This window comes from Periplaneta americana, chromosome 10 (assembly GCF_040183065.1).
Source record: "Periplaneta americana isolate PAMFEO1 chromosome 10, P.americana_PAMFEO1_priV1, whole genome shotgun sequence".
Lineage (NCBI taxonomy): Eukaryota > Metazoa > Arthropoda > Insecta > Blattodea > Blattidae > Periplaneta > Periplaneta americana.
The window spans coordinates 3,035,008-3,283,798 of NC_091126.1; the positions used below are offsets into that span (position 1 = coordinate 3,035,008).

At 36.0% G+C, this 248,791-nt stretch overlaps 3 protein-coding genes and 1 long non-coding RNA gene across 21 annotated transcripts in view; 2 read left to right on the forward strand and 2 right to left on the reverse strand.

The window, feature by feature from the left end:
* The window catches only part of LOC138707385 (sushi, von Willebrand factor type A, EGF and pentraxin domain-containing protein 1-like), a 376,277-nt gene extending 312,576 nt beyond the window's left edge, over positions 1–63,701 (forward strand). For 12 of the 15 annotated variants that reach the window (XM_069836726.1, XM_069836732.1, XM_069836731.1 and 9 more), the window contains 14 exons: positions 5,983–6,187; positions 9,250–9,407; positions 9,925–10,013; positions 13,354–13,463; positions 19,158–19,330; positions 23,076–23,293; positions 31,287–31,506; positions 32,071–32,244; positions 32,908–33,145; positions 38,121–38,910; positions 39,995–40,157; positions 40,241–40,420; positions 53,067–53,162; positions 63,375–63,701. In XM_069836726.1, coding sequence (XP_069692827.1) covers positions 5,983–6,187; positions 9,250–9,407; positions 9,925–10,013; positions 13,354–13,463; positions 19,158–19,330; positions 23,076–23,293; positions 31,287–31,506; positions 32,071–32,244; positions 32,908–33,145; positions 38,121–38,910; positions 39,995–40,157; positions 40,241–40,420; positions 53,067–53,162; positions 63,375–63,457 — 2,897 coding nt within the window. In that variant the 3' untranslated portion in view covers positions 63,458–63,701. Of the gene's footprint in view, positions 1–5,982; positions 6,188–9,249; positions 9,408–9,924; positions 10,014–13,353; positions 13,464–19,157; positions 19,331–23,075; positions 23,294–24,651; positions 24,850–31,286; positions 31,507–32,070; positions 32,245–32,907; positions 33,146–38,120; positions 38,911–39,994; positions 40,158–40,240; positions 40,421–53,066; positions 53,163–63,374 lie in introns of those variants that run through there. The other 3 variants (XM_069836728.1, XM_069836741.1, XR_011334222.1) reach the window with 3 other exon arrangements.
* Positions 63,702–71,513: 7,812 nt separating this feature from the next.
* LOC138707388 (RNA-binding protein 5-like) lies at positions 71,514–203,927 on the forward strand. 4 transcript variants are annotated; one of them, XM_069836747.1, is made up of 19 exons: positions 71,514–71,918; positions 76,223–76,309; positions 83,582–83,660; positions 88,271–88,756; positions 102,675–102,795; positions 103,701–103,770; positions 122,835–122,908; positions 124,020–124,133; positions 126,131–126,242; positions 127,734–127,955; positions 131,969–132,201; positions 134,131–134,244; positions 138,067–138,199; positions 139,946–140,208; positions 140,547–140,762; positions 149,143–149,312; positions 151,531–151,699; positions 158,478–158,645; positions 203,610–203,927. In XM_069836747.1, the coding sequence occupies exons 2-19, from the start codon at positions 76,258–76,260 to the stop codon at positions 203,682–203,684; spliced, it is 2,871 nt and encodes a 956-aa protein (XP_069692848.1). In that variant the 5' UTR covers positions 71,514–71,918; positions 76,223–76,257; the 3' UTR covers positions 203,685–203,927. The 4 variants fall into 4 exon arrangements, with proteins under 4 accessions (XP_069692848.1, XP_069692846.1, XP_069692849.1 ...); XM_069836745.1 differs by lacking the exon at positions 203,610–203,927 and adding an exon at positions 179,379–181,689; XM_069836748.1 differs by lacking the exon at positions 203,610–203,927 and adding an exon at positions 175,343–175,461.
* A 28,126-nt stretch (positions 203,928–232,053) lies between these two features.
* LOC138707390 (uncharacterized) lies at positions 232,054–240,617 on the reverse strand. The gene is made up of 2 exons (XM_069836749.1): positions 239,786–240,617; positions 232,054–239,654 (listed from the first exon to the last, which is right to left on the reverse strand). Exon 2 carries the CDS (start codon positions 239,519–239,521, stop codon positions 238,658–238,660), a length of 864 nt encoding a protein of 287 aa, XP_069692850.1. The 5' UTR covers positions 239,522–239,654; positions 239,786–240,617; the 3' UTR covers positions 232,054–238,657.
* Positions 240,618–242,099: 1,482 nt separating this feature from the next.
* On the reverse strand, positions 242,100–243,206 carry LOC138707391 (uncharacterized). The gene is made up of 3 exons (XR_011334223.1): positions 243,028–243,206; positions 242,765–242,933; positions 242,100–242,663 (listed from the first exon to the last, which is right to left on the reverse strand). It is a non-coding gene; the product is annotated as an uncharacterized lncRNA (long non-coding RNA).
* Between the last annotated feature and the right edge of the window lie 5,585 nt (positions 243,207–248,791).

Below are 248,791 nucleotides of genomic sequence, written 5' to 3' on the forward strand. Positions count from 1 at the left end.
AACTAGGATGTCGAGCACGGCTCAAGATGCGAAGTAATTCAGAAAAATAATAGATTGTTAAAAAACAAGAAAGGCTCCATTTTTTACTATATAAGCTTTACATACTTCTAGTTGGAAACCATTAGAAGGCAAAATGTTCAACAATAAAATCATTTGTTCTTTCTTGATTACACTCTTTTAACTCTTAATCACTGTGTTATTTTCATCTTCAGTAATAGAATGAACCTTTATTGTTAAATTCTGCATGACAACAGAAATAACAATCACAAAATACATATTATATCTACAGTTTAATACAAATTTTGCTCATGAGTAATAAATATCAGGATGATAATGAGTCAGTAGTGTGTTTTGAATGTCCAGTTTGTAAAAAAACATGTAAATCGAATTTGGGAATTAAGAGTCATGTTGGAAAAGCGCACCCACAATCCAGGAGAGACACATTAGCTGCTAAATATCAAACACCAAATGTAACATCAAATTCGCAGTTAGCTAATGAAAATAATAATCAATAACATCTCTGAAACCTCCATTAATAATTGCCAATAACAAGATAGCCCTATGGAAAGTTATATTATGCAATAATGGGAAACAAAACTTTATAACATACTAAAGATGATCTCGAAAAATGAACTGCTGATGTGCTGCCAGGACCTGTTCACTCAGCAATTCGATACTTTAACTATCATAAATCTAATAAACACAAAAGCTCGCGTCCTTATAAATCTTCTTGTAATTCACAAAGAACAACAAAGAGAAAACGGGAAAAAAAGAAAAAAAATATATGAGTTTGAGGTTGCTCAATACAATTTCTACAATCTTAGACACCGAGTTGCCCGAAAAATCTTGACAGAATCAAATAAGCAGTCATGCAAAATCCCACTTTCTTCCATAACAGAACATTTCACTAAAACATTTAGCAAAGAAAATAATCTAACTTCTTCTTTTTCTGAGGAACCTTCTCATCATGACTTTTCTGAAGATATTATAATTAGTGAACGTGAAGTTCATAAGGCACTCTTTGGTATTAAAGTCGACACAGCTCCTGGTCCTGACAAAGTTACGGTTCGAGTCTTGAGACATCTCAAAACTACAAAATTTCTTACTTTGCTATGCAATGCCATGCTTAAATTTAATTACATACCTAAGCAATTGAAAATGGCATGGACAATACTTACTTATAAATGAGGTGATGGAAATAACATGAAGGAGTGGCGACCATCACTATTTTTTCAGTGATTAGTGATTGATTCTGAATTACGAGCCATCATCAGTTTAAACCCTTTCTAATCGGGTTTCATGCCTATTCCTGGAACCCATATAAATTCTTCTATAATAAATGGATGCCTTAAGTCAGGCAAACGAAACAGAAAAAATTGCACTATTGTTTTCTTAGATGTGTCAAAAGCCTTTGATTCCATAGGACATGATCACATATTACAAGTCCTTCATTCATTCGGTCTTCCACATAATCTCTATGCAGTGATCGAAACTTCATTAATTGAAAACGTCATCCAGATAGAGGCAGATTTTAAGAAAACAAAACCGATCATTGTATGTTGTGGATTTCCTCAAGGTTCTTCTTTGTCTACCATGTTGTTGTGTACTTCAAAATCTGACAGATCCCGATATCTCAAAAGCATATGGATACAGCTGATCTGAAGAACTTCCTAATTTATCTGCCCTTGCATTTGCGGATGACTTGGCATTAATAAGTTCTTCTGAAAAACATGCTACCTCATTAGTCAACCAAGTTGAAAGCAGTCTTGCCACTATTGATCTTCAAATTAATCCTGATAAAGCAAATGCATTATTCTACGAAAAGGCCTCTTATCCAGTGGACAAATAGTTTCTCTGCAAGGTTCAGCTATTTCATCACTTCAAAATAAAAAGGGCAAATCCGATATTTAGGTGTAGACTTTAATGATGAAATCTGTTTTGATGAAAGGAACGTATTTTCATCTCTGGCTTCAGATCTGCATTCTTCGACACAATCACAATTACTTAAGGCAGAACAAAAGATGAAGATTATCAACGAATTTATATGGCCAAGATTCATCTATCCCCTACAATGCGCTCCTCTAACCCAGATCTCTGAAACATTTTTGAGAGATACTGATAAACTTATAAGAAGTGCTGTGAAGGAAATAATGATGTTTCCTAATGACACCCCTACCCCTAATGCCATAATCTACACTTCTGGTAAACTTCGAGGGCGGAGTGGGAAGCTAGCATTCAACATTTTAATATATGCACTCAACTTCTACATGTACGTGACATCTATTTAAATTTTGTCAGGGATCTTAACAAAGAAAGACAACATGCTTTAACAAATCTTAATATCTCTGAAAATGAATTTCTGTACTTAAAAAAAGGACAGCAACTGAGAGAAATCTTACGGAAAAGATCTTTTTCTGCATGGTGTCAACTGTCGCATATGGGTAAAGGAGTCAGTTTTTATGCGCAATGTCCTAAGACAAATTCCTGAATATTCAATAAAAAAAGGCCTGTTATCATCTGAATATATTAATGCGGTGAAGATGTCATGCAACCTTTCTGCAGTATGGTCAGTCCCAGGTAGAGCATTCAACACAACCCGTTGCTGCCACCCAGGCTGTGACAGGACTGAAACACTTGGACATGTGTTGGGTTTCTGCCAAAAGACTGAGTTACTGCGGAACAACCACCATCACAGGGTAAGAACAACGCTTGCTGACATCCTAAGACAACAGGATTAGAAGTCCATGAAGAAGTGCATTGTATCTCAGAAGATGATTGAACAAGACAAGCAGATATTGTTGCCATTGATAGAAAAAAGAACACAGGAACAATACTAGATCCGACTATCTTACGGTTTGAAAGAGATGCACAACAGCCAAAACTTACTGATGATGAAAAGGGAATCGTCTATGAACCTTGCATTCCTTATTTTAGCAAGCAGTATAACATCATGGCTAATTGTTGGTCAGTACACGGACTTCTTTTTGGAGTTCGTGGTACCATCTCCAAATACACCTATAACCTTCTAAAATCAAAGAGATTCACATTTTACAATGTTGAGAAAGTTCTTAGAGAAATTCTAAAGGACTCAATTGAAATGTTGCAGTTTCATTTCTATTTCAAGTAATATGATTCACTTTAATTTTCTTTTGAAATTTATTGTATATATTTTCATTGTTTCATTGTAAACTTTTATATATGTATTTGTTTTCTGGAGCCTTGTGGTTACCCTTATTGAAGGGCAGATGGTTTTATTTTATAAATACGATATATTTAAGTTACCAGTAATTAAAATAAACAGCTTCACTGTGTTAATATTAAATTTGTAGGTATTTTACCTTAATTGACTAGTTTCGATGTGGTTTGCATTCAGAATTTAGAAGATGATGAAAATCACCTTTCTTCTATTCTCATTTATATCTCCTGTCTCCTTTTTACACTCATTACCAAACCAGCTTTGTTTTTTTATCATTTCATTATTCAGCATTTCTAATTATCGGTACCTCCTTCATCACACACTGTCCTCCCCTGTCCAGCTATGGAAATCCCTTTTCAATTTCTGTCTCATACTCCTTTTTTCTTCATTTTCTGTAAGTTTTCATACTTCATATCTCGTCACTCTTTCCCCCTAATCGTTGTCTGCACTTTACCCTCTGCTCTCTGACAGCTGTCCACTCACAGTATATCAGTTGCATGTTTTTGATCTTTGACTATATGGTCTGTCTTTGGTTTTAGTACTTCCATCTGGTGAACACCAAGTAACTTTCCTGACAATATTTCTGCAAGCACTCGTTATGACCATATTATTTCTTCCTGCAAAATCTGTTAATCTCGATCTGTTATCATATGAATTCTCATTTAGACTCTCCTACCTCATATTTTGGCGAAAGCTGCTTCTCTTCCCATTTTAGCATTAAAGTCATCCATGATTATTTTAACATCTTGTTGTGCCATCTCCTCCATTTCTTGTTCCAATTTCTCATAGAAACCATCCTTCTCTATTTCTCCTGCCTCTTCTGTGGGTGCATACAGCTTCTAAATTATATGTTAAAAGACCTGCTTTCCTTCTCTGAAACTGACTGGTTTATGCTTGTTCTATGATTTAATCTCCTGGGTGGCTGCTGCACCTGCTTCATACTTCATCAGCTTTACCCCCAAGTTCTCACATTCCATCTAGCCAATTTGTTTTTTGCTTTAATCCTTCATCAAAATTCAAACATTCATAACAAGAGTGATATCATTCAACCCCGGCCCCAGCCTGGAGAACCAATTCCTTCCCTAGACTAGTTGCTTTAACCCAGCTCACAGAACCTGATCTGCCCATGCCTTTTCACCAGAGTTTCTTTCCCTTATCCTTTGGGGTCCTCTCCCAAACTGTAAAAGGCAGTACAGGGCAATTTTAAAACTTTGTCATAGGAACTACATAGCATTTAACGAGTAAGACCATACTCCTACCCCTTGATGAAGTTGCCGCATTGGTCTGATACTGCTTATTTGGGTTTCGCCTTATTCATAGCTAACCTACACGTCTGTGGACCCACTCTGTGGCTGATGCTTGCCCAGAGAGAAAAGCATAATAGTATGATTATGCCTGTAAGAAGAGTGTTGTCATCTTTTCTACAGTAACCTACATAAAGTAATAAATATATTGTTAATGCAGGGTCCTCCATATAATGACGCTCTCCATTTCTATAGTAGTAATTTGAACTTCAGTTTCTAAAACCTGTTCAGTGGGGAAATATTTATAAACAACTTCAAAATGAATATAATTGCATCTTACCTGTGTCACAAGAGATGTTCAGAGTGTCCCTTTTCTGCTTTGGTACATTTTTGACATCTCCAAACATTGTTCTGAAATACTGTAGGAATCTTTTCTTGCGAAATGTTCGAAATGAATAACTTGTTGGATATTTTCTTCCACTTTTTGCATAAATGAAAACAACAAAAAGTCGTTGTGATATGCTATACTCCAGTCTCGAACAATTAGAAAAAATGCAATAGCTTGCACTATATTCTTCACTGTGCACTAATGAGTAATAACTTCAGGATTCCGAAACAAATAGAAAAACGCAATAGTTTTGAACAATTACGCAAGAATGAGTACCGGTAATGCTTTCACTCTTTTCAAAGAATTAAAAAACCATAATAGGTTGCACTACATTAAGCACGAATGAATAATTCCTTTAGTAGCAGAGAACAGACTGTGGTGAACTGCGTGCATGCAGCATCCTTGAACTTTGACGTGTATGACAGGCACACTGTGGGAGGCAACGTTTCTGTATGTGTCATGGAGGACTCTTTATATTACAAATTAACATTGACTAATCAGGGACCACTGCTTTGGAGTAATGGTTAGCACTCCTGACCATGAAACGAGCGGACCTGGGTTCAAATCCTTTTTGGGGTAAGTTATCTGGTTGAGGTTTTTTCCGGGTTTTTCTCTCAACCCAATAAGAACAAATGCTGGGTAACTTTCTGCATTGGATCCTGGACTCATTTCACTGGCATTAACACCTTCATCTCATTCAGACACTATATAACCAAAGCAGTTAAAAAGTGTCATAAAATAAGCTTTTAAAAAAAAATGACTAATCAGTGCAAAAATGTGTGGCAGCTGTATATAGTTACTCAAAGCTGGCAACTTTTATTACAGAAACGAATTTTTTTAAAACATCAAAAGCCACACTCAAAAAGAGTGCATGTTTGGGGTAAGAGAATGTCCAGTGTGTATATCAATTTTCTTGTACTTATTTATTTACTTACTTTATTTATTTCTTACTTACTTAAATATTGTACTTAGTCCCTCTTTTTTTGCAATTGCATCGTCATTCTGACAATTTGCACAGAATATTTACTCTGTTATACAAGAAAGGCTGACAAATTCTTCCTTTATTAGTGATTTGTAAACATCTACTTTCACACAGAATGTATTCAGCTTTCATTCTAGTAAAATAAAAAATGAGACTTTACTTTAATTTGCAGGTTCAATATGTGAAGAAGACATTGATGAATGTAGTTTTCTTCCTTGTCTCCATAATGCAACTTGCATTGATGGCGTTGCAAGTTACAGTTGTCAGTGTCGGGAAGGTTACTCTGGGAGATTGTGTGAGGAAGAGCCATTTGATCCTTGTGCTGATGAACTCTGCCACAATGGTGGCACGTGCATAACTAGTGGTGTTAACTACAGGTAAGATAAAATAGTTGTATAAGTCTTATGAATTTTCAGTTGAGCAACCGTATTTTCCATGAGGATTTTCAAGCATTTCATCATTGGAACATGTAGTAAAAATGATTTATTTTGGCAACTCTCGTATCTGAGTTAGATTTTTCTGGTTCAGTAATCTATTAACTCTTCGTAGGTACGTCCTTTTTTGTGGCACGGTTAGGCGCAGGCGCATGGGTACAGCTGTATCCCACTGCTTAAATTCAAATTATTAAGTTTTTCTGAAACTCAACTGACATCTAAACTTTAACTTTAGTTTAGCTACGAGTCCTGCACTGCAACTGGTAAATACTTCTCACTTCTTAAAACGTGTGTCCAGCTATAAGCTGATTACACGATGTCCACTGTAGATGAAATGTGCAAATGTCCAGAGCTGTGGATTGGTGATAATTTCATGTAATGAGTGGTTTTTCATTATTTCCTGTAATCCTAAAAAATTGTCTTTAATAATAATGTTAAAATTGGTTAGCAAATATTTAGTGAAAGACGGGTTTTCAAGCTTTTACATGCAGTTTTTTTATTGTAATATCAGTATGCTCAGAAATATGATGCTTTTAATATTGCATTGTGTGTCATTTTTAACGAATCTTAATATGCAATATTTTAAAACATAATTATGGACTTAAATGGAAATAAAAACATGATCAGATATATGAAAGTCAAAATTTGTTCCATTTTCTGCGACTTTACATGGAATGACTCATTTATGTGTGCTAAATTTCCTATGTCTCTTTAGATAATATTATTTAATTAACTGTGATTGTCACAGCAATTATTTAAATGTATGTAATTTATCATAATAAGTTACCATAAAATATGTAAATATTACACGTAGTATATAAATAATTTGAGAAGATTAACTCTGTATGTAGATGAAATTATTGGGGATCATCAGTGTGGTTTTAGGTATAATAGATCGACTATTGGTCAGATTTTTTGTATTCAACAGATATTGGAGAAAAAATGGGAGTATAAGGGTACAGTACATCAGTTATTCATACATTTCAAAAAGGCATATGACTCTGTTAAGAGAGAAGTTTTATATAACATTCTTATTGAATTTGGTATTCCCAATAAACTAGTTCGATTAATTAAAATGTGTCTCAATGAAATTTACAGCAGAGTCTGTATAGGCCAGCTTCTGTCTGATGCTTTTCCAATTCACTGTGGGCTTAAGCAAGGAGAGGTACTATCACCTTTACTTTTTAACTTTGCTCCAGAATATGCCATTAGGAAAGTTCAGGATAACACAGAGGGTTTGGAATTGAACGGGTTACATCAGCTACTTGTCTTTGTGGATGACGTGAAATGTTAGGAGAAAATCCATAAACGATTAGGGAAAACACGGAAATTTTACTTGAAGCAAGTAAAGCAATAGGTTTGGAAGTAAACCACGAAAAGACGAAGTATATGATTATGTCTCGTGACCAGAATATTCTACGAAATTGAAATATAAAAATTGGAGATTTATCTTTCGAAGAGGTGGAAAAATTCAAATATCTTGGAGCAACAGTAACAAATATAAATGACACTCGGGAGGAAATTAAACGCAGAATAAATATGGGAAATGCGTGTTATTATTTGGATGAGAAACTTTTGCCATTTAGTCTGCTGTCAAAAAATCTGAAAGTTAGAATTTATAAAACAGTTATATTACTGGTTGTTCTGTAAGGTTGTGAAACTTGGACTCTCACTTTGTGAGAGGAACAGAGATTAAGGGTGTTTGAGAATAAGGTTCTTAGGAAAATATTTGGGGCTAAAAGGGATGAAGTTACAGGAGAATGGAGAAAGTTACACAATTCAGAACTGCACGCATTGTATTCTTCACCTGACATAATTAGGAACATGAAATCCAAACATTTGAGATGGGCAGGGCATGTAGCACATATGGGCGAATCCAGAAATGCATATAGTGTGTTGGTTGGGAGACCGGAGGGAAAAAGACCTTTGGAGAGGCCGAGACGTAGATGGGAGGATAACATTAAAATGGATTTGAGGGAGGTGGGATATGATGATAGAGACTGGATTAATCTTGCACAGGATAGGGACCGATGGCGGGCTCATGTGAGGGTGGCAATGAACCTGTGGGTTCCTTAAAAGCCATTTGTAAGTAAGTAAGTAAGTACAGAAATAAAAGAGTTAACAAATACTGGTATGTAAAACACTGCATAACTGCCGTACCTCTCGGTACAGAGCTCTTCTTGTTCATAACTGGACTGTTACTGAAAGAGAATTTTCGTTGTAGTTCAGAATTGTAGTGCATTTCTTATAATCACCAGCCCTTTTTAGAGCAGTTTTATTTTTCAGTAACCATTTACGAATTTCTGCACAACTTTGTGAGAAATTCAGTCGTACCAACAGAGTTGATGTTAATGTTGTAAAAGCCTGGTGAAGTTTGTTATCTGTCCAGACATTCTTCGTGATGGAGAAATGTATGTGAAAATGATAGTTTTATCAGTCATAGTAAATAATATCAGAACATCGTCATGTTTCATTTGTTGTGCTTCCAAGTTACGAGAAACTGTTACTCACTTGTCAGCTAAACAAAATTTATTTCGAATCTTTGGAGATAAATTATTATTATTTATTCTGCAGCACTGAACGTCCCTTTTTCATATATAATACTATCCCTGGAAATATCTTTAAGAAACTTAGAAACCTGGTACTTTGAGTTAAATTCAATTAAAAGTGAGACTAAATGAGACTTCATCTGAAACTCGTGGAACAGCAGGGGCACTATAGCACCATTCAAAGTGCCATGTATGGTTATCTCAACTGAAATTCTAACCGTTTACTTTAGAATGAAAATAATTTAACATTCATATCTTTGATGGTTAAACATACATCTCTTCTCAATACATTGTTTTATAGCTGTGTAGTTAAGATATTACGTTTCCATGTGAGTACAAATACAATTTTTTGATAAAGTCATTCTATCACTCATGGGCACAAAAATTACCCATTGTCGCTTTTTACATAATCTTTCTTTCAGTAATTATTGATAATATATTTATCCAACTTTGCAGCTGTGAATGCCCTCCTGGATTTGAAGGAGTACACTGCGAGGTGAATATAGATGACTGTGTGAACAGCCCTTGTGCTAACAGTGGAGAATGTATCGATTTGGTACAAGGATACAAGTGCTTGTGTACGACACTGTATACTGGAATGCACTGTGAATCACGTGAGTTCATAATAGTGTGTAGATGATCTTCTTCGTCTTCTCATTTTTCTCACTCCAGTATCATTCAGCTGTTGGCATGATGGCTTGGATAGAGCAGCAGAGCCCCAATATGTGACGTCATCCTGTGAGGGTTTCTGTCGCATTTTTACCACATTCCATGTGCTCCTAAGGCTCGGACAAAGGTTACGTTTTTTGAAGGACATGAAATTTAACATTAATTTTATTTCTTGATTTAAGTTGAAACAAATAAACTGGCAAGCTAGCTAGTTTATATATATACGGCCTACCGATAGACATATTGACTAATTGACTAATGAACATTTTAAAATATAATATCCACATTACTTGATTTTTGTCACTGTTACTCATAGTAATTTACAAGTAATTATTCCAAATGCTACTTTCAGAGCTGCCCAGTCAGTTTTTCTCCTTCCCTTTTCAGCCAAAGATGGAGTTGAATCCAGCCTTCGAATGACATGTTCTGATCATTGTTAAAGATGCTGTTTTTCTTTCATAGAACTTCCCTCAGAGTACTTCCTTCGTTTCCCATCCTCTGGGACAACAGATTATGTTCTTCTAAAAGGACCACGCTCACCTCTGTCTCAGGTGATATATTAATATAGTGTTCTATTTTGTTTTATGTAAATGTTAAGAGATTTTAAATTCGATTAAAATTTTGCATGCATTTGGCTAGAAATTACACCCTTTCCTCAGGTTTAGTAGGAAAATGTAAGAAATTTGAGAGAGAAAGAGAGAGTGAGAGAGTGTGTGCGTGCGCAGAGTGGCGCAAAAGTCACTACCCTTTGTTATTAATTCTCTTTAAGTGCAGCATCTGCACTTGTTCACAATCTGAATTTTCGAAATTGGTTTGGAGATTCTTTGTTCAGATAGTTAATCGAAAGAGTGCATGGAGCTTCAACTTCTGTGTCAACTGCAAGAGTGCATTGTTAGTCAGTGTCATCAACAATTCTGCCTTGAAAACGTGGCATCAAGGAGGTTATAATTATTTAGCTTTTAAGCAGTGGAATAGTAATTTTATTTCTCCGCCACTAACTTGTAAAGCAATCTACAATCTTTGGCAGAATTTTGAGAAATACGGATCTGTCGTGAACCATCCTAGGTCATGTAGATCTATTACAATTAATCATTGAAGATAACGAGCTTTTAGTATTGCAAGCATTAGTGCAGGCTGGCTATAGAACAAGACAGGTAGCATGTCTGACCGTGAAACAAGTGGTCCTGGGTTCAAATCCTGGTCGGGAGAGGTTCCCTGGTTGGGTTTTTTCTGAGGTTTTCCCCTCAACCACTTGAAGCAGAATTGCTGGGTAACTTTCGGCATTGGACCTCGGACAAAATTCGCCTTCATTAATTTCAACTTCATCTATCAGCTGCAATATATTCGACAGACGTGGTGCCGTGATTCGCCTACAGGTGTTGTTTGTCTGGTGGAAGGGGTTTTCATGGTAGACTATGGCATACCAGGGATCTAGTTGGAATGTAGCTCCCTTGGACAGATGGCACCGTGGTGGGTTGCGGTATCTGCAAAGTTGCGATTTTCAGATCAATACAGGATGCAGTAGGATGTAGTACGCGATTTGCGAACAGATGTCGATCATCTGAAGGGGCTGCAGAATATGAACAGGGAGACTCTGTCAGACTTGGATGCCATAGCCGAATAAATAAGATAGCACCAAACAGTAAATTACATACTTACAGGACTTCAGCAATAATCTCACAATAAAGAGGTTGCCACAGTAAGCCTCAGGTTGTGGTACTCTCCTCAGAAATTGACGAAAAAAAGACATTTCTAGAAGATCTGTTCAGAAAATCTTACATAATGCCGAATTCGAGTCTTATATTGCACGCCTGGTTGAAAGATGGTCCTGATCACAGGCCAGAATTTTGTGAACTAGGGATTAATGAAGGAGATCTTGATTCGTATTCGAAGTTTGTCTGATCACGTTAACCGACACAATTGTACATACTAGTATTGGTATCCTAAAAACCATAACAAATCACCTAGCCATGGAGTCTTGGAACCTTGGTGACCGAACAGAATTGTTTGGAAATTATGTCAACATGCTTAATTTCAGGACTACAGATGTATTACAAAAATTTGTATTCCTTGTACTTTGTACATGACGGTGCTACACCGCTCTGTGTGGAACTAAGTGAAGTTTCCCATGGCCAAGTCATCGGAAGGAGGGGATCAATTGAAATAGACCTCTCTCCTATGAATATATTAATCAAAGACAAAGTGCATGCCACGAAACAAAGAACATTGGGTAATCTTGGAGCAACCACAAACATTTCAGATAATTGATTGAAGCTGACAGCTCTGTCAAGCAGTTTGTCTCAACAATCCTGGAAGCCTTCACCTATGTGACATTGTGGACGGAAGACAATTTGATCATACAAATTAGAAAGTTGAATAATAAATGGATAACAACTGCTGCCTTTGTCTCTCTTCTTGAGCTGTTTCTTTGCAGGATGAGATGCAGAGAGTGGGAGGTCTTATAATGCTTATGACATGTCCAGTTAGTACTGCCCTACGCTCAACACATCGGCCTTTTCAGTATTCATTTCGTTAGCTATGGGACAAGATCAGCCATCGACAAGTGAATGTATGTTGTGAACCTCCAAGAAGAAATAAATCATCAATTATTCACAGCGGTGAATGTGTTATAATAGCAAGTGTCATTAAATGTTGTGACCAAAAAAAAGAGGGAAGTTCATTAGTAAAGCTGAACAATCCAACAGAAAGAGCTGCAACATATGTGAGCAATAACGCAAGTTCTATTAAAAGGATAATAAGATATCGTACAGAGAATCCTGAAGAGGCACATCTACCTCAGAAAATTTAATGGAAAGTAGGATTGTTTAGGTCGCGTCAGTACCACAAAAACACGCGAAATTAACTTCATTGAAATAGGCTTATAATATAGTGTACAGTGCATATTGCTTCCGTAAGTTTGTAATAAAATAATATGCAACAATTACCACGGATGTGGTAATGCTATGCACTGGACTCGTGGTAGTCGCGAGGCCTATGCTGTAGGAGAATGTGGTGTGGGGGCCTTAGGGCTTGCATAGCATTCTGTCCTGGGTAGTACAATGGGCAGTTCAGAATGCCGGTCTTCTGCAGAGCAATTTTATCTGTTGTCAGTAACCATTTATGAAACTCTGTATAATTTTGTGAGAAGTTCACTTGTATCAACAATGTTGATGTCAAAGTTTTCATGATGGAGAAACACGTTTTACAATAATAGTTATGCTACGTAGACGTAACTCTACTTCATCTTGTTTCATTTGTTAGACTTCCAAGTTACCAAAAACTTCACCTAAACAAAATTTCTTTCCAGTTTTGGAGATGAATTCTTATTTAATCTGCAGCATTGAGAGAACTGATGTCAACAATGTCCGGTCTCCAGTTGTAGTATTAACAGAATCTTCTGAAATAGATAAAATTCATCTCACAGCCCTAACTAAGACCCAGTGACTATCACCTATTCAGATTCATGAAGATTTCATATTGAAAATCGGCTTACAGCTGCCAGCAAAGTTCAGCAAGCCTTAAATGTCCTAGCTCCAGACATTTGGCACTGTGTGCTACATTGGTGTGTCAATGGAACAAATGACAATTTTGGATATGTATGGAAAATTAATGTGTCAGATCCGTTGATTAAACCTATATATCTGTGTGTGTGTGTGTGCGTGCGTGCGTGCATGAAAAAATAATATATACTCACTCGAGAAGTGTTGTTACCTTGCTTATTAAACACCCTCGTATTTTGTGCCATCAGGTAAATCAGTACTAGTCTGTGAAAGTTCGTGAAGACTGCCTTGTATTTGCTGTATGCACGAAGTTCATGGGATTGACAGTCAACTATTAGAAAACAGAACTGATTTTGATTTTGAGTGCTTCATTGCTGTGATGTGTTTGTAGGTATCAGTATGTTTATGGCTGAAGAGTGCTGACAGATTCAACTATGGTACAGTCTTCTCGTATGCAACAAATTTTTCAGATAACAGTTTTACACTTACTGATTATAATGGGTAAGTATTTTGTCTATCTTCACTACTGTTTTCTAAAATTATTCTAAAAAAAACAACTGGAAATGGGTCTATCATTGATAGGACGGCATAAGTTTCCTACCTAAAAGGATGGCAATGAGTCAAAATGACTCCAGTGTTTAAGTTGAATGTTGAAGGCTTCTTAACCCAAAAATGTATTTGCTTTTTATGTCACAATTATAAATTACTGATTTCGACGATCATATTTATGATAATGACGATGATGATAATAATAATAATAATAATAATAATAATAATATAATTAACAGATTAATCTTTATTCATTTTTAATACAAGATTGAAATTTGGTGTTCTTTAAAATAGGTGATTTTTAGAAACTGTTATGAATTATATTATACATTATTGCCAAAAATGACAATATTTTTTTCTTATGTCGGCCAATAGTCGAAACTTAATCCCAATTTTTTTTTTTTTTTTCTACATGATAGGGTACAATTTTTGATCACAAGTAATACTTTCTCTAAGATTATAACATTATAAACATATCCCATATAGAAGACGTCAGTTCTCAATTTCTGACTTCTTTGTGGTCATATGTCAAACCTGAAATACTTCTGTCTCTTGACGTTGATGTACACCCCATAGCTTAGATGAATGGTGACCAATTCGTGCTCTTTGTACATGATCAACATGCGAGAACAGATCTTCCAAATGCTTGCAATGCAATGCCACGCTTTTTGCTAGTGAATGCACATAATACTTCGTAAGTGCAGCTCAGCTGGCCAGTGCTGCCTTAGACCAACAGATATTACAGCCATTTTGCCAAGACCAAGCACCTCGCTCATGTTAAGAAGTGCAAAAAATGTGAGAATTTCATCTTTTGATACTGTTGGATCTGGTTTTCCATTCTGCGCTTGATTCTCTGTACACCTCTTCACTGCAGACATAAATTTGTCATTTATAATCAAACTAAATGCATAGTGTGTAGGGTCAGACAGAATATGCAAGCTGTTCTGCTATAGCCGTCTACCTGATGATGGCACCTAGTTCCATCCCATGAAATCTCACATCAGAGAAGTACCACTAGAGCTGCATGACTAATATCGCTTTGATCTGGACTTCTTCTTCACTTGATTCCAACACATAAGATTCAACACCATCTTCCACCAGAATCATCAGGATTGAGATTTTGAAATTTTATTGCATTTCTTTATTTTGCAGTGGTTTTGGTTTTGATCTTGTTTCTAATATTCTATTTCCTGAACTTGCAGTTTTTTCCACACTACACACACATTATTCCTTTCGATAATGGGCTTCAATATTTCCGCTACATTTAAGTCTGCATGAGTTAAAATGACTCACTGCCGTCTTTGTAAGTATATCCTAAAATTTTACATAATGTAATAATGGATTATGCTTCAAACTATTCTGATATATGCAGTTTTAACTAACAAACAAAGTCACAAAGTATAAACGATTTTACTTATCAGTTAAGTGCTTATCTGTTGAGTTGGAAAACTAAAAGAGTAATTTTGACTCATGCCGTCTTTTTAGTGTTATTTATGGTGGACAGCAATGGCAGAATTCTAAATTTGCTACTTATACAACCTGTCATAGTTTTGAACACCCAAAACAATGTAAATATGTAACCAGTGAGTATTGGGAAGCTAGACAGTAAATGAAAAATTCCCAAGTGCCTCACTTGTTGGAGGTTAAAATGTCAAATGTCCACATTATATTAATGTACATTCAATTAAACATCTACTCGAAAAATGTCCAATTTATTCAATGTCCGCAAATTTTGTTACATAAAATGTCCATTGAAAAAGGTCCAATATATTTTTCATAATTGCTCAACCTCTTCACCTCTGGCTGTATAAGACCATTTAAGTTGTATGATACAGCACGCAAATAGCATTTAACGTCGTCATTTTATACTCATTGTAGCTCCTTACTATGATTTCTATTCTCCTTTGGTTGGCAACATATTTCTGTTTATAGGAAGCCTATGTTTACGTGGTCTGCTTAGATTTGGGTATCATAATTTCGTTCTCGTATTGTTCTTCTCTTATGTGTTGCAGACACCTCCAGAAACTAACATAGTGACCAGCAACCAACTTTGGAATTTACTATGAAATGCTTCTACTGCGTTATTAATAGAGCTCAGATATTATGTAATATGAAAATGAAAAATATGTAGATAAATATCTAATAAATAAGAATATGTAATTTAAGGGGAGTCTGTACACTGAATTTTGATAAAAAAAATGAAATTTTGGTTTTTATCGTTTTCCGGGAGTTTAATATGTGTAAAATTATAATATGATTTTATTTCTTCTAATTGTCAGCTTTTAGCTCTATCTTCAGCAACAATATTGTAGCAATTAATGCAAAAAAATGTTATTAATGATTTTTTTTTCCAACTGCTCAATGGAATTTAAAATTTATGTGGCCCACTCTATACATGAAAGTATATTACGTATGCCCTATTTTTCCTACATTTGTATTTTTTATCACTTCTGAGAAAAGTGCTCCCAAATTTGAAAAATTTAACATTGCATGATATGGAAACTTGAACACCATTTTTCTGCACTTTCTTATTTTTGTGACATTGGTGCGCTTTTCTCAGAAAGTATTGTACTCAGAAGGCTGAAATTAATATACACTATCAATGTGAAGGCATATTATACAGTAGGTTAAAAATTAAGCTTATTTCTATCTTCAGCAAAAATAAAAATAATTTCAGAAGATTGATAAATGGACAACTTACTAGTGTTATATATTTAAGCACGTGGGCTTACAACTGTTTCGGTATATACACTATCGTCAGAGCCTATTGGATCATAGCGTCATCTTGATATCGCTGCCTGTTGTAAGGGTGTGTTTGTGTGTTGTAATGTGGAGTCAAATAGTGAGTGTGTTCTGAAATTGATCTGTGTGTTGAGAATTTGATTTGGTTGTGTTTTAGTGTGTCTGTATATTTCATATTGTTCTAGTGTGTTGAGTTATTGGTTTTTGGGTTGGATGTGTAGGATTTTCATGTCTTTATTTATGTTATTGTATATATGGTTAGCATTAGCGGCCATTTTGAGGAGAATCTGTTCATAGCATTCTGTATCGACTACAAATTTGTGATAAGGTGCAACATATAACGTGATTTAGTAGCTAGTTTCTCAATCCAGTGATACTTAAATTAAATTAAGAGATGTAATGGAAACGTTTGTTTTCACAAGTAATGCAAATTACGTGAAATTATTTCTAAATTAAAGCTACTCGTAGGACGTAGTCTCCTTTTAAATCATTTGTTGTATGACAGACTCTCAAGGAACGTTGGTTCTCAAGTGATTCCATAGCACAGTGACAGCACGATTGGTAACTAAGACTGTCATGGTTCGAATCCTGCCTGGGAAGGAAACTTTTTTTTTTTCTTATTCAAATTTATTCCCAATACTTTTCGATTGCAGTGATATTTTACTACTTAAGTAACTTATTATTCCCAGAACATGAATTTTACCAGTTTATTTTCTAAGGCTTTCGAAATGGGCTACGTCAGTAGCCGAAACTACAACAATTTCAATAGATTACTCGCTATCTTGTGAATGCAGGTGTGGCATGCACAGTGGCTCATTTCGGGGACTTTGATTATTCCATCGGTCCAGTTTTTTTGCCACTACTGTACATAAATATTTCATGGTAATACTAGGCGTCATCTCCCTGGCCATTAAGTCCATTGTTGTCATCAACACTACTGTGTCCCGAAAATAATAGATAATAGTGTGTTCTGGTTCGTGAAAACATCCATTTCGAGCCCCTATGTGCACAAATAATTAGATTAACATGTATTACCGTCACTTATGGACCCAAGAGCTTAGAAAATCAGTATATATAGCTAGTACGAGTCGAAACAGGTTTTGTGTTCTTCTGTCGTGAGATTAGATGATAAGAACACAAGGGAGGTTAGAAGATCGAATGACAATTTTGCTTCTATACGAGAAATATTTCAACTTTTGAATAACATATTTCTGATGTACTGTACAGCTGATAAGAATACTACATACATGAAATGCTTTCCCTGTTTCGAGGAAGATGCCCATTTAAGGTCATTTTGAAAGAAAAACCAGGTAAATAGGGATCCTCAGAATTCTTGCCGACTGTGACTCTATAGATTATGGAAGTGTATGCTGACAAACAAGAAGGAACAACTCCTGTATCAAGAGGCCCTAGAGAGCCACCGGCGTAGCTCAGTCGGCTGAGGCACTTGCCTGCCAATGCAGAGTTGTGCTCGAGGATAAGTTCGATTCTTGCTTGGGCTGATTATCTGTTTGGATATTTTCCGAGGTTTCCCCAACACCAATCCCATTGACGCTAAGTAACCTAGTAGTTGATACAGCATCGTTAAATAACTAACTGAAAAAAAGAGGTCCTGGAGAAGTAGGCAAAAGGCTTGTTGCTCGGATAAAGAACACAGGTCGGAAAGTGAGTACTGACCGGTACTGTACATCGGTCGAAGTTGCCAAAGATCTGTACAAAGAGTGTAAAATTACTTTAGTTGGTAGCATGAACAAAAATCGCAAACATATTCTAGGAGAATTGGAAGACAATTGCACTCAAACGAGTTCGTATTCACCGACCCTGCATCTGGAAAGCCACCTGTTACATTAGTGTCATATTCCTAAACCTACAAAGAAGAACCTAATCATGCTGCCATCACATCAGGATGCCGAAATTTCTGATGATGGAAAAAGGAATGCAGGTCGGTAAATTTATTCTATAACTCAACCAGGAAGGATTGTCCTGAGAGAGGTACCCATCAGTGGCTGCTATCTGTATTTTACACCCTAATTGATATTGAATGCATTAAATATATACATTGCATATTATGAATTTTCCAAACTGGTCCAGAAGAAAAAGAACAAACAAACAGACAATGCTTCTATCAAACAAAATATGGAACATAATGCTGAAAACATAACTGAACTTCAGAAAATATTGTCATGCCAAAACAACGCAGAAACAGCAGCAGCCATCAGGCAGGGGGAGATGCCATACATCTAGCTCTGTTGGTGACAGACTGAACAAACTAGCAAAAAAACCATTGTTTGTGGAAAATGTAACTTGCATGTGTGTAGTAAACATAGCCAAAAAACAAACATGCTATAAGTGGATAAATCTGAATGAACATATCAATGATGTAAAAGAAATTTGTTCAAGCATTAATTCACAATAATAATAAATGTAATTAAATCAATATCACGAATAACCAATATTTATTACTTTATGTAACTTACAATGTTTGTAACTTGATATACAATATTTCTCACTTAATTCACTTAATAAAGAATATTTATGTAAAAATTGTAAATGTCGTCATAAGCGTAAAATATAATGGTGAATACCTTGGTTCGGCATGTTAAGTCAGTCCACTAGCAAGTATCCAAGAATGTAAAGTAGAATACTGATTAGATTCAGTCGCGCCTTGCTAGTTGCTTTTAAACTCATTTCTTCTAGTTAGATATACAATAATTGTATATTTTTATATTGTGTTCAATTATTGAACACTATTCAAGTCCATATTCCTCGCAAATTAATACGGATCAGGTATTTAAAAAATGGAGCAGAGATCAGGTCATGAAGACCATAAAAATGAAATAAAGGAATTAAGGAAGGTATATTTACAGCCTGTACTTCTGATGATCAGTTCTCCTTTAATTTCAGTTTTGTCTTGTATGTCAATGGTGAACGTACTGTAACAGACATCATGGCAAATGATGGCTTATGGCATTCAGTATGTGTGATGTGGCATTCTTCAAATGGTGACTGGAGCATCTATATAGATGGAAAACTTGGCGATAATGGAACTGGACTTGCCAACGGGACTTTCATCCCAGGTAAAACTATAGGTCTACCCTTTCTGATGAACTGACATTAATAGTTTCGGTTTTGTTAACAAGTTCAAATTAGCTTAAACTCATGGTCAATTAGAATTTGACTTGTTTCAAATAGTTATATTTAAAATAATGGTTTTGTGTAAGATTGAAAAAGGACAATGATATGAACAGGTCATTTTCATACAAATATAGTATGCATGTTTATAAAACAGAAACAAATTTTCTTTTCTTTTGGCTCTTTCGGTGTGATCCACAACAAAGAAAGGTTAACATTAAATTTCTCCTCCCTCCCCTGAGACTGCACAATAGCTCGACTATATTGAGTAAAATCCCATTTTTCAAACTTCAGTTAACCAAAAGGAAAGGGAAGTGAAAAGTCTTACACTGCCAGGCAGACTTGTATTTTGGATAATGTGATGGACAGACATAGCAGTAAGAAAAATGTATCATGAAATGAATTCATATCTTACTTTGTGATCTGTATAAGTAATTTATACTTTCTTCATTTCTCGCCATGTTTAGTTGCAATAAGACATGTCAATGTCAAATATTATTTCTTGAAAGACTTATAAAGGCCAAGTGAGAATTCCAGAATTCATGGGTTATCCATCAATTATTAACTTACCCAAAATCACTTCAGATACAGAGAATTTTACTGTATTTTATGTTAGTTATTTAATATGTTGTATACATTGTGTGCAGAACTATGTACTGATAACTAAGAGAGAATTTTCCCTGTTGCGGAATTTTTAATACAGAGTTTGTAATCATTTCCAGTATTTCGGCTTTCTGAATAAAAAATACAGTATATACAAGTTGTTCAATAAAACTTTATTTTTTAGCTGTACAGAATTTTCCCTCATGATGTTGCCAACACTTATTGATTTTAATTTATTTAATAAAGTTACGCCATTTGCAGAAATATGAATCAGTGGAGTGGATCACTCAACGAGTTAGAAAGAGAGAGATACAGAGTGGCCATTGCGCCGCCATGTTTGAAGAAAATTGAACGACCGGCTGCCATTAACTTAAGCACCCAAAACAAAGTGGGTGTGGCAATAACTAACATTGCAATCGCCAGCTGTCAAAATTTTGTTTGCATAAATCAGTTAAACTGAAGTGGTAAAACCTAGTATTTCGTCAAATATGTGCTAGTAACGTAATCTAAAATAAAGAAATTATGTACGCTAAATTTAAACACATGAGCTACTCCTAGAAGGAAAGCTTAAAAGAATAACATAAGCAGAATTGTCATGTACGTATCACAAGAAGTCCTAGCAAATATACTGAAGAAAATGTTAATATTCCTAGGTTCTTTTAAATGCGACCTGCAAGATTGCCTATAAAATGAACGAGTATGATTCGGATGATTTTATTAAATTGTTTTCCCAGTCTCTACACGTTGCAAAACTATTTATTATACCATAAGATATAGAATGAAAGTACGCCCTAACTTAGTAAACAATCTTTACCTCCAAGCTTGTAACTTGGGTAAAACATGACCAAACACACTTTCAGTTTTTTTTTTCCCCACAGTAGAGTATAATTATTATCGAAATGTGAACGTGAGGCCAACAGCCGACTGGTCTGTCTGAGCCTTTCAAGGGCTGTGGCACCACAGATAATTATTAGTGTATAATTGAGCACGAACGTACAATAATGAGGTAAGTAGTTACGAAATATATTCATACTTGCCACATTATTGCATGTAGGTGCTCAATTATATTCTTTCATGTCCTTCCAGTCAAAATACTAACAACAATACTGCCTACCACAGAGTTTTGGATTATTTTGGATGAGAGTGTCGAAATACAATTTTAATATTTTATTGCTATTACTGGGTTTGAAACGGAATTGCAGTAGTTTTATCCATATTTAATTTAACTTTATTTCTAGTGAACCATTTATTTAATTAATTGTTTGTCTTCGAAATAGGCCTACATTTTATAAGATACAGCTCATCGTCTTCTTCTGTAAGCAGTAAGGACCCAAGGAGTAGAAATAAAGGATGCCAGTGTCGAAATACAATTTTAATATTTTATTGCTATTTGTTTTTCACTGGGACTGAAATGGAATTTTAGTGGTTTTATCCGTATTTAGTTTAAGTACATTACCAGTGAACCATTTATTTGGTTTATCGTTTGTCTTCGAAATAGGCCTACTTTTTATAAGCTACAGCTCATCGTCTTCTCTATAAGCAGGACGGACCCAAGGAACAGAAATAAAGGATATTACATAATTTTGTTCATTAAGAAAGCACTCAACACTTAAAGATTTTTTTCTTCAGAACATATATTAATTACATATTAAATGAAAGGGAAAAACACTTTCAATAATTACAAATATAATAAAAAAATTATACACTGCAATTACTTATGCATTAGGTATATACATCAGAGAAACCTACACTTTTCCTTTAGAAAACAAAGATTTGTTAAATCAGTGGGTAAAAAACACGACAAGTGTTAAATGGCATCCTACGAAACACAGCTTCCTATGCTCTCCACATTCAGAAGACAAATATATGTACATGACAAGCAATAGGAGGCAGTTGTTGACAAGGCAGTACAAACAATAATTGCTGATTTTCCTGCACATTTACAGAGGAACATGAACTCCAGATCCTCACCTACGAAACGTTAAGCTTATGATATAATGAAGACAGTGTTAATTTAATTTAAAAAAAAAATGCAGTTCACCAAAACTACAGTAAATAATTTAGGGACTTGAACAATAGGTTGTGTGAAACTGCATCATAAATTATAAACAAGTGTTTTGACGGAGTACTGAAAGAAATTCTAGAAATTCGGAGGGACACCATTTGTCTCGTTTCATATTTGTTATCCACTGTTTCAACAGTTCCTTTTTTTCAAAGGGAATCTGCAAGAAAAGAAAAATACTGTACACACCGCATGGTATGCATGGCGTTGTTGCACATTTATGCATGAAAAAAAAATGCTGCTAATTAACAAACTATGGACTTAACTTCATAAAATTTACATGAAATATGATATATCAGTTGTCTTTTTCCTTTTGACATCGCAGTTATATGCAGCACACACAACAGGCATGTTTTTTCTTTGTTTTTTCGTAGCTCTACCTCCGTATACACAACATTGTAAGCAGACGAATTTTTACAACGGTGGGCGCTTAGTGCATATCTGCCGTGTTTCGTGGTGGCACCGCAAAGAGCGCTGTACAGGACAACATGGCCACTCTATAGTCTTCTCTTTCTAACTCGTTGGGATCACTACATGCAGTTGCTGTTATAAAATGATGAATGTGCAGTCACAAATAGAAGAAAATATTGGCGTCATTTCCATTTTGAAATGCATGATCCCATCTCATCTGAACATACAATCAGGTTATGATTACAGCATTTTGAAGCTACAGGAATTGCTTTGAACAAAATTTCTGTGAGTAGGCCTTGGAGTATTCGAACACAACAAACAGTACACAAAGACATATTGAAGTGATATTGAGTATTGAGTTGCTACTATGTTAAGGACAACCGCCCATTAATAAAGAAGAAACCAAAGAATGGATGTCCAATAAAAATGTGATTTTTTTTAAATATATTAATCCAAAAAACAAGTTTATACATATCAGCATGCATTCAAAACATAAGAAAATGAGTTTCATGTTTTAATTTTCTTGTAAATAAATATAATCAATAAACTCAAAACAGTCGATTTAATTTGGTCCTTTGCCTTTCATGAAAACCTCATAATTGTCTCTGTTAAAGGTGGTGGAATTCTCATTCTTGGTCAGGAGCAGGACTTAATGGGAAGTGGATTTAGTGAAGCTGAGTCTTTTATGGGATATCTTTCAAGTGTTGCTGTGTGGGATTACATTCTCCAAGTAACCGAAGTCTGGGACTTGTCAATGCTCTGTGGAGGCTCTGCATATGGGAATGTCTTCATGTGGACAGATTTTCTGGAGGGAATTCGTGGAGATTTAAAGGTATTATTGAACTTATTTCAAAATTTCTGTCTTCTGTAGTTTTCCATTTATCTTAGTATCGAACTCTACATTGTTACGAAATTTGTTAATATGCTTCATACATTAACTTCATCATTGGTTTTTATGTATAAAATAGTTCCACGGAATTGAATAATTAGGAATTAAGTAAACAGTAGAGTAAGTGTAAACATTTATATCTTATTGTAAAGATTCTTCTGCTCGTATTAAAAGTTCATCAAGGTTATTATACTTTTATGCTTAAGACTAAGGATTGGTTATTAGTTTTCAAATACTGAGAAACTTCCAATTGTGAATGGGAGATATGAGTGGGCTTAAAATGCAACAGTACCTGATTCCATCTTCATTTAGTATAAATATGCACGTTGACATACAGTACTTTATATAAAATTAAGACAGCTGATTAATACGAATATTTTATCCATAATCCCAAGCCAAATGTTAGTATTCTCCAGAAATAGAATTTATAACAGGAAATATATATCTTGATTACACAACCTTTAACACTGTATCTCTAAGGGATAAAAAATATATAATATATATAACTTTCACGTGTTAATGAGCTATGTTTGAAAATACCTTACTTGACTAGTTTCGGCTTGGAAGCCATCTTCAGAACTGCATGGTCCGTGTGTGTGTCTTCCAGTGTCTTTGGGTGTGCGTTTGTGTTGTGTAGTGTGGAGTCAAATAATGTGTATATTCTGAAATTCAGTTGTGTGTTGAGGATTTGTTGTGGATGTGTCTTCGTGTATCTATATATTTCGCATTGTTCTAGTGTGTTTAGTTTCTGGTTTTTCGGTTGGATATGTAGAATTTCCATGTCTGTGTCTATGCTGCTGTAGGTGTGGTTGGCATTTGTGATGTGTTCTGTGTATGTGGAAGTGTTGTGTGATTTGGTTATGACTGTGATGTGTTCTTTGTAACGTGTTTGAAGTGATGTGCCTGTCTGTCCGATGTAGAAGTAATTTTTTTGAATGAAGATGTGATCTTGTGTATCTTTTTGTTTTCGTATGTTAGTGTGTAATAAAGAGGTAAGCCCATCTTAGCATTTTGCCAGAAAATTCTCAAGGTGGTAATTTACTCATTAGCTTCACTTTCCATACCGTATCTAAGCGCTTTTGTAATCCACTGTGGTCTCTTTCCTGTCCAGTGCGCAAAATCTGTTGTGTGGTAGAATGTCTTCGAAATCCAGCTTGTTCTTGACACAAAACATTTTGGCTTTCTAAGAACATATTTAGTCTACTAATGACCATCCGTTCCCTCGTTTTTGCAAGGATGCTAATCAGGGCTATAGGGCGATGATAGTTTTTCAGTTCTGCTACTAGTTTCTTTCATTACAGAATTGGTATGATGAGCATATTCCTACAAGTTGCTGGGACTGTAGAATTCCAAATCTGATTAAAGAGTTTGGGACAGGTTGTCAATCAGACTTTGCCGAAGTGTTCAAGAAATTTTGCAATAATATTATGATGGCCCAGCCTTTTTAAAGGCCTAGGCTTCGGACAGTGAAGAATATCACTTCGAAACTAGTCAGCCAGGTAATTTCCTATGTTAACACAGTAAAGAGTTATATAAGTGTTAAAAGTGTATATACATAGAAAAATGAAGAACAAAATAATTTATCGATTAAACACAAGGGTTATGAAAGTAGTACATAAAAATAGAGAGAACATTCAAGAAACAGTCATGCAAAAATCAAAGCAGCAAAGGAATTGGAATGTTTACTAGAATAATTGATGGCCTCTGTATTGAGTGGTGATGAACTGATTGAAGAGAATACAGTTCATGGACTGAATCATGATGAACTTTTCCATTATAATCTAGTTCCTCCAAATAGAGACGGTCAAAAAGTGACAAAAGTCAATTGTTTGTGCGAGGAAATTTGTCCAATTAGTGGTATGTTACTAAAATGCAAAGTAGATTTGCTAAAGAAAAATAAAAAGGAAGAAAAACATGGAAATGGCATTTTAGACGGAAAGAACGCATGTATGAGCAAAATAGGCACTTACCACCCCCAAAATAGGAAATTTTAGACAACCTGGAAGTGATGTAAATAGACTCCAAATGACATAAAACAGATAAATACCTATCATCTTATATTTTAGGCTTACAGAAAAAAAGGCCTGCTAAAATAATAATATTATTATTATTATTATTATTATTATTATTATTATTATTATTATTATTATTATTATTATTATTATTATTATTATTATTAAGACATTGTATGACATACAGTCCCATGCAAATTAATCAGAACAAGATAATTTTTTTCGTAATTTTTTCAATAATTGGCAATAATGTGCAACAACATTGCTTATTTTGAGAAGCCACGCTTTCTGTGCATTGCTAGTAATTGCTCTATATGACTATTGTTTTAGCTTAAATGAGCATTTCTTCGCATGTGGTTTAGTTTTATGGTTTTCTTGTGAGACTCGTAATACGTTTCTTCAATGGATACGACTCCAGGGAGTGTAGTGTGAGTCTGGAATTATCGCAAAATTTCTACGCAAAAATATATATGGTAACTACAAAAATCTTTGTGGGTGTAGCCACTGTAAATAGACGTTACAAAGAACACATCACAGCCATAACAAAATTACAGAACACATCCACATATGCAGAACACGTCACAAATGCTAACCACACCTACAGAGACATCAACACAGACATGGAAATTCTACACATCCAACCAAAATGCCAGAAACTAAACACACTAGAACAATACGAAATATACAGACACACAAAAACATATCCAAATGACAGATACGTAGATGACATACTAATACTATGCAAAGGAAACAAAAGACAGATCCAAAACCTGCATCAACACATAAACAAAATACACCCAAAGCTACACTACCCATTAGAAATTGAAAACAACAAATCCAAAAATTTCCTAGACATCACAATAACAAAAGTCGACAACAAATACACATTCAAAGTATACATAAAACCCACAACAACAACAACAACACACATACACAACACATCCAACCAACACAAACAAGCTGCATTCCGAACAATGGTACACAGACTACTCAACATACCAATGAACCAACATGATTACAAAGAAGAGCCAAACACAATCAAATACATAGCACAAGAAAACGGATACAGCCCCAACATAATAGACAACATAATACGTAAGACAAAACATAATCACAAAAACTAAATAATACAACACAAACACAAGGACACAAAAAATACATCACACTAACATACGAAAACAAAAACACACACAAGATTGCAACCTCATTCAAGAACTTAAATTACAGCATCGCATACAGAACAAATAATACTCTACAAAAACATCTCAACACACGAACAACACAAACAAACAAATACAACCACACAGGCGTATACAAACTCAAATGTAACACCTGCAACAACTTCTACATAGGATAGACAGGCAGATCATTTCAAAAACGTTACAAAGAACACATCACAGCCATAACAAAATTACAAAACACATCCAAATATGTAGAACACGTCACAAATGCTAACCACACCTACAGAGACATCAACACAGACATGGACATTCTACACATCCAACCAAAAAGCCAGAAACTAAACACACTAGAACAATACGAAATATATAGACACACAAAAACACATCCAAATGAAATTCTCAACACACAACTCAATTTCAGAACACACACACTCTTTGACTCCACATTACACTACACAAACACACCCTCACAGGAAAAAAAAACAAGAGGCGCCAAGACCAGCAACGACCAGTTCTGAAGAAGACCAATAATAGGTCGAAACCTGTAAACCAGGTACGATAGAATTTAACACGAGAAAGTCATATAATACATATTCCGAAGTGATATAGTGTTAAAAGTTGTGTAATCAAGATGTATAAATAGAATTATTCAGCAGCACAGGCAGACTGATTCCAGTACACTAAAGAAAAAGAGGAACTGTGGCAGGAAAAAGAAAACTGATGACCGCTTTCTTCTTTAAAAAAAAAAATCCCAAGCTCATTGATGCGAACTGCAGAAAAGGAAATGAATTTACACATATCTAAAACTTATAGCAGCAGGAGACAAAGCCCACAACTTCTTACATGTGGATTCGTGCTTATCAGAATTGGACAATACTTTCTTTGATGAGAGTCACTTTGAAGTGCGGGACAGAGGGTTCAATATGTGTACTACAACTTCAGCACATTTGCAGGAGACTGTAAAACACACTGTGAAGAAATTGTTTTGGGGTCTTTCAGCCACGAAGGACTAGACCCTTAATATCCATTCCAGGCATGATGAAAAGCGACGTCCATCGAAGTACTGAAAACAGTTGAAGGTTTACAGATGGTAATGGAATTTTTCAACGAGATGTAGCTCTTTGCCACACTTCATAATTTCTCAATATTAACAATGTTCATGTGTCAGAGTGGCCAAGAAACTTCCCTGACACATGTAGGTTATTTGTAAAAGAAGACTCACGCTCTATGACTCATGGTAGTCTGTAACTTGAGTGTGGTTTCATGATAATGCTCCAGGCTTGTGGAATCTATGCTAAATCGCATAATGGAACTTATATAAAAGACTGGAGAACATATTAACTATTATAGAAATTAAATGCATGGTAATTGATGAATAAATGCAGAAAAAAATATGTTAATGTCATATTCTGATCGGTTAGCAGTTAAAATGCCCATTTCAAAATGTCCACAGCACGAATGTCCACCTTGCCATGACCTCCATATGTAATAAATCTCCACAACGAAAATGTCCAGCAATCATATGTAAAAGTACATAAATACATAAATGTCCAGAAAATGTAGAAAATTACATTCTGTTAAAATTTGTCAGTTTTGTGGTTCTTCAACAAATTTACTGTGCATTTTCAGATGGTAAGAAATGGCTCTTATATATTGTTGAATATTATTTTCTTTGTACTGACCATATCTTCTATTACTTCAATACACCTCTGATTTGTTGCGTAAACCCTATTAACTGATGCCCTGATGTTTTGGTGACCAGCCGTCACTTGAATGATTAAATTTTCATTGTCATGCTGTTCTGATTTTATATTATCCAAAAATCGCCAAATGCTAACATGGTGGGCTGAAACAATATGCGGAAATTTGGAATGGAATCCTTCTACGGAATTATTGGTTCTCTGGAATCCTTGCTGGTAGTGGAAATCGGGGAGCACAGCCCACAAGGTGTGGTCCATATATCCAGGTCTTCATATAACATACCAAATGTGTTCTGAATGTCATCTATAGGAATAAATGGCATCGCCATCAACTCTTGGAGCTGCTGCCTTTTCCAGGATTCTCTATATTCAAATAGTCTTCCATTAAACCTAATTTGTTTATTTTTCTGTACAAGACTGCGTGAAATTTTAGGGACAGCCCTTCAATTCAGCATTTGAGAAACTGCATGCTATGGCATTCCTATTCAATAATTCAAAATGCAACATAACTGTAGTTGGCTAGAGTTCCCTTACGGGCTTCATGCCGGAGCTGTTCGTATAGGCGAGAATAGACCTCTTCAGTTTTCCTGACCATAAGACAAAAAACCAACGGGAAAAACAGTACCCTGAATCATTTCACAAATTGTGAAAAGTTGAAGAAATTGTCTTGGTACTATCTTGAATGTACTATCTGTAGATATAATTTGAGATGCACATAAAATTTCTAAGTTTCTGTTGGTGGAAAATATCAAAATTCTGTCTTTGTCGTCACTTCCCAGTCATACGCGAGGAATCTTTCTCCTCTCATTGTTTAAGATTGTGCAATGGCAATTTAAAGTTCCTGCAAAGAATTTATATTGGAGGTCGAGTAACTGTTAACTGTCCATTTTAAATTGTTTCAGTCAGGTAATTTTGATAATATTTCTTCATTATTAATACATCCTGTAATTTCTCTCATTATTGTAGAGTGGATGTTTAGCAGCTCTTACGTTTATACTTGCAATTATCTTTTTAGCCTGAACATCAGCAGGATTTGCCTCGTGTATATGCTGAGAACTTCCATCCTTAAGTATAACTATGTGTTCCAGATCGGTATTTGTCACACATCTTGCCTTACATGTTTGCCTGTCTGTACACCTCATTTCTGCTTATAGAATGGAAGTGGTTTACATAACTGTTGTTCACTAATATATTTTTCTTTTTCTGTGATAGTACTACTTCAGCCATACTCAAAAAATTTAATGGATTGCTAAGTAACAGCTTTGCATTATTAAAATATTAACTTGCACATTTGGAAATGTCTTGCTAAGCAGCAGCTTTGAACTAATATTTATAGTGGACTTCGTGTCTCGTAAACATTTCAGATTGTGGACATTTCATATGGACATTTATGTTGTGAACTTTTATTTATGTGGATTTTTTTGAAGTGGACATTTTAGTCTGATCAATTCACATCAGCCAGCAGACACAGCTTCACTTATATGTACTGGAGCTATACCAACATCTGGAAAATGAATTCAGTCCCTTGTGATTCCATTTTGAACAATGTTAGCGAATTTTTAGACAGATTTTAAATAAAATTAAACTCACATTTTTCCAAGGTAATAGTGTGTGTGTGTGTGTGTGCGCGCGCGCGCGTGCGTGCACACACACACACATACCGGCAAAAAAACTGGGCCACCTACAATTTCTTTAAAATTTTTTTAAATTGTAGGTGTGCTGAAGTTCATTTAGTCATTCATTTATTTTGTGATACGTAATAATGTAACACTGAATACGTAATAGCCAACAATGATCTGAAAAGAAGATTCGTTCTTCTTGCAGTATTGTGTCTAAACTTCTTGGACTCATTTCAAGCCAAACTGAAGAAGTCTACAGACTGCTAAGCTTTTTTGAGGCAGTATTGGAGTACTTCATTGTATACAAATGTTGCTAAGTCCTACCGATTCAGCAAAAGTGGTTGCATTGACAGAAGATGGGAATAGCGTTGTGGCTGCAGTTCTTGGAATTCCTCGATTGACCGTACAATGGGTGTACCATCGCTTTAGAGAGACAGGAGGTTATTTCAGGAGACTCGTTTCGGAGAGAAATTGAGTAACTTCGGCTGGTGACGACCATTTTATTGTCCTAATCACATTAAGAGATCGCCATTCTACGGCTGTTGAGACCAGAAGAGCCCTCCAGGAAATAAGACGAGTTAACGTGAGTGAGAGAACTGTCTGAAGACATCTGGATGAATCTGGGCTGAAATCCAGAAGATCAGCTAAAGGCCCAGAATTGCTGCAGTAACATTGTGTTGAACGTTTAGGCCTACGTTTTGCTCACAATCATGCTAACTGGAATCTGGGGGAGAGGCAATGAGTGCTCTTCACAGATGAATCGAGATTTAGTTTACGGTCTCCAGATGGATGTGAAAGAGTGTGGAGAAGAAAGGAGAATGTTTTTCTCCATGTACCTTCAGTTTACATATCAGTTTCCAAGGTGGATCAGTAATGATGTGGGGTATGAAGCTTGCACATCGAAGAGTTACTAATTGAACATGTGGTACCATATGGCCCACTTATTGGTGAAGAGTTCCTGTTAATGCATGACAGTGCCCGCCCTCATGCTGCAAGAATCGTGGATGAGTTCCTTCACGATGTTGGATTGAATAGGATGGCATGGCCAGCAAGAAGTCCTGCTAGGGAAACGAGTTAGAAGTCGCCTACCTCCTCATACACTGGCAAATACGGTACTTACTGGCAATTTATGTAAAAGAAGCATGTAAAGTAGGATAAAGGATAAAAATGTTTGTTCTCGCATTTAGTTCATCACCAATAAGAAAATCTATGGTGGCAAATCAAAAGTACCGGTACACTAGTAAAGTTAATACTAAAACTTAACTTTTCAAGAAATAATATTAATAACTAAAATGCACAGAAATATATAACCAGATCAGCAAGATACCACGCGAATAACTTTAGTATGTGTCTTTCCGAGTTAAATGGAGACCACCAATTGAGCTTGTGTAGTTATAATTTGTTTCTGTTTGATTATATTTCAGATTGAGAATTCTTCTTTCTGTACAGACTGTGTGCCTCCATCTGCTCCGTTTCAAGGGAATGTGAATGTGTCAGTTCATTCTCAAAGTGGAATAGGCAGTGTTGCTATTTATACCTGCAATTCAGGATTTTTTCTCAAGTGGGGAAGTGTAGAACATGCAAGAGTAGAGCGGAAATGCCTGAAACAAGGAGACTGGGAGGGCCCTACACCATTCTGCATAAGTAAGAACCTATCCATTGACGTTAGCTGTACTGTATCTACTGTGTATATCAAGAATGCCTGAATTTTCATGTGGATTCATTTACTAAGAAGATAAATATGTGTATTATTCTCTTACGATTTTAGGCAGTTCCTTGTAGACAGGTCACTTTGGAGTATTAATGCTTTTTTCAAGAGAAAACTCTCCAAAATGTTTACTGTTGAAATTAGTTGCGTTAAATCTGTGACCTGGAGGAAGGCTGTGGTAAATCCATTATATCATGCCGCTAATACTAAATTCCTGAAACAGAAAAGTTGGGAGGAAGTTTTCTTCTTGACATGAGCAAGTATCCCAGGAATCATTAGAAGCTCTGATTATAGTAAGAGGGGAAGAGCAAAATACCTCAATCATTTTTCGTTCTTTTGTTAACATTATTCTTGCTTTCATTTCATCATCAGAGATTAATGAACTCCACCTCACGAATTAGTTCTCTACTCCACTTGACGACCCAAAAATAAGAAAACATTTACGAGTTATCTGACTGATTGGAAACCAGTTAACCAAACATATTCTTTTCTCTTTGTAGGAAAAAGCTGTGGTTTCCCGGGATACTTTCCTCGAGGTGTGATACAAGGGCGATCCTATCGTTATATGGATAAAATTCATTATTACTGTAATCCTGGATATAAGCAGTTAGGTAATCCTCTTCGAGTATGTATGGCCAATGGAAAGTGGAGTGGTGAAGTTCCAATATGTGAAGGTTGGTATGGTATCTACATTAATTAATTTTAAAGAACATTGTTTACTTCAAAAGAAAGTAAATGTAGGCCTACAATATAAATTTTGTCACTGATTAATGAGTTAGTTGAAAAAGAATTATAGTCAGTGTTCAAACATCTATAATATCACTGAAGATTGCTAAATATATAGAGAGTTACGAAGAATATTAAATTAATTTCATCTTTGTTAGTTGTTCATAGATGACTTCAATCATTATTGTGAATTAAAATTTAAGTGTCTGCATTGCACTGTCACGATTAAAACACCACCTTGTCACATCCCGTCATTTTAAGTGAAGAAAAATCAATAGAAAAATGAAATTTCAAGAGACATGTAATTGAATTATTTCAGGTCATTTCCATGTTCTGATGTTGTATTTAAATTCTCAAAACAATTCATATTAGAATGTCATTATATGAATATTTAATGAAAGTTCTTTTGAGACTTCCACCTCACTGATGACCAAGTAGAAGAAACACAGTCGATTTATTTTCCTTTCGTAGGTAATGAACTAATAACAGGCAGAAAATAATGATAAAATATTTAGTTTGGTGTTTGTTGAATCAAAATTTTACTCACTTTTTTTTTTGATCATGAATTCATGAGTAAATAACAAGTTGATGTCATTTGTTGTAACATACAGGTAAAACTTGTGAGGCTTTGAAACATCCAGAACATGGGCAAGTGAAATTATTGTTACTGGATTCAGGTGATTTTTCATGGAACAGCAGCATTATTCCTCAGTATGGTCATCAGGTGGAGTTAGAGTGCGATGTAGGATTTCGATTGGAAGGCTCCAACATACTGACATGTCTCGAAGATGGTCAGTGGGATGATGATATTCCCACTTGCATCCCCATTGGCTGCAAGAATCCTCCACGGTGAGTGGCAGCATCAGTTTTAACCCATTACAGTGAACTCGATTATATTTTACTTGTTCCATTCAAACATGGATCCTTCATTATGCAGAAAGGAGAATATGTAACTGGCATGCACGCACATTTGTGATGCTGTAACATGAAGAAAGGAATGAGGGTAGGAGGTAGGTGGCTATGCAGCAACTACAACAATTCTCACCAATCAAACGAAAATTTTTAGAAATTTGGTAATATTTTGCAGAATTGTGGGCCTGGAATGCAGAAGATGTAGTCATGTAACTTGATGAATGCTCTCTTCCCACTATGTTTTGATAGCTATTCACACTAACATTTTATACCAGCTTACGTCAAAACAAAGTGCACTGCTCTACACGTAGTAATAATAATATAAACATGAAACACACAGTACCGTATCCATAGAATATAATAAGTGGACTAATGTCAACTATCTTCAAAGGCAGAACAATGTAGCCACAAAGAAGTAGTAAGCAAGCTCCATACTACAAATATGAACCACAGGATGTCCTAGAAAACGAAACTTCAAAATATACTAGGATAGAGAGATTCAAGCCAATAGACCAAACATACTCCTTTTCAACAAGAGAAAACAAGAAGTCTCAATAATAGACATAGCAGTACCCCTACATCACAGGTATGCACAAAAAATCAACGAGTACATGGAAATCAAGTTGTGGAAGGTCTGCAACATATTTTACCACTGCTTCAAAAATCAGTAATTTTAGACATGTGTCACATTCGTTCACAACTGGAGTTTTAGCAATGAGTGTGTCTGTGATATAGATTGGTATTTCTTCTTTGTTTAGTATTTCAGTAGGTTATTTTACGACGCTTTATCAACAGCTTAGGTTATTTAGCGTCTGAATGAGATGAAGGTGATGATGCCGGTGAAATGAGTCCGGGGTCCAACACCGAAAGTTACCCAACATTTGATCATATTGGGTTGAGGGAAAACCCCAGAAAAAACCTCAACCAAGTAACTTGCCCCGACCGGGAATCGAACCCGGGCCACCTGGTTTCACGGCTAGACGTGCTAACCATTACTCCACAGGTGTGGACTTCTTCTTTGTTTATTTTATAGAAATCACACAGGATATTTTCTGACAGTTAGCAGAACATATGAGATCTGGATGAAGCTTGCAATTTTAAATGTATTTTTAGATCTTTTTTTAATACATAGTGTCTGATTGGTTGAATATTACATTCAATTTCTAGGGCAACAGATGATGTGGTATTTGGTACTCTTAGCCATAATATTAAGGCTGAGTTTTGAAGAACAGATGAGTTGCTGATGCTCCTCTCCATATTTCACACCCATATTATAAGCACTATAAATCAGACGCATTGTCGTGACATCTGATCCCCATTCCTTATGAGCTATGATCTTCAAGAGATTTAATCGTGGTAGACACTGCAAAGCAACATTGGTTAAATGTATTTTCCATAAAAGTGTTTCATCGAAAATTAATCCTAGGATCTTAGGAGTTGGATTGTACCGAATTTCTTGATTATTCAAATAAACGTGAGGTTTATAGTTTTTTAAGCTATATCTTCTTGTGAAGACAGTATATTCAGTTTTTGATTGTGAGATAGATTCCATTTGGATGCCCAATTACTTATATTATTTACAGCTGTTTATATAACTCTTAATTTTTATTTGGATCGTTATTTGTAGCTCATATTGTAACATCATCTGCATAGATACTTATTTTTACCTAAGGTGGAACAACTTCAGGTAAGTCATGTAATGTTATATTAAATAAATTTGGGCTTAAAACAGAACCTTGAGGTATACCACCTGTAATTTTTTGGATAAGGATAAATGGTTATTTACTGAGGTTTGAATTGTTCTTTCATCCAGAAAAGAATGTAGAAATCTTAGCATTCTGCCTTTGATTCCAAGTTTCGTGGATTGTAATAAAATGGATCTGTGAGGAGTATTATCAAAAGCAGCTTCAAAGTCTTATCATTACAGCTAATGTGGTCTTCTTTTCTGTGAAACCTTTATAAATATCTTGAGAAAAATATAATAGAGCTTCAGTTGTGTCACATGATGGTCTAAAACCAAACTAATATGGGCTTAAAAGATTGAAAGTTTCAAGTCTCCAGGTTAATCTTCTGTGAATAATGCATTCCAGTAATTTAGAAATACAGGATATTAAAGATATCGGTCTATATGATTTAAGGTCCAATTTGTCTTTACCTGGTTTGAGAATAGAAATTAGAATTGCATTTTTCCAAGTTTTAGAATAAAAGCCTGTTTTCCAAATATTATTGAAGACATGGAGAATTTCTTGTTAATTTTATCAGAGGAATTTAGTAACATGCTGTTATGGATTTCATCTTCTCCTGTAGCACAATTGTGTAGCTCCGATATTGCCAAGTTCATTTCTTCAGTGGTGAAAGCATTGTCTGTTATATCATTATGATGAAAAATGAGTTGAAAATTACTTGTAAGATATTGTTCTTCTTTGTTCATATATTTAGGCCATGATGCATTATTAGTCAGCCTTTGGGCATAGTGTGAATTTAGGAGTTCTGCCTTTTGAGCATTTTCTGTTATTATTGTTTGATTGTTATCTTTAAGGCGAGTGATGTGTTCATTACTCTTGCCCTCTATTGCTTTAAATCTTTTCCATACAGTTGTAGGCGGAGTATTTGGGTTTAAGGAGCCAACAAATTGCTGCCAGCTTCTTCTGAGATTTGCTCTTGCTTTATTATATTTTATTTTGTCATCAACTGTCCTCGTTTTCATCCATTGTTGCCGAGCAGATTGCTGTGGTTTTCTCATGTAAGTTAAATCATTATTCCACCAGATGTTCATAGGTCTACAAGATTATTGTTTCATAGTGGGTATAGACTGTTTTGCTGCAGTTATGTTTAAATAAAAGACCACGGAGGAAATTACGAAACTGTATTATGCACTTAATTTATGAAAAGCTTTTATGATACGGACTATCCGATTTTTTCGATTAACCGTTCACTTCACTCCTTTCATTACCATGGATAATAGAGGTTCTACTGTACTAGTAGAATACAAGGGATTAGTATCAATACTTACTACAAGACAGAAATATTCACGAAGCGTTGTTGAATGTCATAAATTCATGTATGGAATGGAAGGTGTATACACTGTATTTGCGATTGGAAAACAATAAAAAGGAATATTCCAAAATGCTCCAAATATATTACTCAAACCATAGAGTATCGTTATGTTATTGAACTGTCTATGGTAAGCCATGGCTGCCATTAACAAATGTGTCTCTGTGCTTGGGTGTTAATTGCACTTACAGTCCTCAGCCCCCATTACATATAAGTAATTATAGCAATGAATCTACTAAAAATAAGCCAAATTTGCGTGTTTTGTTTCGAATGCTATTATTATCCAATCACCTCATAGAGTGAATTGGGGTCTATATTTTATTTGAAGAGCACAGGGGGGGGGGGAAATTGATAAGTCCAAAATTATCGATTTTCTGTTTTAGATGTCATGTAGTGCAGATTTGTGTAGTTCAACTGTACAGAATAACCTCATTAGTCCAAAAAAAAATTTGAAGAATGATAACCCAAAGACAATAGGACAGCGGCGGATTTTCAGGGGAGGAAAGGGAGGCTGTGCCTCCCCTAATATTTTACCAGAACACAATATGGCAGTAATAATTTCAGCTGAATTAAGATCACAGACAAGTTACAGCAAATGACGAACATTTGTCCTTTTATATTAATTTTACTCTTCACTATGACTAAGATGTAAGTTACGTAAAGTCGACCACATTCAGTTGGTGATGCCCACTCGCTATACTGTAGATAGTACAAATAATTCGTACTGAAAAATAACAGATAGCGCTATAACCTGCATAGTCGACATCTAGCAGCCTGCAGTGTCTATGCGAGAGTGGGAGAAAGGAGTCGGCTACATGACGCTACTCCCCGGTAACCATGACAACAGCAGTTCAACCAATAAGATAGCTGGTTATAAGAGTGTTTAAACTTGACTGGGGAGCCGATTTGGAGACGTCCTACCCACCGCTGACAACTGTACTGCTTATAGTTACGGCTGGTTTCGGCTGTATTGGGAAGCTCTCTCTCTTTCTCTCTTCTTGGTTTTAGAAAATTGAGTCACGTGTTGTTAGTTTTCTCTCCCTGCGTAAAAGTTTTCATTTATGTTAGATTTTCTCTTGTTTGCGGGTATTCTTGTTATTTTATTCTTTTGTGTTACGAGATGTATTTATTTATACAGTATTTTAAATTATATCGAGAGTTTAGAAACGAATACAGATTTGTCTCTAGCTTCTTCTAGTAGCAGTTATTCAGTATGTTGTGACCTTTTTGATCGGTTTGCGAAGAAAGAGGAACGTCGAGTTAATTTGCTGTAAAATTAGACTATGTAATAGTAATGAGCAAGACCCGGATTCTTAGGTTCAAATCAATTTTGTTGCTATCTCGTTGCTCTCGAAATATTGCTTTTTCTTGTTCGTTTTATGTAGCAAAGAGTAACATTCTTAAATTCAATATGACCTAAAAAGACCTAATTCGTAGGTTAGGACTTAAAGTGTCCTAAAGAGAGGCAAGCTTTACCAAGCCATTGTCATAATATTAACAGTATGTTGTTTATTTTTATTTTTTTCCCGTAAAATCATATAAATTCCTAAACATAAGATTTAAAATCCTAAAACATAAATTGGAAAACCTAATTTTAATTTCTTAAAATCTATAAATTCTGCGTTTGGTAATGAGGTACGTCACAGGCGTTATATTTTTATATTCTCATTCACGTCTTGGCCTCCTCAACTTTCAAACCCACCGTCCGCTACTGCAATAGAAAGTATATAAAGGGTCTTGAAACTTTTAACTTGCTCGGCTGTAAAAACAGTAAAACGTGACTTATCAGGTTTTTCCCCCTGTACCCTTCATTTATTTGTTTTTAACGTAATGTAATGTTAATTCTGTTATTTTCCAGGATTTTTAACGGTCGTATCACACATCTTGTGACAAATACATCTGTAATAAATTCAACAGAAAATTGGAAAGAATTTATGACATCTGTCGAACTTCAGGAAGAAAATGAAAATTTAGTGATATATGAATTCGGAAATAAATTATTTTATGAATGTAAGCCTGGTTATATTTTCAAGAATGAGCAAAAATCTACAAAATTTCATGTTATTTGCAGAGAAGATGGTTTGTGGAAAGGAAAGACGCCAGATTGTGTGCCAGTTACATGCACAGCACCATCAGTGGTAGATAATGGCCAAATAAGGAGGAGGTATAAATATGGTAATACTTCAACCAATTCGGCTACCTCAAATGATAACAGTGTATATATATATGGCAGTGAAGTTGAAGTAAATTGTGACATTGGTTACAAGCTTGTTGGTCCGAGCATTCGCGAGTGTTTGGAAAGTGGTATTTGGTCACACACACAGCCCCATTGCGAACGTGTCTCTTGTGATTTATCATCACTTCCTCTCTACTCTAAATCGAACAAAATCATAGAGAATGGTGAACTCACTGTCAGCGGTAGATATTACGATAATTTCGCTATTTTTGCCTGCAACAATGGATACAAGCTCTCTGTTTCTATGTTGAATTCTTCAGTGTCTTTAACGAAACTGATATGGACTTGCCAGCTGAATGGTACGTGGGTACTGTCAAAAACCTTCGATACCGAAATTCATGTAATGGATGTCATTTTAAGGAAGGGACATGTGTCATGTAAGCCCTTGAAGAGTACCTGTCCTGACCCTAAGGTAAGTTATAATGCTGAATTTTCATATCATACACAATAGGAAGAATCAGGTAATTCTTTTCTCTCTTTATTTGTTTAACTTACACATGAATGACATGTAATTGCACAAGATGCGACATTTTGTATGAAAACTAGTGTTCTTGTAATTTTAACCATAAAAGATGAGAAGAACAAATTACACATAGCTAAACCAAATGGAATAATAATTAAGTTAAAACTTTCTTAGTTGAAACGTTAAAAGTGTTTTAACATTTTAAACAAGTGTTAATATGAGCAGAAAACAATGAATAATTAAGTTAATTTTTTCTGTTATTGCTTTAACATATTTAATGCTTGGTTGATTTAAGTATGTATTTTAATATTTTGCAAAAGTCCGCTTATTCTCAACACACCTTATTTCCCATACCCGTATTAACTGTGAACAGCTTGTGTCATCTGTCATCTGTCTCCTGGCTGTCTTTAACTATTGCACTTCTGCTCCCGATAAAGTTTTGTTACACATTATTCACCACTGTAGGATGTTATGTGTATAATATTGTACGAGTAGTGAAGAAGGTTTTAGTAACACACAAAAATAGTTGGCTGGCTTTTGAGACTTCAGGCATAATTTTTCGTCACTATACTAAACCAGAGATGTCCAGTGTTGTCGATGGTATAGAACTCAAACTCTTTCAGATCCTTTATTAATGTACAAGAATCAAAAGCCAAGAAAATTTTTGTACTCCTTTCATGAGGTGTGCGGAAAGAAATGATCAGGTAGATCCACTGGTGAAATGCTTCATGCCTTACACGTGGAGGTGAGCTCAAGCTAGAAATGAGCAGTAAATTGTTCAGGATTCCCAGCTCTGCTCCCGTGTTCACAGAACCACTAACTATACCATGAAGCAGAATTATGAGATGGTAATTGAGGCAGCATTTCTATATTGGTGCGTTGCATTTTTAAACCATTACATTCACTAAAATGTTGACGTAAATGAAGTGTTTTAAATTCACTCAAAGAATTCCTTTTTCCCAAATCTCATTCCGCACGTGATGAGAGATTTAAAATATAGTAACTTTCTTCTTTTTTTTGTTTGGATTATCAGGAACCTGACAATGGATATATTCTGAAGGAAGAATCTTCATATAATTATACACTTGGCAGCATTGTGAAATTCAAATGTCGAGTGGGTTACACTCTTCATGGTTCGGATACTTCCATTTGTGATGATAATGGACACTGGATTTATGACACGACAACATGTGTTCGTAAGTATCATATTGTCATTGTTATAATATCTCATGTGTAATTATGGAAATGAACAATAACTTCTCTTAATGATGCCTTATAGCTGTGAAGTGTCAGAACCCTCCATCTCCATATCACACTGAGTTGGCAACTGTTGCCAAGGAATATGTGTATGGCAACATGTTGAATTATCGGTGCAAGGAAGGATATCAAGCATTTGGAGTCATGACATCTCGTTGCCTTGCTACAGGAAAGTGGTCCAGAGTTAGAGGAAAATGTGCACGTAAGTTATATCTCTGTCCCTCGTCATGCAGCATGTAAGAAAATCCTATATTTCATATGAAGTAGCCAATATAATGAGGATTATTACAGTTATTAATTATTGGAAGATATATTCTTAATGTACAGTTCCTATTATTAAGTCCAAACTATATACAACACGATACGATATATGACACAAAATGATACAATACGATATATGATATGAAATGATATGTTTAGAGTTCAAAAGTTTAGCCCCGATCTAGCCCGCAATGTGGGGACGTCTGTTTACTGCTGCACCATGCATCACGTATGTACAGTCAACTCACAACACTCGTGTATTAGGCAACCCGGTCAGTCTGATAGGATTTGTCCATGTGTAATAATATTATGATTAATGAAGGCAGTATACTGGTAATAATGTTATTGAACCTACTGTTCAGAAAACATGCATACAGTAGGCAGTTGCACAAGTGAACTAACATTTAAATTATATAAACAAACATTAATATGTACAGTCTTAGACACAAAAAATGACTGCTCTCCTGTAGCGTGAATTTTGTCTAAGTCCAATTCGGGCAGTGCCTGGTTCACACGACTATGGAAAGAATGTTTATTTTACACCTAATTTACTCCTTGAATTTATCTTCGTCATTGATTATTCATAACACTTGACCTATAAACAGACAGAAAAAGCACTAAAGAAACGAAACAAAGGAAAAACAGAGCAGAGTCGTGCATAAAGGACCCCATACATGATCAGTTTAACTGCGTAAAAGAACTGACGAGGAATCCATTTCACTTTGATGTCAAGATTCGGGTCAGGAAAATTTTTGTTGAAAGTATGGCCAAATCCATAAAACACATGTCTCGGCTTTTTTCCATATAGACCTGGAATCAAGAGAAAAAAAATGGAATATTACGAGTCAAATGACTGTAGCATAACTATTCATAAGTGATGTGGCTGCATCGCTCAGGCAATAGCGCATTGGACTCGAGTGTAGGCAATGCATGAAATTCGGGTTCAAATCCTTTCTTGTCATTTTTTGTTTTTATTTTAATACATACATTTGTAGCTTCCTAAGGCTATATCATTTTGCAATGCTTACGAAAATTAATGGTTTAAAGAAAAAATGTTAATCTTATATTGCATTGACACAAAGTATTCCTTCAGATGACTCACATTACTACATATCAGTGATTAATTGTAAACATAGTGTATTGGACCTTTGTATCTGATGCTCTATGTTTACAATTAATCACTGATATGTAGTAATGTGAATCATCTGAAAAAATACTTTGTGTTACTGCAGTGTAATACTACGCAATATAAGATGGAAATTTATTCTTCAAACCATTAATTTTCACACGCATTGCAAAATGATATAACCTTAGGAAGCTATGAGTATGTGTATTAAAATAAAAACAAAAAAAAACTCGAACCCGAAGTTCATGCACTGTCCACACTCATGTCCAATGCGCTACTGCCACACCACAATAAACAGTTATGCTACAGTCATTTGACTCGTAATTTTTCAATTCTCTTGAACCCAGGCCTATATAGAAAAAAGCCGAGACACTTGTCTTATGGATTTGGCAATACTTTCACTCAAAACTTTCCCGACCCGAATCTTGACATCAAAGTGGGTCAGTCTCCTTGTGAGAGAAAAACTGAACTGGACGTGTGTGGCACAAATATGTTCTTCCATCAGTTATTTTCATCAGTTCGGTTCTGAGTGTTCTCGTGTAAATATGGGCGATAGAAGGGCTGCAATTTGTTGTTTGCTTCACACTTCAATTATGCTATCTGACAAGCAGAAGAAAAGAAAGCGAAAAATATAGAGTAAGATGTACTGCAGAGGATGTGCACAGATCAATGAGACACGGATAAAGATGCGAAGTAGGAGGACAGAGAGGCAGCAACTGTTCAATGAATAAAGCTTTATTAGAAAAACCAAAACTTAATTTCATTTATATTTTTTGTTCATTCATTCATAGTTTCCTGCCCAATGTATGTCTTTCACTACAAAACCAGCATTCTCAAATCTTTCCTATTTTCTGCCTTCTTCTTTGTCTCTGCATATGATCCATATATCTTAATGTCGTCTATCATCTTGTTGTGATTCCTTTATTATGCTCCTTGCAAGCCTGCCTCGACTTCCCTTATTCTCTAGTTTCACCCACCACATGGTAAATCTTAGAGAGCAGACGGTCATCCCCTCCTGCCCTTGTTGAGCAAGGGGAGTACCGTTGGCCACCCAGGTAGTAGAAACACTTTACTCGCAATGACCGGCTACTTTGCCTTGCCGATATTGCATCACCCACTCTGCCAGTGCAGCCCACCCAAGTAGTTCACTTTTAATCCGCAAGAGAGCAGTCAGGCGAGACTAAAGAGTTTGTAATATATAGCTAGAGACACGAATGGCGCTAGTGTAGCATACAAATTTGAACTGCTGTTCGGCCGCCATTGAAGGGAGTTGATGCTTCGCCGGGATTGCGAGCAGTTCATGCTTATTTGAGGAGCATGAATAAATATAAGTACACTTGGAGGGAACTAATAAGAAAATGGTGAAATACTGCACCACAAATAATTGTTCTAACATAGCCTACTATTGTAGGATGCCCAGGAAAGCATGCATCTCTTAATATTTGGAAGAATGTTCTAAATGCAGTTCCTCCTTTGAATGTGTTTACAGAATGTCGGAACATTTCTTGGATCAAGTTTTTTCCAGAAACACATTAATCAGGTTTATACGGTTTATTTCAACAATGTATGTAAGGGTTAGGTGCCATCATATTACAATGGATTATAATAGCAAATTGCATAACAAAATCCTCAGACAGCCTCTGTATAAAACTGTTTTGTTTCAGAATAAATGAAATCATATATGTTCCCATTTGGTACAGCATGCACTTCTAGTTTATTGTTGAAAGTATAGCCGATGACAACCAATTTATTACCACCACCACTACCACAACTTGCCTTGCCACCACTACTAGCCTACTAGCATACTAATACCACCAATACTAGGCCTACTATTACCATCACTACTAGGTCTACTACTGGTACTGCTGCTGCTGCATTAAAAAGTCTGTACTGGTGGTCATCAACTATACAATTAATAGATTATGATGATAAAAATTTATTCTTATTATGTTTTAAATCAGTTTTTCCAGAATTTTGATGATCTCATATTTCACCACTAAACATTTTCTAAGCACCATATACCTTCCTCTTCCTTTGCATGAAAGGACAAAAGTATAGATTATTTTAAATATTACAGTAGATATATATTATTATGGCCTTAAACAATACTGGTAATACTGACAATTCATGTTGGCATTGCCATTATTCAATGTTTCACTTACTTATCCCGAATATATATGGGTGATTTAATTTATTTTTTATAATATCGCCAAAGATGAATCATATAATATTTCAATAAATACAGCACTCCTCTGCCAATCATATTTATTTCATGATGATCCATCCTTGGTAAAAGATGTTTACAACAGTGTCTATCACCAGGCTACATCAATGTATTGTGGTACTGTTTTCGAATTTCGCGCCGCAAACACTCCCTTTAATGGCGGATGCTAGCCGATTCAATTTGTGACATTTTTCTTGCCTGCCACTTACGGGTATGTGTCTCTAGTAAGTATTACAAACTCTTTAGGCGAGACACGCATCATAAGTGGGGGGAAATGCCTTCTCCCTATTGGTCCGCCCCAATGTGACATCACTAGTCACGTGACAGGGAGGGGGTTGGCCTACCCATGACTATAAAAGCGTGTGTCTACCACGCTAAAGTCCAGAGGTCCTCTCATCTTCAAACTAACAACTTCTCTTCTCCTCTGATCATTTCAATTCCTCACATTCTCTCCTACACCCTTCCTGGCTTCGACTCGCTCACCTCGGCTTGCTCAACCGTAGTCCTTCCTTCAACCCCCATGCAGTGGTCAGAGTCGCAGGCCAATGTTTGCAAGGTCGATAAGTGAAGGCACCTAGTTCACATCTCCCTCTTACTCGCCATAGTCGCCCCCTTTTCTTTCGAGCAAGCTTAGTTTCACCTCTTTCCAGACACTCCTGTTACTCTTAACTTATATCTCCCGTCCTAGCTCCGTCACATCTTCAACTAGCCTCAATCAGAGTCATAGGAACAAATATTTCAATATTCGAGATTTTCATAACGACACTCCCGTTTCCCCTGCCCACGACCCAGTGGAGGTACTAATTATTGGAATAAATATCTGTATCTATAACCAGAATTTTTCCTTTCGACATCGTAACATCATCCCCACATACACACTTCGGCATATCTTGTCTTGTCACTCCCATTTCCCCTCTCTACCCTGCGACTACAGCATTCAGCAGAGGGACATCAGCAGGGACAGGCGCACGACGATTGCCTAACATCATTCCATCATCACCCCAACATAAGCTTCGGCCCATCTTGTCCCGTCACTCCCGTTTCCCTTCTCTACACCTATAACCATAGCATTCAGCAGAGGGACATCAGCAGGGACAGGCGCACGATGATTGCCTAACATCATTCCATCATCACCCCAACATAAGCTTCGGCCCATCTTGTCCTGTCACTCCCGTTTCCCTTCTCTACACCTATAACCATAGCATTCAGCAGAGGGACATCAGCAGGGACAGGCGCACGATGATTGCCTAACATCATTCCATCATCACCCCAACATAAGCTTCGGCCCATCTTGTCCCATCACTCCCGTTTCCCTTCTCTACACCTATAACCATAGCATTCAGCAGAGGGACATCAGCAGGGACAGGCGCACGATGATTGCCTAACATCATTCCATCATCACCCCAACATAAGCTTCGGCCCATCTTGTCCCGTCACTCCCGTTTCCCTTCTCTACACCTATAACCATAGCATTCAGCAGAGGGACATCAGCAGGGACAGGCGCACGATGATTGCCTAACATCATTCCATCATCACCCCAACATAAGCTTCGGCCCATCTTGTCCCGTCACTCCCGTTTCCCTTCTCTACACCTATAACCATAGCATTCAGCAGAGGGACATCAGCAGGGACAGGCGCACGATGATTGCCTAACATCATTCCATCATCACCCCAACATAAGCTTCGGCCCATCTTGTCCCGTCACTCCCGTTTCCCCTCTCTACACCTATAACCACAGCATTCAGCAGAGGGACATCAGCAGGGACAGGCGCACGATGATTGCCTAACATCATTCCATCATCACCCCAACATAAGCTTTGGCCCATCTTGTCCCGTCACTCCCGTTTCTCCTCTCTACACTTATAACCACAGCATTTAGCAGAGGGACGTCAACAGAGACTGGCGCATGACAATCTGATATTTTCTTCTGCCTCAAACTTTTCTTTTGTTCACCATTCCTTCCAGTGCATCCTTCAGTAGGCAGTTTCATCTTAGCCAGTGACCCAACCAATTCTTTTTTCTCTTCCTGATCAGTTTCAGCATCATTCTTTCTTCACCATCTCTTTCCAACACAGCTTCATTTCTTATTCTGTCTCTCCATTTCATATACTCCATTCTTCTCCATATCCACATTTCAAATGCTTCCAGTCGCTTCCCTTCACTTCGTCGTAATGTCCATGTTTCTGCCCCATATAATGCCACGCTCCACACAAAGCACTTCACTAGTCTCTTCCTTGGTTCTTTTATTGCTACTGCTGCTTTGAGACCCTCTTATAATCTGAGGCACTGGCAGCCGCTGGGTTTGCCAATAAAAGTGAATAGGCTATACCCTCTATCTTGGTAGCAATTACAGTCAGGTACAGGTTAACTGTGTGAACTGCATGATGTGGCTCCACTAGCGCAGATCTGAGACCTGCTTTATTACCAGTACAAACTGCACAGTTTATGCAGTTAATGTCAGGTATGATGTCACACATGATAAACTGCACAGCTTGAAGGCTGGTTCACAATAAACCGGAAACGACGAGAACGGAAATATTGTTAAAATAAATGTATTTAAATGAGAACATTCACAATTAACTATTGTGAATGCTCACATTTAAATACATTTATTTTAACATTATTTCCATTAACGTTCTCGTGTCGTTTCCATTCTCGGTTTATTGTGAACCAGCCTTAACTGAGTGTGTATGGGGCCCTTAAGAAATTCCTTCACGTGTAAACCTCATCTCCCACGGACTCGACTCAAGTCTTCCGAAGGGGACTTAGCATATGGCAGCTGGTCATTTTTTTTTGTCTAAGACTGTACATTATCTCAATTTTCTTGAAACAAAATGCTATTTTGTTCAAAGAACATAGATGAGATATAAACGTAGTAATTACATTATGTACATTTTACAACTGTCTACATCTTCAATTACTTACATATTTACATTATAGTACACACTTCTTTTAAAGATTGTTTAACTTATAACTTCTTTTAATAACAAGACTCTAGCAATGTCATGTTTTTCACTATAATCGGCATTGCAGTGAATTATGATATACATTCTCAGTGTTTCGAAGGAAAAATTTCTGCATTGTTAACTCAAGTCAGACAGCATTTGTATCGTGGAATCTAACATTCCACATCACAGGACGTAATAGGAGCATATCTAAAGTAACGGATGTCACTTTCACACAAGTTATATTCCTGCGGGTTTGCGTCTGTGGAACCAGTGAACATATTATAGCCGAAATTACTGCATTCCCATTCTTGAGTACCTATGTACAAATTTATGTTTTAAGTTTGTTAAGTAACCCATTAAGAATATGTGAGATATTGTCCTCTTTTTTTAGAGCTTCAGTCATTGGCAGCTGGTCTGATTTTAAAATGATGATAGTTTCAGAAATAACTGAAAAGTTGTGCCTAATCATATTATTACGCACAGGCAAATCCTATGAGACTGACCAGGTTGCCTGGAGTTTGACAGGTCCTACTGCATGGGTGTTGTGAGTTGTCTACTTACCTGATGCATAGCAGTAAACAAAAGTAATGTTACTCCCTCCACCACATTGTGGGTTAGATCGGGGCTAAACTTTCGGACTCCAGATATGATATGATATGATATATTTATTGTCAACAGCATCAATATCAGTTACGGTGTACCTTCACATTTCTGTATTTAGGTTCACACCATAACTCTCATTTACATTTGCCTACAGTTTTATTGCTATTCCTCTAAAATTCTAACTTAATATTTCCTCCGCCACTATTATTAAATTAGCTCTAAACTAAAATTCTATTTTTTACCTTTTCAATTACCCAATATGTTGTTTCTCGTCTCCTATCCAACTCCTTTAACATTCCTTTCTGAATTCTGTTCTCACTCAACTAACTATAAGTTCGTTTACAGTCCTTCTCAATTCTCATTGTGGAAGGAAAACCATATCGGTAATAATTTTTCTTATTTAACACATAACCTTCACATACATTAGGTTATTGAAATCTCTACTATTCCTAATTCAGTTCATTCTCTTGATCTTGCTTAATATATTAATACATCTTAATTACACAACTTTCAACACTATATCACTGAGGAATATATATATATATATATATATATATATATATATATATATACATACACATATACATTATTCCTCAGTAATATTTTTAAATATCATTCCATTTTTACTGCTATCATGTTTATATTTTTCACCATTCCTTTCTCCTTTCGCAAATTCCTGATCATTCCCCTTATTTACATATATATTTTCCTTTGTCATACTTTCCTTCTGATACTACCAAATTACTGCGGGTATTTCTCTTTTAGAGTAATGAACTCTTTCACTACACACTCATTTAATCTCTCTATTATAATTAATATATCCTCTATCGGGCTAATGGTACTGCATTACATACTGTACGTATTTTCCAAATTACTCTGGATAATTCTCTTTCAGAGTATTAATCTCCCTCACTACACACTGATTTAATCTCTCTATTATATTATTATATCTTCGAAATATGTATTTTATGTCTTTCTCGTGTTAAATATTACTGTACCTGGTTAACATGTTTCGGCCTGTTATTGGCCTTCTTCAGAACTGGTTGTTGCTGGTCTTGGCGCCTTTTGCTTTGTTTCCTGTGTAGTGCAGCGGTTCCCAAAGTGTGCTCCGCGGACTCCTTGGGGCTCCGACCGCGGATGACAAAAATCTCTGCTTTCATCTAGTCTCTAGTGCGAAAAATGTAAACTACTTCCATCAAGCGAATAGTACTTTCTCAGAAAGTAGTTTGATTTCTTCTTGCTAGATAGAAGCAGGAATAATAGATCTACTAGAGTCATTAGCCATCAATCAGTGCTCAGTCAAGGGGGGATAGCAACAGCTGTAAACCTTACTTTCGAAGAAGATAGTGCGAATTATTTGGGATTGAGTTTAGAATATGCTGCACATGATCCTGCTTCAGAATTTACGATGCCTATGTAGAGGTACCGAAAGGAAGTAAAAAACGAAAATATTGTGATTCATATTCGGATATGGGATTTACTGAATTTGCTGATGGACGTCCACAGTGTGTGAAATGTAACAAAGTTTTGCCCAATATTCTATGTTACCTGCCAAGCTTGGGCAGCATTTCGAAACTCATCCTGACTTCACAAATAAAACTGCAGACTATTTCAAAAGAAAATGTGACGAACTCCATGCAGTTCAAACAAAAATTTTATCTCATGTAAAGACAAATAAATATAAAGCACTGGAAGCGTCGTACTTGATTAGTCATGACCTGGGTCTTACTGGTAAACCTGACATCCTTGCCGAAATTCTTATAAAACCACTATTAGTGATGTAGTGAAGTGCATGATGGACGAAAAACTACAAACTTGATCTCCAGTGTGCCCTTATCAAATAACACTGTGCGTAATTGGATCCAGGATCTATCAAATGACGTTAAAAATGCCATAATTTCCCGTGTCAGTCAAACGAAATTTTTGCTACAACTTGACGAATCCACGGACGTTGCCGGATTAGCTGTGCTAATGACGTTTGTGCAGTACGAATTTTCAGGTTCTTTTCATGAAGATATTTTGTTCTGCAACTCATTACCATCCTCTACAAGCGGTACTGGATTTTTTTCCCTGATGTCTTCATCGAAAACTCGACACCATGTACCGAAGTACATCATAGTAATATGATATGCGTAAATAATCACTTAGGGCCGTATTCATAGACATTTTTAGCGCGGGGTTTCCGGTGGATGACCAGAGTTTTTCGTATTCATAAACCAGTGTTAGCGATAGGATATGATTTGAATTCTGTACAAGTAACCAGTGGATAGCCGGGGCTAGCTTAGTACGCTCGTAGCGCGTGCTGCGAAATGTCTATGAATAGCACCCTTCATGATTGAAGATGGCGCTCATCCCGTCGGATCCCGGTCACTTAGTCACTCGTAATGAGTGTACCTCTGTACATAGTGCATTGGATATTGTGCCACTGTCACACAGTACATGAGGGTAGGCACAAAAGGTAAAACTGAGAGTCAGAACTTAAACTGAGGGGATTCGATCTGGCATCGGAACTGGAATCCGGTGTGGCTTAGTGGATAAAGTGTCAGCACGTAGAGCTGAAAACCCAGGTTCGAGTCCTGGTGCTGAAGAGAATTTTTCTCTGTTCTATCCTCCTTCATCGAAACCATGAGACAATTGCATTGACGTATGGACAGATGAAGCAAAGACCATGGTAGGTCATGTTGCTGGCACTGTTACAAGGATCAAGAAAGTTTGAAAAAACTGTACAAGTAGTCATTGTGCACTATACCGACACACCCTCGCAACGAAAAAAAAAACCAACATTACTAAAGCGAGTACTAGACAACGTCGCCTAAATTATCAACTTTGTTAAGGCACGACCTTTGCAGTGTAGGCTACTCAAAATCCTGTATGAAGATATGGGGAGTATACACAAGTCATTGTTATTAGTCATTTATTACACACAGAGGTGCGCTGGTTGTCGCTTGATAAGCGTTGTCTTCGCTTTTGAATGACCAAAAGTGTTTGCTAGCAGATTATTTGAATGATTAGGAATGGTTGTGCAAATTATGTTGCTTGGCACACATTTAAAAAAATTAACGAATTCAGCACATCCATACAAGGGAAACAGAAGACTATATTCAATGCTAATGACAAAATTGCCGCATTGAAGAAAAAAATAACGTTCTACATGGAAAGAGTCTAGATTAAGGATGACATGTTTCTCATTGACTTCAAACTTTATAGAAGAAAATAACATAAAATGAATAACGCATTCATAGCAATAATAAAAGAGCACCTTGATAATTTGCTTCAAAATATGAATTCATACTTTCCAAGAGACACTCAGGAGTCGATTCGAAACAAATATAAGTGGATAGTAGATCCATTTCCAGTGAAGTCAAAACCATCAGCCCCCATTGCGACAGAATATGAGGTCCTTATAGACGTGGTTTCGGACAGCCACTGTCAGGCATCACTTAAAAGCAAACAACTTCCCGAATTTTGGGCTGTTAAGGGAGGAACTTTCCATATTAAGTTCAGAAGCTAAATTGTTTGGATGTTTCATAGAACATATACAGACAGAACTAAACACTAAACATTTCTTGGGGCTCCACGGGAAACTTTTGCTTGAAAAAGGGTTCCGTGGCTCAAAAAGTTTGGGAACCGCTGGTGTAGTGTAATGTGGAGTTAAAGAGTGTGTGTGTGTTTTGAAATTGAGTTTTGTGTTGAGGAAGATTCAAGATGAATAATGATTAATATATCCTCTATCAGCCTAATGGTACTGGTACTGCATTACATACGTATTTTCCTTCTGTCATACTTTCCCTCTGATACTACCAAATTACTCTGGATATTTCTCTTTTAGAGTAATGAACTCCCTCACTACACACTCATTTAATCTCTCTATTGTAATTAATATATCCTCTATTAGTCTAATGGTACTGATACTGCTTTGGATGTTTCCCTCAACTGTCTGTGATTCCTTTCTACTTCTGTGTAATTTCACCTTTTCCTTATTCTCTTCATCTGCCCTGTTTCTCTCACACTCACTGATTCTTCCCTTGCACTTTTTATTACATCACCATAATTTCCTGCACTTGTGCTTCGTTGATGTGTTCTGCCTTTTGTATGCTGATTCTCGTTGCTTCAACTCGTTTCCTTTTCTGCTTTTGGTTTGCTCTCCTTGTTCAGTGCACACAGATTTCTTACTTTGCATTTGTTTCTCCCTGGTCATCGATTATGATTATGTATGCTACTGACCTTGGTCACTGTTTGTTCTACTACCCTCGATTCATCATTTTCTGCTTCAAGCTTTCCATCACGTTCTAAACCTTGTCTTGATTCCAGCAGCTGCCTTATCCCTACCATCGGTCATTTTTCCTACCCCTTAATTTCGACGCTATACTTTGATGATGGCTGTTTTACTTTCGTTCTCCTTTGCATATTTTTCTTCTCTTCATCTCCTTTTGTTTCAATTTCCCAATTGATCTCAGACATCACCATTCTGGCTTTTGCTGTTCTCACAGTTTTCTCGCGTTCATTGATCCCTCCTTGCTATTGAGCTAACATATTCATACTTGTATGACTTGAGGATTTCCCGGCATTTGATATAGAATAACTCTTCTCGGGTTCTCAGCCAGGTGAGTTGGAGATTAGCGTCCAAGCTTTTGACGGCTAGCTCTGCCATCTTCTTCAGGGATGAAGTGATGTGGGACCACGTCTAGCCGGTATATATGCAAAGTAGGGCTTCCCACTGCGGACCAATCAGGGGCTAGTTCCTAGTCCCGACCGCCAGGCGCATTCTGGTTGGTGGACGCGGCAGCCAATCAGGAGCTACTTGCTGGTCCCAACTGTCTGCCGTGTGCTGATGGTCTAGCGTATTGATGGCAGGTTTCCATGCTGTACTCAGCTGTAGACCCCCGTCTCTGTTGAAATTATTACCATCTAGCTGGATTTCAATGGCTTCCTTGATAACTAAGTCCCAGTAACCTGATGTCTTGTCCAAGATGGTGGTGGCGCCGAAATCTATCTTGTGACCAGTTTCTAGGCTGTGTTGGGCTACTGCAGACTTATCAGGAACATCAACGCAGCATAAGACTATATTATCCTGTCTCAAATGTTTCCAATTCGTATTCTCGTCCTATTTCTTCTACTCCGAAAATTACCAGGTTCCTTTTTCTTTCTTTATTTTCATACTATTTAATTGTTTTCTTCATTTGCTTGTTCTCTCACTACAGAATTTCAATTACTTTTAACTTCAGTCTTTCTATTGTGTGACTACTACCAATTTGTTCCTTCCGATTTATTGTTTCTAATGGTTCCTCCTCTCAAATATTCTCTTCTTTTTTCGTGTTGCGAACTCCTTTCCATTTCCAATTTTCGGGACTATATCTTCCTTCTGTACACTTACCAATCTGAGCTTTGCACTCTCCTGCTTATTGCCAAATATGTAAATCACATGTTTCAAAAAGTAATCCCATGACTTTTGCAGATAGACTATATCTTGAAATGAATTACATCAGTCTTATAGTACTGGTATTTATCATCACAATCCTTACTTCGTGAATATGCCTTAATGTAAAAATAGTACCTACTTCTTTTCATGTTATTACACATTTTCATATTATTAAATAATAAAAATCTAGAATTTCAAGAAATGACATAAAATAAGTACAGTTTTAATGAAAGGTTTTAAATATTAATTTTCATCAATTCTGTGAAGGAGTTTCCTGTGGCAAACCATCTGTAAGCAATGGAGCAACAATTCTGGGTGCATCTTATCTGTATCAGGATCAGGTGGTGTACAGTTGCCCACCAGGTAAGACCACTTCATGAGAACACTTATTCACGCAGGATTACACACACATAATAGTGTTATTACTGGGAGATAGACTGCAGATTTAAATTATGTAATAATGAGTTTTATAAAAATTGGAAATTTATTGGAGCAACAGTAACAAATATAAATGACACTCAGGAGGAAATTAAACACAGAATTAATATAGGAAATGCCTGTTATTATTCGGTTGAGAAGCTTTTGTCATCCAGTCTGCTGTCAAAAAAGCTGAAAGTTAGAATTTATAAAACCGGGTGTTCTGTATGGTTGTCAAATTCAGATGCTCACTTTGAGAGAGGAACAGAGGTTAAGGGTGTTCGAGAATAATGTGCTTAGAAAAATATTTGGTGCTAGGAGGGATGAAGATACAGGAGAATGGATAAAGTTGCATAACGTAGAACTGCACACATTGTATTCCTCACCTGACATAATTAGGAACATTAAATCCAAACGTTTGAGATGGGCAGGGCATGTAGTATGTATGGGCATATAGAGCGTTAGTTGGGATGCCAAAGAGAAAAATACGCCGAGATGTAGATGGGAAGATAATATAAAAATGGATTTGAGCGAGGTGGAATATAATGGCAGAGACTGGATTAATCTTGCTCAGGACAGGGACCAATGACGGGCTTATGTGAGGGCGGCAATGAACCTCCGGGTTCCTTAAACCGTTTTTTATGTAAGTAAGTAAGAAAATGAGTGTGTTTACTAGGTTTGAAGCATAAAAATATCTTGTGAAAGTGAAGTAACAAAACACTCTAAATAGAGAAATAGTTTTTATATTTTAAAATTTTAATAGAATACATAGACTCACCAAGGAAGTTGCAGATTCCTATTTCTGCTTAAAACACAATCGAAATAATTTGACAAAGTTCCTTTCACCATCATCTCAGTGTTTGATACTGATACTTAATATTTGTTCTTATATGGAATCATTCATGTACTCGTGTAACCAGTGGTCGAATTGGGATGGTATAAGCTGGTATGACATACCGGAAGTAAAATAAGATGCTAAAAAGCATACTGGCAGTAAAAATTTAAAATATGATCACACAATCAGTTATACTAAGCAATAGTGTCGTCATCTCTTAGACATTCCTGCAGTAGTGCGTGATATTTCATATGGTACATTATTTAGTTCACGTGTGTTAGCAATGTCTTATTTAAGAAATCCCCAAATAGTTATATCACAAGTCTGTGCACACCAACAGTAGTTTATTTCCAATTCGACTACTGCATCTAACTCGCAGGTTTTTGATCCTCACAGATTCCATGAGACTCGTGGTGGGCAAAGTGTTTTCATTCCATCAGGTGCCATATCATTAAAACATCACTGAATAGCATTTGTGTGCAGCTGAATAAAAAATTTCCGTCATATTGCTCACTCCAGCACCAAACTAAAGTGAATGGTTAACTTTAGTCTAGTACTGAAAGTTTAATAGTTATCAAAATAAAATCAGCCTTTATATGAATGATCACATTGAAGTCGACATGTAGTATCGATATCTCATCCTATCAACTGCTGATAAAATGGAGATATCAGTCACACTTTTAGTCATAAGCAGATTTAACAGATTCAACTTTCTTCCAACTGCAGTCGTGAAATCCATCATAGACTGTGTGCAATTGCACTGATGATTCCGAAGGAAAAATCACTTAATATTGACTCCTTAAGCTTAAAATCTAATGTATTCACGTAAGCAGTGTTCTGTTCAAGCCTCCCATAATTTAACATATCATATAACTTAAAGTAGGAAAGTGTAGAAAATGAAAGATCACGAAATATAAGAACAACTCAGAATATTGAATTATCGTTTATTAGTAAATCTCTACCTGTGACCTATTAGTGGAACCGGCAACATCCACTCTGCCATGTTCTTTCTAACATATAGCAATCACATGAGATAACCACCAGTGCAGTTGAGGCTTTAGGCTGTATTTACAGGGGGATTCAGTCCTCCAGGATCGTTTGTGCTGCTTGCCCAGCTGTAAGATGAATGTCAAGTAATCCCATGCGAATACCATCTCGCTATCACCAATAACCTAATAGTTGATACACAGTCGTTAAATAACCGAAACAATCTTAACCTCACAAAAATAATCCAGTGAAGTGAATGTGATGGCACTGCATCTGATCCAGCGATTTGGAAGAAATGTGCAAATTCCAATGTGGGGGCTCCATTCTGTTGGACTGTAAATTAGCTATTTTGGGATACGCAAACTCTACCGACATGTCAGGGTACATGGTGCCAGTTGCTGTTGCTTTATAGAAGAAGATGGGCCCAAGAATCTTGTCCATCAACCCACACCAAACATTCGGTTTCAGAAAATCCTGGATGTATATTCATGTTACACGTACAGATTTACGAGCACCAAATCTGAATATTATATGACTGTTGACTGATCCTGACAAATGGAATGTGGCCTGATTGGAGAATAAGGGTTGTTGTTGGATATGATGCAGCATTTTCGTGATGTGGTTTGTCATCTGGCTTCAGTTTTTGGATAATCTGCACTTTGTTTGGTTACAAATGACGCTTATACAGCATTAAATGAACATTATTGTCGATAGTATGTAAAACTGTCTTGGACTTCACTGATACCCCGCTCAAATTTCTTTCTCTTTTACTACAGAAGCTCTTCCAGAATGTTTAAGAACACTTCCGGTCACAACCACGCCTTAATTGTTTCATTAAGTATATTTCCTCTGTAGATTTATCAGTAAATTCTTCCATCAGAATTATTCAGTTTGTTTCCACATACCACGTAACAACTTGGACTCGCTCTTGTGAGCTAACTGTTCTTGTTTACTTGCCATAGAATTGGTGATATCATGATCAAATGATCTTATCATCAAGTATTAATTATAATTAATAATTTCCCACGCATATTTCACAAGTACAGTATTTTCTCGAATACCCCACATTCTTGAATAAGCTGCACACCCCACTTTTGAAAGACAAAGAAATATATGTTACAGGCAGAACGCAAAATCCATCAAAACCCGAAGTTCCTAGGAAATTCTAGTTCTAACAAAGCTCTTTAGGAAATTCTAGTTTTCACTTACGTAATTCAGTTACATCTAGAAATAACTATGTCTCTTTAGGAAATTCTTGTTTTTACTAATATAATTAAGTTAGAACTAGAAATAACTGATTGTTATTAGTAACAACCCATTGTAATGATTTCAGAACATGTTTATGCATTATTTTTGAAGACGTAAATTGTTACTTCTTGAGGTTGTGGGAAAAATCTAGCTCCAACTATGAAAATTTCAACAAATTAAATCACAGAAATTCTGGTAGGACTGAAGTATGGCATGTTCATATTATGCAATCAGAAGCAACCTCTTACAACATGCCTGTAGTATGCAATATTTTTCATTTATGGTAAATCAGTATCAATCGCCACCAGATTGTTTCGACTATCACATGTACACCCAGTTGTTTCTTTGCGTTTGCGAGACTGCCTATTTCGACATCCTTTTAGTGCAATTTTTACAAATGGCTCAGGGCTCAGGTATAATATATTTGTGTGTGTTCATGTAAATATAAACTGTGAACATGCGAAATGTTAAATCATCGAAAAGTGCTGTGATACAGCAATGGCTCGAGCATATACCAGGACTCACCATGATGGAGAGTGATTTTTTTTGTCAATATTGTAAGAAACAGGTACTGTAATGTTATTAAAAATGACTATGAAGAGGATGAATTTAAAACAATAGTTGGACAGATGAATGCAGAGAAGCACAAGAAGAAGAAGAAATGATGCTAGTTAGTCCATCGTCAACAAAGGAAGCCCAAGAACATTAAAAAAAACAGGCGAAAAGAATGGAGATTATTTCCGATGCAATGCATCCTCCAATTGGTACAGGAGGTAACATCATAATACGCATTCCAGCTGTCGACAGGGGAAAGGCCGACTTGCGAAACCTATTAGGAGTTGTGCTTGAGAGAAATGTCGACGACTTCTACAGAATTGGAATAAGGGATGGAACTTTGAATAAATTATATTGCAGGTACGTTCACTGAACTTTAAAAACTGATAGTGTAGTTAATTTCATCAACACCTGGTACATAACACTTCCTTTCTTTCAGTTTGAATTTGATGAATGTTCTCAAATTTTCTTGACACGAGAACAGGTGCCAGATGCAGAAACTTTGCTGAGGACTGCGGCAAAGAGAGAAGCCATTGAAAACAGACAGGGTTCGGCCGTTATGCTTCTAAAAAAATTGTGTATAGAAGTGGGACTTGTGTGTGAAAAAGAAAATTCTCTGCAACTCTAAATGTCACAATAGCATGCTTTGTCGCAACAAGTGACTTGTGAGACAAAAAATAATATTGAGTTCAGTAACATAATTATTCGTAATTCAACAACAAAAATAGTAATGTTTAAGCATCTCATAACATAATTATTTATGTAATAAAACTATTTTGTGTTTCAACAAGAACAACAACAATGACAATAGTAATAATAATGTCCATGTGCAAGTATCAATTTCCTAAAATCTTTTTAGTAATAAGCAGTGGCGAAGCTACATGGAGGCAATTCAGGCAATGCCTACCCAAAAATAATCTCAAGATAAAGAATTATAAATAGGCCTACTAAAATAAATTTCTCGACCGTAATCATTGCTATTATTGAGAAAATCAGAAGTTCATACAGGATTCTTCGCTCATCGGCCGCTAGATAGTGGCACATGTCAACGACAGGATCTGTCTGTTGTGCTCGGCCGGGTGCTGGGCATCTGCGGGTGAGACAATTTCTCGCTTGCCTCTTCTGCCACTTCAACAGGTTTTGGCTTTACGACAGGGATTGGAGGTGATGGAAAATAGCGCGAGGTTGTTTGAATTTCTAGCAACCCCCTCCACGTTGCAAGGAGGCATGTCTCACGACCAACCACAGTGACCAACAAGGAATATTCAAACTTTCTCTCGCTTGCAGTTAGTGTTGCCAATTTATGATGGCTAGAGCTAACTATGTTTAACAAATTTTCAGCGGCAACATTGATGAAAGTTTTGTATTGTATTTTTTTTTTTTTTGTTAATTTAGCGAGTATTTAAAGCCCTCTTAGCGACAGGAATAAAAATTTTCTCCATTGATAACATATTTATAATGAATTTTTACTGCTGTTTAAGGACTTTGTCACAAATATGGTTGGCAACGCTGCTTTAGTGGGAAATGCTCCTTTTGATTTAGTCGGCGCGAAAGTTACTCAAGACCATTTTTGTTGTGAGAATTAAGTGTGAGTTTACTAGATTGTGCCCGAAATAATGAGTGAGTGAAGACCATTTTTGTATTATTTGTGAGAATTAGGTGTATTTGTCAGACTGAGCTTGAAATAATGAGTGGACCAGACTCTTCTTGTAATTTGTCGAGTGTTCTGAACTTACTGAAAAGTAAGCCATTTTCTTCTTGGACATACGAAGAAAAATGTAATGCTAAAAGCAGAAGATTTACCCCGAATTTAGATTTTAAATATTATGACAGTAAAGTATCTAGAAACTTTGTGTTCTCTTGGTATACGCGATTTTAGTGGTTGGCTGGCTGTTCGGACACCAACAAACTTTTTTGTTATACGTGCGTTTTATTTGGTGGTGAAAAAGAATGAGCTTTGCATGGGGTAACTGTTTCAAAAAACTTCGTTAGAAAAATGGAGAAACATCAGAATTCAAATAAACAGATACAGAATGAAGAGGGATTCCATTTACTAGAACGTGGGAGAATAGAACATGCTCTATCTGAAGGGGCAAGAATTCAGGCTCTTAAACATAATGAAGCCGTGCAACAAAATAGGCTCGTTGTTGAGAGACTAGTTGACATTGTATGTTTTCTTGGGAAACAGGAACTTGCATTTAGAGGTCATTTTGAAGGGGAAGACTCAGTCAACAGGGGCAATTATCTAGAATTGTTAGATCTGCTTTCTAAGCAGGAGCAGTACATTCGAGATCATCTCCAGTCTACGTCAGGCTTCAAAGGTACTTCAAGTGACATACAGAATTAGTTAGTTGAATCTATAACTGATATAATTCAAGAGAATATTATCGAAGAGTTAAATTCGTCTGAATTCATTGGCATTCAGGCAGATGAAACTTTAGACGTGTCAAATAAATCCCAAATCAGCATAATTTTCAGATTCTGCTCAAAAAAAAGATCCAGTAGAGAGATTTATGGGATTCTATGATGTTTTAATAGACAAGACTACATCAGGCTTATCAGAATTAATTGTTAGTGTTTTGCGAAAGTGGGGAGTAGTTGACAAGATAGTCTGTCAACATATGATGGGGCCTCAGCAATGGCCGGAAAGCATGGAGGTGTTCAGCACTATGTTAAACAAACCTGTCCAAGAGCATTATTTCTACACTGCTATGCTCACAAGTTAAACCTCGTTCTTCTTCATTGCTCCAAAACAATAAAATCAGTTAGGCTCTTCATCCATAATCTGACAGCATTTCATACATTTTTTAGCAGATCTTCAAAGAGAACTCAGCTTCTGGAATCTAAAGGATTCAGACTTCCACAAGCATGTACTACCCGTTGGAACTTCCATTCCAGAGCAGTCCATACAATATTTTCCACTAAGATGATTTAAGACAAGTTTTTCAGGACATTTCAGAGAATGATGAAGGCTGGGATGTGAGTCATACAACTCTGCTGTTGGGTTGCTTAGTATACTCGAAAAGATCCATTTCATTTGCTTGGTTTGTCTCTATAAACAAATATTCATTTGCACTGATCATCTCTTTGCACTCTTGCAACATAAAACTGCCTCTGATGTAGTTCTATGCAAAAAGAAAACCACTGCTGTCCTTAAAGACATGATATCAGAAAACACCGTGTCTTCGTGCATTGAAAAATGTCACCAAATAAATAGTGAGGTAAATGTTGATGATAGGACATTCCAAATGCTGAAAACGTTAACCTACGAAATTCTTGACACTTTGATTATGCAGACAGAAATGCGTTTTGGTGATTTCGAAAGTATTCAATTTGTTGAACTTTTTGATCCAAACACTTCATTGTGCACAAATAAAATTTTCCTTCTACAAAGTTGAATAGTCTTCTGAAAAAATACCCCTTCTTTAATGGAGAGAGATTGAATTGATTAACATTTATTCTGACATAGGAAAACACATGTCTCCTCAAAGACTTTTAGATTATATTGTCCTAAATGACCTGGAAAGTGTGTATGTGGAAGTGTTCAAATTAGTTCATTTGTTTTTATACGTTTCCTGTGACCACAGTTTCTTCTGAAAGAAGTATGAGTACTTTGAAAAGAATAAAAACATACTTGCGTAATACTATGACCAATGAAAGACTCAGCTGTCTTAGTACCATTGCCATTGAGAAGAAGCTAGTGAAAGAACTAATGAGTGACTAGATGTTCAAGGATCGTGTCATTGACAATTTTGCCACCAAGAAAACTCGCCGTTTGGAACTACTGTACAAAAAAATTTAAGGTAAGACTTTCTGCCTACCCACTCTGTAAATACTGGCTTCGCCACTGGTAATAAGTTATTTCTAGATGTAACTGAATTACGTAAGTGAAAACTAGAATTTCCTAAAGTGCTTTGTCAGAACTAGAATTTCCTAGATACTTCGGGTTTTGATGGTTTTCGCGTTCTGACTAACATATATATATATATATATATATATAGAAAAATGAAACTTTCAACAAATGTATTCACAACAATTTAAAAACAATTAAGCACAAATACAGTTCAGGACGCATTTCAAACCCATCCTATGAGCACGCACTGCACAGCATGCTAAGTCTGTCGTTTGCACGATATCCCGCAACAGTAATAGCACGTGTCAGGAAATTTAAAACTTTTATTTTGTATGATATTACGTGGTTTGTTATAATAAGTACCTGCTATGACTATTAATTTCTTCATTCTTTTATATTTTCGCCATTTAACAATGTTAAAAATTGAAATACCCGCACGGGAATATAATGGCATGTGCTACCATCTTAGAAGTTGCACGGAAGGAAAATAAGGCAATGTTGCCAACGTCATTTCGAATAAGCCGCACACCCGTATTTTTTGCATGTATCTTTCGGGAAAAAGTGCACGGAGTATCCGAGAAAATACGATATTGTTAATTGGAATTTGAAAGTTTTGAATAGAACATGCTGTATTTAAAGATGGCTTAAATGTTACAATTCAGGTACCATATTTAAGTGCTGTAGACACCAGATAACCGGTACTGGTTATGATATACTTAATTATACATAGTAAAGAGATGCAAGATTTCGGGTGTTATATTTTTAGTAACAGCTATTTCACATTCATCAGAAAGCATATATTATTGGGTTTATGATTGAAGTAGCAAATAAAACAACAGCCCAACTCTCCTGTTTTGCGAAATTAAGATTTCTTGGAATGTTCGGAGAGTGACCTTCCACTGACTGGTCCACACCTGTGGAGTAACGGCTAGCAGTCTGGCCATGAAACCAGGTGGCCCGGGTTCGATTCCCAGTCGGGGCAAGTTACCTGGTTGAGGTTTTTCCAGGGTTTTCCCTCAACCCAGTATGAGCAAATGCTGGGTAACTTTCGGTGCTGGACCCCGGACTCATTTCACCGGCATTATCACTTTCATCTCATTCAGACGCTAAATAACCTAAGATGTTGATAAAGCGTCGTAAAATAACCTACTAAAATAAGAAATCCACTGACTGTGTCAACAGTGCATTGTGTGTTACTGCAAAGTCACTGAGAATGCTCGCCAGCTGAGTGAATCTGATTGTGAAATTCGTGTAAAAAATTGTTAAGCCTGCAGATTTGAGATGAAATAAGCATAAGATATTGAATAACTGTGGCGAGGAGTGAAAATATATCATGAAGCATGCAGAATAAAATGTTGAATAAAGGGTAGCAAGTTTTGAATATTTTCGCTCCTCCCCTCCCCCACCCCACGATAATTTAAATCATACTTTTGGTTGAACAGAACTCAGCTCTGAGGGACATTTTGAAAAGGAAAATTCTTCATCAATAAAAGTCAAAACCATTTTATTAAGTAGAAAAAGAGAGAGACAGAAGCTCTGAACGAAGACAATGTCGACTGTTTGTGTTTTGATGTCAAACAAAATGTGCATCAGCTGTGGTTGTACAGAAGGTGGGAGAGGTGGTAATGCTGCCCTCATATATTTTTCATCATTGCATCAAAGATTTTTGACACATTGTACCTGTTCAGTGATGGCTGCTCATGGGTTTCCCAAGTACTTTTCACAAAAACTGTTCATAACCTGTCCATACATGGCAACAGTTACTTGCCATAATATGTTATATTGTTTGGTGTGATTGAAAAAGACCAGATGAAACTGGAAAAAGCAAAAATAATATGAGGAGTGGTGTCAGTTAGTGGAAGAAAAATTTGAAGTGACACTCAGGAATCAGAATTTCATCAACTTTGCAGAGCATCAAAACAACAGTGTTTCAAGGCACATGTGGTATCAGACAAGAAAAAGTTAATTATAACAAAGTGTAAACAGCTCAAGAGTGTGAAGTAGTACGAAGCAAAGGTTTCTGAGGATATTAATGACACTGTTACCGAAAGCTAGTGTTTGTTGAAAAGAAAGGTGGCAAGTCCCACTACTTGAGGGCTGAAACTGTTGTTGGCTGCAAATTAGATGCAAGACAAAAATGATCCTGAGTTATAGTGACGATTAAGTTTACCAAGTTTTTTTTTAGAATATTCTGGAATTTCCTTATCAATATTTAGATGTAGGCTGTTCTGTTATTTTTATTTGAAATATATTTTGAGCACACATTTTTGTTTAAGTTAATTTTTGTTCATTTGGTATGTTAATAATGAAGCAAAATTTAATTCATTATAGCAAAAATGAGCTAAAATAGAAAAAACGTGCCAATTCAAGCTTAAGTAAGCCTTGATTATTCTCTATCCAACAAGCACACAAACACTAAAACTTGATGCTTTATGCACTGTGACTATGTATAACTATAAGCCAAAATTTGTTAACAAAATGCTATCGAGAAATTAATAATAATTAAAATAAAACCTTCTTCTGTAAAACTTGATTTTCTAAACCTATGCTGGTGTTTCATTTGACACCTCAATTGTTTATAAATGTGCCAAATGCATCAATTTGCATCATATACCAGTATGTACATACCTATGATACTAAGCTGTAGAATCTAGTGGAATTTCTCTAATCTTTCTTTCAGGGATGAAAGCTAGTTCTCATCCTGTTATCACATGCTTAAGTGACGGAACTTGGAGTGGGCTTCCAACATGTGAAAAGGTGTGAAAACTAATTCTTATCAGCTGCACTAGTTTAAATTAACTACAATTGAAAGTACTTATGGTATGAAATAGTTTAGCTATTAATCCCTTATGTTAAACGTTTTTCTACCGAAAATAAAAAGATTATTTAAACACCAGGATGGATATTTTCATTTTATCAAGTTTATAGATACTAACATTGCCAATAGCATCAACAGTGTATATCGTGTTTTAGAAGTATGTACTATGAATAAAGTTATTAATGAAAACTGCTTTGTTTTTTATAATAAAATTACTGTTTTCTGGTTTGTATAATGTTAGCTTAAATTAAGTTACTAATATGAGAATGAGGATGTATACTTAACGGCAAAAAGAATGAGCCGGTGACAATTTCTTAAGTTCCAGAGACATACATCACTCATGCTCATCTTGTCGAAGCCGTAGTTCACCAGGTAACACATAATTAAACCATTTAAATTTGCTGCATTTTGTTTAAGAGTCTAAAATATGTTATAAAATCGAATGTAGGGTTGATTCTAGAGACATCAGGGCCTCTGAAGAGTGAAATAATAATAAAATTGATGAATACAAAATCAACCGGAGTGAATATGAACAGGTAAACCACATATTATGCCGAAACGATATTAACAGGCACAGTAGTGTAAGTCGTTACGGCATTGGTCTATTGAACAAGTTAATAGTAGTAGCTCAAGGTTCGAATCTCCTGCCATCTTCTTTTTTTAATTACAAATTTGCCATCATATATGTCTCGCAAAGCTATAATTATGTGGTGATATCTCTTAGAATATGCCCAAACTCTGATAAATAATAAACCTCCCTCTCTCTTTCAAGCAATACTGCTATCTGTTAATACAATGTTCTGTCTCGTCATTACGCTTGAAGATGGCACAGAGACAATAACTCATTGCCCTGGTTCGCATAGGTTATTCTGCGTATGCTACTCTCCGACAGGACTTTGATTGGAGAAATGTAATTTTCTCCGACAAGGTAATTATCTCCAGTAGCAACGATAGTCCTGCACTAGTTTATCATATGAATGGCCATCGATACGATGAATGCTTTGTGAGACGACTCGACAGGTTGGGTTGCGTGAGGGTCGCATGTTGGAGTGGATGTCATACGATGGGGCAGGACTTCTGGAACGCATCCACTGTCGGTTTACGGCAGAAGTCTACAAACACACTTTGGCAAATGTAATGATCCCTTCCACATGTAAATGATATCCAGAAGAAACACTTTTCTTCCAACAGGATAATCATCCGATACACACCACCAACCGGATTCAAAGATGGTTTACGAGGAGGTGTGATGTCGACCCAGTCAACTGGCCTCCAAAATCACCAGATATGAATCTGATTGAAAATTTTTGGGACTGCAGTCAAAAGGATCCTATGCTCTAATTGGGCAGAACAACCACCCATTCGGACACCTGAGGAATTGTGGGACAGAGTTCTAGATGCGTGGGAGGAGATGGCCAAGAATTTAGACCTGTTCCATAATCTTGTGGACTTCATGCCGCGCAGAATGAGGGCAGTTGTTGACGCAGGTGGTTTGTGGATCAGATACTAGGCCCCACCACAGGCCTTTTTTGTTAATATATTAACAAATTGTTTGTTTTTGTTTATTTAATTATTTATTTGTGTTTGATATGCGTCCGGTTTTTTAGGATGTGAAACAAGTATTTTTGTTTATACAGGCCAGGTCTCACCTATAAATAACCCACAGGTGAAGGGCAATAATATTTTTACAAGGCAGGCATAACGAAGTTTGTTAACAAATGCCATTTCACATTTAAAGTAATAAATTAATTAAAAATTAAAATAAAAAAATAATAATTTTACCGTACTGGGAGGCGAACTCACAACCTCTGGTACGGATGTCAGATAGCTTACCACTGGGCCACACACAGCTTGTAAGGTTTACTACATTATAGACGGACGACTTTCAATGAAGAGACACCAAAGCAATGCCTTGCAGAGCATTACGTTTACACGAGTGAACTGCGCGATAGAACTTAGCATTTCTATCAACCAAGAGTCGGTCCACTCTTTTTGCCGTTAAGTGTACATTTACAGAAACAAGTGAAGTCTGCAAGGTAGTAAAACTGTATGATACAATTGTAAATATTGCTGCTGCAAAAATAAGAGGAATCTTTTAAATAAGAAATATGAAGGCATTGATAAGATTAAACATCTTCAAAGAATGGAAATAGTCTCAGGAACAGGATGCTCCTTGTGTGGAGAAGATGTAACTTCAAACAAGGAACACCTGCTACACTGCAAATGACTGGATCCAGGGAAAATAGACCGAAAAGATCTCGACTGAACTAACCAGTCAGCACTGCCCATGCTTGTATGTTGGAAGTAAAGATGATAATATAATATCACCGCTGGAACCGTGTTGCCATGTTCGTTGTTTTCCAACTAAATCTGTTTTCTTTTCTGTATTCCTTAGTTTCTAAGAAGCAACAATATTAAATATCAAACTTCAGCTGTTTTACACTTCCGGTTTAATTACTTTATTACGACATTTACTATTCTTAATGTAGAACTTTATTTGTTTTCCACGCACGGTTTAGTTTCTTTTTCATCATGAATACTGGCAGCAGATGATTTTCCAATCTGAACTGTGAAACGAGCCAGCTGCATACGAACACCATAGCCAGAGCACCATGCTTGCACCGTGGGAACTGGGCTTTACATTGATGTCTTGGCCTGTTTGTATAGACTTGCTTTTATCAATTTCATTTGCTGCTGTCTAGTGACTGCAAACTATGATGGATTTGCATGGGGTAAAAACAACTTGCTTCTAACCCCTGACCCATTAAAAGCTTCAATTACAGTATCTTGAATACAATGTCATTCACCAGGTGGAATTGATGTTACGACTTTTCGTACTAATAGAATCTCGTGACACTAGATAACAATAACACTAAACCCGAAAATTAGTGGTTTTCGAACCGGGAAAACTTTAGACTTATCAACTACCAAAAATTGTTTAAATGCCAATGAGGACAATTCAATTTCACAGTCAAAAGCAAATTGTTTGATCTCCATGTAAATCCATCAAAGAAATAAGATGCTAGTTGGCTAGGATTACCATATCAAAAATCAGAAACCTAGGACCTCAAAGATAAAAAATCAGGACATGAAAGACAAGGAACCAGGATACTTCGTACCAAAAAGAAGTTATAAAAATGGTTTGATAGGCACACATGTGTATTACAAAGATGTTACATTTATACTGTTTCGTTTACGAAAATCAGGCTTTGTACGTTTCTGATCCACCAATCATTGCAAGGAGCTTGCTGTTAGTCAGAATGTACAGCTCATATTCTGAAAATTATACTGCAGGAATGTAATTGGTCGTATTGTGCCTACAGTTAGTCTCCTTCATCCACTGATTCTGAATTGCTAAAAAATATTCTTTCAATGTTTGCATTATGGCCTGGAATTGAAAAATAAATAAATAATTGTGCAATTTTCAACTGTAGGCTAACTCCACTTCCGGCCACAAGCTCTTGCTTCATCGGGAGTGCCAACCAAAAGTGTACCATTATTATCGTTCAAATAAAATTATTATTATTATTATTATTATTATTATTATTATTATTATTATATGTCAATTATATTGAGATCCATTCTTCGAAACGTGCTACAATTTTTCAAAATTAGCAATGGTAAAATTCCAAATAACTCGACCATTAAAATATGTGCTTCCCAAACACCAATGCTGTTGCACTGTACATTGTAATTTCAGGGGTGTATAATTCATAGTGTCTTGAGATTTAGTGAGCAGCAGTAACAATGTAAAAGCCAAGTTGAAATAATTCATCCAAATTTCTACATGTGTAAATGTTATTTGTTATGATTGTTTGAACGTTTTTACTGACAAATGTATCAATATACTAAATCAAAAGTCACTGAAGAAGGAAAAGGAAGAAAGAACACAAATTGCACCAAGAATCCAAAAACTAAAAGAGTAGGCCTAGTGCATGATTAATGCTATGCATTAGAATCAATAAAGTGAAGAACAACTTGTGTAACTTTTGTTTTTGGGTCATTGCACAGTAAGTGATAACTTTGCAGTGAAAAAAAAAAATCTTATAGTTTCTTGTGATATGTCACTTGAAAGTTTATTTCATGTAGTTTGAAGATATGTGAATCATAACAGCTGTTTCCTTTCGGTTCACCACCTTTTTCATGATTATACTTACGGCAGTCAGCAATTTCAAGTTAGTCACAGGACATACTTTATATTTTTTCAGGTCTTTACTGTTTTTCAAAGTCACAATTTGGCATAATGGCTGTAGGGTATAGAATAATATAAAATGAATTCAAACCTGCACACACTATTATAAATTATCTTTTATGTTTGCCAATAGCCATGGTGTCCTATAACTAGCATTTAATCAATTATTTATATTCAAGTGTTAAAAGTAATGTACGAAAGATTCAACATGGATTAACATTTTTAAATTTTAACTTCGCATCTGGCAACCTTTGAGTTGCCTATGTAGACAATACTGCATTCAATGATAGGCTTTCAACATGGCTGGTTGGTGCTGAATTGGTATTCAGATAAGTTTAAAATTATAAATATATAGGCCTAATCATTTTGAAAATTCATGCACTAGGTTGTTAGTTACAGGACATGTTTTTAGTCACAGGACAGATACCTTAAATAAAATGTCAGGGAGAAATATTTAAAAGAACTGAATTTATATGTATCATATTTTTGGTTAGGTTTGATTGTGACCCTATGTAAGCCAACGATATACTACATCATGAGGATCATTATGGCTTCCTAGCAGATTCGAGCTACTTTTAGATTGCCCATGACAAGGGCGTAGTAACTGGAGTTGATACAGAAGTGAAAAGGATGGTGTGGCTGAAAGTTTTGAGAGAGCAAGCTGTAGTAAATACTGCAAAAGAATTTGCTGTAGTGGCTCGTGGAGACTTGGAGTCCAAAATTGTAGTACTATACTTGCTCCAAAACATGACGGACTTCCCTCACACCCTTCACCACTTAACTGTAGGAACGTGCAAGTGATAAACACTTAGCTGAGTTGCCAGTTGTTGTCATATTGTATTTCTGCCACATGCCTAAGGATTGAGAAGAGGATGGGGTTTATAAGAGTTTACCAATTCCAGGAAGAGAGGCCGTCATATTCTGGAGTATATCTGTATCTGGATACATTAAGATACTGTATATGAATCGTGTGCAGAGACTAAGAGGAAGGCAGAAAATAGGAAAGATTGGGGAGTGCTGGGTTTGCAATGAAAGACCTGCCCTTGGGCAGAAAATTATGAATGAATCAATGTATCTGGAGAAACCACATAAAAGGAAAAGGAAGAATTTGAAAGGCAATGGGAAAGTATGGAAATGAGAATGGTTCGAGGTACACGGACACTCCATTAGGCTACATCAGACATGGGCAGTCTCCTGTTCTTGAATTTGCACATAATTCAGTATTCATTGAAAAGACACAATATGAACTTCAATGTAAAAAAATTGAGGATATCCAGGTTAGTTTACGGCTAAGTTTGAAATGAAACAAACATAATTTGGAACTCAGTTCTTAACTAGTCAGGTAGTCTAGTAGTAGGCCTAGTAAGTGCAATTGACTAATTATTTGTAGTTTTGTTTCTCATTTCAGGAAAGTGTGGTTAATGATAGGTAACTTGGAAGCAGAAGAACACAGCCTTGTAAATGAAGCCGAATGTGGAGGAACTTACACAATAGGGAGTTTTGTTTTAGTACCATGGGGCATGAAACTGTACCACAGTCTAATATATACAATCGCGCAGCTTCAACACTTTTTTTGCCAACATTCACGACACTAGCGCTCAAGCGGCAGGCAAGGCACTGGTCATAGGGTTGATACAGCCAGCACGTGCTTTAAAGGTATGCGAGATGTTATAATAACGTTTTAATCATGCGTCGGAATAAAGGCAATGTGTGCAATGACGAAAATTGCAGTAACAAGTTTAAATCTCCGAATTTGTCGTTCTTCAGATTCCCTAAAGACCAAGAGAAAATCATAACTCAGTCATAACCTATAATCCACGCTGTAGGTAGCCTACGTATTGTGTTCTATAAAACATTTATTAGTTATCAGTTACCTATTTGTATGTCAGGAAGGATAGTTTAAATAAAAACAAAGTAAATACCTGTTACAGTATATTATTGTTTTGCAGAGATCATGTGTAAATGTGTAACCATTCCGATTTTGGATAATGTATCTACAGTTTTTAATGCAAGTAATTCCATAATTTTTGTATTCGTGTTTTTTTTTTCTTTATATTTTTTTCAAAAGTTGAGTGTTATATTGCATTCAAGTAGGGATTATGGTGTTAATTTTTTCAAGAATTCATGGCGTATTATAATCCTTTTGCAAAATATTCACTTCTTCAATAAATCCAGACTGTGTCGATAAATTTCTGATGTGTTGATGTAGATTCATGTGGCAGACGTATTAAGTTCTCAAGAAATAAAAGAGCCTTTTTAAATTTAATATAAAAAGCAATCTTTTCTGTAATAATTTGCATGACTGTTATTGGTGTTGATTTTACATTACCAGTGATTATTTGAGCCGTTCAGAGCAGAAGTGGTATAAGTCAAAATTAGGTAATGAGGTTTAAAGTAAAAATTCTGTAAAATACAGCGCAAAATAGTAATTAATATATCCTTCGTGCTATTCACTGACTACTAATAGTTTAAATAAATTCAATATTAACTGCTACTTTGCGCTGTATTTTACAGAATGTTTACTTTAACCCTCATTACCCATTTTTGACTTACACCACTTCTGCTCTGAAAATAAAAATAGGCCTACATTTTCTGAGTTAATTGAAGTTACAATTTTTTCAACAAAGTTGTGTATTCATTTGTTCTCACCTACGTCATAATAACAGTAAGTGCATATAAATTACGTATTATATAGGTAGGGTAAGTAAAAAATTAAGCTTATGTATGAAAACTGGAAATGTATGTAAAATGCGGTAAACTTTCCATAAAAATTTAAACCATAATATCAGCACTGTTAGCGACTCAAAATAATAATAAAAAAAAAATTGAAAAATGATGAACTTCATAAATCAATGTCTGTCAAATTAAGGTTTAAATCTTCCCCTTTTCTATTTTTAAGTTTACCTCAGCGGCCGAGTTTACCCCAATTTGCGGTATGGAAAATAGTTAATTTCTCAGGAAATAGGGAGAGGAGTTTGCCACGCGATGTACCCTACGAGATATGCCATATTAAGCTTCGCGACTGTATATAGTAGACTGTGGTACTAGCTTGAACTACCGGCCGCCATGTTTTAACTGGTTAGCTCGCTTTTCCAGCGTATTCCGAATCTCTTTTTCTCTCTTTTTTTTAGTAGGTTATTTTACGACGCTTTATCAACATCTTTGGTTATTTAGCGTCTGAATGAGATCAAGGTGATAATGCCGGTGAAATGAGTCCGGGGTCCAACACCGTAAGTTACCCAGCATTTGCTCATATTGGGTTAAGGGAAAACCTCAACCAGATAACTTGTCCCGACCGGGAATCTTCCGAATCTCTCCGGACCGGTGGACAATAACGTCACGCTGCATTAGCAGAGGAGGCTTATAAGCACGTTTAAATTTTTAAATCCCGTAATTAAGATGCCTTTTGTCCTAGATCATATATGTAACAGATATGTCGGGCTTATAGGCTTTGAGGTTAACAACTTTGTCATGTTTACTACGCTGCCATCTAGTTGATACATAAGGAGTCACGTCATAATTCCCATCTGAATTGCATTGGCGACTGTGCTGCCATCTCGTAATCGTTTACGGCGATCCTGGCGGTTGTTCTCTTCAAAGTGCTGACGATTTTAACGTAGCGAGGAGTTATCTGTTACATATATGATCTAGGCTTTTGTCTGCTCTGCTTATAACTGTAACAACCGAAGCGATAAAACAAAGAATATGTCATATTTTAAGTCAGTAGTTTATTTTTATTGTTATTTATGTACAATGGCTGGAGAGGGCGTCCTGCGTTTATAAGACCCTAAAGGCCTCTGGGTCAAAGCCAGAAATGTCAATAAACTACAACAAAAACAACATAGTCTGTCACGGATTCATTCGGTGCGTTCGGATTTTTATTTGTTTTTTATTTCATAGAGGATAGGACGAAGAAGAAGAAGAAGATCTGTGAATCAATTTAATGTTTCCATTGATCCATCGAATTCGGATGTACATTTTGAGATTCATAAGTGCATTGAAAGATGGCCGTTATATGTAATTCTTCGTCTGGGTCTCAGTGTGTATATTAGTATAGTCTATAGTAATATTTGCCGGTTAGTTCTGCGTGATATCTTTGACCTCTTGTTTTAGTTTATAGATACGAGACAAAGGCCGAATTGGGAGTAAATACATTATTTAATTTATAAAATAAAGTATTACAGATTGAAGAACGAGGAGTGAATCTTATCGAGGTAAGAGATTCTGGATTGAAAATTTTGACTTTGTGTGGATATGGATTAGTGTAATGGATCTCTTCAATATGGGTTTTCTTACGGTAAACATAGGCCTATATTCGCAGTATTATTTCAAAAAATGTGAATATGCTGTAGAATTTGTCACCATTTACTTGTTAAATGTTTCTTCACATTTTATTTATGAAATTTGTGTAAATGTAAATCTAATAGTTTCGTAGAACAATATTATTATGTTAGTAGAGAATTATTCAATTAAGATGCAACTTGGATAAGTTACGGAAAAAGAAGCGCGCCCCTTCGCTTATACACCTTGTATATACGAATCTACAGGTTAGGTTTATTCAGTTTAGGCTTTTGTTATGCCTTGCATATGCGATCAACTGCATCTCCAGGGACCACATGTCGGGAAAATTTCAGTATACGGATTCTTCACTGACAATTATATCTTCAAATACTAAAAAGAGCGGGTTTGTCTGTGTTTGTTGAATGCGCATCATCATGCTTACGAAAAGGCACTTTTAGTGTCAATAATTTGTGTGTGCACAAGGTTGGAATTTTGAAGTAAGAGGGAAAGGAAGGAATCCGTATTCTGAAATTTATCCTAGGCCTATTAATTAATTTCACTGTTAAACTTTTTTTGGTATTGCTGCAATTTAGGACAGCGTTTTTCATCCTTTTTCAACATGTGGCACACTTAAGGTGTAATTTAAATTCCTGGGGCACACCAATATAATCTAAAGCTGTGGTTCCCAGCCAGTAGTCAATATTGGGAGCTTTAGGAGAGAATGAGGACTACAAAATACAAATAAATGAAATAAGCCTATATATATTAATAGCCCATATTATAAAATAAGATATTTTCAATTTACAGGCATTATTTTTCAGTGAACATAGCGGGGAAGGACAGTATGATGAATGGTGAAAGGATAAAATGGTTGAGAATAGAAACAACATACACATTATTCACATGCTTTTTTGTATTCTTATTTGGATATTATGATACAAAATATAGTTGTATTCATGACGTCACATTACCGGATGTTGGTTATCCTGATTACGATTTTAGTATGGAGATATTATATATTTTTCAGTACGCAACTTAGGTATTCAAAGCACTTCACATAAAACACATAGTTCAGAGATTTATTTCCCACATGAAATATTTTCCTTTCATACTATTTACTCCAAATAATAAATCTTTATTTAAAATCACGGGTATTCTGCAAGACGTAGGCAAATGCGCGAGGATTGTGCCAAGGTTCTCTCTCACTCTGCATGGCTTTACTACAGTCTAGTGGATCAGGGCCTGCTGAACAACTGAAGCTCATTCTTTTCTTTTCTGGGGTGACGGAGTTAAAGAGGGGATAACTAAGTAACATATAGCTTATAATGCATGAACACATTTTTACCTCTTCTAGTAAGTAAAACAAAAATATACTTATTTAGGGTTGCCATAATTCTGGATAAAAATACGGACATGCATATTGTTGTTTCTCCAAAAATTTGGGATATAACAGGTGTGCTGTGAATGATTCGCTGGTGTGCCATGAAAAAATGAAAATAGTAATGCATATGTAACATATTTATCATTAAGCTTTTCTTCGGCCACATCCTACCTCACGAACTGAATAGGCCTATTTAATTTATTGGTACTAAGTCATGTACATTCATTATGCTTCACATGAATAGTGATTCATATTCTAATATTTAAAGGTTTTATATTCCTAATTAATTTTAACTTATCTCACCTAATATATCATGTTGTAAGTTCATAATTTTATATGTTTATCATTCTTGTACACATTTATTAATTCAGTGTTACTTATGCTCTTTCAACTTGTCTTTTAATATGTTTTTATGATACTTTAAGGTGACTGTTTGGTGCACTTTCTATTTTTATGTTCATGCATATTAATTTCTTATGTTACCTGATGATGCCGGATAAGGCGAAAGTAGTAGTAAATTTTATTAAAGGAAGAACTTTGCAAACTCGTATTTTCAGCAAAATTTGTGATGACAAAGGGTTCGTTATATGAAAATATTCTTTATCATACTTTGAAGAGTAGTTTGCTAGTTTGCAAGGCCAAGATGACAATATAATAACAGCCAGGGATCAAATCAGCAGATTTATAAAGAAGTTTGATTTCTGGTCAATATCACCTTGGTAAAGGTAAGGTAAAGGTATCCCCGTAACATGCCATGAAGGCACTTGGGGGGCATGGAGGTAGAGCCCCATGCTTTCCATGACCTCGGCACTAGAATGAGGTGGTGTGGTCGGCACCATGCTCTGACCGCCTTTTACCCCCGGGAAAGACCCGGTACTCAATTTTATAGAAGGCTGAGTGAACCTTGGGGCCGTTCTGAAAGTTTGGCAATGAGAAAAAATCCTGTTACCACCTGGGATCGAACCCCGGACCTTCCAGTCCGTAGCCAGCTGCTCTACCAACTGAGCTACCCGACCACACAATATCACCTTGACAAAAAGAAATTTGATTCATTTCAATGTATTAAAGAACTTACAGAAAATTTAGCTATATATGATAGACAAAAGTTTCCTTAGATTTAAATAGCTTTTTGAGTATTTTCCTAAAAAAGCTCAAAACAATTACGACAGTGACTGATGGACAGTGAATCCATTTTTAGACATTTTCGTTCAACTGGCTGAAATTCCAGAAAATATGAAGGAAAAACTAATTGAAATACGTGCCTACTGTTGGCAAATAAGGAAGCTTTTAATAGAAAAAGGAGCATCATTTGTGGACCTCTGGAAAGAGAACTAAGGAATAGACTAGTAAAGTGTTTTGTGTGGAGTGTGGCATTGAATGGAGCAGAAACATGGACATTACGACGAAATGAAGAAAAACTAATAGAAGTATTTGAAATGTGGATATGGAGAAAAATGGAGCATGTGAATGGACAGACAGAATAAGAAATGAAGTTGTGTTGGAAAAAGTGGGTGAAAAAAGAATGATGCTGAAACTGGTCAGAAAGAGAAAAAGGAATTGGTTGGGTCACTGGCTGAGAAGAAACTGCCTACTGAAGGATGCACTGGAAGGAATGGTGGACTGGAGAAGAGCTCGAAACAGAAGAAGATACCAGATGATAGATGACATTAAGATATGTGAATCATATTTGGAGACTAAGAGGAAGGTAGAAAATAGGAAAGATTGGAGAATGCTGGGTTTGCAGTGAAAGACCTGCCTATGGGCAGAATGCGCGGTGTGTGTGTGTGTGTGTGCGTGCATGTGTTTTTTTTAGCTAGACTTTTTCTCGAAGAGCACATGCCAGTTTTGATCAAAAGAATGCAAGCTCGAGCTTGCAAAAGTACGTAGTTTTTTGTAATATTTGCAAAGCCACTGGCATGGCTCAGTCTGTTAAGGCTCTTGCCTGCCAGTCTGAAGTTGTGCTCAGGTGCGGGTTCGATCCCCGCTTGGGCTGATTACCTGGTTGGGTTTTTTCCGAGGTTTTCCCCAACCATAAGGTGAATTCCAGGTAATCTATGGTGAATCCTCGGCCTCATCTCGCCAAATACCATCTCGCTATCACCAATCCCATCGACGCTAAATAACCTCGTAGTTGATACAGCATCGTTAAATAAGCAACTAAAAAAAATTGCAACCTCATATTTATGCAAAATAAATTTCTTGTCCATGATCATCATGAAAAGCAAACATGAGAAATTTCCTTGAATTTGGAAATATCATTGTGTGTATGGAATATGAGTCCATATTTGATGATGGGCTGCTTTCTGAAAAAGATACACATTTATTACATTAATTATTTTGTAATTTATATCTACTGAAATATTTTTATTCTTATGTTCAGTCTTATTGTAAAGCAAATCCTTTCACACTGGGACTACTGAACTTGAACCAGATCCATCCAATAGTTGGGAAAATTGTTTTTCACAGACTAATGGATATCCTGCTAAAAAGATATTCTTTGGTGTAAGGGTTACTGAAATCCTATGTTTTCACGAAAATTTCGGGACCAATGTTTTTTTTTTATATTGTCACAATACTTCCTCTATACTTCATGTGATAAAAAAGCAAAAATCATTGGTAATTAATAGTACTGTCATATTAGCACTGTTGTCTTTGCTGTATTTAAAGTTGGTTTCTAAAGTTAAAATGTCTCTTCTTAAAAGCATAAAATAAGTAAATCTACTTTTATGAGCTTAAGTTTATCTATTTAGTGAACTTAGGAATGTGAGATTAATAATGTGACATATTTTATTTTATTAAGCTAATTGAAATGAAAAATATCTGTGTTGACGTAACAATATTTGTTTTATATTTAAGGATAAGGACACCTTTCAACAGATGATGGTAGAATAATGTATGCAGGAAGGTCTAGACATATGTCTCCAGATTGGAGAAGTGAAAAACGTAAGTTAACTATAATTTATGAAAAAAGACACTTGGAAGAGTGCTTAACCTATTACTGGGCCATTCCACAGTATGTACTTTGTTAGGGAAGGGACACTCAGAAGGGCCATTATAGCTGAAAGAGAAATATCTGTAAATCACAGTATGTAACATACTAATAATATAGGCCTATCAAAAGTTCCAAAGTATAATTTAATAAATTTCTGAAAATCAGTTAAAATAGTTAGGGAAGGGAACATAGAAATTTGTAAAAAAATGAAGATGAAATGTAAATTTTAATTTCACAGCAACTGTAACAGAGAATCATATAATACAAAATCAAATGATTGTCACATGCATGTAGTAATAATTGGTGAAGGATTTGTATATTGCGTTAATGTAGAAAAAAATTATGAAGGCTTTACACTTCAGGTCCACTGTTAGGGAAGGGACAATTTAGGGTGCAGGAAACACAAAATAATTCTCCCTCTCAATAATTGCTGCTGTTCAGCTTAAATTAAGTATCTCACATATAATATTAATAAAAATGAACATTTCTTTCAATCTGTGACTGGTAGTGCATCATTAAAGTGGTAACATCGTCGATTGTCAATGGTAGGAACAGACACAGCCTTTACAATGTCCTTTATATTTAGAACACTTCGATCCTCACATTTAAGAAGGCAAAATCTTAATTTTGCTTCATCTGACACTCTGATAAAATCTGACACTGATTTCTTCATCAGTCACAGTTTGTTTGAGTCTGTCACAAAGAAGTTTTACACCTCCTTCAGAAGGATTGCAACACAAGGTAGCTTCTAGAATAGAATTAGTGTTATTTAAGCAAGATTCTGACTTTTTTATTTTTTAGCCCATTCAATAATACCAATGGAAGTAAACTTCATGGTCTTGTGTAGTAGTAACTTACTGGATGTAGACTGTAAAATTTTGTCTTCCCAATTTTCACATTTCCATATTCGTGCTTGATTAGGGGATAAACTTCCTTGATATTGGAATTGAAACGTCTTTTTTGAAGGGTTTTCTTCTCTTTATCTTTTTTTCTCACCACATCCTTCTTACAGAGAAGTATTTGACTTACATCATCTCTGTGGCAGAAATCTTCTATCTACTTTATTAGATCTTCACTTAAAGAATCTTTGTGAAGTGAATCTGATAATTAGTATTTTTTGAGAGTAGACTGAGAAACTAGTTCACTCTGTTTCTTTGACGATAGATCATACAACTGGGAGTTCAAAACTTTCATTTTTTTTCCTGTGGTGATATTTGTAAAACTGATCTTACCCTACAAACTGCTCGTCCTAGTACCTGAGGGGTATAGGACATCACTGCTGAACCTTTAGTTGACTATCTCTTTTGTGTCCTTTGCCTTCGTTTCGCCTTCCCTTTTTTTTTGGGGGGGGGGCAAGCACATGTTTCTGATGTTTACGGTCCTTTCCTTTCCTTTTGTTTTGTAATTAGTATTCCTTTCTTCGTCTTCCTTCAGCTTGTTACACATTTTTCCCACCTTTCTGTAAGTGTTTTAGGCTCCAGATTGGTGAATATGAAATAAATATACTCGTTATAAAATGATTTTGAAATTAAGTTAAAGAGCATAAACATTTTCACAGATTGATTTATAGTGAGAGCCATAGACAGTAAAAGGTAAAGGTATCCCCGTAACATGCCATGAAGGCACTTGGGGGGCATGGAGTTAGAGCCCCATGCTTTCCATGACCTCGGCACTAGAATGAGATGGTGTGGTCGGCACCACGCTCTGACCGCCTTTTACACCCATTGTGAAAAATAAAATCAGAGTTAGGAATACATTTCCAATGATTCCCAATTACTGAAAAATTACTAAATGGGTCATTGGATAGTGACACACGTAACATTTTTGAAGTAATTAACTATGATCTTCGCAGGATATTTAATTAAATACTTGGTAGTTCATGAAAAAGACATTACTGTCTTTTAACATAAGCATTTCTAAATACAGGGTGTAACAATTTTAATGTTTAGAATTTCAGGAACATGTTCCCTGACATGTTCTACGTTGATTAAACCTAACATACCTATATCCGAAATTGAGAGGTTACAGAGATAACAGAGCTGGAAAAAACAGAACTTCTTGCAGCTCCAAGCATTATTCCATTTATACAAGGCTTATTTTATGGCATTACTAAGTAGAGGTACATAAGAAACATTTGAAAAGCAGTGAATGAGGGAAATTTTACTTTTAAGAGAAATTAAATTAAAATTGTTTAGGTTGCTAAGGAAACGAAACAGACAACATTTTAAAATAACAGTTGTGGGAAAAATAAATCGTATTGTGACTAGTCTTTTTATTGAGTTTTGACCATTAAAACATGCCTTTTTGTGTACACACATTAGGAATATGCCGACATAGTTTATGTGTATGGACTGTGTGATGGCAATGCAACAGCAGCTGTTTTGGCATATCAAGCACGGTTCCCAAATCGTAGGATTCCTAGTGCACAGGTATTTTCACGTGCCTATTGGCAAATTTCACAGTCTGGTCAACTTCCAAGCGCTTGTGTGAAGAAGGAGAATGCACAACGACAAGAACAGGCACAGGTACAAGTCATGATTATTGATATTGTAGACGAAAATTCATGGTTAAGTACACGAAGGATTGCTGCACAGCTCGATGTAAATCATATGAAGGTATGGAGAACACTACGTAAGGAATGTTTGTATCCGTATCACGACCAAGGAGTACAGCATCTTGAGCCACAAGATTTGGCTCCTCATTTGAATTTATGTAACTGGTTAATGATTGAACCTCAATTGGTTGCAGAGATTTTGTTCACTGCTGTGGCTACATTCACAAGAAATGGCATAATTAATTTTCGAAATAGTCATACATGGGCATATGAAAACCCGAATGCAATAAGAGAAAGACATTTTCAACATCGATTTTCTATTAACATGTGGTGCTGTATGTTAAACGACAGACTTATAGGCCCATTCCTCTTCGATCGCAATGTAACAGGAGAAGTTTATGAATTATTTTTACGAAATGAACTACCAGGTTTGCTGGAAGATGTTCCGTTGGCTGTGAGACATGACATGTACTTCCAACATGATGGTCATCCTGCTCACTCCTCTCTCCATGTGCGAAACATTTTGAATGAACATTTTTTCAATCGCTGGATAGGTCGTGTTGGTCCTCAGGCATGGCCTCCAAGGTCACCTGATTTAACGCCTTTGGATTATTACCTGCGGGCAGATATGAAAAGAATGGTGTATGTAACAGAAGTTGACACACATGAACAGTTGCGAAACAGAATCATTGCTGCTTCTGAATTAATAAAGAACAGCCCTCTCGTACCATTCAATCAGCCACAAATGGACTTCTGCGTAGAGCCGAGAACTGTATTGCCGCTCAAGGAGGACATTTCGAGTGGAGACAGAATTAATCACATTTTTCCGCAAGAAGTACAGTGTTTGGAATCTTAAGGACATTTTTTTTCATCTTTGCACTGCTTCTTTCATACTCACAAGTAGTTGATATTAAAATGTAATATGGTAATAATAAAAACAATGACATAGACATGTCACTTTCGGAAATTGGTGTTACTTCTTTCAGTATTCAGCGATAAAATTAAACTCAAAATATTTAACTTTAGGGTACAAATACTCCAAACCTATAGAACTTTGGATATAGGTATGTTAGGTTTAATCGATGTAGAACTTGTCAGGGAACATGTTCCAGAAATTCTAAACATTAAAGTTGTTACACCCTGTATATAAAAAAATTCTTAATGAAAATGAATAATTAATAATGTAAAAAATATGAAATATTGTATGGTGTGACACACAAACATTTTCTTGCCACTTAATTTATTACCAAAATGGAAAATGTTCATATTATTGTGCCAAATGATATAAATGCCTTCACTTGTTTTCCAAACAATTAAGACACTTACATGTACATGTAACTGCTAAATCACAGACTTAGAAAAAAATAACAGTGCCGTTAAGAAATAAAATATTGCAAATATGTTGTGACACACGAACATTTCTGTCATGTTGGTTACTAATTTGTTTTAAATGCACTATTATACATCATTTCTTGTGGAAGACTTATACACTATGCCTACAGTTCTTATTATACGAAACAACACCAGATTACACTAAAATACACTTTCAAATTTAAAATACCCACGGTTGTTTATACAACCATATGCGGTGATATTTCCTGTATAATGTCATGTGATGAATACATCAATATGTCAGCCATTTGTATACTTCCCTTCCTTGAACATCACAGACACTTTAAATTCTTCGCCACCACAAGCTTTTGTAACTTCCCCTGTATATTTGATGTCTTCTTTCTTTTACTTGGCCATTTAACGACACTGTATCAACGATTAGGTTATTTAGTGTCAATGGGATTGGTGATAGCGAAATGGTATTTGGTGAGATGAGGCCGAGGATTCGCCATAGATTACCTGATATTCGCCTTAAGGTTGGAGAAAACCTCGGACAAAACCCAACCAAGTAATCAGCCCAATTTAAATTCTTGAAAATACTATCAAAAATGTTCAAAATGTATAAATATTTATGATATCAATAGAACTAATATAGATTACAAAAATACATATCTTTTAGAATTGCTGAATGATACTTAGGGTAAGTTAATTAATACTATTAAATAAAACGATTTTAAATTAATATCACAGGAGAATGGAAGAAATCCAAGATCCTTAGCATTGGTCAACAACAAATTAATATCAGAAATGTAGTACCACTTACCTAATGTGCAAATAATTACACCAATTTATTCATACATAGGCCTAGTATGGTGGCTACCTACTTACCACAAAATGTACTGTATAAGCTTGTTTTTTTTTATATGAAATAAATCAACATAAATACATTTTTGTAAGTTTTTAATGCAAGGAATTAAACAAAAATAAAAAGTTTATACGAACTTGAGACATAAATTAAATGTTTTATACGAATTTTAGACCTACACACTATATTTTTACAATTGTTGTTTAGGCAACTGTCCGAACCTCACAAGTGATACAAAGAAGACACCACTTATGAGGCAACTAGGCCTGGAAATAATGGGGTAGTGTGGCCAGTTCCTTTCCCCCTTACAACAATTATGGAACACATATTTTCGAAAGTGTTTAACCTACAGTATATGTACATTGGAAAAAAAAAACGCACAGGTGCGTGTGCACACACACACACACACACACACACACACAAAATTATCTAAATCAACAATAAGTATTTTAAATCCCACTACTAATTACTGTATGTTTAAGCGTAAAGACTGGCAATAACAACAAAAATTGTAACTGGATTTGAGGATAAACTTTAGTGACACACGAACATAATATTTTTGTTCGTGTGTCACGTCTTTTTCTTATAGAATTTGTACATAAATCAAAATGTTGTTCATATAAGAAGTTGATTGTTATGTGACGTGTCTCACTTTTACATTTATGAAACATTAAAAATTGAAATGGTTTTGAAGAAATGTAAACAACTGTCCATTTGAGCGTGACACACGAACTCTCAACCTTCCTGTGTAATAATTGTAATCAAGCACGAAATAATCATTGTATTACGGTTTCTATGCATTGTAATTATTAACAAAGGTCAGCACTTCATTATTAATTGAATTTAACATACAGAAGTAATGATTTATTTGCCTTAAATGTGCATTCAAATATGTGATTTCTAATAGATAATTTCGCTCTCTTAAACCACAGACTTCTTTATGCTTTTTCTCCCACATACGTGTTGTTACACAATCAGTGTTGTCAGATTCAAAAAATTGGGATCATAACGAAAAAAATTACATATCATGAGATTTTTCCTTTTTCGTGAAAATGTCGCATTTTCATGGAATGACCAGTTCTTAATCGTAATTTAGCCCTTTAGCTCTGTACTGCAGATTGAAATTATATCCTACCATCCTGTCCTAAGAGATACCAGTAATGAATTCTCACTTTGAAAATGTATAGCCTATGCCTATATAATAGGTAACCAGTATTGAACCTATTAGAAAACAATATGATGTTACCACAATAACTATTATAGGCATCCAACAAAGAAAACTCAGTGCACAGAAACCAGCGGGCGTGACTGTTTCACGCAGATGATGCATGCTCTGAAGCCTACTGCAGGGGGTAAGAGGGGTATGGCATATGCGGTGCAAGGAGTTCGAGCTGAGTTTTGCTTGTAGGATACCTATACCTATTTTTTTTAATAAAATGTACTTATATATAATATATATTTAATTATTTACATATATATTATAATCTGTACTGGGTTGTGTAGTAAAGATGGAATATTCTAGAGGATGTGGTCATAGCTATGATAAATCACGTGTGTTTCATTGTTATAATGTCTTCCTAACACTTGTCCCTTCCCTAACAATTGACTTTGTAAAGTCTAAGAAATAATTATTTATCTAATAGATACACTTATCTCAAATTATTTTCACATTCAGACAGCTGTCAATGGAAAGTATCAGGGGTGCCAACCACAACTTCCTACAATGATCTTGTGACATAGCAAATAAAGTTGGAAGTTTTTTTTTTTGTTATGGAAGGGACATTTTTTAGTTGTCAAATATGTAAAATCAATAATTATCATCCTACTTCAAAATTATTTGGACACTAGCCTAATTACCCTAAATGAGTTGTGCCAACATCAAGTATTAATGATTTCAATGCCTTTACGTAGTAGCAATTACATAGTAAAATCGATGTCCCCTGCCTAACACCGAAAAAAACACACAGGTTTATAAAAGTTAAAATAACAAGAAAAAGAATAACTGTATCAACATAAAAAGGATAGATCTGAAATCTACATTAATTCGGCTTTAGAATGATATATGAGGAGGTCAGAAGCAAAGGGGTATAAGTGCACTTACGTTATTTGTGAGAAAATGTGGTTGAAAGTACTTAAGATTTCGTAAATTCCGTGAAATTTTTTATTTCAATTTTAGTGTTCGGTGTGGTTAAAAGATGTATCCCTTTGCCACTAAAATTCTAAATGTTTTAGGTTTCCCTGGATGCACTTAACTCATGTTCTTAGAAATGTCACTTGTATCCCTTTGCTTCTGACCCCCTCATATAACATGTACAGTATTATTTGATTCATTTTTTATTTTTTAGCATGTAGTAATCACTTACTGTGGAATGACCCTACTGCTTATTTATTAATATAGTCATTACTCATTAGTTCATCAGAAACAAACTTGTTGATATTGCTGAGATTAATAACACTGAACTTATATTTCAGAATACATGAATATTGAGGTAGAACATGATAATTATAATATGGGAGATGCCTACTGTGACCGCCAGATTGAAAGGGACTGGTGAGTAAATTCTACTGTTGCATTAGGTGCATGTTGATATGGATTGACAGATTAATCACTGCTCATGTCAAAAATAATAGTCTTCCCCACTGCACCACAATCACCATCACTAGGTGTTGGCGAAGTTACTGCTGACTTGAATAGCCCATAGTGGGATATAGGATTTAGTGAAAAATATGTTTGTAATATGTATTAAGATCAGAAATTGATGAGGGAAATTATAACATGCACAAACATACATACATACATACATACATACATACATACTACTCAGTACTTTCGTTGGTGTGATGAAAATAATAACTGCAAGTGGTTGAAAGAAGGTCAACATCAACATCCAAATCCAGACAAAGCTTTAGTTTGTTAATCCCTATTATTGGAGAAAAATTCGTTCCGTCACCGGAAATCGAACCCAGAACCTTCCAGTTATGTGTGCTGAATGCTCTTTCCATTTGAGCTATACCGAGACCCGATTCAAGGTGCTAGCCAAACTTTCCTCCTTTGTATCATCAATGGCCGGCCTTGTAAATCGGGTCTCGGCATAACTCACATAGCTGAGATGTCCTGGGTTCGATTCCCGGTGCTAGAACGAATTTTTCTCCAATAATAGGTATCTACATGTTGACTACATATGGATAGACTTGATTATTCAGTGAGGACGGTGGGGCCTTATATATGAATATACATATACTTTAGTTTGTTGTCTGATGGAGTAAGGCTTTCACTATATATATCTGGTTACTATGCTGACTTCCAATATACTAGAACAGTGACCTGCTGCTCTCCAGATACCAAATTGTCAATTCTGTCATTTTCCTTGATGTTTTGTTAATCCTGATTAAGGAAAATGAGAGTAGTCCAGGTAGTGGGAAAGTTAGAACCATGAACCATGAACCATGAACCAGGTGCCAGGTGCCAACAATCGGCTACAACTTTGTAAGTGTTATTTTTTGCATTGTGACTGATTTTAGTCTGTTTGCATGGATAATGTAGGTGTTTTGCAAATTTGGCAACATATTTTGGATAGTTAGGTACGTAAGAAAATACCACCGCTCAAAGGGCACAGTTCTATTTACAAGTACATTTTGGTTCTTTCCGTCCTTGCTGAATTTTGCTCGTTCCTCTTGTGAAGGAAAAGAAGAGGGAAATCATTTGACAATTCTTTTAAACCAATGTGAAACTTTGCTGGACTTATTCTAGATTTCTTAAAATCTTGATTTAAGCATGTACTATATTACTTACTACATGTGACTACCCGAGATTGTGATGATCTGAGCTGTACAGAAAATAGCTGTTGAACATAAAAGGAGATATTTCCTGGCAGACTCTTTGTCAAGAGTTCATGCTCTCTTATACTAGATATTTTTTGAAATTGTCGATATCATTGAAAAGAATTTTCGGACTAGTAACTGGACATAGTTGGGAAAAATTTGTGGTTTATATGTGCAGCCTTCTGGAGTGTGAGAGACTTCTAGACTTAAAGATGGATACTCTTTTCAAGAAGTGAGAAATTCCAGCATTGATGCAAAGTTTCCAATTAACAAATCTGGGAGAAAATATTAGCTGTTTTGCGATATACATATGCAATTGCTGTCATACAGGAGGGATTACCTACTTACACCTCTAGTGTTGGTGTAATTCAATATGAGTGACTATTTTGAAAATAAGATAACTATACATTATATTATGTTCAATATGTTTTATTTTTAAACTGTGTGGGTGATAATTATTACATTATATTTACTAATATTTTTCAATTGAATATAAAATGGATGTAGATGCAGGTAGGCTTGTTTTTGTGCATGTGCCAGGCCCCACTCTTTGCTTATACATTGAAAAAGACAACATAAGAAGGACCTAGTAGATAAACTGTGGGAAGAAGTTGCGAAAGAAATTAATGCATTTATAATACATATAATATACATGAATTTATTGGTTCAAAATAATAGATCATTTACTATTTCGTTGTCGGTTGCAATAATGTCACAGTTAAGATTAGCAGTGCATGGGAAAACCAACTACATATGTCGTGGTGAAATACTGTTCGATACAGTCCTAGACAGACTAAAAGAGTCTTGTCTGGCATCAGACAATTCAAGACGAAATTGTTCTGTCTGAGACAATGTTCAATGAAGTAAGCTGCCGGCCAGCCTCAGCTCTGACAAATGGCAAGTCCTTATTGAGAACAGGGCTTGGTTCTGGACATAAAAATTTATACTTCAGTTCAGAAGCTAAGATTAAATATAATACTGATAATTGTTAGAAGTAGCACATATGCAATCTCTTAGAATTTCTTATACCACTTCTTGTTTTTACATGATTAGTTAAGAAGAAAAACATTAAATCTGTGAGGAATTGAACACTGAAAACATTGCAGAAGAAATTAAACAATATCAACACAATGGCTGCAACATATTCATAGGATGGAAGATGAAAGACTGCCAAACTAGCTACGAAATACCAGCCTCATGCAAGACAAGATCTTGGCCGCCCAGAAAGAAGATTGCATGAACGAGATCACTTAAAAGTTTTGAGTTTCCAATGACAAAACTGATTGTGGTCCTGAAACCTTATATCTTCATGATAATGAACCAGTCTGACATGAACTGGTTTTCAGTGAGGCAGTTGTTATTAATTATCAAATACAGCACCATAATCCGTCACACTATGGTCTTCTGTGGATTCAAACAGGCACAATTAAGCATTCGTCAATCAAAAAGTTACTCTTATCTTACTATCGCTTAAGTCCAAGATCCCACACAACTGGAAAACTTCATTATTTTGGCGTGATGTTTATCACACCAGTCACTGCTACCAACAGTGTTTGTTCTTGTTGCCACAACACCTTGAATGTCACCATATGGTATTTCAAGTATTCATAAATTACATTACTGATATGCAATTCGTAGGGGTTTCAGTGACTTATGGTCCAACCTATGTATGAAGAAAGAAACCAGGAACAAGGAATTACATCATCAGATTGAAAACATATAAAAATACAAAAGTGAATGTTTGGTACTACTGGAAAGTTAGAAAGAATAATTCAGAAACATAACATGAGAACAAAGAACAATTTGAGAACTAAACTAGAAACAAAATGTGGAAGAGAAAAAAATGGTTTTGCTATATGTGTAGTTAGGGGAACAATTTAACAGTTTCACATGCAGAAACAAAGCATGAACTTCAATCACATAACAGGATAGTAAAAGAATTGTGCTTTAAATAGTAGAAAACTAAATCAGATTATTTCTGATAAAAAAGAAACATTAAATATAATTTAGAGGAGAGATTTATTTGAAAGAATTAAATTATAATGCAAAGGGAGGATGAATGGACTAATGACGCATTTGCATGATAGGAATTTCGTATACATATTATACTGCAATACTGATATCCATGACTCACCAGTTAAAGTAAGCACTTGCTCTTCAAGTTTTTATTTTCTTTTTTGCAATGGTCAAAATCATTGACTCTAGCCGTAAGACTGAAGCTTTGATCTGACTCATTAACATCCAATGCATGCTGTTCAGTGTTGCTGTGTGTTGAGTCCAGCACAGGGAATATTGAGAGAAGTTTTTTCGGATTGTTTTCGTTTCACCTTCCTGTTGGTAAGGTTTTCCCCTGTGATGGTGGAAATGCAACGTGTTTTTTGACATTGCCAGGTTTCATCCTGCATATCACAGATCCAGCGGCAAGTGTCTAACCTCGTAATTGCAGAATAGATAATGGAGAAGAGAAAATTGAGTGTCTGCACTGCCAGTTAAAATTCCAAATTGTGTAGTTTGGGTTAGAAACACTTTTGTAAAACTTTAATAACCAGTAAGACGTGAAGTCTATGTGCATCTCAATAAGGAGATAGTAGACCATATAATTCTCATTTAATATATGTTGGAAAAAATTGGACTTTATTGGAACTGCACTAACAAACATATTACAGAACTTGCACCTGCATTATTTGTGGTTGGTGATGCTTAGAAATGTTGTACTTTCCAAATTGCATCTTGCTATAAGTCTTGCCATTGCATTGCCGTCCTAATGATCTTGATTTGCTAAAATTTAGATTTCCTATAGTCTTTCTAAAGCCTTTCTGCAAACATAGTCTTTCCATCCTTTTCTTCTTTTTGTAGTCCATTTGACCACATCTTCAATTTCATATATTTCTCTAACCGGTAATTCATTTTATATGGCTCGTATTATTTTCATTTCATTTTTGTGTGTTTATTTTCCCAGTATTCATATCATGTCAGCACAGTGAATTCTATCATCGTCTCCAATTACCGAAAGGACAAATCATGGGTAGAATGCTGAATTTGTATTATGTCCAGAGTTCTATTCTCAAAGCTAAATGTGCAAGTACACCATTAAATAAGAGAAGGGAATTATCTGATTTATTAGTATCTTCGTAGCATTTTCGCAATTGGGTGCTCTTCTTATTATTACTATGTGCTACCCTGTTGGGATCGAACACCTTCACAACTATTCAATCCAAGATGAAAGTGTGGATCATTAAGTTTCTTTCTTCCTGCAAGATGGCTTACACTAATAGTATTATCATGACTATAATTATTGCCTTGATACTCTTTCATTAATTGCTTTTCATTGTTTTACAGGATGAGAAGGTCTAATAGAGATAGAGAGTGCAAAGTGGATAGGTACCGTGAAGAATATCGACATAAAGATGAGGAACATTATCCAGATGAAGAGGAGGATAGCAGAGATAGATACAGTTACGAAGGTGTCAAAGGCAGATATCAAAGATATGATCACAAAAGATATTCTGAAGGCGACAAGAGGATGAACAGGGAAGACTTGGACAGGAGAGGACAAGGGTCACAGAATAATCGTGTAAGAGATTTTCGCGATGGACGTGAAATGAACAAACCAAGAGACTTGAAAATTGCGAGAGATGTACGAACAAGATTGAGTGATGGTGGTAGAGATAGGGACTACACAGAGTCTCCAAGAGATTCAAGAGGTAGTAAAGAATCGAAACTTTTCAAACAAGGAGGAAGAGATTCAAAGAATGACAGAGACAGAAAAGACAGTAGATGGAATGAACATGAAGATGACAGCATGGACGGCAGTGAACAACAGAGGTGGGAAGTTTTTTTATATTATTATTATTATTATTATTATTATGAGAACATGATGTTTCAAGCATAGTGCTCGAGTATTTCCTTACTTTTTATTATATTGAAGGAGGAGAAAGGTCACGTGAAGACATCTCTTGTCCATTTAGTAATGTCACAGTTACACAAGATCAAGACTTTTTCTGCTACATACAGTTTATAATTTATTTGCACATAACTGACTTGTTACCAATGAGGAACACACACTATATTGTTTTATTCATTAATTAGGCTAGAAAAGTAATGGTTTGATAAAAATACTGGTATATTTTATTGCAGAAAATAATATATGTAATTTTTATTTTTGTGAGGCATCAGAAAACTGATGAGATGTCATAATTTATAACACAAGATATCTACATATTGTGCAGAGAGTCACAGTTCTTTACTTGGCAGTGATTGAGATGTGCTCACTTTCTGTCTGGGTTCTTAGTTGCATTACATTTATTAATTTTTGTTATATCTGACTCTAAAGCGTATGTCAAGGAAATTGAATAACCCACACAACATAGCTTTAAGAGAAATGTCAACGAAGCTAAAATGAAAACTGTTGAAAATGTTAAACCTAGTTATTTTGTGAATGCATTGGTGTTTCTCTCTTTAACTAAACTTTACTTTTAACAAAGTTTCAATCATTTAAAAGAAAAAACACACACAGATTGTGCCTCTAATTTCTAGCCATGTAAACTTAATTAATAACAGCATGATTTGTTTCTTCACGAGTATTAACCCGTGTTACAGGAGCTGCTCAAAGCGGTATTGATCTGCATTGAGCCATTCCACAGTGAGCCAGACTCTCTAAAAAAAAAAAAAAAAAAAAAAAAAAAATTGTTTTCCAAAGTCACTGAAGTTGATGTTTCTACACTGTAAACACTAACCAGATGTCTGCAATGCAGAAAGGGATTCAGAAAGATTAACAGCAATAAATAAATAGCGGAAGTTGATGATTGATAAACAGCCAGTTGTGTATTGGAGAAATGCAAGGGAATATTGTTTTGTGTTGTGCTTAAACAAAATATCTTTTAAATTTCACGTAGAAAGTCTGCCCAAAGGTAAGTACTTCAGGTGTATGGGTAACTCCACGAAAATGACATCAGGCTTAAAAAAATAATATGATCTTTTCTGAAAACTTGTAACATTATTCACATCTATAATGACTGCTTGTAATATTTTAATCACCAATTTGAATTACTTTTTGCTATAGAAGTCGGTTTTCCCTACTCTTTGTATACATGCATCTGAGAGTATTTCAGCATTGATGTGTCCTTTCTCAAGTAGGTAATTGAAACTTTATTGATCATATAATTAAAAATAAAGAAATATTCGTGTAAGACGAAAGGTTACGATAACTTTTATCATAAAATGATTATTCTGAAAAGTCACTATGATGTTCAACATAAGCTATAAACAATGCTATTTTCTGTGTTACGTCAGTAACATAAATGTTATTAAAAATTGATGTAAAAAATAAATTACCAGCAGTGAACTTAAACTGACTATACAGGTTCTAACAAACTTTATTACCATTCAGTTCATGCAATCTGTGATTTTTTTCGAAACTAATTTAAAGCTATTGGTGTTACTGACATAACATTCCATAGTGTTACTGATCTAACTCTCTTTAATTATTGACTTCAAATATCAAGGTTTCGGACAATATGCCTCCAAAATCTTCTGCTGAAAGGGATAGAAAATAGAGGGAGAATCTAAGTGACGAAAAAAAAAGAAAGAAATCAAAGAAAAGAATGCAAAATAGTAAGCACTTTTAAGAAAGAAATGGTCTAGAGTGCAGAAGAAAAAAGAAACTGAAAATAATAGTAAATTACCAATGAAAAAGTACAGAGAGAAATAAAAGGCTGACGCATTGGTAAGAAATGTTGGATATGAATCACCATTTAAGTCTTTTCCAACACCTCAGACAAGTACAAAGGTCGTTACCAACATCTCCAAGAAAGATACTTGCAGAAAAGTTTGGAGTTGTAGAAACTAGAGAAATTAAGCAGAAGGAAGGTGAAAACTCTCATGATTATTCAGCTGTTTACAGTTTTACGAAAGTGGTCTAGTGTCGAGTGTATTCCCAGAGCACAAAGATTTTGTCGCTTGAGGAAAGAAAGAAAACAGAAGAGAGTGCATATGATGGCAGCAATGGAAGCATATAGAGTTTTTAAAAGTGAATATCCAGATGTTTAATTAAGAAATGTAAGTTTGCTAGATTACGACCAAAATATGTACTTCTATTTTCTGAAAAAGATCAAAATGTTAGCTGTTGTCATTATCATGAAAATGCAGACTTCTTATTGACGGATTATGAAAGTGTATTGGAAAAAAATATCCTTTCTATCAATAAATCAGTGAAAATGTTCACGTGTTACAAATCTATTTCCAGATAGTACTAACTAACTAACTTACTGGCTTTTAAGGAACCCGGAGGTTCATTGCCGCCCTCACATAAGCCCGCCATTGGTCCCTATCCTGAGCAAGATTAATCCAGTCTCTACCATCATATCCCACCTCCCTCAAATCCATTTTAATATTATCTTCCCATCTACGTCTCGGCCTCCCCAAAGGTCTTATCCCCTCTGGCCTCCCAACTAACACACTATATTTCCAGATAGTACTGAATTAGAAACTCAAATTTTGCTGTTTTCATCAATGGACAGACACAAATAAAATGGAAGCAATCACCTGTCTTGTTGAAACTGAAGTATATTGATCAGACGTCTACATGAAGGTTTCCGCAAACTATGTTTCTTTTCAAAGACACAACTGCAAGTAATACAATATCTGAAAGGAAACCTTGCAACCTATTATGCTATATTAAAAAAATATTTTGCAGAAAATTTTGGGATAAAACACCAGAGTCCGCACATTGAGTCAACAAGAGCTTTATCATATTTACAGCTGTTTTGAATTAAGTAAATAGAACATCATATTCATTGGTCATTGATAATGTGCGACATGTAAAAGGTGTAGCAGTAACATTCAGCAGAACCATATTGAAGATGCCAAGCACAGTGAAGAAATAGAATATTTCCACATTCTATTTGTCAAAAAAGTGTACGATATTGTCTTGGAAAGCTCTACAATATCTTCTAAGTCTAGGAGAATTGTCCATTTATATTGTAATAATTATTTTTACCATTTTGATCCTGAATTAAATACGATTATAATTTTCTTGCATGATTTAAAAAGAGATAAATGAATATAATTCACGTAACGTTATTTAAAATGTATGTTTTATATGTTATTTACATTTAATAAAAGTGTTAATGATTATGAAAAAAGGAAATCTATATCAAATTCGTAAATTATATTCATATTGCCTTTTTATTATATAACTTCAGAGAAATTCATCATTAAACATTTCATTATAAAATCTGTGTCCGTATCATGTTATGTCAGTAACAATGAAGTTTTCATTTTTTATAAGAAAAATAAAATGAAACAATGAAACTCTTGTTGCTGTTATTGCTTATCTACATAAAGCCCATTGATATCTGATAGATTTTCCCAAACAGGAGTTCATGGTTAAGAAAGGGAAACAAATTTAGTGGTAAATAGGACTACTGAATGTTAATGTCAGTAATCATGGAATTGCCCGTATATAAAGCTTAATTTATTCCATGTTAATACTGTAATAATAATGTTCGAAATGACTGAATCAAAAATTGAATTTTCAGTCATGAAGTTCATCTTTATACTGAGGTTTAAAAAAATCGACACTTGCTTGCACGGATTTTTTGTGACCAAAATACAAAACAATATTTGGACTTTAAATCCCATATTGCGGTTTAATGGCAAACATGCACTTTTTTCAAAATAAATTCTTTTATTTTAGGTAACCTTAGGTGACTCGTAAATAGTTATATAAATTAATGCTCGAGGAAAAAAAGCTCTTCAGAATCATCATATCAGTATGTTTTGACTAGATTATAAATGGGAGAGTGTTTTTAAGGAAATTAAGAAATCTCTTTGTTATTTTACAGATGATTTTAAGAAAAGAAGGAAGTTGTGCTAGACGAAGGAAGACAGGTCTCTGGCAAAGTATCCAGAATGGTTGAAAGCTGAAGTGAAGTTTCTTGAATAGAAACCCAATGATATAGTGGAAGAACCTTCCATCTCGCTTACTGGAAGAATGGAGAAACATTTCAGTTGCGAGCATAAGTTATTTTTCAGAAAATTCCTTTGTAAGCAAAAGAATAATAATTTTTGTTTTGAGTCCTGCCTCATGAAAGGGATTTTTTGGCCGCCCAACACCCAAAACTAACGGCAGTGGATCTCGTAATGTTACACCTCTGGGTTTCTATTAAAGAAAATTCACTTCAGCTTTCAACCATTCTGATATTTCACCAGAACTCTGTCTTTTTATGCCCCTCACACTTTCTACTATTTCTTAAAATCATTCATAAAATAACAAATAGATTTCTTAATTTCCATAAGTATACTCTGTTAACACACTCCTGTTTATAATCATACTCATATGATGATTCTGAAAAGTTTTTCTTCTCGAGCTTCATGACCGAAAATTCAATTTTTAATTCAGTACTTGTGATGTCGAATATTATTATTACAGTATTTGGCATGAAATAAATAAATAAAACTTCATATATACCAAATTTCTTACCTTTGGGCAAACTTTGCACTTGGAATTAAAAAAATATTTTACTTAAGCACAACACAGAATCATATTCCCTTGCATCACTCCAACGCACAACTGGGTGCAGACTGTCTGGGTGTTTATCAATCATAAACTTCCGCTAAGTATTTACTGTTAATCTTACTGAATCCCTTTCTGCATTGCGGATTTCTGAAGTGCAGACATCTAGTTAGTGTTTGCAGAGTAGAAACACCAACTTCAGTGACTTTGAAAAATATAATTTCTTCCAGCTAGATTGAGATTCTGGCCCACGTGCATTCCCAATATCTTTGATAAAATTTTGACACGTATTTCTTCTATTTTCTTTAAGTTCGTCTATAGTGCGATGTATATTCCTGTAGACTGTATTGCTTCAGTTGCAGTAACATGCCAGCTGTAATTGTTAATCCAGTATGCTGTGTTATGCTTGCAGTTACAGCGCACCATTATTTAATGGAACTTTGTGTATTAATTGAGAAATATCTTTGCTCCAGCAAATTTTATTTTGTGAAGCAACATGACCATGTAAATAAAACATGCTTTACGTCCTATGTGAAAAAATTATTAAAAGACTTACATATGGAAAAAGTTTGAGTGTAATTTAAATTTTATAAAATAAAAAGTGTTGGAAATGTGTGAATGAGACAGAAACCACTTTGAACAAAGCTTATAAAATAAATAAGTTTTCAGGAAATAAAAATTATAATTGTGTGCATGCTATTGTACATCGAAGTTATATGACTGGAAATACAATATGCGTGGCTTGTGCAGCATGAGTGTGGTTTTAGGCGTAATAGATCGACTATTGATCAAATTTTTTGTATTTGACAAATATTGGAGAAAAAATGGAGTATAAGGGTACAGTACATCAGTTCATAGATTTCAAAAAGGCATACGACTCAGTTAAGAGAGAAGTTTTATATAACATTCTTATTGAATTTGGTATTCCCAAGAAACTAGTTTAACCAAAATGTGTCTCAGTGAAACATACAGCAGAGTCCGTATAGGCCAGTTTCTGTTGGATGCTTTCCAATTGACTGCGGGCTAAAGCAGGGCGATGCACATCACCTTTACTTTTTAACTACGCTCTAGAATATGCCATTAGGAAAGTTAAGGGCAATAGAGAGGGTTTGGAATTGATTGGTCTACATCAGTTTTTTATCTTTGCGGATGACGTGAATATGTTAGGAGAATATCCACAAACGATTAAGGAAAACACGAAAATTTTACTTAAGCAAATAAAGCAATGGGTTTGGAAGTAAGTTCCAAAAAGACAAAGTGTATGATTATGTCTCTTGACCAGAATATTGTACGAAATGGAAATATAAAAATTGGAGATTTATCCTTCAAAGAGGTGAAAAAATTCAAATATCTTGGAGCACAGTAACATACATAAATGACACTCGGGAGGAAATTAAACGCAGAATAAATACGGGAAATGCGTGTTATTCGGTTTAGAAGCTTTTGTCATATAGTCTGCTGTCAAAAAATCTGAAATTTAGAATTTATGAAACAGTTCCATTACTGGTTGTTCTTTATGGTTGTGACTCTCACTTCGAGACAGAGATTAAGAGTGTTTGAGAATAAGGTTCTTAGGAAAATATTTGGGGCTAAGGGGGATGAAGTTACAGGAGAATGGAGAAATTTACACAATGCAATACTGCACGCATTGTATTCGCCTGACATAATTAGGAACATTAAATCCAGACGTTTGAGATGGGCAGGGCATGTAGCATGTATGGACGAATTCAGAAATGCATATAGTGTTAATTGGGAGGCTGGAGGGAAAAAGACCTTTGGAGAGGCCAAAACATAGATGGGAGGATAATATAAATTGGAGATGGGATATGACTCTAGAGACTGGATTAATCTTGCACAGGATAGGGACCAATGGCGGGCTTATGTGAGAGCAGCAATGACCCTCCGGGTTACTTTAAAAGCCATAAGTAAGTAAGTAATGGCTCGTGCATTGTTCCAAAGATTCCTGATTATATGTACACCATTCCTACAACCCATTTAGTCATACATTGTTGCTATATTTTTACATGTACTCTTATCCACATCCATTCTGACATGTACAAACAGGGCATAACGAGTAATGACGATGTCTAATTGTTAGTTGTTGCCAAATATTATTTTGAAAGCTAATTTTGAAATTGACTGAAAATTTTAGTTTCGTAATTTGTAAAGAATAAAAATTTAAAAAGTCTTTTTTAAAGTTGCATTTTTTGTTTCTTCATAATATTTAGTATATATAATGAAAATTAAAGATCAAGGTCACGGTGAGTGATTATTAATGTAAAATAACATAGAGGTGACTTAGCATCGCACGAAGATGATGGTGACAAATGAGTTGATTAGATTAGATGACAGGAGAAGAAAACTGAAGTGTTTATTGAGCATATTCAAAATAATGAGCATTCAAAAGAAAACGGATTTTACTCCATTAAGAAATGAGATATGGTAATACTTGATCATTGTAAAATGTAGACTTAGTATTTAAATGAAGCTACAGTTGTAAGGAATTGAATAAGTACTATAATGGAACCTATTGCAGACTTTGTTCAAGTATACCGCATTGATTTGTCCTATGCTACAACAACCTAAAATTCTTCTGTCAAAACAAATTTGTTTTCAGAACCAGGGCATCTTTCCATAAATGTAATTTGAAAATAGCCTTCCTCAGCAATGTTTACATTTTCCAAATACTGCATAACATATTTTTGCCAAACACTTTGACCACAACACTGTCATTTAATTTAATACTTAAGAGCAGGAGAGCTTCTACCTCGTGTCCTCAGATGGTGGAGAGGGAAATGCTCTAACCAGTCAGGAGGGAAATAAAATACTACCTGCAGACCAAACAAACTCGTTAGCTGTGGCAGGAGCAATTGTTCTAGGGGAAGGTACTCCTTGGTCCTCAAGGTTGGAGGTTGAGATATCGGGCTAACTTCACGGTCTTAGTGGAGGAAAATGGAGTTTGGAATGTAGTCTGTTATAAACTAATGGAATGATGTATGCTTAGATAGGACAGGGTCCTCGATCATTATCTGTTGAAACACTGTTGAAGAAAAATTTCAAGTTCACTGATAACTAACTAGGTGCATTAAGCTGCCTGATGAGGCTATTAATTAAATATAATTTTTATTTCAGAATAATATTTTCGATCAATAATATATTAGGCTTATAAGTTTTGATAATTGTCTATAAATGAGTTATTCCACGTCAAATCGCACAGCAACAAAACATGACCTTCTCGTAAATGGTCGATTTTTTTTCATGAATTCCAGACATTAAATAAGGAGACACGTATTGTTTTATTTCCACAGAGATTAATTATTTGTGTACTTATGACTATTTGAAATTACCCAAATTATGTGCACACTGTTACATAAGCTCACTTGAACTCTCTGTATCTACATATAGTCGAGATTTGGGGTTTGGCGCATTTAAAACACTAAATACAATACTTTTTATTACTTTAGGCTTATCACAAATAAATTTAAAATTTGGCCTAATTTTTTTAATGATTTATTTTTCAAAGCAAAATTACTACATTAAATAGCCAAGTTAAAAATCTGAAAAAATGTAGACTTGTTCCCTGATGTATTATCTGTAAACTACTGCATTTAGAAATGTGGGCTCTGCATACATACATTTGCAACAATTTATTTTCTGGAAGCATATACGAGCTCGCAACCCCCAGCTAATGAACCGTTTGCAGCTATAGGCCTACACGTGTGCTAGAATGCTGCGTGTGGAAAGTTTTACAGAATGCAAAGAAAATGTACAACCTGAAAATGACATAGTTATTGCAGACTTTTCTGGAAGTTATTCTTTCATAATACAAGATTCAGTACAAGATGTGCATTGGAACAGCTGCCTAGCCACAATACATCATTTTGTCATTTTGTAGTATATTTCAGAGATGGTACAGAAATTCGTCACAAAAGTATTGTTGTCATCTCAGAAAGCATGAAAAATGACACTGATTCATTTCACTTTTTTCAATCCAAACAATAAATTTTATAAAGCAAGAATTCAACGATATTAAAAAGTTATCTACTTTTCCAATGGATCAAGTTTACAATACAAAAACAAAAAGAATTAAAAAAATATCTACTTACATGAAGACGATTACGGAATTAGCGCTGAATGGCACTTCTTGCAATGTCGCATGGTAAAGAAAGGTCCATGTGATGGCATTGGTGGCTGCTATTACACTATCAAAGCTCTTTGACAAAGAATATGATAAAATATCTTATCAAGATAACCTAAAATTAGGAACAAAAGCTCACCTAACACTTGTTCCACAACAGTTAACACGTGTTCCGAGGATTTGTTGGTACTAATATTTACGCCTTAAATTTATGATTTGTTGATACTAATATTTACGTGTTAAGGTTATGATTTGTTGATATTAATATTTAGGCATTAAGTTTATAACACCATGAATGAAGAATAGTATTATGCTTGTTTAGCTACAATTAGTTCAATTATTACATAAGCATTTTACTGAAAAAGAAATGCCTGTGGGTTAAACCAAACAGTGGACTGCAAAACGTGATAAAAGAGGTATCCATCAAAACTAATCGAAAGAGCTACAGTTCGAGGACTTGAAGAGTCATACAAATTATTATGAAATATTATTATATAACATTAATATTATATTATACAAATTATTTATTTACAACATTTAATTTCCTTCACACCCCGATATCAGAATTTTTGTGGTAGCAACAGTCAAGTTATATTTGAGCTCCGCCATATTTGTTTCAAGGTATAGAAATCTGTTCTTAAATGTAACAAGATGCACTTACATTTTATCAAAGAAACTTTTATAAAAGAAAACCATTACACTGTCACATATTTTATAAAAGAACTTTGATAGTGTAACACCAGCCGAACTGTTAAAAGACTTGCTGCGAGAGCCAGCCTACAACCCCACAATCTCATCAAGATGCTATATAAACTGTTTGATTGGGCAAAAAACGTTTCTAATGTATCATTTATATGTTGTCCCCTGAATAAGCACGAAAACCACACTGAAAATTTGCAGGCCAGATATCACAATTTAAAACCAATAACTGATACATTAAAATTACAAATAATTGATTAAATGGCGATCTTACTCGTGTCAATTATGTAAGCATGTGTGGCTTACAGCTGTTTCGGCGTTGCTTGACACCATCCTCAGAGCCTACTAGTTCTCGGCGCTATCTCAACTTCGCTGCCTTCATCATGTGATGAAGAGCTGTGTCAAATAGTGTGTGTGTTCTGAAATTGATCTGTGTGTTGAGAATTTGATTAGGATGTGTTTTAGTGTGTCTGTATATTTCATATTGTTCTAGTGTGTTGAGTTTTTGGTTTTTGGGTTGTATGTGTAGAATTTCCATGTCTGTATTTATGTTATTGTATGTGTGGTTAGCATTAGTTATGTGTTCGGCATATGTAGATGTATTGTGTCCTCTGGTTATTGCTTTAATGTGTTCTTTGTATCGAGTTTGGAATGATCTGCCTGTCTGTCCAATGTAGAAACTGTCGCAACTATTGCATGTGAGTTTGTATACGCCTGTGTGGTTGTATGTGGGCCGAGGATAAGGAGTTCGCGGATATATTATATAACATAATAATTCAGAAATATAATGGGTATGACACAGAAATACCTGACATTATGCTGGATAGATACATTAATTTTGAAGGAGAGGAGGAACCTGAACCTGAAGGTGGCTGCTCAAGCAGTACACGACGTTCATCTCCAGAGCAACAGGAACAGTCAAGTCAAAGTGAGTACGAACTCTCTCCACCCAAAAAGTCGAGGTCCAGTGTATTAGAAGATATTGACGACAGTGTACTAGAGATCATTTATGAAGACTATTACAATCGTGGCTTCAATTCCTATAGCAAACAAATGAAGCGCTATAAGTGCATTAAAGGTAAATCAAATTGCTCATTAATTCTAAATTATGTATCTAACAAACTGCGAGCAGGAGCTCATTTCAAAGGAAACAGACTGTCGCAATTACAAACTATAAAAGAGCATGTAATATCGCAATTTGATAGTGCAAGGAGTTATGGATCTACAGTTCACTATTTGCATCTGCAGATGTGGGCACTAGAAGTGGCTAAAATGGTTGGCTTGGACAATTTCAAAGCTTCCATTTCCTTTATCGACCATCTCAAGCGTGAATGTGGCATTTGTCACACATAAGGACAAAGAAGACGATAATAGTATACGTCAGAAGGCACAACAGTTTGTGGAGGAAGTGAACATGTTTATAAGAGAGGAGGGTGTGGAGAAAGGTAATGTTTGGAACAGTGACCAGAGTCAATTCCAGTATGAAATGTCTTCAGCATCAGCACTGTCCCACAGAGGAGAGAAAACTGTAGCTAGTGTGTTGCAGTCTGTACATAGCTCTGCCCACAGCTACACAATTGATGTGGCTTTATCAGTGACGGGCAGTCTAGCAAACAAGTTGTACATCTGTTTTCAAGAGACGCAAGGCACTTTCGGCCCAAATATTTCAAAGAAACTTGAAACAACTTGTCCACGAAACATTCATGTGGAGACCAGCAAAAGTGGAAAAATGACTAAAGAACATATGAAACGTTTTCTAACTTCAGTCCTTGGCAAACATGTAACAAGTGAAAAGAGCCTATTGTTGTGTGATTCCTGGTCAGGTCATGCAGATCGTACCCTTCTAGATGCAAGTTTTCCAAACAAAGATGTTATGCTGAAGATATTGCCACCGAAAACAACAAAATATTGCCAACCCCTTAATGTTTACTTCTTTCGGCAATATAAGCTCTATATCAGAAGGATTACTGATTTTGTAAGACTACAATCTGCCAAACCACAAGTGAAGATACATGAGCGTTATTTCATCACGAAACTTCACTCTGTGATTTACAATCAATTTGCTGCACCTACATATAAGCCTATGTTGCAATATGCTTGGCAAAAGCCAGGTAATGACATTGACATACCAACATCATCATTTGAAAATGTAATTAGTGTGGCTTTTGATATTGGTCTGCGTGAATGCGAAAGTGATTTGGAATGTGATAACGTGGCTTTTGTGAGGTGTGCACATTGTTCTCTTCCACTTTGTTTTAACCACTTCATCGAAATCCCACATCTGCACTTTGAGGACTAATATAAGCACTATCAGGTGTGTGGTACTGCTGTATATGTGTGTTTTGCGCTATTATAAGTACTTTAAGCAGAGAGTTTTTGGCACTGTTGATTGAAAATGTAATGATACACTGACGTCATTGAATTACGTATAATTTCCCTCCTATGGTATTGATATCTTGTTACTTTGTTTCTCTCTATTAAAATGTCACTTGAGGTAGAATGCAGCGTTTTGCATGGAAATAACACACACCACTGTTTTGTTTATGATCGATTGTTATTCTAAGCATGTTTTTGTGTGGTTTCAATCGTTCGAGGTCAAAGATGTCCCTTGTTAGAGAAGAATAAAGAAGTGTATATAGTATTTGTGGACCTAGAAATGGATTTTGACAGAGTGGATTGGAATAAACTGATGAGGATTCTAAAGAAAATAGGTGTGGATTGGAAAGAGAGAAAGCTGTTCAGTAATCTGTATATGAAACTAAAAGTCGAGTAGGAGAAGAAATGTCAGAAGTGAAATAGGAAGAGAGTATGACAAGGATGCACTTTAGTTAGTGGGGTTTGAAAAGGGCGCGTCAGCTACTATGGTTATTTGCACCCTTATCTAAAATTCTTCACTAAACAGAAACACAATACAATAACCAGAATACTTAAAAGAACTAAAAAGCGTTGTCACGGTTAAAACTAGATTCACAAATGCAGTTTCAACAAGGTGATGCATAAAAAACATAAAAGTAAGAAGTTCTCAAACCCTAGCTAGTAAAAAAAGAAACAGTAAAATACTAAAACAAATGCCACCAGAAATAAATTATCTGGCGCATTTATAAAATGCGCGGATGTAAAAGGTCCTAATGTCAAGTTTGTTAAAAACACATACTAAACAAATGTAACCTCCGGATGTACTGTGAAGGGTCCAGAGGATAAGTAAAATGGGTCATTAAAAAACTAATTCACTCTGTCAAGTCCTGTATTCGATAAAAATCTCAGAACTGCATTTGTATAATTAAAATCATTTCCAATAGTGTCACGTAGAGTCAGTTGAATTCCATATTGGCGACGGACATGGTCATATTTTCTACAATGCAATAAAAAATGTTCTACTTACAGTGGAACATGGCAGGCATATATCACACTCTGGTTGAGGCTCGCCACATAGGAGATGGCCATATGTCAGATGACAGTGGCCAATCCTCAACTGGGTGAGTGAAACTTTGTGTCGTGACGTTCTTGTGGACGAATCCCAAACTCGAACATTATTCTTTATTCTTCGTAATTTGTTTCCCTCTTGTGCAGACCATTCTCCTTCCCATTGCCACCATATTGTATGGTTCAAAATCCATTTCTATGTCCACAAATACTAAATACATGATTACCATGTACAATAATGTATTAATGGATTTTTTATGAGAACAGTAGCAACCGTTTTGGTTTTATTGTGGATTGCGAAAAATAAACAACTTTAGTGTTAAGTAACTGTGCAATTATGAAATTGTGCAAAACCCAGAAGTTTGGCACTGTTTAAAGAATGTCGTCTTCTTAAACCCACAAAAGTATTAGAATTATAAAAGGGAAATGTTAGATTAGTGCGATTAATGTACAATGTACGATTTTGAAATCAGCATAAGAGTAATTAAATACGTTCTATAACTGCTTGAAAGTAGATTGGCATTTCATAAAATCAAAGTCAATTTATCAGTACAGTATCTTTTTTGTGAAGTTATGAGTAATCAAGTCAGTCAATGAGTTTTGCATATTTGTCTTATTGATTATTTATTAAAGATGACAATCATTTTAAAGATATGATGGATGAAACTAGGACTGAGGTATTTCCAGTGATTTCGGAAGTGAAAATTGTTGAATTTATAATGATCATTTATGCAAGCCATAACGAAAGCCTAAACTAACCAAAGCTAACCTGTCAATAGATTCGTACATGCAAGGTGTTTCCATCATATTTACAGAATTACCCAGATGACATTGGAGAGTGCCAGTATGGTATATTTGTAGGTGATGAGTTGTAACATCGGGAAACATAATTGGTTTATTTTCTGTAGATATTTTGTAATGTAACATAGCAATGTTTTCTCCTCTTGAAAGTATTATACTTATTACAGTGACACATCCAGGATGGGTCGAAGTGCACCAGGAGAAATGGAGGGTGATAACTACAAATATGAAACTCCCAACAACACCATCATGATCAGAGGCTTGGCTCAACATATTACAGAGAATGATGTAAGAATTTTGTGTCTATGTGTAGAATTTCTTTTGACTTTCTGAGAAAGTCTTTCTCTTATTAGTAGAGTACGGATTTTTAGGTTGTTAAAATGTAATTTTAGGTGCCTAAAATAGGCTTAAAAGTGTAGGAAATAGTCTCTAAAGTATTGGAAATAGGCTCTAACAAAAAATAATCTATAAAAACATGTTTCAAGTCATTAGGAATTCACTTTCAGAATTTAATAATTTTAAATGTTTACATACAGTTACCACCACTACTGCTAGAACTGCAAGAACAACAAATATCTAACTAGTTATACATAAACTAAACAATGAAATGTGAAAAATATGTTTTAGACGTAAATTCAGTATAACGCACACTGAAAAGTACATTTTGGAATTTAAAACTAACTTAATAGGTCAAAATAGACTTTGTCGTCAAAATAGGGATTTTTAGGTGCTATTAAAATATCAATTTTATGCATAGTTTCATATGAAACATGCGCTTGCAAGTTTTTGTGAACTTATCTTTTAAGGATTAAAATAGGTTTTTACCTAAAATCCGAAGTCTACTTATCATTTCTAACACAGTAGTGTATTATAGGAAGTGGTATACCAAAATGTTTCAAGAAGGATGAATGTTGCTAATGTAAGATGACATAAATATGAAAATTGTTTCATTTGTGTCTTAGGATTCTCTAAGGAAGTTAGTTACAGCACTATAAATAATCAAACAGCGAACAGAAAAGTTCTGCTTTTCTATCTTAGCTGTAGGTTTGTAGATTTTGTTACTGAAGAAGTGCTGTAGAATATTACAATGACATGTTCAACACTTCAAATTTGTTAAATATTTTATTGCATACAATTAAAATTTCTGCGAGGCAAACTGTTAAACATCATTACAGATTTGTGTTTTCTTCCAGATTCGCCAAGATATTTTAGCTTGTGGACTGATGCCTAAAGATATTCGACTTATAAGGAAGAAAGATACAGGTAAATGTGATGCTGAAAAACAAAAATTAATGTTGAATCTTTAATAGGACTTGCTCACTGGCTGATTGCATAATAGATATCTCCTAGATTTAGAGGAAGTGGGTAAGTTTCAGGCCTTATGGATAACATGTATATTTAATGATCATGTACTAGTGCTTTTAACTTTATTTAGTATATTACTGTTGTTTAGCAAATTGTCCAAACGCAGGTTTTGAACCTCATAAGTGATACCAATAAGGCATCACTCATGAAACAACTAAGCCAGGAGACAATGGGATAGGGTGGCCAGTTCTTTCCCTCCTCCATTGCATATCTCGCTGACTAGTAAAAAATCAGACTTAAGGTATTAGGATATTTTATGCCATTTTTCATTATCTACCAACATGGACAACAAAACCGTCTGTGTTTTGACTTCCATAATTCCTTATTCATTCATCATTTTGGAGTAGCTGTCCGAAAACTAAGGGCCTAGAATCAAATCCAAGATACATTGTTGAGGTTTTATTAGGTTTTTTCCTCAATCCATTAAGAACAAATACTGGGAACTTTCGGCACCAAACTTAGGCTCATTTTGCCATCATTATCACCTTCACTTTCATCCATCCTGCTTACTTCACCTTACGGGGTGATTAGGATCCGACCTATTGTCTGTCCCAAACTTAGGGATGGGATTCTTAAGAAAATGTTTCTTATTTAGAAAGCTTACACTTGCGCGCGCACACACACACACACACACACACACTCTCTCTTTCTCTCTCTCCCCCTTCCCCTCCCTCCCTCCCTCTCTCTCTCTCTCTCTCTCTCTCTCTCTGTGTGTGTGTGTGTGTGTGTGTGTGTGTGTGTGTGTGTGTGTGTGTGTGTGTGTGTGTGTGTGTGTGTGTGTGTGTGTGTGTGTGTGTGTGTGTGTGTGTGTGTGTGTGTGTGTGTGTGTGTGTGTGTGTGTGTGTGTGTGTGTGTGTGTGTGTGTGTGTGTGTGTGTGTGTGTGTGTGTGTGTGTGTGTGTGTGTGTGTGTGTGTGTGTGTGTGTGTGTGTGTGTGTGTGTGTGTGTGTGTGTGTGTGTGTGTGTGTGTGTGTGTGTGTGTGTGTGTGTGTGTGTGTGTGTGTGTGTGTGTGTGTGTGTGTGTGTGTGTGTGTGTGTGTGTGTGTGTGTGTGTGTGTGTGTGTGTGTGTGTGTGTGTGTGTGTGTGTGTGTGTGTGTGTGTGTGTGTGTGTGTGTGTGTGTGTGTGTGTGTGTGTGTGTGTGTGTGTGTGTGTGTGTGTGTGTGTGTGTGTGTGTGTGTGTGTGTGTGTGTGTGTGTGTGTGTGTGTGTGTGTGTGTGTGTGTGTGTGTGTGTGTGTGTGTGTGTGTGTGTGTGTGTGTGTGTGTGTGTGTGTGTGTGTGTGTGTGTGTGTGTGTGTGTGTGTGTGTGTGTGTGTGTGTGTGTGTGTGTGTGTGTGTGTGTGTGTGTGTGTGTGTGTGTGTGTGTGTGTGTGTGTGTGTGTGTGTGTGTGTGTGTGTGTGTGTGTGTGTGTGTGTGTGTGTGTGTGTGTGTGTGTGTGTGTGTGTGTGTGTGTGTGTGTGTGTGTGTGTGTGTGTGTGTGTGTGTGTGTGTGTGTGTGTGTGTGTGTGTGTGTGTGTGTGTGTGTGTGTGTGTGTGTGTGTGTGTGTGTGTGTGTGTGTGTGTGTGTGTGTGTGTGTGTGTGTGTGTGTGTGTGTGTGTGTGTGTGTGTGTGTGTGTGTGTGTGTGTGTGTGTGTGTGTGTGTGTGTGTGTGTGTGTGTGTGTGTGTGTGTGTGTGTGTGTGTGTGTGTGTGTGTGTGTGTGTGTGTGTGTGTGTGTGTGTGTGTGTGTGTGTGTGTGTGTGTGTGTGTGTGTGTGTGTGTGTGTGTGTGTGTGTGTGTGTGTGTGTGTGTGTGTGTGTGTGTGTGTGTGTGTGTGTGTGTGTGTGTGTGTGTGTGTGTGTGTGTGTGTGTGTGTGTGTGTGTGTGTGTGTGTGTGTGTGTGTGTGTGTGTGTGTGTGTGTGTGTGTGTGTGTGTGTGTGTGTGTGTGTGTGTGTGTGTGTGTGTGTGTGTGTGTGTGTTTTTTTTTTTTTTTTTTTTAGGCTTTTATGGTGACTGTAATTAGAATTAGGCTTTTGGGTATTCTGGAACTTTACATTTGCAACATTTCAGGTTCCATGTTCAGGGCAGATAGGTATGATCACAGTAGGTGACTTCCTCTAGTCTTACCCAACTGCCCTGATCATGGAACCTGTAAGTAGTTCTGAAAATGTTGCAAATGTCAAATGGTCTGCTTACTCAACTTCTTCAGTATCATATTAATCGTAAAAGTAGACAATATACACAGAATGTATGTCCAGTTGATGAGGCTGAAAAAGTGACTTCAAAACACAAATATCAAAGCTGAATAGAACTAGGTGCGTAAAAGATGATGGTGATCTTTGTGGCACATTTCATGTCTAACAAAAAAATTAAACCAATAAATAGTTTCAAAATGTTCATGATATTTCCTTTTTCGATGTCACATATCCCTATATAGAATGCATTTGTGTCACTTGTCTGTTTTGAGGTCCTAGTGTTAATTCTAGAGATTGTGTTGCAAGATGTATTTCAAGGTATTTGTGTTCCAAATGCAGTATTTTTCAGTGGCATTATGTGCTGGTGATGTGAATGATTGTGAATTGCGGAGAAATGGCAAAATGAAGACGGAAAATGGAAAAATTCCATAAAAATTTTCTCAGCAGAGACTTTATCTACTACAAATTTCATCTATGTTTTGTCAGCATTTGAACATTTGTCTCTGCTGTGGAAGAGAGATGCATCAAGGATGTGACTAAACAATCGTCATTGCTAACGTGCAAAAGCTTCAGTCACCTAGTAGATTTTTCTTGTGGTTTATGTTTCATACCTGACTCTAAATAACTTTCAGAAAGTTGTGTTGAGTATTGTAGTGTAGTGGTGTTTTGTCATATGTGTTCTGTTATTTGCTTAATTGTCTTCATATCCTAATATAGGTCAAATCTGTGATCAGCAATTACAAAAGGCTTGTTACATGAACAATAAAGAGGAATGAGGTATGCATTTGAAATTTGTTGGGTCCATTTCTGACCCCTTAATAAAATTCTTTTCATTGTCTTGGCTCGTCACTTTTACATGATGGTGAAATCTAGACTTGCAGGTACATGACAGATGAACTGGCACATGGAATTTTCCATAATTCCCAGAAAGCACAAGGATGCTAAACTAATTTAAATTGAGACATCTCAATGCACACCTGTCAACTGCAGGCATTTACGTAATTCTGTTTGTTGCTTTGGGAGTGATGTTCTTTCAAGGCATACAGGGACCAGACAATTTTCTGTAGTCCTGTTTACTCTTTGCTACAGCACATTATTATTATTATTATTATTATTATTATTATTATTATTATTATTGTTGTTGTGACATTTTTTATTTATTTACACTCTGACAGTAATGGGTATTGCACACAACACAGCAACAATGACAACACATGACGTGTTGAATTGAGTAGAACAACAATGTAATTCTAATTACAATTAATATCCACAGTGCACTACGTGCAGAACGAATCTGTCAGTTCATAGTTCGCTTGTCTTGGCTAGTTCCTCTAGCTCACCATTTAAGTTCACTGCACGTCGAACCCAGGTCTTCCGAACTGCGGTTCACTGCACGTCGAACCCAGGTGTCCGAACTGCGGTTCACTGCACGTCGAACCCAGGTCTCTGAACTACGTTGCACTCGCCTGGTGTACACTGTCACAGTTGCTCACTCGCTTGCTCTCGAAGACTGACTGAACATCTACAACTCACGGCATTATTTATTTATACACCACACATACGAGAATTTCGATGTCACGCTGGGTCGAGAACTTTCGGGGGACCACTCACTTCTAGACGTTTCCTTGCTCCGCCCTGCCAGTCACCGTAGCCTCCTCCCCCCTCGCTCTGCACTGGGCTATCGTCTAGAGTTTCTTTCCCCCATGTCCCTCTTTTGCTAGACGCACGCTCACACTCCCCGACGCAATCCAGAACCATCCAGAAGGCACCATTCTTCACATTGCTCCCTCCTTAGGACTATACATCCCAGACAGTCCCTTGATAAGCCACTAGTCAGTCCAGGTGCATCACCATCATCTTCCCTCTGGGTGTTGCTGGATGCGGTACACCACGTCATTGATCTGGGTTACCACTTGGTAGGGTCCATCCCAGGCACGTTACAGCTTTGGCGATTTCCATTTTGTCCTGATTGGTTGATACAGCCACACTAGGTCGCCCTCCTCGAATACCGCTGAGTTGGCTTATCTGTTGTAGCGCACTTTCATCCTGTTGCTGGTCATCTTGAGGTGCTCTGTAGCCAGTTGATGAACTTCAGCTTCTCGGTCAGTTCTGCTACATAGTCGCTGGCTGGTTGGTGCTGGGTTGCATGCCAAACAGCAGATCACAGGGCAGGCGCAGCTTCCTTCCGAAGACCATGTTGACCAGTGTCATCCCTGTTGTATCGTGGACCGAAGCTCGGTAGGCCAAGAGGAACAGTGGGACTTTGACATACCAGTCTCGCTGATGGTTGGACACAACTGTCCGCAGGTGCTCTTCCACGGTTTTGATGTAGCATTCCACCATGCCATCGGACTGTGGGTGATGGGGAATAGTCCTGGTTTTATGCACCCACAGATGCTCGAACAACTCTCTCATCAGGTTAAATTCGAAGTTGCGCCCCTGATCGCTATGGAGTTCCTGGGGTACACCGAATCGGCAGGTGAAGTTGTCAAGCAGTGCATCTGCCACCGTTGAAGCCTCTTGGTTTGGAATCATGTACATCTCAGGCCATTTTGTGAAATAATCCATGGCTACTAGCAGGTAGCGATTCGATCTGTGACCTGGAACAGTCCAGCAACATCAATGGCAATTCTCTCAAAAGGAGCTCCCACGTTGTACTGCTGCATGGCTCCCCTGCTGTGTGTCCTTGGTCTGCCACTGGCTGCACATGTTACACCCTCGGCACCACTGTTCTGTGTTGGTTCTCTGATTAGCCAGTAGAACCTCTGCCTTGACTTGTCCAGCATCTTGTTGGCCCCCCAGGTGGCCTCCAGTCACACCAGCATGAGTCTCCTACAGCACTTCCTTCACCTTGCTTCTGGGTAGGAGAAGCTGTTCTATTTGGGTCCTACCATTGGCCAACTCCCATATTCTCTTCAGGATCCTGTCCTTGACTGTCAAGGATTCTCACTGGGCCCAGTATCTCTTGTAAGTGGTGCTATGGTTGGCGATAGCACCCCACACTGGTCTCTGACCGAACTCCACATCACACAGTATCTGTCCAATGTTGGTCCCCCAACAGCTTCCTCCTTACGGTGGCATTATTCCATCCTGGGCTCGGCTGAGCGGTGATTGCTTGGACTGCGTGGGCGCCATCTCGCTCTTCTACTTTGTCAGTGTCCGCAGCCATCCGTGCTTGGTCGTCGTGATAGGGCATCATCTTCGGAATGTCTCTTTCCTTGGCAGTGTTCAGAGGTGAAGTATTCTACAGGCATTGAACCCAATGGGCAGTCTGCCCCTCCAGATTCTTGAAGACCAATAGCCAGGTGAATGCAGAATGGTCTGCCCTCAGATGGAATTCCTGGCCATACAAATATTTGTGGAAATGCTTCAGGACTTCCACAATGGCCAGAAGTTCGGTCACGCAGTAGTTTCTTTCGACCTTGGAGAGTGTTCGGCTGAAGTAAGCAGTCACCCTCTTCTGTGCCTCCTGTTCCTGAGAGAGCACTCTGCTGATGCCTACATTGCTAGCGTCCATGTCGAGCGTGAACTTCCTTCCAGGGATTGGGTATCCGAGTACTGGAGCAGTGCAGAGCACCTCTTTCAGTGTTTGGAAGGATGACTCTGCCTCATTCGTCCATTGGAATTGTCGTTTCTACTCGGTCAGCTGGGTTAATAGCTTGGCGATATTGGCACACCCAGCTACGAACCTTCTGTAATAATTGCAGAGGCCGAGAAAGCGGCACAACTCCTGCTTGTCTCTCGGTCTTGGCCATCCCCTGACGGTTTGCAACTTCTCAGAGTCCGTAGCCTCTCCATTGGTCCCTACTATGTATGTGCCCAAGGTAGCTGACCTTCTTCTGAAACGGATGGCATTTCATCGGGTTCAACTTCAGCCTGGCTTATTGCAGTCTCTCGAACACTTTCTTCAGGTTCGACAGTTGTTCGTCGAAGGTTTTGCCAATCACGCTGACGTCATCAAGGTACAGCAGACAGGTGTTGTATGTCAGGCCTCTCATTACAGAATCCATCAGTCTCTGGAATGTAGCCGGGGCGTTGCAGAGGCCAAACAGCATGACGAACTGCCATAGTCCCTGACCTGTAGAGAATGCTGATTTCTCCTTGTCCTCCGAATGTAGCGCCACCTGCCAGTACCCTGACTTGAGATCCAATGTTGAGAACCACTCTGCTCCTGCTAGGGTGTCTAAGGTGTCATCAATTCGAGGAAGAGGAAAGCAGTCCTTCTTGGTGACGTCATTCAGTCTTCTGTAGTCCATGCAGAAATGCAGCTCCCCATTCTTCTTCACCAGCACCACAGGTGATGACCAAGGACTGTCGGATTCTTGGATGACCCCTCTTGCTTTCATGCCCTCCAGTTGGTTGTCAATCTCCTTCTGTTTTGCTAGAGGGACACGTCGAGGAGTTTATCTGATTGGGCGAGCATTTCCGGTGTCAATGCAGTGTTGAATTTTCTCATTTCTCCCGTAGTCATCTTCTGACAGACTGAACACGTCCTGAAACTCTGTTAATAGATCGTGGACTTGTCTTCTTTCCCCTCTGCTTAAATTCTCTGCCAGTTTTCGAGCCAGCTCTTTCAGCGATGGGTCTAGCTTTTGATGTGGTCGGTGATGCTCCTCATCACCCAGAGACGTCACAGATACTATTGGCTCGATGCTACCTAGTACAGTTCCGGCAGGCACTTCCTTGTCCCGATTGGTGACATTCAGGACCCTCACCAGTACCACCTTCTGGTTTGGGAGTAGAGATCTGGCCACATAGATCCCATCTACAGGAGTTATTTGCGAATCGAGGCGCAGGTTCCTCTTAGGCTGCCCATCCAGTTGTGCCGTCACCATTGTCTCGCAGCCTGCTGGGATGATCACTTGATTCTCCAAGGTGACTCTGCTGGCCATGGGTTGGTCTTCGGCATCCCCCAGGAACACTTCATTCTGACCAAAATGGAATATATGTCCACCGTCGGATCAAAGAACCTCATGGCATCGAGTCCCAGGGTGACGTCTTAAGTGATGTTGGCGACGAACACCCATTTCTCCAGTCTCCTCTTTCTGAAGGTCAGATCCTGAAAAATCTCTTTCTGGATGGACAAGTTCTCGCCTGAAGCAGTGTTGTCCTCCCAGGCAGGCCACGCACGACTTCTGGCCTGGCGATAGTGAGTGACGCCCTGGTACTCTGCATGGACGGCCTCTTATCCATCCTTCCACAATCAGCCCATCATCACATCTTCTGTTAACCATCTTCAGAATTAGCCGAGGGGATGGTGATGATGGCGCCAACGTGTCCCTCCTCGCATTGGCCCCCTCTAGTTTTCCTGCCTGTGGCCAGTTCGGTCTTCGGTCACAGTCCCTCCTTAAGTGTCCAGGTTCGCTGCAGGATCAGAAGGTGGACGCTCCTCCCCTCCGTCGCTTAGGTGACTGCGGTTGGCATTCCTCAACATCGGCTGCCGCGATGCTCCTAATCCGGTGCGGTGCTGAGAAGTTCGCTGTCAGCTTGGCCGCCTCCATCCTGAGGGCTGCTGCCAGAGCATCGTTGATGGTGCGATGTTCAGCCAAGAGTAGTTGTCTGATCTTGGGGTCGCGGACTTCACAGCCAAAGGTGTAGGCCGTCTCTCCATGGACGAAGCTAGGAGGTATGGGCATGTTGTTCTATCGCCATTACAAATTCTTGCAGTGACTTGCCTGACTGTTGGACCCTCATATTCACTTGGGTCCTAAATGCTTCCGCAAGTTGGTCACCATAACGTCCCTCCAAGGCCTTCATTATATCCATGGTTGTTCCCTTTTCTGGGATGCTGTGAAGGATCTCAGATGCCTGTTCCTGAAGCACGGCCTGCAGCTGTGTAGTTTTCTCTGCTGGCGTCCACCCATTATGCTCCGCGATAGCTTCGAACTGGCGTCGGAAAATCGCCCAGGACGTCGTACCATCGAACTTTGGAATCTTGAAGTTCAAATGTCTGGCTGAAGGCGTTGATTCCACAGGGCCACAGTATGGGGTCCTTAATTCCGTTGCCGATTTTTCCACAGCCCATCGAACCTCTTTGGCAATTATTTGTGTATGTTCTCTAGCCTGGCGATCTGTTAACGCGAGTATGTGCTTATTTTCCACAGCATGTTTATCCAGCAACTCGTCTGCTCTTGACGACGCTCGAGAGTGCGAATTTTGTTGTCGAAATGGTCTACGTCCTGTCTTAGTTTGGTTACTGTTTTATTTACAGTTGCGAAATTCTTGTTTAGTGTGTCAAAATCGGCTTTAAGTTCATCTTTAACGATGGTAACAATTTCATCCACGTGCATCGGAACGCTACCAATTTGTGTAGTGACGTCATTTTTAATGTCCGTTTTCACTTCACTTTTATCATTTTTCATGTCTGCGTTCACTTCACTTGTCGTTTTTCACCTGACTAATGTGCTTGTTAATGTCTCTTTTCACTTCACTTATGTCATTTTTCACTTCTGTGATGGCTTGCAGGATCTGCTGTAGCGTAAGGTTCTCCATTATGTCCCACACCTAACACCTATGTGAATTTTTTTATTTATTTACGCTCCGACAATAATGGGTATTGCACACAACACAGCAACAATGACAACACACGACATGTAGAATTAAGTAGAACAACAATATAATTCTAATGACAATTAATGTCCACAGTGCACTATGTGCAGAACGAATCTGTCAGTTCTCAGTTCACAGTTCGCTTGTCTTGGCTAGTTCCTTTAGCTCACCGTTTAAGTTCACTGCATGTCGAAGCAAAAAATAGACATACAGCAGGGGTTTTCCAGGCATTAACCTTTTCTGTCACCATCTTCGCTGTGTGCTGGAAGCATTACATTTTTGAAGTGAGTTGTTCAATTGAATTAGAGACAATAAGATTAATACATTGTGACTTATAATAATCTTGTCAAGTCACTTCATAATACATTAGAATTGAACTTGTTTAACTTTACATATGGAGAGATTTGTCTCTACCTCCAGAAAATCCACTCCTCCCAACGGGCGAGAATGTAATGACTTTTGCTAGACAGAAGCATTGAGTGATAGGCAGGAGACTTGCGAAATTATAATAGATGCTGGAAATGACTCCCTTCCCAGCACCATCATAAAAAGTTCATTATCACCCAACTGAGATCTGCAGAAATTGCAGAAACCTTCTGTCAGTTTTACTGTGATTAGTACACTTTATTTTAGGTTTTCCCACAAATTAAAGTCACTTGAGTTGAAATCTGATGAGCATACTGAATCTAATAAATCTGCCCCAACACTTCATGTAATGTCTTCAAGGATGCTACTGCACTATGAGCAATGGCTAAATCTTGTTAAAGAAGGCATATTCATTTTCTTCTTCTGTGAAACTTTCTAAAAGTGAATGGGGAATTTCATGGATATTTCTATCAGAATTTATAATGTTCTGAAAGAAAGTTCATCCAATCATCTGTTTTTTCTCTCCCTGCACCAAACTCCTGTCTTCGAGAACTTGCCTCCGGCACTTACTGTTTTGTGAGTTGATTTGCGAACGTAAATGAAACCAGACCGCATTGTGATCATGTTGTAACACCAGTTCATTCTTCTCCCAGGAACAACTGGTTCCAATTCGTGCAAGGATTGTCTTATATGGCGCCAATTGGTGATGATTCCTGTGCTATACCTGCATCTGCGAATTTTCGGTCCTAGCACAAATGTCGTCTAACCTTTGTTCATTGAGGACTCTGGGGCGTGGTTGAAATTTCTTATCATTTATCTCTTTTCTATCTGCTGTACATTCATTGGATTTGGAACAGTAGAATTTGAGAATAAAATTATTTCTGGAATATTTTCCTCAGTGTACTAGAGGGTCTTGTTTTCAGAAAATAACTGTATATAAAAACTTGGCGTTTTAATGTATATCTCTTTCGAGCCATCTGAACTCTAGAACAGCTAGTGAAAAACTTGCACTACTATACATAGCCAAGGTACAGGTTCTAAACAAGTACACAGTCTATAACTAACACATAATAGCTGTTCATCCACCCGTATCTATTAAGTTTGGCATCCACTTAGGTGAGGCGAAGCGATAAGATGAGAATTTCTTCTGCCAGGAGAACTTACATAACAACTATAATCAAACGGGAGCCTGTCTACTGGAGCGACGCAAGACACAGATTCGTCGCTGGAGAAGTCGCCTCTCTTCTCCTGACTACAATGTGTGGAAGGCGGTAGGAGAACCGAAGAGACAAAATTTTTATCTTCGTCACCATTCAGAAACTTTTGGGTCATCTTCGGGTGAACTCTCTCTACATTGTTGCTCAGCAAGGAATATACCACATGCCAAATGCTCGCATTTTAGCCTAGCCTTGCCCAGTGAAAATCTCATCCTCCCTATTTCATGCATTTATTGTTATTTAGTATGTAATAATATGAGGAGCATCATTTCAAAACATATTATGTGCAATTTACAATTTTTTTACACGAACGACGAAAAACTGGATTACTCGTAAACCGGAGAAGTTTTCAAAACACTACACAAAACCATTTTTAAGTACTGGTTTCACAGTTTACAAATATGACGACTTGGAACCATCAGACTTCACAGCATGAAAGATAGTAACAAATTTAATTTCGTCCACTGGGGGACTTAATACGTTTTGAAACGATGCTCCTCATATATGCGCAAACTTTGTCTGCCTGAAGGTCATACAAGTACATTGGTCATATGGTACACTAGCACTACACCATGTACAGAGCTTCTGTTATATGAACGGTTCAGTGCAACAACAGATCATTTGCATTTTTATTAATTTTACAGGATAAGAAAAAACGTTCTAGATTTAAAAATAGTAAATTGTGATAAAATATTGAACTCGTTTGCAAAGATATTCCCATTAGACATTATTTAATGTACTTATAATTTCATTAGGATCAAACGTTTGTTGTATAAATAAAAAATAAAATTGCAAATGACTCTTTGGTGCACTGAACACGTGTTGTTCTCATGTAACTTGCTGTAAAGTATACATTTTTAGTAACAGGAATTAATCTACAGAGCTATTATTATCATAGGTCCCAGAAAAGAGGGGCCGGCCACACCCTGCATGGTTTCTGCTGCATGCTAACCGTTTCTCCAGCGCAATTGACCTCCAGTAGCCATATGGCATTCACTGTGCTTAGAAGTCGTGTAATGAAACTCTCAATTCTTCAAGTGTACAATTTTAGTCTATAAAGTTTAGTGATTATTATGTATTTAGGCAATGCCTAGCAACAAATTCTCACTTTGTGAACGTGTGTATATGTAAATACGTACGTAAAAGGCAGAAGGTCGTGTGTGAAAACAAGACGAAAATTTCGATTAAAGTTTCCAAACAGACTTGTGCCTTCTGCCAAAACAATTAGGCGACTCACTAAAAGATTTAAAGAAACAGGCTCAGTGAAGAATCGAAAAACGAGCAGAAAACATAGTGTTCTTATGGGAAACGATTGTCAGTTTATTTCCAACAATATCCCGCCACTGCTCATACAGCTGCCGTGTCAATGAGGGAATTGAGGAGCATTTTCGGTACGAGACTAATCAGTAATAATTTGTGGTCTCCATGAATCCCAGATATAACATCCTGTGACTTTTATTTATGGGGAACACTAAAAGGTAGGGTTTATAGGAAAAATCCGCATTCTATAGATGAACTAAACGACTATATATGAGAAGAAATCCAAGCTATCAGTGATGTGAAACTACAGAGTGTTGTTCATTCGTTTATCAGAAGATGTCAGTTGTGTGTGGCAACAAATGGGGGCCATTTTCAGCAGCGACTGTGAGCATGGTAAGTCCAAATTATTGAACATTTATTGTTAGTACTGTTGTATATTGGAGAACTTACGCAGAAACCATGCAGGGTGTGGCCTGCCGGCCGGCTGCTCTTTTCTGGGACCTATGCTGATAATAGTTCTATATTAAGTATATATATTTTGCGGTCATTTTTAGGAAATGTACAATAAATATTACAATGATATTCCAATAGTATAAACCATAATCACTGTTCATTCTTTGTCACTAACTTCATCACACCCATTTGATTCTACCCTTTTCAATCTTTCATAGAAAGGAAAATATACTAGTGGCACATACTTCTTTGCAAGTTTCATGGCATTATATTTGTGAGGGTGTAATGGAAGACTCGTTGCATATGTGGTTTGTACTTTAAGTACATGAGCTACTAGAGGTACCTTCCGAAGTTTATTTCTGTTCATTTCACCTTCCAGGAAAGTATGACTCGAACTGACGAGTGCTTCACAGGGATGACTCTCATCTTAAGGAAGAAATATCTTGTACTTGGAAATAGAAAATAGCCTTTTCTTGAATACTGCACTTTTCTTACAGTACTTCTGAAGATTAGATTTCACATCCAATATCTCATCTTGAGATACATGGTGGACATGAATATCTCTCCCACATCCTTCTACCATTTCATAGCGTTCTTTTCATTATGGACAAAGTCTTGGTCAGAAGGCAAATAACTGTGACCTAGTTCAGGTAAATGCTGGACTACTCGAGACAATATTCCCTTACTTACCAAAGATAACAGAAACCAAACCAGTAGACAGTTTTTATTTGTCACTGAAGATGTACAGTGTGTGAACATCCATACTTAACATTATTTTCAATATAATGTTTTAGAATTGAGATAGTCTCATTTGCTCCTTTCTGAGCCATTGTCTCATCATACATATAGAAATCAATTCTATTTGTAGAGCATGCATGAATTCCTAAGTTGTAGATCCAAATCTGCCTAGAATAAAATACCTCATTTGTTGTCAGAAGAGGGAGGGGATATATTTTGTTGTTAATCGGAACATAGGGTTTCAATCATTGTGTCATTTTTCATAAGAGCTGATTTTTGTTTCAAGTCTTCGTAAAAGGCATTAGCCTTTCTCAAATGCATTTCTTTCTGCGTTTCTACAAGTTTACGTTCATTTTCTGTTGTACATGAATGTAACTGTATTTTTAAAGAGTCACAAAGCAGGCAGGTATCTGTATGTGGCTCTACAAAGGACAAATTAAATTTTGTATTGACTATTACATTGTAATGATCATATGATTTTCATCCTCATTATCAGAAGGCCTAACAATAAAATGAGGATGTCGTTCTGAATGTTATTGTTATCATCCATGATGAACTTGTTCAGTTACCTAAAGTCTAGAATTATTTTTAAAATATTACAGCCTCAGAATAGAACCGCATAATTAAGAATCATGATGTTACTGTAAATGCGAGTGAAGAAAGTGTGCCTATTAGCTCTTGTCAGACACCTACGAACTCAAGCAGCAATGAGGCAACAAAGAGTCAAGTAATGCATTTGCTCTAACTTAGCTCCAATACACAGAATGGGACGGGCATCTTTTAGGAGCATGCAAGATGACTATTTGTTGCACCAAACGATGTGTCCCTTTCAGCAGATAGAAAAACTGATTTTGTAAAAATAGTCACTTGACCGGTTGTTGCACTGAACCTTTCATGTTGCAGCCAGCTGCACTCGTACGTTAACTTTGTGGCGACTGGACATGTCAGAGCCAGCGACACTCGTACATTAATCCCGCTACTTAAAACATGTATAAATTCGTACCTTATTTTAGAAGAGCTGGAAATGTCGTCCACCCTTGGTTAAACAGGTGTTGTATTGGGAATTACACGATTAAGTTTGGCCACTGTAATGTTTCTGATTTCATTTCTTCTACCGGTATATATGATATTAACCTTACAACATTTAAAGTGCTCAATTTAAAACATTGAAGAATAGAGAAAGCGTGTTCTACTTGTAAAAAATCGGACTGATTTATTCGTCTTGTGCTAGCAGCACACCAAACTCCTACTTTCCTATCATGAAGAGGGATTTCTTATACATGATGTGGATTTTCAGAACACCAATAGAGTGTGTTCTGATTGTTTACACGACCAGCCAGGTGGAACCGTGACTCGTCTGAAACGAACACAAGCTTTGGGTCAGTTAAACCATCAGTCAGTGATGAAATACCACTCAACAGCACTCTTGTGCTACTGGATCACCTTGTTGTAAACAATGGACATGTGTACACTTGTAAGGCTTCATGTGCTAATCTTGGGAGTGATTTTGTTAGCGACCATTCCAGATGTGCGCCAATTTGTCATCTGTTAGAACTGTATGTTTTCGCATGAATTGCAGTTCTGGAAGGAGGTGATAGACCAGAGGATGTCTGAATAAATTTGCATTTGTAATAAACTTTACACACAAAAATGCGTTGCTCTATAGTCAGCTGTCTAATCACCTTCGCGAATGAATGTACACTGCCCTGAGAAAATGGCATATTTATACTGGAGGAGCGCTGTTTAACCAACCACATCAGTGGTCAGAAGCCCTGTATTTGTATTGTGAAGATTTACAATTCCCATATAAATCGTACTTAAATTGATCTTAAAAAATATTCTTGAGGTTTTGACAAGCAATATTAAATACCAAATACTGTCTGAATAATGTTAAGACATCAGCTTGAACCTGTCCTAAAGGATGAAGATTTAGAAACCATTGTGTCAGTAGTTGTATTTTCTCCTCTCTGAACTTCATCTCAGATATTTTTTATAAACTTCCTCCCATTGTACATTTCATCTAACAGAAAACAGAGTTTATATTTTCTTAAATTTACATCTTTGAAGATTCTGGATGTCCTGTTTCGTATTTTCAGTGTTAATATCATTCTTGGAGATTAGTTTCACTTGTGGCATGACATGTGTATATTTCACTTATGAGTTTTATAAATGTGCATAAGTGAATATGGTGTATTGTAGTTTACCATTCTGCAATAGTACTGCAGGAAGTGTCTTTTTATGAATTTCTCGGAAAGGTAAATAGAGATTTATTATTTTTTACACAATTATTAAAACAACATTGAGATGGAATGTTAAAAGTAATGGATATTGAATATACAATTTTAGAGTGTCACTTTAAACATAAAATGTGCAATTTAGTTTTTACTAAAAATGTTTCGAATAGAAATTGCAAATGAAGTATAATTTTTATATTTAAATCCCTCAGTTAATGAAATATTTATTAATTTGATACCATTAAAGTATTGACCATTTACACTGTTATCAAGGCATTACAGTTATTCTAAACAAAATATCGGTTCCACATTGTCCACGTTTTATTTCAGGTATGTTTTTCATGGAATATCACTTTTGTTGACGGCGTACAAAATTTTGTCCAATATTCTTTTGAGAAGATTAACTCCATACGTAGATGAAATTATTGGGGATCATCAGTGTGGTTTTAGGCGTAATAGATCGACTATTGATCAGATTTTTTGTATTTGACAGATAATGGAGAAAAAATGGGAGTATAAGGGTACAGTACATCAGTTATTCATAGATTTCAAAAAGGTGAATGACTCTGTTAAGAGGGAATTATTATATGATATTCTTATTGAATTTGGTATTCCCAAGAAACTAGTTCGATTAATTAAAATGTGTCTCAGTGAAACATACAGCAGAGTCCGTATAGGTCAGTTTCTATCTGATGCTTTTCCAATTCACTGTGGGCTAAAGCAGGGAGATGCACTGTCACCTTTACTTTTTAACTTCGCTTTAGAATATGCCATTAGGAAAGTCAAGGATAACAGAGAGGGTTTGGAATTGAACGGGTTACATCAGCTTCTTGTCTATGCGGATGACGTGAATATGTTAGGAGAAAACCCTCAAACGATTAGGGAAAACACGGAAATTTTACTTGAAGCAAGTAAAGCGATCGGTTTGGAAGTAAATCCCGAAAAGACGAAGTATATGATTATGTCTCGTGACGAGAATATTGTACGAAATGGAAATATAAAAATTGGAGATTTATCCTTCGAAGGGGTGGAAAAATTCAAATATCTTGGAGCAACAGTAACAAATACAAATGACACTCGGGAGTAAATTAAACGCAGGATAAATATGGGAAATGCGTGTTATTATTCGGTTGAGAAGCTTTTATCATCTAGTCTGCTGTTAAAAAATCTGAAAGTTAGAATTTATAAAACAGTTATATTACCGGTTTTTCTGTATGGTTGTGAAACTTGGACTCTCACTCTGAGAGAGGAACATAGGTTAAGGGTGTTTGAGAATAAGGTGCTTAGGAAAATATTTGGGGCTAAAAGGGATGAAGTTACAGGAGAATGGAGAAAGTTACACAACGCAGAACTGCACACATTGTATTCTTCGCCTGACATAATTAGGAACATTAAATCCAGACGTTTGAGATGGGCAGGACATATAGCACGTATGGGCGAATCCAGAAATGCATATAGAGTGTTAGTTGGGAGACCGGAGGGAAAAAGACCTTTAGGGAGGCCAAGACGTAGATGGGAGGATAATATTAAAATGGATTTGAGGGAGGTGGGGTATGATGATAGAGACTGGATTAATCTTGCACAGGATAGGGACCAATGGCGGGCTTATGTGAGGGCGGCAATGAACCTTTGGGTTCCTTAAAAGCCATTTGTAAGTAATTAAGTATGTTATTCATGTTTAACAACTCAGTAGACTACATCACAGTTATTTAATAGAGGTTGCACTTCGCTTTGCTGCACTCAAGTAAGTGGACAACCCAGAAAAGACTCTTCTGTTAGCTTAGTCTCATCTTGTCTCGCCTCGCCTATTGCTTCCATTTGATGTGATTTTTACTTACTTACAAATGGCTTTTAGGGGACCTGGAGGTTTATTGCCACCCTCAGATAGGCCCGCCATCGGTCCCTATCCTGAGCAAGATTAAAATTCAGTCCCTGCCATCATATCCCACCTCCCTCGAATCTATTTTAATATTATCTTCCCATCTATGTCTTGGCCTCCCCAAAGGTCTTTTCCCCTCAGATCTTCTAACACTTTATATACATTTCTAGATTCATCCATATGTGCTACATGCCCTGCCCATCTCAAATGTCTGGATTTAATGTTCCTAATTATTTTGGTGGAGAATAGAATGCGTGCAATTCCATTTGACGCTAATCACATGTGTAAAGTATGGCGCGAGTCACTTCATTCTCGCCCTCTAGATGGGAGAGAAAATTTGTTGCGTGTAATGACATCGGAGTTTCATTGATAACTGAATATAAGGTCGTGTGTGTGTCTAGATTTTGTTGCATCTATCTAGTCTCCCATTCCCCTAAACTTTGGTGTCTTTTCGTGAAATTAACTCTACAGACTTACATTTCAAATTATTTTTGTTATAAATTTACTGTTACAAAACTTTCGTTTTAAAATGCCATGACAATAGTGACACCGTTATAATATTTTTGTACCTGGATTGTAGATGTATTAATGTGACACGTTTATTAGTGTTGGTATTTTTATTCTGTCGCTGTGTGGTGCATTTGGTAGGCATATTAGTCCCCATTCTCTAGAAATAATCCAAATGGAAGTTTCAAAATGTGGTGACACACCTATGTTGTCCAACTGATTACCGGTAACCTTGTTTCTATTGTGTATGTTCGTATACAATTCTAGTTTGTATCTTATGAGCATTTTACTTGAAAATATAATTTCTTATATTTCCTTTATTAAAAGTAATTGAAGAGAAGGTGTATCTGCGCTTAGAACAATAAAGCATTACATGACCATTACAGATATGGCCATAAATCCTTAAATGATTTCTTGTGTTTCATCTTCAAATCAGTGACCATCCTGTCAGTTTCTTCTGTGTTGACTTTCATTCTGCGTTCCCTATTGTGCCAATACTGTGTGCGTGTTCAGCACTTTAATGGCATATTCTCTGTCTTTTCTATAGGAAATCGAACGTTTCAGATTATCTCACTCTATTGCATTGAATGTACTTGTAGAAATGTTAATTAACTTGATTGTAGTGACATTGCATATTACAGCGCATATTGTTTACATATTACTGTGCAGTCGATTTACATATTTATGTTATATAAGATCTACATTATTAAGAAATTCGCTTATTTATTAGTTCACGTGCATTAGTGTGAATTTTTTATCAGAGTAGCTTTCTGTAATTTATTTTAAAATGGCACATAGATTCAGGAAAGTTGAATGAATTTTGTTGCATCACGAAATTTGTTTCACATACTCTTTAATCATTTTTCACACACGACTTCAATTAACATGGTTTCTAAGTAACGGAAAATTGTTGGATTACAATTATACTTGTTTCTAAGTATTGTTGATCTGATTTGATATGAACGGTAAAAACAGAAGTTTAAGTGTGATTTACTTTAAGTAGATATGTATTGTCTGAAGGAGAAGAAGCTCTGTGTTTTAAGTGATAAACAGCTGTGAAATATCTGTGAAGAGAAGGAAGTAAGTGAATATTCTAAATGTGCAAGTGACATTGTAAATTAATTTATATTTGTAAGAGGAACAAGAAAGTTTCTTACAAAATGGTAATGTGACTGAAGTTTCCAGGTTTTATTATTGCAAGAAACTGTGATTTCAAGATGAAAATATGAACTTTATAAACAAACAAGGAGCTTCACTTGTGGACTAAGGAAAACTCGTTCCTAAATAGGCAAATAATATATTACTGCTGTTGATAAGATTTTTTTTTTCTTTATTTATCTGAAGGTGTGAGAGCATAGAGAGACTTAAGTATTAAAATAGGTGGCGATTTTATTAAATATGGCAGAAACTATTGATTGTGCAGGTGTTTATTTTTAGTTGAGATTTGTTGTTCCATGTTTTATACTGAAAGTACTTTAATCGTATTTTATTTGTTGTTGATGTTAACAGCCAGTGAGCAGTGTGATGAGGAATTGTGTGTGATATCTGATTTTAACACTACATTGTGTTGGTCCATCTGTGTAGGTGCATCACGAGGCTTTGCTTTCGTCGAGTTTAACACGCTCCAGGAAGCCTCTCAATGGATGGAAATGAAACAGGTATCCTGCAGGCTCGCTCGGTTGGTCGCTCCCTCGCTCAATCGCGCTAACTCGTCCGTGTTGCCAAGTAGTGTCTTTAAACACATGTTTTAATTATTGAACCTACATTAGAATGTGAGGTCGGACCCTCAACTTGAGGCCAGAGAATTAATTGTTCCACTGATGATGGAGATGAATCATAATTCTCAGGTCATATTGCTGCTTCTGATTTGCAGCATACCTGCATTTGAAAGTGCATAAATGACCATTTTCCCACTATTTGTTACATTTGGCACATACATAGTCACCAACATATCAACTGTACTGGACCGGTTATTTGTAGTACTTCAGCTTTCTCTGTAACAAGGTTAAAATTCTGGTTGAATACGGCATTGGCTACTGTAATTTAGGCACTTGTGTGTTTTTTCTGCAAGCATAAATGTCACTTTTAACAGTATAATTTAATTAAAAATTAATTGATTTCTGATGTTGGGAATATTCATTGAAAAGTTAGTGGTCCAGGTACAGATTTTTCAGATTTCCTTTAATTTCTTTATTTTTACCATTCATGCTACGTTTTTCTAAAGGAACTGAGATTGTAAAGTTTGATCAGTATTGATATAAAAATGTATTAACTATTTTTTGCAAGTGTTTTATAATACGAGACAAAATTGTGCCATAAATTTGACTCCCTGTTGAAAAATAAAGTAATTTTTATTTCACTATGTTGTTATTATAATGGTACTACATTCTGTTGTAGGTAATTATGTTGAACATCTTATACATTGAAGCATGCATTTTATGATATGGAGAAATTTAAACCTTTTCTTTTCTAATGATTCTTTATTGTACTGTACATTCAAAGATGTGGATGGCCCCATTATTTAGAACTAGATTGTAGGTATATAATTTGACATATTTATTAAAGTTAAAATTCTGCAACTTCAGCTAAAGCTGTTACATCTTTACAATTTGCACAATGTCACACTTTTCTTTAGAATTAACTACTGAACAACGATGGAGTGGCTCCTATTCCGCTTGGCCTCTCTCTCGAGAGGAGGCTGCAAGCATGGTCGAGCAGGTTTCGGTATCACTAATTGTTTCTAACTTTCTGTCATTGGTTTGCTTGCAGGGAGTGTTAATGCTGCAAGATCAGTATAGAGCTGTGATGCACTTCAGTATTCCAAAAGAAACTCAAATAGAAAGGAATGCTATGAAATCTAGCCAGGACTGGATTTGTATAAAGGTGAAGAGTCAATTATTACTTATATTTCTCTTATTTCGTCACTTACACTACTGCTATGAAGTATTGACTGTTAGTATATTCACATTCCTGTGAGATATGAAAGTGTTGGCTCCAGTAATTTTCAATGCCAGGCACTGGGTGTGTATTTTACGTTTGTTTTTGAGAATATAGGCACATATATTAAAAACATACTTGCACATTTGAAGGGTATATAAAGTGTACAGAGTCTATTCCTTAATACATACTGCAATAATCACAGATGACTGAATAATTTAGTTTAGTGAGGCAAACAAATCAACACTGGAGTGAAGAAAGATGACAAGTAGTCAAGTAAGTGACGTCATATGAACTACTTTCCACACTAAATGCCAAGTTGTGTGCTTGAGGTTTTATTGTTCTGACCAGCAGTGACAACAAGGAGGCCGAAGCTATAAATGGGTTGTCATTGCGTGTCAAAATTTCTGTCACAAATAAATGCATATTTTTAGTATTTTTCACATTTGATAAAATAAAATGTCTCTTAGGAGAAAAATGAGGTGTTTAAGAATAAACAAAGTATTTATTTTCTGGCTGGTGCCATTGATACAGCACGTAGCCTAGATTAATTGCATGCACTTGGTACATAACAAAGACGACCAGGTCAGAAATCATCTCAAAGCAGCATGATTACCATCAAGCAGTGATCATTAATAATGTTCTTGGATGAGTTGGGTGTGGAGAAGGTGTGCAGGAGCAATATCCGCCTTGTGTGGTGTGATGTCAGCTTTGTTTTCGTCAGTGGCACGCAGATACATTGTGAGATTGTTTAGCTTTTAGCAGAGCATGTATTCCCGTGTTTCTTTTGAAGAAAATGTCATCTTTACGTATGATAACACCTGCCCCTAGTACGAACCTTGAACTGGCCTGCATACAGCCCAACCCTCAGTTCCGTTGGCCAAAATATCTGGCTTCACAACTTCAACAACCTGAAAAGAAAAACAAGAACTGTGGCTGGTTGAGTGGAATAACCAATATCTCCTTGAGCTGCAATCCTTGAAATTTGCTGCAAATTTAAGAAATTGAAAGCAAAGATGATTTTTGTAACGAGAATAATGTGCATAGACATATGTTGACTTCATTTCGTAATAAGTTAATGTGATAATAGAGAAATACATTTAAGTAAAAATATTTATGATTGAATATTTTTCCAGTCAGCCTATTTGGATAAAAAGCAGAGCTCCCACTTGTCCTACTTTTGTGTAAAATATCCTACTTTGTCCTATGTTTTAGTAATTTGTTCTATTTTCCTACTTTTTTTTTACCGAGTTTTCATATTCTAGTAAAATAATATTTTACTTTTATCAAGAAGTTTTTATGATGAAGTAGCTATCAAGAATAATATTGAAAAATTAGCAAGACCGGAGAAGAAAGCTGCTGAGAACTGTTAGAAGAAGGGATGAAAAAGTTACAGATGTCATTAAAGAGGAAAGATTTTGCTCAAAAAATGGACATATTTACTAAAAGGTTGAAGGAAATGAAGTTTTGGAGAAGAAAGAGAAAAAATACAATTATTTGAAAATCCAATTTCAGCTGGACTTTATATCAATGCTGACAACAATTTATTTTTGTACTAATTTGTTTTTACCATAGACGTCCATTATATGCATTGCAAGTTAAGGTATATTTTTCTTGTAATTTGTGAGATTGTTTAGTTCTTGAAAGTCTAAAAATATTAAGGTAAATATTTAAGAATTAATATTTTTTTAGAATTAAAAACTGAATATTACTAAAAAATTAACTTCTATGTTACTAGTTAGCGTTGAATGCAATGAAGGGGGAAAGGAACGGGCCATCCACCTCATCTTTTGACTTAGTTGCCTCATGAGTGATGCTCTGTTGGTGTTACGAGAGTCAAACTTGTCTTTGGACAGTTGACTAAACAACAGTAATATTAATATTATTATTTCTTCTGGTGAGAATTGTTTTGTAATTGGGAAATCTGATCGGTTACTTTTCAGTGTGCTGCACACAATTTCAAGCGCAGAGATGCATGCTTCAAGTGTCACTCCTCTCGCCAGGAGTCAGAAGGAGGTGAAGGGAGTGCTGAAGTTAGCATGCAACCAACCCCAAGTACGTTATTGATTCTGATTTATATGTGATTTGTGTGTGCGTGTGCATGTATGCACTCACTTTATATGTTTTCTGTGGCCTTCATTTACATCCAGCTCATTATGTTGTTCATATGTACAAAAATAATTTAATCTTTTGCAGTTCTTTAATGATATTAAAGAAAATGTTGCAGAGGATATAATAAATTTATTGATATTAATTTGTTTAATAAATTTATAAAATGTGATTTTTCTTCCAGGTCTGTTTTCTATAATAAATAGTTTTAATATTTAAATCACTTCTCTTAAATGCATTGGGATGGAATTCTTGGAAAAGGAAGTGTTTCTATGATTAAAAGAAAATGTGAATTCTGTCTTTAAACTTGAAAGCAATTTTATGGTTTTATTACATCACTGACGGTTTTTGAAAATCACCCCTCAACAACAATTACCAGATCCTTGGCACCGGTCTTGACTCCATTGGGATTATTGTCATTATAGCGGCACACCTACGTAAACATTTTGGAATTTAAACTATCCTCTTATGAGAGTGCATTATGCTTTGCAGTTTACTAATGTTCATTCATAGCTTGATTTGGTCGATGATAGATTTCAATATCAATAACATGTTTTTAAGTTCAAAAGATTTTGCTAGAGTCATTGTACTTATTGAAGAAGAAGGGCGGTCTTATCGCTGCATCATGGAGCATCAATTGGGAGTACCCACAGGGCTATCAGATTCTTCAGCGAAAGAGACCAGGCTCTGGTTGAAGTAGGACCACAAGACAGAGGGATGCAGGCTCAAAAGCGAATGTTCGGGTTATAAGGAGATATCAAACCTGCATTGGCAGAACCACATTTCCCATTCATAATCTGGTCCAGTTGACTTCCAAATTTAAACCGTGCATTGCAATGGTTCTGTTCTTGCTGAGTGGCAGTTATCTGCTCTGTTGATGCTTCCAATAGATGAAATATAATGATAAGGCCTTCCTTTTTCAATCAGTGCAATGGCTAGACTTAAAGCATGATATTCACATTGAAACCAAGTCAAATGCAATGGCAGTAATCCCACCCTAGGATTTGATTTGGTAGTCATGAAACTGCTTTAAGTATAATTTAATCACCGGATTCCCCCCCCCCCCCCCAAGAGAAAGCTCACACCTCAGTGTCTATTTAATTAATGATAAAATTCAGACAGCACTGAGGCCAGGCACTGTACATTGCAGGAAATGTTTACATGTCTCCCTTCACTCACGCAGAATTATATACTGATGGTGCCATTAATCACAACACTAAATAAATGTGGAATTTTGCAAAATAATTTCAAAATCCTGTTTCTTCCTTTGACATTAAGAATTTCTTCTATATCACACAATATTAAGTGGACCTCAGATATGTGTAATTAGGGCAGTAATATAATTTTGATTTGATTATAACGAAATTTGAACTCTTAGTAATAGAACAGATAATTTTGTAGCATTAAGCAGGTAATTTTCAACATGTTGATTTGCAGCTGTTCTATTACGAGGGCTGGACGTTCTCTCTACAGAAGATTCAGTTCTACAAGCTATAAAATCCATTTCGTCTGTTCCCATTCGAAGTATTCGTATTGGACAAGACCCTCTCACTAATACTTCGAGAGGCGTCTGTTACTTGGAAATGAATCATGTTATGGATGCTGTGTATATGCACAATGCGTTGGTGGCAAATACACCAATTGTGGATGGTAAGAAAGGTATGTGAAGACTGCTTACTTAACTTCATGTATGTTCATTGCAGTAATATTAATGCTGATCTGTAAATTTTATTTTAATTCTTGAGGTTCCTGTAATTTGCAACACTTTTTGTTTGGACAGCATTGAAATTTGAAACGTGTGTTGTCATCCGGATTTTGTATTTGTGCTCTTGAAATATTAAGCATTCAGACTGTATTATAATTTTTCTCTTTCATACTTTTACACAAGACACATTGAGAAACTAACTACTTATTGACTATTGCAATTAAAAACAAGTATGTGTGCATGCACTTCTGTGGAAGGGAAATAGGGAAGAGGAGACGCACGCACGCTCTATTATTATTAATAATGCATAGTTTCTTACTTTACATAATGAAAGCTAACTAGCAATTCAGAGTAGGCTAAAGCAGTACTTATCACTAAAATATAAAAAAATGAATGAAAATTTAATTTCAAACATCCAAGGGAAAATATTTTCATAAAAAACTATAAAGAATAATAATAATAAGTTTGGACAAGGCAGTGGCATTACGTATTATTGAAATATAAAAAAGAAAATGAATTAATCTGAATTAGTTGGCTATATTAGAATAACAATCGATAATAATATACTATTTCCAGATAAGAATGTGAATCAATGTTATCAAATAGGCTGGTGATACCTATAATGCATCTAAGCCAATTATTTTATAGTGTATTTTGGGAAAGCCATTGATTTAATTCCCAGTATACTCAGTCAATTTAAGAGAGCAGTGTATTATGATAATAAATGATAGAAAGAATTTTAGTTTTGTCCTTTAAATATACAGAAATTTGATCCCAACAAATGTAACATTTCAAAATTCCTTTCCATAAAGAAAGGTTACATTCGTTCAGATCAAATTTCTGAATATTTAAAGGACAAAACTAAAATTCTTTTTATCATTTATTATCATAATACACTGGTCTCTTAGATTGATTCAGCTTATTGGGAATTCACTCAATGGCTTTCCCAAAACACACTATGAAATATTTCTTATAAAACAACTTTTTTCTGGAAGAGGAAGCAAAAACGAGCAAAATTGCATTAAACTTTATTGTTTGAAGAATCTCAAAAAATAACCCCCAGAAATTAATTAAATTGCTTACAGTTCATTCTGTATACATAAATATGACATGCACATTGGCACTGATACTCTTCCACTATTTTCACTTCATTCTCATCTCACTCACTGCACTGGCACTATGACACATTTCATTGACACTATAGAACACATTTCACTGACCGAAACTATTCACTGCCACTGTAAACCATAACTTAATGACGTACACTTCACTGGTACAACACTCCAAATAAAACAATTAAACCCTTATTGTTCTGTAGAATCATACTTAAGGACTGTATTAGCCTGAAATTGCTAGTCTAAAACCTTCTTACAAGCTATTCTAAACTAATTTACAATTAAAAAAATGAAATAACTCTTCATGCTAAATAAATACATGTCACCTTAAGTAATGTAATGTATCTTTTGTAACATTTACACTTTATACAGAACTTTTTAAGTTATTTTTGAATTTTCTTAAGGAGAGACAGCCCTCAAAGGCTGCTGCAGGTAGGTCATTCTAATCATTTATAGTTCGATTTAAAAATGAGAATTTACCTACATCCGTTCTCTGTTTCCTAAATTTGATTTTAAATCATGAATGTTCCTACCCTAGTATGTTGGCTTCTCTATGCGAGCCGTTCCAAACTGATTTCAACAGTAACGAGCATGTGCACATGGATTTTACTGTTTATACATCGAAAACTTCAAACTCTGACTATTTCTGACAAATAGTCACGCATTCTTACAGCATGTCAAACCGTCACAAATCGATTCCTGACAGTCAGAATTGATTTGCGAATCAAGTGCACACCAATCTGTAGTCTTTGTGTAATTTCCATTTTTTCATGAAGGTAATAATCTATATATAAGCTTGCATATTCTAAAGTTCTACCGCATAAGTTATGTCTACTATTATTTTTTTATTCAATAGCTGTAACATTTAATTCTCTGGAAACCAGAGATGGTCGATAAAATCGAATCTGAAGCTACAAATTTAGACAGGATCTCCATACCTGCTCTTTTATATGCAGATGATCTGATTTTGATATCTCGATCAATAAATGGAACTTCACTGCTTGGAGAGTTATTGTAGTCAATGGGGTATGACTGTTACTACAGACAAGACAAAGACAATTACTTAAAAGAATGGGTCTGTATATAGCAGGGATGACACATGGACGTACGCCGGGCACATATTTGAAAATATGAAACATTTAATATATTTAGGGGTTACTTTATCAATGAACGGGAGATGGATTAAGCATATTGACATAAAGAAACGCAAGTGCGGGGTAAAAAGTGCGGAGGTATTGAAATTGATCACTAAAGTGCCAGATATTCCTGCAGCAACATTGAAGCTAGTATACGGAGCTGTGATCAGATCATCTGTGTTGTATGGGGCGGAAATTTGGGGTTGGGAAAATGCGGGAAAATTAAATAAGGTACGGAGCTGTTATCAGATCATCTGTATTGTATGGGGCGGAAATTTGGGGTTGGGAAAATGCGGGAAAATTAAATAAGGTACAAACGGACTTCCTGAAATGAATACTTGGAATTGGCAGAAGCACAGCTAATTGCGAGGTGCTAAAGGAGTTAGGATGATAAAATACTGGTTAAAAATTATATTTGGGAACCAGTCGCTTTTACGGTTGATTTGCTACAAAGTTCAACAAAGAGAGGGGTGGAAAAAAGGGTGAGTTTATAAACTGCAGAGAGGGCTGCATCATATGGGAATGGGATGGGTGTGGGGAAAAAGGAGAGAATAACAGAAGGAATATATGGCGTAATGTGAAGATGCATTTAATTGATATTGAGAGGCAAGAGATTGACTCCAATGTTCGGAAAAGTCCTCACTACATTTACAATCAGATCTTATGCTTAACTGGGGAGGTGTGACTACATACATTTTTGTAATAAAAACAGCAGAGCAGGTTTAGTGTGGCTAAGATAGGGGGCATGCATGGAAGGGTAATAAAATTGTCAACGAAGAAGGGGAGCGCCTTTGTCCGCTGTGCAGAGAAAAGGACTCTGGACACATATTTTATTGCAGTGTGTCAAATTGGAACATATCCAGAAAAAATATCTACCACTCTCGGTGCTAAGTCAGAATAGAAGTTCGCTTGCATGTCTTGACCTCATGGGAAATAGAGAATGGGAACAAAAGACTGTATTGTTCCTCTTGAAGGTAAGACAGATTAGAACTTCAGCTGTTGAAGTTTGTGATGCGAACTGCCGAAGGGAAACTCAATTATACACTTTTATGCCTGTTTAGGTGAGGATATATTATATAATGTGTTTTGTTTGTGCCATTTTTGTTTTAATCTATGTGTTCTTTTGGAGAGTGGTTGAAATATAATTGAAACAAATATTAGATAATATAAAACGTTCACTTAATTCAGTACAGATTATACAAACAGTGGCTTCAATTCTTAAATGAACTGGTTGCAATTAATAATGTTTATTTTTAAACGCTTAAACTGATTTTGAACTATGTATTATAATTCGTCAACAACAGTCTTAAGTATGATCAAATAAGCAATAGATTACATAAATAATTTAGAATGAATTAGGGAGACGAGAACTTTCGCCCATTCAGGCATCTTCAGGTTTTGTGTTTACTGTTTAATTACCCAATTTGAACGAGATTACAGTACATCAATATTACTAATTGCAATCTGGAATTAAAACAACAAAATACCTTATCGACAAAAACAATTAATAGATATGTATGAATGATTTGTAATCCACCCAATCTTAAAGCAACAGTAAATAAATGACTGCTCAAAAATATCCCTGCAAAAAAATATTCATATGGCTAGTACTCCAAAACGTTTACTATGTCTTAGTGATATATATCGGCAAATATAGACATTTTAAAACCTCAAATAAGCCTGGTGTAATCCTTTTTACTATATATTTCTTTCCAGTTCTTGTCTCATATCGCAAAGCACTGCAAAATTTGCATGGCAACATAAATTCTTCTGGTAGAATGGATGATTCAATAGCACAGCGTACTGCAAGTGGTGATCTGACACAGTACACATTGGAAGATATTCCTCGTCTGGCTGACTACAGTGCTTCCTTGTATGCAACTTCTCCAGCAGAGTATACAGCCTATCAACAATATTACCAACAATACTACCGAACTCAAATTTCACAGGCAAGTGCACACAGTCATCTTATTGGAAGCTAAGAGTACCATTACCACCACAACCATCACTACTACTGCTATTACTCCATTATCACTACCACCATCAAAATCAGCACACTGATTATTGCTGCTACTACACCAACACAGTGACTGCTACTGCTGCTACTACTTCATCATCACTATCACCATCACCTTCACAATCAACACACTGATTATTGCTGCTACTACACCACCACAGTGACTACTACTACTGCTGCTGCTACTTCATCATCACTATCACCATCACAATCAACACAGTGATTATTGCTGCTACTACACCACCACAGTGACTACTACTACTGCTGCTACTACTTCATCATCACTATCGCCATCACCATCAACACACTGATTATTGCTGCTACTACACCACCACAGTGACTACTACTGCTGCTACTACTTCATCATCACTATCACCATCACAATCAACACACTGATTATTGCTACTACTACACCACCACAGTGACTACTACTACTGCTGCTACTACTTCATCATCACTATCGCCATCACCTTCACAATCAACACAGTGATTATTGCTGCTACTACAGCACCACAGTGACTACTACTACTGCTGCTACTACTTCATCATCACTATCGCCATCACCTTCACAATCAACACAGTGATTATTGCTGCTACTACAGCACCACAGTGACTACTACTACTGCTGCTACTACTTCATCATCACTATCGCCATCACCTTCACAATCAACACAGTGATTATTGCTGCTACTACAGCACCACAGTGACTACTACTACTGCTGCTACTACTTCATCATCACTATCACCATCACAATCAACACACTGATTATTGCTGCTACTACACCACCACAGTGACTACTACTACTGCTGCTACTACTTCATCATCACTATCACCATCACCATCAACACACTGATTATTGCTGCTACTACACCACCACAGTGACTACTACTGCTGCTACTACTTCATCATCACTATCACCATCACAATCAACACACTGATTATTGCTGCTACTACACCACCACAGTGACTACTACTACTGCTGCTACTACTTCATCATCACTATCACCATCACCATCAACACACTGATTATTGCTGCTACTACACCACCACAGTGACTACTACTGCTGCTACTACTTCATCATCACTATCACCATCACAATCAACACACTGATTATTGCTGCTACTACACCACCACAGTGACTACTACTACTGCTGCTACTACTTCATCATCACTATCGCCATCACCTTCACAATCAACACAGTGATTATTGCTGCTACTACAGCACCACAGTGACTACTACTACTGCTGCTACTACTTCATCATCACTATCGCCATCACCTTCACAATCAACACAGTGATTATTGCTGCTACTACAGCAATAATCAACACAGTGATTATTGCTGCTACTACAGCACCACAGTGACTACTACTACTGCTGCTACTACTTCATCATCACTATCACCATCACAATCAACACAATGATTATTGCTGCTACTTCTTCATCATCACTATCACCATCACAATCAACACACTGATTATTGCTGCTACTACACTACCACAGTGACTACTACTGCTGCTACAATGAACTCATAGTGTATTTTGGCGTTCTTACGTTTTAACAGCAAACCTAATTTTGAGCAAAGTTGTGTTAGAATGTATAATTTAGTTTTCATATTTTCCCGTTTTTAAAATAAGTGTAAAAAAAAAACGAAAAACTTATAATTCTAAGTAAATCAACATTGAAAGTATGGAATCTTTTTGTGGGACCTGAAAAAAAATTTGAAAGATGCATAAGAAGTTTTAATGTACCATGCCAGGTCTTCCTCGCACATTGATATCTCTAATTACAATTTTAATCTCGGTACATACATGTGCTGAACACTTTATAATACGATATTGGTTTACTTTGTGTAATGCAGGGTAGCACCATCACTTTGCCTTCCCAATCCCAAGCAGATTGCGTAAATGCCGCTGCAGCTGTAGCACAATCTGCTATTCAACAAGTGCAGGCTGCCAAAGAAATCAAGAAACAGGTAAACCATGATGTTGCTTAGTTGAGTTCATATTGAAGTACTGTAGTGGTTTTGATTTGAAGGATGTCCACAATACTGCCGTCTTTGACTGAAGTTTTTAGTTCTTACCCTTAGCACTATTATGTCTCAGAATAGTCTGTGACTTCTTTCTCTCATTGAATAACGTTTTTATTTTGGAGTGTTTGTATTTTATTTGTAATTGCACTAATGTTGGAAATTTTTCTTGTAATTTTGAATCTCTTAGGAAATTTCTTAGCAAATGATAATTTGCCATTTCCCATTTTTGTTATCTTGGTAGGTATATTGAACAGTCAGATGACAGCTGCATACGAAGAGTACTGCAGTTTAATCATGGTTAATTCATGTAGTATTACATTTTACAATGTAGTTTTGTTGAGGATTAAGTCATTAATTTTGATGTGCATTTATCTCATTCGAGCATATAATAATTATGCAGAATGGAAGTGAAATAACCACGTACATTGAGGGGACTGGTATAGTACACTGAAAGGAATAAAAACGTATAATATATTTTGTAATGAAACATACGGTTAATTAGAAAATTTAGTTGCAAATTTCAGCAGTCCGGCAACATTGCTGCCAACCTCTAACCTAGTGTAATCTCTAAAGCCGCAGTGGCTACGAAAAACATTACGTAAATTTACTTACTCACCTCCGTTTTCCTATTTAATGTTAACAAGAATTAAAAACAATGTTTTTATGTTAGCATTATTAGATGACATCTAAGAACCTTGGAATTATTTTAAGCATTTCAGTTCACCTATAGAAAGTATGACATGAACTTTCCAGAGGAGATGTTCAAAATGACTAACATTAGCTTGTACACATGTTTAACACCTATTCAACCAGTTCTGACGTGTCCTTGTCAGCATCGATCTATTACACTCGCCTGTAGTTCATTTTCTATATATGTCACCCCACACATAATAATCCAGGGGGTTGAAGTCTGGTGTTTTGGTTGGCTGATCCAATTGTTCTGGAATTTCCTTATTAATGCACTTGATGAGTGATCTGGTGTGGTGCACATTTGTGGAGTAACCACATCTTCCTCTTTGTCTCCTCCTCGTCTTTCAAAAGTTTAGGCAAATCATTCCTCTGCCTTTCAAATGAGGTGGAAGCATGAAAGGACCATATAAGAAAATCTCCTATTACACCAGTCCATTCATTGGTAGAAAACTTGTGCTGGAAATTTCGTGGTTGGATAGTGTGCGCATTTTCCACAGCTCACGTGTGAATGCTGTGAAAGTTTGTGAAACGGGGCTCATCGATCACCAAGCTACGAGGCAAGAATTTGACGAGTAGGGCTCCTATTGTCCCAAGAACAGTGCACACGATCTTGCGTGTTGACATGGTTTGTTTGAATTTCTTTTTCCTTGGCACTGCAGTGTGCCTCCATTCCATGGACTGCTGCTTCGATTCAGTTGTCATGTGAGACACCCAAGTCTCGTCACCTGTCACGATATGGTCAAGAAACTCATCGCCTTGCTCACTGTAACGTGTGAGAAAGCTCAATGCACTGGAAGCTCGTTTGTTTTGTGTTCCTTGGTAGCATCTTGGGTACCCATCGTGAGCACAATTTTCGATATGGTAATCGATCTGTCACAATTTTGTAGAGAACACTCCGCGACATTTGTGGAAAATTCAAGGAATGCGAAGAAATTGTGAACCTCCTGTCCTCATGAATTTTTTCATCGACAGCACGCACCAAATCGTCATTGATCAAAGATGGCCGACTGGTACACTGCTCATCATGCACAGAGATGCGGCCCTCGTTGAACTTCCTAACCCATCTCCATCACTAATGGCATCATCACCATACACCTCACAAAGTTGACGATGAATGTTAGCTGGTTTGATGTTCTCAAGAAATGGATAATAGACCGCATCTCACAGTCGGCAGGGTGCTCGATCACTTCAAACATTTCAACTGATCACAACTAACCACACACACGGACTGAAGCTCTAAAACTGCATCCACAGCTTGCCTGAGGACTGAAGAAGAAAACACGCATGCGCAAAATAACGATTGCATCAATGCGACGGCTATAATTGAAAACGGAACTTACTTTAAGAACACGCCTCGTATTTGCTACGAAATCTGCATTTTGGGCACATTGATGGAGTAGCCACATGGACATAACCACTCTTGTAGGTGCTGGACAAAGCGATGTGGTGACTGCTGCATCCAGGGTTTTCCATCTGTTGCTCACAGCAGTCTAGTATTACACTGACCATATCACAGACTGCAATAAATAATATTTCTGGATGAATTTGACATGTATCTCTCCAGATATCGTTTTGCATAAAGCCATTAAACTGCATGGGAATTACATCTTATTTTGCAATAAATCAATAGCATATGAAGATATGTGTTTGTAAACTTTGGCATTGCAACATCTGATACACACGTGTACTAAATATCAGCAATTGATATGAAGATTGTCAGGATTGTCAACAAACTCCTGGTTCTCCTCATAATACTGATGGAAGAGGGCGAGGAACTTAGGTCTGTCTGCCAACGTGAAGTTACCCCAACTCCTTCTCTGACTATAAAGTTAAGATGCAAGCTCTTTGCATCGACAGTGGCTTCAAATTAGCTGTATCTTATTAAATTTACATGAAAACCGCCCACTCTATTGAAGTATGCTTGAGTGATATTACTTCTTTATTAGATTAGATTATCTATCGACATGGACAAAAATCACGATCCTACTCATAATACAATCAACTCCAGATATAGTGAACCTCTGCAGGCTTGCATACGAGTATTTCGTTCACTATATCCAAAGTGTCTCTCCCCTAACTTTAAATGACAGAAATGAATGGAATTGTGAACAGGAAGCTAAAATATTTCCTTTTTGTGGAATGGATTAAACTGTATACTGTTACTCACAGTTGATTTACTTAAACTATGCTGTCGACACATGTCCGTTTGCGAAAAACCACATTCATTGTCACTTACAATATTCATCTTATCTTCCAAAGAAAACACTTTATGCTTCGACATTTTTATGCAGTACCAGTACATTCACTGTTGGAACACTAGATCAGATAGAAATGACAATGGCCAACGCTGTTATGGTGTGACTGTGTACTCAGCCTTGGAATTTCGAGGGTCACTTAATGGAAACTGGGAGGGGGTTGATGGAAATCTTACCTTCATTTATGCTCTGGACATAATGTCCGCCCCCTTTTAATAAAAGAAGGCAATTTCATTTTCCGTTGTTTTCATGCTATCCGTCAATGTTTCTGAGAACAGAATGCAACCCTCTGACGGTGGAGGATTAGAGTAGAGTGTCTGAGAACAGAATTTCAACCCTTCGACGGTGGAGTGAGGCAAGATCGTCATGCTTTGCCTGAATTTACAGTACAGCGCATTGTCTAGAAGTCACTAATCCTATCTTTGTCCTTTGACCAAAGGAGTAAGAAATTTAGAATGTTGTTCTCTACATATTCTTTCAATTTTATACAAGAAGGTCTGGCTTCAAATAACAAATTTGTCAGGATACAAGGTTCACTATAACCGAAGTGAGGGTTCACTATGAACGGAAATATTAATGTACGTGGGTCAGGACCAACGATTTAGGTTCACTATATGCAGAGTTGACTGTAGTTACCAAATAAGAAGGTGTTAAACATTTGAGATTTTTTTTTTCTTTTTTAGAAAATTATTAACTTTCCACCAGTATGGATTACACTTTTTTGTTATATACAACGTCAGCTCTTCACTCTGGTTATTTCTCTTCCACCCTACATGTGGGAGTTATCTGTTGGTTGTCATACTTCTCGATGTTTCATCAGATTGAGGTGCCTCAGCTAATGAAGCCAGAAGACAAATTGGCATATGAAGTATTGAAAATGGCACAGATAAAGACTGGCGGCACTCCTCCTGCAGCTGCAGCCACTGCACAAGTTGGTGCTCATAAAAAATGCAGTAAGTACACTGTTAATGTGATCCATATTTACAACATTTCGAACATTGACTTCATCTTCGTCTCCTGGTGAAAGTAGGGGTTGAGGAGGGTAGGGAAAACTAGGGAGGTTTGACCCATTTTAAGTATTCTATTTTTTTTTTTACTTTGTCAGGGAAGTCTTGTAAAATCAATTTCATTCTTTCATAGGATAATGAAAGCATTGAGTGACTTGTGGTAATTTTAGTAGCTGCCTACTATGAACTCATATCTGTAAATATTTATTTTTGTGAACTAATGCATAGCGGTCAAACCTCCCAAAGTAAGAGAGGTTTGACTCATAGGATAGGAGGTTTGACCTACGGACAAATAACCTTATAGATGTGGCAATTTCTTACTTACTTAAGGCTTTTAAGGAACCCACAGATTCATTGTCGCCCTCACATAGTCCGCCATCAGTCCCTATCCTGAGCAAGATTAATCCAGTCTCTACAATCATATCCCACCTCCCTCAAACTCATTTTAATATTATCCCCTCATCTACGTCTCGGCCTCCCTAAAGATCTTTTCCCCTCCCAACTAACACTAAATTAGAAATATAGCTTGTTAAAAATCAACATTTTGCCTGCATTTTGTCTCGAAGGATATTCTAACTTTCTTTTTAAGAATGAAATTAATTATTATTAGGAGGAAATCAATTGTTACATGCACCATCTTTGAGTAGGATGCTTGTAGGTGGTTGGTAGCTTGCAGTATCCATTGTGAACAGTAGTACAGACCCAGAAACACTGAGCATTTGCAGTATGTTATAAGTGGAACTTGGAAAATTCAAGTGGCCAAAATTTTGTTTCTGAGTCTGTACATTGTCGTGTTACACTCTCAGTAAATGAGCAGATTGTTGAATGATTAACTTTCCCAGTCTGCTCACTATTTAAAAGATTAACTTTTCCTTAATTGTGCCTACGTCTACATTGGCTACATAATGTTCAAGTGTGTCACTTGAGTCGTCAATTGAAACAAACATATTCCCCCTCCGGGAATTTTCGTCTCTCTTTCTTCAGTTGTCTTCTCATAACAACGTGGAACAGTTTTTTCTTTATATACTACAATCTGGCAAAGACTTATGTGTATACTTTCTCATAATTCTTGCAGTTTTCCTTCTTTAAGCTTAATGGGATGTTGCACTCATAAGACTAGGATTGTTTTATGAAAGACTGTCCAGAAAATAATTGTTACATTGTCTTCTCATTATGACATGCTGAATCCCAGTTACCGAGACATAAAGATTTTTAATTTGCATGTAGCGCTTTCTTTCACTTTCCTACATTCTTAAATTCTCTGAGAACAAGTACACAACCTTTACACTTCGAAGCTGCTTCATTAGCAGATGCAAAATTAGCGATGAAAAACTGTTTATTACAACACTGGAGTGGTTAGTCACATTCCGGGAAAGTTATTTTTAACCAACATTTTACAACAGATTTACTGATATAAATCAATGATTCTAGAATTATTGATATTCAGCGTAATTTCATGAAAGAAATAAAAAAATGCAATAATTGTTAACTTTTTTTAATGGCCTACTTGGTAATGTACTGTGCTTTTAATATAAAAATGAACTAAACGAAAAAAGGAAAATAAATAAATAAAATACGTAGGCCTAATGCCGTAACAAGTGCGTGTTATTAAAAGTACCTATTTAATATTGGCTGAGCAATGTATATCTCACCTCAAAATCCTAGCTCTAATTATTACATTGTAAATTTCAGATGTACCGGATGTGAGCACATACCAATATGATGAAACATCAGGATACTATTATGACCCACAGACGGGATTGTATTATGATGCTAGTTCTCAATATTACTACAATCCTCAAACCCAGCAGTTCCTGTATTGGGATGCGGAAAAACAAGTTTATCTTCCTGCACCTGTGTCTTCAGATGATAGCTCTGCAAGTAAAGATGAAGGAAAGAAGGTTAAGGAGAAAGACAGGCAAGACAAAGTGAAAGTGGCAAAAAAGATAGCAAAGGTGAGCAATTTCCTCTGATTTTGTAGGGAATTAACTTGAATTTCATGATAAAAGTTCACTGATTCAGAAAATTTTAACATGTAATAAGAATCGTTTGCATCAATATGTTATCACTATGTTAGTGCATCAGTATGTTGTTAATGTATTTCTTTTCGTAATTACATGAACACAGTCGTATAAGAAATAGAACATTTTATTATGTCCCAGAAGCAGTTTTGTGGCTTGTAGTACCAGTGAACATATATACAGCATTATTGCAAGTTAACGCCTTTTGAACAGGAATGTTGACAGTTGTAATTTGTATCATGAAGACCAACAGCCTGCATTTCACATTGTAGGACATGGAGAGATGGGCCAAGACATTGAATCAGAAGAAGGACAATGCTCGACAGAACATGACTCTAGTTTCTGCAGTTCTACCTTCTTCTAAATCCATTGGAGCAGCTGATGCTGGTTATGCAGTACTCGAGAGGAAGGATCGTCCATTTTTGGACTTCCAAGTCACACCCTTTGATGAGCCATCAGAGAAACAAACAGATCCTCCGTCTCCTCAGGTAGAACTGATCCACATGTTTGAGCATTCAGGAAATATAAATGTTTACTTTGAAAAACCTGTGAATGCTTTTCAGTCTTCTTAATACTATACTATTATATATAACTTTAGACTATTAGTAAATATTAGGAGATTCAGTATTCCAAAATTAAAAGATGAGGAACTAAGCATATTCAAATAGATTTGGCATTTCAGGAAGTTCCGACGAAGTTGAGGAGCAAATTAGATACTAATAGCGTGTGGGAAAGTATCAGAGATAGTATCAAAATTGCAGCATAGGCTATTATGAAACTAAGAAAAAGAAACTGTGGTTTGATGAAGATTGTTGTATGGTAGTCGAAAAAGGAAACAGGCAAAATTGAAATTATTACAGGTTCCAGTCCAGCCAAATAGAGATAATTATTTCAATGAAAGATGGGAAGCAAGTTGTACACTTAGGAACAGAAAGAGAGATTACTTGGAAAAACTCAATGAGGTAGAAACAAATAGTAAGAATAAAAATATTAAGGATTTATATAAGGGCACAAAGGATTTTAAGGAAGGATATCAGACAAGGTTAACGTCATCAAGGATGAGAATGGTGACTTGCTTGCAGACTCTCATTACATCCTGAACAGAGAGAAAAATTATTTTGGGCAACTACTAAATGTGCATAGGCTAAATACAAATGATCGAGATGATATTCAAATACAAACTGCTGAGTCATTTATACTGATCCCACACTTTCTGAAGTCGAAATTGCAATAGAAAATCTGAAAAAGTACAAGTCTTCAGGTATTGATCAAATTCCAGCAGAATTAATACAAGAGGGTGAAAATGCATTATCTAGCGAAATTTTTAAGTTTATGCATTCTATTTGGGAAAAGAAAATTGCACCTGACCAATGGAAGGAGTCCGTAATCGTACTTATCTTTAAGTAACTTTCGAGGAATATCACTTTTATTGACATCATACAAAATTTTATCCAATATTCTTTTGAGAAGTTTAACTCCTTATGTAGATGAAATTATTGGGGATCACCAATGTGGTTTTAGGTGTAATAGAACGACTATTGATAAGATTTTTAGTATTTGACATATATTGAAGAAAAAATGGGAGTATAAGGGCACAGTACATCAGTTATTCATAGATTTCAAAAAGGCATATGACTCGGTTAAGCGAGAAGTTTTCTGTAATATTCTTATTGAATTTGGTATTCCCAAGAAACTAGTTTGAGTAATTAAAGAATGTGTTTCAGTGAAACTTATAGCAGAATCCTTATAGTCCAGTTTCTGTCTGATGCTTTTCCAATTCACTGCAGACTAAAGCAAGGAGATGCACTATCACCTTCATTTTTTAACTTTGCTCTAGAATATGCCATTAGGAAAGTGAAGGAAAACAGGGTGGATTTGGAATTGAACGAGTTACATCAGTTGCTTGTTTATGCGGAATGATGTGAATATGTTATGAGAAAATCCACAAGTGATTAGGGAAAACACGGCAATTTTACTTGAAGCAAGTAAGGAGATACGTAGGTTTGGAAGTAAACCCCGAAAAACAAAGAATTTGATTATATCTCGTGACTAGAACATACTACGAAATGGAAATATAAACATTGGAAATTTATCCTTTGAATAGGTGGAAAAACTGAAGTAACTTCGAGCAACAGTGACAAATGTAAATGACAATCGAGAGGAAATTAAATGCAGAATAAATATGGGAAATACCTGTTATTATTTGGTTGAGAAGCTTTTATCACCTAGTTAGCTCTCGAAAAATCTGAAAGTTACAATTTTTAAAACTGTTATATTACCGGTTGTTCTGTATGGTTGTGAAACTTGGGCTCTCAATTTGAGAGAGCAACAGAGGTTAAGGATATTTGAGAATAAGGTGCTTAGGAAAATATTTGAGTCTAAGAGGGATGAAGTTACAGGAGAATGGAGAAAGCTACACAATGCAGAACTGCATACATTGTCTTCTTCACCTAACATAATTAGGAACATTAAATCCAGATGTTTGAGTTGGGCAGGGCATGTAACATGTATTGCGAACCCACAAATGCATATAGAGAGTTAGTTGGAAGACCTGAGGGGAAAAGACCTTTGGGGAGGGCAAGGAATAGGTGGATAATGTTAACCCAATTGGATCATTTGACGAGCCGTGGTCGCGCGAGTTTTACCACACCAAAATATCTTAGTAAGACATCTTAATCAGTAAGCACATACTTTCGGTGCAGCTTCCGATAAATTTTGCATCAAAAATCTTGCGTAGTTATTTTTTCTATCAATAATTTTACATCACACTATAAACTCATCTGCAAACTGGATATTAAATCCGAGTACAGTACGAATTCAGGGAGTTTAAATATGAGTCCATTGGGTTAAAACAGATTTGAGGGAGGTGGGGCCTGGATAGGGACCGGTGGCGTGCTTATGTGTGAGCGGCAATGAACCTCTGGGTTCCTTAAAGCCATTTGTAAGTAAGAAAGACTATTTTGGTATGTAGAGGAGTCATCGCATGTCTATTCTTATTGACATTTTGGGATTTTGATGAATCTTGCTATATCAAGTGACGTTTACATAGTTATGAATGGAAATTGTAAGGAAAAAAAAATTCTGTCCTACATTCAAAAGTTAAGTACAATATTTTACATTTTTTTAATCACAAATTGCCACATCCAGAAGTAGTTAAATACCATTTTCTCCAGAACTTACTTATGTATGGGGAACAGCTGCAAGAAGAAGACTGCGATCAGTGTCTCCACGATACAGTGTACCTTTGTATGAGACTGCAACAAGAACGAACAACCTGATGGAAGGTTGGTATAACCACTTCTGGACCATCATCTCTCAATATACCATTTGCTGATGGAGATTCAAAAGGAGCAGAAAGATGCTGGATGTAATATCAGACAGCTACGGTGAATTGCCGGTTACAGTGACTTACAGGAAATTACCCAGAGTATTTACAACTGCGGTTACAACTTTCACCTTTAATGGAAAATATGTACAAGAACAATTAATTTGTACAACACAATAAAATAATATAATAAAATTTTTGTATGAGTGATTAAAAACTTGTCTGAAGTGATAAAGGCAGAGTGGTTCACTGTCAGGAGTGTAATCAATTGACATGGAATCGTATTACTAATTAATTATATTAATTACGTTAAAATTCCCAACCTTAGTTAGGTACTTCCATTTCATCAGATTTCTTCTACTGCAAACCAAAATTATTGCTGCCAACATAACAGTTAGAAAATAACTGCCACTTGTATTTGTCAGTACTCGAAATTCGAAATGAAGTTGGCAAAAGAAAATTCAACCTAAAATCACTATAATCCACTAGCATATGTAGTAATAGGGAGAAAATGATTAGGTTTCACCCTTAGGATATTAAGTAAGCTGATTCTGACAATATTTCAGGATGCAGCATCTTAAGATTCCCATTCATAACCGTGTAAGATCAATTGATATTGCATGTTTCATCAAGATCTGAGAGTTCAAGGTAGATTGTAATTCGAAACTGTGTTGATTTGACATGGAATGACTCAGGGGGAAGATTTCAACAATGTAAGAAATGCAAGTGTGTGAAATTATAGCATTAATTATTTGAAGCTATAGCATTCATTAACTGATCTTGAGTTGTGCTCAGGTGTAAGTTGGGCTTGTCATGCGCTGTGTCATCAAGGTGTAGAGAGGGGAAACGGGAGTGGGGAGGTGATGTTGCAACAATGTTATGCCCCCCATTGGGTGCCAGTTGTCGTGCACTGGTCTCTGTTGACATCCCTCTGGCATGTAGATGTGTAGAGAGGGGAAACGGGAGTGATGGGACAAGAAAGCTGTAGCTTGTGGGTGGGGTGATGATGCGAGGTTATGATGAAGATAAGGAAAAACTGTTTTAAATAATATTTGTTTATTAATAAAAGAAAAAAATTAGAAATTGTCTCTTTGATTCTAGACATAGGAGAAAGAGTGTATAGATAGAAAAATTGTAACTTATAAATTCGTCCTGAGGCTTTGATGTGGGGAGAGTTATGATATATGAGAGTAAAGTAAGATTTATGTGAGAGGGAGGTAGGGGTAACGGAAGTGCCTTGGGAAATCTACTTGCTCTGACGTACAATGGGGTGGGGGGTCGGCAGGATAATGATAGATGGAAATGGGTAGATGGCTAGTTCTCTTTATTGAAGGATCTAACAAGCCATAGCTCGCGACTTCCAGATGGCGAAAACAAGTTCCTTGGAGTCGAGAGATCAACACACCATAGTATGCGACTTTCCGATGCCAGGAGCGGGGAATCAGCAAACTCTATTGTCACAGGATCAGTGAAGCTCAGCTCGCTGGGGTTGAGGAGAGGGTTGGAGTTTCACAAGCTGGGGTATGAACTGTCAAGGGCAGGAGAATAAGAAAGCTGAGGTCTGTAGTTTAGGTAGGAGAAATAGAACAACGATTGTGGAGTAACAGGTGAGAGAGATACAGTACGTGTAAGTAGAGCAAAGGAGACAGCACAGAGGCCTGTCTGTTCCCGCAGTGGTGTCTGTGTATAGAAAGAAAAATGGCGTAAGCCGGGTCGGAAAACTGTTGCATGTGACAGCGGACATGTTAGAACGGTCTCCTTGCCAGCAAGCAAACGTCTTAGGGAACTTCAGCCTCGCCTTTGTATACCCGATCAAGATGCGCTTCACGCCTTTCCCTTCTTCAGCGTGGCTTTGAGCTGCATGACGCTACTGACGTCACTCTGCCCGCGAAAAACATTGTCTCTCTAGCGGGTCCAGATCTCTTAGTTTTGGCCATGTGGTCACCAGACTGCTAGGCGTCATGGTCCCTTCCTCCTCAGCAACTAGAACATGAGGGGAGAAGGAACACGCAGGCAGCTTATGTGAACTTGACAACAGGCTTATTACCTGATTGGGTTTTTTCCGACGTTTTCCCCAACCTTAAGGTGGTGTCAGGTAATCTATGGCGAATCCTCGGCCTTAACTCTCCAAATACCTCCTCGCTATCATCAATCTCATCAACGCTAATTGATACAGCGTCATTAAATAACCAACTAGAAGAAATTAACTGAAACCTGTTGTGCTATTTTGTGTGTATGAATCAGGAAATTGAAATCAAACACCTAGAAGCTAAAGTAGGACGGGAGGATATTTTTAGACCAACTATTGGAAAAGAGAGCCTACACGCAATTAGTAGTGACAATGGAGTTAGATTAGTCAACTTTGCCACATCGAAAAGTTTAATTGTCAAAAGTACAACATTCCCCCATAAGGATATACATAAATATACTTGGACTTCTCCAGATGGATTGACACACAACCAAATAGATCACATCTTGATAGATAAACGGAGACATACCAGTATAGTAGATATTCGAACTTTCAGGGGTGCAGACTGTATTTCATCATTATTATTATTATTATTATTATTATTATTATTATTATTATTATTATTATTATTTCTGACCATTATTTGGTGATTGGAGAATTAAGAGAAAGATTATCAGTAGCCAAGCGAGTAGGGCAACAAGTTAATATTACTAAATTCAATATTTTGAAATTAAAGGACGAGGAAGCTAAGCAAAATTATCAGGTCGAAATTTTGAATAGGTTTGCCACTTTAGAAAGTTCCGACGAAGTTGAGAAAGAATTAGATGTTAATAGCGTGTGGGAAAATATCAGAGATAGTATCAAAATTGCAGCTGAGCAGAGCATAGGTTATTATGAAACTAAGAAAAAGAAACCATGGTTTGATGAAGATTGTTGCATGGTAGTAGAAAGAAGGAAACAGGCAAAATTGAAATTCTTACAGGATCCAATTGAGGAGAAGAGAGATAATTATTTCAATGAAAGACAGGAAGCAAGTCGTACACTTAGGAATAAAAAGAGAGGTTACTTGAAGGGAAAACTGAATGAGGTAGAGACAAATAGTAACAATAAAAACATTCGAGATTTATATAAGGGTATAAAGGAATTTAAGAACGGATAACAGCCAAGGGTAAACGTGATCAAGGATGAGAATGGTGACTTGCTTGCAGACTCTCCATCAGTCCTAAACAGATGGAAAAACTATTTTGCGCAACTACTAATGTACATAGGCCAAATAGAAATGATCGAGACGAAATTGAAATACAAACTGCTGAGCCATTCATACCCAAACCCACGCTTTCAGAAGTCGAAATTGCGATAGAAAATCTGAAAAAGTACAAGTCTCCAGGTATCGATCAAATTCCAGCAGAATTAATACAAGAGGGTGGAAGTGCATTATATAGCGAAATTTATAAACTTGTACTTGCTATTTGGGAAAAGGAAATTGTACCAGAACAATGGAAGGAGTCCATAATTGTACCTATTTTTAAAAGGGGGAACAAAACCAACTGTGGTAACTTTCGAGGAATATCACTTTTGTTGACGTTGTACAAAATTTTGTCCAATATTCTTTTGAGAAGATTAACTCCATACGTAGATGAAATTATTGGGGATCATCAGTGCAGTTTTCGGCGTAATAGATCGACTATTGACCAGATTTTTTGTATTCGACAGATAATGGAGAAAAAATGGGAGTATAAGGGTACAGTACATCAGTTATTCACAGATTTCAAAAAGGCATATGACTCGCTTAAGAGGGAAGTATTATATGATATTCTTACTGAATTTGGTATGCCCAAGAAACTAGTTCGATTAATTAAAATGTGTCTCAGTGAAACATACAGCAGAGTCCGTATAGGTCAGTTTCTATCTGATGCTTTTCCAATTCACTGCGGGCTAAAGCAGGGAGATGCACTATCACCGTTACTTTTTAACTTCGCTCTAGAATATGCAATTAGGAAAGTTCAGGATAACAGGCAGGGTTTTGAATTGAACGGGTTACATCAGCTTCTTGTCTATGCAGATGACGTGAATGTGTTAGGAGAAAATGCACAAACGATTAGGGAAAACACGGAAATTTTACTTGAAGCAAGTAAAGCGATCGGTTTGGAAATAAATCCCGAAAAGACAAGGTATATGATTATGTCTCGTGACCAGAAAATTGAACGAAATGGAAATATAAAATTTGGAGATTTATCCTTCGAAGAGGTGGAAAAATTCAAATGTCTTGGAGCAACAGTAACAAATATAAATGACACTCGGGAGGAAATTAAATACAGAATAAATATGGGAAATGCGTGTTATTATTCGGTTGAGAAGCTCTTATCATCCAGTCTGCTGTCCAAAAATCTGAAAGTTAGAATTTATAAAACAGTTATATTACCGGTTGTTCTGTATGGTTGTGAAACTTGGACTCTCACTCTGAGAGAGGAACATAGGTTAAGGGTGTTTGAGAATAAGGTGCTTAGGAAAATATTTGGGGCTAAGCGGGATGAAGTTACAGGAGAATGGAGAAAGTTACACAACACAGAACTGCACGCATTGTATTCTTCACCTGACATAATTAGGAACTTAAAATCCAGACATTTGAGATGGGCAGGGCATGTAGCACATATGGGCGAATCCAGAAATGCATATAGAGTGTTAGTTGGGAGACCGGAGGGAAAAAGACCTTTAGGGAGGCCGAGACATAGATGGGAAGATAATATTAAAATGGATTTGAGGGAGGTGGGGTATGATGATAGAGACTGGATTAATCTTGCACAGGATAGTGACCGATGACGGGCTTATGTGAGGGCGGCAATGAACCTTCGGGTTCCTTAAAAGCCATTTGTAAGTTGTAAGTAAGTATGTTGTGCTATTTTATGTATTTCAGAGGGGTAAATGAAAATAATATATTTGGTAGTGGACATACCTGATCAGTGTTACAATGTTCAGTTAAATATTTATAGTTTTAGTTATACTGCAAAAAAAAAAAAATAAAACTAAACAAAGAAACCAAAAAAAGAAAACGTAAAATTGAAAAAAAAAAAAAAAATGTCTGTGCAATTATACTTTGGCAATGACACATTTTGCTGTAACAGTATAACACTGAATGTTCGTGTTTAAATCCAATGGCAACTGGCAAATATTATAATTTAAAAATGAACACTCGAAATATTACAAACAGGTGGTGCCTTCCTTCTTCCCTACCTGGGAACAATATCCATATCCATTATTTTTGTTGAATTTAATTTTTAATTTAAGAAGCTTAAATTTATTAATGGGATAAGAAGACCCTATAGTCAGACAATATCAGAGTTATACTCTGCAGTCCACATGCTCTGTAGCAGACGAAAGTGAAGGTCAGTATTGCGCATTCATGGTTGCTAGTATGCCAGACTCTACAAAAACTTAAATTCATCTGGAATGTCACCCATCATTGATCACAGACAAGAACAAAAATATGACCATAACAAAATGGCTAAAAGTCGGTTAACATGTCTCTTGAAGCTTTTATGCATGGATGTGCTGATCAACTGTAATATGCCCTCAGCATGATAGCTCTGCTAATGCCAGTGGATTGGTTGCTGCATATGGAGGTGGCAGTGAGAGTGATGAAGACATTGAAGATGTCATCCAGGAAGACAGGCAGCACACAAACTGGGTGAAACTTGCCTGCCTCCTGTGTAAACGGCAGTTCCCAACAAAAGAATCTCTCATTAGGTATGTTAAACTGATGTGTGTGTGTGTGTGTGTGTGTGTGTGTGTGTGTGTGTGTGTGTGTGTGTGTGTGTGTGTGTGTGTGTGTGTGTGTGTGTGTGTGTGTGTGTGTGTGTGTGTGTGTGTGTGTGTGTGTGTGTGTGTGTGTGTGTGTGTGTGTGTGTGTGTGTGTGTGTGTGTGTGTGTGTGTGTGTGTGTGTGTGTGTGTGTGTGTGTGTGTGTGTGTGTGTGTGTGTGTGTGTGTGTGTGTGTGTGTGTGTGTGTGTGTGTGTGTGTGTGTGTGTGTGTGTGTGTGTGTGTGTGTGTGTGTGTGTGTGTGTGTGTGTGTGTGTGTGTGTGTGTGTGTGTGTGTGTGTGTGTGTGTGTGTGTGTGTGTGTGTGTGTGTGTGTGTGTGTGTGTGTGTGTGTGTGTGTGTGTGTGTGTGTGTGTGTGTGTGTGTGTGTGTGTGTGTGTGTGTGTGTGTGTGTGTGTGTGTGTGTGTGTGTGTGTGTGTGTGTGTGTGTGTGTGTGTGTGTGTGTGTGTGTGTGTGTGTGTGTGTGTGTGTGTGTGTGTGTGTGTGTGTGTGTGTGTGTGTGTGTGTGTGTGTGTGTGTGTGTGTGTGTGTGTGTGTGTGTGTGTGTGTGTGTGTGTGTGTGTGTGTGTGTGTGTGTGTGTGTGTGTGTGTGTGTGTGTGTGTGTGTGTGTGTGTGTGTGTGTGTGTGTGTGTGTGTGTGTGTGTGTGTGTGTGTGTGTGTGTGTGTGTGTGTGTGTGTGTGTGTGTGTGTGTGTGTGTGTGTGTGTGTGTGTGTGTGTGTGTGTGTGTGTGTGTGTGTGTGTGTGTGTGTGTGTGTGTGTGTGTGTGTGTGTGTGTGTGTGTGTGTGTGTGTGTGTGTGTGTGTGTGTGTGTGTGTGTGTGTGTGTGTGTGTGTGTGTGTGTGTGTGTGTGTGTGTGTGTGTGTGTGTGTGTGTGTGTGTGTGTGTGTGTGTGTGTGTGTGTGTGTGTGTGTGTGTGTGTGTGTGTGTGTGTGTGTGTGTGTGTGTGTGTGTGTGTGTGTGTGTGTGTGTGTGTGTGTGTGTGTGTGTGTGTGTGTGTGTGTGTGTGTGTGTGTGTGTGTGTGTGTGTGTGTGTGTGTGTGTGTGTGTGTGTGTGTGTGTGTGTGTGTGTGTGTGTGTGTGTGTGTGTGTGTGTGTGTGTGTGTGTGTGTGTGTGTGTGTGTGTGTGTGTGTGTGTGTGTGTGTGTGTGTGTGTGTGTGTGTGTGTGTGTGTGTGTGTGTGTGTGTGTGTGTGTGTGTGTGTGTGTGTGTGTGTGTGTGTGTGTGTGTGTGTGTGTGTGTGTGTGTGTGTGTGTGTGTGTGTGTGTGTGTGTGTGTGTGTGTGTGTGTGTGTGTGTGTGTGTGTGTGTGTGTGTGTGTGTGTGTGTGTGTGTGTGTGTGTGTGTGTGTGTGTGTGTGTGTGTGTGTGTGTGTGTGTGTGTGTGTGTGTGTGTGTGTGTGTGTGTGTGTGTGTGTGTGTGTGTGTGTGTGTGTGTGTGTGTGTGTGTGTGTGTGTGTGTGTGTGTCTCCCCCCTCTCTCTCTTATTGGATTTTGTCGTTGTTGGCTGCTTCCTTAGCCAGGCAATCTGCTAGTTTGTTCCCGAATATCCTAACGTGAGCTTTGATCTAGGTGAAGTGGAGGGTCCAATTCTCCTTCAGCTTGCCCTTGTTTGTTGTCTGGTGCCTCCTATTATATCCAGTTGATTGGTGGGATTTGATAATGAATCTTGTATTAATTCTCTATCTGTATGGATCGAGCCCCTACAACTGAGGCTGCTCAGAAGTTTAGAGTAGGGACAAATTGAAGCTTGCTTCTGCTGCCATGCTTTGGGAGAAGCACCGGCTAGCAGACGGCCGTACTATGTAATGTTGAATGTTAAATGTAAATGTGTGGTGTCTCTTATAAATCAATCTGAATGGATAAATGAAAAAATCCTATTAACATTTAAAGCGACCACGTTATGGACATAATCAAGCTTAGTTACCGTTAGTTTGACATGAAACGAAAGAAAACTGCAGCAATGTGTAGAATAATAAATTCCCTATATGAACTGATTAAACTCCTCCTGGTTAACCAATCAATTCAATATAATGTGGTTGAATATAGTTAGTTGGTGTTCAAAACTAAACTGCTACAAAGAATTGCTTACTTTCAAATGTGTTTTCATTATTTATCCTACTGTATTCAGTATAATTTTGTTCTACAGGCATCAACAACTGTCAGATTTACACAAACTGAATTTGGCAAGTTGGTATCATGTTCGTGGTTTGGATCCTAATGACCCTCAACAGAGAAATAAGAAGTATCGAGACCGGGCAAAAGAAAGGCGTCAGAAGTTTGGAGAGCCAGAGCCTCCACAGCCAAATCATCTCAAAGTATGTATTGTTGTTGTTGTTGTTATTATTATTATTATTATTATTATTATTATTATTATTATTATTATTATTATCATCATCATTATCATTATTATTATTATTATTATTATTATCATCATCATTATTATTATTATCATCATCATCATTATTATTATTATTATTATTATTATTATTATTATTATTATTACTACTATTAGGGGAGACTGTTGTACCTTTAAACATTTTTCACGTTTTATTTTTTTTAATTTTGGGAAATGACATTTTTTAAATTAAAAAATGCTTTAAATAATTATTGATTCTTTCACAGCTTCCTGTATGTATTTTCCTGTTCTACACATCTATTAAGGCTGGAAAAAATAAAATGTAATATGTTCAAAGGTACAACAGGTTTATGTACCTTAGAACATACCCTCTTGTAAGTTCAAACACATGGAATATAGGTGGGAATACAGTTGTAAGAACTGACAATCAAATGTAAAATGTATTTGCCATCATAAACCAGAGCATGGTTCTCTGATTGAGATTTTATTTCCTGGAGGAGCAATAACTGCTTCAATAGCTTTCTTCCAGACATCCGGATCAATTGGGGGCCTCTTAACTCCAGACTTACTTCGTGACATGATCTGAAAATAAAAGAAAGACAAAAACTGATAGTATCGTGCACCTTGGAAGATGTTCCATGGAGTATCGTGCACCTTGGAAGATGTTCCATGGTACAAGATGTTCTGTGTTCAAAGGCACAAGAGGGTACACGTTTAAACAAATATGGCTCCCAAAACTAGAGATTCGAATACATCATGGAAATTAAAATATGTTATTACTTACCAGATGATAGGGAACACACCGTACTTGATGGGTAGTAACAAATGCAATCTGATTTTCTGTTAGAAAACATATATCAATGAACGAAATGTTTACTTTTGGTACTAAAAAAGATTTTGTTCATAGAACTCACACTTCGCAATAAATCAAACCGAAACTACGACCAAGGCTACTTAGCAGCTTTCTCTACACTCTACTTCAGTTTGAGTGCTCCAGATAGTAACAAAAAAAAAAAAAAAAAAAAAAAAGTTCAAAGGTACACTATGCTGAAGGTACAACAGTCTCCCCTATTATTTAAACTGGTTTAGGATGACGAAAATGCTTTGAAGTGAAAGAAAATGAGGACTTTGTGTTTCGAATTTTTGGCTTTTTAAGATCCTTTTCCCTGATTTAGAGCTTCACTTAAAAATTCAACTTTGATAGTCATTAGGGTCATTACCCTCATATTTCATTTTATCATCTGCAGCACTTACAGGCGTGCACAAATCTGCCAGGCTATCAGAATTCCTGAAAGCTCTTAGAAGTTGACCATATCTAGAGGCATTGCAAACCAAGGTCACCAAATTATTTGGGAGGTCAATCTGCGCAAAGAGTATTATATACACCTTGGGTCAGTTCAGCTTTGTTATTGCTGCATAATAATTTGCGTATGTAACTAGTTCATTTCACTACTGCATTGTTTTGAATCTTATGAGAGAAAGTTTTGTCGTGTTTCTTGGTGGTGGAAATGTTGGGTTTCGACGCGCAATTTACATGAGTATGTTTGTATGTGCACTGTCTCCATTGACTTCAAGTTGAGTGGCTGTAAGCCTCTCGTCATGCTACCTTCCTCACTTCCTCTCCAGTGGAGCAGTCAGTAGCGTGTTGGCTTGCTGCCTCCAGAGTCTGTGTACGATTTCCGATCAGTTCATTTTTTTTATTAACGTAACCAACTTTTATACATATTACATCTCTTCATTTTTTATTTTGTTATGGCAAAACGAATTATTTCCCAACTCTGGCTCGATTAGGAGAATAGAGAAACTCTTGGAAGATCAGTTTTCTTCCCGAAATAAAACAAAATAAAAAAGTATATACATGTGGGCCTAATACTTTGTCCACATGCCACTGGCATCTTAGGCGCATTGAGTCCACCAGATCGTGTAAAATGTTTTCTGTTCCTCAGCGAGAACTTTCCAAGTAGCCAGAACTTGATCCCACAACTGATCTGGATTTGAGGTGGATGGTCTCGATATTTTTGTCGATTCTTCTCTTTTTGAACTCAGTCCATGTGTTCAATAATGTTCAGAAGATGTCTTGGGAGGCCAAGGTAGGAGTTCGATCTCGGGCCTTTCCGCAAACCATCTTTCAACATTCATGGCGATGTGTGCGGAATGGTTATCCTGCTGAAAAATTGAATTTCCTTCGGGAAGGAAGAAACACGTTTTCCAAAACAAGCAGATAATTTGGTGCCTCAAATCGGCCATCGATTTGCTGTAGCATGCCAGCGCCATCGCGAGGCATCCAGCCCCAGCATGACACGCTAAATCTTCCCGATCTCTGCCATTGTTGGATATAGCGTCAATCTTGTCTGGTGCTGGGCTCACAATAAACGGCACGTGATTCGCCATCGGATGAGATGGTTGTTTCATCGGAGGAAATGACTCTTCCCCAATTGAAACCCATCCAACCGGTTGCAAAAGCTAGACCAGCCATCCTCAACTGGCCTGCAGTACGTCGAGCCAGCCAACGCATCCCATCACAGAAGCCAACTTTCTGACCATAATTTACAATGTCTTCTTCGATTGTGTTCTACACGAGCATTGACACCTAACATTGACTAGTTACTGAGGGGAAAAACGAATTAAAAAATCCAGGAAAACTAATGCTAATGATCAGCGAAAATAATTTTTATCATTTGTTATTTATATTGTAATAAATAATTTAGGCCTACTTCAGTGTTGTAACAGAAATGATAATATGTTTCATATGTTATACATAATAACAAATAATTGTCCAAACCCCTCTCCTAAACAACAAATAATTGGTTTTGTGATATAGTGTCAGATAAAAATGGATAATTAATTTTCTTATATTGACGACACTTGAACGAAGGAATAGGGTGACATGATTTAAATATTTACTAATGGATCCGATTTGTTTAATATTTTGGAACAGTGAAAATGCATTATAGGTCTATATGTTCTCAATTACTGTAATATGAAAAAAAAAAAAAAAAAGAAAAGAAAAAAACTATTTGCTTTCAAAACCATTGCAATACATAACGAAAAGGTACAACTTGTTTGTTGTCTTAAACTAAATAGTGATTTAAAACTCCAGGAAAACCAGTGCTAATGAACTGCGAAAATAATTTTTATCATTTGTTATTTACATTGTAATAAAATAATATACTTCAGTCTTGTAACAGAAAAGATAATATGTTTCATATGTTATACATAATGAGAAATAATTGGTTTTGTTATACAGTATATAGCGTCAGATACAAAATGGATAGTTAATTTTATTTTATTGACGACACTTTAACAAAGGAATAGTATGATATGATTTAAATATTAGTAATGGATTTGGTTTGTTTAATATTTTGTAACAGTGAAAATGCATTATATGTAGGTCTACTGTAATATGAAAGAAAACTATTTGCATTCAAAACCGTTACAATTCATAATGAAAAAGTACAACTTGTTTGTTGTCTTGAACTAAAAATAAAACTCCGTTTTAACATTCCCGTTAAGTCCCAGTCAAATTACCATAAGAATAATGTAATTGATTCCTCCTGCTTCTAAGGAAACCCTGTATAAGAAAAAGCCTGCTTTTAAGGAATACTTTTCAAGTGGGTTTTGTGATAATGAAGCCCAAAATATCGACTCGACTTTTAATACTCTCAATCGATAGCAATGCGACATCACACAGGTGGTGTTATTCTTTATGGTCTTGCTTCACATTGCTTTCACAGAGTGGTTGCTTTGCATACTCTGTTCTCGCGAGTTTTGTGGATCCTGTTTCCAAGTTTTTTTGCTGTTTATGCTTCGTTATAGTGGCGACTAAATGGAAGGAATTAACTATTGGACAGAAAGTGAAAATGATAAGGGCTGTCGAGGTTAATCCTCAAATAACACTATCGCATAGGCAAATAATGAAGAAGGAAGAAGAAATTTTAGTGCCAAGTTTCAGTGTGGTTCGTGTTCAACCAAACGGAAAAACATTAGTGAAGAATTAGAAAATATTATAATGAAATGTACTGTAAATAATAATCGTAGGCCTATATAATGTTTTTAATGTTTGGTATATAACACACACGTCACTACTAGTTATTTTAGCCTTTCCTTCCCATTCTATGTAAAACCCCTTTTAAGGAAAACACTTATTTAAAAGGGGGGGGGGGTAAAACGAGGAGAACAGTGGGAACAGAAGGAGAACTAGGGGAATACAAGAAAAACAAGAGGGACACAAGAAGAACAAGGGTTGGGGCTTCATTTTTGACGAAAAACTACATCTTCTCCTTGCTACATATGTGGGGGTAACTTGAGAATTGACCATCGCATAAAATGCAACTCTCTGTTTGCCCTTGTTCTCTTTGTTGTCCTCTTGTTTTCGTTTTCGTCCCCTTGTTGTCCTTGTCTCTTTTTTCTTATTGTATTTCCTTTTTCTTCTCTATTTACCTTAATCTCCTTGTCTCCTTGTATTTCTGTCGTCCTTGCTCTCCTTATATTCCCTTTGTTCTTCTTGTCTCTCCCTTGTTCTCGTGTTTCCCTTGATCTTGTATTTTGCTTGTTCTTGTAGTCATCTTGTTCTCATTGTATTCCCCCTGTTCCCCTTTTATTATTCTAATATCCTAGTTCTCCTTTTATTCCCCTGGTTCCCTTTGCATTTCTTTTTTCTTCTTGTATTCTGCTCGTTCTCCCTGTCGTCGTTGCATTAGTTGTTTTCTTTGTTGTGTGACAGGAAATGGTTTGTGAGAATTTCGCAAATTTTAGAGTTAAGTGACAAAATTGCAATGTCAAAGATGCTCAAGAAACACGTAATAATATGCAATAGTATCTGCGTGATGAGAAGGACGTAGTTGTACATAATATCATTCATTTAACACTAATGTGAAGGAGCACTTTATTGGGAAGATCTGATTTTTGTATCCACCAACATTGGTTGTCCTGTGGATATACTTACCTGTGGAACCAGTTAGGATGGGTTTATTTATTCATGTGTGACATCTTTGTAGGAGTTTCAGATTTAAGAGGTTTCCTAGGAGAATTTTCTACTTGACATGCAATGTCATTCAATTTCCTCAGTAAGCACTTGACGCATATGTTTGCGATTTTTTTTACCATAACACTTCGAGTTTCATGTAATTTTATGCTAAATGATGAGCAGTTGAATGACTTGGCAAATTAACACTAGAGTCTCAACTTTGTATTAGATGTCTCCTTGTGCACTGAAAAAGAAAGTGCATGTACCGAGAGCAAAACTCCTTGCCACAAATCCAGCTTCAACTGATATATATCCCTCATTCTCTCCCCCTCTCTTCCCCTCTCCACTCCTCTCCCCTCCCTTCCCCTCTCCACTCCTCTCCCCTCCCTTCCTCATACTCCCCTCCATCCCTTCCCTCACACCCCTCCATTCCCTCCCTCTCCCTCGCTCTCTCTCTCTCTCTCTCAAATTTAATACTGTTCTGGTATTAAACCTAGAATTTAAATAGTAGGCCTACTTTTATTTCCAGTATTTAGTACCAATGTTAAATCACGAAAATAACTTGGCAGATATCTTGAACACAACCATTTTGTATCTTTAATAATAATTAAGAATTTCAGTTTTTTACATCACTGACACAATTAGGTAACTTACCAAGAGTTCTTTTAGTTCAGGTTCCTTTCTCGAGTTCTATTACACTCACAGAAGCAGAGTTATGTGCCGAAGAAACAACATTTAATTTACCCTTTACATAAGTGAGCACCTTCTTCTCCATTGTTGTAAACAAAAACTTTATTTATTTAAATTCTCTTTTCCTATTTCCTTATAAGGATTTTGTCAGACACTGTACAATGAAGAGTTCAGAAGTAGCATTTCAGTCTATTAGCCTTTCTCAGTTCAAACTGTAATCTATAACAGTTTAAGTTTTTAAGTTGTACTACACTGCAGAACTTAACATAATTTTATTACTATGATGTACCGAAGTACATATGATATTTTCGTGCAGGAATTCTGCATTACCATATGGTGAGGAATGGATAGAACGGAGAAAAATTCTCTCCAGCACCAGGATTCGAACCCAGGTTTTCAGCTCTACGTGCTGATACTTTATTCACTAAGCCACACCAGATGCCAGATTGAACCCTTCTTAGTTTAAGTTCTACCTCTCTGTTCCCCTTTGGTGGCCTACCCTCAAGTACTGTGACAGTGGCACAATGTCCAACACTATGTACAGAGGTGCACTCGTTACAAGTGACTAAGTGGCCGGCATCCAACGAAACATTGCTCGCTAAGTTTGACTTTTCAACATTTACTTTATTCACTGTTTTCTGAAAGTTGAGCATGTGTTTGATCAACCTCTTGTTCAGTTCATCCCCAACTTGCTCTCTTTGTTTATCAGAATGCGAAAAAATTTATATCTTGATGAACTTTGCATTTTGGAGCTACATATTAACCTTATTTCATAAAGAAACCAACACAAACTTTTCCAATATGATGCCGTCACAATGCATTATGGTACCATGTCCCGACCTGTTGGAAACAAGTCATACTTTTGCACTTTGCAGTACTCTGATTCTGTCTTTTCTGTGACCTTGCATCATATTGTTTTACATGACCACGATTGTGAATGTGAAAGTCTAATGTCATAGTATACTTCCCACTAGACTGAAAAGTGTTGAGTCAGTTATCCATTTGTTACAGGAATAAAGTCCTGTTTGGACTGCATTGTGAGATTTAGGTTTTACTGTATAATCAACAATTATGGTTTCAGGAAAAATATCTGAAGACTCGGGAAGATGCAGCTTCAATTTCATATGAGGAGCCAACAAAAGCTGGGATTGGATCTGATAATGTTGGCAACAAATTGCTTCAGAAAATGGGTTGGCAAGAGGGGATGGGTCTAGGAAAGACAAACCAGGGCCGCACTTCCATTATTCAGGTATGTGTGAATATACAGAGTTTTCAATAAACAGGACCCACTTCCATCTATACTGTTCTGTGATTAAACTGCAGTATTAATTAATGAAATACTATCACGGTGATTATCTAATCTTTCTTTAGAAATGATGTCCATCTGCTGTAGAGAAGCTTCAGTAAGTTGTTCAACCTATTCCTCTTGTGTAGTGTTATGAACAGCATTACTGTCTGAGTGGTTGGTGCACTATGTCACTGGCATTAGCTGGCAATCGAACTTAACTTCTCAACCTGTAGATTTTTCCGCCACATGTTAGCCATTCCATTTGTCGATTGTTTGACACGCAGTACGGAAGCTCTGATATTGTTGTTAAAATGAGCCAATTAAGAAGAGACAGAAAACAGCAAATTTTGCGAAAGATAAAGTGGAATTAGTTTGTAGAAATAATGAGTTTGATTACTCACTAAACAACATGGAATGGTATGCATTGTATAATGAATCTTGTCTTCTACTTCTCTAGAGTATTTGTATGCTACATAAGTTTACCTTTTGTAGAAATAGTGAAATGCAATTCAAACTAATTAGATATTTTCAAGCACAGCTAATAATACTGTAATTATTTATAATGTAAAAATAATATAATTGGTTACATTAGTTTTTAGTAAAAATACAATTGTGTATACATTAAAACCTAATTTTACGGAGCAGGTAGGTTGAGTTCACTAATCAGCTGAATTTCCTTATATGGAGAGCTACAAGAAGGGTTGCAAGGAAGGTAGTTTTTACAAGTTGTGGTCGAAGCAGTAAAGGCTGTGTTTTTTTTATGAAGTAGAGTGTTTCAATTCAAACTTTGCCATGCTTAAAGGAAAAGGAATTCATATTCCTTTAACCAAAGATATTGAAGTGAAAATGAACATGTGAGTGTTAATAAACAATAAGTTTAGTTCAGAATAAAATATTTTATTTATGCACCAATTCGGTGATGTAATGGAAGGTGTATAGATATCAACAGATTAGGTAATGTTTCTGCACGTGAAGGTGAATGGATAATTATAAAATCGTTTTTTGTTTTTAAGAGTGGATTTCAGTCCAAATAAAATAAACATTTTCTAACCTTGTTATTAAAACAAGGCATAATGGGGGGACTGATACAACAAAAGTATTTCTACATTTTTTGTTCTTGTGTTCCTTTGAGTGCCCTAATAAAATTTGATTGAATCACGTTGGCCATCATGTCGATTTAGGTAATCTAAATACAGCATTTCATCTTCAAAATTACCATTGCCGAATATTTTTGCCATCCTGTGCTCTTTAAAAGTTATTAACTATTGTTAACTAACTTAATTGGCTATCGATCGCCAATTAAACTTACAGCTGTTAAGCAAACTTTTAAGTCATTATTGTTGGTGCACCATACTTGTGACTTAACAGGCTCTAAGTTGGCAGTTAAACAATGTTGATGCATCTGGCCATATGAATATGATGTAGCGGGCACTCATCTAACTGATGAAGTGCTTTCAAACTCCAATAACTGTTGTTTTAGAAATTTACATATCCTGTTATGCACAGGCTGCACAAACTAATTACAAAACTGAATTTGAGCATTCCTAGTGGGATTATACAGTCTTTGAACCACTGAAATCTGATACAGTTACAGTTTCAGTAATTTTTTTTACTGTAAGTGCAGATTCACATGAAACTGTGCACTATGCTGACAGAAGATTGCTGTTACAATTTCTGTTAAAATAGTCCTCCTACTTGCTTTATTGTTCAACACCGAACTTAAAAGAAAATGTGTTTGAATGATTTCGTGGAAGGTGAACATTGATAGCAATATCATTCAGTTATACATGAATTTGAAACTGTGATATGATTATCGTCCTTAGACTTTGTCTGTTCCGGTCTCACATTTCCTTTCCATCTTTTTCTCAGTCTTCCAACATTGCGGTATTACTTTTTTTTTAATATTCAACATTTATTTCATATTCTAAATGTCACTGCTGTATGCCACTTCAAATTGCGATGTTTTAATTAACTTGATCTTTTCTTAAAAATGATAAGTTGATCATCATGCTTTTCCTCCTCGTTAGTTTTTTCCAGTTGATTGATTTCCGGCCAAATTGAAGCATTGTAAACTAGTGGCGAAGTTAAGGTGTAAATATTGGGTAGGCTGAAAAAAATCTCCTTACCTTGATTCCCGGACATTTTCTCGAATCTGCATTCCCAAACATCCATTTTCCCAAATACAAAATTCCCGAATCCACATTCCTGACAGACATTTTCGCGATTTCTTTGATTTCCATTTTCCCGATAATACAGTAGTGTATATTACCACACAAATGTATTCAATATAATTATCGTATAATTAATTAAACTTTCTCTAGTGTCCAGGTGCCCTCATGTAATCGAGGTGTCTGTTATCGGCTGCATAGGTGTGATAATCCTGCAGCCACTCTTCCTTTGGTTGTGCCTTCACACTCTACCCAATGTGAATTCCGCAATCATGGTCCTCATGTCATTCTCTTCCTTTTGGAACTCAGTCAAAGCAATGTAGAAGCTTGGATGGTGTCTCTCATACACCACTTGCAGACGATTGTGGAAGCCTTCCGACATTATTTGTTCGGTGTTCGTTATTTAATGTGGAATTGTACTGGTCCCACAATGTATCATATCGTGGAGGTACAGGTCACCTTCTGCCACGAGCTCATGTGCCACTGATGTACGTGACATCAAAGTAATCAGATATAAAAAGTACCTCATCCAAAACTTCATTACGGAATCTTCGAAACATCGCAGCACATCTTCAATGGGACACAAATGCGAGTACCAGCAACATGTGGATTTCTTTTTTTACAGTGCGTTGTATTGAGCCTGAAGCCGTTCAGTCTGTTTCTCTATAGACTGACTGCCCTAGATGGAAGAAACAACATGAAATGTTTGCAGTGGGTGCGACTTTTCTTGCACTATTCATTATGGCTAATTCAAAATCGCACATGCTGCGATGTTGTGGTGTGAACTCTGTGGGAAGAGTGTATTATTTTCCGAAAGATAGTCTCATACGATTGTTGATTGTTGACATCGATGCAAATACTAAAAAAACAGCCATTTGTACATCTGGATCCCTATGTGCATCTGCTGGTCTTCTTATCAAGCTTAGAATACAGGAGATAGATGGACTAACCTTAAATGTTCCATCCACGAACCAGGTTCCACTTCTTACAAGCAGTTCTAAATTCTCTCCTGTACAAAAAAATTAGAATTCTATCACCATTTTGTACATCATGAAGAAGGAATCGTTCCCCAGTTAGTGTTTTTTTATAATTGGAGGATTTGCTGGCTGGTCACAGCTCCTTTCTCTTCACATTCGCTTCCTTTGCAAGGTTCTCCCATTCTAGTAGGAACACAATTATGTCCGAAGATACTCATTTCTCATTATATGCTCTGGGTGGGCTCTTGCTGCTCTGCTCCAGTGTATATGACGGGATGCTGCTGGCCCTTAAAGTACTTGTGGTTCAGAAGTAATCGCCCACGCAGAACATTCTTTGGAATGTACATTTGCACAATCCCAATATATTTTTCCTCCAACCGCACTCTTGCTCTTTAAATACATGTAACTTTCCAGCAAAAAATTTTACCTCCTCACACTGAAGTTATAATATTGTAGCTTCATCTGAACATAAATTTAATAAACTTGTTTGCCTAAATGTAGTGTTTGTAATTTTTTTGTTTCCTGGTAACATGTGGTGATTGTCAGTCAGTTTATGTCTTTTACTGTAGTTTTTGTAATTTTTTTGTTTCCTGGTAACATGTAGTGATTGTCAGTCAGTTCATGTCTTTTACTGTAGTTTTTGTAATTTTTTTGTTTCCTGGTAACATGTAGTGATTGTCAGTCAGTCAGTTCATGTCTTTTACTGTAGTTTTTGTAATTTTTTTGTTTCCTGGTAAAATGTAGTGATTGTCAGTCAGTTTATGTCTTTTACTGTAGTTTTTGTAATTTTTTTGTTTCCTGGTAACATGTAGTGATTGTCAGTCAGTTCATGTCTTTTACTGTAGTTTTTGTAATTTTTTTGTTTCCTGGTAACATGTAGTGATTGTCAGTCAGTCAGTTCATGTCTTTTACTGTAGTTTTTGTAATTTTTTTGTTTCCTGGTAAAATGTAGTGATTGTCAGTCAGTTTATGTCTTTTACTGTAGTTTTTGTAATTTTTTTGTTTCCTGGTAACATGTAGTGATTGTCAGTCAGTTCATGTCTTTTACTGTAGTTTTTGTAATTTTTTTGTTTCCTGGTAACATGTAGTGATTGTCAGTCAGTTTATGTCTTTTACTGTAGTTTTTGTAATTTTTTTGTTTCCTGGTAACATGTAGTGATTGTCAGTCAGTTCATGTCTTTTACTGTAGTTTTTGTAATTTTTTTGTTTCCTGGCAACATGTAGTGATTGTCAGTTTGTGTCTTTTACTGTTCAGGAATTTCTCGCATAATATATGCGGGAAACTGAATACTAATGAAATTCGGAACCATGGCTTCAGGAAAAGGTAGCTTCGGGAAAATATCCATTTGGGGAAATGGATGGGAATGCCTTACCTTATATTTTTATATAGCAGGTCCAGGAGTCGATTCATCTTGGTTGCAAAAGTATCAATTACTCATTCCTTGAAACTCTGATCAATTGCAAGTTGTTTAACCAGTTTCTTTTCAAAGGTGATTGTACTGAGAGAACTTAATCTTTTATTCTTCGTTGAATTACAAAGATAATGTTTATCCTTTTCAATATGCTCATACTCCTTTTGGAGGAAGCTGTAGTAACTGCGAATTCCAAGACCAATTAGGCTACATAAGTTGTGTTACCTCTTTATAGATGGCTTGAAGATCATTGCTTGATCCATCCAGGATTCTGCAATGTTTTCTATCCCTTTGAGGAGATTATAGCTCCGTCAATATTCACGAATGGTTGGTTTATCTTCACCGTCGGTGGCCTTGACAAGTTGATCAAAAGTCCGGCATAGGTAATATGCTTTGAAAGTGGCAATGACGCTCTGATCCATTGGTTGTATTGGGTGGGAGGAAAACAACCTTCACCTTCACATTCTCATGCAGATCATCTACATTTACCGGTTGTGACGGTGCGTTGTTGATAAGGAGCAAGATCTTAAAATCAACATTTTCTTTCGCACAATATTCTTTCCAGGCAGGCACGGCGTAGTTTGTCAGCCATTGGCTGAAAATATGTCCAGTGATCCAGGCCTTTTTGTTTGCCTTGTAGATGACAGGAAGATGTTCTTTTGAATACCCCTTAAAAGCACGCGAATTTTCAGCCCTAGAAATTAACAATGGCTTCATCTCGAAATCGCCATATGCATTTTGCCAAGAAGCAAAGTCAGACGATCCTTCACTACTTTGGAGCTGTTTTTTTCTTCTTGTGAAATGTAGGTTCTAGAAGACATGCACTTCCAAAATAGCCCCGTTTCATCAACGTTGAAAACTTGCTTTGATGTGTATCCACCATCTTCAATTATTTTCTGTAATTTTGTAATAAAATCGTTTGCTGCAACACTGTCGGAACTTGCAGCCCTCACTAGTAACTTTAATGTTCTGAAAGATATAGCGGTATTTGAAGCACTGAAACCATCCTTAATTGGCATTAAATGTTTCTTCATTCTGCTCTCCACCTTCACTTTTCAATTGTTCAAACAGTGATTTAGCTTTGCATTGTATGACCACTAAACCAACCGAAGCATTGCGTTGGTTTTGGTCTTCAGTCCACATTGCAAGCATTTTCTCCATTTTTTTTCCGTTATCACGTTTCGTGTACTAGTTACTTTAGAAGCACTGACAGCAGAGGCACTTTCAACACTTGATTTTATTTTTTCTGCGTTGTTCCTTATTGTACGGACAGTAATTGGAGTCAGGTCTAAAGCAGATGCGATGTCCACAGCATGCTCACCCACTTGAAACTGATGCATTATATCCATTTTCATCGACAAGTTTATAGATTTCCTGCTCTTCTTCACCTTCCCTGAAGTAGAGACAGATGACGGACGTTTTGAACTCATTCTGTTACGTATAACTCGGCATAATTAAATCACTATCGTACACACTGCACTGCAAAAAGTAACTTAAACATATAGTATATAGACTCTCTCCTTCACGTCAAGTGTAAACTGTTTTAAAATATCTGTACAATACAATGTACGTATGTATAAGAGACTGAGAAAGAAGTGAATATACCTACTACAAGTCTACAAGCTTACACTTCAATGCTTACTCGTTATGAACATTCTCACACAACACATCGACACAGATAGTCTCAAACTCTCTGATATTTTCAGCCACAATATAATTAAACATCACGTGGTGACTAAGATGTCATTTGTTTAGTGTCATAAGGGTCAAACTCATAACAACTTATCTCCATTCGTCAATACCTCCCCACACCGCACCTAATTAAAATACATCTCGCAGAGACTTCCTCGTCAGCTTCTCACAGTATCTTTCCGCTCCATTGCCAACACTACCAACTTTAAAAGAGGACTAGTGGGTGAAGTGACATGACGCAATAACGAAACGACGTTCATTTGGGAAACATAAAGCTAGTACCTCCTGTATATATATTTGTCATCTCTTTTCATTCTTATATTAACATTATCATCGCATTGTCTTGTAAGTAAATACAAACTTTAGCAGCTTGAATAAATTAAACCTATCCTAATAAGTATGTTCTTGAAATATAAAAATGGAGAAGTGCATCTTGTGTAAAAACTTTCTTAATATATTTATGAAATGAAAATAAGATGATATAGAGAGTAAACAATAAAGACGTTTTTATTTTTAATTTTACCCTGAACTATGTGTTTCTATATTTTACATTGATAATATTCCAGGTTCTCCATTTTAGAAATACAGTATTACTTTCTACATTTTGATGGATGATACACATAATAAAAACATAAAAATTACAAATGTTGTGTACAAACAGATCATTGCAGTGTACAAATTGCTGGAAACCACTCAAAATGATTCTGGGATATTCTTCTTAGGTCAGATAATTATGTTAGAATTAAATTGCAGTAAGTATAAACACAATTTTCACATTTATACAGATACGTTCTTCCACCAGTGTTGATATGGAAGTTTTGTCCATTGATGTCACACTAAATTTGTTTCTCAAATCTGCATATTTACTGATTCTCATGGGAACTATATTTAATATATTCAAATACGCACCAATTTAGAGAATGATTCTTTTACAAAAGCAACAGAGTAAACTAAAAAATTTCCAAAAGATATTAATTTATTTCAATTAATAGCTAACCACTGTGGTGTTAGCCACAACAGTTCACACTCACAGAGTCCTGATTTTTGTGGTGTAATAATCATTAGGGATCCTATTGTACGGTGAATAAAAATCTTAAATTACAGTATAAAAATATTGCTTAATTTTGGTGTTATTTCGCACAAAAGAAAAACATAACTTCGATCTTATTTCACGCATTTTATAACTTTCTGACTCTCTTCGTGTAAAATACATTACTGTGAATTGTTACAAAGTCTAGAAGTCTTTATCATCTAGGGAATCTTGAGGATCTTTGTACATTTTAAAAAATGCTTAGTTTTCTGTCGGAACTTACTTGTTGTGTAGAGGAATTTGTTTATGAAAAATGTAAACTTATAGACACACCAAAACATTGAGGCTATTTCTACTTCGTATTTAAAATATGTAACCCGAAATATGTTTGAATATCAGATTTAAAATACTGTATTGAAATAGGGTTTCAATATAACATTCCAAATTTTTTTCATAAACTTCAGTGCACAACAGATTATATTCTAATCATCTACGATTTTAAAGAAAATTCCGATACCTAATTAAAACAAAATTGTAAACCCAGATAAACCTGATCACTGCCATGTCTGCATGGGTAGCTTACCTTATTGTATTAATTCACCCACATATTTATGTGACTTCTAGTAAACATATCGTTTGGGCACTTCAAATAAAAATCACGTAAAATTAAATTAAAATTTATCTTCAAAACTTGAAACATAACATTTTTGCTTTTATGAGCTGAAAATTCATATTTCGCAAATCCGTTATTTGCAAAATTTAGGTATCGCTAATAATCATAAAACAAGATTAGGAACACATTCTTTTGCACTGCACATTCATAAATCTTAAACAAGGCAAATTGAAGTCCTCAAAACTGGCCATTAACCCCTGGCCTGTTGCCTCATTAGAGGTGCCTTCTTGTGAGGTTCAGACCTGTCTTCGGACAACTACAACAATACTGGTAGCAGACCTGATCTGATTTATTAGAAAACACTCTATTTGAAGGGTACAGTGGTTGCATTAAGAAGAAGAATGATTGCAATCTATAACTATTATACATTTCTTATGCTGAAAATGTAGTATTAAGAACATTATGTTCAAATTATCTGTATACAACTAAAATACTTGACAGTGTAATAGGAGGCTGAAAGAAATAAAACATTGTACAGAGGGAAGCTTCCTGCTGAACCACTAAACTTAGAGGTGGGTTCAACTAAACTAATAGATGAACGCAGAATACAGAACTAGACTAAAAATAATTTCATCTAAAACATTATAGGTCTTCCTTATGCCCTCATTTCTCTGTCTCTCTCTTTTTGTTTATATCAGATCGTTATAATTAAACTGACGGTGTTCAAGATGGCACAGCACAGACTGTAATGATCGTAGGAGTGTAGATAGTTAGATAGATTTATTGATATAGTCACAAAATATAAAACTTAATAATTTAACAAAAGATCTATATACAAATGTAGTTCTACATAATAAATATACAATTTCCTAAACTAATTAATCTATCACAAATCTCAATAATTTATTGGTTCAAACTTGCACTTACGTCTTGTTTTAGTGCATATTTAAACCAATCGTGATAACCCTTAAGACTTTAAACCTGATTTATTTGCTCCTTTTCAAAATCTAATTGTAATATTTAGGTCTTATTTTACATAATAATTTATTATTCCAATTAGGTGATCAGATGTCGACACACTGTAAGTCATGAACCTGAAATAGCTGAATCGGTACATTCCATATGTAGGTTAATCTTTCTTTCTTGCAATATTTTCATGTCAGCAGAAACGTTTGCGTAACTTCTATGAAGACTACCGCATACCTGCTTAAAAACAAACTTGACAAGTTGCTTACATAATCAACCTCAATTTAGTTTCATCATTGTGTCGCATGTACTCATTATCGATTCATTGCTATTATGATGACTAATAAATTTATTATGATTGCATTCTTATTGAAATTAAAATACATTAGTTAACCAATTTATAAAGTCAAATTTTCTTCTGAACTTTTACTAATTATATAGCTATCGGAATACATTCATAACTACCTTAATTCACTATTTTCAATTTTTTTATTATTATTTTAAAAATCTTGACGTAATTCTATCTTATTTTCAAAACCTCTTATCTTATTTAATTAATAATAAGTTTTTCTGATTTTAGGAAAATTTAATCTTTGTTGATGCCTATCTCTTAGTAGGTAGTTTCGTTCAGTATCTATAGTTTTGATTGAATCTACTTTATTTCTGTTAGAGTTTCTATTTGTCATTTTACCTCTTATTAACTGTTCGTCACCTGCTTCTACTTCATCGGTCGGTATCGCACAGCTAATCGTAGGAGTGTGAAACCTCGTATATATGCTAATTAAGCAATGCGCTTGCGAATTATGAAAAAAAAAAAAATAGTTCCAAGTCTCGCCACCAGGTGAAAATATGGCGCTGTAAGCAATCAAAACATGTTACAGGCGCAAGAAACAGGCAGGAGAGATCAAACGCATAACGGTGGTTCTGGCACGTTTTTTAGGAACTATGGTTACAAACACTGTTCAACATGAGCTCCCACCTCGGCAACATGTTGCATTCGTAAGATGGCATTGTCGAAAGTTGCTTGCAGCACATCTGGTGAAATAGAGCGACATGTCGTTGTATGCTAGCCTTTAGACCGTGCAGAGACCGGATAGACACATTCTCTCAAATATCCCCACAATCAAAAGTCACGTGGATTTAGGTCAGGGATCTTGAAGGCCACGCATCTGGAAATGGCCTAGAGATGATGCGGTCATTACTGAAAGTTTCTCGCAGCAAATGTTTCACCTGGCGAGTGACATGTGGTCTTGCCCCATCTTGCATGAAAATAATGGTGTGGTCACTATTGCGTTCTTGCAAAGCTGGAATCACGTCTTGCACAAGCACGTCCCTATAATGTGCAGGTGTCACTGTACACCTAACAGACCCATGAGAAGTCATCTCCTCAAAGAAAAACGGACCAAGAATGAAGGAGCTTGTGAAACCACACCAAACAGTAATGTAAGGTGAGTGCAATGGTTGTTCCTGCACAACATGTGGAAGAGTCAAACCCCATACACGACAGTTCTGTGTATTCACTGCACCGTCCAGAGTATAATGCTCCTCGTCAGTCCACAGAATATTCCCCAGCCATAGGTTATCCACTTCCATTCACAGCATTGTGGAATATCTTGGGGTTTCAATGCTGCACAGTATGAATTTTGTAAGGATACCAGTGCAAAATCTTGCGAACTGTTGACCAGGGGAGCGACAATTCATGTGACATAGCTCAAGCACAATGCAATGCCACCAGAAGAACATACTGACGTCAGAGTTACAGAAAATTGCACATTCTGACTGCTCACAGCGCCATATTTTCACCTGGTGGCAAGACTTGGAACTAATTATTCTTTTGGCATAATTCGCGAGCACATTGTTTAATTAGTATATCTACGAGGTTCCACACTTCTACGATCATTACAGTCCGCACTGTGCCATGCTGAACACCATCAGTTTAATTATAACCACCTGGTGTATTCATTTTTTTTATACTTTCCACAATAAGAAATGTGGAATTTTAATTTGGAGAGTTCCGTATTTTGCGAGGTTCCAGCAAAATATTGTCTAATCTGGGTATAAAGCCTTCTTTTTATAAAGAAAGTATCTACTACCGTCTTGAAGCTTTCTGATTAAATGTGTCTAATGTTGTAACAGAAGAGTCGCAAATAATATTTTCCAAAGGGCTTTTATGCTTTTCTTCCAATTCGTTTTCTTTCATGTAACTATATACTGCAATTGTCCACACCTGGGGAGTAATGGTTAGTGCGTCTGGCTGCGAAATCAAGTGGCCCGTGTTCGAATCCCAGTCAGGGCATGTTACCTGGTCGAGGTTTTTTCTGGGTTTTTCCCTCAACCCAATTTGAGCAAATGCTGGGTAACTTTTGGTGCTGGACCACGGACTCATTCCCACCGGCATTATCACCCTCACCTCATTCAGACGCTAAATAACCTAAGATGTTCATACAGCATCGTACAATAACCTACTTAAATAAATAAAATGTAGACACTTGTCACTTTAAGTGTTCTCTCCGAAACATGACTAACAGAAATTGATTTCCTTCCATTCCTTGCATTGTCATCATGACTTCCTTGGTATCAGAGTACGTAATGCTCTTCTCCTCCTCTTCTTCGGCACTATGGTCCTTTCAGTAAAACCATGGTTTCCGTAATGACATCCTTCCACTGAAACCGATCCTGTGCTTTCAATCTCCATCTTTTAACCCCAATTTCATTTATGTCATCAAACCAGTGTAGTTTAGGTCTTTCAGCTTTTTTTTTTCCCCCCCCTTGATTTAATTATTTTAGCGTCCAAAGAAGTTTTTGTGTTCTACCTTCATCCAGGCCACGTGGCCCAGCCATTTTAGCCTTTTGAGTTTAATGTCAGTGATGATATCTGTGTCTGTGTACATATTTTGAATCTCCAAATTAGTTGGAATATACAATACACCATTTTAAAAAACTGAACCGTAAGTCTTCCTTTCCCACACACTCGGGATAGATTTAGCTTTTCCAGAGAGAGTCCCAAATTTCACTCCCATACACCACAATAGAGTTGATGATGGTTTTGTATAAGTTCATCTTAATTTTTTTAGATATGTTTCTAGCTTTCATGATGTTATCTAAAGCTCGTAGACAACGATTTGCTGCAGCAGTCTTCTATAATTACGTCATTATTATCGATAACTACTGCCCATAAATATTTAGAGGATGGAACTGTATTATATGATTGATAATTAATCACGACATATGTTGTGTTAATATGTCGGTTTGTCATATATTTCGTTTTATTTGTGTTAATATATAAGCCAGCTTGGAGTTGTAATTTCTTCTACCACCTATTAAATAGAAAATAATCATTAAGCACACCACCAGCTTGAATGAAAAGTAACTGTAAATGATGTGTTCAAAATCTGAATCGAACTAGGTTACAAGCAGACTTAGACTGAGGGAGTATATGAAAGATCGCTAATGTGCTGTAGGAACACCTCAAAGTCCTCTTATTACTGATTGGCAAGGTTTGCTCTGATGTTTAAACTCAATTGCTGGAAGTTTCCTTTTATACAGGGTGCTTAAGAAATCAACCGAAGAAATTTATATAGAGTTGTAGACAAGCAATTTGATATAAGGAACCTGGGGTCTCTGACAAAAAATGTCTGAATTATCAGTTGTTGAAGTTGTTTACATTTGATACTCATATTCCAGTATTAAAATAAAATAGAGGTGTGGAATGGTATGTGATGGTCTCGGATATTATTAGGGATTGCATTAAGCCCAATTGTAAAGAACTAATCGACCACGTTTTCAAAATTTATCCTTCACAGAATCTGTAAAATTGCCGGCACTGCTTGTTACCTATTTTAGAAAGGAATTATTGACATGAGGCTCAGGCCAAGCGGTAGTTTTTCTCTAAATCCCAATGCCTCTTATTTTGTTGACGAGATATCTGAATTCTTTCTTTTCTACGTATTGTAATATTTATTATGCTTCCTGCAAGAGTACACTGTACAGTACTAGCCATTGGTTGAGATCCAGTCAGTGTATTAAACTCCTATGGAGCTCAATTAGGTATCTGTTAGAAACACGCTGGCGTTTGGTTGCAAATGTGACGAGTGCATGACCTTTTTGTGCTCTGTGTAATTATTTTCATGCATTTTGTCCCGTTTTAATGTTTAAGTTGTATGAAATTCGTTGTGCGTATTTTCTATTAAACAGAATACTGGTATGCACAATTTATGTTCACTACAAGTTAATTGATAAACATACTGCGACTTGTCCAGAGGAATGGATATGCATTTCTTAAACTACATTCTTTCTTCACCCTTCTAAACAATTATTGTCATTATTATGTACGGTACATTACAAAATAACTAGAGCTGGCTTTTTAATGTTACAACACTAGTTTAAAGTTACATACCTTAAGTTTAAAAAAAAAGTACCTCCTGAAGTTTGAACTTTCGACCTCATCCTCTGACAGAAACCATCTACAATGGTTACCAATTGTGCTACAGAGACATAACAATATTGTATCCGACACATTTCCAAATGTATCGCTACGCCACATGCAGGTTCAATCACTTGCGTACTGGCCCAAAAAAATATTTCACGCCATTATGTGCAAGTTTGAACGCACAGACAACTAGTTTCCACCTCAAAATACGTACATAGAACCCCTCCACAACCCCTTAAATTTCTTCAGTTGAATTCTGAATCACCCTGTATAAAAAGAGAGTACAACAGATTATGAAGCTTTAAGGCAATGGTGCATATTCAATCCCGTATAGGCTAAAGTGCGCATGTGAGATACTTCCCTTTCCCTACTAGAACGCACTAAAAGAGGGATAGCGGTGCAATGGTTTTCCATGCATAAGTCAAATAGAGCAAGAAGTTTTCCTCAACAGTTGTAGCTAGAAATAATTGATCTGTCACATACTACACCAGTGATGTCAAAGCAAGCACATTTTTCTGACCTTGACGTCGTGTGTGGGCATTAAGTGCTAGGTACCGAGATGGAAGGAGGAAGGATTATGTATAATATGTATAGAGAATGAAAAATTAGCTCTAATTTTCATTTTACACTGCTTTGTTACAGTGGGATAATTTTATAGGGATTTATAGCAAGTTAAAAAAAATTACAATAATTTGGTAAAGGTATAAGAAACAATTTTTATCTTTCTTATATTATTTAATTATTCTGGTAGTAAACATCTCTTCCTCGTAATTTTCAATGATTTTTCTTGTCTCTTTTCTGCTCAACTTCAGTAATTTTTAATTCTTATTTGAGTTCGTTTTTCACATAAGTGCCAAGTATATGGGTGATAGTTCGTAAATTTGTGAGGACTTGACAATAAGAGCAATTTCTGTTAAAGTGAACAAAAATGCCACGAGTCTATGTAAACAGTGCTAACACATTTTGATACTTGTGACGAGAAATGACATTTTCTTCACAAAACCTTCATTAATCAGAAAAGTCTACCACTGTTATTTTGTTTGTAAAATTGAGGACCAGAATAAAACTCGGATTCTGCGTGTATTCTGCAACACTGTGTCAGCAACCTAAGAAATTAAATTAATGAGAAAGGACGTCCTTTGCAGTGCACATGATCTGAAAGAAGCCAACCAAGAGTATGGATTAGCACGTCTAGCCGCGAAACCAGGTGGCCCGGGTTCGATTCCCAGTCGGGGCAAGTTATATGGTTGAGGTTTTTTCTGGGGTTTTCCCTCAACCCAATATGAACAAATGCTGGGTAACTTTCGGTGTTGGACCCCGGACTCATTTCACCAGCATTATCACCTTCATCTCATTCAGATGCTAAATAACCTAAGATGTTGATAAAGCGTCGTAAAATAACCTACTAAAAAAAAAATTATGGATGAATAACTGCTACTTTCGCACGGTTCCGATATCAAGCAGGGAATTTGTGTAAGTTTTAAGCACATTTGTTCACAGTTCTTGGGGAACAAATAAGCAACAAATTACAAGGATTAACTGTTGTCGTGCTATGAAAAACTTGGTTGCAGTATGTTTTCATTTATTCACTTCCTCCATTCTCATCCCGACATCTTCCCCAAGGATTCTGGTGCAGTAAATGATAAACATGGACATGCCCACCATGTAGAAGAGGTATGCAGGAAAATAGAGCCCTGCTATTTTAGAAGATTAGTGCTTGACTGTCAGAGCCACTGTTTAAACACCAAGCCAACATGAGTTTACTTTATCTCAAATCATGAACAACAACAATGTTTATTCGTGTATAAATAAGGACATTCAAAATTCCTATCTTTTATATGTTTATATTTCTGATGGATCTATATTTATATTTCTTGTTTTGTATGAATTGCTTTTATAATAAATAAAGACAGTAGTGTCTTCATTCATGTATGTTATGTTGTATTATTTCGATGTTACTCCTAATATTTTATGTTTGTATTTGTGAATGGCACTGGAATTTATCAATGCCTATGATATTACACCATCAAGTAATTATTTACTTAAAAAATTTATTGGTTTGACTAGTTTCTGGAATATGAGTGTATTTATTTAACGAGTACTTTGATAAGATGTTGCAGATGACTTAAGAAACTAGAGCTAAGTATTTTTGTGGTTGGTGATATTTTAACATCTTCTGCTCAAATGAATCTGAAAACCCCAATTTGATGCAGTTTACACACTTTCAATGAAAATTTGTTGTTCTGTATTATTACTACTACTACTACTATTATCATTATCGTCATCATCATCATCATCATCCTAACGAAGGCAATATTAAGAGCCACGCTATTCAATCATGATAAGCATGCTTTGTTTAGCTGCTTTTTAAAATAACATTTTACGAGCTGGTGTGAGGCTGAAATCAAAGAAGTGATTCTGGCGAAATTACATTTTAAAAGGTTTTATTTTCGCATACCAGTATTGCTATTATAAAGGCAATTATGCAATACTCCAGCAGTTTAGGAAGTTTTTTACGTGGACACAATGATTTTTAAGTTATAACTTTTGGCTAATTATTAAAAATCGCATTTATAACATCCTCAGTTATGAAATAATTGTATTGTATTTATTAAGAAGGTGTAAAGAATTATTATAACTCGACTTGATTTAATGTTAATTTGCAATACACTGCAGCTAGTTACCAAGCGCTATTTCTTCAAGGTAACATGTGTGAAATTTGAAAAAATTATTACTTTTGTTGATTCTCTTTTAAATTTTGAGGGTATGCACTTCTACTGAATATAAAGCAATATCTTAAGTTTTAACTAAATACTCAGTTAATATTTTACAATACTATGAATGCCTGTTTTGATCATAAATAGAATGAGGTACATGCGTTATTTATTCTGGCTATAAGGTCAAAAAGGAGATGTCTAAGATTAGAAGCTAAATGGTCTAAAACTTAAATAATCATTACTGAAAAGGAGCCAGTTTTCTCACATTAATTTGTTGCAATTCGTAGAAAATTTATTTCCTTTGTACTGAAGAAGACGCCACTTCACTCATTCATTGTGTTCTGCCCAAGGGCAGGTCTTTCCTATTTTCTGCCTTCCTTTTTGTCTCCTTATATGATCCATATAAAAACGCCATTTAACCCCTTCTTATTCTCAACTCTTAAATTTATAGTTATAAGTAGAGACCAGATTTATAGGCTTTCACCTATATTTACTGCGTCTCATATACATGTACTGTATTTAGAAATTTCAGTGCATCAATTTTTATTCTCTTCTGCACTGGAGAAAGCGACCCAATCTGTGGTCTTTACCCCTTCAGTCTTTTGTTGTTTTAGATAAAATAAGTAACAAGGAATTCCATCTTTCTTTATATAGGGGTCATCCTTCAAAGGTTTCATCCTCTCAAAGGCACTAATTGGGACTATGTAATTTGGAATTTCCACTGATCACGGATATGATATGCCAGTAGGAGGATATGAAGTGGCTGAACTTTCTCTTGAGGTGAATGAACTGCGAAAAAGTCGCATTGTTGATATTCGTGGAGTTTTTGGTCATGTTTGCTGATAGAAGACTGTGATCTTGCGTGTGCAGGTACTAGCTGTGAACTTTTCTGAGGTCTCTGTGCAGTTTGTCTTATTCTCATGCTTCTGGTAACATTCAATTTTTATATATTTTTTTGTTAAGCTATGCCAAAACAAGTGAAATCACAATTATTACTACAGTGGTTTGGAAATGATTCCATCTTTATTTATTTATTTATTTATTTATTCTAGTAGAGTTAAGGCCATGAGGCCTTCTCTTCCACACTACCAGAAGTGAAATACATAATGAAACCATGACAAAAATAGTAAAGTCATACTTAAATATAAAAATCATTTTCACACACATTAACAAGCTTATACGGGCTATAATGAAGTATTAACTGAACATGATACATAATTAAGTTATTTACAATTCATATCCTAATTCTACTTTATGATAGGCCTAAATGACAATTTATATGCACAGAATAACCTCTAAAAATCGGCTAACACTCACAAATCAATTTCCTGAAAAAGTATGTAATTCTTAATTCTAATTGATTAACCGGTTGGCAATCCCTGACACAACGAGGTAAGGAGTTCCATAGGCGACAAACTGACACTGTGAAAGAGGATGAATAGAAAGAGGTATGGTGACGAGGCATGGATAATAAGGCCTGATGTTGATTCCGTAACGTTGTAAGATATTCAAAGCGAGTTCTCAGATATTTTGGAGTAGAAGTGAACAATATTCTAAACAGAACAGATAAAGAATGTGTTATTCTACGTCCCTTTCGGTGGACCCATGAAAGAACTTCGAAAGATGGCGTTATATGGTCAAATTTCCGAGTATTGCAGATGAAGCGGACACACATTATGAACACGTTGTGGTCCAACTAAATTGACAGTTATATTTGTTAAGAGAGAATCGCAGTAATCAAAAAGGGGCATCACTACCACTAAGGGAAATGTTATATCATTTAAACTTCACTGCAAACATGCATTTTTGCGACCACTTTCACAGTTTGGAGGAAAAAAAAAAAAAAAAAACTAAAAACCTGTTTCACCTATTTCAATAACCTAAAATAGACCTTTTAAAACCCTAAAAGTTCGTTCCCCAGTTATATGATATGATATGATTTATCATCATTCATCTGTTTGGTCCTGCTGGCCCTTCACATTCCTGTACTTGGGCCAGCATTCCCATTCGTACACTACTTACATCATTTATAAATAGTTTAGTGACTGACTCATGCTCTTTACGTGTCATTCATTTCACTTATCACTTCCTCTGTTTGATACTTTAATCATGTCACGATTTATCATTTTAAACCTGTCTTATTCTAATTCCCCTATTCCTGACGGTTTATTTACTATTTAATTCAATCTCTATTTTCCCTACACATGCTATTCATTACCGTTTCTATCTCTTCCTTGTTTTACTAATATGACATAAAATATTTTTCGTATTCTCTATCCCAACTGATATTACATTTCTTTCTTTCATACTTCTTAGTCCTTACTGACATGTATAATGGATAATTCCTACTCCTAGCTCACCTTACTTTCTACATCATTTCAGTTATTACATTTACACAATATTCTTACACTTTCCATTATTTATAACATGATCTTCTCACTCTTTCTCCCCAAATTACACTTCATCCTTTTCTTTTCAATATCCTTTGCTGCAAACATTGGCAAAGACTATTTTCTCCTGCTTGACGCTGCTTCATCAAAGGAAAAGTGTAATAAAGTTTCGTTATATTTAATATGTAGAATCGCCTCTTAAATTTTGATGCATCAGTCTCCTTCCACCCTGTATACTATAAGATTCAAATTAGTGTGTGTTATGGGATTTTTCACTACAACATGAAGCTTTAAAATTCATGCTCCTCAAAACTTCAAATTTTGAGTTGTTTTTCCTTTTTGAACTGCGCCGTTAATATATTGCTTTGGTGAATCTATATTTTCCTTTAAAATCTTCATCGTGTAATATACATAAATGGATCAAAACGATTTTGTACTGCTTTATTTTTCTATTGCCATCATTTTTCATACCATCATTGTTTTCTAATGTCGTCAATGCCCATTAAATAATCATTTAAATCTTCCATTTCGGTTATGTAACTTTCTTTACAGGAGATATTTAGCTCAGCTTTCTAACTAGGTCATGAAACAAATGACCAGCTGTTTATGGAGTCAGCCATCTTGTCCTCCTGTACTAGGGTGATAGGTTGTATAACGAATAGCGTGTGCAATTGTACACCATTTGAGTACCCCATTTTGTCTCATTAACTTCATCAACGCCTGCAGCCCTTTTTTTTTTGACTTCACTATTAATTGCTTCTTGTTGAAGTACTGCAACCGCAGAGTCTTTATTTTAGATTTTATTTCAGTTACAGTAGTTTCGTGTCTCACTTTTCTGAGTTCACACATTTGTTGCACAATTGTTTTGTGTTTTAGGAGATTGTGATAATCTTCGTTTTTTTATGTGAGAATGACAATTATCTTCTGTATTCTATTAGTAGAATTGTTACTTCCCTGCTCTACTTGGCCAGATGAGTAATTTTATATTATGTACTGTATTAAAAATTATGCTTTACAGTTACCTCCTAATTAACTAACTACACTATGATTTATAAATCAAGCAAAAAACTATATAGAACATTAAAAGTGGGTCCACATCGCCATTATGAACGGACTGCACAAACCAATTGCAATAATTAACCCTACTTACAGGATCTTGTGGTTGTAAAGCATGAACTACAGTTACCCTGTATGGTTTAAGTTTCAGAAGTTTCGTTGCCACAAAAGCTGACCTTGGAAATGTTAACCTCTTGTGCTAAACGTCGCGGTGATTTGCGGGGTGAGTGCTCTAACCGGCCCCTACTTCATCAAGCTTCTCTTCTGTCAGTACACGGCGTTGTTGAACACGTTTCTTGTTCAAAAAAGATCCTGTATGTCTGACTTTATTGACAAGGTCATGAATAGTTGACCTGCTAGAAATTCGAACACCTGCAAACCGATGTTCAAATTCTCTTCGACATCTTCTTGCAGAGTATTTCACATACGCATCATAGAGAAAAATACGTTGTTCTAAAGTGTACTCAACCATTATTAATAGATACTTTATCACCATGAGACAACACAATTTTACTCACAACACGCGCACAGACGTTTTTCCCTCACGACAGATCCAACTCGACTGACTGGCGCGTCAGCAGTAGCTACAGCGCTACTCTGGCGGCAGGCGCGCCAATCTTCACCCAGTCCAAGGCCGCCGCAGAACGGTCCAGCCGACCTACGAACTCTCTGTAGAATAAAAACGGTAATTGAATTTTTCCCTTCGTGAATATTAGTTAATATCATAGACACACAGCTCTGAGTATATGTATTATTATTATACCAAAAATCTTCCTCTTGTTCACACTTCCTTGCAGCCACTAACTTATCTCACCATGACAATGACAGTCTGATGCCAGACGTGAAGTCAGCATCTGCCACACAATATTATTTTAGATTACTCTTGTTTAAAGATTTAATTATGATAGGACGATATGTTTAGAGTAATACTGAACGATTTTTACTTATATCTTCAAAAGTGACCAAAAATATTTTTGTCCAGTTGGATTCGTGATTTGGTCTTTCATTTATCTTTGCTTGCAAGTTATTTGTATTGAGGTCGTTAAATACAATATTAGTATCATCTGCAAATAGAATCTTTTGTCTTCTGTTATGCTGGTCTAATGCTTAAGATTTGTAACAGCATTTAATTAATTTGTTGAAAATGAGGACTTAGTGTGAAGATTTTTCATTTTCGACATTTATAGGTTTGAAAAATAGTAGAAAATACGATTTGTTGTCACTTTTATTACATGTTGAAACAGGCTGAACATCGGGCAACTACAGCTGGACTTGGTGCAAAAGGAGGAACTTACGGAGCCCTGCCAGGTGAAACATACAAGGACTGTGTGAAAAAGATGATGTTTGCTCGATACCAGGAACTTACAGAGCAGGAACAAGACACTTGAAATGTGCAGCAACCAGACAGCAATGTTTTTATCAATCAGTGTACATATATTTTTTTATGTTAATACAAACGCATAGTATGCATTGTCCGATGTATGTATAGTGAGAATGTTGTAAATGAGAAGTTTTGAAATTTACTGATCATAAATGTTCCATTTTTGTATGTCGAAATGACTACCGGTATTTGATAAATTGAAAATATCGGGTCAGGTTCCCTGAAGTTACATAGTCAAAATTCTTGACATATGAATGTGTAAATACTTTTCCTTATCAAAACTTTATCCCATATTAATTGTTAAATTTAGACTGGATTTAGTTTGTATTCATGTACCCTTCCTGTGTTACTAGTAATGTTACTCTCTCTTTAATTTTACTTATATATATATAAATATACTTTTCTTAAAGCTGTAATGTATGAGTTATGATTTAAATGTATGTTTCAAGAGGCTGGTGATTATAGTTGCTGAAATTAATAGCTATAAACGAATTGACACATAATCCAGAACTCTTAATCGTGATTTACTTTTTATATTCTGTAATAAGTACATTATTATTATTATTATTATTATTTACTCAAAATGCGTTATGATTGTAATGAGCGAGTTAGTTATTCATTGCAGTATTCCTTTGCTTCCATTTATCAGATTTGGTATCAATAATATAATTAAATACAAAAATTGATTATTTTACCTGGTGAATTCCATAAATCATGCTCAACTTGTATCAAGTAAAAATAAATACCTGTAATTCTGCTCACAGTTAAAATAACTGTATATCGCATTATCAAATACCTTACTATAATAATAATAATAATACCGGATAGCTGTTATACTAGCAGCATTAACGAGAGTGTGAAATCTCGTGGCTGACATGTAGTGGAGCAGTGTGAAATTATGCCCATAAATACAAACAATAATATAGCAGTTAACGGGAACTAATGCCGAATAAAGTATAAGAGACTGAAGAAATTCTGTATAGTATTTAATATAACATTATTGTTTTACATCCAAACTGCATATAATAGTTATAATAATTATTGCATACTTCATATTATTTTCCTTAATTAGCTGGTTTATTTTTTTTTTGCTTTAATACGACAAAATTAATTTTGCCATTAAGAAAGAGTTTGCAGTATGTTTCATCTCGTGTTACAAAGCTACACAGCATCAATTATGATTCAGAATTGTACAATTTAATTATTAAATTGTATCCACGTACATCAGAACTAAATTTAGAAGTATGCAAAAACTTTATTAAACATAAACAGCTATTTATGTATGTTTATTCTTCTTATGTATTAGCATTTAGGTATTTCTGTAACTATGTTTCTTTCTATTTTTCTTTTTTCATTTCACCCAAACCAATTCATTATTTAATATTGTAGTTTGTATAACGAACTGATGTTTACTGTATGTAGGCCTACATGAATATGCATTGCCCACATGGTCAAAATTTTGAAGAAAGTAAAAATCGAAATGAAAGTAAATTTTCGATATTTTCCTACTTTGCAGATGTCTGCTTTGAATAGTAGCCTGTGTTAAAATATTATATGCCACTTTTTTTTTTATAGATTGACTGCTAAATTTTCAAGATTTGCATAAGTAACTTGTTGGGAATGCAAAATTTTTTCGGCCTCATGGGGATTGCAGGTCTGTGTACATGTACCATAATTCAGTTTTAAAGATCAATTTAAAAATTAAATCTTTTCAGAATCCTCTGTCATCTCTATTTAATTTTAAATCAATAGAACCTGTAGACATCTGTAGTTATATGAAAAAATCATTGGATAATTTTGAAAACCTAGTAACTGCATTTGAGGAAAATAACTTTATTCTTTTTATCCCCCAGCTAACAACTGTTATGTATCTGTTATTTATAAACTATGGACACAGTTGCAGACTTAGGAGGTGTAATCTACAGATACATTTTGAAAATATACACATATTTCAACATTCGGGGAAAAAGACAAAATGCTGGCAAGCATACAATCATTTCAGTTATTTAGCCTAACAAATGCATTACTTTCACTACATTAAAGGAAACTGGTGGGCTCTTTTATTGTTCTAGCAGCACAGAGACGAAGGCATTAAGCCTACTAAAGAATTTTACTCACCCGCATTTCATGATCACTCGGAAATCGAAAATATGATTTGGAGCAGTAAATAAAACTTTAATTTATAGCAGATATAAACAGCATACATAAAGATCCTGATATTTTAATTTAGTCCTAATTAATAAAACTCTATTCACAAGCCCAGCAAGAATCTACATTACATTCATTACAATTTGCCACGCATTGTCGCCTAGGTAATTACATGTCCTGAACTGCTAACTCCCCGGTATTACAGTAAGGTATTTGTATTATGCTTACCTTCTTTTATTTTTGTAACAACGAAATGAGTGAAAAATATCATACAGATTAACTGGTTATTCTTGAACATTGAATTAATGAGGTGTGGTACGTTTTATGACCCAAATCTATCGTCCATAATTCATTAAATATATTGGTGATGTCCAAAACACTCTCGCTATGTATATTAAAATTCTAACTATAATACTTGCTTGTCAAGAAACTAACAGCACTTCGTAAAGAGAACTATATAGTCTCGAAATCTTCCAGTGAATTCAAACATAGTCTTTACAACTGACTGTGAAAAGCAACTAATCCTTTATTATGAAGAATGAATTACTTATTCTTGTTGTGTAGTCTCTACATTTTGTATATGGTTTTGTCTTATACAGTAAAGTAAAATTCCTTTGCCTACTATATTAACTGTAATGACTATTATTTTTTTTTTTTTACTAAAGATGTTATAATGACTAGTTTTATTACTTTTAGAAGGTAAGTCCTGTAGGTGTCTTTAAGGCATGAAAAAATGTGTTTGAAAGAAATTCCAAATGGAGGCATAATTCTATAAAAATTTCTCTGACAATTATTTTTTCGAGAACACCTGTTAATAACATTTTACTTATTACTTTATCTTATGTAAGAAATGTTTAGAATCAGTTTTCAGTAAGTAACCATTCTGTTTTCCCTTAACCCCTACATAAGCACTTCCCATTTTTAGAAAAATTTACAGTTCATAAGCATCAATCCCAAGCATATAGACTCATGGATACTGAATTGAATACATCCAGAAAGAGTTTAGGGGGAATTACTGTATGCAAAAAATGACTGACAAAAATTAGTTTCCTGGTATCAGTGAAGATGAAAGTATTAATTTCCGTAAAAATTTCGAAATCAATTCTTTGCAGCATCACAATGTTAAATAGCAGTTACAGAACACGACGAATTTTGGCAGTTCTTCCTTCACCTCAGCTTATATAGAAGAGTTTTCATCGGGTGTTCCATCTAGTTCTTCTGATATTCTTCTATTTTATCCTGCATTTTTACTTTATCTTATATATCTCCAGTTCTTTTCTTTTTCTCTCCTTTACTAATGGTGGGTATGTGATCAGGAAATAAAGCCTATTACGCAAATTTAGATCTGTTCAAATTATTATCTAGGAAAGCAAAATTGAGGCTATAACATACCATACCATACCATAATAAGACCCATAATAGCATATGCATGTGAAATGTGGGTGCTTAACAAAGCAGATACCCAAAAATTATGAGTATTTGAAAGGAAACTATTGAGGATAATACATGGGCCAATCAAAGAGAGGCATGGAAGTTGGAGAGTTCGCAGAAATAATTAATTATATATCGTCGCTGCACCTCCAAAATCTGCTATGTGTTTTTAAAAAGATTTTGCAGGACAAAGAAACAAGCATTACTACTTTTAATTCTCTTGATTATCAAAGCTACTTTCAGTATAATTTCATCATTTTTCCTGTAGTGATTGAAATGATACCGAAAGTAGTGAAGTAGTGAAATGAGTCACCATGGAGATCCTAGCTGTGTGGGCTGTTGCTCCATCTTACTGGATGGCCTATGGAATTCTGAAGAATGTTTCGAGCATGACCATGTATCGTGTGGAGTTAATAGTAACTGTTGCTCCTTCCTCATCCTCGACGAAGTGAGGTCCAATGCTGCCATCTAAACAAATCCCCATACCAGACTCACTTTTTCACTGTGGAGCAGGCATTCGTGCAGTTCATGAGGGTTTTTGGGGTTCAGTACTGGTAATTCTGCTGTTTTCATAACCACACAAATGGAAGTTGCTTCATATGACATGATTAACATATTCACTAAGTTCGAATTGTCATTCACCAAGTTCAAGAATTCCATAAAATAGTGACGTATACTCATCTGGTTATGTTTCATAAGCTTCTGTGTCAGTTGAATCTTGTATGGGTGAAAGTGTAGATCTTTATGCAGTATTCAACGAAGACTGCTGTTATGCAAATGAAGAGCAAGAGCATGTTGAACAAGGACATCCTGGTCACTTAGTATCCTTTACTGTTATGTTATTGCGACTAGATGCATGACGTGTATGAAACTGCTGCATAGCAGTAACAGACTGTTTTGATATAAAAAACTCTACTGCATTGCGGCCTTGTCATGTTCAGTAGACCAACAGTCCATCTCAACTAAACTCTAAACAGCACACCACATACAGAGAAAACCACAGAAAAAAGCGACATTTGTATGATTTGTATTAAATTAAAAAAGCCATCAGATGGTTTTGACGCACCCTATATAAAATGGTCGGCCTCGGTAGCATAGTTGGTATAGCGCTGACCTTATGTGCTCGAGATTGCGGGTTTGACCCCGGCCCAGTTTAAGTGTGCTTAAATGCGACAGGCTCATGTCAGTACATATACTAGCATGTAAAGAAATTCCGGCACACCAGCGATGCTGATATAACTTCCGCAGTTGCGAGCGTCGTTAAATAAACCATAATTTTTTTTATATAAAATGGCTGATAGTGTCTTACTCCTTGATTTATAAATGTTTTATTCTTAGACAGTGAAGGACGATTACAAATATTTTTTTTTAATACAAACTTCTAACTGTTTCTATAATTTGGATTGGGAGTCCTTTATTTTGTAAAGCTCTCCAAAGGGTTTCTCTGTTTACCCTATCAGACGCAATTTCAAGGTCACTAAACAACATATTGATGGCCCAGTTCAAAAAGGAAACAATTCAAAATTTAAAGTTTTGAGAAACCTGCATTTTAAAGCTTTATTAGGACATACATCCCAAAACATTCTGCAGTATGCTTCTAGTGAAAGAAGATACATTGGTTGCCCAGCTGAGACCGTAACAGACCACCTGGTCTAATACATGTTTTGGATGATGATGATGTTTGCGTTGCTGTGAAAAATCAAAGGATTGTTGAAATTACTCCAGATCTGTTAATGATGTTTTATATATACTACAGGTCTCAAATTAGTGTGTGTTAATTGGATTTTCAGAGCAACATGAAGCTTTAAAATTCAGTTGTCTCAGAACTATAAATTTTGAGTTATTTCCCTTTTGAACAGACCCATTGATGTGTTTCTAAATTTCTTTCTCTTCTTTTGTTCATGATTATTTTAGAGTAAACACACTTCCTTTTCGAAAACCATTCTGTTCTTACGCTAACAAAGTTTTTGCGATTCTTTGGATTCTTCTAGCCTATAATTTTGCACAGTTTCTGTATCCACTAATGAGAAAGATTATGCCACGATAGTGAGAGAATGAAGTTTATCTTGTTTCTTGAAAAATAGGTTTTATTATTCCTTGAGACTGATATTCAATGTTTTGTTCAACATATTTTAAGATGTAGGAATCCTAACTTGAAAAATGTGCCACTGTACTTTATAAGTTTCGTATTATTTTATCCCATTGCGGTCACTAGCTTTTCTGTTTTTCTTAGAATAAGTATCTTAGTCCACTTCATCCACTTGAGAGTTTATTCTTTCTTTGTAGTGTAATCATATCATAGTTCTTTAAAATATTCAGTTCACTGTTCCATTATTGGTGTAAGAATGTTTGCAGCTTCACTTTCTGATTTGTGTTTAATTATTTTGTATGCTGACACTGTCTTCCATGAAAATCATGCTCTATATTTGAAACACACTGCTCCCAACTTTCTTGATTGGTTTTCTTCACTATCTTTTTATGCTACTTTTTTTTTCTGTAAATATGCATCCTTCATTTCTTTTATTGCTATTTTGATATCTTCACCCGATATCTTAAAGTTATTTAAAACCTTCTGAAAATCTTTATAAAATTTATTTGCGCTTTCCTTTTTTACCTTTGTTTTATTTTAGTGGGCGGCCGGGTAGCTCAGTTGGTAGAGCAGCTGGCTACAGACTGGAAGGTCCGGGGTTCGATCCCAGGTGGTGACAGGATTTTTTCTCGTTGCCAAACTTTCAGAACGGCCCCGAGGTTCACTCAGCCTCCTATAAAATTGAGTACTGGGTCTTTCCCGGGGGTAAAAGGCAGTCAGAGCATGGTGCCGACCACACCACCTCATTCTAGTGCCGAGGTCATGGAAAGCATGGGGGCTCTACCTCCATGCCCCCCAAGTGCCTTCATGGCATGTAACGGGGATACCTTTTTTTTATTTTAGTAGGTTATTTTACGATGCTTTATCAACATCTTAGGTTATTTAGCATCTGAATGAGATGAAGGTGATAATGCCGGTGAGATGAGTCCGGGGTCCAGCACCGAAAGTTACCCAGGATTTGCTCATATTGGGTTGAGGAAAAACCCCGAAAAAAACCTCAACCAGGTAACTTGGCACAACCGGGAATCGAACCCAGGCCACCTGGTTTCGCAGCCAGGCACACTAACCGTTACTCCACAGGTGTGGACTTTACCTTTGTCTGGTGCATACATGCCCAGTAATGTCATATACCTTCTTTTTTTTCTAAATCTTGTAAATATTCAACACTTGGCATGTCGTCAATATAGTATGTTTGTTTCTGCACCGGGATACAGTAAATTGATGCTATATTTCAATATTATGTAAAGACTGGAGTACTAAATGTTAATTCGATGAAAGTTATGCTAAATGTTGCAACAATATAAAGCAGTTAAAAGCAGTGGGGCTATTCAAGTGGATTAGGTGAAAGCCACCTTCACCCCTTTTTCGTGCTTTAATAAAATGATTGTGTCTTATCAATAAATTAAAATGAAATGCATTCCTCACTAAACCATATTAATCTGTCTTGTTCGGCTTAATCTGCTCAGTGAACCTCCTGGAGTACTTCACCAGCCAGGCCATCTAGTGAGTAATGTTAATGCTGAAGGTCCAAAGGAGATTTTCCTTTTTGCCTTCAGTAAACAAACCCGGTTGCCATGACAATGACTTGCGTACTGTGAATTGCTGACCCTTTCCGCAAGGCTATTATGAAGATTTGGTGAAAAGCCATTCATCTGGTTTCTCTTTTCTCGGAAAACAGAATTGGTCTCTCGTACAAACATTGGACCAGGGTGTCAAACTGTAATATTTGGAACTAGAAAAACATAAAATATTGTGTAAAGAAATAAAATATGGTTTCAATTTAAGATATAACATATGTATTTCGGTATTTTTTTAATATTTGCATCTTTTGAATAGTATGTTTTGTGTAGATTTTGAAATATTTGGAGTACTTTGTAATAAAGAAAGTTGGCATCAAATTTGAAACTACATTGTACATATCTCACTCGCGCTGACCAACGAATTCGTTTTTAGTCTGTATGTAGTCTTTGTCGTGAATGGTGCAGTGAAGTGTTAAGGTGTTAGCAAGTGTAGCCTATTAATACAATGTAAACATGAATTCGTTAAACAGTTTAGCATGTCATCTTTTGGAGACACTGTTCTCTCGTACTGCAGAATATAAACAAGATATTTTAAAATATGGCAGACCGACACCTGACATTAATATAACTGTCGAGCGAAGTGTAAGGTAAAAGATTTGAAAGCAATCTGAGAAACGTAATTTTATCGCTACGGATTTATTTGTGGTGTTTTTTCCCCCAACAGAATATTGCTTTCATTTATGTGTAATTGCATGATTTTACATGTTCTGAAGTTGATTTAAAATATCAATACAGTTTATGAATATGATTGTGATTTTGAATTTTGTTATGGGCAAGTATTTTTTTTCTTCATTTATTGTATACTCTTTTAATTTGATGTGCTGTATAAAATGTTGTGTTAGATTTTTGTCTTTTGTATATCATGTGGACTTGTGGTATATAATGTGTGGAAGTTTTGTTGGGGCAGTGAATTCTTCGGTATTAAGGAAGCATAACATCCGAAAATGTTGCAAATTTATATGTATTATAAGGTGTGATTTTCATGTTATTTAAGAAAAGGGTGAATATATTATATTAATCCAATATGGCCACTGTATAGCTTATAAAATCGTTCACATCATAAATGACGTCACGGCCATCCATTGATTCCAGGAAATTGCCTAGAATTCTACTGACCTTCACCTAATTTATCTGGCACAAGCCACCACTTGTTACAAATGTTTAAAATTAAGATACTGAGATAGGGTTGCCAGGTGTCATTACTATTATTTTGTAACTGTAAAGCAGGTACCAAGCAGCATAGGGCAAATCTTACCACAAGCACTTCAGAAAGAGATAGAGATATGAGGACAGTGATCTGGTCTACCCCTATTGAAAGTTGAAACACAATGCAAAACCCTTATTAAGTTTTATGGTTTTTCAAGAAAACTTCCACCTTGTTATCAGCTCGTCTTTCTAATATATGAAATACATACTTTGCTGGGACTCGCCCGCTTCATTCCTTAACCATGGCTACACTGTGTGCAAGTGAGAGAGTAACTATCTTCTTCTCTTCCTAAAATTTTGTAACTCGATTACAATAGGGACGAGTCAGCTGTTTTGACTGCTGCACTATACTGAGTTTTTAGATGAAGGTTGTGTGTTTAGCTTGCTAAAGAAAAAAAAATCAGATTTCAGTGGTCTGTGAAAAGTGAAAACTGCATTATGTCATATGAGAATTTGAGACGTAAACTCGGTGAAACGTTTGGATTTAAATTGAACGATCATGGAGAAGTGCTTTACAGAAAAAAACTTTTTTTCATGTTTTGTGATGCAGGAAACATTATTCGTGTTTGTCTCGAAAATCCCTGGAGAAACTGACACAATGAATTATAAGCCTACATAATAAATATGTTAGTAAATAACTAAAATAGTATTATGCAAATCTAATCTTTCAGGTGAAGCTCCCTGTAAAGCAGATTTGAATAATTTCAAGGGAAAAATTGTTCCGGGGCCGGGTATCGATCCCGGGACCTCTGGTTGAACGTACCAGCGCTCTACCACTGAGCTACGCGAGAACTCCACCCGACACCGTCTCAACTTTTCCCTTTATATCCACACAACTCGCGTGGGCTGACGAAACGCCAGAGACCCACAACGAGTGCACACAATCTCTGTGTGACTTGGAATTGTGGTTTTCTGTTAACGTACACAGTAACGTATATATTATGCAAATCTAGTCTTTCAGGTGAAGCTCCCTGTAAAGCAGATTTGAATAATTTCAAGGGAAAAATTGTTCCAGGGCCGGGTATCGATCCCGGGACCTCTGGTTGAACGTACCAGCACTCTACCACTGAGCTACCTGGGAACTCCACCCGACACTGTCTCAACTTTTCCCTTTATATCCACACAACTCGCGTGGGCTGACGAAACGCCAGAGACCCATAACGAGTGCACACAATCTCTGTGTGACTTGGAATTGTGGTTTTCTGTTAACGTACACAGTGACGTATATATTATGCAAATCTGTGTACGTTAACAGAAAACCACAATTCCAAGTCACACAGAGATTGTGTGCACTCATTGTGGGTCTCTGGCGTTTCGTCAGCCCACGCGAGTTGTGTGGATATAAAGGGAAAAGTTGAGACGGTGTCGGGTGGAGTTCCCGGGTAGCTCAGTGGTAGAGTGCTGGTACGTTCAACCAGAGGTCCCGGGATCGATACCCGGCCCCGGAACAATTTTTCCCTTGAAATTATTAAAATAGTATTGTTTTGTAATATGTTACAGTATATACAGATATACAACATTTTATACTTATGCTTATCACAGAATATAAATTAAATTTAACAATTATTATACAGGGTGAGTCATAGGTATGTTTGAAAAACGCATGAGCATGCTCCTGAATAAAAAATAAGAACAATTTCCTATATGAAAATTTGATGGAAAATGCTTATTTATTGGAGAAATGGTCATAATTTTTTTTGGTCCTGTTCTTTTTTTGTGTGTCACAAGCACATGTTTGGAAACTTGTCATTTAACGTTTACAAAAGGTGCTCAGTGTGTCCCCCTCCATTGTTTACATGCCTGAGCACGATGTACACACAACTGGCGAATTTGCTCAAACACCGTGTTGTCATCACGAGATCAATTTGGCATGCATTTTCAACACGTTGCAATAGTTCCTCTGCATCATTCACTGGTGTTGCATAGACGACAGCCTTCAAGTGATCCCAAAGGTAAAAATCTAATGGGGTGAGGTTGGGTGATCTGGGTGGCCAAGGCATTGGACCACCGCGTCCAATCAAAACAAAAACATTGTACTACTGTCTTGTCACTGTGTTGTTTGTAAACAAATACTGGTACAAAATCAAAACAAAAACAACACAATACTATGATTAGATACTTATGAAAACAAAAGTCACTATTACTATTTTTTCCAATCAATAAGCATTTTCCGTCAGACTTTCATATAAGGAATTATTCTTATTTTTTATCCAGGAGCACGCTCATGCATTTTCCAAACAAGACTCATCCTGTATAGTACAGTACAGTAAAATCGATTAATAGATTAAATATTTTAATCGATCAACAGCATTAGTTTATACTATGATTAGGACCTAAACATTTATTCGAATTCAGATCTTCGGAATAATAAATACATACATTGAGAAAAAATTTTCAAAAGTGGTGCAATGTTGTACAGCAATGTGGGACATCTTAGCACCAAACGATTCTTCTTGCTGTATTTCTATACTACACTCAACTGGTGCAAAGTTACAACACTGTAGTTCAACTTTCACATCATAAAGATCACATTTATTAGTACAATAGTATTTTAAAATAATGAATCCTAACAATAATGATACAATTACATTATTTTTGTATCACAATATGTAGTTCATGTTCTTTAATCACTTTAAATATTTTGAAATCTCTGGAATATTAAATTATCCTCGGTTTGACACCTGTCTGGGTTCAGAAATAATTTCTATTACATTTCCTATGTCATACCAGAGTTCATCTTTTACATTGGATCACTTCCAATACTTACTGGATTTATGCATTACACTAACTTTGAACCCTCTTCTTTTCACTGGCTGTAACAACACCAGGATACAAATTACCAAAATAATTTACAATTACATAAACACTCTTGTTAATGTTTAATGTTTCAGATCTTGTCACTGTTTTCTTTGCAGCACTTGGTAGACTTTTACATTCAGAAGACACAATGCTGACATCAGTTTCATCATCCAAAATGACATCTGTATCAGAGAACTGATTTGCTGCAGTATTCTTCCTCTTTGCTGACATTTTAGAGTGTCTTCTTCTTCTGCGTCTGTTTTTATTTATATTTCTTCTGCAGTTGCTCAAATGAGACGTGGAGCCGTGCTTATTGGAATGGAATGAAATAATATAATGCCGTAGAAACTACTGAAAAATGCGTATTCTAAAGCTGTTTTATTCTAATACATACTGCAGTTGACTATTAATGTGGTTGTAAATTCCATTAAGAATATCACTGTGCAAAGTTGTACTTCAGAGTATTGTGACAACATTTCGCATTCCACTCATTTAATCCATGTGAATCATTATTTTAATGTCTTGCGATATGCAAACCAAACTTGCAGGTACATAGATTAATACAAATTTATTGTTAGAAACTTAACTTTTGAATGTATGATTCGAAAATTTCAGTAACACAACAGAAAACATTCATCACAATTTCAATAATTATTCATTCCATAGATGATGGGCAACTAAACGATTGGTAACTTAACTTGGAGCAGATGGAAGGTCAAATCACCTACTTGAGATAAAGCTACCAAACAAACAGAATATTCTCTAGGAGAGCTATAAAATCGCATGTACAATTCAAAGAGTGTTGGTTGTGCAAAGTTGCCCAGTTTTACATTATTTGTCTAGCTAATTATTCACTAAGTAATAACAAAGCTGTATTTTTTTATTTTTACTTACATAATATTTATTTGTGATAAGTGCAGTGAATTGCATGGGTACGGCTAGACATTAATAAAATTGAGCTCAGGTTTTAATATGAAAATAGAAACAGAATCACAATAGTTCACAGCCTACTAATATACTCAAATATCATACAAACGTGATATGACATAGATGTTAGAAGTGTCTAAAATAAACTTAACCTTTCAGCAACTCATAACACGCTTTCACCAATATTTTCTATCACTTACTTACATACTTACAAATGGCTTTTAAGGAACCCGCAGGTTGATTGCCACCCTCACATAAGCCCACGATCGGTCCCTATCCTGAGCAAGATTAATCCAGTTCCTAACATCATATACCACCTCCCTCAAATCCATTCTAATATTATCCTCTCATCCACGTCTCAGCCTCCCCAAAGGTCTTTTTTCCCCTCAGGTCTCCCAACTAACACACTATATGCATTTCTGGATTCACCCTTACATTCTACATGCCCTGCCCATCACAAACGTCTGGATTTAATGTTCCTAATTACAGCGGCGTAGCATCAGGGGAGACTTTGAGACTGAGTCTACCGACCGAAAAATAAAATAAAAATAAATAAATAAATAAAACTACGATAGTCTACAACTCATATGGCATGTGATTAGGCAGTCTTGAAATTATTTGATGCGGCAGTACAGTCGAGTAAAGACTGGAACCTTCCGAGTCTCATACAAGTGTGAGTTATATAGCTTTTTCCATTGAATTTTGACCTGCCCGCTGAAGGAAGACAGGGTTTGTTTATTTTCCATATGTGGCATCTGAGACTGGATGCTATTTTTGAGGGTTTAGTCTTTAACTGTCTGCTCCCTTGACGCGAAAATGGGGGTGGGGAACGATCGTCTGTATACGCCAATATCCCTCACTCACTGATCAAACTTAGTAGTGTTACTAAGTGTGGTCGTTTGCAGTGGCAGAAGTGTTAAATATTTTGATTTTAATTGTTTTGGAAGTATGGACGATTCTATTGATTTGGTTGATTATTAAAAACGCCATTTTCGTCACACTTACGAAAGACAGTGCGAATTAAAAAATAAAAGACCAACTCCTAAACTTGACATTATCTTACATGAAAAGAGAGAAAAGCGAACGTTTCAAACATCGCGGTATGACAAATGTAATTGGTTAACCGGCAGTCACACTCAAAATAAATTGTATTGCTTGTATGTCTATTGTTTAGGGGAGAAAAAGAGTGGAGTGAAGAAGGAATACCAGGTGTAAAGAATATTGAAAAGAAAGCTTGCAGACATGAAGGTCTAAAAGACATATTGATGATAGGGAATTGTTTCAACTACTGGGTAGGGGCACACGAATTGAACATGTTTTATCTGAAGCTGCACGTTTGTCTGCCATTAAACAATGAAAAACTGTCTGCTGTAGCTTTCTTACAAAAACAAGAACTAGCTTTCAGGAGACACAGAGAAGGGTCAGAGTCAAACAATGAGGGCAATTTTTTTTAGAATTGTTAGACTATGCTGCACAGGAAGAACAATTTATGAAGGAACACTTTTCTTCTTCTTCTTCTTCTTCTTCCTCCAAAGTCACTTTGCCAGACATTCAGAGTGAACTGATTGAGATTTTTGATTGAACAGATTCAGAGAGAAATTAAAGAAGCTTGCTTTGTATCTGTACAAGCACACGAAATGTTGAATGTCTCATGCAAGAGTCGGTTAAGTATCATTTTCCGATATTGCGTAGCTGACAGAGTAGAGTAGAGGAGAGTTTATAGGTTTTATGTATCTTCAGGCAAAACTGGTGAATGTCTGTCTGAAATATTTTTATATGTTCTGAAAGAATGGGACATTAATTCGAAATTGGTCAGTCAAACATACGATGATGCTGCTGCAGTAATGGCTGCCGAGAAGGGAGGGGTGCAAGGGTCGATTAAGCAAGTTTGTCCAAATGCTCTCTTCCTACACTGTTACGCGCATCAATTAAACCTCGTGCTATTGCATGGTTCTAAGACCATTAAGGATGTGCGCATATTCACTTATGACCTTGGGCATTTCATAGCTTCTTCAGCAAATCATCTAAGTGCACGGTGCACGGTTCTTTTAACAGAAAAGGGTTTCAGGGTGCCTCATGCAAATGTTGGAATTTTCATTCAAGAGCAGTGTCGACAATAGCAACACATTTTGAAGAATTATATGAAATATTCTAAGAAATTATTGATGATCCAAATAGTTAGGGGGATCCAGAGTCATTCAACTGTGCTACTGGATTAAAAAGGCACTTGGATGATCCTAAATCTTTGTATCTTCTTTGACTGTATAACATCTTCGTTTTTATTGACATTTTGTTCAATGTGCTACAATGTAAAACTCCTTCAAATATTTTGGTTTGTCAAAATCAAATCAAATCCACAATATTAAATATACAGAAACTCAGGGAGGAGGACACCATAATCGATTGCATTAATAAAAGCAAGGAACTGAATGAAAAACTAGTGTTCAGTGAATCTGACAAATTAAATTTGCAACGCCTGTCCTTTGAAATATTTGACTCTCTAGTTGTTTAATTAGAAACAAGATTTGAGGATCTGCCCAAGCTTAAATTCGTTGAACTAGTGAATGAAAAGTTATATCCACAATATAGCAAGCAATTTCCAAAATGAAATTAATTCAGTTTATTGAACAGTAAACCATTCTTCAGTACTGAAAAACTTGAGGGCAAATTAGCAAATGTTTATGGAGATACAGAAAAGCACCTGTCACCTCTGCTTTTGCGTTACTTGGTGGACAATAGCTTAGATGACATATACACAGAGATCTCTAAACTCTTGCGATTGATGTTGACATTGCCTGTCACAACCAGCAGTAGTGAACGTAGTATGAGCACTCTGAAAAGAATTAAAATTTACTTAAGAAGTTTAATGACAAATAATAGACTGCCTTGTTTTGTTTAGGGAACTTGGCAATTGAAAAACAATTATTAAGTAAGAAAATATAAGTGAGTACCACATTCTTTTAATTTCAAACAAATCATTTTGTAAAATCATGATATACATAGTCCTATTCATATTCTATTTTAAAATCTAAGATCACTTGATTATGATGATAATAATAATAATAATAATAATAATAATAATAATATCTATAACTAGTCAATTCAAATTTTAGTATTTGCTGTAGGCCTACACTATGTTATTAAGCATCAAAGTAACAAAATTGATAGGCTATAATATGAAACAATGTAAAAAAATCTAAACTTTTTTTTAATACAGTCTACCCAGACTATATTGCCACGCTAAGCCACTGCCTAATTTTGTCAGGTGAAGAATACAGTGCGTGCAGTTCTGCTTTGTGTAACTTTCTCCATTCTCCTGTAACTTAATCCCTCTTAGCCTCAAATATTTTCCTAAGCACCTTATTCTCGAACATCCTTAACCTCTGTTCCCCTCTCAAAGTGAGAGTCCAAGTATAACAATCATATAGAACAGCGACCACGAGCTGGCATAAAGTATTTCCCCTTCTACCACACTCAAACTCACCCCGCTATGCACACTGTTTACATAACATTTTGAAGCAATCAGTGATGTACTACGTTACCTAAGGAGTATGGCACAGCCAAAGAGAAAATATTCTTTCTGTAAGAAATGGGAATTAGATTATTTTTGTGTTGAACAAAATGAAAAAGATTTTTGTTTGATATGTTGTGTACCGATTCGCTTTATTGCACATTTTAACATCAGGTGACACTTCAATACTAAACATACCAAGAAGTATGGAAAAAGTATAATTTCGAGTATTATTTATGAAATGTCATTTCTGAATAATTATTGTAACTGTAATAAAATAAACAATTAATAAATTACGGAATTAACTTACCAGTTAATATTTAGCTGCGTCAAATGATTGTTTAATAATAAATTTAACGACTGGCGTAATGTAATTCTATACGACTTTGTATCAACAAAAGAATTTGTTATCTATTATAGGGGTTGAGAAAAAGTAGTTGTTAGAAAGTCTAAAAAGGCAAAACAATGAAAAAATTGCACAAGATAGTGAACAAACCACAGCACAAAAATTGGTTTGTGCCAGATACTGCATTTCAAAATACAGTACATTGCGGATAGAATGAAACCATTCGCAATTGGGAGAATGTTGAAGACTGTTTAGTTTTAGCTGCAGAAGTGTCTGCCCTAACAATTCAAGAATAGTGATACTTAATTCTGCTATGAGGTACAATTAATGAATAAAATACAAACTATGACGTGGTACTCCTTGGCACTAGATGAAAGTACAGCTCGTAATAAAGATATATGTAATGTCATTAACTTTTCAAATGATATTGCTACGCCACTGATGCAGACTGTGACTGTACTGAAGTTGAGCGGCCATTCATTGACTAGGCAACTGATTTCCAAAGAAGTTGTGAGGCATTGGTGTAAATGGAAGCTGTTTTACAATCGGAAATCGATTGCAAGTTAGTTGCAGCCGTTGTGGGGCAGTATTACACTAGGAAACTGACTGCACGAAACTTGCCTGCATGCACAGTGACTCCCAGACTTGTCTCGCCAACAAATTCTCAGCAGATACAGTTGACTGCACGTTTGCGTCGTTTGGTTCTTTATGCATATTTTGTGTTTTCACGGGTGAAGAAGTGCGGACAACAGGCAACAGTGCGATGGAGGAAGGACTGCAAACAACGGTGAATGATTCAAAGAAGGAAGATTTGACGAAAAAATTAACGAACTCGTTTGAGAGCAAAGTTCATACAGAATATTTTATATGTGAAGTTGAGAAATTTCCTGCCTTGTGGGACAGCAGATCAAAATGCATGGGAGAGTGTTCTGGTGAATAAAAGCCTGTTAATGAGAAAAATCATGTTGGTTTTTTCCATTTGTTGATTATAGTCCTGTGTATTAATATGGAATTTCCTTTGTGTAATAAATACTAAACAATACAGTACAAGTTGATCTTGTTTTCTTCTATTGTTTAAAAAAAAAACATTGTGGTCATGATTCAGTAATTCATATGCCTTAGGTACCCCAATGTTACGACTACCTTTTCTTCTGCTGGAATACTTTGTCTCAACTTGGTATCTTGGCCAGTTACGTCTTCTCTCATGTAATTCAGCAATTCATAAAATGATGATTTCGACATGCGAAAGTAATTGAAGAACTTGTTTTCATGCACACAGACATCCTCAAATAATGTATAATACAGTCCCTTTTCCCTTCTTAAGCCTAACATTGGATGATCATGGAATTTTCGTAACTTCCTTCCCTGTTTCTTAATCAAAAGGCGAGAAGCAGTAGTTCTGAGCTTGCCCGGGGCCCCTGGTAGATATATAGGCCTACCGGGGAAACAGTAGACTGAGCTCCCGACTCCTGATATAGAACAACTATTTTATAAATTCTAACTTTCAATCTTTTTGAGAGCAGACTGGATGACAAAAGTTTCTCAACCGAATAGAACAGGCATTTTCCATATTTATTCTGCATTTAATTTCCTCTCTCGTGTCATTTATATTTGTTACTATTGCTCCAAGGTATTTAAATTTTTTCACCTTTTCATATGATAAATTTCCAATTTTTATATTTCCATTTCGCACTATGTTCTGGTCATGAGACACAATCATATACTTTGTTTTTTCGGGGTTCACTTCCAAATCCAGCTCCTTAATTGCTTCAAGTAAAATTCCCGTGTTTTTCCTATTCATTTGTGGATTTTCTCCTAATATACAGAGGGTTGTTTCCAATCTCTGGAAACGATTTTTGAATGACATGTGCGTCAGAAGTCACATGACAGCTGAACTGTGGCGAGAGGTGACAGACCAGTAGTGCGTGATCTCATAGTCGGAGTGCACAGCAGCAGTGCCCAAGAAAATCGAGCCGTTTTGGGAGGGGTACATTACGACTTTCAAAGCAAAGTACAGTTAATTGAAAATCATATGAGCCTGCAAAAAATGTCGTTTCGTTATTTCCAAGAAAGACATCTTCTGTGTACTTAATAAGACTGGCAAAGCTCGGATGAGATTAATTTGTATCATCTTGGGGTGTGCGGCTTGTGGCTGGGGGTGGATTTACTTGATTTTTTTCCTTCTGGAATTAAGTGAGAAAAAGATGTTAATGATATCTGGCCACCAAAAGGGACAATGTTCTGTGTTCACAGTGTATGAACGATGTTACAATGGATTTCATTATTTATATTAATTTTTCCTTTTAAATACTTCAGGGTGAGAACAAAGCACAAAAAGTAACTTCCGAAAGCAATGTTCTTCGTTTAAAGTGCTGTATTTGAGCGATATTTCTTGTTTGAATCCATTTCCTTAAGCTTTGAATGTTGGTTATCGTGGTTATTGGGTAGGGTTTTTGCTAATAGAGATATTTGGAATTATTACTTAGAATCCTGTGTTTGGTTACTTTGAGTACAAGTTAGGTGTACATGGATCATACTAGCTTCACTTGAATGGAGAGCTCTGACTCATCTCCCTGCTCTGTCTGGTGTGCTCACGTCAGTAGCGGCTCGTCATAAAGAAAATAGGTGAAGTGCTGTTCACATACACAAATACATGAACAGTTTTGCTAATATAATGAGAAGGCCTACTATTCATAAACTGCGTACAATTTTACTAGTTCTGGAACACATGAAAAGAGGAAAATTAATTTATTTCAGGACTCACCCAATTTCTTGCATACAAAGTCAATCCTCCTGTCTTGTAAAGCAGCAAACCTGTCATGATGTCTTCATGAAATGTCTCAGTTCAACTGAAGGTGGACAGTGTATCTCTATGCAAAGCTATGGGGCTAATGATAAAAGTCTCTCCTGTTATGTGGCATTCCAAATGAAATTTTCAATCTTTTCAAAGAGATAAGCTTCTTTCATCGGAATAATTTAAGTTATTTTATACAACTTCTCTATTTTTAGCACTTTTTAAAACAAAAAACAAATGGAACTGTAGGACGTCCAGAATTTAAAACATCTTTTCCATCCTCATATTTATGTCTGCAAAACGGTATTTCCAATATATTACAAACCGTGCCATTTCCGGGATACATATTTCGCACTCATTTATTAATATTTTCTCTGTACTGGTACCTAAGTATTTGTATAATAGCACTACAGTGATTACACATACAATATACACTACGATGTAGGATTAATACACTATATACCCATATCACTAATATACTATAAATAGGCTACATTAAATAATAAGTTAATAAGTACTAAACTACATGTGTACATTTACGCGCGCGTTAAACTTTCAAGTAGGCCTACAAGAGCTGGAACAAAACTGGCAAACTCATGAGAAGAAATAACACACGCGACGGAAAACAACTTTTAAACTTTGCGAATGTATGTGGCGTGCATTCCTGATAAAATAACATAGCGCCAACTTATTTACCGCTGCAGGGCTGGTTGCTTAGACACAAGGAATGAGGATACTTTTCTCGAGTCAGGTGGTAGGCCTATATACTGTAAAATTTCACAGCCCTTCAACAATAGCCACCGGCCTTGGAGACCAGCTTCAACCCTTCTGTAATGTTAGGTCTGCAAACTGGTTACTCCACCTACAACAAGTCTGACAGTTCCCTGTAACTGAAAGACTCAGGAACTCACTTCACTCATACAATCTTCCTTTAGTGCGTGACGTCACATTACCATGGAAACCAAGTGCTGTATGAGAATGGGAGCCCAAATATTTTCACCTCTACAGTATTAGGTCTATAGGTTTCAATAGACACCGCTCGGCGCTCGTAACAGTTGACATCCTATTCAGCAGACGGTTACAGGTACTATTTATATAACTAAACACTGTTAATAACGACTGAAAATAAAACTTTTTTTTATTTTAGAAATTCGGAACTGGTAATAACTAGAATTAATTATTAATACGAGATAAAATTGTGTTTTACACGTAAATAGGTGAAATGGTACTTCACCTGAACAACCGCCCCTGGCTCATGTCTGCACTGAACAGAGAGAATACTATTTAGTACAAAATATACTGTCGTGTGAATTTAATAACAAACAAAATGTTTATTTAAAGACAATGGCAGATTATTCTCACAATAAGAAAAACGCATCTAGATTGTAGTTAGGCCTACTTTTTTGTTTCGCAATATGTTTTTCATCCAAAAAGTAGAAACCAATGCTCATTATTTTTTTCCTATTTACAGAGTTTTGAATATTTAATTTTCATTTTTTTAAATAGACATATTTGATAAAAGTGATAATGAGTTTAGAAGTAAATAATATGTTAAGTTATTGAAAGGATTGGAATTTGAATATTCACAACTAAAAATGAGTTAATATTGAAATATATAAAATATATTTCTGCCCTGATGTTTCAACTTTTGTTCATTTATAATTCTTTGTAGGTTTTTTTTTTTGTTTTGTGTTCATCCATCACTAATGCCAGATTATAGAAATTAAATAATTTATGAATAGGCATACTTATTTTACACGTGAAAGTTGCAACTGGACACAGTCTATGTATGTACATATCTATAAATGAATATATACATAAATAATTTAAAGGTGGAAATTACAGTAATAGGCTACAATAAATCACAGTAAAAACAAAATTATTTACACTGACTACTAGCTTCATGAATCTCTACACATTACAATGAATGACTGTAAACATTTTAAGTGTTTCAAATGAAAAATTTCTCATTATTTCTGATAAAATAAATTTTCTTCTTTCTTAATGAAATGTTCGCTACCAAATCCTTCTATTAGAACACTGATATCCAAGTGCCTAGCTTTGTTTTGTTATGTTCGCTAACAGCAAACCTGAAGTGTATATGCTGCGCTACACCCACACTGTTGCACTGCAGGTTGCACCACTTACCACCACTAGAAAAATGAGCAATAATTACAAATAAGTTTGAATTTAATTCAATGTTTTGTGTTTTAGTGTTCAGAAGCTTTATAAATTGTTACAATTTGAAATGCGTATTTCAAAAGTAAGGTTAAGGTTTCAGTTTCAGTTTAAGTTTAAGTTTGCGATTAAAACTTTATATATATATATATATATATATATATATATATATATATATATATATATATTTTAAAGCAACTGCAGCTGCAGAGTTGTGCCAACATTTTAAGAAAACTATTAAGGGATTTTTTTTTTTTATTAATGGCGGATATTTTAGTGTTTGTCATTCACCCGTATGAAGCCAATTAAGAGGTGATAGGAAGAATATCCCATTAAAAAAAAAAACACTTTTCCCAGGGGAAGGAAAACATATATATCCCGTTTTCTTGAAAGAATGAAAAACTGAAACTATAGGTATACATACCCTAATATTTTATAAATATGTTGCTTATACCGTATTTAGTTGTTAAATAGTATATTATTCAAGTTATGCATTTTTTGTGACTTTGCATTGGCATGGATTCTTTTTCTAAGAAAAAAACAGAACAATAATGTGAACTTAGGAATAAATTTAAGGTAACTGAACACTTTATTGACACTAATATACTTTTACATCTTTTTCCAACATTTTGAAAAATTAATTTATCACTAATGAAAATACTAGAATTATGGCATTATTCATATTACCAGTATATTTAAGTTTTTTCTTTCATTTGTAAGCCAATCCTACTCTGTCATCATCACCATTACTATCATCTGACAGATCAACATTAACACACCTTTCAAGCTGGACTTCTGGAAGAGGAATTTCAAGTGATTTGTAAAATAGCAAACTCCTTGGCTTCAACACATCTTACCGATTTTTCAGATCTGGAAGTTTTCCTGGATTCAATGGACAAGAGTCTGTATAGAGCTTTAGTAGTACCAGTTCTTTTGGCAGTTTCATCTTATTTCTTATGGCATATGACCTTCATATCCTATTCTACGTATCTCGTGTCCCTGAGTTTATTCTGAACATCCTAGCATTGTTAAATTTAACTACTAGCTAGAGAGTTTCAGAAAAATCTTTCGACATTATAATAGAGGTCATCTTGATCAATGTTGACAACGTGGAAAGGACTTGGTTTTGAACAATGTGATCGCATTATTTCGTCCCATTGTGCGGTGTTTCAACAATAACTTTTCTCTTTCTTTTCTCTATGATAGAGAAATCTTGATCGTTTTGTAAGTGCAAGTGGCCTTGATGTGATTGATTTGAACATTTTAAAACAGTTCACTAATATGTACAAAAAATAAACCATTACAGCACCTGTCTGATAGGAATACAAGATCCTCTCCCATGTCATAAAGAAGTGACGTAACACTATTTTGATTTGTACATATACAAAAACCTTACCATCACTGAGATCATATACCCCAAATACACAATACCACAACTGGTATGCATGAAACACGGCATTGGTTTTTAGATGTGGAAGGGGTAAATTTTGCATCAAGACAAAGGATGTACGGAAACAGATTATTTTCCTTCGCGAGCATTCTTCTTTCGTTTTCTCTTCAGATCATAAAATAAATGCCTCTGCATTTCTTAGGTGAAATTGTCACTATTTTTCTGTAAACAACAGCCCATGTCATATGACAACGGTTATTCTTCTAGAATTTGTTTTGACATAGGTTGTTTTTCTAGAACCACCAATATTTTCCAAGGCTGTATTCTTTGACAGGGGCTGTTCTCCCCCCCCCCCCCCCCCCAGAATCTATAAGCATACAAAGATGCCATATGCGTTTAGCTTTTCATTAGTAATAATACCTCATTTTCGAGTAAAATTGACATGGGTTGTTTTTCCTGTCAATCCTTGAGTTGTGTTAAGCAATGTACCGAAAGAGTCGTTGCTCAGCTGGTCTACGCTACACTCACAATGAGATTGGGAACTCGGGCTCCTGGTCCACAGGATTGGATGTTGCTCTCTATCCATGGCAGCTTAAGGAAATAATAAACTGGTGACTTTTGGAAACGTCTTTTCTCTCCTGTAAAATCAACAAATTGATACATTGGTCCTTATGCCTATAATGCATTTTACTTGCAGTAAACATCTCATCTCGAGGCTCGACCTCATCATGTCCCTTATTGGAATTCTGAAAACCTGTTAACCCTTTACTGAGATCGTGTTATCTACATTGTACAATTTTTGACACGAATTCCAAGTATGTACCACGTGAACGGAACTGTCAGTACTGTAGGTTCTAGATGAAACACATCCAATCCAAGCAAGGTTAATCGATCCACGGGATAACCTCGAATAACTTTGAATGTGGAATCATTGGAATGTATTTCAATAAGTAACTGAGGCAGTTGCAAAATAATTAATTTATTTAAATTAAATTTCTGAATCTCATTTTCGTCTGTAAAAAATGTGATTCCCATGGAGCTGTTTAGTGTTGTCATTTTTATTTGTATTGCGTTGCACACAGTGAAGTTACAAATTGAATTGTTCAGTCACATCTCAATCTTTAGTGCATCACACTGGTTTTACTCTGAAAGCTTTAGATTTTATCATAAATTAATGCAGTTCATGATACAAGCTGAAATGGTAAATGCCACTTGTTCTGACTGTAGCTTACATTAAAAGCATACCTGCGTCTAATTCGCACTTTTATATGTGGGAATATGTTAGTCTTCGTGCTATGTGTAGTTGTGCTGGGGTTGAGCATGCTATTACTGGTGTCGAAAATGTTATCTCATCGTAGTATAATTGGCTATGATAAACACCATCGTGAAAAATATATATTTATTTACAAAACCATTCGCTAATATTTAGTTAACATTAATACTGATAGAGCACCTAGCTCACATTATCTCGTGCAGGATGTGAACTCTGTATTGTACAGTATTTATGACGGCTGCGCCTTTGTGCTAACGTGGTACTATTCTCAATAATTTTATTGCAGTAAATATCTCCTGTTTCGGAATCACAGTTTACTATTTTTATATTTTATGTGATGATTTCATGTGTATACAACACCTTTGCTTTCACCGTGTTCATTGTATCAATTTTGTTGTAACATTTCACTAGTATGTTCACAGATGACACAGATGCTGCACATGTACCGGTCTTTTCTTTCTTCTTCTGAACTTAAGTTAATGGTCTTGATCCATTAGCACACAAGGACGGCCAGAAATAATGCAGACATTACCAGAATGAAGTGTTTTTGTGTTTTAAAATTAAATTGTAAAAAAGAAAATCAGTGTATGATGGAATGATTTTTGTAGAAACAATTTTATATGTGTATATACTTATTTATTTATTTTTTTTAAGCATACGGATTTTATTATGTGATTTAGTACTTTGTGTGGTTCCAGTAAAATACCTGTAAGAACATTAAATTTTATACTCTGCAATTACACAGTATGAGTATTTCTTTCAAATTGTAATCAATTTTCCTGTTACCAGCTATGAAAATCTAAATTAACATTGTGCTTTCTTCTTTTATCTACCAGACTTTTGCCATTCAAATAAATGGAAGTGATTATGTTGAACTATGTTTAATAGGAATTGCGGATTCATCATAGAGCTCGTATTGTTGATGAGAAAGAGAAAATTTGGTGACATACCAGGTGAATCTTCTCATCCTGCGGATTGAGAAGTTATGCAGCACAGTACAGACTATACCGTAAACACAGTCCCCTGCATCGTATAGCTTTCGGCCGAATTGACTGCTACGTACCGCTCAGCAGGACATGAGCACTAGCGCTGCCCTTTACTGACACCTGAAGGTAGTTTTTATTCTGGGTAATTTAACGGTTAATTTGGCATGGAAGATATTAATAATAGTTCTTCTGTCGTATGTCTTAACATAATTAGTTTAATTATGTAAATTTTAATTAAATTAAATTGTTATTAGAATCTGCTTTCTTAAACATGAGAACTAATTGCGAATAACATTGCATTAATGAGAAATGACAAACATAAGGCACTAAATGATATTTTATTCTCTGTATATATTCTTACATACAAAAGAAAGACAAATATTTCCGAGGCTCTACAAATGCAGTCACACTAGAAATGACAAACATAAGGCATCCTATTGGATTATCACACAGATAAACTCTTACTTAAGTTTACCCGTTTCCTCCATATGGTTGTAATAGGTGTTCGAACTGGCCACCCTGCCGGAGTCTAACCCATCGCAACATGGCCGGTGTGATGTCACGGCAAGCTGTTGAGGGGTCATTAGCCACTCCTGGTACACGATATTTTTAAGGTAGCCTCATAAGAAGAAGTCTATTAGGGTTAGATTGGGTAAGCGCTATGGCTAGGTATGTGACGGGCTGAATAAGGTGGTGCACTGTCGTGTTGGTACCTCATCCAGTTGAGTAGACAGCTCATGAACATAGCAATCTCCAGTGAGTCGGCCATCATAAAAAATGGTCCTATTAGATGATCACCGAGTATACCAACCCATCGGACCTGGAAGACTGCCTCTTGCATCCAGTGCGCCAGTAATGCATGTTGTGGAATCCTGCTTCACCTGTGAATAACACATTTGCTAAAAAGTTCGGATCTTGATGAGTTTGTTATATGACCCACCACTCTCCGTTCATGATCCGGCATCAGTAGCTCCTGGTGTAACTGGATGTGATAACGATGAAATTGTGCATTATGTAGTATTCTCCACGTGGAAGATTGCCTAAGAATGACCTTTGTACTACAATGCGAATGCAGAATGACGTAGTCAGTCACACGATCCGTCATTGCCTGGTCACAGACAGTGCGATCTCTGTGTGGATGAGGTGTCTGGTGTACTGTTTCTGTCTCTAGAAGGTGGTTCACAACCCATACAAACTTGTGATCTGTTGGTGTACGCGACATGCCTGTGTTGCATTCTGCTGCGTCCCCACCACGTCCAGATACTCTGCCACACTGAGCACGAGTGCAGGAACCGCCCATTTATAAGCAAATTCAATGTCTAGAATGTTCTGCGTATTCAGACAGAAAACATGCTTTTCTAGAACATTCTCGAAACACAAGTAGATTATGAAAAAGGTATGTATCCAGAGCCGTGATATGAAACCTGGACAATTCACCATGTTAACTGTTGCGCTATCACAGCACATTAACACAGGTCAACATCGTAGCCTTATCGGACAGGCTGGTGAATGCGATATGAGTACCTGCATTTCGCATTGTCTGTAAAATGCAGTTTGCCTAGTTATCAATCCAGAGGGTGAGAAGACTCATCCTGTATAATGACCAGACATCGGATTCTAGGGCAAATGCCTATTTTGTTTCTTTAGGAGAAAAGTAAAAATAATTATTAAAATTTGTGTTTCATGGAAATTGAAAGGTATTCAAAGAGTTTAATAGTGCCCTAAAATGCCCTAAAACGGTTATTAGAGCCTAATTTGTTAATATTCGCCTAAAAATGCCTAACTCACTGTAAAGTTTCGCATTTTACTCTTACTTTTTATAATTTATACATGCGTTCACTGCGAAATTTAAGGCATTTAAAAAGTGGAAAGTTTGCTTCACACCGGCCATGAAACCATTGATAAAGGAAACAAAATGTTTTGAATCTCATGACACTCGTAATAGATTTCACCGAATTTAACATGTTTGGAGGCATAAATGCCGACAAAGAACCAACCTTAGTTTTGAAGCAGGCAACAATCACAACATGTGCTGCTACCGATTCAGAGATATACTATACTATAAAAATGACTGTTTTCGGTCTGAAACCGATTAGCTGTACTGCCCTTCAGAGTGTCATAAAATCACAATTTTTGGAGAAAGAGTGTTTTTGAAATATTTATGAAAAGTCGTAAAACTGCGAATTAGTAGGGTAAACCGTTACAGAATATTTAAAAGAATGGCCCTCCTAGTGTTAACACTACCAGGAAATGCAACAATAAGTGGAACTTTGTATTTTTGTCCAATTGAATCTCAATAACAACGGTTCATTTGAATGCTCGTTAACAGTTGCTCTTTCCCTCACCTTATTTGTGTTGAGAAGTTTTGAGCGGTAGGACGTTTTCCTGTGAAGTTTAACGCGATAATGCCGAAAAATAGAAGTGCAAAATCTACATTGATCCGGCAATGGCTAACAGAATATTCAGAATTCACTTATGATGGAAAAATAATATTCTGCAAGATTTGTAGCAAACAGGTATGTAACAATAGTTGAAATATATAAATTCTATTAATTTTAATGAGTAGGCCTATAATATTTATACATTGACTGAGCTATCCTGAGGTATAATTCTTTTTAAGACCACTACACTTTAACCTTTTAAATTCCGATAGTTAAAGTATTTGCAGGTCATTAAAATTTTGATTGTTCGAACCCACTAACTTTGTGATAGAATACGGCAATACAACAATTAGGATTTTATTTTAATTCAGTTTACTTTACATTTTTAGATTTCGCAAGAAAAGAAGTGCCACCTAAAGCAGCATGTGCAAGGAGCGGTTCATAAGGCTAAAGCTCAGCAGAAAAATCAACTGCAACAAACTTTACTAACACAGCCTACTTCATCCAATCTCAGCAGCAATTTTTATGCTGATTTAACCAGAGCGTTTGTTGCTGCTAACATTCCCTGGAATGCAATTGAAAATCCGGTTTTAAGACAGTTTTTACAAAAATACTGCAAACAAAACATCCCATCTGAGTCGACCCTAAGAAAAAATTACTTAGACAGAATATACAATGAAACTTTAGCTTCCATTCGGGAGGATATAGGTGATTCTTACATATGAGTCTCTGTGGATGAAACCTCAGATCCTATGAATAGGTATATAGCAAATATGGTAGTAGGAAAACTTAGTCCTGATGGACCTTAGATTCCACACCTCGTATGTGTTAAGGAACTTTCGAAAGTGAATAGCCAAGCCATTGCTTATTTTGTAAATAAAGGCCTACAGTCTTTATACTCAGGTAATATAGACGATTCTAAAGTTCTGTTGTTTTGTACTGATGCTGCCTCATACATGGTTGCTGCAGCTCCACTTCTTAAAACATTTTATCCTAACCTCACGCATGTAACCTGTCTAGCACATGGCCTTCACAGGGTTTCTGAAACAATCCGGAATTAATTTCCTCTTGTCAATTCGTTTATTTCTAACATAAAAAAAATGTTTTTGTAAAGCCCCATCCAGGATTTCAATATTCAGAGAGAACTTTCCAGATATCCCACTCCCACCTCAGCCGGTTGTTACACGATGGGGAACCTGGATTCAGTCAGTGGTGTATTATTCTAAGTATTTTAAAGAAGTGGTCACAGTTATTGATAAATTACCTGAAACTGATAGTGCAGCGTGTGTGAAAGCAGTGAAAGATTGTCTGAATGACTCACGAGTGAAAAACGATATTGCCTACATAACATCAAACTTTTCTTTCATACCTGCAACCATTGAACAATTAGAACGTGAAAAACAATCTCTTTGTAGCCAAATAGCAATAGTAAAGGAAGCTCAAGTGAACATACATTCTGCTTTGGGCGAAACTGGGAAAAAAGTTAAAAATAAGTGGGACAACGTATTAAATAAGAATGTAGGATTTTCATTGTTGGAAAAAGTATCAAGAGTGATATCGGGGGAAAGTGTAAATGTTCCAGTAAGTATTGATGTTTCTATTGTACCTAATTTAAAATTTGCGCCTCTCACATCACTTTCGATTGAAAGAAGTTTTTCTGCTTTCAAAATAATTCTCAGTGACAAAAGGCAAAGGTTAACTGTGGAGAATTTAGAAAAAATTCTGGTGGTGTACTGTGCAGATAATTATAATAAAGTCTGAGCATGGAACTGAATTTCAATAACTTAAAATGAGTAATCTTGATATCAATAATCATTATTTCATTAGTTTCAATATATTAAATTTGTGCAGCTCTGTTTATAAATATAATATAGTATTCTTTTTTAATGTTTAAACATACTTTTTTGTGCGTATTTTAGTGTATAACTAAAAATTTCAGTGAAAGAAATAAGTATGATACCTTGATGTGCCTAAAATGCCTATTTTCATTAAAATAGAGCCTAATTTTACTAATTTTGAGCTTATTTTAGGCGCCTAAAACTGCAATTTTTAGTGCCTAAAAATCCGATGTCTAGCTAATAATGACTATGTTGAATTGTGCGCAACAAACATAATTCTTTTCGTAAATTCACAAGTTGCCCAGATGATCATTTCGGTTCAAAGAAATGACAATTTTACCTTGTTTAAAAGACATATATAAATAAAATAATTTACTCTGTGTTCGAAAAAAATGAAACAGACTTCGGTTTCCAGGAATGCACACAAAATGCCTTCTTTGAAATTTCAAGTGTAAGTAGAGTTAAAGTACTACATTGACATTAGTATTGCACAATTTGACATAAAGTATGGTACATATTTGTCTATTAATTAGGGTTACAATTTTTCGAAACTCAAAAAAGAACATAATCATAATCATTTATTGCATCCACTGATCATATACATATGGGACATGTCATATTTACAAACTAATAATTAATTACATAATACACATAAAAGTAATAACTATAATTAAATGCAACACAAATACAAATGTACAAAACTTGGAACTTGATTGAAGAAAACTACAGGTCGTCAATTTCGGCTATAAGTCCCGTTTGCAGTATGTCTTGAAGTCAGGAGTCAATTTCAACTATCGCCTCCTTCATGAGAAGACATCCTTCTCGAAATCATGATCTGGAAAAGAGGAAGTAAAATTTTTTTAAGTAAGGCCTTCTTTTTCTATTCAGTTATGACAATTTTCAATAAATTCGTTCATACTGTAAAAGCAGTTTTTGATTAAAATTTTATAAAGAGCTTTCTTAAATTTCTGATGTGCAGATATTTCTTTAAGATAATTTGGTAGGCTATTATACATAAGAAGACCAGCATGAGTGAAACTGTTTTTATATAGAGTTGTGTTAAAACTTTCAATAAAAATATTATCTTTATTTCTTGTATTGTACTGGTGTGTGTCTGAATTTGTAGGAAAACTATACAAATTATATTTGATAAATTTAAGGTTTCATAAATATAAATACAGGGTTATGGCAAGATATGTAATTTTTTTAAGAATGGTCTGCAGCTGGTATTTGAGACACTTGAACTATGGCTCTAATTGCTCTCTTTTGTAGTTTAAATATTTGGATTGCATTAGGTGAATTACCCCAAAAGATTATACCACACGTTAGGATAGAGTGAAAGTATGCAAAGTGCAGTGTGCGAGCAGATTCAATAGATGATGCTCTTATTAGCAATCACAAGGCAAAGCAAATTTTACTTAATTTCTTCCCTAGTTCCTGAAGGTGTACGGACCATTTTAAATGTTCATCTAGCCATATACCAAGAAATTTTGTATTGTAAGAATATTGAATTGTTTCATTTTGATACTCTATGACCAGCCACTCAGAATAATTATTTTGTGAATGATGAAAAGAAATGGCTATGGTTTTCGACTTATTGATTACCAGTCTGTTTCTCTCAAACCATTCCACTAGTTGATTTATTGTTTTTTCTATAAGAAAAGCATTGTATTGACATCTTTCCCTGATAAAAAGATACTGATATCATCTGCAAAGAAAGTTGGTTCTCCATGACTGATGAATAACTCTAAATCGTTTATATATATATATATATCAAAAAGAGAATTGGTCCAAGAATTGAGCCCTGTGGAACACCATATCCTATACGCTTTTTTTCAGACAGATAATTTATTATTTTACCATTTTCTTTACAAGTAATCTCTGTTCTTAGTTCACGGTTTTCCAGGTAAGAAGTAAACTAACTGTGTGCCAAGCCTCTAATTCCAATAGTTTTTAATTTTTCCAACAAAATAGTGTGATCCACTAGATCAAATGCTTTTGAGAGGTCTAAAAATAACCCTATTCCTATTTCTTTCTTGTCGATAGATTCATATACTCTTTTTAAAAAGTTTATAGTTGCCGTATTAGTTGATTTACCCTTACAAAATCCATGTTGGTTTTCAACAATTATATTATGTTGGGTTAAAAATGATACAAGCCTCTTGTGCATAACCTTTTCAATCATCTTAGAAAAAACAGAGAGTAAGGCGAATGGTCTATAATTTTGAACTTCTGTCTGTGGTCGTTTTTTATATAAGGGTTTCACTTTTGCCATTTTTAAACTATCTGGGAATTGGCCTGTTGACAGTGAAAGATTTACATGAACGTTATAGGAGTAACTATATTTAGGAAACATTTTTTGATAATAAAATCTGGAATCCCATCGATGCCAGCTGATCTTTTATTCCCAAATTGTTTAATAATTTCCGTAATTTCTGTTTCATTAGTAGGATTTAGGAATATGCTATTAAAATTACCCTTGTGTTTTGTTATATTATTGTTTTTAATCTGTGTACTGTTACCCAGAATAGTTTCTGCAATACCTACATAATCGTTAAATATGTTTGCTATTTTATTGGGGTCACATATTTCTCCACCATCACATTTTAGTTTGATATTTTTTATATTACTACTTTGTCCCAGTTCATCTTTAATAACTTTCCACATAGCTTTTGACTTGTTCCCAATAAATCAGTTGATGTATCAACTCACAATTTATTTTGAAAGAGAACTGTAATGTTATTAGACATATTTGTAATATTCACTAGAATTGAATTTAAACTGTCATTGTTGAAATAGACTACATATTGAACAACATATGCACTGGTAAAGCATTTGTTATGACCAGGGGTGTAATCTTAAATAAAATAGTACCAGAGCACATTGTGAAAAGTTAATCTATTATTATTATTATTATTATTATTATAGGATAAATCTCTACAAGATGCTTTTCAAGGACTTGCATGTAAACCGCGTCTGTACAGGGACTGCATATTAGGCAGGTATTCTAATTTTGACTTATATACAGCATCTACGTATTATTTTGTTACTGAATTACAATTTTCATGAAAAGTAGTACAGTAATGCCTCATTATGTAATATATCAAAGACGTTTACAGTATCTACTTAATTCTTTGGGGGGGGGGGGGAAGTATAATTGTAATCACTCATCAGAGTCACAGTCACAGGGACTTCAATACACCAATGGAAATAAATTGACTAGCAAAATTTTCCAGAATTACGGCCAATTAAGGGAAGTTGTTTAAGAAAGAGGGTGTAGAAAAAGTGTAGAGTATTGCAACTGTATGTAGGGTTAACCATGCAGGTAAAGACCGAATAAAAGGGTGGAGTGTTGTATATAAGCTTCAAGTGCGCAGGTAAATTCTGTATTATTATTGTTATTATTTTTTCTTGATTATTTTACTATTATCGTATTATTATTATTATTATTATTATTATTATTATTTATTAGTAATGTCGCTGCTATTTACTGTTAATCCATACTTATAAAATACAAAGTTGAGTAGATTTGTTGGCTAAGAACATAATTCAAATTTCAATGGATGGCCCAAAAGTCAACTTGAAGATGTTGCATGATTTGCAAGCATTTTTATACGATGAAGAAGATTATCAACCAGAGATGTTTTATTGTGGCACTTATTCTCTTCCTGTAGTGCATGGATCTTTGAAAAGTGCTCACAATAAAATTGGTTGGAATGGTCATGAGTTTCTTAGGGTGATCTAGTACTTCATGAAGGATTTTCCTTCAAGGAGGGCAGTCTTCTCAAACATTACAAGGTTTTTCAAGTTTCCTCTCAAATTTTGTTCTATAAAATGGATTGGAAATATTGAAGTCACGAAAAGAGCAGTTGAACTTATACCACATTTGAAGTATGTTGCTGAAGTACACAAAAGATCCCCAGACACTTAAACATGTATGTATGTATTTATTTACACTGCAAGTGGGCAAGCACCCGGTGGCAGTGGTATATACAATATTAACAATACACAGTTAAAATGATAAGCAATACACAATAAAATTTACAATACATAATAAAATTTACAACACATATACAATTTTATACCCAATACAATAAGAATACACAATACAATTTAACACAATAATAATAAAACATAAAATAAAACACCTAATTTTACAACACAACCTACATAATTATGTATAGGTCCTACGTAAGTTTTAATAGTATTTCACTTTACTCTCATCTCATTCCCTGTAGTGGCACTATGACGCATTTCACTGACACTTTAGCACACATTTCACTGACACTCTGTAACACATTTCACTGACACTATAGAACACATTTCATTGACGCTATAAATTATCACTGATCGGAACTGTTCACTGCACTGTAAAACCATAACTTCACTGACTCACCTCGCTTCACTGATGCAACAGTTCAAATAAGTCAAATAATTGCATTCTTATGCATACTTATAAACAGAACTACATTTAAACTAAACATTTCTAGTCTAAGGCCCTCTTACACGCTATTTTTAAATAATTTACAATTCAAACCAAGGAAGTAAACTCGTCAGGCTAGATAAATACATGCCACCTTAAAAAATTAAATGTTGAATGTCACCTTAATTTTAATTTTCACTTTATACACAACTCTTTAAATTATTCTTGAATCTCCTTAAGGAAGGACAGCCCTCAAAGACCGCTGCAGGTAGGTCATTCCAATCATTTATAGTTCTATTTAAAAATGAGAATTTACCTACATCCGTTTTCTGTTTCCTACATTTGATTTTAAAATCATGATCGTTCCTACCATAGTACGTTGGCTTTTCTAACCGAGCCGTTATGTCTACCCATGCTTTCTGACCTAGATGTGCTCTATACAATGATGTTATTCTAGTTTTCCTACGTCTGTTTTCCAAAGTTTCCCATTTAAGTTCTTTTATCGTATCGTTCCCATCTTCTCTTTTACCTTTAACAAATTTAGCTGCCCTATACTGGATTCTTTCTAAGGAATTTATCTGATATATTCTATAGGGATCCCAACATGTAGTTCCGTATTCCATTAACGGTCGCACTAATGTTAGATATGCTATTTCCCTCGATTTGGGGCTAGCCTTTCTCAAGATTCTCATAATAAAGTGAAGTGCCCTCCATGCTTTGCCCGTAACATTATCAACATGCTCTCCCCAAGAAAGTTTGGAGTTTAAATACACTCCTAGGTATCTACAACATTGTTCTTGCGGAATTACAACACCACTGAATTCGTAATTAAGACTAGTTTCCTCTCGGGTTTTACAAAATGTTATAGATTTACTTTTAGAACCATTTATTTTCATCCTATGCTTTAACGCCCAGTTGTAAATGTTATTCAAGTCTGTTTGAATAGCATCTACATCTGAATTATTTCTAATCTTTCTATAGATAATGCAGTCGTCTGCAAATAGCCTCACATTTGATGTAATATCCTGGCATAGGTCATTTACGTATATTATAAAGAGTAATGGACCCAGAACGCTGCCCTGTGGCACCCCTGAACTTATATTTCCAATTTGCGATATTTCATGACCTACTCTAACTCTCTGGGTTCTACCTTTTAAGAATTCTTGGATCCATAGCACCACTCTTTTATCTATTCCTAGCCTACTTAACTTATCTATTAATATGTCATGTGGCACCAAATCAAATGCTTTCGAAAAGTCAATCACAACTGCATCGATTCTTCCGCCTCTATCTACCTCTTCAGCTAGATCCTGAACCAGCGACGTAATTTGACTATCACATGAGAAGCCTTCCCTAAAACCATGCTGGCGGTTGTAAAACCAGTCTTTCGCATTTAGAACATGACGAATATAATCCGATATCAAATGCTCCATGACTTTACATACGACAGATGTAAGGCTAATCGGTCTGTAGTTTCCGACATCTAATTTATTTCCACCTTTATGTATGGGTACCACTATAGCTGATTTCCAGTCACATGGAATAGCTGCATTGTTTATGGAAACATGAAATATACGCATTAAGTATGGAATTATGGCCTCGGAACCTAATTTAAGAATCTCTGTAGCAATACTATCTGGTCCTCGAGACTTCCGATTTTTTAATTTCGTTATTCTCTCTCTAACCCCTTTGGAAGTTATTTTGAAAGTCGAATTTGGTTCACATTCACGGTCTGTGACACAACCACTCCTATCAGCGGGATTATTATTATTATTATTATTATTATTATTATTATTATTATTATTATTATTATTGAAAACCGAAATGAAATAGGAATTTAATAAGTCGGCCTTTTCTTTGTCATCAGTTATACTTTCTCCGTTCTGATTTCGTAAAAGCACTACTCCTTCATTTTTCCCTTTTCTCCTGCGTACATAATTATAAAACTGTCTCCAATTGTTACTTTCATCTTCTTTTAAAATAGTTTTTAGAAAATTTTCCTGAGCTAACCTTTTTTCACACTCAAGTTTCTTAATTAATTCAACATATTTTTCCCAATGCTCATGGCTCCGTTTACGTTTGCTAAATGCGCGCCTTGTCTTTTTCTTTAAGTAGCGAATATAATTAGTGTAATATTCTGGGTCCGGATTTTTCTTAATTATTTTAGAAGGTACACATTTTACTAATGCCTCGAAAATTATACACTTAAATTTATGCCACACATTTTCCATATTTCCTTCAGTCCTTAGAAAGTCATCATGCTTTTGTCGTAGAAACGTTTGTAATTCATGGACATCGGTTTTGTTAAAATTCCAGACAGACACTGGACTTGACCTCGGATTTACTGTGTTTTCCCATAAGATTTCTAATAAGACGCTATTGTGATCACTTATTTTATGAAGACTTTCAGAGTTGACAAAGAGAGAGACAGGTCTTAGTAGGTAAACATCTAAGAGGGCATTGTCACGCGTCGGACCATTTACTACCTGCGTGAAATCTTTACGCCAGATCAATTCATTAACAAGGGTCTGTGCATCTGAATTTGTACCTGAAATCCCGTTCCAGTTAATTTTCGGGAGGTTTAGATCCCCAGCAATTACTACGTTTCGGTCTTCTGATACTGTATTAAGATATTCATTTAGTTTGTGCAAAGTTAAATTGTTTAATTCACTGGGTGGTCTGTAACATGCTATTACATCTAAGGTTTCCAGCCCATTTCTTATCTGAACATTCAATATTTCAACTTCCTCATGTATCCACAGAAGATTGCTACTTATTTCTATCTTAGTACAAACGAAAACTCCCCCTCCCTTTTCACTTCTATCCTTTCTGAAGACTCTATAATCCGACCTAAAAATTTCCGAGTCATTTATGTCTTCCCTAAGCCATGATTCCGTCCCAATTATTACATCTGGATTATAAACATCGACCAAGTTCCAAAACGGAATAAGTTTATTTCTAATACTTCGGCAATTAACCTGCAGTAGTCTTAGTAGGCCTGTCCTTACTTGAACATTCTGAATCCCCGTGGCACCTCGCCGTCACTGCAGGTCTACGCCGCCCGCGGATAGGTCTTCGACCGCACCCCCGCTGACCGCCGGTAGTCCCACGCCCCCGCCGTCGGCTGATAGTCCTTCGGTGCCGCTGCCAGCTGATGGATCCTCGATCCCGCCGCGCCATGTTGTAGTAACTACCCGCGCGAAGAGGGATCCCATGTCTGCAGCCCCCCTCCGATTTAGGAGACAGCCTCCTTTGTGCAAAACTTGAGTTTCTTATATCATTATCAATTAGTTGTCAATAAGCACTGGTAGTGAACAGACGCATGTTGAGCACGGCTCTGATGTTGCAAGTAGAGAGGCATTGCCCTCAGGAAATGCTACTGAAGGAGATTCAATCCAAGAAAGTGAAAATGCATAGGAGTGTACAACAGGAGATATTAGCAGGGGCGAAAGAATTAATAGATCGGAATATAGGAAATCTAAATAATGAAGAAAGAACAAATAATAATGAATTGACTACAGACAGGAGATTGAAAGGGTTAAGATAAACATAGAGGCAAGAAATAGAACAAATGAAGAGGAAAATTAAGCAGTACGAAATAAGTCAAAGAAAAAAGACATTGTTATTCTTCGGAGTAGAGGAAAAGGGACGTGAATTCGCAATAGAAACCGGGGAGGCAGTACGAGATCTTCAAACTGAAGGTAAGAGCAGAAGACGTCGAGGAGACTTATGAATCGGATTAGGATGTAAAAGGCCTATTGTGATAAGATTCTCAAATATAGTAACCAAAGAAAATATATTAAGGAACTTACACAGAGTGCTAGAAACAGGAATGAAAGTTGAAAAAGACCTGAGCTACGAGATCAGATGTAAAAGAAAGCTACTACTCCCTTTAATGAAGGCGGCAAGAGCGAATGGACACTTTGCAAAATGATATGAAGACAAATTAAAAATCAATGGGAAATTCTATGATGTATAATTCTATAAGACAAATGAAGACCAACCAATATTTGGATTAAAGACGAAGAAGCGAGAACATCAATATGTAAAAAAGCAGAGGAGATCTGAAGATACGAGGTCACAAGGTACGAATGAGCAAACTGATGAAATTTCAATCGTGAGGAAGAAGAATAGTCAAGAGAAAAATAAAATGAAGCAACCGCAGTTATTGCACAAACTGGAAAGTAGGGAAACTGAAGAAAATCATTGGCATGGATTAATAACGACCAGCCCAACTAAACTGATGTTAAGCGAAGATCAGAATTCGAACTGGGACAAAATATACGCGACAGATGATGGACAGTCTGCGCAATCAGCAATTGTGGTGGAAAGTAACTATCGTAACAAGATCGTTGGCCAGGCATGTGTAGACAACAGAGAATTGACTGAATTGTGGATCGTGCTGGAGGAAGCGAGACAGAACCAGAAAATGCTGAGGTCAAGAAAACACATGTGAAGAAATCAGATAAGAGCAGCCTAAGTACCACGAGTAAAAATTCAAGTGATTTGGGAAATGATTTAACCAGATTAGTGGGAAGGAAGGTCAGTGTCGAGAGGAGAAGTGAAATTGTTTCTGTGAGTGCAAGAGCTGAAATGGTGAGAAGTGAAGTGAAAAAAAATAATAACGAGTTTATAACAGAAAATGGTGAAGTGGATGTTTCTGGTATAGAGACGGCTAAGGACTTAGTAAATGAATTGAAATATGAATTAGAGGAGTGTAATAGGAAGTTAGATAAGATGATAGAGGTGATGAAAATAGGTGAGGAGTATGGTGAAGGAGGCTAGCTAAGATAGTGAAGTATAATATGTAGAAAATTAGTGAGATCTGAAAATGAAATGTACACAAGAAACAGACATAATAACGAACATATTGGACAATGGTGTAATATGTTTTAGTAACAAGTATTAGTAGAAACATTGTGTGATCGATATCAAGAACAGAGTTGTAAAAGTGTCTAAATGGGGTCGAAAGTTAGGCCTAAATTATAAGAGCGTCTACAAAAGGTATAACTGGAATTAATGTAATTGTGGCACTGGATATAAATTGTGAGGTCCATATTACATGGATGTAAATGTTGACATCAAATATATCATATCATATCATATCATATCATATCATATATCAGTATCAATTGAACTTGACTTCTTAACTAAGCATCAGTCAAATGACTCTCTTTTCCCCTTTTTGTACAAATATTTGTTCAGTTTAATGTACAGCATTGCTTCTCGATTCATCAAGAAAAATGTTATAGAAATGGTGACAAATTCTAGCAAACTACTTGCTATTGATGTCACCAAACCATGTAATCGTAAAACAAGACAGTGTGTAGATATTGGATTTGGTGCCACTGCTGCTAGCAAGAACTGCAGGGAAAGGGTATTCTTATTTTCAGAAATGAGTGCACAGGTATTTTGCAAAGTCTGTATCTAAAAATTGCAGAGAAGAGTCCTTCGAAATTAAAGATTATAGAAGGTGGTTCAAGTTTATCGCCTAAAGTTATGCAGAGTTCCATTTTGAGAGATTCTCGAGTGACAATTGTATTGCAAGAATTTGTGTCAAAAAACCATGACTTCATCAACGGCTGATGTTGTGAAGAGGGAATATTTGAAATTTTTTAATATACTGCAAACAACTGAAACAGTTCAATTCTGAGAACAAATTTGATCACATTTCTTACATTATTCATGTTGACAAGCAATTTTAGTGACATAAGAATTACATTTAGCTTTCATCTCAACTGATTTCAGGTAGGAGTTTATTAAAAAAAATTCTTTGTCATTATGCCACTCACATTTCCGAGAGGTCATGAATTTAACTAAAGAGATAATGGCAAAATCATGAATTTGATCCAGTGGAAATCATTAGACATTCTGATAGAGCACTTATTAAGCTAATAAAAGAAGGAAAAAAAAAAAGATACTGGTAGTTAAAATAACAGTAATGAAACACAAAACTAAATGCAGAAGCTTTGTCACTTGTTCGTAAATATCCTGTAAGTCATTCTGGTGAATGAATTTCAGAAGGTTAAGAGGTGACAAATATTTCTCAGAATTACAATAGATAATACTTAGTTCGTTTTTCAGTTGCTCGTCTTCGAAAAATGGATATACTGACAATAATTTTGTAACTTTATTGTGAGGAAAACTTAATTTATAGTCACTAAACTTTTCTTCATTCAACAGTTTCACAAAACTTATTTCTTCAAAATCTTCAAATGTATTTTGCATTTAAACAATCGATGAATCTAAAATTTCATATGTGAGAATACGCAGTTTGTCTTATACCGTACTCAATGCTGTTATTTAACAGTTTTGAAGGACTGTAGCTTCATTTCTCATCTCTTTCAAATTGCATAATACATTTTTAACTTCATTGCTTTATGACAGAGGTTCCTTTTGCCTGAAGCACATAGAATAGATTATCAGTGAACAAAAACACTTTGCTAAAAAGCCATAGCAAAAAAACAAAAGTTGTCATTTAATTCTCTAACAAGATCCCAAGCACAACTAAGTGACACTGGATCCCAATCATCAGCGTCTGTTACATGTTCTACTGCCTGCCTCAATCTGAGAAATGAGACCTTATTGTTGCAGCGACTTGAGAATGATAATTTTTCCTTGTGTCGCTATGGGGATGAAGTTTAAAACCTTGTTCCCGCAACAGTTTAATTTGTTTAATGTGTTTCGAGCCATTCAATGACACTAGATTCATTTGATGGGCATAACAGTGGATAAATATTGTTTGCGGATAAAACTTTTGCACGAGGGCCTGAACACCTTCGTGACCTCCTGCTGAGGTAGAAGCCCCATCGTAAGTCTATTTCCTACTTTGCAGAGTTTTAAGTTGTCCATAATAATGGACGACAATCCTTGTGCACTTTTGCTTTTTGAGATATCAAAAAATCCTAAGAACTTTCCTCAACTCTAGTGTCGTCTGCTTGAACGAAATAAATTGTGCCTCATCTACTTCATCCCTCATTCTTTCTTGCAGCACGTCAGTTATGCACTCTATCAAGTCACTAGAAGTACCTCTGAAACTGGAGTTGGAGTGCAAATGATTTTTTAGATTTTGTTCTTCTTCAGCTAGTAAATACAAAAGTTCTAAATAATTCCCCCCTGGTTTACTGAATCGTCTTCACAATGACCACGAAGTGGGAGTTCTTGTTTACCTAAGTAATTGCTCGGATAAGGCGACCTAGAATTTTTCTGTTATTAGCAACTTTTTCATTGTGCTAAATAGCAGCAGGACTCGAACTTTCCGACAGAGTGTGTTCAATTCGATTTCTGCCTAACATATGAAAACTTCCACTGTTCTTTAAATGTTTTTGTGAAGACTGGTGCTTACATGCTTTATGTTCAAAATTTTTTATTGTTGAGATTCCACCCTTATTCCATTCCATAACACAAACAAAACAATACAATTTGTTTCTATTTGTGCTACCAGTCAACCTCTTGTATTTTGAACAGCATTGTGTTTTGAATTTCCTGTTCACATTACCATCCTTCTGAATTATATTTAAATTGGGAGTAGGTTTTCAATTTTTCATGTCGCAATTTTGTTCATAAGATAAGGACGAGAAACCCGTATTTTATAAAAAGTCAATTGAATCAGAATTACTTTGATCACACATTTTATAAAAATAACTGTTAAGTAATAATTCACCATAACATTAATGCTCGGCACGCTAGAAATTAAGCTTTCTTTGTAGCATTGCTACCTGCCAGCCATGCTAAATGCAAGAGAACTGAGACAATATTGGGAATGTCTCGTAGCATTCCTAAGAGGTGCATGTTACTCAGTCCACAGGCCCGAAATCAGGCGAGACAGTGTTACCTTACAACAGTTTGGGTCGTCGAATATTGTGGAAGCTGTCTTACAATAATGAAGTCATGTTGGCTGATAGATGTAACCAGTAACTTCGTAACTCTAAATATTAATATAACTTAGAATTTTAATTATTATAAACACAGATGTTGAGTAGTCACTGTCTCAATGGGTGATATTAATAAAACTACTTGAGAGGGAGTGAGATGTATCAGTGAGTGAGTATCTGAATTTCATATTAATAAATATTTTCCCCTCCTGGATATAACTCACTCGTGACTCTGAGTTGTTATGTTTTATTGCCTAGACATATGTTATGTAAGTTATCAATGTTTAGTCTAGAGCTTGTTTCAGAGGGACGTCTTCATCACATTCGGTTTGTAAATATACTTTTGTTTCGCTCATAGAAGAGAAAAGTGTGCAGTTTAAAACTTCATTTGTTAATATTTTGAAACAACACCGCATATTATTCACAAACTCAGTTGCCGAGAGTGAGAAAGAGTAAATCTGTCATTGAAGACTTGAAGACAAATGCAAAGGAATTTGCAACATGGTCTTCACTGACACACGAATCTAAAAAAATCTTATGAATATGTAACAATATAATGTGATGATAAACTTTCTGATATGTGCATGCTGTAGATTATTAGTATAGTATCTCCTTTCTGATGACTCGTTTGAGTGATACATACAATCTCTTCGCTAATTCTACTCTGTCTCCTGCAGTAATGGAACTTTATAATCTTCAAGTAGGTGTTTAGTTACATTCTGCAGCATAATATGATCAAAGGCACTTTTTCCGTTCCAATTCTTATTTTTCTTCAGAGAATTTGAAATAATTGTTTCACTTGGCCAAAACATCTCTCTATAATCACACATTCTTTCGTTACCGGTATACGTTTACTGTAGGTTCTTTGTTGTGGAGTGATGGGATACTGGTAAGAAGTCATAAGCCAGGAGCAATTCAGTGGCTCCAAGGAAAAATGTGATTGTCGTTTCTTTCACTTTTCAGAAGCGAGCTTGTACAGATATAGTTTGAACAACCATATAAATCATAGGAATCATGTTTCATAACAAAGGATTAGAGAAAAAAGTAATAGAGATATAAATGTCATATTTTGCCACAATAAAGATACCAGTAGGATGTACAACATATCGCAAAATCTCATTTTCAACGAAAATTTAAATATAACTTTTTGTCTTGGAACCACAGAATTCCATAGCTCACATCACCTAGAAGAAGTGCATTGGCATTACTGCCAGTCATGAATTTCTTCATATAGGCCTAATATAGAAATAATTATCCACGCTTGTGAATTCTTCCTTGGCATTGCAGGTAGATCGTACATTAAGGCTGGCAACACTTTTCTTTTTGCTAATATACTCATCACCATATTCATTTGTTTTTTTTTTTTTTATAAAACTATTGGTACAATCTACAGTTTCAATGGTATCAGGAAAAAAAAGTACTTCCACTTCCCTTTGCATCCTGTAGCTCTTGGACAGTTATTGGAAATTGAAACCAATTAAATTTTTTTCGTTTTAAAGCATCTGCAAATTCCCAGCAGTTAGAATTTATTTTATAAAAGAAAGCTATAAGGATAATGACTGGGGTACGTAGACGGACATCATGTAAAAATATTTTCCAAAATTTAGAAATCTTTAGTGTACTTTGTGAGTATACTCTTTCCCTGACGATGTTTTAAATTAAAAACCAAGGAATTTTTAATAATACTCAAAACATCTACAATTTTAATACAAGACACAAATCAAATCTCCATCTATCATCTGTTAGTCTAAGCTGTTATAAAAAAGGAGTTTACTATTCATGTACCTTTTACTGTCTTCAATGCTCTGCCTAACTATCTTAAAGCTTTGAAGTGTCATAAGAAAATGTTGAGAACAGAATCAAATTTCTACATACACATACTTTCTATATAACTGACGAATTGTTTATTATTTATTTCATCTAACAGAATTTATGCCTGTAAATAGAACTAATCTGCTTTGTGTGTATAGATTGGCTGACCAAACTGCTTACTATCCATTGTATAAATTTGTAGAGCCACCAGCATAACTTACGTCAGTCGGCAGACTGGCTAGCCTGTTGTTCAGCAGCTGCACTCGAGCTTGGGTTAGATTTCTGCTTGGACGGATTACTTGGTTGGGGTTTTTCCGAGGTTCCCAGCATAACTTACGTCAGTCGGCAGACTCGTTAGCCTGTTGTTCAGCAGCTGCACTCGAGCTTGGGTTAGATTTCTGCTTGGACGGATTACCTGGTTGGGGTTTTTCCGAGGTTCCCAGCATAACTTACGTCAGTCGGCAGACTCGTTAGCCTGTTGTTCAACAGCTGCACTCGAGCTTGGGTTAGATTTCTGCTTGGACGGATTACCTGGTTGGGGTTTTTCCGAGGTTCCAGCGTAACTTACATCAGTCGGCAGACTCATTAGCCTGTTGTTCAGCAGCTGCACTCGAGCTTGGGTTAGATTCTGCTTGGACTGATTACCTGGTTGGGGTTTTTCCGAGGTTCCCAGTGTAACTTACGTCAGTCGGCAGACTCTTTAGCCTGCTGATCAGGAGCTGCAGTCGGGCTTGGGTTAGATTTCTGCTTGGACTGATTACCTGGTTGGGGTTTTTCCGAGGTTCCCAGCGTAACTTACGTCAGTCGGCAGACTCTTTAGCCTGCTGATCAGGAGCTGCAGTCGGGCTTGGGTTAGATTTCTGCTTGGACTAATTACCTGGTTGGGGTTTTTCCGAGGTTCCCAGCATAACTTATGCTAGTTGGCAGACTCTTTAGCCTGCTGATCAGGAGCTGCAGTCGGGCTAGGGTTTGATTTCTGTTTCGATTGATTACCTGATTGGTTTTCTTTCCGAGGCTTCCCCAACCATAAGGCAAATGCCAGGTAATCTATGGCGAATCCTCGGCCTCATTTCATCTCACCAAAAAATTAAATGAAATGTGACCAGTACCTTGGGAAATAGCCATAACCTCAGGAACGCCCATTAGAAAACCTGGATTGCCCACATATCAAGAAAACGTTCATTTCATTATAGAGAGCTCTTTCTCCTCAATTGAATCTTGCAAGAAATGCTGTTCTAACCACTGTACACTTGGTCAAAATGAAAGTGGCCGGCATCTGAGAGACTAAGTTCGAATCGGGTATTTCCGTGAGCGCTCGGGACAGCCAGGCTTTGTTCAAAAGATTGCGTATATTCTTCTAGTAGTTATAATGGGGAACACAACTATTAATCTCTAAAATCTTCCAAGAAAATAATTCATATACGAGATTTAAAACAGACAGATCGTTCAGAGTGTTTAAACAATGAATATTGTAATACAAACACTATACACCAGTACTGTATAACAGGTTCTCAAGTGGAGTATGACCATTGCTCATTTCATTACAATGCCATTCTGACTGCAGTAAAACTCTTAGCGTAGTTTGTAGAGTGATAGCTAAGAATTCATGAGTTTGCAAGTTCAAATCTTCGTGGAGTTACTAAACTTTTCTTTTGCCTTTTAAATACATCAGTGAAAATATAACAAGTTTTCGTCATTTTTTTTATACTTAATACTTTTTGCTTTATTATTTTTTTCGTGTTAATAGAAACTTTTGATTCCAGATGGAAGTAACACTAAAGACGACAATTAGGGGCTTTCTGCTGTGATAATTATTTTATTAATCCCTGCTGCTTTCAACTCTATTGCCCAAGTAACTTTCAGTAAATATGTTGACGGTTAAATAATTGGCAGTAATTAATTTGCAAGTTGTGCTGCAGGGTTATTATACTAATCTAAATCCGTGATCATCAGGGCCTAAACGTAGTAATTGTAAATAAGAAGAAAAACCATAATTCTGATGACAAAATATATCCTGATTTCCTGGAATTATAACCACAAATTTTCACCAATTTTGTAATTATCTGTAAGTAACAGGAATTAATATAAGCAAAATTATTTGATTATATTACAATAAAATGAGTTGTAAAAATAAAAGGACAAAACAAAAAATTCACTACGGAGATTCGAACTCGAACTGTCTGCATAGAAGTTAAGTAGCTTAAAAACTGCTCCATGCCAAGCATGCTGTGGCGGTATTAACATACCGTGTTAATTATTTCATTAATCCCTGCTGCTTTACACTCTATTGCCTAAGGAACATTCAGTAAATATGTTGACAGTTAAATAATTGACAATAATTAATTTGCAAGTTGTGCTACAGGGAATATGATTATTATACTAATCTAAATCCGTGATCATGAGGGCCTAAACGTAGTAATTGTAAACAAGAAGAAAAACCATAATTCTGATGACAAAATATACCGATTTCCTGGAATTGTAACCACAAATTTTCACCAATTTTGTAAGTAACATGAATTAACATGAGCAAAATTACTTGATTATGTTACATTAAAGGAGTTGTAATAAATAAAAGAAAGGACAAAACAAAAAATCCACTACGGAGATTCGAAGCATGCTGTGGAGGCAGCCCAAATCAGCGCCTTGTGTTATGGAGCTAACTAAAGCGGCGCACGGAGGTTTACGGTAGTGAACTGCGCGCTCACCCGAAGGGACTTAGAAAATTTTCGTTGCTCAAGAGACCGGCCACTTTCATTTTGACCAAGTGTACGTTCTCCTTAAAATGTACAAATCTTTGTAACTACGTATGTTTACAAGCTTCTCTGTGAGGTTTATATCTTTCCTTCTGCGTTATACAACAATAATATATCTCGTCATTACGATTTTTTAACTACACTCAACCACTTTGAGTCACCTATTAAAGTACGTAACTCAGAAAGTTGGTAGTATAAACTCAATTATGAGTGCTAATGTTTAATAATATCGAATAGTGACTTGTTACTCGTCCGTTATGTCATCTAGAATTGTTGTTGCTCAAGGATCAAAGGTCAGTTCCAGCCTGAGTGAGAGATAAGGATGCTTATTAATACACATGCGAATTAGAACTCGGAATTGTCGAGTGATGAGTAACAACTCAACATTATTAATATCTCCCAATGTTTCATAGCATACTTTGCCCCTGAGTTTTAGTAATGATCATAAATTCTTTCAAAACGACGAAAAATTTTAATACATGTACAAAGGATGAAGAAATATGCAAAATCACTTCACTTTTAGCATCCATTTCACAGTTTTAAAATAATTATGGGGTTCTTACTTTATTTTACAGCCATGCCATTATAAATGAGAAAGTGGAAGCAGAAGTTAAAAGATACAGGGTAGTGTGGTGAATACAAGGAAAAGCAAAAACTATCTAGACCAGGGCTGGGCATTGGGAGCAGAACCAATCTCTAAACGGGGACGCTTAATATTCATCCGTCACTGAATCAGCGCTGCGCGGTATTCGGTGGGGAAGAAAGGGGATGAAGAGAAATCATATGGCTCCCCGTGAGAGAGTAGAATCCGCTCTTGCTGCCCAGCCCTGATCTAGACCTATTAAAAAGTTAAGGGAAAATTAAGAACTAGCAAAACTGAGTGGCAGAAAAAGGAATGCAATTAAACAAGAACAAAGAAAGAAAGCAAAGGAGTGAGTTTCAAGACATACAGAATGATTCAAAACTTACGTTACAGAAGAATATGGTAAATAGAGGGTACTAAAACATTTTTCATTCATCAATGTGTGTCCTATCTCGCACCAATTCAACGTTGCACTTGTGACTGTTTGCCACATCGTGATTGTTATTGCTATGCACATTGATTTGTCATTGTCTGTTGTTTGTAGGTACATTTAAAGAAAGCTCAGTTAGCAGAGAGTCAACTTTAAAAAAATGGAGCGTTACGGCCTGAGATAACTATCCGACGTGCATTTGGTTTTTGCATCAAAGTGCAATGATACCCCAGCTTGCAAGTTGTTTTTTTTTTTCACTGATGAAGCAACTTTCACATGGAATGATATTTTTAACACAGACAACCAGCACACTTGGGAGGAGATAAATCCATATTCCATTGCAGTCAGATCTCATCAGGTGCGATTTAGTGTCAATGTGTGGTGTGGCATCATTAACGACACACTATTCGGTCCAGATATCATGCCAAATTGCTTAAGAGAAGAAAATTACAGGGACTTTTTTAAAACATCCTTGCCCATTTTATTGGAAGGGATACCGCTTGCAGTATGCGTCAGGACATGACAGAGCTCCTGCGCACTTCAGTCTTGCAGCTGATGGCAACAAGATCCTGTACCATGGCCAGTAATATCACCAGTCTTAATCTGGTGGGAACGTCTGAAGACCTTAGTGTAGACCATGTCGATCTTCTTCCATGGATTGTTGATGCCTGTAACACCATACATACTGTACTACACCTGGCATATTTGAACAGGTGTGACAATCAATGCTCTGACGATGCCAGTATTATTTACAAGAAAGTTAGCGTCAGTTCGAAGCTCTTCTGTAATGCACAAGTTGTCAAGCATCATTATCTGTTATTTTTCATTGAAAGCTTAGTCATCAAAGAGTAAAGCCACTGGCCCTTGAATGACTGACTACCAACCACAACAATGAAACAAGTGCAGCACCACACTGGTGTGAGATAGGACACACAAATGTTTGTTTAGTACCCTCTTATCTACTTATTCTTCTGAAACGTAAGTTTTGAATCACCCTGTAGAGCACTAAAAAAGAAAAGGATGGTATTTCAGAATCAAATATTTTCAGTAGCATACGAAAATTCTTGTTCACTTGAAAAAGCTACTGCGTTTGCATGACAGGCATTACCAAAATCGCCAAGGAAAGGACACTTGTACCTAACAAGAAAATAAAAAATTTCAATCCCTTGTAGGAAATTGGAGACCTCAAAAGCAGCAAAAAAAAAAAAAAAAAATAGGTCTACCAATTCACTGGCACTGAATTCAGAGACCATTAAAGAAGTCAAACAAGTTTATGAATGTGATTATATTATTGGACAGGCATCTGAAATGATAAAGACGTGGAGGCAGTCAAAGATGGTGATGGTTCTAAGTGTAAACTTCAAGTTCGGTGATTTTTCAATCAATTGGAGAGACCCAGTCAATGTTTGGTGTAGAGAATGTACATATTAAGAGAGGAAAATGCAAATTCTAATAACTAATGTTAAGTTTGCCAATAAAATGCCACACAATGTGTGCCTATGCCATTGACATGGTAGATTCTCCTTATCATTCCCCAAGTACATCTCTAATATTTTGCTTTAGTTTTTCACATACTTACTTACTTACAAATGGCTTTTAAGGAACCCGAAGGTTCATTGCCGCTCTCACATAAGCCCCCCATCGGTCCCTATCCTGTGCAAGATTAATCCAGTCTCTATCATCACACCCCACCTCCCTCAAATCCATTTTAATATTATCCTCCCATCTACGTCTCGGCCTCCCTAAAGGTCTTTTTCCCTCCGGTCTCCCAACTAACACTCTATATGCATTTCTGGATTCGCCCATATGTGCTACATGCCCTGCCCATCTCAAACGTCTGGATTTTAAGTTCCTAATTATGTTAGGTGAAGAATACAATGCGTGCAGTTCTGTGTTGTGTAACTTTCTCCATTCTCCTGTAACTTCATCCCGCTTAGCCCCAAATATTTTCCTAAGCACCTTATTCTCAGAGACCCTTAATCTCTGTTCCTCTCTCAGAGTGAGAGTCCAAGTTTCACAACCATACAGAAGAACCGGTAATATAACTGTTTTATAAATTCTAACTTTCAGATTTTTTGACAGCAGACTGGATGATAAGAGCTTCTCAACCGAATAATAACACGCATTTCCCATATTTATTCTGCGTTTAATTTCCTCCCGAGTGTCATTTATATTTGTTACTGTTGCTCCAAGATATTTGAATTTTTCCACCTCTTCGAAGGATAAATCTCCAATTTTTATATTTCAATTTCGTACAATATTCTGGTCACGAGACATAATCATATACTTTGTCTTTTCAGGATTTACTTCCAAACCGATCGCTTTACTTGCTTCAAGTAACATTTCCGTGTTTTCCCTAATCGTTTGTGTATTTCCTCCTAACATATTCACGTCATCTGCATAGACAAGAAGCTGATGTAACCTGTTCAATTCCAAACCCTGCCTGTTATCCTGAACTTTCCTAATGGCATATTCTAGAGCGAAGTTAAAAAGTAACGGTGATAGTGCATCTCCCTACTTTAGCCCGCAGTGAATTGGAAAAGCATCAGATAGAAACTGACCTATACGGACTCTGCTGTATGTTTCACTGAGACACATTTTAATTAATCGAACTAGTTTCTTGGGAATACCAAATTCAGTAAGAATATCATATAATACTTCCCTCTTAACCGAGTCATATGCCTTTTTGAAATCTATGACTAACTGATGTACTGTACCCTTATACTCCCATTTTTTCTCCATTATCTGTCGAATACAAAAAATCTGATCAATAGTCGATCTATTACGCCAAAAACCGCACTGATGATCCCCAATAATTTCATCTACGTACGGAGTTAATCTTCTCTAAAGAATATTGGACAAAATTTTGTACGACGTCAACAAAAGTGATATTCCTCGAAAGTTACCACAGTTGGTTTTGTCCCCCTTTTCAAAAATATGTACAATTATGGACTCCTTCCATTGTTCTGGTACAATTTCCTTTTCCCAAATAGCAAGTACAAGTTTATAAATTTCGCTATATAATACACTTCCACCCTCTTGTATTAATTCTGCTGGAATTTGATCGATACCTGGAGACTTGTACTTTTTCAGATTTTCTATCGCAATTTCGACTTCTGAAAGCGTGGGTTCGGGTATAAATGGCTCAGCAGTTTGTATTTCAATTTCGTCCTGATCATTTCTATTTGGCCTATGTGCATTTAGTAGTTGCGCAAAATAGTTTTTCCATCTGTTTAGGATTGATGGAGAGTCTGCAAGCAAGTGACCATTCTCATCCTTGATCACGTTTACCCTTGGCTGATATCCGTTCTTAAATTCCTTTATACCCTTATATAAATCTCAAATGTTTTTATTGTTACTATTTGTTTCTACCTCATTCAGTTTTTTCTTCAAGTAACCTCTCTTTGTATTCCTAAGTGTACGACTTGCTTCCCGTCTTTCATTGAAATAATTATCTCTCTTCTCCTCAACTGGATCCTGTAAGAATTTCAATTTTGCCTGTTTCCTTCTTTCTACTACCATGCAACAATCTTCATCAAACCATGGTTTCTTTTTCTTAGTTTCATAATAACCTATGCTCTGCTCAGCTGCAATTTTGATACTATCTCTGATATTTTCCCACACGCTATTAACATCTAATTCTTTCTCAACTTCGTCGGAACTTTCTAAAGTGGCAAACCTATTCGAAATTTCGACCTGATAATTTTGCTTAGCTTCCTCGTCCTTTAATTTCAAAATATTGAATTCAGTAATGTTGACTTGTTGCTCTACTCGCTTGGCTACTGATAATCTTTCTCTTAATTCTCCAATCGCCAAATAATGGTCAGAATTGCAGTCTGCACCCCTGAAAGTTCGAATATCTACTATACTGGTATGTCTCCATTTATCTATCAAGATGTGATCTATTTGGTTGTGTGTCAATCCATCTGGAGAAGTCCAAGTATATTTATGTATATCCTTATGGGGGAATGTTGTACTTTTGACAATTAAATTTTTCGATGTGGCAAAGTTGACTAATCTAACTCCATTGTCACTACTAATTGCGTGTAGGCTCTCTTTTCCAATAGTTGGTCTAAAAATATCATATACGGTGCTTATAATATAAAATGTCATTATTTTAGGTTGTCTTTATTTTTGTTTTGTATTCTTTAATATTTATTCCTCTTATCCCATTGAAAATGTTGAATAAATAACTGGAAATGTTCACGTTTCACAGGTTTTAATATTATCCCCAAGTCTACCTTAACTCGGTTACTAGTCAAAATAGTTTAAAAAATAATATGCTAGACGGTGCTATGTCAGTACAAGAAAGATCTGATTCTTTGTATATATCCAAGATGGTTGCAAGCTGTGTAAAATAGAAACTGTGTTCTTTAACAAGCTTGAAATCCAAAATTGTGGTGAGTATTTTAATTCAATCTCAACTCTCTTACAAATACTATTTACTTATAATTAACTACAATTGCATAATTGTTATGCAGTGTTGTTAGAATGGAGTTACCTTTGAAAACAGACCATATTAATTTGATTTCAGCAATAGTCTCTTTGTAGTACTGTACATAATTTTATGAACATATTTCTCAACTCTGTTACTCAGTACTAAATCTTGTTCTATAAATTGTTCTGAAGTTCCAGTTATATAACAGTGAAGTATGATTTCACTGTCCCGAGCCGTGGCATCGCAGTCTAAGGCATCCTGCCTAGGACTTGCATTATGGAATGCGCGCTGGTTCGAGTCCTCATGGGGGAAGAAATTTTCTCATGAAATTTCGGCCAGTGTATGGGGTATGATAGGTAGGGGACCTACGATAGGTAGGGAAATCCGGTTGCGAATGCCAGCTATAACAGCTGGGGGGATCATCGTGCTAACCACACGGTACCTCCATTCTGGTTGGATGATCGTCCACCTCTACTTCGACATGTGGGCGTGAGGCCAGCAGCCGGCTGGTCGGTCTAGGCCCTTCATGGGCTGTAGCGCCACAGATTATTATTATGATTTCACTAAAAGTATGAATCATGACTTCCCTAAAAGCCTAAAATAGACTTTGATTTTTGGGAAAAAGTAAGTGTTTAGAACAAATAGTTTTAAAAGGCAAACTGAGTTATATACAGTAATTTTGGTTAAAGAATGAGATACATTTATTCAAATTCAACTGTTTTATGAAACTATACATGCCTTCATCAATTAGGTGATTTAAAAACAATATTAAAGTAAGGTAACAGAGTTTAGGGAAACGCTCTCACCGATGAAAAGAAACATTCCTTATAAACACAGATTTATGAAATTGCAGACCTGAGCAGCACGAGTTTAGTTATTATTATGTAAGATGATTACTATAGTCCCGTCGCTCTAATTTCCGGCAGCCAATTGCGTTGCAGGTTGGCTACATTTAAACGTGTGCATCTTGTGATTCGCTTATGAAGACGTTATTCATTTTTTCAGGCTCGATAAATACTTAATATAATCGCCCGCCATTTTGGCTCTTCCATTGGCGTTTGCAGAAAGCACACGAAGATGTTATTTGCCGCTCAGTTATTTGCTGAATTACAGTGCGTTTGATTTATTATCATGGAAGCTACGACATGATAATGTTTAACGGTGTGGCAAATAGATTCCTCGTATGGTAGCTCGGGAAGGAAAGAACAAAAATGGCGAACGATACTACCTACCTAGAATTTATAGAGCTTTCATTTCCTAAGACGTAAGCAAAGAGGCGGAGTCACGCCGGAAATAACAGCGTCGCGACTATAGGGTCAGGATTTATATGCACGAAAAAAGTCTGATATACGCAAAAACATGCAAAATCAATTTATTTAACATATCAAGTATCGGTAACAATTATAAAAGTTCCAGATACAACACTATGTGCATGTGCAGTGCTTGTAGTTAGGCAATATGGGAACACATGTTTAAACCTTCTTGCCTACATACAAGGCGATTCTCGACTAAGAGTCAGCCCATATTTTATTTCTAGTAGTGTACATTTGAAATGAATTATTAGAGAAAAAAAGACTGTTTCCAAGAAAATAAAATTTAACATATTCAATTTTATTAATTCACATTTGTATAAATTTCTTTCTCATTTCCAGTTGACATTATAACCTTTGCATTAACTATCAAAATAAAAATTATAATATTTAAATAAATAGATACATGTTTTGCACAAAAATCGCAGAGCAGTCATTCTGTCTGTCCTCAAGCCTTTTTTATTTGTTACCCATTGCTTCAGGGTGCTCTGGAATGATGATTTTGTAGGTGGCATCACGAATTCACACAAACCACACAGAATTGTCCTTGGACTGATGTTAAGCTTTCTCTCTCATGTGAGTATAACTGTATCTTAACTGAGAACAAACGTCTATGTTATGTTTCGCGCATATTGAGAAAAATGGCATTGTAGTTGATTGTCGTCGGCAGAGTGGATACGCTACAATAGACCTTTGTTTGTTTAGAGAAAATATTATACTGAAAAAAAAATTCAAAATTTGCTTATCTGGTGATTTGTGCAACAAAATCCTGAAAATATGCTACAATATATGCAAAATAGACTATTATATGCAGAAACACCCAAAATATGCAATATTAACTCTGCATATTCGTAATCACAGATGTTCAAAACGTAGGCCTATATAAAACTGTTTTTGCTTGACTTTCAAAGATCCTGTAAATATATGAAGCCTGGCCCTAATAATTACAGACAAAAATGTATTTCGTGAAAGTTTTCATTTCTTGTAAATGGTAAAATGTGTAAGTTATTTGAAAATGGCCCATATATTATATTTAGTTAAAATATGAATACAATCAGCAGTAACTGACACTTTGTAGCATTAGTGACCATGGACAGAACCTAAGATATATTACTCCTGAATTTAGCTTTGCTTGTTATGCATAAACATCCTTATTTTCTATTGACATACTCTGCATATCCTGGAACAAGTTATCTTAATCTGAACATATCGTCAGCATACAAGTTTTGAGACAAAGTTAAAGATTTTTTCATATTTATTTACTCAATATCTTTTGTTAGAGTAAAGGTAGAAAACTGAAATTTTTTAATGTTCTAGTTCTGAATTGACTCTCCCAGTGAAAAAAAAGTTATCTGCTATTATGTTCCTCGTGTTAACTGTTTTATGAGAAAATGGATTGTGATTTGTGACTTAGTAGCTAAAAATGAGAAATCCTCCATAGCCAGTTTATTTCAGAACTTAAAGGAGCAGTCCGCGATAAAATTAAGTTGGCTTTAATCAAAAACGTTTTTCAATCTAAGTAGAATGTAATTTACTGCATGTCAATGCGAGGCATGGTTCTTGAGTTACTGACTCCGCACAAATACTTATGACATCACAGCCACTGAACTGGTGTGATTGTGTAGTAGGCCGAGAACATCCCGAGTGCAGTTCTTTCTATTAAATAATCTTCTCGCGCCGTAATACACGTGAACAGAATTTCGGACTTAGTTGTGATTGAGTGAAGTTATATTTTGCTTTTCATTTAATCATAAAACAGCACATACCAACGTTGTGGTTTTATGTAGGGCATATTTTCTTTTATATGAACGACTTTGAACTACAGTAGACTAAACAGAAGAAATTGTATCGTAATACAGTTTAAAATGCCGTGGTGTTGTGATTTTTCGTGTTCAGAGGGAAGAACAAAAGCAGAACATGGAGAAGGGGTATCATTTCATGTATTTCCAAGCAAAGAAAAGTCACCGCAAATATTTAAAACATGGGCGAAGAAAATCAACAGAAAAGATTTTACACCATCGAAAACTGCTGTTGTGTGTTCTAATCATTTCCATGAAATTAATTTTGAAGAATCGTGTCTATTAAAAAGACGTTTAATGAAAGACAATAGAACTTCTTTGAAAATGAAGAAAACTGCTGTCCCTTATTTTTGAAAGGAGAATCTCCCCAAGACAGTTCTAATACTAAGCGCTCCTCTGCTTATAAATGAAAAAAGGTCGTCGAAGAAGTAATAGCAAGTTGCACTGATGCACCTATAGCTGAAAATATTGACGTATGTGTAGTTCTCGATGAGGCTGAAAATTCACAGAAACCTAATATAAACAAAGCTGTGCAGTGTGAGATAGGGTGAGAGACGCTAAGAAATGTGTGTGGTGAATCAGATGTGAGTGAGCCATAAACTGACTTTGACAGATCTTTTCAAATAGAAGAAGAAACTTCAAATTCTAATTCATCAGGTATAAGGTACAAATTGTTTGAAAATTTTTCAAAAACTTTACAACTATATTTCATCGGCAAGACAACATTTTATAAAATAATTTCAAAATTAGTAGAACCAACAGTAGGTGTAGTTATTTTCACATTCATGAACAACTTATCAATTCCCTAAAAGATAAAAACGTGTGAATCGCGGTGATTTGACTCACCCTGGTTACAGTGCAAAATATGTGACTTACAGTGTAATGGACCTCGATTCAGATAATCTTATAGACTTCATAGTTCTGCAAAAGGGCCTAATTGTAGGCAATCTTGAAAAAGCAGCATGCGAAAAAGTTCTAGATCGCCTAAAAGAAAAAATGAACATTACCCTCTCTGTCGGACCGCAATAAAGGAATTAGGAAATTCATAAGGACCAAATATGAATGGTGGACCATCAATTTGACATTTGGTACATTGCAAAAAGCTTATCTAAAAACCTTGAAGCCGCTGCAAAAACATATGAGTAAATACAAATGTGGAAAGACAGCATCATAAATCACTCCTGGTGGTTATGTACTACATGAAGGTGATTCTGATGACTTAGAAGACAGATTCATTGCTGTATTAAATCATGTTTGTAATATACACGAACAGAGACATATAAAAAGTGTGCACACATTCACCCATATAATAGCGAGAGGGAATGGATCGAACCTGGACCCAACGATTACAATGCTCTGAAAAATGTTGTATGCAACCCTGCCCTTTAAAAGACTTAAAGCAGACTAATCAGTTTTGTCACACCAGCAAACTTGAATCATATCATAACGAGAGTTTGGTTTACATTCCTAAGAGAAAACACTTTCCATATGATGGAATAGTAACAAGAACTATGATTGCGATAGTGGGCCATAATTACAACGTGAAAAGAGATGTAACTGGCTCCAGACTCCAGTACCCTAAAGTCACTAAACGATGGATGGAAAAGAAAACATACAGCAGGAAGGAAAACGCGTGGAGAGAAGATATACAGAGAAATGTGTTGGAAGTAGTTCGTGGTTATCCACTACTGCAATTCGATGATGCACATGTTTTAGATTTCTCTCAAACAAGCCCCGGTGCCTAAACCGTGTGACTCAACAACTATGGTGCAATAGAATAATATAAACCTTGTACTAATTTATTGCTGACGTGAGATAAACACGTCTGTAGTCCCTTCATAACGAATATTTCACGTCTCAACATACATTCACTCACTCAGTGAAGACGTTGACTTAGGTTATAATTGATCAAAATATTAAACCTTTTCAGTTTGAACCATTATCAGACCCAAGTCGTTCTAATCACAGAATGGAACAGAATGCATTGTACACGGGATTTAAAGTGGGATAGAGTTTGGGTAAGTTATTATTATTATTATTATTATTATTATTATTATTATTATTATTATTACTACTATTACAGTATATGCATGTGATAGGTCCTAAGTGAGTTAATAATAACTGACTGTAACATGAATTTGTATTTACTCGGTCTACACTATATGTCAAACGGAACTGTACAATGCAGTCTTATGAAGCGATCAGTGGTTTTGACGTCAGAGCTTGCAGTAAGACCTTTAATATTTCACAAACTAAAAGGCGTAGAGAGATGAGACAAACGCCGTTAATCTAAGGATTACTTAGGTAAACATCCTATAATATAATCAAAATTTCGAATTTTATCACGGACTGCTCCTTTAATGGACTTCACCAATCGATAGAGCAGAAATAATACTGTATAGTGGTATAAATAAGTCAGAATCACCAAAATTTGTATGCTGATGATATTTTTGTATGACAGGCACATCATGTCAATACAGCATGTGTGCATGTACACGTATGTAATTCCTTTTGATCATGCTCATTTTTCACTGATTCTTGCACATATATATATATATATATATATATATATATATATATATATATATATATCAGGACATTATAGGTACTTCATCATAAAATAGTGAGCAAAAGTCACTAACTTACAGGATTCACTATCATAAAATAAGTCCTTTATACATATGTAATATTATGTAAATTTACTGGAGAAACTAGCGCATGGGAATTTCAGTTTATTTTTGAAGTGAAAATCGTCGAATTTATAAGCAATACTTTTGAAAGGGAAGAGTTTCAGGGTACGTAAATAGGCCTATCAAGGGGAGAAGGGTATTAGTTTGATCCACATCAAAATAATAACTTTTACTTTATTTCATTCATTCATAATGTTCTGCCCAAGGGCATGTCTTTCACTGCAAACCCAGCATTCTCCAGTCTTTCCTATTTTCTGCCTTCCTCGTCATCTCCTCATATGATCCACATAGGCCTATCTTAATTTCGTCTATCAGCTGATATCTTCTTCTGCCCTGAACTCTTCTCCTGTTCACCATTCCCCATTCCTTCCAGTGCATCCTTCAGTAGGCACTTTCTTCGTGTTGTAATTTTTGTCCAGGGAAAATACTAGTCTTTTACGAAGGTTCTGTAATTCTGGAGGACGCCCATTCCACGATTTTAGAACTTTTTTTTTTACAAATGACGATTTTATGCTCAACTTTCGAAAGCTAATACAAAAAAATTTCGGAAACGCATACTTTCGACTTTAACCTAACAAAACCTATCACAACTTAAACCAAACTAAACTAAACTAAGCTAGTGATCATTTATAGTGTCAGCGAAATGTGTTCTATAGTGACAGTGAAATGTGTTACATGGTGTCAGTGCAGTGAGTGAGATTGAGAGTGTAGTGAAAGTAGTGAAAGGGTATCAGTACCAATGTGCAATTTATGTATGCCCTATATATATTTATATTTATGCTGTAATGAAAAACTATTTTCACTTATTAATTAGGTTATTTTAACTATATATAAAATTGAGTACCGGGTCTTTCCCGGGGGTAAAAGGCGGTCAGAGCATGGTGCCGACCACACCACCTCATTCTAGTGCCGAGGTTATGGAAAGCATGGGGCTCTACCTCCATGCCCCCAAAGTGCCTTCATGGCATGTGACGGGGATACCTTTACCCTTTTTATTATTATTAATTGTAATTATTGTGTGTAATTAAGTTACTACTGCCACCAAGTGTTTGCCTACTTGCAGTGTAAATAAATAAATACATACACAACCTAACCAATCTAAACTACTCCAATCACCATCAAGCAATAAACATCGCCTACCAACAACCATAACTACGTAAAACTTAAAAAATCTACAACGTGTAAAACCATAGCCCCCCCACAACAATCTACGCATATAAATGATGGAAATTTAAAATGGAATAATTATACATGCTCAAAACTTCTAAAAACTATGGAGAGACTTTCCTTCAGAATTAATAATAATAATCCCTTTTAAAATCAATGATTTTCTCTTCCAAAATCACCTCAAATTCCCATATGCTAACGTCTACAAAATGGTAAAATTTCCGAAGATATCACTTGGTTTGGGTGGACTTGTTTGTGCAAAACCCCGGATCCCTCAAATGGAATTACATTTACAGGGCACTCAATTACCTATATGCATGAGCAAATTTAATCTAGCCGAGCAATGTTAATGGAAAATTACCTGTAAAATATAACAAAGTTCATTTTGGGCAACATTCCTCAAAATGTTACTACGCGACTTATTTGTAACTTTGGTTCATTTGTAGGTTAAACAAAGTTATTTTGGTGCACTTGGATAATTCTGTACAAAAACGTTATCAAAGTAAAAAAAAAATTGTCAGTGGAAAATGTCTAAATTGAATGCACTGCTATTCGTATAAACATATGCAAGATCCAGGGGTAAATTTCTTCGAAGGCTCGTGGGATGAATTCATATGTTAGCAATGCTGTAACAAACGACTGGAAAGAATGCATTTCAAGTCATTCAGTTGCAGACATGGCGTGTGAGGTTGTCTGAGTATGTAGCCAGGAAGAAGTAAGACGAAGTAGATTTTCAGTCCCAAATTGGTGACACCCCTCGATTTTTCTATTGTCGGTACGTATAACCCGACTAGAAGCCAAATAGGTAAATAAATTATGCCTACCTTCGGTAGCGCTCTTGTACAAAAATACCTGCACTTGTAACCTGTGAAACAATTTGTCCTTTACAAGTCAGCAAACAGAATTTTTCTGCGAGTAGTTGTAATTTCAGCTTACATTTCTTTACAAAATTCCATAATGGAAATAGTATACAAAAAGAGAGTTAATTAGTTTTGCATGGAATCAGAAAGAGAATCGTCAGATAAGCTGTCAACAATATCTACACTAATTACAGTTGGTGCAGGCACAGCTGAAAGAGCTTCTGGAGACAGCGATGAATAAGAGGGTGAAGGAGAAGGTGTGCGCGAGCCTGACGACACAGTTACCGCACTCATGGGAGAAGCCAGTCCAGCCTTGGAAGGACCTGCCTCAATACTGAAAGTTGGTGATGGGGAACCCTCGTAACCTATGTCCCTCGATGAGGATGACAACGTAATCGTTGAAGGTGTACCAGGGGGAGAAGTAACAGCTGAACGAGTCACAGTCTCAAATGTTTCTGATGACATTTGTCCACTCTTTGACGATGTATGTCTAGTCCGTGATGCTGGTCCTTGCTTTGTAGATGAAGATCCTGGTTTCGGTGAAGATTCAATAGCAATTGAGGAGGAGTCTTTTTGACGTGTGGTAAGTGACGATTCCGATTTTGGTTCTTTGAATTGTTGCGAATATGAGAGTATTTCATCGTCGGAAATGAGTGATAAATCTGGTGACAATGGCGCTTTGGAGTCTTTTTGTTTAATAATTTCTTCTATATCTCCAAGTTTGCATTTTCGTGGAACAATTTCTCGAAGGAAACAAAGTTCCTCCCTTGTTTGCACTAATTCTGACACATGATTGTACTCGAGAGCTTTAGCATTATTACTTTCTTTATATGCTTCTTCAACCATATATTTAATAAACAGTTCTGTAGCTTTTGTCACCAGGAACACAGATTCTTGAGATACATTTTCAACATCTGGTGAACTCTTCATAATAGTCTTCACACGAGAAAGCGATAACTCATTAGGGCGCCTCTTAAACTTATCTTCCATACTCCCACTTCAGTAATGCGATTAATTGCACTCAGTCAATATCGGATTACCTACTATTCACAACACGCCTAAAGAACATCTACACTGCGCGGCTATATGTTTTTCTTCTATCGTTAGTAGTGTTGCCACGTTGCTGTAACCAAAAATCCCTAATTCCTTATAAAATATCCTTCAAACAAAAAATCCCTACAGAAATTATTTTCATGTAACATAGTGTAAATAATCAGTGTTTCATCTAATACATAGTAATAAAATGTATTTTACCTTGTATATTGAAGATTCTCCTCAGGCCCAACTATACTAAAAGCCAGGTTATGAACCGACTAAACCGGAAGCAACGTTCTGTTGGTCTCTTTCTGAGCTCTGTTGCCACATAGTGGGGCGAGATTCAAAGCGTGTTCAGCGTTTGTCACCGATATGTTTAAAATAACTACTGTGTATAGTTCTCGATAACACTATCTACAATATTAGTAATTAAAATTACTGTTTTTTAAGAAAGCACGAGCTAATGACGCTGGTACGAAATGCGACTCGTAATGCACGTGGTACTGCAAATGAACTGGCTACACTGTCTCCGTGATTCCGTTGCCAGATTTTCGTTAGCAGACGACATTTTCACACGAGGTCCAATGAAAAGCTCCGTTCTCGTTCTCCCCTCCCGCCCCCACACTCAACGTGTCATCACTGCACAGGCTACCCCTCTAACCCGCACTTTCCTCGCGCCATTGCAACTACTTCCTGTTTCGTCGGTTCATAACCTGGCTTTTAGTATAGTCTCTTGAAGATCCTCCTCATCTATATCGGGCTAAGATCAACGAGTTAGAAACCTCTTCTAGTCCCTATTTAGGCCGGTTACACACTATACCGAGAAATGTGTAATGTGAAATGTGTGCCGAGAAATGCGTTTAATCGAAAGCATTGGTTTAAATGGAACGTCACACACTACAACGAGTTTCTCGCTCACTTCGCGCGAGGTAAACACATTTCTCGCTCTGATCGCTAGCCCAGCGAATTTTTCAAGACACATTCGACCTCTGTCAACGATTACAATTACACACAGATATCGGGAAAACATTTTTCAGCTGTTTTAAATGCAGAAGACTTAGCAAAATTGTTCTAATATGTCAGATCGGCCATTGAAATTTTTTGGTGTCATACAAATAAGTATGATACACGAGACGATAACTATAATAATTCTAAATTGAAGACCTCTCCGGTAAAAGGAATGTAACATCAAATTATTAAAATATGTGATGTAGGTAGGAAAAGAAATTTTAATGCATTTATTTATAACAAATCATTGAACTCAATGGCTGAATAAATTTTTATCCCTGTTTAATGAAATGACTGTGATAGTCATGAAATATGCTCCTGAAATAATTTTCCTTTCTATTGAAACATGAATTTACAGTTTTGTTCGTTATGTCCTTATTCCGGGGAGGTCTTCAAATAAAAGAAGAAATAAGGAAGCAGATAACCGATTTAATCAGACATTAATTAGGTTAGGTTTCTAATTTGCAATGCCAATCAACATAATATTGGCTATGAATGAAATTATGACTTCATGATCACATAATACTTAACAAAGAAAAGATATGATTTTATATTAGATATTACTGTATGTACAGTATTACTTGCTAGTCAACACGATAATTTATTAAGGATTCAGTTTTCTTCATTGTACTCGTGATTCAGGGGTTTCATTATTGGACTGAAGAGAATGCTGTTCCTGGTAATGAAAAAGTGAACACTATCATTCCGTTTCGCGATAAAGTGAAATACAATTTCCTCCATCCCGTTTAATATAGTGAGGGAATAATGGTATTTCTCCAGAAAAATTACACCAAAGAAAGGCACAATTTTCTTTCGTTTCACTGACTTCTGCAAGTTGTATAATGTGGTAAAAACATAGTTTTGGTTTGCAGCCACAAATATTTTACTTTCAGGATAAAAAAATCTTTTGATACTTGTGTATTCTAATACGATGTTGTAGCCCACACTTGTTAAAATTATACAAATTTGATTCTTCTGTATTTAATACATTGTTGTAGCCCTCCCCTCACTTGTTACAAATATAACACTCGTTAGGTCCAAGATGCAATACTATGAAAACTGGTCATTTCCCTAGTAATTAGTGCAGGAACTATTGCGTCTTATGTTGATAATATTGGAAAATATTTTATATAATTGGGTGTTAAGAAAGAAGCTCTATCACCTCCTATATTATGACCACATTGTCATAGTTTTACTGAAGGCCGTGAAAAAAATTGAAAACGTATAGTTCCAGAGCCACTGTCGCATTAAAGAGTCTATCAAATACACTTATTGCAGTTTTATGCAATATAAATATTTTTCTTTTCATGGTAATGGAGTAACAAACGTCCCAAAGAAAATAAGTTATATTTCATTAATTCATGTTTTGCATCACGAAATTATGTAAACTGCTTACCTTTTTAGTATTTTTAAACTGTTCGTTCTTGGTTTGGTCCACTGCTATATTTTTATTAAGAAATTGGATGATTTATAAGGTTCAAACTATAGGCTACAACATAATAAACATAAAAAAACACAATTATTTGTATATTAACATTTTATTTATATTATGCTGTGAATATGAATATCTCATTTATTGTACAATGAACTGCATTTACGATACTGTACCATTTGTATAGAGTCCGAGGATTAGGAAGAGCTGTATCAAATTCTTTAACAAAGTTATATGTGTTAGGAGAAAGAAAATTAATTGTTACCGATAGGTAGGGCTATGTTTTTATCACACTGTTTCTTTTGCTTTTTACCATTAACCTTTCATATGTCTCTTGAGAAGAGATACAAAAGTCTTTGAAATGGAACGTGACATATCACAAAACTCGTATTCACACAAGATTTTCTGTTTCACAGTTTCCAACACATCTTTCAAGTCACCCACTGATTTCACCACTCGCCATTTATACTGTTGCAATGTCTTATTCTCTTTTTGTACACAAAACTATCCTTTCCTTATTCTTCGATAGAACCCGAATTTCATTTTCAGTATCACCTTCCAATGACATAACGGAGGTCCCAACTTCGTCTACAACTGTCACAGTAGAGAGAGGGAGAGAAAGATTTCGGCAAACTTCAGTTTTACTCTTCTTCTTTCCTGAAAATAATAATTCATATAACATAACGAGCCTACTTTATACACAATAGCGAATAAATATACCAATATTATTCTATCAGTGTAATGCTCATATAATTAACCTTTGGTTCTTCAGGGTGCAAATATATACAGCACGGCCCCCTTTCTGATACATATAGGCTATGATGAGGTCGTGCGATCCATATCCTCCTCCCTGAAGTGACTGGAACAAATTGTGCTGCGACAACACGAGGTGTCCGAATAGCTTCAACCTCAGGATCCTTTCGAAAGCTGTAACACAAGTTAAATTTAAATATTAATGAACTACAGACGACAACAACTCCGGATATTTACGTATATAATGTCATTACTCTCTCATGCATACCTATGATAAGTTATTCCAGGTAAGTTCTTGGACTCCTTATTTCCTCTGCCATACAGCACACAGGATCGACATATTTAAATTTATCAAAATATTACTAAAAAAACTGTCCATGACTACACCATGAAAATACAATGATAGGTTAAATTAAGATGGCTACCGCGCGACACTGGCAACTATTTTCTATTCTGTACTCTTTGGTTCGATTACACATTTCTCGGAGCTGTGTGTGGACCAAGCCCCTACAGTCTCGGCTGCGCGAAACGAGGAAACCGGGGCAAATTGAACGCTGCGCTTGCCGCCATGATGTTGGAGAGCAGACGCATAATAGCAGAACGTAGATCACGCAATTTAACGCTGTGATGATCTAAAATTGACAGATTATGGCCATTTTCGACGTTTAACGTAAAATTAGGACGAAATAAACATATTCAAAGTTTCGTTGATATGCGTTAGAACATTAAAGAAAAGAAAATACGTACGCAGCAATTTGTAGAAAACATACTCATACATCCATAAATAGGCCTACACAATACACATTATAGATTGTATAATTTTACGTTAATCAGCAAATTGTTAGGTTTCAGAGAATCGAAAATTATATTAACATACATTAGTCTTAGGTCACAAGACATAAATGTATGCACCTTGATTACACAAGTTCTTATTATAATCAAATTCTTAAGTGAAGTAAATATGTGATTATCAGTATAGACCTGTTGTTAAGTTTTAGAGAATCGAAAATTATATTACCGGTACTTGTAGACCACAGGACATAGGTAATCTGGCAAAATATAATGTGCGAAGGTGGCCAAATTACATTGAATTCATTCTTCAATTTAATAAACGGAATGCTATCAATTATAAAACGTACTGGTACCTAATACATTGCAAACAATAGGTAACGTGAAGACCTAAAAACTAAACAATTACTTTATGCAAGATAAAAAAACCACATAGACCTACTTTTTTGTGTGTGGATTTTTTACATATTGTATTGTTATTTTAAATAAATAAAATAGATATATTATCATTGCTTGCGGAGTGATGGTACATCATTTTTACGCACATATGTAATATCAGTAAGATGCCATTCCTTGCTTTTGTTAATAAAATATATCCGGCAAAATGTAAAGGAGTTATTTATAGGTGAACTCTGAATCATAAGTTCACAAAGAAGGCTTAGCTATTTATTTATTTATTTATTTATTAGCTGTATATTTATTTATCCATATATGGATCTTGAATGAAAGTTTATTATCTTGCAGATAAATTCATCTACATAATAAAAACAAAAAGTTATCTTTCCACTAATGTTTTAACATTTGATGTGTAAGTCTAAATACAGTAATTCACTCAGTGGGATTTCTCTACAGTCTGATATACCTGTACTATCAACTAAGTATTCTTTATTGTCGTAAACTACTGATTGATTTTTAATGATATTGATATTGTAACAACAGAGATAATATTATATCGTACCTATTGCAAATGACTTGGAAAATTAAACAGGGATGGTATTATCGCCGCGCTCTCATGGTTAACATTCGGCAGGTCTTTGAAATTTAATTGTATTATTGTTTTAAATTTCTTTGTCGCCGCTCCATTCACTCGCCTCAATTTCAATAATGCAACCAATAAGCTGCTTCCATTATTAAATGAAACTTACTTGTCTAATCCACGTGGACTAAAAACGAGGATACAATGTCTTGTGCTGAGGACGAACATTAAGGTATGTGATTAAAAATTAATATTAAAGAGTTATTATTAAGAGTTAAAAAAGCCAACGTACTCGTACATGAAATAATAATAATAATAATAATAATAATAATAATAATAATAATAATAATAATAATAATAATAATAATAATAACCATTTAACAATATAACAAAATTATGTTTTAAAAGCACACCGCACGTTATTGTAGATGCCGACATGTTAAGCATGAGTCCGCGGCGATAATATGTCATCTTTCAAAATTATATTGCCATTACTTTCACACTGTTCACTAAAAACACCCGAGACAAAACAAAGGACAAGTATGACAATCGTGTTTACCGCTCTATTTCTACCAGTAGCATGGCGGCGTAAACATGCGCAGACAGGTTTCAATTTTGGACAGCACACCAGCGCTCTGTGTGAGTCTAGTATACTATATAACGTCTTTGGTGTGGACAATGCTGTCTCGCCTCGCTCGCACATTTCTCGGCACACATTTCACATTACACATCTCTCGGTATAGTGTGTAACCGGCCTTACACTTGCTACACAGTCTACTATATACAGTCGCGAAGCTTGAGGTGATTTTTTGAAAATCTCGTGATAAAGCGCTCCAAGCGGTTAGCAACTAGAAACAATAGATTGTCCACGGTTGACTTTGGACTGTGTCGTATTTCCATCGAGTGATAGCTCGTTGCGAATTTCACATTGATGCTTGTGAAATGTTCGTTATTGGTTGTAATGAAAATGTTCATGGCTAAAATACAATAATTGGAATAATAATATTTTACTAGAGACGTAGAAAAATTAAGTTTATTTTAATGAAATTCATTGATCACGTTTTATTTTCAATTCTGGTGGGATTATTATTGCTTAGGCCTACTTTTTTTTTCAAAGGATATCTTTTTAATTATAGCTGTTAATTTTGTTGTTATTTTTATTTGTTACTTTACTAGAGACGTAGAAAAAGTCTGTTACAATAAAATTTATTGATCACGATTTATTTCCAATTCTGGTGTGATTATTATTGCTTAACCTCATCCCACTTTGTTAACTACGTAAGCCTACACTACAAGTGCCGGTACACGTAAGTTACTCCATTAATTCATATTTCCATTATTATTGTTGTAAAGGGAAATGAAAAAATAGTATTTATTGGTTTCATAGTTAATTATCGCTATAATCTTGAATGAGTGAAGCGATTATAGTAAATTTCAGTTCGTTTTGCACAAACAAAAATAATATTAACCTATTTCTTGCAGGTATCTTCCAGTTTATGGTGGAATTTAATATACTTCATTAAAATAATAAATTAACTTTATGCATTTAATATTTCAATAATGGAAGGAAGGTGTTAATTTTTCCAAAAGAACACAACGAAAGTGTAACATATTTTGTCGTCTACTATACTAAAGGCCAGGTTATGAACCGACTAAACCGGAAGCAACGTTCTGTTGGTCTCTTTCTGAGCTCTGTTGCCACATAGTGGGGCGAGATTCAAAGCGTGTTCAGCGCAAGCCCCTACAGTCTCGGCTGCGCGGAACGAGGAAACCGGGCAAATTGAACGCTGCGCTTGCCGCCATGATGATGGAGAGCAGACGCATCATAGCAGTACGTAAATCGCGCAATTTAACGCTGTGATGATCTAAAATTGACAGATTATGTCCATTTTCGACGTTTAACGTAAAATTAGGACGAAAAAAATATATTCAAAGTTTCATTGATATGGGTCAGAGCATTAAAGGAAAGAAAATACGTACGCAGCAATTGATAGAAAACATGCTCATACATTCATAAATAGGTCTACGCAATACACATTATAGAATGTATAATTTTACTTTAATCAGCATATTCTTAGGTTTCAGAGAATGGAAAATTATATTAACATACATTACTCTTAGATCACAAGACGTAAATACATGCACCTTGATTACACAAGTTCTTATTATAATCAAATTCTTAAATGAAATAAATATGTGATGTTGTTAAGTTTTTAGAGAATCGAAAATTATATTACCGGTACTTTTAGACCACAGGACATAAGTAACCACGCAAAATGTAATGCACAAAGGTAGCAAAATTACATCGCATTTATAAATAATTCTTCAATTAATAAAGGGAATGCTATCAATTATAAAAAATAGCCTACATGTATCTAATACATTGCAAATAATAGGTAACATGAGGACCTAAAAATTAAACATAATCACATTATGTAAAGAAACATACTTTTTATGAGTGGATTTCTTTACATGATATATTGTTATTTTAAATAAATATATATCATTGCTTGCGGAGTGATAGTACGTAATTTTATGCACATATGTTATATCAATAAGATGATATTCCTTGCTTTTTTAATAACATATATCCGGCAAAATATAAACGGATTATTTGTATGTGAACTATATGCATTTATAACCCCCCCCAGTGAAAAATAATGCACTAGGAATATCTGCAAAAACAAAACAACAACAAAAATTGCTGTGCAAATGACAGCATAGACCTCTCACAAATATAAAGTAATTTTAAATAAGCACTTTAACCCAATTTGAAAAGCCAACATACCCCTTGATTCTTGAAAGGGGGGGGTAGGTAAATGCTGCGGCAGATGATGACTTAAAAATTGACACATTATAATGTAAGATATTATAATAGGCCTTCATATAAGTTAGGTAACTATTTACATTTATAACTACAATGAAAGATAATATTGGGAATGCCTGCAAAACAAATTCATGTGCAATTGACAATATAGATACCCCCCCCCCAAAAAAAACATTTTAAATAAAAAGATAACAACACAGGGCTACCTCTAAATTCTTGCAAGGATGGTTTCTAAGAGATGCTGCCAGATGACGTAGAGATTAACAATTACATTACGATTTAATTTACGTTATAATACTCATAGCTTTTTATTTACATTTACAATCCGAATGAAAAATAGATCTGGGAACTCCTGAAAAGAGTGGAATAAATAAAAACTACATAGAAAAAATGAACGGTAACTAAGAAGTAACACAAAAAATGCACATGATAATATAGTTACATACCTATCGATTCATGAAGAGGATGGATTTTGTTAGATGCTGCCTGACAATTGTTCTATGTAAATTAACGTTGTAAGATCTTGCTGTGTGATGGCATCTAATTTTAGTGTACATTTCAACTGTTAAAGATACAATTCTTACGATGTGATTGTCAGGAAACTCGTTTTCTAATACATGTTACTGCAGTTCAGGGAATATTTCATTTAGGCCTATGTTTATCTGTTCTAGAATAGTTCTCTTTACCTTTAGACCTACAGGACCTTTAAGTGGCATGCCATTTTTTTTTCCTTTAACAACTGTCTAATGCAACATTCACATAATCTACAAATTTTTACGATGTCTGCTGATGGAATTGCCAAACCCCCATTGTCTTTTCTTAATAAAAACGCTATGTGTTTGAGGGATTTGTTGCTATACAGTGATTCCTCACATTGATGACAATGCTGTTTCTACATGCGCAGACAGGTTTCAATTTTGGACAGCACACCAGCGCTCCGTCTGAGTCTAGTATACTATATAACGTCTTTGGTTCAGCGTTTGTCACCGATATGTTTAAAATAACTACTGTATATAGTTCTCGATAACACTATCCACAATATTAGTAATTAAAATTACTGTTTTTAAGAAAGCATGAGCTAATGACGCTGGTACGAAATGCGACTCGTAATGCACGTGGTACTGCAAATAAACTGGCTACACTGTCTCCGTGATTCCGTTGCCAGATTTTCGTTAGCAGACGACATTTTCACGCGAGGTCCAATGAAAAGCTCCGTTCTTGTTCTCCCCTCCATCCCCCACACTCAACTTGTCATCACTGCACAGGCTACCCCTCTAACCCGCACTTTCCTCTCGCCCTTGCAACTACTTCCTGTTTCGTCGGTTCATAACCTGGCTTTTAGTATAGGAGAGAGATCTGCGATAATGAGGCGATAGTAGCGATCCTAGTGGTGGGCAACTACCCATGTTTGCATTTTCAATACATATTGAGCTTCGCGAC

Excerpts from the sequence above, each read along its gene's own strand:
- LOC138707390 (XM_069836749.1), bottom strand. The coding sequence starts at position 239,521 with ATGGAAGATAAGTTTAAGAGGCGCCCTAATGAGTTATCGCTTTCTCGT.
- LOC138707388 (XM_069836745.1), top strand. The coding sequence starts at position 76,258 with ATGTATGCAGGAAGGTCTAGACATATGTCTCCAGATTGGAGAAGTGAA. Across the intron at positions 76,310-83,581 it reads AGATTGGAGAAGTGAAAAAC|AATACATGAATATTGAGGTA; the intron begins GTAAGTTAACTA and ends CTTATATTTCAG. Across the intron at positions 103,771-122,834 it reads TATAAGGAAGAAAGATACAG|GTGCATCACGAGGCTTTGCT; the intron begins GTAAATGTGATG and ends CCATCTGTGTAG.